General features: G+C 33.0%; 34 protein-coding genes, 2 long non-coding RNA genes, 2 other non-coding genes and 1 pseudogene across 89 annotated transcripts; 13 read left to right on the forward strand and 26 right to left on the reverse strand.

Moving 5' to 3' along the window:
• Nucleotides 1–338: 338 nt before the first annotated feature.
• On the forward strand, nucleotides 339–3,853 carry LOC105772555 (uncharacterized). The gene is made up of 10 exons (XM_012593876.2): nucleotides 339–527; nucleotides 629–739; nucleotides 826–891; nucleotides 1,010–1,168; nucleotides 1,266–1,379; nucleotides 1,836–1,907; nucleotides 2,157–2,240; nucleotides 2,335–2,435; nucleotides 2,761–2,845; nucleotides 3,239–3,853. Exons 1-10 carry the CDS (start codon nucleotides 450–452, stop codon nucleotides 3,632–3,634), a joined length of 1,266 nt encoding a protein of 421 aa, XP_012449330.1. The 5' UTR covers nucleotides 339–449; the 3' UTR covers nucleotides 3,635–3,853.
• Nucleotides 3,004–3,153, forward strand: LOC128033516 (small nucleolar RNA snoR135). Its single transcript, XR_008189560.1, has one exon. It is a non-coding gene; the product is annotated as a small nucleolar RNA snoR135 (small nucleolar RNA).
• A 137-nt stretch (nucleotides 3,854–3,990) lies between the features above and the next one.
• Nucleotides 3,991–7,080, forward strand: LOC105772561 (hypothetical protein). The gene is made up of 2 exons (XM_012593891.2): nucleotides 3,991–5,119; nucleotides 6,392–7,080. The coding sequence occupies exons 1-2, from the start codon at nucleotides 4,469–4,471 to the stop codon at nucleotides 6,476–6,478; spliced, it is 738 nt and encodes a 245-aa protein (XP_012449345.1). The 5' UTR covers nucleotides 3,991–4,468; the 3' UTR covers nucleotides 6,479–7,080.
• Nucleotides 7,081–7,291: 211 nt separating this feature from the next.
• On the reverse strand, nucleotides 7,292–9,716 carry LOC105772567 (actin-100). Of its 3 annotated transcripts, none has more exons than XM_052628685.1 (6): nucleotides 9,591–9,716; nucleotides 9,325–9,398; nucleotides 8,989–9,056; nucleotides 8,491–8,884; nucleotides 7,795–8,408; nucleotides 7,292–7,680 (listed from the first exon to the last, which is right to left on the reverse strand). In XM_052628685.1, the coding sequence occupies exons 3-6, from the start codon at nucleotides 9,043–9,045 to the stop codon at nucleotides 7,615–7,617; spliced, it is 1,131 nt and encodes a 376-aa protein (XP_052484645.1). In that variant the 5' UTR covers nucleotides 9,046–9,056; nucleotides 9,325–9,398; nucleotides 9,591–9,716; the 3' UTR covers nucleotides 7,292–7,614. The 3 variants fall into 3 exon arrangements, with proteins under 3 accessions (XP_052484645.1, XP_052484648.1, XP_012449368.1); XM_052628688.1 differs by having other exon boundaries at nucleotides 9,509–9,602; XM_012593914.2 differs by lacking the exon at nucleotides 9,591–9,716 and having other exon boundaries at nucleotides 9,325–9,492.
• A 1,338-nt stretch (nucleotides 9,717–11,054) lies between these two features.
• On the forward strand, nucleotides 11,055–12,963 carry LOC105772617 (cytochrome b-c1 complex subunit 6-1, mitochondrial). The gene is made up of 5 exons (XM_012594000.2): nucleotides 11,055–11,205; nucleotides 11,522–11,575; nucleotides 11,731–11,815; nucleotides 12,577–12,666; nucleotides 12,750–12,963. Coding segments are annotated over exons 2-5 (210 nt in total). The 5' UTR covers nucleotides 11,055–11,205; nucleotides 11,522–11,573; the 3' UTR covers nucleotides 12,783–12,963.
• A 1,635-nt stretch (nucleotides 12,964–14,598) lies between these two features.
• On the reverse strand, nucleotides 14,599–18,954 carry LOC105772574 (protein LAZ1). Of its 2 annotated transcripts, XM_012593951.2 has the most exons (8): nucleotides 18,582–18,954; nucleotides 18,440–18,496; nucleotides 17,582–17,690; nucleotides 16,593–16,777; nucleotides 16,413–16,501; nucleotides 15,851–16,112; nucleotides 15,481–15,681; nucleotides 14,599–15,200 (listed from the first exon to the last, which is right to left on the reverse strand). In XM_012593951.2, the coding sequence occupies exons 1-8, from the start codon at nucleotides 18,717–18,719 to the stop codon at nucleotides 14,841–14,843; spliced, it is 1,401 nt and encodes a 466-aa protein (XP_012449405.1). In that variant the 5' UTR covers nucleotides 18,720–18,954; the 3' UTR covers nucleotides 14,599–14,840. The 2 variants fall into 2 exon arrangements, with proteins under 2 accessions (XP_012449405.1, XP_052484654.1); XM_052628694.1 differs by lacking the exon at nucleotides 14,599–15,200 and having other exon boundaries at nucleotides 15,511–15,686.
• A 3,298-nt stretch (nucleotides 18,955–22,252) lies between these two features.
• On the reverse strand, nucleotides 22,253–23,544 carry LOC105772605 (NAC domain-containing protein 6). The gene is made up of 3 exons (XM_012593982.2): nucleotides 23,200–23,544; nucleotides 22,852–23,117; nucleotides 22,253–22,688 (listed from the first exon to the last, which is right to left on the reverse strand). Exons 1-3 carry the CDS (start codon nucleotides 23,366–23,368, stop codon nucleotides 22,284–22,286), a joined length of 840 nt encoding a protein of 279 aa, XP_012449436.1. The 5' UTR covers nucleotides 23,369–23,544; the 3' UTR covers nucleotides 22,253–22,283.
• Nucleotides 23,545–25,214: 1,670 nt separating this feature from the next.
• LOC105772627 (cytokinin riboside 5'-monophosphate phosphoribohydrolase LOG5) lies at nucleotides 25,215–27,756 on the reverse strand. The gene is made up of 7 exons (XM_012594021.2): nucleotides 27,523–27,756; nucleotides 27,312–27,409; nucleotides 27,177–27,207; nucleotides 26,966–27,065; nucleotides 26,802–26,872; nucleotides 26,562–26,705; nucleotides 25,215–26,431 (listed from the first exon to the last, which is right to left on the reverse strand). Exons 1-7 carry the CDS (start codon nucleotides 27,640–27,642, stop codon nucleotides 26,327–26,329), a joined length of 669 nt encoding a protein of 222 aa, XP_012449475.1. The 5' UTR covers nucleotides 27,643–27,756; the 3' UTR covers nucleotides 25,215–26,326.
• Nucleotides 27,757–30,811: 3,055 nt separating this feature from the next.
• LOC105772635 (serine/threonine-protein kinase STY46) lies at nucleotides 30,812–43,584 on the forward strand. 21 transcript variants are annotated; one of them, XM_052628716.1, is made up of 16 exons: nucleotides 30,817–31,156; nucleotides 38,457–38,571; nucleotides 38,726–38,802; nucleotides 39,010–39,108; nucleotides 39,495–39,549; nucleotides 39,906–40,016; nucleotides 40,368–40,418; nucleotides 40,984–41,156; nucleotides 41,237–41,344; nucleotides 41,587–41,660; nucleotides 41,773–41,948; nucleotides 42,037–42,132; nucleotides 42,437–42,517; nucleotides 42,648–42,701; nucleotides 43,077–43,208; nucleotides 43,299–43,584. In XM_052628716.1, the coding sequence occupies exons 1-16, from the start codon at nucleotides 30,963–30,965 to the stop codon at nucleotides 43,359–43,361; spliced, it is 1,659 nt and encodes a 552-aa protein (XP_052484676.1). In that variant the 5' UTR covers nucleotides 30,817–30,962; the 3' UTR covers nucleotides 43,362–43,584. The 21 variants fall into 21 exon arrangements, with proteins under 21 accessions (XP_052484718.1, XP_052484720.1, XP_052484716.1 ...); XM_052628724.1 differs by lacking the exons at nucleotides 38,457–38,571; nucleotides 38,726–38,802; nucleotides 39,010–39,108; ... (9 more) ...; nucleotides 42,648–42,701; nucleotides 43,077–43,208 and adding exons at nucleotides 31,619–31,733; nucleotides 31,888–31,964; nucleotides 32,172–32,270; ... (9 more) ...; nucleotides 35,813–35,866; nucleotides 36,240–36,371 and having other exon boundaries at nucleotides 30,818–31,156; XM_052628720.1 differs by lacking the exons at nucleotides 38,457–38,571; nucleotides 38,726–38,802; nucleotides 39,010–39,108; ... (7 more) ...; nucleotides 42,037–42,132; nucleotides 42,437–42,517 and adding exons at nucleotides 31,619–31,733; nucleotides 31,888–31,964; nucleotides 32,172–32,270; ... (7 more) ...; nucleotides 35,200–35,295; nucleotides 35,602–35,682 and having other exon boundaries at nucleotides 30,818–31,156.
• LOC105772651 (transportin-1) lies at nucleotides 37,081–53,871 on the reverse strand. 4 transcript variants are annotated; one of them, XR_008194628.1, is made up of 30 exons: nucleotides 53,459–53,871; nucleotides 52,990–53,277; nucleotides 52,349–52,438; nucleotides 52,179–52,256; nucleotides 52,019–52,099; nucleotides 51,595–51,645; nucleotides 51,418–51,503; nucleotides 50,945–51,011; nucleotides 50,786–50,842; nucleotides 50,669–50,698; nucleotides 50,498–50,557; nucleotides 50,274–50,387; nucleotides 49,272–49,385; nucleotides 49,007–49,105; nucleotides 48,780–48,905; nucleotides 48,543–48,617; nucleotides 48,302–48,373; nucleotides 48,020–48,130; nucleotides 47,575–47,658; nucleotides 46,485–46,592; nucleotides 46,264–46,365; nucleotides 46,101–46,163; nucleotides 45,952–46,026; nucleotides 45,773–45,844; nucleotides 45,137–45,264; nucleotides 44,980–45,031; nucleotides 44,833–44,901; nucleotides 44,688–44,747; nucleotides 44,131–44,403; nucleotides 37,081–37,290 (listed from the first exon to the last, which is right to left on the reverse strand). XR_008194628.1 is itself a non-coding variant. In XM_052628708.1 (29 exons), the coding sequence occupies exons 1-29, from the start codon at nucleotides 53,645–53,647 to the stop codon at nucleotides 37,480–37,482; spliced, it is 2,685 nt and encodes an 894-aa protein (XP_052484668.1). In that variant the 5' UTR covers nucleotides 53,648–53,871; the 3' UTR covers nucleotides 37,081–37,479. The 4 variants fall into 4 exon arrangements, 3 of the variants coding, with proteins under 3 accessions (XP_052484668.1, XP_052484667.1, XP_012449505.1); XM_052628708.1 differs by lacking the exons at nucleotides 44,131–44,403; nucleotides 44,688–44,747 and adding an exon at nucleotides 37,847–37,906 and having other exon boundaries at nucleotides 37,081–37,563; XM_052628707.1 differs by lacking the exon at nucleotides 44,131–44,403 and having other exon boundaries at nucleotides 37,081–37,563.
• Nucleotides 53,872–55,677: 1,806 nt separating this feature from the next.
• On the forward strand, nucleotides 55,678–62,904 carry LOC105772656 (uncharacterized). Of its 2 annotated transcripts, none has more exons than XM_012594063.2 (14): nucleotides 55,678–55,824; nucleotides 56,129–56,690; nucleotides 58,177–58,258; nucleotides 58,359–58,415; nucleotides 58,854–58,909; nucleotides 59,113–59,338; nucleotides 60,186–60,269; nucleotides 60,506–60,580; nucleotides 60,861–60,950; nucleotides 61,211–61,275; nucleotides 61,352–61,598; nucleotides 61,672–61,760; nucleotides 62,087–62,201; nucleotides 62,630–62,904. In XM_012594063.2, exons 2-14 carry the CDS (start codon nucleotides 56,146–56,148, stop codon nucleotides 62,672–62,674), a joined length of 1,776 nt encoding a protein of 591 aa, XP_012449517.1. In that variant the 5' UTR covers nucleotides 55,678–55,824; nucleotides 56,129–56,145; the 3' UTR covers nucleotides 62,675–62,904. The 2 variants fall into 2 exon arrangements, with proteins under 2 accessions (XP_012449517.1, XP_012449524.1); XM_012594070.2 differs by lacking the exon at nucleotides 55,678–55,824 and adding an exon at nucleotides 55,873–55,892.
• A 330-nt stretch (nucleotides 62,905–63,234) lies between these two features.
• LOC105772678 (uncharacterized) lies at nucleotides 63,235–63,926 on the reverse strand. The gene has a single exon (XM_012594088.2). The coding sequence runs from the start codon at nucleotides 63,782–63,784 to the stop codon at nucleotides 63,377–63,379; it is 408 nt and encodes a 135-aa protein (XP_012449542.1). The 5' UTR covers nucleotides 63,785–63,926; the 3' UTR covers nucleotides 63,235–63,376.
• Nucleotides 63,927–65,075: 1,149 nt separating this feature from the next.
• LOC105772670 (aquaporin PIP2-7) lies at nucleotides 65,076–66,290 on the reverse strand. The gene is made up of 3 exons (XM_012594078.2): nucleotides 65,930–66,290; nucleotides 65,410–65,846; nucleotides 65,076–65,323 (listed from the first exon to the last, which is right to left on the reverse strand). Exons 1-3 carry the CDS (start codon nucleotides 66,207–66,209, stop codon nucleotides 65,204–65,206), a joined length of 837 nt encoding a protein of 278 aa, XP_012449532.1. The 5' UTR covers nucleotides 66,210–66,290; the 3' UTR covers nucleotides 65,076–65,203.
• A 5,688-nt stretch (nucleotides 66,291–71,978) lies between these two features.
• Nucleotides 71,979–72,756, reverse strand: LOC105786617 (uncharacterized). The gene is made up of 2 exons (XM_012613134.1): nucleotides 72,474–72,756; nucleotides 71,979–72,058 (listed from the first exon to the last, which is right to left on the reverse strand). Exons 1-2 carry the CDS (start codon nucleotides 72,754–72,756, stop codon nucleotides 71,979–71,981), a joined length of 363 nt encoding a protein of 120 aa, XP_012468588.1.
• An 897-nt stretch (nucleotides 72,757–73,653) lies between these two features.
• LOC105786618 (SKP1-like protein 1B) lies at nucleotides 73,654–74,444 on the reverse strand. The gene is made up of 2 exons (XM_012613135.2): nucleotides 74,086–74,444; nucleotides 73,654–73,999 (listed from the first exon to the last, which is right to left on the reverse strand). The coding sequence occupies exons 1-2, from the start codon at nucleotides 74,374–74,376 to the stop codon at nucleotides 73,826–73,828; spliced, it is 465 nt and encodes a 154-aa protein (XP_012468589.2). The 5' UTR covers nucleotides 74,377–74,444; the 3' UTR covers nucleotides 73,654–73,825.
• Nucleotides 74,445–75,876: 1,432 nt separating this feature from the next.
• Nucleotides 75,877–76,801, reverse strand: LOC128036134 (SKP1-like protein 1A). Its single transcript, XM_052627022.1, has 2 exons — nucleotides 76,448–76,801; nucleotides 75,877–76,325 (listed from the first exon to the last, which is right to left on the reverse strand). The coding sequence occupies exons 1-2, from the start codon at nucleotides 76,796–76,798 to the stop codon at nucleotides 76,152–76,154; spliced, it is 525 nt and encodes a 174-aa protein (XP_052482982.1). The 5' UTR covers nucleotides 76,799–76,801; the 3' UTR covers nucleotides 75,877–76,151.
• Nucleotides 76,802–78,584: 1,783 nt separating this feature from the next.
• LOC105787133 (E3 ubiquitin-protein ligase BOI) lies at nucleotides 78,585–79,570 on the reverse strand. The gene is made up of 2 exons (XM_012613573.2): nucleotides 79,394–79,570; nucleotides 78,585–79,061 (listed from the first exon to the last, which is right to left on the reverse strand). The coding sequence occupies exons 1-2, from the start codon at nucleotides 79,568–79,570 to the stop codon at nucleotides 78,585–78,587; spliced, it is 654 nt and encodes a 217-aa protein (XP_012469027.1).
• A 1,424-nt stretch (nucleotides 79,571–80,994) lies between these two features.
• On the forward strand, nucleotides 80,995–83,482 carry LOC105772687 (WD-40 repeat-containing protein MSI3). The gene is given in 7 exon segments (XM_012594101.2): nucleotides 80,995–81,227; nucleotides 81,230–81,393; nucleotides 81,570–81,896; nucleotides 82,001–82,144; nucleotides 82,247–82,371; nucleotides 82,568–82,663; nucleotides 83,051–83,482. Coding segments are annotated over 7 exon segments (1,230 nt in total). The 5' UTR covers nucleotides 80,995–81,082; the 3' UTR covers nucleotides 83,280–83,482.
• A 411-nt stretch (nucleotides 83,483–83,893) lies between these two features.
• On the reverse strand, nucleotides 83,894–86,928 carry LOC105772694 (basic leucine zipper 23). Of its 7 annotated transcripts, none has more exons than XR_001126858.2 (5): nucleotides 86,799–86,928; nucleotides 85,413–86,272; nucleotides 84,688–84,806; nucleotides 84,244–84,303; nucleotides 83,894–84,161 (listed from the first exon to the last, which is right to left on the reverse strand). XR_001126858.2 is itself a non-coding variant. In XM_052628777.1 (3 exons), the coding sequence occupies exons 2-3, from the start codon at nucleotides 86,194–86,196 to the stop codon at nucleotides 84,781–84,783; spliced, it is 810 nt and encodes a 269-aa protein (XP_052484737.1). In that variant the 5' UTR covers nucleotides 86,197–86,272; nucleotides 86,799–86,928; the 3' UTR covers nucleotides 84,501–84,780. The 7 variants fall into 7 exon arrangements, 3 of the variants coding, with proteins under 3 accessions (XP_052484737.1, XP_012449579.1, XP_012449574.1); XR_001126857.2 differs by having other exon boundaries at nucleotides 83,894–84,165; XR_001126856.2 differs by having other exon boundaries at nucleotides 83,894–84,303.
• Nucleotides 86,929–89,234: 2,306 nt separating this feature from the next.
• LOC105772721 (E3 ubiquitin-protein ligase UPL3) lies at nucleotides 89,235–98,503 on the reverse strand. The gene is made up of 18 exons (XM_012594140.2): nucleotides 97,400–98,503; nucleotides 96,731–96,841; nucleotides 96,507–96,623; nucleotides 96,251–96,421; nucleotides 96,007–96,168; nucleotides 95,476–95,724; nucleotides 95,229–95,350; nucleotides 93,715–95,143; nucleotides 93,387–93,482; nucleotides 91,731–93,290; nucleotides 91,396–91,620; nucleotides 91,207–91,311; nucleotides 90,985–91,065; nucleotides 90,816–90,884; nucleotides 90,587–90,715; nucleotides 90,012–90,101; nucleotides 89,707–89,922; nucleotides 89,235–89,450 (listed from the first exon to the last, which is right to left on the reverse strand). Exons 1-17 carry the CDS (start codon nucleotides 98,285–98,287, stop codon nucleotides 89,857–89,859), a joined length of 5,670 nt encoding a protein of 1,889 aa, XP_012449594.1. The 5' UTR covers nucleotides 98,288–98,503; the 3' UTR covers nucleotides 89,235–89,450; nucleotides 89,707–89,856.
• A 7,131-nt stretch (nucleotides 98,504–105,634) lies between these two features.
• LOC105772734 (synaptotagmin-1) lies at nucleotides 105,635–111,827 on the forward strand. Of its 2 annotated transcripts, XM_052628797.1 has the most exons (12): nucleotides 105,635–105,745; nucleotides 106,340–106,438; nucleotides 106,546–106,596; nucleotides 106,702–106,825; nucleotides 107,350–107,468; nucleotides 107,552–107,653; nucleotides 108,602–108,676; nucleotides 108,831–108,907; nucleotides 109,014–109,274; nucleotides 109,672–110,077; nucleotides 111,052–111,183; nucleotides 111,576–111,827. In XM_052628797.1, the coding sequence occupies exons 1-12, from the start codon at nucleotides 105,635–105,637 to the stop codon at nucleotides 111,705–111,707; spliced, it is 1,689 nt and encodes a 562-aa protein (XP_052484757.1). In that variant the 3' UTR covers nucleotides 111,708–111,827. The 2 variants fall into 2 exon arrangements, with proteins under 2 accessions (XP_052484757.1, XP_052484759.1); XM_052628799.1 differs by lacking the exons at nucleotides 105,635–105,745; nucleotides 106,340–106,438; nucleotides 106,546–106,596; nucleotides 106,702–106,825 and having other exon boundaries at nucleotides 107,214–107,468; nucleotides 109,014–109,260; nucleotides 109,724–110,077; nucleotides 111,576–111,826.
• A 676-nt stretch (nucleotides 111,828–112,503) lies between these two features.
• On the reverse strand, nucleotides 112,504–116,036 carry LOC105772765 (peptidyl-prolyl cis-trans isomerase CYP21-1). Its single transcript, XM_012594207.2, has 7 exons — nucleotides 115,677–116,036; nucleotides 114,867–114,948; nucleotides 114,715–114,762; nucleotides 114,103–114,126; nucleotides 113,833–114,015; nucleotides 113,616–113,691; nucleotides 112,504–112,892 (listed from the first exon to the last, which is right to left on the reverse strand). The coding sequence occupies exons 1-7, from the start codon at nucleotides 115,773–115,775 to the stop codon at nucleotides 112,730–112,732; spliced, it is 675 nt and encodes a 224-aa protein (XP_012449661.1). The 5' UTR covers nucleotides 115,776–116,036; the 3' UTR covers nucleotides 112,504–112,729.
• Nucleotides 116,037–116,789: 753 nt separating this feature from the next.
• On the reverse strand, nucleotides 116,790–117,713 carry LOC128039806 (uncharacterized). Its single transcript, XM_052628389.1, has one exon. The coding sequence runs from the start codon at nucleotides 117,711–117,713 to the stop codon at nucleotides 116,790–116,792; it is 924 nt and encodes a 307-aa protein (XP_052484349.1).
• A 6,018-nt stretch (nucleotides 117,714–123,731) lies between these two features.
• Nucleotides 123,732–124,608, reverse strand: LOC105772777 (cold shock protein 2-like; annotated as a pseudogene).
• A 1,614-nt stretch (nucleotides 124,609–126,222) lies between these two features.
• Nucleotides 126,223–128,502, reverse strand: LOC105772756 (uncharacterized). The gene has a single exon (XM_012594195.2). It carries the CDS (start codon nucleotides 128,149–128,151, stop codon nucleotides 126,223–126,225), a length of 1,929 nt encoding a protein of 642 aa, XP_012449649.1. The 5' UTR covers nucleotides 128,152–128,502.
• A 602-nt stretch (nucleotides 128,503–129,104) lies between these two features.
• On the reverse strand, nucleotides 129,105–133,598 carry LOC105772801 (protein DMR6-LIKE OXYGENASE 1). The gene is made up of 4 exons (XM_012594259.2): nucleotides 133,020–133,598; nucleotides 131,265–131,721; nucleotides 130,093–130,420; nucleotides 129,105–129,663 (listed from the first exon to the last, which is right to left on the reverse strand). The coding sequence occupies exons 1-4, from the start codon at nucleotides 133,543–133,545 to the stop codon at nucleotides 129,406–129,408; spliced, it is 1,569 nt and encodes a 522-aa protein (XP_012449713.2). The 5' UTR covers nucleotides 133,546–133,598; the 3' UTR covers nucleotides 129,105–129,405.
• Nucleotides 133,599–135,681: 2,083 nt separating this feature from the next.
• Nucleotides 135,682–136,489, reverse strand: LOC105772816 (peptidyl-prolyl cis-trans isomerase 1). Its single transcript, XM_012594284.2, has one exon. It carries the CDS (start codon nucleotides 136,424–136,426, stop codon nucleotides 135,911–135,913), a length of 516 nt encoding a protein of 171 aa, XP_012449738.1. The 5' UTR covers nucleotides 136,427–136,489; the 3' UTR covers nucleotides 135,682–135,910.
• Nucleotides 136,490–137,988: 1,499 nt separating this feature from the next.
• TRNAL-CAA (transfer RNA leucine (anticodon CAA)) lies at nucleotides 137,989–138,072 on the reverse strand. The gene has a single exon. It is a non-coding gene; the product is annotated as a tRNA-Leu (tRNA).
• A 671-nt stretch (nucleotides 138,073–138,743) lies between these two features.
• LOC105772826 (NADP-dependent D-sorbitol-6-phosphate dehydrogenase) lies at nucleotides 138,744–142,267 on the reverse strand. Its single transcript, XM_012594296.2, has 6 exons — nucleotides 142,009–142,267; nucleotides 140,163–140,257; nucleotides 139,958–140,075; nucleotides 139,571–139,703; nucleotides 139,265–139,484; nucleotides 138,744–139,192 (listed from the first exon to the last, which is right to left on the reverse strand). Exons 1-6 carry the CDS (start codon nucleotides 142,139–142,141, stop codon nucleotides 138,962–138,964), a joined length of 930 nt encoding a protein of 309 aa, XP_012449750.1. The 5' UTR covers nucleotides 142,142–142,267; the 3' UTR covers nucleotides 138,744–138,961.
• A 3,348-nt stretch (nucleotides 142,268–145,615) lies between these two features.
• LOC128039901 (uncharacterized) lies at nucleotides 145,616–146,688 on the forward strand. Its single transcript, XR_008194656.1, has 2 exons — nucleotides 145,616–145,804; nucleotides 146,351–146,688. It is a non-coding gene; the product is annotated as an uncharacterized LOC128039901 (long non-coding RNA).
• A 226-nt stretch (nucleotides 146,689–146,914) lies between these two features.
• On the reverse strand, nucleotides 146,915–156,212 carry LOC128039892 (uncharacterized). 10 transcript variants are annotated; one of them, XR_008194655.1, is made up of 4 exons: nucleotides 154,968–156,188; nucleotides 154,752–154,864; nucleotides 147,343–147,448; nucleotides 146,915–147,221 (listed from the first exon to the last, which is right to left on the reverse strand). It is a non-coding gene; the product is annotated as an uncharacterized LOC128039892 (long non-coding RNA). The 10 variants fall into 10 exon arrangements; XR_008194652.1 differs by having other exon boundaries at nucleotides 154,742–154,864; XR_008194648.1 differs by lacking the exons at nucleotides 146,915–147,221; nucleotides 147,343–147,448 and having other exon boundaries at nucleotides 150,795–154,864; nucleotides 154,968–155,808; nucleotides 156,025–156,193.
• A 737-nt stretch (nucleotides 156,213–156,949) lies between these two features.
• On the forward strand, nucleotides 156,950–161,766 carry LOC105772861 (B-box zinc finger protein 19). Of its 6 annotated transcripts, none has more exons than XM_052628831.1 (7): nucleotides 156,960–157,337; nucleotides 157,539–157,635; nucleotides 158,050–158,144; nucleotides 158,657–158,719; nucleotides 158,925–159,167; nucleotides 159,255–159,349; nucleotides 161,464–161,766. In XM_052628831.1, exons 1-6 carry the CDS (start codon nucleotides 157,245–157,247, stop codon nucleotides 159,342–159,344), a joined length of 681 nt encoding a protein of 226 aa, XP_052484791.1. In that variant the 5' UTR covers nucleotides 156,960–157,244; the 3' UTR covers nucleotides 159,345–159,349; nucleotides 161,464–161,766. The 6 variants fall into 6 exon arrangements, with proteins under 6 accessions (XP_052484802.1, XP_012449830.1, XP_052484791.1 ...); XM_052628829.1 differs by having other exon boundaries at nucleotides 156,962–157,337; nucleotides 158,029–158,144; XM_052628838.1 differs by lacking the exon at nucleotides 158,657–158,719 and having other exon boundaries at nucleotides 156,965–157,337.
• A 3,611-nt stretch (nucleotides 161,767–165,377) lies between these two features.
• Nucleotides 165,378–168,959, forward strand: LOC105772854 (SH3 domain-containing protein 2). The gene is made up of 10 exons (XM_012594330.2): nucleotides 165,378–165,597; nucleotides 166,524–166,646; nucleotides 166,725–166,794; nucleotides 166,875–167,026; nucleotides 167,231–167,332; nucleotides 167,587–167,787; nucleotides 167,870–167,932; nucleotides 168,033–168,182; nucleotides 168,267–168,341; nucleotides 168,676–168,959. The coding sequence occupies exons 1-10, from the start codon at nucleotides 165,538–165,540 to the stop codon at nucleotides 168,790–168,792; spliced, it is 1,113 nt and encodes a 370-aa protein (XP_012449784.1). The 5' UTR covers nucleotides 165,378–165,537; the 3' UTR covers nucleotides 168,793–168,959.
• A 600-nt stretch (nucleotides 168,960–169,559) lies between these two features.
• On the reverse strand, nucleotides 169,560–174,398 carry LOC105772833 (squalene synthase 2). Its single transcript, XM_012594319.2, has 14 exons — nucleotides 173,833–174,398; nucleotides 173,694–173,736; nucleotides 172,514–172,603; nucleotides 171,969–172,044; nucleotides 171,803–171,872; nucleotides 171,340–171,483; nucleotides 171,128–171,232; nucleotides 170,913–171,059; nucleotides 170,667–170,742; nucleotides 170,465–170,553; nucleotides 170,277–170,368; nucleotides 170,140–170,185; nucleotides 169,985–170,052; nucleotides 169,560–169,728 (listed from the first exon to the last, which is right to left on the reverse strand). Coding segments are annotated over exons 1-14 (1,242 nt in total). The 5' UTR covers nucleotides 174,028–174,398; the 3' UTR covers nucleotides 169,560–169,727.
• A 4,808-nt stretch (nucleotides 174,399–179,206) lies between these two features.
• On the reverse strand, nucleotides 179,207–181,391 carry LOC105787134 (protein terminal ear1). Its single transcript, XM_052628401.1, has 5 exons — nucleotides 180,834–181,391; nucleotides 180,090–180,218; nucleotides 179,714–179,855; nucleotides 179,495–179,636; nucleotides 179,207–179,379 (listed from the first exon to the last, which is right to left on the reverse strand). The coding sequence occupies exons 1-5, from the start codon at nucleotides 181,379–181,381 to the stop codon at nucleotides 179,207–179,209; spliced, it is 1,134 nt and encodes a 377-aa protein (XP_052484361.1). The 5' UTR covers nucleotides 181,382–181,391.
• A 10,536-nt stretch (nucleotides 181,392–191,927) lies between these two features.
• Nucleotides 191,928–202,740, forward strand: LOC105772927 (kinesin-like protein KIN-7D, mitochondrial). 4 transcript variants are annotated; one of them, XM_052628860.1, is made up of 24 exons: nucleotides 191,933–192,556; nucleotides 192,696–192,793; nucleotides 193,044–193,133; nucleotides 193,331–193,383; nucleotides 194,289–194,354; nucleotides 195,268–195,321; nucleotides 195,536–195,595; nucleotides 195,854–195,932; nucleotides 196,062–196,129; nucleotides 196,317–196,373; nucleotides 196,464–196,568; nucleotides 196,890–196,994; nucleotides 197,208–197,315; nucleotides 197,413–197,544; nucleotides 197,637–197,819; nucleotides 198,124–198,339; nucleotides 198,960–199,097; nucleotides 199,383–199,499; nucleotides 199,635–199,685; nucleotides 199,821–199,868; nucleotides 200,069–200,215; nucleotides 200,945–201,691; nucleotides 201,845–201,973; nucleotides 202,424–202,740. In XM_052628860.1, exons 1-23 carry the CDS (start codon nucleotides 192,237–192,239, stop codon nucleotides 201,917–201,919), a joined length of 3,117 nt encoding a protein of 1,038 aa, XP_052484820.1. In that variant the 5' UTR covers nucleotides 191,933–192,236; the 3' UTR covers nucleotides 201,920–201,973; nucleotides 202,424–202,740. The 4 variants fall into 4 exon arrangements, with proteins under 4 accessions (XP_052484817.1, XP_052484813.1, XP_052484815.1 ...); XM_052628857.1 differs by having other exon boundaries at nucleotides 191,928–192,556; nucleotides 196,317–196,568; nucleotides 200,978–201,691; XM_052628853.1 differs by having other exon boundaries at nucleotides 191,930–192,556; nucleotides 196,317–196,568.
• Nucleotides 202,741–204,069: 1,329 nt separating this feature from the next.
• Nucleotides 204,070–206,887, reverse strand: LOC105772933 (B-box zinc finger protein 20). Its single transcript, XM_012594449.2, has 2 exons — nucleotides 206,510–206,887; nucleotides 204,070–204,661 (listed from the first exon to the last, which is right to left on the reverse strand). Exons 1-2 carry the CDS (start codon nucleotides 206,705–206,707, stop codon nucleotides 204,236–204,238), a joined length of 624 nt encoding a protein of 207 aa, XP_012449903.1. The 5' UTR covers nucleotides 206,708–206,887; the 3' UTR covers nucleotides 204,070–204,235.
• Nucleotides 206,888–214,866: 7,979 nt separating this feature from the next.
• On the reverse strand, nucleotides 214,867–215,664 carry LOC105786619 (protein MAIN-LIKE 2-like). Its single transcript, XM_012613137.1, has 2 exons — nucleotides 215,611–215,664; nucleotides 214,867–215,502 (listed from the first exon to the last, which is right to left on the reverse strand). Exons 1-2 carry the CDS (start codon nucleotides 215,662–215,664, stop codon nucleotides 214,867–214,869), a joined length of 690 nt encoding a protein of 229 aa, XP_012468591.1.
• A 4,611-nt stretch (nucleotides 215,665–220,275) lies between these two features.
• LOC105772944 (V-type proton ATPase subunit a3) lies at nucleotides 220,276–227,754 on the forward strand. The gene is made up of 18 exons (XM_012594469.2): nucleotides 220,276–220,589; nucleotides 220,996–221,040; nucleotides 221,233–221,355; nucleotides 221,429–221,536; nucleotides 222,009–222,119; nucleotides 222,206–222,379; nucleotides 222,831–222,968; nucleotides 223,309–223,416; nucleotides 223,619–223,726; nucleotides 223,892–224,040; nucleotides 224,871–225,024; nucleotides 225,539–225,699; nucleotides 225,794–226,000; nucleotides 226,099–226,282; nucleotides 226,366–226,449; nucleotides 226,547–226,743; nucleotides 227,001–227,060; nucleotides 227,291–227,754. The coding sequence occupies exons 1-18, from the start codon at nucleotides 220,443–220,445 to the stop codon at nucleotides 227,493–227,495; spliced, it is 2,463 nt and encodes an 820-aa protein (XP_012449923.1). The 5' UTR covers nucleotides 220,276–220,442; the 3' UTR covers nucleotides 227,496–227,754.
• The last annotated feature ends 3,089 nt before the right edge of the window (nucleotides 227,755–230,843 follow it).

Genomic DNA, 230,843 nt, shown 5'->3' on the forward strand with positions numbered 1-230,843 from the left:
CGTTATTCGATTATTTCTTGAATTTTTTTTATCCAACACATTCATTCTACGTTTGAGTTTTCAGTTACTCTATTATTGAAGAAGCGAATGCATTAGTTATAAGCATCATGCCCAATTATCTTTTGTTCCACAGCCTAAATACAAATGTTTATTTATATTTGAAAATATTAAATTTTGTACCAGGAATAAGAAAATAACAAATAAAAACTTTGGGCTGTGATTTGAATGGGGTTTTGATTTCAATGGGCTTTTTGGAACAGAAACCTCATCAGTCCACATATCGACCATTTTATGTACGTTGATAATCCTAAAATAAATTAAAAACCCTTTATAAAATTAAACCAAAAAGAAAAAAAAGAAGAAAGAAATTCGACCAAAATATATCCATCGCGAGGGTTTTCGAGTTAACCTTGGTCGTCTTTTCTATCAAATTAACAAGTAAATTCCAAATGGGAAGCACCGCCGTCGAGAAGACAGCAGAAGAGCTTCAGCGAGAGATTGATGAGCTTCATCGCCAGCAACGCGAGGTTTCTATCTCTTTCTCTCTTTCTTTTTCTTGTAAATACGACTCTACGAATACTTTTAAGCTACATTCTTTTCTTTATTAATTTGTGTATGCTTTATATAGATTACAGAGAGGCTGAGAGATCCTCGAGGACTCCGAAGAGGAGGACTGTCAGGCATCGGTCCTCGTAACTTCGCCGCCAATGGTTCTCGCCAGCGTGGCTTTCTTCGACCTGTATGCTTCTGTTTCTCTTTAATTCTCGCTTTTGCTGTTTTTCGCCTTTTTTAGGGTTTAAGTTTTCTTCTTTTTGTTTCTTGTAGGCGGATAGGATTGATGGAGAAGATCAACCTCCGGCTAAGAGGCGATTGTCATCAGCTGTTGTCAAGGTAAACCATTTCTTGCTCGATTTTCGTTAACAATTAGTAACTATTAAAAGTCTATTGATTCACCTAGCCTTTCTTATGCTCTTTTTTATATTGTTAATTTGTTAATTTTGGACTGAAGGTTGAAGATGGAGAGATTGTTGATGATGAAGTAGCAAAGGATGCCAGTGACATGGCTGTCGAAGGATCTGGTGCAGTACATGAGAGTGATAGAAAGCTTTCGACTCAGCAGCAAAGTGGTTGGTCTAGAAGGGATGTAAATCAAACACCACTGAAGAAGGTTTTTCTGTACTCTAAATTTAAATTTTTATTGAGCTGTGGGATTATTTAGGTCCATGAATTGTGACATTCTTTTTATCCTTGTTTTTTGTTGTTAGGATGCCGAAGTTCCGGTTGCTGAGCATGTTCCAAGGATTTTGCCCAAGGATGAGGACCCAAGCTTGATTAATAGGAATAAAAGAATGTTGGGTCAACTTTTAGGGACTTTGGAGGTATTTATGTCGTAGTTTCTGTCTTAGTGAAATGTTAATCATTGAAATTCCTACTTTGGATTGAAATAGAACCACACCAGCTTACTAAGTACAGCAAGGATCTAAAGAAATGGCTTTAACAGAAACTATAAGCTGCGAAGTTTAACAATAGTTGCGATGTAGAGCTCCTTCTCGTGGATAATTTCTATTTCAGCCTCCCATCTCCAGTTTTGATGGTTTTATTTAAATAAATAGCTTCTTGGTCCGGAACTAGGAAAATCAATCATTTAGAACCCCTACAAGCTATTTATTTTGGTATTTGTGTTGTAAAGCCCCCATTTGTGCCCCTTCACCAACACACAAAAAAAAAGGAAAAAAATATCATTTCCTTGTACATAATGCTGGTATTACCTATTTCTGCCTGCTGGCTTTTGTAGATTCATAACAGCATATCTTTTTTTGTTTTCATTTCTGCAGAGATTCAGGAAAGAAGATAAGCAACTTTCAGGGACAGAGGCATATATGAGACGGTCAAATTCCTTGCAAAGAGTAAGCTTGTGCTTTTTCATATTATGAATTTCTGGTTTCATTTGTAAATCGAGTAACTTCTTATTGTTAGTTTCTTAAGATTAGATTAACAATTATTAGGGAATACAAAATGAGCAACATTGGATGACTTTGTTCCCATGAGACCTAATTTTCTGTGTCTAAAGTTTAAAGAAATAATCATTGTAGAGTTTGGGGATTTACTATGATAAAGTATTTTGCTGGTCACTAAATGTTTGGATTTCTTCATAGGCTGAGCAAAGAGCTCGCGAAGAAAGTGAGAAGCTGAGGCAACAAGAGCGTGAACAAATAGCAGAAAAGAGGAGGAGAGATCTGGTTTGTCATTGATCATTATTGCTGTTAGTTGACGTTAAAAGTTGTTAGATGTAGAAGTCAATGATCATTATTGCTTTCCCCTTCTGTTTTTCAGACTCTCAGGGCTCGTGTGGCTGCCAAGGCTGAAGAAAAGAAGTTGGAGTTGTTGTTTCTTCAGTGGAGTGAGCACCACAAAAAGCTTAGCAATTTTATAAGGTATATATGTAATATCAATTTTAGTATGATATGGTGTCAGCACCTTTCAGGCATAAAACATTTTCTGCTTTAATGTTGCTTTTGCTACGAATGGCTCTAGTATTAACACCCTTTCCGCCTGTTGCAGGTTAATTTTAACTTTGGTCCAATAGTGTCCATATTCACAATTTTATTGAGACAAAGATAAGTTTCTGTTCAAGTGCATAGTAGTGTTGAAGCATCTGAAGACTTCAATGTTCCTGCTTTCTAGGATCTAGGTAGACTGCAACAATTATTTTTTGGATAATTTTGTACTCATCTTGATTGCTCTTGGAATGTGTTTCAGGACGAAAACTGAGCCTCCAATATATTATTTACCAACTAAACCATTGCATGAAGATGCAGCCATATATGAGCAGCAGAAAGAACAAGTAAGTTGTCTAAGTCTCATGCTATTAAAAAGAAGACCAAATTTCTTCCCTAGTTTGTTGTCAAAAGCTAGAATTCCTGAAAAAGGTGCCATTTTTTCATGGACTTTCCAACTATCTTGTGGATGCTATTTCAATTTTTCAAATTTCAGTCTCTTAGAGTGGCAGGGATAGTGTGTATCAGCATCGTGCTGCAATTAATGCACTCTGTTTCCGAAAGAGTTCCCTGCAAAATCAATTGTAAGAGGAAGATGGGCAGTTGTATTTCATCCTAATAATTAGAAATATCAACAATCATCTGCCTGACATCACTTTCTTACTAATATTAACAATCTGTCTTATTATGGTGTGATGCTAATTACTCGTGATATCAATATATTTGCAATTGCATAACAGGAGTATTTGGAATGGAAGACAGCAAGGAGGGAGGAACTGTCTGAATATCAGAAACAGATAGGAGAAGAATATGTAGGGAACGTGGAAAAGGAGTTGGAGAGGTGGCAAAATGCTCGGAAAGCTAGGAAAGCAAACAATGACATGAACCTACAAGAAACAATGGACAAAGAATTGGATAGCCATAGACTGGAGCATGGTCCAAAGAAGAGAAAGATACCAGGTGGAAACAACAATGAAGATGAGGAAGATGTGGAAGATATCAATGTTGGGGAAGATGATATGATGGATGATGTGTTGGGTGTTGATGATAATAATGGTAGGAGGGGAGATGAAACAGCGAAAGCAGAGCCCGATAACACTAGTCCAGTTCCTGATAATAATGTTGATCAGCTTTGAACCTTAGGCCGTAGGTCAGGTCAATCTTTACTAGTAGGTCTTTTCTTTTTGGTTGTTTTAGCATTCATTTTGGCTGGCATGGCATGATTCCTCTTTTTGTTTCTCCTTTAACCCGTTACTAGATTAGATTTTAGATGCGTTTTCCTATATAATGCCCAAATACTTATTATCTAAATAACAATAGCCGTTACCAGAAATTAGAAATTCGTGTTGAAGTCATTTTTGCAGTCAGTTAAAAAGAAGGCAGGCTAATAATTAATAAGAAAAAAAGTGAATAAAAAGCTTGTATTTCCTCGAAAGTGAAGTTGGCGGGAAAGTTAAATTTACTTGCTTAGTTACCAAGTATTTACCATTTATTATAGCGCCATGATCAGGTAGAAGTGGTAAGGTGGAAAGAGAGCGTGAGTTAAAAACTTACCTCACCGAATCAAGCTAAGTTAAAATTTCTGCTTTATCGCTTTATCTTATTTTTACAATTTATTACAAAAATCTATATTCTTGAAAAAGATTATAATCGAAGTTTCTATTTTATCAGTGTTACAAAAATCTACATTCAAACTAGCTTTTCCATTTGATTTACACTCAAATAAGTATTAAATTGAAATTAATGTTTTAGTTAAAAATACCATATATTCGTATACCTTCAAGTTTCACCCCCGGAAAAGCACACTCCCCTCTCTGAGTCGTCTCCCACTCTCAGTCCCCTCTCCATATCTATCCATCTCTTCTGGAAGCTTAGAAGCAAGTGTAGTTCCAAAATCAATCTGGGAAAGCAGGGAGTTAGTGAGAGAGGAGGAGCTTTTTCTTTGAAAACTTAAAAAGAGTAAAAAGCAAATGCCACCCCACGCCAGAGAAATGCGTCCAACCCCCAATGGCGACCACCACCGCCGTCACGGCCTCTCCGCCGCACCACCTCTCGCTTACTACCCTCGCTCTTCCTCTTCTTCTGCCTCTTTCAAAGGCTGCTGTTGCTGCCTCTTCCTTCTCTCTTCCTTCTTACTCCTTCTCGTCCTAGCTGTTTTTCTCATAATATTCCTCGCTGTTAAACCCGAGAAACCCCAGTTCGATCTCCAACAAGTAGGGGTTCAATACATGGGTATCTCCACTTCTAATCCTTCCTCCTTGGACGGCACTGGCACCGCTGTCTCGCCTTCCCCAACAACCGCTTCTTTGTCCTTAACTATCCACTTGCTTTTCACTGCGGTGAATCCCAATAAGGTCGGCATCAAATACGGCGAGTCTAGGTTCACCGTTATGTACCGTGGGATTCCTTTGGGAAAAGCTTCCGTCCCTGGGTTTTACCAAGAAGCTCACAGCACCCGGAATGTGGAAGCTACCATCGCCGTTGATCGAGCTAACTTAATGCAAGCTGATGCAGCTGATTTAATCAGAGATGCTTCACTTAGTGACCGTGTTCAGCTTAGAGTTTTGGGTGATGTTGGCGCTAAGATCCGCGTCTTGGACTTCGATTCTCCTGGCGTTCAGGTCTCTTCTTCTCCTTTCCCTTCTATTTTAAACTTTCTAATTACAGCATTATCCTCATCCCCCCATCTCTCTTAGAATCCTTAGTTTCAGACTCCTTTTCCTTCGGGAGCGGCGTAGGTGGTGGTGTCCACACTGGCTGCCTTAGCCACCCCACCCCCCAATTAGTCGCTGTCCACTCCACTTTATTCTCGTTTGTTTTTACTAACTGGCACCACTCTTTGGATACTTAGAATTGTTAGTAGGGAAGGGTAAGCGTGTTTATTTTTCCCCTCTTGGATGCTTTCTTTTGTCTATTAATTGCAATCATTTGACCTCTGAAAATTCGTGAGCATATTCATTTTTCACTGTGAATTAGTCGATGCCATGGTTTGGATTTTACCTACTCGATCCAATGACTTTTGTGTACTTATTTATCAATTTGGATTGAGCATTATTATTATTCTTTGTTTTTGGAAATTTTTGTGTGGGATGAGTTGAGACAGAAAGCAGTAGTTGATAACTTGATATGTGTTGTAGCATGGTGGTATTGTGGTAAAGACAGAAGTGAATAAATGTCATAATTTTGGGTTTTGATTATTATTATTTACTTGATATCCCAAAATATGTCTTTTATTTCGTTTCTCACCCCTTGACTATCACTCTGACCCGACCATCTTTAGTGTTTTTTTTTTCTTTTCAATATTTCAAACAAGGTTGAGATTTGAACCCAATTTAATGGATTTCACTTCTTAAAAGAGAATGATTGCATGTTGAGATTTATTTATTTTTCATTTATATATATTAGAACCTTTGAGTTGTTTGTTTGATGTCTTTTTTTCAAAGGCTGACTGCATATGGAGTTCACTTTTTTTTGTTCTTCTTTACAATGTAGGATCCACGGCATTTACCTATAGATTATCTTGTGTGATCCATAAGTTCTAACTCCAATCCTCTCTTGTATGATTTGTATTTTGTAATGCTTTAGGGTCTCTTTTAAGGAAAGTGGGAGTAAAAATGTTTTTCCCTATTAGCTGTTGGGGTAGATAATGAGAACATACATTATTGTGGCTTCTTGCCATGATGCCATAGTATAGCATTTCTTAGCCGTGAAGCAGTTTTGATAATGTACAATAAATTGCGGCATGATGCTTTAAGAAAACTTTTATGATCATTCCCCTTTCTCTGGTGTTTATGACCAATTTTGACAACTCACTCACATCAGTGTAAGATATATGTTGGGGTGCATAGATTAGCTAGTGTTTTGTTGTGTTGAAATGGGGTTGGCAATGGCAGGTATCGGTGGATTGTGCAATAGTGATCAGTCCAAGGAAGCAGTCTATCACCGACAAGCAATGTGGATTCGATGGATTGAGTGTTTAAAGTTCAAACTCACATTGCCTAATAAAATCTTATTGGTGAAAGGTATTCTCCTCCTTTTTGCTTATTCTCTCTATTATTCTGTGTCCCCAAATGGGATCGTGAAAGAATTTGGAATAAAAAAAAAAAAGGGAAAGAAAAGGCAAAAGAGGGGGGTAAAATTCAGGGGAAGGAAGAAAGAGAAGTGGATGGATGGAGTGTATTATTATTATTATTATATAAAAAAGTAAAGCGTTGGGAAAAGACAAGACGATGATAAGAAGATTGTAAATTGTTGGTCGGTTTCCCCCCAAGCCCAAGATTCAATTTTTTGGAGTGGCATTGTAAAATTAGTAGCATGTGTAATGCTGCCAAATTATCGTTGTGCTTGTGCAGTGGATGGTGCCTCTCAGCCATAATGGCAGATGGGCCTTCTTGTAAACCACGCGCGATTTTGTTTGTGCCTTCGCCCCCTTGGATCTAAAAATTCATCTCTGCCCAATCAATGTGTTGTTCTGCTTTTTACTTCATTGCTAAAATAATTGTTGTTTTTTTCCACTTATCATATTCACACCTGATCTTTTAGCCGAAGGAATTTATAGTTATTCCATTGTTTTTTTTATCCATATATAAGAAAGGAATTTAGAAAATAAAATTTGTAATTAATAATTAAATAAACTTATCCGTATTTATTTATAAGTCTTCAAATATATTATTATTTGCTCATTGATGTAATGATTTAATGTGATTCATTGATATGTATCATGAATGTTATGCATTCATAATGCATCAAATATTTTGTGAATAACTTTGATTTTAAAATACACTCGGAAAAGATATAAAACATTTTTAAAATTAAAATTTAATCAAACAAAAACATACTTCTGATTCTTATTATATATCTTGCAATCAATCTTTCTAATAAAAAAAAAATCATTCAATGATCTAACGGAAAATTCCCCAAATGAAGACTTTCTGGCCTAAACGAAATATAGACCAAAGCATTACAATTTACAAGCCACTCAATGCCAACAATAATATAATATATATATACCAGATTGATTAAAGAAAAAAAAAAAAAGCTTTCCGGGAGGCAACCGAACTGAACTCGCAACGACACGGACCGATAAATGTAGACTTGATAATTCATATCATCCAAATTAGAAACACTTCCGGTGAACGATAGCCGGACCTGATTCATCGTACTCAGCCTTGGAAATCCACATCTGCGCATACCAAAAATAAAAATAAATGTAAGTTGTTGCAGAAATACGTGTATGACAGGAATATGTTGAATATTTAGAGGGGAGTAATTTGAAAAAATGAAATCGGAAAGTTACCTGCTGGAAGGTGCTAAGAGAAGCTAAAATGGAACCTCCAATCCAAACACTGTATTTTCTCTCAGGAGGTGCAACCACCTTGATCTTCATGCTGCTAGGTGCAAGTGCAGTGATTTCCTTGCTCATCCTATCAGCAATACCAGGGAACATGGTTGTTCCACCACTCAGCACTATGTTTCCATACAGATCTTTTCTGATATCAACATCACACTTCATAATGGAGTTGTATGTAGTTTCGTGGATTCCGGCTGCTTCCATTCCGATCAGAGATGGTTGGAACAATACTTCAGGGCAACGGAACCTTTCCGCTCCGATTGTAATCACTTGACCATCGGGCAATTCGTAACTCTTTTCAATGGCAGAGCTACTCTTGGCAGTCTCCAATTCTTGCTCGTAATCAAGAGCTACGTATGCGAGCTTCTCTTTCATGTCACGAACAATTTCCCGTTCTGCAGTCGTCGTAAAAGAGTACCCTCTCTCGGTTAAGATCTTCATCAAGGAATCCGTAAGATCACGACCGGCAAGGTCTAACCGGAGAATGGCATGGGGAAGAGCATAGCCTTCATAAATTGGCACAGTGTGGCTCACACCATCACCAGAATCCAACACAATACCTATATTCAAAGAAAACAAAATCATCATCATGCCAATTTCCATAGCATCACACTAATTAAAATACAAGCAAAACCAGTTTACCTGTTGTACGACCACTGGCATAAAGTGAAAGAACTGCCTGAATAGCAACATACATAGCAGGCACATCAAATGTTTCAAACATTATCTGAGTCATCTTCTCCCTATTAGCCTTGGGGTTAAGCGGTGCTTCTGTAAGAAGTACCGGATGTTCTTCAGGGGCGACACGAAGCTCGTTGTAGAAAGTATGGTGCCAAATCTTTTCCATGTCATCCCAATTGCTGACAATGCCATGTTCGATAGGGTACTTCAAGGTAAGGATACCTCTCTTTGATTGAGCTTCATCTCCTACATAGGCATCCTTTTGACCCATTCCCACCATCACGCCTGTATGGCGTGGTCGACCGACGATACTAGGAAACACTGCCCTTGGGGCATCATCACCAGCAAAACCAGCCTGCATACAAGGGACAAAACAGGCTTCAACACTTGTGTGTATGTGTGTATTTGATTTAAAATCATAGTCTATTTTTCATTGTAATATATGGATGATTAACTAACCTTGACCATTCCAGTTCCATTGTCACAAACAAGAGGTTGAATATCCTCATCAGCCATCTCTGATTAGCCTTAACAAGGAAATGGATTGTTTAAGTTAAATCTTGGATCAAAATTTGAACTAGGAATCAAATAAGTTTCTAACAAAATGAATCATTGAAGAAAGACATACAACTGAAACAGCTCTAGGATTAAAACACATATTACAACAAAATCTACAGAATCTTGATGTTCTCAAGCAAACACCAAGCAGAATGAATTGTAAATAGATGTCAACCCAGAAATATTTACACATGGATAAGCAATAATAACAATAAAACAGATTAAAATAACCAATACCTTGTTTAAGCAAAAAAACACTGAGCTTCTCTGAAAATGAAAAAAAAATAACAGAGAAGCTGAAGGTATATAGCCTATGGAGGAGAAAAGAAATGTTATTAGATCGTTAATAATATAGTAAAAGACTCTTGATTTATATATATATAGCAGAAATGAGAGAGATGCAAATGGAATTCAACCCAACTTGAGTTAAGCCTTGTTTGGCAGCTGAGAAAAATAAAAATAATAAAAGGTTTGCTTCATATGGGGAAAAGGGAATCTCTTACACAGAGCGTGCCAGAGGATGTTTGCTGGACTTATGTCGGAATCCAAACAAAAGCCGTCCAAGATCCAAATGGTGGAGTTAAGTCAGGTATGATGTAGACATTAAGACCTAAAATGTAATTAATGAGGCATCAACAAAAGGGCGGCTAAAGTTAGGGTGGGCGGTGGTGTCTCTTGCCGACCATGTCTATCTATGCTTGCTTCTATATTGGTTGGCACTTGGCAGTGGCATTGGCAATGGCCCCCACTCACCTCCTTTCCATTTCCCTCTATAATTAAAATTACAACTACACTAGATTGGTATTTTCTTTATTTCTCTTCTTTTTCCTATTCGATTGGTTTTTTTTGACAAAATGTTTTTTTTTAAAGAAGGAAAACTATTCAAAGTTAGAATTCTAAGAAAAATATTGAAAATTCATAGTTATGCAACGTGTTATTTTTAAATAATTTAATTGTATTAAAAATTGTTATTTTTAAAAGAAAATATGCATTTTATAGTTAAAAATAAAAATTTAAGACCATATCTTTTAACAAGTCGAACACCCTCTAGTAAGTTTTGAACTTTTCCAAATTCCTCGCATCCTTTGAGTGCTAAACTATATATTTTTCTTTGTTTTAATGAATAAATATCAAATTTATATTTAAATATATACGTTTAAAGAAATTAATACATAATACCTATTTTCATATTGGATTAAATGATTGTTTATGTATGCAATTAATATATCAACCTAAAATTATATTGATTAGATAATATTGTCAGAGAATTTTAAAAATCAAAGAAATTTTGAATTATCAAATTTTAAAAACTTTTTGTTGTTTATATTAATTGATAGTGGGGAAGTTGATGTTTAATTATGTTTAAGCAACCCAAAGAAGACCAAGCAGCTCACCAAATTTGATTTGGAAAAATAACTAATCAATATTCCTAATTGTTTCTATCAATCAATTTAATACTTTAAAAGTCAAATATAATATTAATCAGAACGGAAACGAATTTGTATTTAAGTCTAATCAAAGGAAAGCCACAACTATTCATTTCAAGGAATAATTATTATAATTAACTAACAACATTTTCGCTCAAATAAGATAATATTAAATTTATTCATATATGAAAATAGTATTGATAAAAGTTAAAATAGTAAAGCTAATCTATAATTTAACCCTTAAATGAGATATTAGATTTTACGTGACATAATTTAAAATAAAAATTTTAAAGAAAAATGGATGTTATAAAAATATTGATTTTGAGATTTACTTGATAGTTTGAGGATGTAATTAAAATGTTTTGAAGTTTGGAGACCAATTTAAAAGGAGGGTTATAGTTTGAGGATGTCTAGTACAATTAACTCTTATTATATAAACACGTTCCCTTTTGCCCTTTTCCCGAAAACGGTGCCGGACGACTTTTAACAGGTTAGTTTTCAGGCCAATTGCACACTAGTACGAAGGACCATAAGCTTAGGAAAGCCCATAAAATTGGATCCAAAAATAGAGGTAAGCCCATAAATTCTGGCGGCAGTTGTGCGCACTTTAAGCTCACTCTTATACTCCGCGTTTTCCGCAAGTAAGGATTCGCCAATCGCCATAGCCGAGATCTCGTCTTCCTGTCTCAAGGTACTCTTTTTCTTTTCTTTTCTTTTTTGGTCAAATGTATTATGTGAAGGTGATATCATATTCCATAAGGAATAGTAATATATTTTTAATAATAACTGATAATGAATTCTTCATTCAATTGTTTTTCTTGATCTGTAAATCTAGGGTTTTAGGGTTTAGTAGATTTCATCTTTTCCTTGTTTTTATTCAAAACCAGAAACTTTATCTCTTTTTTTTAATTTCAATATTTCATTTTTCAGTTTTTTTTTTTTGAGAATTTACTTGATTGCTAACCTTCAGCTTTACATTTTGTTGACTCTAATTATTTGTGTGATAGTTAGCTGATCTCCAAAGCTCTGTATTTTGCTGAGTTCTCTACTTCATTTGCAATGTAAGTTTATCTTTTTTCTCATGTATAAATATATCTCTTATTGCTTGTTCCTACTTGGATTTTTTTTTGTTCGATCTGTAAAATATATGATTAATTGACTGCCTTCCAATACCATGTCTATATTTCACTTAATTGTCTTTAAATAATTATTTTAGGGCGGACGAGGAGCCTGTTGATCAGAAAAAATATCTTGAAGATGGTTGCAAGCCTAAATGTGTGAAACAGCTTCGTTCATATGAGGTTGGTAATAAACCGGTTGTTTATGAATTAGAAGCAAGATTTTCTGATTGTTCTCACCGTTCTTTCAATTATATGACTTTGATAATTGCTGATATAAGTATATGCTCTTGGGGTGGTTTTTTCTACTTATATTAATGGGATTCATTGAAGATTGCTGATTTATTGTCTTTTTGAGTTGTCTAAAATTCTAATATAGTAATATCTCCCTGTCTCTTTCTTTTGAGTGATTCATTTCCTGTTTTACTAGTTATTGTATGTTTGTTAGAGGAGCACTTAGCATTTTTAGTCACTTTTTTGAAGAAGTGCTACCCCAATTTTTAGTTTGGAGACTAAAGTCTTATTTTCTTTGATGCTGACGAACTGGTCATCCTAATATTTAAAGGAAAAATAAGCTTATTGAGGATATATGTGAAGTTTTTTGTAATGCAAGTTGTTTTCTTCTTTTGAACCAGACCTAACTCTGTATTTCACTAAAATCCAATATTAAAGTAAAATCTAACATAAACTCCTTGATAAAAATGCTAGGCCTCACATGCATATATATTTACTCTCAAAGTGGTATGCCAGTGTTTGACTAAACTGGTCATTTACTTATCTTTTCTTGTTAATGAATTCTAGAATCCTTAAATTTTATATTTAGACATGGTGTCCTATTGAGAAATTCTGTTTCTTGTCTTAAATAATTGATAATTCTTGTTTGGAACATTGCCTGTTATGATGAATAATTGTGCAGCAACTTATAAGTTACTGCTTTCCTGCAGGCATGTGTTAAAAGAATCCAAGGTGATGAAAGTGGGCACAAGCATTGCACTGGTCAATATTTTGACTATTGGTCTTGTGTTGATAAATGTGTAAGTAGCTTTATTTGCTTAGAGCCTCAGTTTGGCTAATGTTGTTATGTAACTTGTCCTGATATCAATTTGGTGGAATGTAGGTTGCACCATCGCTATTCACAAAACTGAAATAACCAGGGCCAGAGTTGTACAACGGTAGCATCATGTCATGCTGTTGAATGATTGTTTCAGATAATTTGGCTCCATAAACTTGACAAATGTTAAAAAAATTTTGTGTTACTTTGGAAACATTTAAATAAATTTGGATCCTGGGATACATCCCTCTTGGGAATAGGATCACAAGTGTTATGACAAGTTTGAGTGCAAAAATATTGACTATAAATTGTGTTGATGTGCACAGAAAATTGAGTTTTAGAAAATGTGTATTTCTATTTTTCAACACCCTCGAATCAGAGAGGTAAAAGCTGGAGAATAATATGAAGAAGATAGATGAATCATTGAATTGTTGAACAGGGGCTGAGCCCTTTCTCCAATGGCACCTCTTATGCGCACTTCAGGCTTGAATCTACAGCAAGTGTTGCACCATCAGCTTTACTATCTTCTCGTAAACTTAGCTTCCAACCAAAATTTCATCTTTTTTGAACCCTAGGTTGACACCGCATTGGCTCTTATGGCAGCAGTGCAGCACCATTAACCTGTATCAACAAGGATCGTCATCAGGGCCCGGAGTCGCTCCGGGTGACATTCATATGCTAAACAATGGTTTAATTCTAGTTTGAACAAATTATAATTCCTTGTTATTATACTCATCAATAATGAGACATAGATGCAATATTTCTTATTAATGACAAAATAATATAATATAGTAAACACGACACCTTATTGGTTAAACGTGATCAATGCCACACATTTAAACAGCTGGAAGTTGTGTTGTTCAACAGGAATAGAAAACGAGAATCGCAATGGCAGCAAGATTTACAGTTTTATAGATTTGAGTCGTGAAGGAGAAACAAAAATACAATGCAGAACAGAAGCATCCTCTAGACCTGTTAAAATTGAAAAGGAAAAAAAAAAAAACAACAAGAATTCTAAGCGTATGTACGTAAAGGAGCGCAAGTATGCATGACCTGAACTAATCTTTTACGTGCTCTACATGAGATCAAATCCAAAAGCATCAAGTTCTGAGGACTTACTGCCTGGAATTTCCCACAAGTCGCAGCATGGACATTTCCAGCAGTAACACGTAGTTCTCTTATATTCTCTTGTGTCATAGAAACCCATTTCTTGGAGTTGTGATAATTGTGTAGCATACACTTCTTCCACATGGAGCTTACCATCAGACCAGCAGTATCAGGTGCTCCTGAAACTGCAACTAAACGAAAAATAAGGGTAAAAATATGAAAGATAGAGGAAGGTCCTAAAGCAAGTTCGAGAGAGCCATTGATTGTTCGAGCAACTACTCTTCATGCCCTTTGTAGAGAAAGTTCAGAACTACAAATTGTACTCATTTTTATCATGTACCTGTAGGAACACCACCCTGGTCTGTAGCCCTGTAAGAAAGCCAAATGGTGAACAAAAAAACAATGAATCAATAAAGCCATTTTAATAGATAGATACAATCGCTTACTGGGTTGATTGCTGTTGGTTGAGCTGAAACACAAGTAACTGCTGTAAAAGCTAGCAATTGCAGCAAGAAATAAATAAAAAAAGAAAACGAGAGGTGACTTCACTGTCAAAATAGTACTTGAAAATATCAAACAATCTGATATTGTATCCACTGAGAAGTAGCCTTAACATGCCTATAACACCATAATAGCTGAGGATGAGCTTATACAGAATAAAAGACAGATCCCATAGCATAAAATCATCTAAGCATTTAGCATTTATTAGGAGAGAATTCAGAGATGCATACTGCATCAAATTTACCTGCATTGAAAATCACAGTTTTGCATATATAACCAATCATAAAATGTTTAACTGAGCTTCATATTACAAATAAATTGGTTCTTTTTTCTTTTCAAAAAATGTATACTTTTTACACTGCAATGTGAGTGTCAAAATATATATTCATAACAAGAAAAGAAACAGCCATTATACGATGAAAACTTGTGGGCAATGATTCCATTTATGCCCTTGAGCATGTCAATGTCAACCAAGCTTGGTACTGGAGAAGTCTCTTTGTATCTCTCACACCAGCATGTCTTATTTTCATTGATGTAGCCACCCACAAATTAATATTTCATCTCGACTTTAACCTTTCTATGGCCCCTAATCAGATATCGACTGCTCTGATCACCACTGCTGATTTCTCCTACACTTTCCACGCTGCTATATCCTGATATTCTATCCCGTTTCTTTCTCCTTGCAATCCCACTATCGCTCATGCTCCCTTCTAAGAGTGGATCATCGATATCACGAGTTACCCTCTGTGCAGCTGTTGGAATACAACTATCATCCCTTGTCTTCCTTTTGTGTCTGCGACGCCTCTTTATGTTTTCAGAGATCTTATGGAGTTTCTTGTTGAACTTCGTGATCCCCTTCTCAACAGGCACAACTGCTTGGTTTACTGTAAATTTTACATCGTTTACGATCTGCACCAGGAAAGGTAGATTCTTTCAACAATACTAATGTCACCATACTAAAGAAAAAGTAAAAGAATGTGGTCTTAAAAAGATTTATCTGCATACAATAAAAAAGGCCCCCAACAAACATAGTGGAAGAATGTGCATCATTGATTGCACTTTTCAGTTTTTATCGATAGATGGTGGATGTTAATTAGCAACTTAATCAATTCTACCCACTTGAACTCCTGAAGAGATGCTATCATGGAGGACCAACAACAAAGATTATCAGTATAATCTGAAGACTTACATATTCACCACCACCAATAAATACGTCTTTCACACTTTCTTTGATGGTCATTCCACTTCGGGCCTTCATTTCGGGATCCAGAGGGCAATCAACCGATGCATAGTCTCCAAGGATTGGAACACTTTCAGGAATGGGATCTCCCATTAACTCATAAGGTGTGGAAGGGAAAACATATAGGTGAACTATAGAAGCAAGGCCCATCTGTACTGGAGGAATATCACAACATTCCAAACTTTCATATTAGTAAAGGACCCATAAAATTTAGCTTTTTTATTTAGATGACCGAAAAGGGCAATATTCCAGTTTATATAGGCATAGATAAATAGGAGTTCAACCAAGAAGAAATTTGTTGGTGATTGAAGACAACTACCTCTATACAAATGATGAAGTTTTGGACACTTGACTTAAACTGCAAGCCTTCAGCAATTGGACTTCTGAACAGACCAAGAGCATAAAAAAGGGCAATTGCCACACCTTGCCACCAAGTTAAAAATACTATAGATTTAAATGTCAAAAACTTGGCCAACGGATTTATGCGTGCCAGTTCATCTTTTGTGACAGCATAAAATTGAATTAAACAGTATAAAGCCCATGATTGACTGAAATTGAGAACCACTGCCATATAAGGATACCTGAAAATCAGGAAACAGTGCCAAGATAATGAAAATTTTCTTAAGAGGGCCCATTTGCAAAAATCCGTTTTCAGTATTTAATGTTAACTTTAAATGAAACAACGAAGTCCCTGAATATTTTCAACAAACACTTGTGCTCGCAAGTAAAACAACAACATATATTCTGATTTTAGGAGGTTTGTTACTTAGCAGGTGAAGCACTAAAGGAGGCATCAATATGAATCACAATCATTGATGATTACTTTTTCTATATAACTCACACAATCCTTGCTATTATAAGCAACATTAAGATCATCTTACCCACATCCCCATTTGAATTCTCCTTCACAATATACACCAAAAGCTTCAAGAAATACTGCTAAAAGAGCAGTTAATGACTTGATTATCATCTGCCACCAAAGCATAAAACTTTGTTAAAACAGGGAACAATAATAGAAACAAAAGTAATACTTAATTTTTTTCAAGCTAAAAAACACTTACATATTGGACAATGGCGAACTTGACAACTTGGTAAAACCATTGACCAAGTTTCCAGGGTCTAAGGATATAATTCATAGGAAAAGGGTGCTTAATAGTCCCCTTTTCATAATCAAGTTCCAATAGTGGAGTTTTAGAACTTGCACGCCCTAATCTTTTCATGAATTCGATAGTCCTATCTTCACCACCTTAAAAGCAGAATTGCAGTAAAGAACAGAAATTTTCTCAACATTAGCCATAAAAATAAACAGTTGGTTTACTCTGAAAAATGAAGACCGTTAAAAAATGCAAGGGAGAATAAAATTGCCAAATCAGTAATTTAACAAATAGCCTATGTTTTCAAACCTCAAAAACTAGTGTTGCACTTTGACATTTACGCTATATGGACCTTTGAAAGTCCATAAGCCAAAAATGCATGCTATGCAAAGGTGTTAATTTTCTAAATATTTTGATAGAAATTATCATTAGAATTTTAGTTCTGTAATATCAAATGCATAAAACTAGCACATATACTCAGTTTGACAGAACTTTTTGGCACCCCTTAAAGGAAATATATGTTGTGTATAGTACCTTTTTCCTTAGTGTGAGTGCATGTCTGTGTGGTTTATTTCATATGGGTGTCATGTCATCAATAGCTCAATGCATGACATTTTTAGCCCCAGATAACTTTACAATAAAACTACCAGTTGGCAGGCTATTGGAAATAGCCTACAGCCCCCGTGAAGAATGTGGACTGTTGAGCCTTTAGATTTTCTCATCAGTGCTAAAGGTAAGGCCTGCAAATAATTACATCCTGGACCTTGCTTGAGTAAAACCAACAGAGTAGAGCATATTCTCTTTTAGAATATAACTAGAATGAATCAGGGGCATTGTATATTAGACATCAGAAGAATTTATATAAAAAACAAATAAGATGGCACTCCAGAAACAGTAAACCAGAATTACAAAATAAAATTTTTAGTTGAACTTTGAGGCTCTAGAAATGGACATACCCAAGCAAGCAACAAGGTATCTTTCAAAGCAATACATGGCAAATGATTCGTAGCAATCTCGTAGTATCGAAAAATCAACACTAATTGATTGATCCACCAATGATACAAACTGTTAAAAGTAATTGGGTAAGCAAGATAGAAGATAACATACCATTGAATCAGATACCTGTTGCCAAAATATCATGTTGAAGTACTCTGCCAAAGCTATACCATAAAAGTTTCGCATACTAAAGGCATACCAAACTCAAAATTTTAACCTAAGCTGAATATAAGTCAAACTTCATCCAAACACACCGCTTGAAATTAAGTGAAAAACCAACATAAAACACCTTCAATGCAAGCAAGTTAGCAATACCACAACACACAATTAAAGATTTGTGCCAATGATTTTACACAATTTCTTAAGGAATGTTCAGTAATCTCAAACACCAACTTTTTGCTTCAAATTTTCAAAAGTCAAGTATGATATTCCAAATTCAGGAATCTAGGAACAGAAATTTCCTACAGTAAGCATCTTCAACAAAAAGGTAAAACATTTATGCTAGTGATTTCACAGTTGTACATTCCATAATCGCCAAAAGACCAAATTCCACCCAACAGGGCAGAACTTTGGGCAATAATAGACAAAAACTTTGAGCATTGTTACAAGAAATTTATCTGAGCTCCAGGCATGGTAATGATTTTAATCTTAGAGTATCAAAAAACACTTATTTTTATCAAACACATTACAAAATGGTGCAAGACACTAGGATTTGCACGATCTGAACCACATGAAAACAACTAGCAAAAGTTTTCGGATTGAAAACTCCCTATAAACTGAAAAAACAAGTACACAAAAAACCCGATCACAGAACTCACCGATTCTACAGCATACAAAGGAACCATAAGAATGACTCCGATCAAAAACTTTTGCTCCTGCCGGTCCAAAAGCGCAAGCAAAGTCAGAAAATAGTACAGATTATGGGGAAAGAGCCTACAATGTCTAAAAAGAAAACCTTACCTCAGGATTCTTGTAAGAATAGAGATGTTCGAGGACAAGATACATTGAAAGCGAAAGCGTGACGACTACAAACACTCCAGCTATCAAAGTCGCCCAAATAGGTGGCGAATAGCCCAATAGATAATCTGTAATCTTCATCAGCGATTAGCGACTACACTTTTGGCGGTAAATCGGTATAACTGAATTCCCACTTTCCGGGAAAAAGAAGTTAAAAGTCAACTGATAATCATCGTTAATCCATGATTCAAAATCAGAAAGAATTTTAATTGAACATAAACAGAAAAAAAAGAATTGGAATCCCTAGGAAAAGATATGGAGGTAAAAGCCAAAGCCACAGAAGGTGACTCGAATGGAACATGAAACTGAGGCATGCACGGACGCTGCTCGTGGATCCGTTTTATCTGTTATCTCTTAGATTATTACTATAATACCCTTTTTAGAGTTTTATTTAATACAGCCCCTGTTCAAACCCAACCCATTATGCATTTTTAACCTGCTTAAATTTAGGTTCTCTTCAATGTTGTAACAATAACGATATTGTAATATCATTGAATTGTTTTTTTATTTTTGAATTAATGCACATTTAAGCAAGTCAATTAGAAATGTAAAGAGTATAAAATTTATATTTGTTTCTAATGGTTCTTAAATTTATTGGTAGTGTAATTTATTAACACTGAGGACAAAATTATCCTAAGTTGTAACTTACTCTATTGAATATTCATATTTTTTAGAAATAACATGAATTCGAATCATAATTATATAAAAAAAAATTGATGAATAGATAGACTTTATCAAAATCAAGGTGTAGTTAATTAATTCGGTCCAAATTATCATTAAAACACTGATAAAATGTGAACGAGGTTCACATGTTTAATTCGAATAGAAAAGATGATGAAATGGGCTGGCAGGTTGGTTTGTCGGGAGCAATACAATATAGATCCAGATTAACTCAATTTGGCAGCTTTCACCCGTTGCCAAATCTTTGGTAGTTAAGCCAAAATAGTACAACTTAATCTGCACTTTCAAATCATAATCCTATAATACTAACAAGTTTTGTCTTTTATTGTAGAACAAGACAAGCCATTCGTGCACATAATTTCATGTCCTATCTTTTTAACTTCAAAATAAATGTGTCGTGAGTTGTAAGGAGACATTGCATCTACAATGCAGATATTGCATTTAAACCCCAAATCCAGAAAAATTATTCGGTGTTTGATGAGAAATGAAGATTCCTCATACCTCACCTGATATATATAATATCCATATGGCAAAGACAGCCATTACAGCTTTGAACCCAATAATGGCTACTTCACATGCTCGGTCTATCAGCTTGCCTTCTCGATCAAACCCCAAAATTCTTCAAATACAAGAGCTTCTTTTCAGGTTAAAGCCTGTTGAAATTGTCTCTCTGTCAATGTCCGAAATCAGCACCAAACTCGGTGGTGTTCGAGATCTGCTCGAAATTTTCGACGAGTTATTGTTATTGTCACAGACACAACAAGCTTTACTCTGAGGATGTAATGAAAAATGGGCTGATGACTTGCTTGACGGACCTGTTTTGCTACTGGACGTATGCGGCATTGCTAAGGATGTGTTGTCGCAATCCAAAGAACACATTCGAGGACTCCGATCGATGTTTCGAAGAAGAAAAGCCAACGAATTCGAGCTCACAAAGGAGATCAGTCACTACTTGGCTTCCAGGAAGAAATCAAACAAGTTGATTCACAAAGTCTCAAAAGATTTAAACACTAAACGTAGCTGTTCCACCTCGTACAACAAAGCCGGCAACGACAACACCATGGCCACGGCAGACATGTCGAGACAGATCCAACAAGTCGTTCTCACAACACTCAAATCTCTGCTATTGTACATAACAGGATTCAAGACACAGTCAAAGGTTGGCATGTGGAGTTTGGTTTCTAATCTGATACGGTCGAAACATGTCGATCGAAACGAATTCGAGAAAGTAGATGATGCATTGACGTGTTGCTTGATCATAAAGCAGAGAAACATAGTAACCAGAATCTACAAACCGAATTGGGAAAACTGGAGTTGAGCTTTGAAGATGTTGAACAATAACTGGAATGCTTGCACAGAGATTTGATTAAAACCAGAGTCACCCTTCTTAATATCCTTAATCACTAGATCAAACAATGCCCTCAAAATCAAATCCTTGTATATGAATGAATGTACAAATTTTCCTTGATATAGAATTTTTTAAAGATTTTGATGTTGTTTAGGAATCTGATTTCTTCAATTTTCTTTTCTCGGGCTGGAATTTTAGTACCAAAGCAACCTGTTTTCAAATTAAAATTTCAGTCATAAAAATGGTAAAAACTACTGCCAATTGAGAAAGATGCGTGGCAGCAGGAGGAGACAGCCCAAGCTGGCTTGCATTGTTCTCAGTCAAAGCCACTCGTGCAGTTGCAGAAACAAATCTCAAGAAAAAATTATCAGCGATGGCCAACACCACAGATTTTGAGATTTTGGATCAAAGCAGACAAATCCCATACTATTAACATGAAAGATTCAGTATTTTGTATAAAATCAAACACGTTTTACAGTGTTAAGTGTTCCCTTCACACAACCACCTTTGTGGCATATCGCAGGCCTTTTTCTCTATCTTCAACATATATGCAAGGCCTTGAAAGAATCCGAAACAAATGGAAACCATATTTAACACCTCTCCTTTCAACAATGGTTTTTTTTTTTTTTAATCAAAGCTTGGATCACTGCTCTCAAGTACTGACATGAATAAAAGGGTATATACACATTTTGATACCTAAACTTGACCTCAATGCTCAAATTGTACCAAAGGTTTTTTTTTTATCAAATTAGTATCTAAACTTGTTTTTTTTCTTCAAATTAGTACTTGAGCTTGGTTCCATAGTTCAAACTGGTCAAGTAAGTCATTTATCGTAGCTACTAATTCAGACTAAAAAGCTAAGTTCAAATACCTTTTTGAATCAAGAAATTAAGTTCAATTACCTAATTAGGCCAAGATAAACTTTAGGTACCAAATTAAACTTTAAAGTTAAGTTTCAGGTATCAAAATGTATATTTATCTTAAATAAAAATTTCATGGTCTTTTTTCCCACAAATTTCCTTTCTTTTCTTACTTCTGGGGATAGATTTTAATCATCTTCACAGAGAATTTTTGGTGCTTATTTTTGCATTCATAGGCTTATTTGTGCATGTTGACTGTCTTAGCATCATTATCCATGGTATAAGGGTGAATATATTTGATAGGTCCTTTATTATAAGGATTTGATTAAATTAATCCTTTTATTATTAAATAAATTAATATAGTCTCTATACTATTAAATAATAATAAGGCTAAATTAGAATAGATTTAATATTTATTGTTTAAACAATATTATTTATTGTGTAAAAATAATATTTTTAAAGTTTTATAATTTTGTAAATGAAATATTTTGTTCAGAATTGAATTGCAATTGAAAAAATTAATTTTAAGATATTTTAATAAATTAAATGTCAACTCGTTACAATTTGAACTTATTTAATTTTTAATAGTATAGGAACTAGATTGATATATTTAATAATAGAAAGGACTAGTTTAATTTAGTTACTATAAAGAGACTCCTAAGTACTTTTAACTTGAGTCTAAATTTTCATGATGAGAGATTTATGCAAAAAAAAAAAAAACCTCATTGACAAAACTTGAGTAAGAGAACATTAGATTTAAAAGTTGAGGATATTGGCAACGTAGGGTGTAAGATTTTGGAACCAAGGGCTATTTAACTGAGCCCAAAACTGATCTTGGGTCCAATCAGTCAACATTTTGGGTATTTGAAGTTGTCCCATATTTTCATTGCCTAATGGTAATTGCAAAGATGCAGAAGAAATTTTCTTCTGTTCCTTTGCTATTCCATCTGATCTTTTCTCTTTCACCATTGCTTCCTCGTCTTCTTCTTTCTTGAAGACCACCAAATCTTGTTTTGGTGTGCAGAAAGAGATGGTGTCCATGGATGAGAATGAAGATGATGAAGGAAGAGATGTGTTCTTCAACTCTTCCTCCATTGCTGCCCTTTGCTCCAACACTTTCAAGGATGTTGCTTTCCTATATACTTTGCACATCACTATGTCCTGTAAACACCAACCACGCAGCTATAAATCAGACCATGAAAATAGAAAATTTGCAAACTAGGTGTTTTCATTTTAGTCAGCTAATTTTAATAAATTTTCATTTTGTTAATTGGGTGAAGGGTGGGTGATTTTTCTAACTTGAAGAAATTGTGCATATATATACCTTGGGCAAAGTAGCATCAGGGAGACGATACTCATTCATAACCCAATCAGTCTTGCATCCTCGTTGAGCTCTCCCTTTATAGAAAACAAGTGTCTTTTTGAAGCCAATCATCTTTTTCTGATCCGATAAGCTCACAATTTTCCGATCAGAACCGGTGGCTTTCCAGAACCCATTTTTAGTAGTCCTGTTAGGCCTCCCTCCTTTCCCATGTTTCCTGTCTATTGGCACAAAAAAATACCATTCTCTCTCTCCAACCTTTGACAACCCTATCAAAACATTATCAATCAACAACTCACATAAATAATCATTATTAATCCAGCAAATGAAAAATCATATATATATATATACCAGGCAGGTCCCAAGGATCATGGTGATAGATGTTGAGAAATCCAATTACATCATAACTCAACATCTTGCCATAAACGATGTTTCTAAGGTAAAATTCTAGCAATTCTTCCTCCGTTGGGTGGAATCTAAAGCCAGGAAGTTCAACCTCTGGGTTTGATTGGTAGCTCATTGTGGTTAGCTTTAGTGTCACTAAACACTTGTCTTGCTTACTGTCAGCTTGAATCAAAGCTATATTTGTATGTGCATGCAAAAGCCTGAGCCTTGGGAGATTGATATTTTGTAAGGATGGTAGATAAGCATTGCTGGGTTTATAAATGTTTGGACAGTGAACACTCTAAAGACCAAGTCATCAACAAAAGCAAGTCCTTGATCTTGTGTTCGAAAATAATTTGCAAGAAAAAGAGTATGGTCTTTCAATGGAACCCACACGCTTTTAGATAACTGACCAATGACTGAGTGAGTATACACCCACTTCATTTCTGGCTTCTTGCTTCAGCTAAGCTTCACTTACTTTTATTTAATCACTTATTTTTTAAATTTTAAAATTTCAGTTATCACCAAACAATAACAGTTAAATTTATTAAATAAAATCTGATGCATCATATAGATATTATCATATGTGTAATAATACCATATCAACTTATTATTTTCACATATTTCTCACTAAAATTTCTGTTAATGGATTAATGACAGGCATTTAGGTCCATACTCCCTACTGAAATTTTAAATTTTGAAAAAGTATAAGAATTTAGAATGATCCAATTAGAGAATATAGGTACAAGACTAATAATTGGATTTAACCAAACGAACTTAACTATTATTGTTTGGACGAGGACTAAAATTTTAAATTTCGAAAAATGCAAAAATTAAAAATTGACCAATTCGAAAAATATAGATATTAAAAATGATCAAACAAAAATTTAAAGATTAAATTCATAATTTTTTTGGACATTCTTTACTTGGAAATTCAAGAGCTGTAGGGGTTTTTCTTTTCCAAGTAACTTTGTGCCACATAATTCGATTTTTAAAACAAATGAGCTAAGATTGATGCAGATTCAAGCCAGAATCTTGAATTGGTCATAATAACTAAATTCTCTGGAAAGTTGTATGCATGTTCCAGGATATTATTTTCTAAATGATAACAACTTTCAGGAAACTGGCAAAGACTTGACTTCTGTTTTTCTTTTCATTTTTGTTTTCTAATATCTTCTGGCAAAGACTTGACTTATAACCCATTTTTACTGTTGAAAATATGTTCTTTTATAATTAAATTTCGTGGTTTTGAAGATTGCTTTCGACTTGGAAGCTGAGTTGTTTATGACTGAATTGATCGGGTCAAGGTATAGGATTGCATTTTATCTTTTTATATTAAAAAATGGATATACGTTAGATAAAAAAATAATCTAATTTTAAAAATTCTATTTATTTTTATTTTTAAAAGTTAGTCGTTTAACTTATCTATTTTTAGCAGAAAAGACAAAATATTATATAACTCTTAATATATCCATAACACTTTTATTCTAATACAACTTATAAATTTATTTCTCTCTTTAAAATATTAATGAAAATTAAAAACTATGGTTTGATATTGATTTTAATGAATTTTAATATAGGTGTATTTGCGCTATTAGTTCTGGCACTCTTTTAATCTTTTTTTTTAATTTAAAAGATTTAATTACTTTAGTATTTGAATTTTAATAATTTAAGTTTAATGTTATCAGTGGAATTTCATTAAATTAGATTTAAAGTAATTAAAAGGATTTATAAGATCATATTAACATTTTTATTTGTTTATTTGATCTTCTACATGTGTAACGTTGACCATTTGTACAATTTGTTTTTAATTGCAATATAATCTAGTTTAATGAAATATTTCAATTATGTTACTAATTAGACTTTTAAGGACTAAATTCTTGGAATAAACACAAATGTTAAAACTTAATAAAAACTATTAAAAATGCATAATAATACACTTAATAAATATAAAAATATAAACATGAGACACATGACAATAAATATCTCAAACTTGAGAGAAATTAAATATTCTGGGTTGTGTTTCACTAGTAATACAAAATCAAAGAGGTGGTTCATGTTGATGAGCAGCAGCTGGCGGCCACCACACCACCGTTATGCCTTTGCGTAGGGAAGGACCGGAGCAGCACAAAAGCAGACAAAAACTGAGAACAAAAAAACAAAACTAAAAGCCGGTCGGCAACAGTTGTCAGATTCTCCGGCCCCATGACCTGAACCTGATGATAACATGCTTCTTCTAGGCAACCAATGGCCGTATACCTTTGTACTATATTGTTCCTTGCTATAGGAGTAGGACCAGGCAGCCATGAAATGATGTTATTATACTTGGTTAAATTTACAACTAATTCTCATTTTTAAGTTACAATTTTTTTAACCATTTATTCAGAACTCAAAAATCATCAAATAAATGAGTTCCAAGGGATGAATGACTGATTTCTTGAAGCTGTTCATTGAAATGCATGTACATGGTAGAAACTATCACATCATAAGATAATATATGAAGCTTTCCATTTATGTTCAAGCAAAAGTCCCCCCAATCCCCAAAGGCTAACAAAACTCTTATTAATATCATATAATGCAAATAACACATCAATATCAGGGCAAAATGGCTAGTGATTTCACCTTACCACTTGAACTAGTCAAAGTCTAGTTTAGCAATTACATCATAATCAGCGGCTATAGTTCAAAAATACCACTGTCCCTGCAAATGAGCTGGAGAATGTAGCAATGGTAGTATTGTAGTCTGAAATTCAGATCCCAACCGAACTAAGAACAAAATATGTAAAACTTTCATCAAAAGTAATGCAAGCATACCTATTCTTTCTATATATATGATATTTTACATCACCATAGATAACCAAAATACAACTTAAATGCCCAAGTAAATGAGTTACCTCTTTTAATACCAAAACAAGACCACTTCTGTCAACTTTCTTTATCTCTTGTCATTAATCAAACCTTACCATATTGTTAATGGCATGGTTGGTATATATATATAATGACCCAAAAATCAAAGTAAAAAGCTAAGACTAAGAGCCTAAAACACCCTTTTTTTTCCTTCTTTTCCATGTTATTCCATTTTCATGTCTCTCCTTTATAGAGTGATCTCAGTCTGTAAAGTAGTAGTAGTAGCAGTGAAAGCCAGCTGTTCAGCTTCCCAACTTGCTTTAGCAATGACTCCATGGACAGGCACATACTCCTAATCAAAAACAAAAAACACTGTCATCTTTTTACAAACAAAACAAGACACAATAAAACATGTCACCAATGTAGTAAAGATTGCTTTTTTAAACCTCCATATTGTCTATTTCTATATATGAATAACTCACCTCAAGCTTTTGAACCAGTTCTTTAGAATTTGGTGCAGAGACAAAGATATGGCGTTGGGAAGGTTTGATAAAGCCATCATCCACGGCTTTGTCGATGAAAGTAAGTAAATAGTTATAATAGCCATCAACATTAAGCAAACCTACCTGTTGGATACCCAAAAAAGGTTTCAACTTTTTAAAGACATAACCTTGAAAAGTATGTTCCTTTTTAAAAAAATAAAAAAGCAAAGTTTTTCTTACAGGTTTGTCATGGATTCCCAACTGAGCCCAAGTTATGACTTCTAATAACTCCCCTAAAGTTCCATAGCCACCTGAAATGAAACAAGAAAGCAAAACTAGCACTATGTGGGCATGTTTTGGGACAGAATTTGCTTTTAATAATATTTAAGAGTGAAATGGGGGACCTGGTAGGGCAATGAAACAATCAGAGTGATTGGCCATTTCTGCCTTTCTTTGGTGCATGTCAGCTACTGCCCTTACTTCCCCAATAGTTTCACCACTTATCTACGGCTCCACAACCCAATGAGACATTCTCAAAACATCATTGGAAAGCTAAAGATTAAATATTTAAAAAGAATGGTTAAAAAAATGAAAACAAAAGTATCTGATTTGCACCTCTTTACTCATTAGAGTTCTAGGAATGATCCTGTTAACAACAACATAAAAAAAATTTGACGGTCCATGCATTGAAATCACATAATACCCAGAAAAAGAAAAAACATTAAATGAGCACTAAAGTGGTGAGTGTACCCAAGAACATTGCCTCCACCATGGTGAACAGCTTGTGAAACCAAACCCATTAACCCAGTACTCCCTCCTCCATAAACAAGGTCCAATTTTCTTGCCACCTTTCAAAAACAACCCAAAACCCCATTAAACTAACATTAACAAAACAAGTAAAGAACAACAACAAAGTGATCAAAAGAGAAAAGGGCCATGCTTTAATGTTTTGAGTGTATACCAATTCTTGGGCTAATTCAACAGCAGCATCTCTGTAACATTTCCTCTTGCCAGTACTGCTCCCACAAAACACACATACCCTCTTGAATCTTGATTTCAAAACTTCCCCTTTCATGTCCATATCTCCACAGATGTTTCCCCTGTTTGCTTACTCTTATACCAAAAGTGGGCTCTAGAGAGAGGGTAAAAGGGACAAGCAAGCTCCTTTACTTCACTTTGGACTAAGTAATTAAGAATGAAACAGGCTACGGGCCCCTATTTTATAAGCAAAGAAAATTCACTCTTCTTCTCAAAAATCATATTTTAAAAAAAATAAACATATTAATTTAACGTACCATATTTTACAATTTATTCCCATGCAAAAAAAAATGAAAAAGAAAACCCATATTAATAAACTAAAAATAATGGACTAATAGATATCATACAAGAAACATGAAGATTTGGAACAATATGTATCATCATTAATATCATACATTTTAACTCAGAAGATTCATTTTCCATTTTCAATCATAAAATTCAAGAACCAATGTTTAGGGAATAGGCATGAGGTTATAACCTATTTGATGATTGGTTTTCTGATGATTCTGATAAGTTCATCATAAAGCATTCGCCAGAGAAGAGGTGTTAGCTATATTTGCTGTGCTTTTGCAGCTATGGGTTCCTTTTGTTTTCATTACAAAAGAGCCAAAAAGCCGATCTTGCTGCTAAAACAGCATTTATTTGTTTGTTTTCCACTGACTAAAGCAAAATGCATATTGCTGTTTCAGGTTAAAAGTTTGAGAGCTTCAGGTATTCCCTTCAAAGCTGTATTATCAAAAGCAGCTTCCATTACCCAAATAATGCAAATGGCAGCTTGCAATATGAAAAATCCTTCTTTTCACAGAAATGAAACCCCAAAGCAAAAAAGAAAAAAAGAAAGAAGCATAAATTATGTTCATTTGTGCATTAAATAGGGTGGTAAGGGTTACATCATATCCTTAATCATCATAATGATTTACTACACAACTTTTTAGATTGCATAAACTGGAAGGGAAGGTCTCTTTTCTCACTTAACAATTGTTGGGTTTTTACAGGCGGTTAATAAAGTTCACTTCTACCTTGTGTTTTAATGGCCATTAAAGTAATGGCAAATCAAAGATCCATTCCATTATGTTCATTTGTCAGCTGAAGGTAGAAAATTGCAGCAAGGCCATTGCTGTTGTTGAACCTTCCATTGCATTAGCCAGTAGCTCTTTAGCCCTATTTCCTTTCTCTTCTCATCTACTACTACTATTTGATGCTCTTCACATTTTCCTGCAACCTTAATGACATTATATTGAATGTAATTTTCTTTTTCCCTCTTCGTCCTGTTAGTTCAAGAAATTTTTTAATTGTTAATGTCAGAGGAAGGTTTTTTCTACGTCTCAAGGACTTGCTTACAATATTATTCATGTCATATTTCGATATCCTTATGAAATGAGCAAAGGCTTAATTAGTAATTATAGTGTTGTAGTAGGTTCTTTAATGCAATAAAATTTCAGTTTACCGGTAGGTAGTTGTTTACTAATTAGTCTTCTAAAACCTTCATTATTACACTTTCAAGCCCCTTTAAAATCTGTTTAGCTAAAGCTAATGAATGTAATGGTGTGACTCAAACCCCTGTCATCTTCCACATTAGGATCTAACAAAAGCTTGGCTTTACATACCCTGCCGCCAAAGAAAGCCTTGCCCTCAGCCGCTGTCCTCCATGGGTCTCTTGGCTGACTATAAAATCCATGAAGAGGCCGAATCACCGTTTTTCCATTCTATCAAATATTCCATGCCTTCCCTGCCCGGTAGAGCTCTGCTGCCGATGCTTTTGCTGACTTCATTGCTAATGCTTGCTTCAACTGTGTTCCCTGCTTCTTGGGTTCTAAGTGATCGTGGTTGTGGTAAGAAGATTGGAGACGAGTTGCTTTCATTAATTGACACTGGCTGGCTCCATGTTGTCCCCGAAATTTATTAGGGTCAATTACACTTAAGGTCACCAAACTCTTACTGAGTTTACATTTTGGTTACGAAATTTATTAAAGCTCCGTAACCAAACATTTTATAAAAAAAGAACTTAAAATCTGAATGATTTAAATGAAAAACTTATGAATACTTTACGAGTTTTAAATAATTTAATGACTATTTTATAACTTTTTAAAAATAAATAACCAAAATATAAACATCCTAAGAATTTAATCACTTTAGTATAATTTATTCAATTTATAGTTACCGCCATTTTCCGAACATTGTTCACCCATGAGTTGCCCAAATGCTGCAAATTGGGCTAAACTATAGTGTCGCTGGCCTGCTCGGATTTTCCTATGGTCTTCACTCTTTTTGAATATTTATTTTTAAGTACATTTATTAATTTGTATACTTAAAATTACTTTCGCTCAATAATTAAATTTAGAATTAATAATATATATTAAATATAATAATATAATTTAATAATAAAAATATCAAAATAAAAAATTCAATAAGATTTATAGATTGTTCAAATCAATTATTACCCAATTCATTCAAATCAATTATTACCAAATTTGAATTTGGATCAAATAATTATCAAATCAAAACGAATATTTATGAAGTTTTAAAAGGAGGAGAATATATATTGATTCCTTATAAAACCTTGATCCAATTAATTAGCTTGTTTTACGTTTTCCAAATTGTGATCATAAAAATTATAAAGAGGGTGGGTGAGGTCCAAATGCCAAATTGCCACGTCAAGTAATTCATCAGACTGGAATTATCCTTTATCAAATGCGTGCTTGAGAGTCAACTCCCCTCTCCTCCAACCACGTGTCCTTGCATAATTTAATATTTTAAACAGTCAGCTATCCAAAATAACAAGTGATTAATTAGTGTCTTTATTGATTAAGAATGTAGTTGGCACACAAAAATATGTGGATTATTGCATTAACCTTTATTATATTAAGTATTTAAATTAATTAATAAAATTATAAAATGAAAATACAAATCCATTATATTTCACACGGAATGGGGGATGGATTTGAGTATAAGATAGTAATTAAAAAGATATTGATAATCTTATATTAATTACTGATTACTCTAAAACACAATGTTAATCCTCCAGAAATGAGATACGTGGGCGTTACCCACAGTACTCTCAAATCTTATCCATTAAATATCCCCAAGCAAATATAAAATAGAATATCTAAAAAAGGATCAGGTTATGGTATTGTATTGTCCCACCTCAGCTTGTTTTGTTAATACAGTTTACCCGCGGAACTAAAATAAAACAATTAGGAAATAAAACCAAAAAAGTAAAATCTCTCCTTTTCTTCTTTTTCTTTAAATATGCGTCTCCATGTATGATATAAACTCAACGTAAATCGCAATCACAATCACAATCACAATCACAATCACATTCACGCTTTTCTTTATTGCTTTCGCTTTTTTTTTCTCAAACCAATGGTGATGGAGGATACCGAGAGTTGCGGGAGCAAAGCTAAAGATACGCCGCCGTTGCAAAGCCAGAAACAGCGGCTAAAGTTTGACGTCTACAATGAGGTGCTCCGACGGCTTCGACGATCCGATAAAGAAGAGGCTGATAGGCCCGGCTTTGACCACCAACTCTGGACTCACTTCGATCGCCTTCCTACTCGGTATAATAGCATATATGTTTTTTTCTTCATAATTTACTACATGCATAAAATACGACCTGAAATAAGGCAACGTATTCAGTCTTTTTTATTTTTATATAATTTTTTTGTAATTATGATTTTTTTTAATCGAGATACTGAATCTCAGATGCGTTCTTTTTTTCCTGTTTGCCTTTCGTGCTTAGAATTATAGATAGCGTTGGAGTTAAGGAACTGTTTGGATTAAAATTATGGTCAAAATTCTCTAGAGGTTAATAAGAAAATTTATAGGTTACGGTTTTGTTGTTAGTTTCGATCAGTGGATTAATATCGTATTTTTTTCTTTTGCTGTTGATGATATCAGAATCAAGTAATAACTGAAGCAGATTTGATAGTTTGCTTTTCTTTTCATTCATCAGAAAATCCATTTTTTGAACAAATTATAAATAGCTGTTTGAACTAAGCTGAGCTGATTATACATTGCAGCTATGCTTTGGATGTGAATGTGGAAAGAGCAGAAGATGTTCTTATGCACCAAAGATTACTGCATTTGGCTCATGATCATGCCACTAGACTAGCAATGGAAGTTCGTCTCGTGCAGGTGACTTGTTTTTCCTCTTTCTTTCTTTTTTCTTTAGTTACATTTCATAACTAAGAACTAAGATTTTCTCTACGTTCTTAGTATAGGTGAAAAAATTGGTATTCCTAGACATTAGCATAATCAAATGTACCATGATGATTACCTGCTTGTGTAGGTGCAATCTACCTCTGATGGGAACTCTCCGAGTGAGGAATCTGCTCAAAGTTCTAGGAAATTGTCTAACAGACAAAGGTATGCTTCAGAAAAGCTTTTACGATCCATACCATAATTTACATGCATTACTTTCTTAGAAACAGCTCTCATATGTCTACTTGTTTTTAAGGCTTGTATAATCTATTTGCCTCTTGATATTTTTCTTTCAATATTTTGCTTGTTCATTTTATACATTGGCTGGTGTTAATGATGATAACAACTCTTGACTGGCTTTTCAATTGTCAGCATACATCCACCACCTGCCTTTGGCTCCTCACCTAATCTCGGATCCCTTGCTGATCAAGATGGAGATAATTCTGAACATGGCAATTCACATTTTTCCAGGTATTTATTTATGTCTTAAAATGTCCTTATGCAAGCGATGATTGGTTAAGTTAGTGTCTTAGTGGTAGCTTTGTTTTGTACTTGATAAACTTACCATTTTGAATATCATGTATTGGTTCTTTTAAATATTCAGGAGCACATTAATGGACAAACTCTTGTATAGGACCAAGTTTTCTTACCTCAGAGCTGTGCTTCACACGTGCTATCTTTTATTGACTTAAGTTTGAGTTGTTTATGCACATTTGTGATTGACATGTTCAGCTTCTGTCCCTCTGGCTTATTTTTCTACTGATATTTGGATAATTTTTTGGTGAATCTCTGTAAATACTTTCTATCATTTTGGATGGTCAAAATTCCATTCTTTTCCAATTGTTGCTGATGCAGGCCCATGCATGAAATTACATTTTCAACAGAAGACAAACCAAAACTTCTCAGTCAGGTAAAGTATATGTTTATTCGTGGAATTACAAGAATATACTTGTTATTTTGAATTTGATGCTTCATGAAATCGAGATGGTTAGACTTTTATATTATTTAGGAATGAAGTTGTTGATAAAAAAGTAAGCCTTAGGGTCTGTCTGGGTCCTTGGTACAACTAACTGGAAGCTTATTGTTCTCTGGCTACTGGTTAGTCTTTTTTCATGTCAAAACTACAATCATTATATTGTTACCCATGCTTGAATTACTCCTCTAGAGAGTCTATGAGCTTACATGTGAAGTGCACATAGTTTTAGATTTTTGGCTATGTAATATTACTTCTAATTCCATTGGGCCATAACCATGCAATATTTGCAGTTGACAGCATTGCTTGCTGAGATTGGGCTGAACATCCAGGAAGCACATGCATTTTCTACAGTTGATGGTTATTCCTTAGATGTTTTTGTTGTTGATGGTTGGCCATATGAGGTACTTTTCATTTTAATATCTTACTTCAGTAGCCAAGGACATAATTATTTTTTACAATGACCCTTTAACTAAAAAAGAAAGAATAACAGCTCTGGAGATTGGTTTTTGTATATTTTATTTTAGCTGTCTACAAAGTATCCTTATTATAGCTCAAAATTCCCAATTTATGAATTCTGTCATTTGTTAGTTTAGATGGTAATTGTTTTTGTTTTCTTGGGAGTCATTGAAACTCCGTTGGGGAACTATATGATTCATGATTGCTGCACAATTAGAAGGATTAAGCTTAAACATTGACCTATCAGAATATTATAATTTTTTTAGACTTGCTTGACTTATGATATGAAATTGTCAGGAAACGGAGCAGCTTAAAGATGCTTTGGAAAAGGATCTCTTAAAAATTGAGGTAATTCATTACGGCAGTTTTAAAGTGTGTTAAATTACGTGTGAGACTTTTGAGTGAAAGATCTCTCCTTTTGCTAAGGTGTTTCTTCCCACAATTAAAGTGATTATGGACTGTCATGGTGTTAGTTCTATCTGCAAAGCTTACAGTTCACTTGCATTGAATGTACTCATCATTTTGTCGTGCCCTATTATGCTAAAGTACTGGTTAATAGGACTAATTTCATGAAACTTTTTTGTTCCTGGCCTTTGTTCGTCTTGTCTATCTTTTCAAGTAAGCACTGGATGATGATGCTTATAAAATTGATCAGCTGTAAACGGCCCCCTCTGCATGATAATTCTTTCTAATTTGTGAATCCAATGCTAAACAAAGGTTTAACTAATTTTATGATTGGCAGGTTTGGTGACAAAATAATTCTTACTACAATTCTAACAGTATGCTTAAATGCAAAATGTTTATAAAGAAATGGAAATGTTGATGTGAGAGTCAGAATTTATTAACTGAAAGTTTGGGCTTTATATTATGAGCAACTCTAATCAGACTTTACTTTCAACTGGTTTTTATGCAGAAGCAATCTTGGCTGAAACAACTTCCCACTTCTCCTACAAAGGGCCAGGAGACTAGGACCAAAGGTGATCAGAATTATGTTGCAATTCCTAATGATGGGAGTGATGTTTGGGAAATTGATCCTAGACACTTAAAGTTTGAGAACAAAGTTGCATCTGGGTCATATGGGGATCTGTAAGTGAATTAATTACTTTCTAATTGATCCTTTTTCTCCCTTTTGAGCATTAATAACATTGTCCTTGTTACCCTGTTTCAGGTATAAAGGTACTTACTGTAGTCAGGATGTGGCTATTAAGGTCCTCAAGCCAGAGCGTGTAGATACTGATATACAGAAAGACTTTGCCCAGGAAGTCTTTATTATGAGGTTTGTATTAGCTGATATGACAGGCTTCTCTAATTGCTGTTCTTTATGTTTATAGATGCATACCAGTGTCCATTTAGGAAGCAGTTACTTGCCTGACATCCTTGATCAGTTTTCAAATATTTTACCTTTCTTTCATCATGAACTCCACTGCTTTTTAATATTTGATCAAAATAGAATCCTTCTTTTGGATGACTGCATTATTAATTTGCTCCTTTAATAAAAAATTCATTCAAAATTTGCAGGAAAGTTCGGCATAAAAATGTAGTACAATTTATTGGTGCATGTACCAAGCCTCCAACCTTGTGTATTGTAACAGGTATTCTGATGATTCTTTATTGACTAGATGAAAGTGAATTTTAAGACTATTGTTCTTTCATCCTTGGATATACTCTTTTCTAAATGTTCTTTCATTTTCTTTCTCTCTGCAGAATTTATGTGTGGTGGAAGTGTGTATGACTATCTTCATAAACAGAAGGGTGTTTTCAAGCTTCCATCATTGCTTAAAGTTGCAATAGATGTTTCCAAAGGAATGAACTACTTGCACCAAAATGATATAATCCACAGGGATTTGAAGGCTGCAAATCTTCTGATGGATGAAAATGAAGTCAGTCCCTAGAATTTACTTAAGTTTATCCTCAGCTTTTTCCAAGTTCCTCTCATTGTGATTCTACGGCATGCTTTTCATATTACAGGTGGTTAAGGTTGCTGATTTTGGGGTTGCTAGAGTGAAAGTTCAATCTGGAGTTATGACAGCTGAAACTGGAACATATAGATGGATGGCTCCAGAGGTGTGCTCTTAACCCTACTTTTTGTTCTTCGAGATAAAAATGATTATAAAAATGTTATTTATATTTGTTCATTTATCTTGATAAACAAACAGAAATTTGGATTATTTATCAAACGCCATGTTCATTTACAACCCTACACTAAACATACATTAGGGAACCGGTTTACTTGCCTCTTGGATATCTCTTTATTCATTGTTGCTTTTATTTTCATCTTTAGATAATTAATTGGTAGTAGCTAGTAGCGATCATTTGAATTGAGATTGCTGTCATCTTGGATATCCTACAACACTTTGTTTTGCATTGAAGGTCATTGAACATAAGCCATATGATCACAAGGCCGATGTTTTCAGTTTCGGAATCATGTTATGGGAGTTGTTAACTGGAAAGGTATTGCTGGATCAATTATCTTTTCTTTTGATTATATGTTTAAGGTATGCATGCATTAAGATATGTGCTTTTGTTTGTTTTGGGTTGTTGAATCCCATGGTTACCTTGCTGCTTTTGTTTCCATTGTCAGCTTCCATATGAATACTTAACCCCATTACAAGCAGCTGTAGGAGTGGTTCAAAAGGTTCGTCAACTTTTTTCTCAATGCAATGTTGATAATGATTTTTCATAGCATAGGTTGAGAACAAAATTATTATCACGTAAAAGTGGTAAAAGTATTATGGACTATAGAGGACTTGTATTAGAAGTTAAATTGTATTTTATTCTCTTTACTAAAAAAAATAACAAATTAGTCCTTATATGTTAGATAAAAGAGTGGGCCAATTTTAACAATAAAAATTGATGAAATTTTAACAAAAGAATCAATTTACTCTTTAATCTAATGTATAAGAACTGATTTACTTATTTCTTAAGTAAATGGGACAAAATGCAATGCAAAGATGAGCATGATACTTTTACCTATAAATGTAATGATTTGTCATTGACATTGATTCCAGGGATTACGTCCCACAGTCCCAAAGAACACTAACCCGAAGCTCACTCAACTGCTAGAGAGATGCTGGCAACAAGATCCAACACTAAGACCTGATTTTTCTGAAATCATAGGCATTTTACAGCAAATTTCCGAGGTCTGTTTTCATTCTGTGCACATGTTATAGTTTATATACTTGCAATAACTCGAACGACATGAATATTGATATCGAATTTTATAAAAACAGGTAGGAGATGAAGGGAAATCTTCTGGAGGATTTTTCTCAGCTCTTAGAAAGGCAGCAAAGTAGATAAAGTTATAGAAACATAGGCTTTTCAACTATGTTGGCGATTCCCTCCCAGCATTTTCATCACTTCTGTACAGCATTATTGTCCTTTATTTAACCCATTTTTTGCTGGTATAAAATGAGCTTTTGTGACATGATTATTTCTACAGTTAGTATTTTTCTTTCTTTTTCTGAACCAATTTTGTTTTCTTTATTTCGAATAACAATGGGTCATGTTTTTGATGAATTTGTCCACATCTACTGATAAAGTATTGGATCTGCTTTAACCCAATAATTTGGGAGCTTAAATTGTTATTTTTGCTGTGAGAGTTTTTATTTATTTATTAACTTAGCATGTGTCTACCATCCTACTTATTAACACATTATTTAATATTTTGTAATATTTAACACATATTTTAAAATAGTTAGACATAAAATAAAAATAATTAATACAAATTTAAACATATAATTAGAAAAATAGAGTACCTAAGAAAATAAGGCTTTTTCAAAACACCTAATATTTATTTATTAAGTATTTATTTATTTATTAAGTATGCAAAAAAGAAAAAGACCCCAGAACTTCTAATAATATCAACATTCAAAGCCCATGTACAAAAAAAGCCTGTAAGAATTCACAGATCAAAACCCTGTCTAACTAAACACCAACATTTCATCAATCGAAAACAATGATGCAATGCTTGAATATGATGCTTTTAAAAAAAATCAATCCTTCAATTACAAAAAAAAAATACCAAACATATGAAGCTTTGGGGGCTGCCTGCCTGCCTACCTCAAATGCTGAAACCAAGCTCCACGTGTAAATTTTCTTAATGAGTTTGCTTCAATGAATTAATGCGAAGAGCGGTGATGTTTTTTGCCTTGGGAAAAACATCTCTTTTGCCAGTACCACCGTGTGAAGGCATGAAATATACCAACAGAGACCGTACAACACTGACAAGTATGGATGATAATCGAGATCTTATACTTGATACTTTGATAGTTTGTCTTTCTCAGGTGGCTCCAATGCAGACATACATTGGTCCCATGCCCCATTCCTTAGCATCTGCAACAATTCAGTGAATGAACTTAGTCTAATGCATAATATAATTTGTTTCTATAAATACACCAAAATATAGATCATCCTCGAATGAATAGTAATTCACTGCAATTAAGATATCCTATCAAATTATAGAAAAAGACAACTTTTGCTAAATATGTGTGTGTTTGCAGTTACCCCAAATGAAGTAATACATGCAGTCAGAAATATTTAAAGGATTTTTAGCATTTTAACATATACATATATATATAAAGACAAAATATTCAGGAAATAACAAAGAACCCCCCACCTGTTTATAACCGTGCAAGACCTGGCAAACTTCATTATGTAGTTCTCCATTCCTTATTTCCTACAGGCATACAACAATGTCAAAAAGCTCCAACTTCAGTTTAACATATACAACCCTCTAAAACATTTATTAACAGCATCCTTACATCCCAACTTGCAATAGCTTTGCACATCAAAACAAGTGAACTCAGAGCAGCTGATGGGTTATGATTTAGGCAACGTATTCAGTCTTTTTTATTTTTATATAATTTTTTTGTAATTATGATTTTTTTTAATCGAGATACTGAATCTCAGATGCGTTCTTTTTTTCCTGTTTGCCTTTCGTGCTTAGAATTATAGATAGCGTTGGAGTTAAGGAACTGTTTGGATTAAAATTATGGTCAAAATTCTCTAGAGGTTAATAAGAAAATTTATAGGTTACGGTTTTGTTGTTAGTTTCGATCAGTGGATTAATATCGTATTTTTTTCTTTTGCTGTTGATGATATCAGAATCAAGTAATAACTGAAGCAGATTTGATAGTTTGCTTTTCTTTTCATTCATCAGAAAATCCATTTTTTGAACAAATTATAAATAGCTGTTTGAACTAAGCTGAGCTGATTATACATTGCAGCTATGCTTTGGATGTGAATGTGGAAAGAGCAGAAGATGTTCTTATGCACCAAAGATTACTGCATTTGGCTCATGATCATGCCACTAGACTAGCAATGGAAGTTCGTCTCGTGCAGGTGACTTGTTTTTCCTCTTTCTTTCTTTTTTCTTTAGTTACATTTCATAACTAAGAACTAAGATTTTCTCTACGTTCTTAGTATAGGTGAAAAAATTGGTATTCCTAGACATTAGCATAATCAAATGTACCATGATGATTACCTGCTTGTGTAGGTGCAATCTACCTCTGATGGGAACTCTCCGAGTGAGGAATCTGCTCAAAGTTCTAGGAAATTGTCTAACAGACAAAGGTATGCTTCAGAAAAGCTTTTACGATCCATACCATAATTTACATGCATTACTTTCTTAGAAACAGCTCTCATATGTCTACTTGTTTTTAAGGCTTGTATAATCTATTTGCCTCTTGATATTTTTCTTTCAATATTTTGCTTGTTCATTTTATACATTGGCTGGTGTTAATGATGATAACAACTCTTGACTGGCTTTTCAATTGTCAGCATACATCCACCACCTGCCTTTGGCTCCTCACCTAATCTCGGATCCCTTGCTGATCAAGATGGAGATAATTCTGAACATGGCAATTCACATTTTTCCAGGTATTTATTTATGTCTTAAAATGTCCTTATGCAAGCGATGATTGGTTAAGTTAGTGTCTTAGTGGTAGCTTTGTTTTTGTACTTGATAAACTTACCATTTTTGAATATCATGTATTGGTTCTTTTAAATATTCAGGAGCACATTAATGGACAAACTCTTGTATAGGACCAAGTTTTCTTACCTCAGAGCTGTGCTTCACACGTGCTATCTTTTATTGACTTAAGTTTGAGTTGTTTATGCACATTTGTGATTGACATGTTCAGCTTCTGTCCCTCTGGCTTATTTTTCTACTGATATTTGGATAATTTTTTGGTGAATCTCTGTAAATACTTTCTATCATTTTGGATGGTCAAAATTCCATTCTTTTCCAATTGTTGCTGATGCAGGCCCATGCATGAAATTACATTTTCAACAGAAGACAAACCAAAACTTCTCAGTCAGGTAAAGTATATGTTTATTCGTGGAATTACAAGAATATACTTGTTATTTTGAATTTGATGCTTCATGAAATCGAGATGGTTAGACTTTTATATTATTTAGGAATGAAGTTGTTGATAAAAAAGTAAGCCTTAGGGTCTGTCTGGGTCCTTGGTACAACTAACTGGAAGCTTATTGTTCTCTGGCTACTGGTTAGTCTTTTTTCATGTCAAAACTACAATCATTATATTGTTACCCATGCTTGAATTACTCCTCTAGAGAGTCTATGAGCTTACATGTGAAGTGCACATAGTTTTAGATTTTTGGCTATGTAATATTACTTCTAATTCCATTGGGCCATAACCATGCAATATTTGCAGTTGACAGCATTGCTTGCTGAGATTGGGCTGAACATCCAGGAAGCACATGCATTTTCTACAGTTGATGGTTATTCCTTAGATGTTTTTGTTGTTGATGGTTGGCCATATGAGGTACTTTTCATTTTAATATCTTACTTCAGTAGCCAAGGACATAATTATTTTTTACAATGACCCTTTAACTAAAAAAGAAAGAATAACAGCTCTGGAGATTGGTTTTTGTATATTTTATTTTAGCTGTCTACAAAGTATCCTTATTATAGCTCAAAATTCCCAATTTATGAATTCTGTCATTTGTTAGTTTAGATGGTAATTGTTTTGTTTTCTTGGGAGTCATTGAAACTCCGTTGGGGAACTATATGATTCATGATTGCTGCACAATTAGAAGGATTAAGCTTAAACATTGACCTATCAGAATATTATAATTTTTTTAGACTTGCTTGACTTATGATATGAAATTGTCAGGAAACGGAGCAGCTTAAAGATGCTTTGGAAAAGGATCTCTTAAAAATTGAGGTAATTCATTACGGCAGTTTTAAAGTGTGTTAAATTACGTGTGAGACTTTTGAGTGAAAGATCTCTCCTTTTGCTAAGGTGTTTCTTCCCACAATTAAAGTGATTATGGACTGTCATGGTGTTAGTTCTATCTGCAAAGCTTACAGTTCACTTGCATTGAATGTACTCATCATTTTGTCGTGCCCTATTATGCTAAAGTACTGGTTAATAGGACTAATTTCATGAAACTTTTTTGTTCCTGGCCTTTGTTCGTCTTGTCTATCTTTTCAAGTAAGCACTGGATGATGATGCTTATAAAATTGATCAGCTGTAAACGGCCCCCTCTGCATGATAATTCTTTCTAATTTGTGAATCCAATGCTAAACAAAGGTTTAACTAATTTTATGATTGGCAGGTTTGGTGACAAAATAATTCTTACTACAATTCTAACAGTATGCTTAAATGCAAAATGTTTATAAAGAAATGGAAATGTTGATGTGAGAGTCAGAATTTATTAACTGAAAGTTTGGGCTTTATATTATGAGCAACTCTAATCAGACTTTACTTTCAACTGGTTTTTATGCAGAAGCAATCTTGGCTGAAACAACTTCCCACTTCTCCTACAAAGGGCCAGGAGACTAGGACCAAAGGTGATCAGAATTATGTTGCAATTCCTAATGATGGGAGTGATGTTTGGGAAATTGATCCTAGACACTTAAAGTTTGAGAACAAAGTTGCATCTGGGTCATATGGGGATCTGTAAGTGAATTAATTACTTTCTAATTGATCCTTTTCTCCTTTTGAGCATTAATAACATTGTCCTTGTTACCCTGTTTCAGGTATAAAGGTACTTACTGTAGTCAGGATGTGGCTATTAAGGTCCTCAAGCCAGAGCGTGTAGATACTGATATACAGAAAGACTTTGCCCAGGAAGTCTTTATTATGAGGTTTGTATTAGCTGATATGACAGGCTTCTCTAATTGCTGTTCTTTATGTTTATAGATGCATACCAGTGTCCATTTAGGAAGCAGTTACTTGCCTGACATCCTTGATCAGTTTTCAAATATTTTACCTTTCTTTCATCATGAACTCCACTGCTTTTTAATATTTGATCAAAATAGAATCCTTCTTTTGGATGACTGCATTATTAATTTGCTCCTTTAATAAAAAATTCATTCAAAATTTGCAGGAAAGTTCGGCATAAAAATGTAGTACAATTTATTGGTGCATGTACCAAGCCTCCAACCTTGTGTATTGTAACAGGTATTCTGATGATTCTTTATTGACTAGATGAAAGTGAATTTTAAGACTATTGTTCTTTCATCCTTGGATATACTCTTTTCTAAATGTTCTTTCATTTTCTTTCTCTCTGCAGAATTTATGTGTGGTGGAAGTGTGTATGACTATCTTCATAAACAGAAGGGTGTTTTCAAGCTTCCATCATTGCTTAAAGTTGCAATAGATGTTTCCAAAGGAATGAACTACTTGCACCAAAATGATATAATCCACAGGGATTTGAAGGCTGCAAATCTTCTGATGGATGAAAATGAAGTCAGTCCCTAGAATTTACTTAAGTTTATCCTCAGCTTTTTCCAAGTTCCTCTCATTGTGATTCTACGGCATGCTTTTCATATTACAGGTGGTTAAGGTTGCTGATTTTGGGGTTGCTAGAGTGAAAGTTCAATCTGGAGTTATGACAGCTGAAACTGGAACATATAGATGGATGGCTCCAGAGGTGTGCTCTTAACCCTACTTTTTGTTCTTCGAGATAAAATGATTATAAAATGTTATTTATATTTGTTCATTTATCTTGATAAACAAACAGAAATTTGGATTATTTATCAAACGCCATGTTCATTTACAACCCTACACTAAACATACATTAGGGAACCGGTTTACTTGCCTCTTGGATATCTCTTTATTCATTGTTGCTTTTATTTTCATCTTTAGATAATTAATTGGTAGTAGCTAGTAGCGATCATTTGAATTGAGATTGCTGTCATCTTGGATATCCTACAACACTTTGTTTTGCATTGAAGGTCATTGAACATAAGCCATATGATCACAAGGCCGATGTTTTCAGTTTCGGAATCATGTTATGGGAGTTGTTAACTGGAAAGGTATTGCTGGATCAATTATCTTTTCTTTTGATTATATGTTTAAGGTATGCATGCATTAAGATATGTGCTTTTGTTTGTTTTGGGTTGTTGAATCCCATGGTTACCTTGCTGCTTTTGTTTCCATTGTCAGCTTCCATATGAATACTTAACCCCATTACAAGCAGCTGTAGGAGTGGTTCAAAAGGTTCGTCAACTTTTTTCTCAATGCAATGTTGATAATGATTTTTCATAGCATAGGTTGAGAACAAAATTATTATCACGTAAAAGTGGTAAAAGTATTATGGACTATAGAGGACTTGTATTAGAAGTTAAATTGTATTTTATTCTCTTTACTAAAAAAAATAACAAATTAGTCCTTATATGTTAGATAAAAGAGTGGGCCAATTTTTAACAATAAAAATTGATGAAATTTTTAACAAAAGAATCAATTTACTCTTTAATCTAATGTATAAGAACTGATTTACTTATTTCTTAAGTAAATGGGACAAAATGCAATGCAAAGATGAGCATGATACTTTTACCTATAAATGTAATGATTTGTCATTGACATTGATTCCAGGGATTACGTCCCACAGTCCCAAAGAACACTAACCCGAAGCTCACTCAACTGCTAGAGAGATGCTGGCAACAAGATCCAACACTAAGACCTGATTTTTCTGAAATCATAGGCATTTTACAGCAAATTTCCGAGGTCTGTTTTCATTCTGTGCACATGTTATAGTTTATATACTTGCAATAACTCGAACGACATGAATATTGATATCGAATTTTATAAAAACAGGTAGGAGATGAAGGGAAATCTTCTGGAGGATTTTTCTCAGCTCTTAGAAAGGCAGCAAAGTAGATAAAGTTATAGAAACATAGGCTTTTCAACTATGTTGGCGATTCCCTCCCAGCATTTTCATCACTTCTGTACAGCATTATTGTCCTTTATTTAACCCATTTTTTGCTGGTATAAAATGAGCTTTTGTGACATGATTATTTCTACAGTTAGTATTTTTCTTTCTTTTTCTGAACCAATTTTGTTTTCTTTATTTCGAATAACAATGGGTCATGTTTTTGATGAATTTGTCCACATCTACTGATAAAGTATTGGATCTGCTTTAACCCAATAATTTGGGAGCTTAAATTGTTATTTTTGCTGTGAGAGTTTTTATTTATTTATTAACTTAGCATGTGTCTACCATCCTACTTATTAACACATTATTTAATATTTTGTAATATTTAACACATATTTTAAAATAGTTAGACATAAAATAAAAAATAATTAATACAAATTTAAACATATAATTAGAAAAATAGAGTACCTAAGAAAATAAGGCTTTTTTCAAAACACCTAATATTTATTTATTAAGTATTTATTTATTTATTAAGTATGCAAAAAAGAAAAAGACCCCAGAACTTCTAATAATATCAACATTCAAAGCCCATGTACAAAAAAAGCCTGTAAGAATTCACAGATCAAAACCCTGTCTAACTAAACACCAACATTTCATCAATCGAAAACAATGATGCAATGCTTGAATATGATGCTTTTAAAAAAAATCAATCCTTCAATTACAAAAAAAAAAATACCAAACATATGAAGCTTTGGGGGCTGCCTGCCTGCCTACCTCAAATGCTGAAACCAAGCTCCACGTGTAAATTTTCTTAATGAGTTTGCTTCAATGAAATAATGCGAAGAGCGGTGATGTTTTTTGCCTTGGGAAAAACATCTCTTTTGCCAGTACCACCGTGTGAAGGCATGAAATATACCAACAGAGACCGTACAACACTGACAAGTATGGATGATAATCGAGATCTTATACTTGATACTTTGATAGTTTGTCTTTCTCAGGTGGCTCCAATGCAGACATACATTGGTCCCATGCCCCATTCCTTAGCATCTGCAACAATTCAGTGAATGAACTTAGTCTAATGCATAATATAATTTGTTTCTATAAATACACCAAAATATAGATCATCCTCGAATGAATAGTAATTCACTGCAATTAAGATATCCTATCAAATTATAGAAAAAGACAACTTTTGCTAAATATGTGTGTGTTTGCAGTTACCCCAAATGAAGTAATACATGCAGTCAGAAATATTTAAAGGATTTTTAGCATTTTAACATATACATATATATATAAAGACAAAAATATTCAGGAAATAACAAAGAACCCCCCACCTGTTTATAACCGTGCAAGACCTGGCAAACTTCATTATGTAGTTCTCCATTCCTTATTTCCTACAGGCATACAACAATGTCAAAAAGCTCCAACTTCAGTTTAACATATACAACCCTCTAAAACATTTATTAACAGCATCCTTACATCCCAACTTGCAATAGCTTTGCACATTAAAACAAGTGAACTCAGAGCAGCTGATGGGTTCGCTCGGACCTGAAAACGTTGGGTGTCATCCAGGTAAAATTAGATTATTTTGAGTTAATGATGATGATTAGAACAAGAGATGCATACCACTGCACATAGACCTCGGAAGGCATCTTCTTTCTCGATATCATCACGTATCCTGCCACAAATTGTTTGATATAAAGACAATGCTAAACCGCACCACGAGAGTAGCTTAACAGTACATCAAGAAAAGAAATCATAAGGGAAATGAATCGATACTTACATAGACAAAGAAATACACCATGGTTGCATGAAATGCTCCATGTGTGGTGATACAAGGTCTGGACACACCCATGCAAGTCTCCCTAGAGTAATTGCAGTATTTTCAACAACTGACTTGTTTACCCCTTGCTGATCATACACACATGAGATAATGGTATCAACATGATCGTCAAGGCACTAATGCACAAACACGTAATTATGTGGTAAAAGTACTATGGAGACCCTATCCTAGGTGTCAGGTTAGATTTTGCCTCCTCTACTTAAATAATGAGAAAATTAGCCCCTATGCATTAGATCAAAGGGCAAACTGATCCTTTTTGTTAAAAAATTCATCTATTTCTACTGTTAAAAATTGGCATGGATGACAAAATAACCAAACAATGACATATGGTATGCCACATGTATCTCATGCTGACGACAGAGAGCAGTTTTTAGAAGTAGAAATGGATGAAATTTTTACAGAATGACCAATTTACTCTATGATCTATTGTACAGGGACTAATTAGCCCATTTTTTGAGTAGATAGGTAAAATTCAATCCTGCTCCTAGTACAAGAGCCTCCATGATACTTTTACCATAGTTATGTTTATATGGGCATGCAAGCCAACAAATGTCACCAACAAAAAGGGAAGATTACCTCTGCATGCTGAAGGATAGGAACCAAACATGAGATCACTGTCATGACAACCGGAGAAATTTCTTGACGAACCTGAAATTAAAGTCGAATAGTCAGTGACGATAAATGAGGGAAAACAAGACATCAAAGAAACCAAAGGGGGGTGTAAACTCAAGAAGGTGAATGAAGAGCACACATACCTTAATTGCTAGCTCTCCAATGGCCCAACATGCATTGTTTGCCACTGCAATGGTCTCATTTAACTTGGGAGTGGTCTGCATGGGGGATATACTATGTAACACTATAAAGATGGTAAACTGAGATATGGAATTCCAAAATGAAACTTTACCAATTGGTTAGTTGCAACATCAAGAAATTCAGACAAACGAGGACGCAAATGAACAGGGCAAACCTAATCAAATTCAACATATGAATAAAGTGGATCAGCTTGGACCACGCCAAAAGGGGGGCGGGGGGATTATGAAAAAAGGGTGGTTTCGATTTGAACTTACTTTTGCAAGGTCCCCAACAAGTGCAAAGGCACTTTGTCGCACATCGGAATCATCATCCATACAACATTGCAAAAGCAGGTCCCTCAAATTGCTCTGTGCAACCTGCATATAAGGTCTATGTGAACAGCACAAAACATACCAGTTCACATTGTAATATAACATATTTACCAATATCCAGACCACATGTTTTTTTCATCAAGAGCAAAGGAGAAAGCAAGTACCAGACTCTCTATTCCACCTTGAAGGCCCTCTGTAAGTCCAGAGAGCAAATCAAGTGAGCACACAATGAACTCCTTATCATACTGAACTCCAGCTGAAATAGGATCAACCTGCAATAGAAATTTCTATCAATGTCTTCAAAAAACTATGTCGGAGAAACAACGGTAGTTGTAGTAACATTATTATGCAAATAGAATAGTATGTTGCATGGCAGATCAGTAGTTGTTCTGAGGTAAGATTCCAAAGATAGAGATTGTAGTAACTTTCTAGCTGATTCATCAGAACTAATGATTTTAACAACAGCATTATGCAAAAAGAATTTCAGCTGTTGGACATGTTTGAAACTAATAGATGCTCTTAATTTCTCTCAATATCTACAGTATCTTTACTGTTAATGCTAATAAGATGGAAGTAGCACAAGTTGAAAGAAAGGTTCTGTACTTAGGTAAAAGTACCATGAAGGCCCATATACTAAGAGTCAGATTGCATTTTGCCCATTTACTCAAAAAATGGGCAAATTAGCCCCCGTATGTTAGATTAAAGAGTAAATTGGTCCTTTTTGTAAAAAATTTCATCCAATTCTACTGTTAAAAACTGATGTGGTTGACGAAATAACCAAACAGTTACACATGGTATGCCACGTGCACCTCATACTGACGTACATGGACCAGTTTTTTAACAGTAAAAATGGAAAGAATTTTTAACAGAATGTCCAGTTTGCTCTTTGATCTAACATACAAGGACTAATTTGCCCATTTTTTTCATAGAGGGGACCTCCATGGTACTTTTACCACTGTACTTAATATATATAATACAAAATGTAATTTCACATGCATTGGCTAAACATCTATACATCAAAAGCAAACACATGCTACCGTTATATCATCAATAAAATTAACCAGGTAATGGAACAGAAAACAAGCCACTCCGCAAGGCACTAGTCAATATACTGCTTAATGGAAGAGATCAATCACATTTGAGTAAAAAATATATAGGAAATCATTGGCCAACCATGAAGGGCAGAGAACACAAATGAAAAACTAATTCAACATGATTGTCGATTAGTAGAAATTAACAGTCGATTATAAAAACCTTGGCCAGTTGTTGAGTCTGGATGATATTTATGCACCTCTGGAATACAGGCTGATCAAATTGAGAGAATCCAGTACCCAATGCCTGAAAAAGTAAAATACATTAATCCTAATGGTAACTCTACTAAAAATTTGTACATACAGCATATTGTTGAAAAATATAGCAAATTTCTTAAACAAGGGATTAGATTACAAGAACAAGGAGGTCAAAATATATCTGCTAATATCAGTATATCGATGAATAAAGCTTAGAAATGCATAAAACCGGAGTGATATATCCTAATAATAAATTGTTCTAAAAAGTTATGGTGATTAGCTGATTGCAGATTAAAAGAATTACGTACACTGATTGTTTGTACTCACTTCTATGTTTAGTTGCCCATCTAGGCAATAACTACTTATAAAAGAAATAAATAAATGAAAAGGTTAAAGAACAGTTAACCGACCTGTGCTATGGACGTGAAGCACTCCAGCAGTCGAAGGAGATCTTTGTCAGAATTTGAAACCTGCTGCCACTTCGCAATGAGTGGTGGCATCAGAATTTCAAGATAAACTGGCTGCAAATGATAAAGCCAGTCAATGGGAGAGAATCATCTTACCACAAACAAATAAAACCCACCAAAAAGTGAAATAACTTTTGAGCATAACACGGCTAATATAGATTAGAAGGAAGAGACAAAAGTTTGAGGAACATGGTTATCATCTTTAGCAGTAGCATACTGAAATACCTGATTCAATTTCTCTCCAACAGCATCTGCTAGAGTTCCAATAGCATCATAAACAATTCTAAGATTCCGTCTCTGTAAATGTTTATACACACATAAGTAAGCAAGAAGTTTTATCCGATGGTGATGATGAAGCAGCATATGGTATTAAAGGAAGGCAACAACTGACAGTACCAGGTCTCATATAAGTCATAATTGCAACACTAAAAACAGCTTATTATAATGTAGTGGCCATCAAACAAACCTGATACTTGCCAAAAGCGCACATAAGATGCTGTAAAATTACTTCCAACCTCGGTGCCAACTCTTCAGCAGCCTCCTGAAAATAAATAAAACAATTTTTATATTATTGAAGTAATGGGAGGATTATGAAATGACTCCACCTGATTTATTGATATAAACCTCTATAAACTACACTATTAGATATCGATAAGAATTTAAATCCTAAAACCAACAATTCATGCAGCAGATTCATAACAACCTCTTCAAGTGTTGCAAAAGCCGAACAAGCAGCCTCTTGCACCCGCTTGTTAGTATCCAATATTCTTCGCAGGAGACCCGTAAGAACTGAGTCGAATTGCTCATACCCTTTTTTATTACCACTATCCTGAGATAAATGAAACATTAGAGTCACAACCACAGAATTCTGTGAAGTGATATGCACCAAGAACAATAGCTGAATAATAGCCAAAAAGATTTCATCTGTACCTGAACAATGTATTTGCTGAATCGAGAAAGTGTCCAACAAGAAATACTCCTTATGAGTGCAAACTTATCATCTAAAAGGGGAATCAGAAATGCTACAATCTGCACATATAAATATGTTTTTCTATCAATGCAAGTATGCAACAAGCAGCATGACAAATAAGAGTAAAATAAAACCATTGCTAAAAGCGGTGATTATAAATTTAAGAGCACAATTTTATTTAATGAAAACAGATGAATCAAAAACGTAGACAAAAACAATAATTACCTCAGACAAATGAGGATAAAGACCATTAATGCAACCTTCAGCAATTGCACCAAGAGTCAACACGGCAGCTTCCCTATCTTTCCAAGCTTCATCACCACTAGCAGATAACTTGGCCTGCAGATTCAACAGTTAAGACCATGTAACTAAATAGCTCAACACCAAAAGAATAGATTTTGATGCAAACTCCTATTAAAAGTTGTTGAGGGGGTTGGCTCTCTTTCAGAAGAAGTCTTTGAAATGTTGTCCGTCGAGCAACCGATCGAACCCTCAAACAATGGAGGTATTGAGCCCGAGGTGTCTATGCTCGGTTTTATCCCCAATTTTTTTCTCCCGATTCCAACGAGAGCCCAACAGGTTAACGGAGTTTGGGGAGCACCTCGCCACCATCTAACCAAGTGGTAGTGTTCTTACCCACCAATGCCATATAAGGGAATGGGTTTGAACCCCACCAGGCCAAACACTAAACATTTCCTTGGTGGACCAGGCGCTCCCACTAAACTCTGTGAACCCATCGAGGGCTCTCCGCAAAGTCAGGAGACAAACACTCAGGGATAAAACCGAGTATAGATATCCTAGGCACAATACTTCCACTATTTGAAGGTCCGGTCGATTGTTCAACGGACGACACTTCAAAGACTTCTCACAAAAAGAGAGCCGACCCCCTCAACAAAAGTCAACTGACTTTCAAATATCACTATTTTCCATAACTAATTTCCATGCACACATACAAGAAAAGTTTGTTGTTAACAGCAATAACATTGTGATTCAAGCTAGCATATCCATGTCATAGCAAATTACTCAAGTTTGTAGATTCTTCTGAAAGAAACAAGCTGATCTTCTGAAATGTTCATGCAACAAACTGAGCTAAAATCTTTTGGCCAAGATGAACACATAATGCAACATGCCAATTGGTGATGATGGATGGCCAATAACATAAATGGAAACGTTAAAACAGTTACAATTTTCATGATCATACTTTGACATCCCCAATAGGTAAGTTACCTCAATAATAGGCATCAAAGCAGGAAGAATTTCATCTCCAAACACATTTGACAGAACATCAAGAGCCGCTGCACTGCATTTCCGTAAGTTCCATATGCCATAGGAGTCATCATCCTGTACCGAATTATCCAGGAAACAGTTTCATTAAGGAACCGATTTTTCTAAAACTAACAGACATATAGAACTTAGCTATGTTAGTTGCTGAAAGGAAAAAAAATGCTTACATCATCTTCTGCATCATCAGAACCATGAAATCGCGGTGTATGAAATCGAGGTTTTAGATCCTGAAGAGGAAATGCCATGAGAGGATATATTAGGAAGCAATTTCAGCAAGACAGAATGCAGATATGTGACAAATTCTAGAAAACTAAGAGCTGAAAATAAATTATATTAACCTGATCTCTGTCTGGAAGAGACTCATCTTCCTACAACAATGAACGGTTCCCAAGTAAGTTATCAAATTATAATTGCCAAGTCAAATAATCTGAAAGCAGAAGCTAACAAGACATAACCTCAGCATCAACAAGTGACTCATCATCATCAGCATAAACCATGTTTGACAATAAAATCTACAAAAAAACAGATACATGAAAACCAATGATAAGGACATTGTATGGTTATGCAAAGAGAAAAAGAATCAAAATATGAAAGACAGCAAAGTATTAGCATACCGGAATTAGACGTGGCAAAAATTCTCTCAAACTCTCATATGGTAACTGTGCATCACAATATACAGACCTGCCAATCACGATCAATGTTGAATCATAAACACTTGGCAGGGAAGGGGGGCTTAAAGCTAGTAAAATTAAATCCAATTAAATCCATGGCCTTCGTTCCTGTCCCTGTGCAGATTCAAGAAAATGAATCTACATTTCTAACAGAAAGGATTAAGAATATGATGGATAATGGCTATGATATTCAAAATCTTGGAAACTACAGCTCAATTTACAACATAAATGGCACATAGAGGCAGACATGCAGGAGTAAGCACACCTCCAAGATCTCTGACATATTTAACTCACATTATGGCACTATTAAGTAGAAGTTGTCAATATGCCAAAGCAATCAAAATTATATGGTTTTGCAATACCCCTAGTCTACATATCAGAGATTTGCACATGGAATGCATAAAGTAGAAATTTACCAAAATTCACATGCTTCTAGTGCTACTTCATCATCAGTGTCCTTACTGACTTGCAGCATATATTCAATTACGTTCTTCAAATGTGGCTGAGAAATAGTGAAAATCACATCAGTGAATTGGCAAAAGAAGACAAGACAATTGCATATAGACTAAAATATAACAACAAAATATACCGACCTCCAGAAAGGATGGATGGATTTCAATTAGCTGGACAAATGCTGCACAAACCTGACCATTTGGCAAAAAAAACATTGATCTAAATATGCTTAATCTTAGAAAAACAAGATTGCATTTTGTAGTCATCACTGACTCAAAATACTAAAAATAGCCAATTTTATACAGAAGAAAATTTAGTAGGAGACAAACAGTTCTTGGTGTAGTATCCCATTTAATACATGTATTAGGAGAGTCCAGCAAGATTATAGTCTCATGGCAGGAAAAAGAAATAGCACCATTAACATCAAAGACTAGTTTTAAAACATGTCTAACTCTAATACTGCATTCTATATATCAATGCTAACAACAGATTTAAGAGTTCCATGCAAAAGACTTAATTATAACTATAAAAAAGAATACAAGAGGAGAAAGAAAAACAATTCACCAATTTCCGCACTTCTGCAGCAGGGTCATTAGCAAGGACAAATAAACCCTGAAGGAATTTATCCATGGATGTATATAAAGCCTGCAAGATATTAATGTATGGTATCAAGTACTGCCCCAAAAGTATCAGTAAGAATACAAAATTTCAAGTTAAAACTTACGGAAGGCATCAACATAATGTATTGGTTTACAGAATCCAATGAAAGCTTTCTCAGAGAAGTATGTGGAGATTGAAAAAACTGCTCATAGAAAATAATAATAATAATTAGCAACAAAAATAGAGTATTGATAAATGCATGATGGAATTTTAATACAAGGAACTACATTTAACCTGAAATAAACGAGGAAGGAATATTTTGATAGGCCTTTCAGCTAACCCAGGCATATCTGAATCTAGCACTTGTGGTATATCCTCACAAATCTGTCTTACAAAACAATGGTTGATGAATTAAGTGTAAGTAGTATGGTACATACTTAGTATTGAAACATGTCTTTGCTGTAGGAGCTTTTCTCAGCTAGATTAAAAGTTTGATCATAGGAAAGCAGTAACCAGGGTTCGTAGCTTCTTGTATTTGAGTGACAAAAGAACCTTAGTACTTGAAACAGGTTTCCAATATTTAGAATATCATGGATTTTCATAAGGAAATTTTGTGTATAAGCTATAAGCATCTTAAGAAGAGAAGACCGGAACTAGGAAAATAAATAAGTAGAACTTGTAGGCACCAACTCTGGTGCAATGTAAGATCAAGAATCTTGTTCCACTGACAATACATGTTTATATGTAAGTGAATCTAGTTCTAAAAGGTCAAAGCATCATCTGCTACATTGCTAGATGCTGAATATTTTCAAATAGCTTATAGACTAAATTACAGTGACATGCTTTTATTGATTTAACTTAAGGTTCACAATAATTACCAATATGACGACTTCCATTCAATGATGATAGAAATTAGAAGATTACGCATTGCATACCTTTGACAATGCATCCATGGCACCTTCCATGTGATTTAAGTCACTGCTATCCAAGCAATTGACAAGAGCTTGCAACAGCTCAGGCCACCCAAGAATTCCCCCTTGTTGAACAACCACGGTTACAATAGTCCCAACTGTGGACCTAATATGTTTATCAGCTGCTCCTAAACAAGGTAACAATTCAGACTTTATATATTGCTGGTGTGCAGGCGACATTAACTTGTATGCTGTCCTGAGATTATTTTTCAACAACAAACCAGCTGCTTGTCGAATCTCTCCTGATTTTCCCTGCATATAGAAAGTAGACAAGTGTTGGTAATATGCTAGTGCATTAAACACCTAATATATGAGCAAAACTACATCATAGTAGACATGTTTGATCAAAGTACATAGAAATCCAGTTCCTCAAGAAACACGTAAATTCAAATAGAAATAAGAGAAAATTTCTACTAAACTAGCTGAAACAAACCTCAGCTCGAGCAAGGATAAAAACGAGATAGTTGTTAAAATCAGGGAACTGAGAGTAGTGCTGAAGCTGTTGCCAAATCTGAGACTTATCAGCTGAAGAATATGGCGAAATCTGCTGTTCTAGTAATCCACAGATCTCCTTTAACCCCTCTTCTTGTGGCTGCCACGAAGCACTCCCAGCCGCCGCCATTCTATTAACCAGAATATAATTCTACTAGAATCCAACTTCTTTGATCTCAGTTCCAATGGATTAATTTGCAAAGATAACAGAGTTTATGGTCTTTTGCTGTTTTTTTATTTTTCTAATTTCAGTTAAGGCAGCACTACTTCAAGGAAATTCCCAAGTATTTTGGACAAGAGGACAAAAAGAGAAGAAAAGAGACTGAAGACGGGAATTTGCTTCGAAGTGTAAAGCAAAACAATAAATAAAGTAGTAGTAATATTATATAAAGGTAAAAAGCAATATTCGAAAGCCATTATACTTTTGCAAAATAACAAAGATTTTGGGTTTCTTCGAGTTTCCCTTTTCAGCCATTTTAGTTTCTCCATTAAAGTTGGGTCTAAAATATAATAGAAAACCCAAAGCAAGCATTATTATTAGCATTCAAAGCTAAGGCAGAATTGGGCTAAAATATAAAAAACCCAAACTATGTATAAAGTAGATGAGATCAGTGGATTGTTTAAAGGGAATCCATTTGCACCACAAATTCTTAAGGAAACTTGGTTTTTTGCTGTCCTCCATTGCAAAATTTTTCATCTTTTATTAAAATATTTGTCTTTGAATGAAGCCTGCATGGTCCATGCAAAGAATTATTATGTGTGTGGGTAGTAAGCTATACCCTTTGTACGTGGAACAAGGTACTTGGTGAAAACCAGTGCAAGATCTTGTGTTGTTTTGTGGGGGAACATGTAATGAGCCAGCCCAGGCCCAGCAAATTTTCTGGGCATTAATTTTAACCGGTACTCGTGCCCTTCAACATGGGATATATAATGGCCAAATTTTTATCATTACACAACATTTCATTGAAACACACCAAAAGGCCATTGCTGTCTTTGGAGTCTAATGATGATGGTAGTTTCACCTAAAAAAATGTTGTCAAATTATTTAATCTCACAACAGTTGTTGCAATCAGATTATTTTTGTCTAAAAAATTGATGAATCATAATATTTGTTATATTCATAATCCAAATAAATTACAACTTACTAATATTCATAATTGCAAATTAAATCCCCACCAAACTAAAACATCCTTTTTCACGTTTTATATCAATGGAACATCTATACCCACAATTGCTTGCAACCATCTTAGAATACGAGATAGAGTCCAAAAGTTGTAATATTTTATACATTGTAGCATTAGCATATTACACGTTTAAATATGTTTAAATCAACAACTTTTAATTTTTATAATAATAACGGTACTAATCAAAGTAAAATTTAGTCAATCAATAATTATATTTGTGCTCAAAATTATTAGGAAACATAATCTTCCTCTAGAATAGAGTCTGTGTAACAATGGAAAGCATGAAATTGAGAAATAATTTAATTTTCAATCCGCATTTTAAAATAAAACAAACACAAGGATTTAAAATGTAAATTAAAGGTACGCTGTCAAATTTAGTCTTCCATGTTTTTTGTCAATTTGGCCTTAATTTCTTTTTGGCACTCAAGCTTTCAAAGAAGAGGCAAATCACATTTTTTAATGAAAATGCTTACTAAAACATTAAATTATTAATGATGTTGGTGTGTCAGTCCTCATGTACTTTATACAGACATGGCAATATTTATCTTGGCTCGCGTCAACAAATAATTTAAAAATTATAAAAATATTTAAATAAAAATAAAAATTCAAGGGAAACGTATAAAAAAGTTCACGAATTTTTTAAAAAAAAGCATGAGTTACATGTGGATTGCCATGCGAGCTACTTTGTTTAAAATTTTAACATTTTAGTCAACATTTCTGTTGAAAAAAACAATTAAGCTCTTTTTGAAAGGTTGATGATTAAATTCAATTTAATTTTTTTAAAAGATTGAAGGTCAAAATTAGCTAAGAGAAAAGAGCAAAGGTCAAATTGATAAAAGATGTAAATATTGAAGGCTAAATTTAAAATTATGCCTACATTAAAATACATGTTAGGCCAATAAAAAAGTTGAATGGGCCGTGGAATTTTTTTAACCCAAATCCATACACAACTAAAATTAGATCCGAGAAAAAAAAAAGACACCCACTAATTCGAGTAACTATAAATTACCGTACGCCAAAATTTCACTGCAGTCAGCCCTAGTATTGGCGGTACATTCCAACATCTGAAAAATCTCTCTAGCTACTCGCCTTGAATATTTTGAATTTGCTTTCTTCTCCACAGGTATTTTCACAGATTCCCTTTTCACTATCGTTTCCATTTCCCACTGCTTAATTACGATGGCCGAGAAAGTAAATCTTCAATTTCAATTTTGATGGGCTTTTTTTTTTTTTGAAAAATTTAGCGTTTTTGTTAATTTCTCTTGACGTCCTGTTTTTCGATTTAAAAAAAAGAAAATCAGCTGTTTCAAATTAGAGCAACATTTTGGTTAATTCAGTGAAACTAGTGGTTTTTCCTTGTTTAATTAATGTTTTATTTTCGTATCTGAGCTGAGTTTAGTTTTTTTGATTTATTTGTTTGATTGCAGATTAGTAGGGATTCAATATGGATTTTGATGAATATGAGTATTTAGAGAACACAGTTGAGAATCCTGAGCCTCAAAAGGCAAAGAAAGAAAATGGAAATGGCAGCGTTGATACTGTCAAATCTGAGGAGAGAAATCGAAGTCGGAGTTCGAAGCATAAGAGGGACGAGAGAGCTGATGGTTCTGACGATTATCATCATCCTTCCAAACACTCGAAGTCGATAGAGGAGTCATCACGTGATCATGACCAGCGCAAGGAACTAGGCTCATCTCAGCTGTCACGGTCTAGAGATGGAGAGAAGGATAGGCACCGAAGCAGTCGAGAGCACAGGTCCAAGGACAGGGATAGGGAGGACAGGAATGGGAGGGAAAGAGAGAAGGAACGTGATCGAGATAGGAAAGAGCGTGATCGTGAAAGTGAGAGGGATAGAGAAAGGGAAAGGGAGAGAGAGCGGTCAAGGAGAAGCAGGAGCCGATCGGAAAGAGAACCAGACAAGAGTCGTGACATGGAGTTCAGAGAAAGAGAAAAGGAGAGAGAACCAAGGGAACGAGACAGAGGAATCAGGTACCCCTGCATATTATTTTCACTTCGGGTTGTTTAGCTTTTGGCTTCTTGGTGCATGTTGTTCTTGTCATATTTGCCTTGAGGATTACTTTGATGCGTAGTTGCAATTATTAATTTGAGACAATATTATGGTGCTGGTAAATTTTCACATTTTATACGTAATTCTAACATGCAGTTTTTCTATTTCTTTGCGAGCGTGTACACTATATGATGAGTGTTATCGTAGTGTTTCTCATACAGTACTGGTTTGGATGTAATATGGGTTCACTTTTAGATTGTAATTTTATTGTTGATGACAAGTTTCAGCCTAGAGTTGTAATTTCGATGGTGATTTTTTTTTTTTTTTTGCGATGTGAATCAATAATTTCTTAGCTCATTTTCTGCAATCTGTGTCGCTCTAGTGGTCAATTTGGATGTAGATTTTTCTCCCTGTACTTGGTGTCCTGTTTCCCAAAAGCTTTCCAAAGGTTGGCCTTGCTATATGTCAAGCTCGTTCAACATAGCTCCTGCCTTCCACAAGTAACCACATAGAATATCTAGATAATCAACCCTTTTTCCTGCCATAGCTAGGCTCTATCAATTGTTTCCTCCTAGTGTAATTCTTGCTTGCTTAATGGGTTTTATACGGCTACCTAAATACATTTTTTTCTCCCGCTCTTAAGTTTCATATGGTTGTTCAATTTATTCAGTCTCCTCAATTCTGAATATTAAACATTAGATTCTGGAAACTCGCAGATTTGCTAGAGCAATCTTCAGATGGTCTTTCTGGCAATTGGGCCAGGCACTGGATCTCAGGTCATGGGTTTTAAATATTTCTTCCTAGACTATATATGAAAGCTTGCATTGCAAGAATGGAGTTTCGATCTTGGAGGTTTTGACCTGAGTGGTGATATCATGGTTATGATTTCCGTTATCCTCCAACTTTAAAAGATGAGTTGCTTAATCGTATCTATTCTGTTGCAGAAATGCTAGAGGGTGATATGGGCTTTGCTTAAGCTTCCAGTTCATCTTTGTTTCAATGGATGCCAGATTGGCCACACTTTTTTCTTTTTGCAGGATATAATCATTAAATTGTTGTCTTGAAGTTTTAGGTTTTAGGTAACCATAGTACTTACTTCCATTGTCTTATGTTTGATTTCACTGTTATAGAGTCTATGTTTGATTCGCTTTATAGACTCAAGGTCTTATGTTGACTTTGTTTAGTTCCCTGCAGGACCATGTAACAGGGGTTTGACATTTTTATGCATGTCGGAGAGAAACTTTAATGCTGGATTTTGCTCTTTTCCTTTTTTGTTTGTGTTTTTGCAGTGATTGCATGAAGCATACATTTGAGAGATTTCTTCACTTTCCAGAAGCAAATATATATTTTCTACTTACCTTTCCCTTCTTTTTCCCAGATATTTTTATACTTCTGAGCGGTTCCATTTAACTCATTATCTTTCAAATGATATAAATGGTTATTTTTATTTTTTCCTCTTTTTCACAGGAGGTATAAAGACAAAAAGGAAGATGCGGCAGAGCCTGAGGTTGATCCAGAAAGGGATCAGAGAACTGTATTTGCTTATCAGGTAAGGATGCATTTAGAATGCTTGTTCTATCATGTTTTTGTGGCCCTCAAATTTCTCCTCATGGTTGCTGGTGTGAAATATTTTGCAAAATTTTCAACAGATATCCTTGAAGGCTAGTGAAAGAGACGTTTATGAATTCTTCTCTAGGGCTGGCAAGGTGAGCTCTACTTTTATTTCATGGTCCCATCTCAAAATTTCTTCTATACAGATTACATTAGGCAAAGACTCATTTAGTTCTTAAATGTCATCTATATGATGCTTAAGATTTCATTTTACGTTATGGAACTCATTTTCATTTAGTTACTATTTTATTCATGCTTAGGGGTTTTTTAGCAGTTGTAATCTGTATGAAAATATATAAATTGAGGTAAACTTCCAGAATGTTGTGCTCTAGTTCTCTACTGTTATTAGTTTCTATAGGGCTGTAGTTGTTTGCTTTAGTAATAATACAAATCATGCATTCTAATTGCTTATGATCCCTTATTTAATCTGGTTTTATGCAAATCATCATGGACGCAGGCAAATACAGATTGATACTCACATGATTTTTTTGTGTGTGTTTGGGTCCTGAATAACTATTGATCAAAATTTTCAGGTACGAGATGTTCGCCTCATAATGGATCGAAACTCAAGACGTTCTAAAGGGGTTGGGTGAGTGCTAAAACTTATGACTATAACTTGTTTCTTAGGTGTTATTTGGTTGTGTTTTTTCCTGGTGAAGTTAAAAACATCACGCAAAATTGTTAAAATTTTAAATTCTTGTTTGGACAAAGAAGTCCAAGGCTGGTTTGGTTATTATGCCTGCATCTTTCTATCTGAGTCCTTATGGATCTTATTATAACTTTTTAATGCAGGTATATTGAGTTCTATGATGTTATGTCTGTCCCTATGGCAATAGCACTCTCAGGACAGCCTCTTCTTGGTCAACCAGTGATGGTGAAACCATCTGAAGCTGAGAAGAATCTAGTTCAATCAACTACATCTGCATCAGCTGGACAGACTGGCCCATATGCTGCTGGCGGTAGAAAGTTGTATGTTGGTAACCTACATTTCAACATTACAGAAGATCAACTGCGTCAGGTAAAATTGTAGGGACCGCTGAACATTCTATGTTTGAGTTGGGTCTTGATTATTGGTTTTGAATGTTGTTAACTTTTAATCACTCAGGGATAGGATTTAATCTGAAAGGTTTATTTAAGGAATCAAATAACACTTAATCCAGTTTAAGAGTAGTTAAATTAAATATTTAAGGAGCGAACCATTCAATAATATGAGAGGTCAAAACCTAGAGACAGCATTCATGCGATTTTGAACTTCCAATCTAGGTATTGCATTAGATGCCTTGCAATAACATGTGGGCTTCGAAGGATTTTCTTAAATAGTTTTGAGAAACACACTTAGACATGGTAATGCCTTCGCTGCAAATTGGACTTGGAGAGAAATTACTCACCACAAGGACACTTCACATAAACTGAATTACTGCTCCTTTTCTTGTTTCTTTACCAAGTTGGTCTTGGCAATTTTTCTGATGACAATGTTTTAGCTCTTCAACTCAAAGTTTTCTCCATTTCTAGAGAGATAAGGAGGATTCCATTTATTTGTATCAGTTTGAAAAATGCATCAATGATTATTCACTGGGATTGGAGTGATCAGATAATTTAGTAAGCAATATGAAATAAGCTCTTGAATGTGCTTTTGATAGTTGATGATTTTCATGTAATATTTGCTAGTCCACTTACCCTGGAGATATTTTTATTACATAGCTGCTCTTGGTCATCTTTTATGAGGATTATATGTCCCTCGTTCTTTCCTTTCTTTCTCTGTCTGGTCCTATTAATTGGGATAATATCTCTTTTTCCAATTTCCTTGGGATCCTTGTACTTTTTGCTGGATTCATATTTCTCATTTACTTGTTTAAAATGCTCAGGTTTTTGAACCTTTTGGTTCTGTGGAGCTCGTTCAGTTGCCTCTTGATGAAACTGGTCATTCTAAAGGTTTTGGTTTTGTCCAGGTAATACATAGTAAAGGAACCTGAGAAACTACTGTGATTATTCTTTGGCAAATCCTTAATCCATATTATATAGAATGTTCTGCTTTGGAATTTGATCACTCTGTTTTTCCTACATGTTGATTAACTACAATCAACTGTTTGTAATCAAATAGGCCTTTTAGTTGGTATAATCCTTCAATTATTCTTGACAGCAAGGATTCTGTTTTGAAAAGATATTGAACTAACTGTTTTTGCAGTTTGCCCGTCTGGAAGATGCAAAGAATGCATTGAATTTGAACGGACAGCTGGAGATTGGGGGTCGAGTAATCAAGGTACTAATGGGTGTTGCTGTCTTAGTTTTGTATCGGCGTATGCCTATTTCATTGATTTCTGATTTAGGGCTCCTACTGCATTTGACCCTTCAACTACTGAAGTAAATTAATTGACTGCAATTCTTTAAGCATGTGACCTTTAATATTCTTTTGCCACCAACTTCTCTATTAGCTCCCGATCGATTGACCATGTATCTATCAATTTTCTAGCTGCCAAACAGCCTTGACAAAGAGTGTTCATATATACACATATATTATTTTCTTTTTCCTATCTGTTTAGGTATCGACTGTTACTGATCAAGGTGTATCGCAAGATTTTGGAACAAATGCTTCTGCTGCTGATCTTGATGATGATGATGGTGGTGGCTTGGTGAGTATCATCCATGGCCCTTTTTTCTGTTATGATCCAAACTTCTTTTATGCTTCTAAAAGATGCATCATTTTGGTAAAAGAATGGCTTCTGTTGTTTGACATTGCATTTGAAGAGAGCTGTAAACTTTCTCATCTGCTCAAGTTTCACATTTGTCTTTTGTTTTGCTTGGCTTTATCAGTATTTGATGAAATATGGTTTTGGCATTTGCATTTTCTTGACGTTTTAGTAAGCTGATAACACATTCTTGTGAATTCCAGTCTCTGAATTCATCATCTCGAGCACTTCTTATGGCAAAGCTGGATCGCAGTGGCACTGCATCAAGGTTTGCCTCATCAATCTTGTAATGTTTTAATTTATAAGTTTTCTGACTGAAACTGCATTTGCCTCCATTATTGCAGTATTGCTGGCTCTGTAGGCATGCCTGCTAATAATAGCACTGGCCTTACTGCTTCAACAGCACCAATTCTTGGAGTTGCACCTTCATTGCCATCCCTTGTTCCTCCTACAATACCGACCTCTATTTCTACCATTCCTGGACTTCCAGGTGGTCTTCAACTCCCTACGAATGGCATCCCTGTTATTGACACAATCGGAAGTCCAAGCGAATGCCTATTGTTAAAGAATATGTTTGATCCAACCCTGGAGGTTGGTGCTTGCACACAAAGTGTGTTCTTTCCTTTTCATGTCTTTGTCTAATTGTATCATATTCTTGTGACAGACGGAACCAGAATTTGATTTGGATATCAAAGAGGATGTTCAGGAAGAATGTAGCAAGTTTGGAAAATTGAAGCATATACACGTGGACAGGTAAATTACTAGTTAGACCAGCTACTGCTATGACTTTGTTAGTTCTGGCAGCAGCCTTGCCTGATTTTGTGGATATCAATGTCATTTATTTTTGTTATCATACTTCTGTTCTACGTTGCTCAGACTGAGTGCAAGTGTCAAATATGGACATGCATCTGGAAAAAAAACAGCTTAACCTTCGTAACATATGTCCAAATTGTATTTGATACAAATTCCAAACACAAATATTATAGAATGATCCCATTGCCTAGTTTTTTTCTTCATAATTTCATTATTATTGTCATGGATGACTGTGATAGCGTGGCTGATTTATTTGGTTAAAACAGGGACAGTGCTGGTTTTGTGTACTTACGATTTGAAGATGCACAAGGTGCAATCAATGCACAACGGAACCTACATGGGAGATGGTTTGCTGGAAAAATGATCACCGCAACATACATGGTAAAATATCATTTCCTTTTAGTTTAATCCTTTATATATGTATAGTAAAAGTACCGTGGAAGCCTCTGTACTAGGAGTTAGATTACATTTTACCCTTTTATTCAAGTCTTCGTATATTAGATCAAAGAGCAAATTGGTCTTTTGTGTAAAAACTTTCATCATTTTATATTATTAAAAACTGGCGTGGTTGATGGAACAGGTTGACAGTGACCAGTTTTTAACGATAGAAATGGATGAAATTTTAACAAAATGATTAGTTTGCTCTTTGATCTAAACATATATGGACTAATTTACCTATTTCTTGAGTATAGGGGGCAAAAAGTAATCCAAATCTTAGTACAAGGGCCTTCATGGTACTCTAATAGAAATTGCCCTAAAGAATTTTCTTCTTGTAACTTTCAAAATAAAAATAAAAATGGGGTTCACAGGTGCCACAAACTTACGAGGCAAAGTTTCCAAGCAGCAACAGATAGTTGGATGATGTTTTGTTCAACCTTAAAATCAAAATCTCCTCGCAACTTTAAACATCTATAGTTAAAATTAGATGGCATTATTGCTACTAGTTTTAGATTTATTTTGCCATGTTTGATACACCACTTATGTACCCTTTTTTTTTCTTGTATAACTCGGAATACATGCCATGACAATGGAATACCTATAACTATAAGGTCTTTGGATGTTTTAATTTAAGGTGATTCTCTCATTTTCTTTTTGAGCATTTATCGAATTTTACTATAATTTATTTGAGGTTTTTTTAGGGGATAGATCCTTATATGATGGGTTTAAAAGTGAGCAATTTAATCTTAATTTGAGTATTTGGCTTTACAATAGTGCCAAGTTTATTTTATAAAAATTACGAGTAAACAACAATAATTGGGGTAGTTAGGAGGATGGGCATCATTGTGTTTTTTTCCATTTTGTTAGTAAGCCTAAGGCAGTCAATCTAATCTCACAGGCATCTTTAGGTTGCGACAAAAAATTCGTGTTAAAATCAGCACTAAACCAGATCTTAGAAGGATGCTGATCACCAACATTTGTCCAATCTCAGTTTCTCAATCATTATTATTTCCATTTTAAGTACAAAAAAGTGTAGGCTCTCGATCCATTTCTTAATTCCAAAGGCAGTCAAAGAGAAAAATAGATGATTTAAAACTAAAAGAAATGGAAATCATACACTACTTAACGATCCTCCTCCGAGCTAAAAACCTAGCAAGCGGAGGCGTAAGCGCGATAGTAATCGGAACACGGACAGGAAACAATGCCTTGTTACAAATCACAGCCAATGCAAGAGCTCCGCCAGTAGAAGCAGCAAGCTCAGCCGTTCGATTTCTTCGCGTCTCCTCCACCGTCGATTCATCGATCAAAAACCCATCTGGGTTCGTCAATCCTGGAGGTGGGTTTTGGCCTTTGGAAAAGTCAGGGAGATGGAACTTGTCGAACAACGATTCGACGTCCACGTTGTTCTTGATGGCTACGTAAAGACCGGTTATGGAAGCGGCGGAAACTGAGAAGTGGACACCCAGTGCTACTTTGCCGTATTTCTTGACAAACTCCTTGAATCGGCTTCCACTGAGAATAGCCATTTTTGGGGTAGGTGGAGGCGTTTAGGGTTGGACTTTCACTTGCTTTTGCCTTTTGCTTCGCTTGCTGTTATGAAGTTTCTGGTTTTAGCTATGGAGATTAGAGAACATTTGGGCCTTACTTGCTATGCTTTGATGGATCCATTTCATCGTTGCCTTCCTTTTGCCCTATCATTGTTTATTTGGAATTTTCAAAATTATTTAATTAGATTTCACCTTATTAATGATATTTAATTACATACAACATATATAATATTTTAGATTAGTTTGTTAAATGTGTCCGAATTTTTATTTAACATTAATAATTTAAAAAATATTAAGCAGAATGTGAATGTTCCATAACTTCGTGAATCATATTGAAAAGTTAAGTGAATGTTATAAAATATCATATTAACTGTTATGTTCATTTCGTTTATAGAAATTAAGTGTTATATTTAATATTCGCTTGAGTTGTCAATGAAAAAATTGCATTCAGATAAATTTCAAACGTAATAAAATTAAATTTCTTAGACTATTGATATTTGTTTAGACATTATATTGTTAAGTCATAAACATATTGATATAATTTCAAAGATTTTAAATAGTTAAATTTCATAACTTACCGATACTTAAGCTCTCCATCATTTTAAAAATAGGTAAGTAATTCAAGTTTTATATTAACTCATATTTATTTTAAATTGTTTATTTTAATATTTATTGATTATAATATAAATTATCATAATTTTAAAATAAATATTTATATTATATTATTTCTACTTTTTAATCATAGTGTTATTAGAATATAAAGTTGGGTAAATTATAAAAATGGTCATTTTTTTTACATCAGATTATATTTCAATCACTTATATTTGAAAGGTTACATTTTAGTCACGTTATCGTTTTCTTACGAAGTAGTCACTCTGTCGTTACCCCCTAACGAAAATCTTACGTGGCAGTCAAAATAGATTTTAAATGCCAACTTGAATGTCCAAGTGAGACGAGAATAAATTTTTAATTAAATTAAAAATTTTAAATTAATTACACCTTGAACTGAAAAACAAAAGGATAATGTGACTAAAATATAATCTGAAACAAATAAAAATAATTATTTTTATAATTTACCTTTAAAGTTAAAAAAGAGATAATAACCTTAAAATTGAGATTCTTTCTAATGTTTTTTGGCCCAAAGATGAAAAAGCGAACGGCAAGGAAAGAAAGAAAGAAAGAATCCTAAAGACTTGAAATAATAATATTAAAATATCAACACCACAAAAGGACAATAATAGAAGCTGCAAAGGCTAATAACAATAAAGAATTATAAATAAAAAGGTCTGAATTAATAATCATCAATCATAATACAATACAAACACAGGAACCAACAATGAAGAAACATTATAAACACAATGAGACAAACATATTGTGGTTTTCTTCTCTTTTTAGCTTTTAATTGCTGGGGTTGCTCCGGAAAGATCCCAAAGCCTTAATAGCCGCCGCTCTAAGGATGTACTGATGATATGCCGCCGCCGCAAGTGCTCCCACCATTGGTCCAACCCAGAATATCCACTGTTCATTCGTCACCATTTTTGTTAGTTTCACAAACTAAATGAACAAAAAACACTATGAATTTTTTTTTAGAAAAGGAAGCTTACTTGGTCATCCCAAGCCTTGTCGTTGTTGTAAATAACGGCGGCGCCGAAGCTTCTAGCAGGGTTAATACCAGTTCCGGTGATGGGAATAGTAGCCAAATGAACCATGAACACTGCAAATCCTATAGGAAGTGGAGCCAACACGGGTACATGTGAATCACGGGCACTTCTTTTAGGGTCAGTAGCTGAAAAAACAGTGTAAACAAGCACGAATGTCCCAATAATCTCAGCTCCCAAAGCAGTCCCTTTGTTATAACCAGTCGCCACCGTGTTAACACCGCCGCCAAGGGAGTTGTATTCACTCTTCATGAATGCCTTAACTAACCCAACACCACAAATAGCACCCAAACATTGAGCTACCATGTAAGCCACCGCCCTTATAAGCGACACCTTCCTAGCCAAAAACAACCCAAATGTCACCGCCGGGTTAATGTGACCACCTGCATCATAAAACAACCAAAATTCAACAAAAATGGCTAACTGGCTATATTAATGAAGTCACTGTTTGGGGGGGGGGAGGTACCTGAGATACCGGCGGTGCAGTAAACAAGAATGAAAATCATGCCACCAAAAGCCCAAGCAATACCCAAAAGACCAACACCATCGCATGCATCGTGTTGTTTCTTGTGGCCGATGACGGTGGCTATGGTGACGTATAGGAAAAGGAGAGTAGCGATGAATTCGGCGATGAGAGCTCTGTAAAAAGACCAAAGCTTGATCTCAGCCACGTCGATGAGCGGTGCCGGTGGAGGATCCACATAGTCCTTTCGGCTCATCCCTTCTTCACTCACTTCCTTCGACATGTTTGATTCTTTGTTTCTTCAAAATGTTGGAAGCTTTTTTGAGCTGTTCTGAGTTGATGGTACTGCCGTCTATTTGGGATATGCTCACTTCCCTTTTATAAACTGGTTTCAATGCCACCATAGTTGTGCATTTTTGGATAAGATAAAGGGTACTTTTGGAACAAATATGATCATTTTTTTGAGTATTATAAACCATTTTCAATTTTATAGATAAAAATAATAATAACTTTATATTTTGGACAAATAAATCAATAAATATTAGGTGTAATGATATTTTTATAAAAGGAATTTAAGTTCTTAACTTTAAAAAAATAATTTTTATGATATAAAAATTGAATTGAAGACTACATTTTTAGTGTTTTTTTTAATGGTATTTTATTTGTTGAAGGGAAAAGAAAAAAGAGAAAGGGGGGAGAGTGGGTAATAATGAAGGACAGAGTGGGACAAAGGGGTGTACAGCGAGACCATGTGAGTGTGAGAGCTATGCTTCTCTGTATGTAGGGTTCAATGCTCTGTCATCCAACCGTACCCACCCCCTTCCCTTCAACGGTTATTTCTTGTCTTTTTTTAAAATATAAAATTTCCAATAATTTTTTTTCCTCATTTTCCCCATCTGTCCCTTACATGTCTCCATTTTGGGCAACCCCTCCTTGCCCTTTTCCTTTGCTTGTGACACTTCATTCCTCCCTTTTTGGTTCAATTATTATTTGGACCTGAATTTAGTAACATTACTCATATTGAGGCTTTAATTTCTTTTAACTAAGTTAAACCTTAAACTCGGTAACTGTTCTCATATTAGAGCTTGGACTAGGCAATTGTTTTTGTCTAATAAGGATTTCAAGGGCTAACATGATGAAAAAAATTTTTAAACCTCAATGTGAGAATAATTATTAAATTTAGGGCTTAACTTAGACAAAAAAATTCAAATCAAATTTGAAAAAAGTTGCCAAGCCCCAAAAATTGATTTTTTTCTAAAACTTTCAATTTCCCTTTTTTAGTTTACATTAATTTTAAAATTGATACAATAAATTAATCATAAAATAATCAAATAATATAATGATTACGTTTTAGTCACTCAACTTCAAAAAGTTACAAATTGATAGTTAAACTATTCAAAAATTTTTATTTTAGTTCGAAAATCCATGACGTTCAAAATTATTTAATAAAAAATAACTTGATTGTAGAAATGAAATGAAATGAGAGCTTTTGGTTAGTGTTGCCGGTGTAAACAAAAAAGCCATACAACAACGATTTCAATAACCTAATAACTTAAATGAAAACTTTTAAACGATTTAGTGATATTTTGTAACTTTTTGAAGTTAAATGACCAACACATGAACCTTGGGTAGAATTTACCCTTTATTTTTTCACTTCCAATTTTCCTTTTTCTCTTTTCAGTTTATGGTGACTTTAAAATTGATACAATAAATTTTATCATAAAATAATATAAGAATAAAATTTATGAGACAAAAATATATAGTACATAAATATAAGATAAATACGTGAATTATTTAACTTTCTAGTTATTTTGAAATTGAACTAATAAATATATGCATACATGGAAGAAAACCATTAATTTCTTTTACTTTAAGATGAATATTTTCTAAGTTCTTACGTTAACTCTAAATTACGTAAATGGAAACTTCCTTATAGTGATTGAAATAACAAATGAAAATTAAATAAAAATTAGTGTCCAGTTGCGAAAATAATTATTTTATTTGAAATCCTCATATTAAAATAAATACTCATTAAATAGCATCACTTTTAAAAGATCCTTTAAATGCGCAATCAAATAAAATCATTGGCACACATAATGAATAATGAATACATAACGAAGGGCAATATTAGAGGTTGGTAGCTCTCCTCCTCCTAAAAAATTTTAAATTTTAAATTAGTAAAAATAAAATTACACTTTGATCTCTCTTAAAAATTATAAAGGTATAAACTATTAAAATAGTGAAAATATATTTTACTATCGTAAAAATTATAATTTAATTTCGGTCTCCTTAAAAACTTTTGACTTTACCCATGATTGACAAGGACCTTGACCTTCTAAAATAGAAAATCTAATTTTATCCTTTAAAATTGATAAAATTTTAAGGTGGTATATAACAAATTTACATTTTACCTAAAAAGTGATAATTTTTTATTTAATTTAAAATTAAATTAATATAAGCTATTAAAATTATGAATTTTTATTTTAACTCTAATTAGAATATACAACTTAATTATCATCTATGTATCGAGTGTAATGGTATGACACATTTCATTTCTAATGAGAGACTTAGATTTAAATTTTAGAGACGACATTATTAAGAGAACAATCATAAATCCCGAACATAAACCATAAAATAGACATGAAAAATATTTTCAAAAAAATTGTGCCAACTTTTGTGTAGGATGCCAACTTGATGGTTTTGCATTCGGGTTTAAAGTTAAAAACATAATACTTTTGTGGGGTCCGTTGATCAAATCAGACGGTGTAAGTTGGATTAATCAAGAATAACGTGGCAACAGCTGGCAAAAAGAGTATCATGGATGATGCTGCGGCATCATTCTGGATTTTTCTTTCCATTTATCTTATCATCTTTATTACCTGTAATGTACACAAAAGGACACGTCACGGTCCCACCCGCTCCTCCGCTAGGACCGTTTATTTTCCAACCAATTCTTTTACCCAAATACAACTTATTTTACTAAAAAAAACTATTTTTGTCAAAATGAAAATAAGCTAAATAGTTTTTAATTGACAAATATGAATAAAATATATATAAATCATTAACAAGCATAACATAAATTAAAATAACATCAGAGTTTAAATAGACTTTTAATATAGAATGATTTAACTCGAAATAAATTTAAATAAACCACACATATAATTTGCACGTGATGTAACTTGAATTTCAACGTTAAAATTTCTAAATCTCAATTTTATTGATACAATCAGGGTTGAGTTATTCTAGTTAATAAACATTTACAAAACGTACGTCTAGCTCAATTTTCATAAATACGATCTTTGCATTAGTATTAAGATAAATTTCAAAACTATATATAATTTTTAGTTTAATGTGTAATTTTAAACATGAGCTTTAATCTTGTGTCATTATCGAATAACATCATTTTATGTCGATATATTACATACATAATTAATTATATTTATATAATATAATATTTATTTATTTAAATGTATATGATGAATCAAATTTAAAATTTCAGGTATACACCAAATTAAAATTTATATATGAAATTTCATAATAAATCAAAAATTTATGTATAATTTTAAGATTTATCTCAATATTATATTATCAACTTTTATAAAAAAATTGTTTAACGTATATTTTGAATTTTCTTTAAAATAAAACTATTTACAATAATTATATTGAATTTTTCGTATTATACATTAACTGCACTAAAAGTAAATTATTTACCATAATAATAACAAAATTATAATGAATTTTTTTTCACCTGAAAATTATCAAAAAAAAAAAAAGATTTGTGAGAAATCCAGAAGCTTCTACTTTTTACGGGAAAAAGAAAAGCAAAGTCGGGAAAGGGAAGCAGTAGTTTGGTATTAGTCAAATCATCTGCCACGTAAGCAAAGTCCGATGAAAACGGGTGTAAGTTTCCGGATTGTTCAGTTGGAGCCGTTGGAATAACGGGAAGAAAAGGGGTGGGGGACCCGTTTTCCTTCGCTTTAAAGCAACACAACGGTTATTGCAACTACAAATTTCATTATATAAGCTTTTAGCACGTCTAAATCGTGCGTCCATTATTTCTTAAATTTTAAACCTGTTGAATTGGAATACTACCCGGTTATCATTTCTTCATTAAGTTTATATTTATATTTTGATGATTTCATTTAAAATTTTAAAAGTTATTTTAAAATTTTCATTTAAATTAATAAATTAATCTATTTATTTTTATTTAATTGGTTTTTTTAGTATAATGTCATTAAGGTTGTCACAATAAAAACGAGGCATACTTTAATATAGTTTTTTAAAATCATAAATAAAATTAATTTTTTTTTAAAAACACTCGATAATTTAGGATTATACTAAAAATACATAAATTATTTTCATGTATATTGATAGAACTTTATAAAAAATTTGTCTTTGATGCAGGTGAGGAAAATGACTTGCCGCAATTCCCCCACTTAGTTGTAAGGCTGTTTTCTTCTGCTTGGTTCTTGGGAAAATCGAAAGATTCTCATCATCATTTCACTTCCTTTTTCAGTTGCAAATTTTGTTTTATTTTTCAAGTTCTACTTTAAAATAATATCAAATCCATATATACATGAAAAGAATCCTATCAGCATTGTCTATTTTTAACATTAGAAAAGGATCAAGTTTTAATTTTTTAATTTTATAATGTCTTTATTAATTTAAATTAAATAATTAATAATATTAGTGTAGATTTCTTTTAAGAAAATATCATTCTAACAAAAAGAAATTATTTCATTGTGATAAGTTAAAATAAATATTTTTTTAATAACTTCATTATAAATTTTTTATCATAAATGTTATTTTTAACATAATGCCTAAAATTATCTATATTTCCTTCTAACCCATAAATAAGAAAATAATGTGCTTCAACTGCATTGGGGCGAAACCAGAAATTTTTTTTAGGGGGCAAAATTAAATTGTAATTTTTACGATAGAAATACAATTTCATCATTTTAATAGATTAGATATTTATAATTTTTAAATGATCAAATCAAATTTTTATATTTTAGGGGGCCAAAGTGCAATTTTACGTTTACTAATTTAAAATTTTAAAGGGGTCATATGAAAAAAATTTCATTTTAAGAGGGTCAAGACCCCTGCCAGCCCCTCTAATTTTGACATTACTCCTACATTGACAACAATACATATGCCAATCGAGTTAAAATTTAATCGACAGTTAAAATAAATATTTCAAAACATAATAAAAGTCCAACTTGAATCGAAAGCTAGCTATTGGTTTTTACAAATAATTAGGACACGAAGCCTTTCAACATAAATAATTGTGAAAAAGAAAAGAAAAGAAAACAATAATATAAGAACAAATTAATATCATTGTAGTTTTAGAAAAGGAGGATGAAGGCGTTTGCGAAAATTCAACGTAAAGTACAAAAATACATGAAGCACATATTATTATTTATTTTGTAAAATTCACAGTCGATTACATATTTTTTTATTAGGTTAAGTTGTCTAATATATATTTTTATTAAATCATGTATTATCCTAACGTTGCCTGCATGAACTTAACTAGTGAGACTTTCTATATAATTTTAAATTTTGATAAATAAATAGAATTGTTATAAAAAAAGTGATTATTGGATAAATTTTAGAATATATAATTAATAAATCAATGTGGAATAAATAAATTTAAGTATAGCTGGAAACATGAATAAAGTGATAGACTGTGGCCCTTAATGACCAAATGATAGCAACTATTGCCTTGCAAACGTAGATCCTATTTTATTCACAATCTCTATCCAAGAATTCAAATTTGGAATAAATTAAGTCTATATTCGACTTATAATTATAAATTAAATACTACAAAACAAAATAGAACTAATAATCGAAGGTAATAGAGCCAAATTAAAATATCTTTGAAAATAATTCAAATATTGTAAATAATAGAACCTACAAACTGAGACAAAAAAACCGATTGAATTATAGCTCGATTGACATGGGCATTGTAACAACAAGAGAAAGGTCTCTTGTTCCAAACCCTTTCAAGAAATAAAAGTAACATGTACAATATTACAATATTTAAATGATACCATCACCCAATTGGATTGAAGATGTTAATAACAATTCTGCCAAACAACATTTGTGTAACAGTTGGCAACTTTAAGGGCCAATCTGATAAAATAAAAGTCTAAGGACCAATATGAGAAACGTTGCCAAGTTCAGGAGCCAATCATTATAGTAAACCTTCTTTTTAATATTAACTTCGGCCCCATCAGTCCAAATTTAGATAAGAGGCGTAAAAGAATTGGGACAATATTTTAGCCCATTGAAATCTCAAATTAGTGGTTGGCCCAAAGGAATCAAAATGAGCAGTAAATAGTTAACTAATAGACTCAAATGACAATTTTCTTGGAGGTCCAATCCACTATGAAAAAAAGTTATTTCAAAAAAATATTTTTAAAAGAAAGCTTTTATAACAACAAAATTAAGTCTTAGTTAAAATTTTGAAAATTATAACTTTTTAAGTTTTTTTTTTTTTTTGTCATAGAAGAAAAAATTGGTGTCATAACACCAATAGCATAAGTACCAAGTTGATCAAGAAACGTCACTGAAGGAGAATAATAGAAAACACTTTGCAGTGCTTGTCCCCAAGCCATCAATGCTAGGCTATTAACAAGTTTATTACCCTCCCTGTAAACATGTTGGATAACCACATCCCACTCATTCAAATAGTGTCGAGCTTTCCGAATTAAATTGATCTCTCCATCTTTAGCATCGCTGGTCAGCATGCTAACAACATCAATACTTCGCTGTCCACTCATCCAAGCAAGCATGAGTCCTTCAACCACACCCCACATCATCGCTTCCATATTGAACATGAGCCGTTGAGACTAGAAAACCCAACAACCCATTCTCTATTCCAAACCCATATATGACCCCCACAAGCAGACACAATAGTAATAGACTTACAAGCATCATCAATTTTCAAGTACCATCCCGAATTAGGTTTCCTCCAACTAGCCAATTTCACATTCCTCGAGCGGCTACTTATGATATTGTTATTAGCATTCTCCATCGCACCAATACATTGTTGCATCAGTTGCATACTCCTTTGCAATACCGATTCAAGCTCTACAAAATTACCATAAAAAATGAATATTCTATTCATTCGCTACCATAGGTTCCAACATAATCCTCCAAAGAGGATATCCCAACCAAAACTATCTTGAGCAAGGTAACTAGGATTAGAAAGATTCACGTTCATCCATCAGGAATCTGCTTTGTCATGAATTCAACAAGTTTCTCCTCTCAAACCAATTGCTTCCAAATGACCGATGCTACAATACATCCATGAAGCACATGGTCCAAAGTTTCATCATCAACTTTGCACACTTCACACCTCGCATCGATAGTCATATGCCTTCTCTTCCTTTCATTGTCTGTTAACAATTTACCCAAGCACATTGACCATAGAAAAACTCGAATTCTTTGGGGCCCTCTAATCGTATGATACTGTTATTATTTTATTAATTTTATATATACAAATAAGTTGGTGAGATAAACTCAATTAGCGTATTAATATATGTACTAATGATAGAGTTTTAATTTCCTTTTAGAAGAAATTAACATTTAATTCGTAAGGTAAAATAGAAGTGCTTTCAAGTTTTTTTTAGCACTTATGCATATTAGTAAAGAAAAGAAATCATTATAATGTTAACTTTTATATATATATATATATATAATCAAACAATGTCACTTTCAAAAATAAATAAATAAATAAACAATGTCAAATTGAAAAACCAAAATACCCAACTAATTACCTAAAAAAAAACCCTAGAAAATTACCCTAATAATAATAACCAAAGCTTTAGGCGAAAACCGAATATGAGATTACTATTAAAATATCAGCAGTTTGATTTTGAATATGCAATGCAATCCCTAATTGAAAGCCCAGGCGTTCTCCCTCCTTATCTCTTCTTCTTCTTCGGGGGTGAAATCATTCTCTATGTTGAAGGTTTTTCGAATCTCCTCCGGCGACTTCCCCTTTATCATGTCCGCCACCGTTTGGCACATCAAACCCAACAGGCTCTTTATATTCAAAAAGTTAGCCGCCTGAAATCCAATTTTCAACTTAAAAAATTCAAGATCATTTAAGAAGCACGATAATGGCAGAATCGTAAATAGAGAAAGAAACTAACCAATGTGAGATAAAAGAGGGTGTTCTGGTCAACTTTGGCGAAATTGGCATCCCAATCTTTAAATTTAGTAGGCAATTCATCGTCCTTATCATCGACGTGCTTGGTGCAAAACTCGAGGACCTTTGCTAAGGTGTTACCGGTTACGCCGGGGGTAGGGATTTCGCCGTCGGCGCAGTCGTCTTCGATCATGTTCTTGATAGTCTGTGATTTAAGCGCCACCGCTTCGTCCACCACGAAAATCACTCCGTCGGAGCTCCTCAATGTAACCTTCTTGGAAGTCGACGACGCCATTGTTGGTGGTTGAAGAAAACCCTAATCCAAACAGAGAGCGAAAATATGATGCTTAAGATTACTAATAACGACTGAGGGAAAGTTTATGCAAAAAGTTAGGGACACTCGTATGGTATTTATAGAAGGATTTAGCGTACGTACTGAATTGAACCTAATTCTACTCACACTAGGATTTTACAATGAATAAAATAAAATAAGTGCATGTAAATTCTAGTAAATATAAAACTCTCAATTTGGGCCTATAAAACTAACTAATTAAATTATAATATTAATATTAATATTCAAATCATGACTGAATTTTGTATTATTTTAACATTAATATTTTTAAAATTAAATAACATTAATATAATTTATTCTAAATTAGTTAAATACATTTAACAATGCTTTGTAAATTACTTGCCTTTTCAATTAATTAATGATTTTTCAATAAATTTATTAAAAATTAATTTATACAACTGCCCCATATATTACATAAAACACACACTAATATAGTAAAAAGTTTATTTGAATATTATGCATGTAAAACAATCGGATTATTATATTGTACATATTCAATTGTTTTACTAACAATTGGCAATTAGTATTTTGCATGCTTTGCTTTACGCATTTCCCTATCGATACGATAGAATATATTCAACACAATTATATTTATAAATTTAAAATTGAATTATTAAAATATTAATTGTATAAATTATTAAACTATTTATATGGCTAGCTAGGACTCGCTCTCTAAAATAGAAAATTTTTATTTAGACCCTTTAAAAATTTTTAAAATTTAAATTAATAAAGATATAATTGTACTTTGACCCCAAAAATGATAAAATTAATTTAATCCTTTAAAAATTATAAAAATATAAGTTATTCAAATGGTTAAATTTTATTTTACTATCGTAAAAATTAAAATTTAATTTTAACCCTAAATAAATTTAATGTAAATAATTTGAAAGGTACACTTATTTTTTTATTTTAATATCTCACAAACCAATGAGTTATTCTAGTAAATATAAAACTCTCAATTTGGGCCTAAATAAATTTAATATATTTTTAAATTTTAGAGTTAAGACTAAATTGATAGATTTTGTAAACATTGAGGACAAATTTTATTAAACTCTTTAGAATTAGAACTAAAATGAGCTAAATTTGTTGAAATATTTTACATTTAGGATCAAATTGATAAAATGTCTAAACATTAGAAGTCTAATTTTATTATTAGACCAGAAAAAAAGACCACATCAATTAAGAGTGATTAAATTATTTAATTTTAAAAATTTTTGCGATTAAATTTAAAAATTAATAGTTAGATAATTAAAATAGAATAAAATCATAATTAAATGACTATTTTATAATTTATTCATAATAAAATAATTTTCAGCGGACAAAATGTAATGGACTAATATTTGAGAAGCATGCTTAAAATGTATTTCTGATGACAAAATATTTAATTTAACATTGTTTTAGTATTAAAAAAGTGTTTTAATACATTATAAAAATGTTATCATATTTGTGTTTGTATATAAAAAAAATACATTAACCAATGTCACACTCACGATAATAATACAAGCATTAAATTGAAGAAAAAAATACTCTAATCCAGAAAATACTAAACCCTGAAAATATAACGAAAATAAAAATAAAATAAAAACCAATAATTTAACTGGATTTTCCCTAAACTTCATAACCTACTGGAAAAACACCGCCGCCGGCCCCCAAAAAAGAAAAAAAAGATCGACAATCCTATCGTAATATCGACACTTTGATTTGAATGCATGCAATCCCTAATCGAAAGCCCAGGCGTTCTCCCTCCTTATCTCTTCTTCTTCTTCAGGGGTGAAATCGTTCTTTATGTTGAAGGTTTTCCGAATTTCCACCGGCGACTTTCCCTTCATCATGTTCGCCACCGTTTTGCACGTCAAATCCAACAAGCTCTTTATTTCCAAAAAGTTAGCCGCCTGAAATCCAATTTTCAATTTCAAAAAATTATTAGTATCATTCACGATTTCAGAATCGCTTAAGAATCACAACAATGGCAGAATCATAAACAAGAAAAAAAAAAACGAGAGAAAAAACAGACCAATATGAGATCAAAGAGGGTGTTCTGGTCAACTTTGACGAAATCAGCTTCCCAATCTTCAAATTCAGTATTCATCACACCATACTTAACATCGACGTGCTTGTTGCAATACTCGAGGACCTTGGCTAAGATCTTACCGGTGACGATGGGGATAGGGATTTCGCCGTCGGCGCAGTCATCTTCGATCATGCACTTGATAGGTTGCAATTTAAGCGCCACCGCTTCGTCCACCTCGAAAGTCTCTCCGTCGGAGCTCTTCACTATAATCTTCTTGGAAGTCGACGCCATTGTTGTTGGTTGAAGAAACCCTAATCCAAACAGTGATCGCGAAAATCGAAGGCTTAAGATCATAAAAAAGTGAGGGAAACTCGTAAGGTATTTATAGATGGATAACTATTAGCATACGTCATTGAATTTAGACCTAATCCCACTCGCACTAGGATTTTTAGTACAGTGAATAGTATAATAAAATAACTTCTAGTTGAATTTCACATGATTTGAAATTCTATATCATACCTTTAATTAATTAATACTTATAATTATATTGGTTAAAATTGTTCCACAATTGTTAGTAAAATAACACTAATATAAATTTTTTTATATTAATTACAAGAACAGTAACAATATTAATATATATATAACTGGAAAATAGAAAACAAAATTAAATTAAAATATTATACTGGTATTTGAGGCCTGTTTAGACAATCTCCTTAAGATAGATTTGACCGCTCTTTTGGCTGCTAGAGAAACGTCTATTGGCTATCTCCCAGGATACAACAACACGATGAACACAGTAGTAGCACGGCTGCAGTGATTAATGAACAGTGACCTTACTTTCGTCCATCACTGGAAAACATATTGAATAATATGCAGGAAAAGATGTCTCGAAAAAATTAGAAAATATTTTTATTTAATAAAACCATCATATAATGAGTTAAAGAGCAAAATTTTCAAGAAAAATTAAAGTTAATCTCTATTAATTATGTTTAAATATTTAGATCAACTAATGACATTATAAAAGTAGAGGCTCACTATTGTTGTGGTGTGGTATTGATTCTATATATGTTTGATTTTGGTTGCTATGTGATCTACTTATTTTGCTGCTGTAAACCGATTTTTGTTAGGATTGGTGCAACGCTAGATATGGATTAGAAGTTGTGTTTGTTGCTATAAGCTTGATTGGGGTTCAATTTTTGTGAAATGGTACTTCGTGGTTGTCGTGAGTTTGTCTTATGAAGATCCTATTGATGTCGTGAGGTTCTTATTGTTAGTTTTTCTAGTTCTTGTGAAATGGTCTTTTGGTGGCTGTCGTGAGGTTTTTATTGTTGTTATTGCTGCTCGTATTTATTCGATTTTAGGTGCTCTTTTTGCCCAAATCTGAATGATCCTAAGATATTGAACACTCTATGTAGTGGACTATGTTGATTATTGAATGATCAAAACTTCTTTGTTTTTTTTTTTTTAAACATTGTAAAAGTAGGGAGCCAAAATATATGATTAGGGGCTAAATCCCAATTTAAATATGGTAGAAGAATCAACATCATAATCTTACAAAAAGGAAATCTTGATAAAGTGTTTCATATAAGAATCTGGATATCTTGTAAAACAATTGGATTATATATATTGCAAATATATATTCAATTATTTTACCAATTTGACAATTATTATTGGGATAAATTTCAAAATTACATATTAACTTTGGTTTAATGTGTAATTTTATACGTGAACTTTGATTCATTACAATTTTATACATAAAATTTTAATTTCATCCAATTCTCACAAACAATTTATACAATTATTAATATAGCATCATTTTATGTGTATAATCACACTAAATCAAAATTTTGTGTATAATTACAATAAATTAAAATTTCATATATAAAATTGTATAAAATTACATATTAAACTAAAACTCATATATAAATTTGTAATTTATCCCAAAATAATTTCCATGACATCTTAAATTATATGTATATTCATTGTCATCTTGTTGTAAATTTCTGTCTATTTCATAGTTCTTTTGCTTCTTAAACCCTAGGGACTACCTAAAAAACAAATCAACATTGATTGTTGTAACTTGAGTTCACCCCTCATGGGAAAATTTTTTCCTTTTTCCCCGGGAAATTCTTCTGTTTGACTAAGAAACCAAGGCCTCTATGCTAGCTTTCTTTGCTGTTTTACAAACAGGACAAGAATCAAGCAAGGCTTCACAATTCTTACATGAACAAAGATGTCTGCAAGGAAGGAACAAAACACAACTACTCCGACTATTACAACATTTGCAAACCATTCTTGTATCCTTATCTTCACAACATGATTCTGCATCGTCGACTCCATTGATGAAACAACGCGAAGCTCGATCTTTTAACACTTCAAGCTTGTTGTTCAAACACATAGCCATTGCTTCCTTTTCATAAGCCACTTTTTTCCATCCTTGGTTATCCATCTCTAGTTTCTTCAACAGATTTTGTAATTCTATTAATTTGTTTTTTGCTTTTTGTATCTCCTCGTCTTTTTGATTCAGTAAAATCAATGCCCTCGATTCTATTTTGTTTAAAAACATAGCAATTTGCTGGTTTCTTTGTTGCTCCAGCAACAATCGCAATCTCTCATTCTGAATAACAAGAACCAAAAAAATCATAAAAGAAAAACCGACAATGGAGATCTAAAATTATCTTTTAGTTTCTTTCAATTTCAATTCAAAAAACCAGAATAATAATAAATTTAACTCGATATTTACATATATTATCAATTTAGTCTTAATTTTAAAAGATTTAATAAATTTAATTTTTAACATTTACTGATTTACACAAATTTTGCATATTAAATTTGTTAATTTAATACCAAATTGAAAGATTATATAAACTTTGATGATTACATTTGTTATTATACCAATTGAAATGTCAATTGAAAAGGTGTTTTTACTTTTTTTCTTTTTCTTTTTACCTGTGATATGATGAACTGATCAATCTCATGTCGGTGCTGCAACTGTTGCTGTTGATGATCAAAACGGAATTGATTAAACGCGCCACTGCCAAGGCCACCATTGTCGCCGCTGCCGCTACCACCACCACCACCAAAGCAAACATTGTCAGAATAGAACTGAGCTTCTTGTATGGCCATTCTTTTCCAATCAACAAACAAAACTCCCTCAAAAATCAAACCAAGAATTCAAATCAAACTCTCTTTTTTTCTTCTCAAAATCAGATAAAAAACTCAGATATTTTTATCATTTTTTCTCACTTGGATCAAAGAAAACTCTTTTTTGAACAAAAAGGAAGTGAAAAGGGTGATGAAGTCAAAGATATGAAGATGAATATATATACACGAATTTTGAATGCACAATGTATTAAAGTAACTGAAAAAAATACATAAAAGGAAAGACAGAGAAAAAGACAGGCTCCTAATTGCTCATAGAAATGTCAAATATGTCAGTTTAAGTCACAATTGAAAAGCCTGAAGAAAAGGATTTATTATAACAACTCCTGCCAAGTCACATTTCAACTTTTATTTATATATAGCAATTATTTATATGGAATCCAGTGGTGCTTAATTAACATTACCAAAATAACTCACAAACTGTTGTGTTTTACTTTTTAGGTAGAACATAAAATGATACCCACGTGTTTGTTTCTAAAGTTGTCCATGGTCGGGCTGGTATCTAATAAAAATTTAGACTCAATTCATATTCTCCGAGTCATCTCAAAAAATATTTTAAAAATTTATCCAAACTTGACCTGAATAAAAATATTAAAACTCGTTCTAATCTGCCTGTATTAAATTTTTTACGCCTTCAATGTCGATGTATCATAATTAAATTACTTGTTGAATTTAGTGTCATTAGTCAATTTAATACAAATTTACTTAAAAAATATGACCTAAAAAGAATCTTTTAAGAAAATAATAAAATATTTAAACAATGATGTTTTTGTCTTTCACCGTCTTTATATTTAAATAAAACAATTAAAACCAAATAATAGAGTTTGAAATCGAAATAATAGGAATCTACACAAATATTTTATCAATCCACCTCTGATTTTCTTTCACCCCATCTGCTATTGCGACATAATATATAGGTTAAAATATATCATAAGTTCTTGTAATTTTTATAAAATTTGAATTTAATCTCTATTTTCATATTTCAACATTTAAATACAACTGTTAACACTTATTTTGTTAAATTCACGTTCATTATAACATCATTTTTAGTTAGATGGATGGTGAGTATTTTCTTAATTTTAAAATGTCACACCAATAAATTTAAAAGTGTTAAAAATAGAAGAATAATTTTAAATTTTAAAAAGTAGAGGAACTAAAATCCTGGAAAATAAAAGTATAGGGACTAAATTTTAAATTTGTAAAGAGTTAGAGGGATATATGACATATTTTAACCTAATAATATATTAGATCCCGACAGAGCCCACAAGGATCCAGCCCATTCTGGCTTCTAACATGGGACTTTGGGCTATCTATCTGTGCGTTCTTTCGTGCCTTTCAATGAAGGCTTAGCCCTCTCACGTTAAAACATAAATACATACACAAATTAAGAAAACAATCCAAAACCCTTATAGCTTCGCTTTGGTTGCTTTCAGTTTTGGCGGGAGGATAGAGGAGAGAGATCTCTGCGAATAATCCATGGCGGGCGATTCAGAGATGAACCCAGAGCAGGTAGAAGAAGAGTTCAGCGTATGGAAGAAGAACACCCCTTTCCTTTACGATCTCGTCATTTCTCACCCTCTCGAATGGCCTTCTTTGACTGTCCATTGGGTTCCTTCTTCTCCACTCCTTACGGACCTGACCCTACTTTTAACGTTCACAAACTCGTCCTCGGAACTCACACCAGCGGCGGCGCCCCCGATTTTCTAATGATCGCCGACGCAGTTCTCCCCACTCTCGCCTCTGAATCCAATATCGCTGCTAAAAATGATGACCCAGTTATCCCTAAGGTTTGTTATTTTGTTTCAGTTTTTTAGGTTTTCATTTACTTAATTTCGTGGGCACTCTCAGTCTTCGTTGATATTTATTGAATTGTATCGTATTATAGTTCTTGTTTATGAGCAGTGTTCTTTGGCTACCAATTGTTTGATGAAATTACTAGCTGGAGTTTGTTTGCTGATGATAGGTTGAGATAACACAGAAAATGCGTGTTGATGGGGAAGTCAACAGGGCTAGATGTATGCCTCAAAACCCGGTTATTATAGGCGCAAAGACCAGTGGCTCCGATGTTTTCGTGTTTGATTATGCCAAGCAGGCTGCAGCTAAAGAGCAAGAGGGTGACTGTGTTGCTGATTTGAGGTTGAGGGGTCATGAAAAGGAAGGGTATGGATTATCATGGAGTCCATTTAAGGAGGGTTATCTTTTGAGTGGTTCACAAGACCATAAGATATGCCTTTGGGACTTGTCTTCTTGGCCTCAAGATAAGGTTCTTGATGCAACCCATGTTTATGAGGTATTTATAGGACTTTGCTCTTTTGTTTCATAGGAAATGCTCGGATTTTTTGACCTTGAAAACATTTATTACTTGATTGTGAGTATCTTTGAATGTACTTGTAGGCCCATGAGAGTGTGGTTGAAGATGTGTCATGGCATTTGAAGAATGAGAATATATTTGGTTCTTCTGGTGATGATTGTATGTTAATGATCTGGGACTTGCGCACCAACCAAACCGAACAACGTGTTAAAGCTCACGATAGAGAGGTGAATTAACAAATTTTACCCTAATATTACAGTCTTTGTGTAGTATTATGTTTCCATTTCCATTTGATCATCGGATAAGAAATGTTCGTTTTTTGGTCTCAGATCAATTATTTGTCATTCAATCCTTATAATGAGTGGGTTCTGGCTACAGCATCGTCCGACTCCACCGTAGGTTTGTTTGATGTACGAAAGCTGACTGTACCTTTGCATGTTTTAAGCAGCCACAGGTGAGTTTACTGCCTCTTAGATCGATCCCTGTGTTTATATGCCAAAGCTAGTTACAATTCGATTCTATCTTTCAGTATATGCAGTAATATAGTTCTAGCTGCATCCAAACTCCATTAGTAAAGAAATATTTTACTGCACAAATGGTGCTTGAAATCATTGAAATAGGTTTTGTAACCTCGGGTTTGTCTTTTACAGTGGAGAGGTCTTCCAGGTAGAATGGGATCCTAATCACGAGACAGTGCTGGCATCTTCTGGTGATGATAGGAGATTGATGATTTGGGACCTTAACAGGTAGTTCATGTTTGGATCGATACTAGGAATCTGTTAAATGCTTTTATTTTGCCTGTCATATATCACTTATTATGCTTTCCCTTCGTTTTTGCTTCCAAACTTTTTGTGATCATTATGTTACTCGGAGTTGAGTGTGAGTGTGGGTGTGAGTGTGAGTGTGAGTGTGAGATACAGAGTCTTTGTTAAACATGGATATGTTCGTACTTTCATGGTTATTTTATGTATTTGGAGGAACCTTGGAGGTCCTATCCTCAACCATGCTCCCGAACTGCTCTGTTCTCATGGAATTCGATCATGTCCACCTTTAGCATTGTTCATTCATAAACTTTCTCCTTCCCTGTGCTCTCCCTCAGGATCGATAATTGGCTTATTCTCAATGATTTGCAGGATTGGAGAAGAGCAATTAGAAATTGAATTAGATGCCGATGATGGCCCTCCGGAACTTCTCTTTTCTCATGGAGGCCATAAAGCTAAGATTTCAGATTTCTCGTGGAACAAAAATGAGCCATGGGTGATTTCTAGTGTAGCTGAAGACAACACACTTCAGGTGTGGCAATTGGCAGAGAGTATATATCGAGACGAGGATGACACTCAAACTGCCGAAGACCTTCCATAGGCCATAGAAGTTGGATTTAGAGTTTTAAGGATATGACCTTTTTAAGTAAGATCATTGTGAGTTTATAATAATGTTTTGTATGTGAACAGCTTTAGGAGTCTTTTAACGTGTAACTTAATATTCAAACCTTGTGCCTGCTGTTGAACTAAATTTGATGTAAAACTTAAGACACTGAAGTTTGGTTTCAACTTGATTGAGTTTTATCGCCGACCCTCTAACTTAAATTTAACTTGTATTATTGCGGATATATAAAAGGTTACGTTATATTAGTTGTCATTCGATTATGGTTTATTTCTCTTTTTTTTATTTACCAAAATTTACCAAAAATAAAAAGTTACAAAATAATTTTTAACTACTAGTAAATCTTTTTGTCACTCAGTTATTAACTGACTGAAAAATTATAAAGTAATATCTCAACTATTCAATTTTAACTTTTTTGTCACGAATTGGTTAATGTAAAAGTGAAAATACCCAAAAATTTTAGATAAATGAGTGACAAAAAAAAGATAGAATTGAATAGTTGGGTGGCTAATTAACCCATAACAAAAAAAAAAAAAAATCCCTTTTAACAAAACAAAAGGACTTGTACCAGATTGCAATGAACAAGACACATCTAAAAGGAAATTCAAGATCAAGTACTCATTTTATCTTTGCCAACTAAACAGTTCAACCATCTTTTTTTCCAATTTGAGAGCCACATTTGTGGCAACTAACAAGCTCGAACGCGGCTATTGTTAGGCACAGTTAGCAGTTACAGGAAAAAACTGTAACATTCAACGACTCCCTCACCGTTCTACAACTACGAGTTTCTCATCAGACATTCATTGATCAAAACCTCGGTTAAAAGATGGCACTTACCCTCTTTGAGCAGGCATCTCCGGCCTTCCTAAAACCAAAAACTTTGTAAGCTACCAATGTCAATCGCAAGCTAGGGGACTGCAGGGAGTGAAAACTTGAAACTCACCTGCTATGGGGGCTCACACCTCACAGTATTTGAAACATCATAGATATTCCACCTTAAATTCTGTAATTCAGCAATAAAAGAGTTCATATAGCTCAGAAAGACGGAACTAGAACTCAACGAAACGAGGGCAAACTTCAATAACAGCAAAATGGTATAATGAAAAACACACTAATCCGCAAAAGCACCTATGAACTTTTTAAATTCATCGGCAAAGCATAGCATCATCAATCATAATTAGCTATAGATCTCATACATCGTAGGCAGGAAAAAGGGATAAGGAGATTTATTGAGTTTAGCTCCCAGACTCTACGAGCTATAATCCAGAAGTTTCCACTTTACAAGTTTGTCGTCTTTAAAACCATAAAACCATCTCAGATAAACCATAACTACGGAATTAACATGAAAGGGAAATGAAAATTGATAAAAATGAAAAAGCAATGCAACCTGAGGGAGGGTGATGGATCCAAAAGAAACCTGCTTGTTGGAAGACAAATATGTACCCCATAAAATATGGATAATGCTCGCCTCAACAGTTCTTTAACCTGCTGTAGCTGGACGAACACCTCCCAAGAAAATAAATATCAGTATCAAAGCCACAACATAATCAAAAACAGTGTTACACATTGCATGCAGCTATATTCCGTTTTTAAACAGTCATTGGTCAATACAGCTTATAATATTTGGAATATTGCATGAACAAGTTCAAATATCTGTTAAAAGGCCTCTCTTAGATTATAGCTCATACACCATAAAGACTTGAACACGTCCGTGTCAACACCTAAATATACAAATAATGATCCGCGACTCGTGGTGGTTCTTAAATCTTATGTAAATCTTTTGCCATTCCTCTACTAATAATTCTAAACTCGAATGGTAGATGTGTACTAGATGATGATATATTCAAAACAATACTCAACTCTAGACACACAGGAGAAAAAACTACTTTCAGCAACCCTAACAAGGTACACGAAGCAAAAATCGAGCACAATATCTTATCTAGAATATTAAAATGTTGGATTGGAAATTCGAAGCATGAAAATAGTGAAGCAAATAACTAAAGCTGACATACTAGTTACAGAAGGTGATAGAATAAAGTTTGGATATATCATATCACACATTAACTTTCCAATATTTATCATATATTACGAGAAAGAACTCCTAAATTTTACCTTTTCTCCTTTTTGTGCCAGAAGAATTGCCATTGGACGCTGCACTTCCAACCCCACCTCCAGGAAGCTCCTTTGCTCCAGAGTTTTGACTTGCTAAGCATTGAATATCATCAAACTCACACCCATTAAATCCATGTCCGTCCAGCGCTGTGGCTTCTCCTGTATTACCTTCGACCTCGGGTTGAAGGCAATACATCTGATCATTGCATTGTATATTGCAGGGATTCATCAAATAAGCACCAGGCAAATTCAAGGTGTTAACATTATTAGCTGTTGGTTTCTGATAAGGAAACGAACCAATCTCCCCTTCAATTCTTCCTCGAACATCCACAAGCAAACACTTAAGTCGTGCAATCTCAGCCTCCAATGCAGCTTGCCCTTGCAATCTCTTCAACAGCTGCTGGTTCAATGTCCTCAACCTGACAACCTCGTCTTCCAACGAGGCTGCTCGTGCCTTAACCTTTTGCCTATACTTCCTAACAGCTTCTCGATTACCCAAAGATCGTTTCTTTGGTTTCTTCTCCCTAGAACCCTCTGTGTCATCAGCAGCAGCTTCATCTTCAGTTGAGGCAGGCACGATTTTGGTATGAACATGGAAACAGGTGTGTGTATGAGAATTATCAGGGCCAGGTGGGTTGCAAGTGTGTGTATGCGTACATGCATGAGAATCATTGAGTATTTCATTGAAAAAACTGTCCATCGAGCAACTGCTTGGAATATCACCCATGCTATTGCCACCAGAAAACACTTCGTGGTTTGAAAAATCGAGCTCCCCTTCGTCCATTACAACTAAAAATCCCCCCCAAAGAAAGGGAAACACTTAAATCTATTGAAGGAGAGACAAATTTACGATTTTGAACCTGAACCAAACAATAATTCACACCCAATTAGCAAGTAACAACACCAATATATATATAAATGGAAAAATCCTAATAATTTCTATATGCATACTTTATACAATATATATATATTCTTCAAAGCACCCATTACAAGATTAAGAGGAATTTTCAACTCAAAACAAATATCACCAATCATAATCAGCAAAAAGGAAGTAGACAAAAGAAAGCCTTTGTTTAAAAAAAAAAACAGCAAGTTGAACAACCTGGGATGATCCGAACAATTCGATATAATTAAGGTTCAACAAGAAGCCAAAAGGACAATGAATCGAAAACGAGCATCGTAATCATAGATTCGACAAATCGAAAACCCTAGAAAATAATCAGCATCCCCTTTTATGCATTTTCCTTTGCTTTACAAAAAGATATAATGAAAATAACTACAAAGCTAAATAACAAAACGAAGAGAGTGGGGTTCTTTTTACTTTTAATATTGGTGAAAAAATGGAAAATTCATACAATTTTGAAAAGATTCCTAAAATGGACGTACCGGAAAAAAAAAAGGAAGAAGAAATGGAGAGCTGAAAGTTGCAGAGATTCCCGTCTTTTTTTTCTGGGTCTGAAATTGTGGAGTCCTTGTTGCTCTTAATTTATACGTACTTGAGGGACTTAGTTATAAATTTAAAAAATTTATATTGAGTGAAATACTATGGTGTATCGTTGTTTATGAATTGGAATGTGTAACTCAGGTTTGTTACCGTTTGTATTAAATTATCTTCCACGTGAATGATGATGATGATGATGATGGGGTTGTTTGTGGGCAACGAAAATTCGAAGGAACTTTGGGTCAATTGTGGAAAATTGGGGATTTTTGGGCCCTATATAATGTGAATGTTTAAAGTCTTTGGTCCCCACTCCCACTAATTTCACAAGTCATGTTTTTTTTTGTTCATTATACCTTAAATAAGACATATCACAATAAAATTTTCCCCGATCAATATATTTTGGAGGTCTTTCTATTATATTTATATGGATATTATCAAATTAATCTTTTTATTATTAAATAGATGAATTAAGTTTTCATACTGTTAAAAAAAATCAAATAATGCTAAAATGAAATAGAGCTAATATCTGTTATCTAAAAAATATCCTGAAAATTATTATTTTTTCAATTGTAATTCAATTCTAAATAAAAAATTTTCATTTATAAAATCATAAAAACTTTAAAAATAAATAAGAAACTAATTTCATCTCATGCAGTTATGCACTCTTCGAATAGGAATCCATTTTCTAAAAGATCCTAGCTTTCGTGCTTTGGTGAGTCTTCGAGATCCTTTCGACGACCTATCTTGTGTTGAAGAGATATCTATATGATCCAATCGATTGTGTAAAGCCCGCGGTAGCAACGGAACCGGGAAAATTATACAAAAAAGACAGTTCTTTTTTTTTCCTATTATATTAGTATTTTCTATTCTATTAGTATTAGATTAGTATTAGTTAGTGATCCTGCCTCCGTGAGTCATTTCTTCCATGATTAACTGTTGGCGCTAGTCCTAGTCCTACATTTCATTTTGCCTCTGTGGACCAAAGAGAAAGGGGCTCAACGGGAAGAGGATTGTACCATGAAAGAAGCAAAGAGGTCAACCTCTTTCAAATATACAACATGAATTCTAACAATGCAATAGAGTTGGACTTTCATACGAATCCGAATGAATACTATTAACCATTTAAAAAGTCTACTAATATGCCAAATAAACTTTGACACTTACTAATGAAGTTTATGTAATTCTTTTTAAAAATTTAATTTAATTGAAAATTATTGCTTACAAAAAAGTTCTGACAAATAAATTATTGATTACTAAATTATCTCCTACCTTTTAAAATAATGAAACAATAGCTTTCCTTGGTGATGTGGGACTTGACACTTGAGCTAATTAAACAAGGTAGATGGGAAATAGCATATAATAAAAGCTGCGAGTCAAGCCTATTTTAATTATGCTTCAATCTATCATTAGAAATAAAATGAGAAATGAAAGAGAAAGCGCTGGTTGTTTTTAATTGTTTGACCTAGAAATAGCACAAAGACCCAGCTGCCCTACCCTGAAATTATTACCTTTCTACACATGGATTTTAATTTCAGAGTGTTTGGTGAGCTAATTTGCAGTTTTGAGCCCTTTGAATAATGGATTGAAGACACGAAGATCAAGCAACCACATACAATAAATTACTCTATTAGTAAATTTATATTTCAATCATTTAATTTTAAAAATTTATTAAGTAATCACTAAATTATTTGTTGTTGTATGACATTCTCTATTCACACTACATTCATCAATCAAACGTCGCAAATCTACTAACTAAAATCCAAACAACTTTCAAAGAATAACCTTCTTCAATTTTCGACACTAATCTTTATACCAACTTATATCTAACATATGTTCTACTTGTTAATTAGGACTGAAACACTATATTGATTGTCAAATCATCACTTATAACTTGCTAACTAGTTTTGGAAAAATGTTATCTCAATGTCCTAATAATAACTTCTAAAGAATCCAATGATTCAAATGAAAATTTTAAATTTTTAAATAATTTAATAATTATTTTATAATTTTGTAAAATTGAATAATTAATAAAGAATGTAGTTTACTCAAAAGTGTAAGCAACCGCATCTGATTTATTTAAATGGTTGTTTTCAATATTTTAACGCTTTGTTTATGCATTACCATCGATAAAAACGAAATATAAGACTTAATATAAAAATACCAAAATAAAAATTTATTTTGAAAGAGCTTAAATTAATAATTAATGTTTAAAAGTAGCAGAAAAGAAAAACAAAATTTCTATTTATTCAAAAACTAAGACTTCAATTAAATTATTAATATTAAAAAAATTGTCTAAACCGAGACCCTACCTACCCCTAGATTCAACCCTACATTAAAAATTAAAACTACCTAACGGAGCATATCAACGAACAAGATTCATATAAATGGAATGTACACCCTTTTATTTTTTTTCTTCTAACGGAACAAAAACAAAATTGTATCGAATTTCCTCATTTATTCATTTTCCTTCCACCATTTATGCAATATATATATATATTCAAATATAATTTCTATTTATATACAAAACTCTTGGAACTGCATGCAACAACGCGTCACAAAAATCCTCGGATGTGCTTGTGTTGCAGTCCCCATTTCACCTGAGATCACAATTTAAACAAAAAATGCTCACAAATGGGAAAAATTAAAAAAGGTTGAGATCAATCATTTACACACAGCATTTAGGGCTCTGAGTTGGAGTATAAACGAGACACGTGTACTTGCATCAGCTCGAAATAAACACAAATTCAGCCAAGGTTATTATCGAGTTGAGTCCGTAACTCGGCATGATAACATCCCTAGCAACTATGAGCATGAAGTATGAACAGATGATCTACCATTAAAGTTGCAACGAACCTTGCCAATGCGAAAAAATATGGAAGAGCAGCGATGAGAAGCCATAGCTTGAGCAAAAAATAACGAGCCGCTTTGAAACATCAAACAATCGCAGGTGAAAAAATTGACCAGATTGTGTCAAGAGTATACACAGGTCTCTGCCTTACGAATTCATGATAAATCAAAAGACCCTTGCCCTTCACTGATTGCATATAGTAATTTTTTATACAAAATTTCCTGTTCAGATAGCATCCGTTGAAATGAAGATAGTAAGAGTAGTATAAGGATAATCATGAAAGATCAATCTAGTTACTAACTGATCATACCTTGGTAGAATATGGAGGAAGCTTCAAGTAATTAGCACAAGTCATGACACTGGGCAAGTCGTCATCAACTGATTCCGAGGGCGAAGAATGCTGTGAATTCATAACAACAAGCGTAAAGAACCATGAACAAAAAAAGAAAGAAAAAAGAGATCTAGACAGGCTGAATGAAATATTTACAGTTAAGCTAGAAATTATAACAAGTAGACCGACACCTTCCAATTCCTAAGAACCAGACACCATAAAAAGGCTAACAGGACTATGGTTAAAGATGCCTTGGCCTGAATCATAACATTGCCCATATGTGTTTAAAAACATTGGAGCTAGTGCATGTAAGAAGCACAATCGTTCTATGCACTTAAAAAATTGGCATGAATAAATCAATATGTAAATCCCACTTCGACCTGACTTCCAAAAATTATCTTAAAATCGGCATGAAGAAATCAGTACTTAAATCCGACTTTGACACAACTTTCAAAATTATCTTAAAATTTGTAGACCGCAAGACGGCATGTCAACATCAAAACAACAATGTAAATGGAAAGAAACTTGAAAACTTTTTCAATCTAACTTGTCACCTTTCTAACAATGGTCAGTTTAGGATTCAGCACTGCCAGACCACCAGGTGGAAGTCTGGGGGCACCAGTAACAAATTGGCAGAAGGCCCGTTGCTGATCTGGTGTAAATTCTCCCATAATTTCGAGTAACTGCAAAATCACAAAACCAAACATTATTAAGGATCAAATAAAGATTTAAACCAGTAACTAGACGTCAAAATAATTAAATGACTGCTAAGAAGAAATATACATTAATGATCACTGGGCTCTTTGCGGTATATCCGTGATCAAATTTTATGTGATCAGCAAGTGTCTCAGCCTACATAAGTAGAAGTTAAAATTGTTAAATCATACCAGACAACCAGTTCTAATTAAAGAAGTTAGCACTATATTATCAGACAGTTCGAGTATCACATTACCTCCCACAACTCTCTGCGACCGCACAGCAAATAGTCCAACTCTTGCGGAGTAAATATTTGTAATGAAGCAATATCAAAAACCTGCTTATTAACTAATATATTAGCATGGCAATGAAATCCCTAACACAGCCCCATAAATGCAAATAATTAAGAAGGAAATCCATAATGAAAATCAATGAGTGGTTAATCAAGAAAACTCCGGAATTAGGAAAGCAATCGGACCTGATTAAATCCAGCTCTAAATGCCTCCATTTGCCGCATAATTCCAGTCTTGACAGTTGCATCAACCACCAAAGATATGTATTCCTCCAAGTTGTTGATATCCACCTGATGTATTTAACCCAAACTTAGAATAATCTATTAACAGGCAAAAAAAACGGTGGGAGAATAGAATGAGAATTTGAAATATACAGTTTCATCCCCTGGCTTCAATATGTAGTCTGGATGGCCAGGAAGTGTAAAGTCCAGACAAAGGTCTTCTATTGGGGCTCCACGGAAGCGTAAATCAGCAATTGCATCACCACTGTCATCACCCATCAATTCTAAATATTTCTTTCGACAAACAATAAGATGTAATTCTAGCAAAATTTTCCCAAACTCAGAGTCAAATGACGGGATATCATGCAAATCAAGCTCCTGCAATGGATTATAAAATGACAGTTTTAGCCACAAAAGTAGAAAGATCATTGTGGCAATACTTAAATTTTATAGGTATTAAAATATGCGATCTAATGCAATCAGCTTACTTCACCAAGCACAAGTTTATAAAATGATGTTGATAGGGGCAGGTCTAAAAGCCGTCCATCTTGAAGAGCTTTTGCCATCACACGCCCCACCAGCCGGAAATACTCAATTACTTTAGAAAATTCACTACCTTCAGAAGCATCAGCATTTAGCTGCCAAGGTCGAGGGAACAACCCTAAAGGAGCTTGAATCATAACTCCATCAATGGTAGTGGAACCAGCAGTTTTTCCTTCTTTCTTTTCATCACCATCAATTTCCATTAATGACTTATTCCATGTAGAATTTGACCTCCACATTCCAAGTTCAAACTTTTGCAACTCATGACTTAAAAGTGTATAGAACTCCAAAGTAGGACCCGATCCAGTTCCAACTTCTCCAAAGTATTCAACTTCAAGAACAGCTTTTTGAACAGAATACATCTTCATTACTTTTGCAGCAGAATCCAAAATGCGGTCCCGGGAGATGCGAACTTTTTGCCGCTGTAATCTACCAACCCTCACCTCTCTCTCATTAGTTGACCCATGGCCATCGGCACTCTGCTGTTGCTGAAGACGATATAATGCACGAGACAACCCAAAGGCAGTTGAATAAAAGTACTGCCTTCGTGTCTCAAAAGGAAATAAAAAGGGGCATGACTTTGTCAACTGGTAACACCAGGACGGAAGGTTTCCACTGCAGAGAACAAGGGCATCCTGCATTTGCCTAGCCAGTTTTGGAGTGAGCTTACCATTAATAAATTCCTCAGAAGGAACTCTAGAACCAGTGAGAATCAACTCATCTAGATTTGAAATTTTCCCCTCAGCAAAATTGTCGGAAAATATCTGAAACCTTAATCGATGCGCAAGCTGATTCAAACCCTCTAACACACGCAACAGTGCCAATATATTATAAGTAGGGTTAGATCTTTCTAGATCACAAGGAAGTTCCCCTTGCAAGATGCTGTCCAAAAGTGACATTCTATGAGTTTGGGGAACAGAGTTGGAGCTGGAAGAACCAGATTTAGTAGAATTGGATTCTGTAGTAGAACCTGATCCCCCAACAGATGATCGGTCAGCTTGGCTGTCTGCCCTCTGATATGTTATTGTGTAGATGTCACTCCACAGTCTGCTTCCCTCACTAGAAATATCACTAACAGCACATCTTTCATCATCCTCATCCTCATCCAACACAAGCTGTCCCTGGATGGCCTGATAGATTGTAAAATGCCTTTTGAGCTGCTTACCACCAGCAGTAAATATCAATTTTGGAGGCTCATTAGAACTACCAAATGGATGCTGCCCTTCCAGACCTCTACCTCCCCTAATACGTCTACCATTTACACTTCCTAGCCCAGCCATGGCAGCAGCTGCAAACGACATAGCACCCTTTGAGCCATAAGCACTCCTAAAATCAGCAGAGTCTGAACACTTAACAGCAGCTGCTCTGCTGCTAGATCCTGAAGCTGTATTTATTTGGCTATCACTAATGGCCGAGGCAGGTTTTCCATCTTCAGCTGAATCACCCAATTTCACATCATGAACTTTGTCTGGCATGCAAACAGGAAAAGAATCATCTCTGAGCACCTGGGACAATAATTCCATCAAGCAAAAGTAAGATTAAATGAAGTTTACAATCAACATTAAGGGGCTTTGCATTTATACAAGCACAAGATCACTTACATCTTCATGACTATCTTCTTCATCATCAGAAATATCATCATCTTCAACCCCCCAAACATCATCAACCTCCACAGGAAATGTGTCCGATTCTTCATCCTACCAAAAGAGGGGGACAAAATTATAATCAACAAACAGGAAATGGGGGAGGGGGGAAGGTACAATTCCATGCAAACAACAGAAAGGGAAGCACAATTTAATTATACAGAGTCTAATGTTGAACATTAACAAATGATCGTTTAAACTAACTTCAGCATGTGAGCATGTGAGCTTACACAATACAAATAAGCCCAGCCATGTTATGGTTCATAATAAGAATCATAAAGAATACCTCAGAAGTAGAGACACCAGTTACAGGTTTCATTGGATCATCTTTACCCAGAGCAGCTCTTCTACAAGCAGCATTTCTTGTCTGAGGTCCTCTCAACCTCTCTTGTGCCATCTCCAAAACTACCTTACCTTTTCCCTTTGACGATCTTGTTCTGTTTTCCTGTGATGATGGTTCCTTTGTGGCTGCATCTCCTATACTAACAGATGATCTGGACCTTGAAAAATGACGACGAGTGTCCGAAGCAGGAGTTGTGGTAGATGTAGAAGAAGTAGCAGCCCCACTAGATGTGTTCCCAGATTCAGAATTTCCTACAGAAATGGAGAGCTTCTGAGCAGTATCACTTCGTTGAACTCGTTGCCAAAGAAAATCTTCTACAGTTGCTAGACTTGCTAATGGGTCAATCAACACAATACTTGATGAATAATCACGAAGAGATTTCTCTCCATGGGCTCGACAAAGACGCAACTTAAAAGGCTGAGATAATGCACTAAATCCGAAAGAGAGGCGTGCACTCCCACCAGATGACCTGGAGGCATGGCTAAAAACTACAGGGAAATGCTCTACTGATGATAAAGCATTTTGAAGCTTCTGAACCAGGACAACCATAGGAGCAATACTTCTTTCATCCACACTAGAAGGAAGTGCAACACTGATAAATAATTTAAATCTTTTAAGGGCTTGGTGGCGAAGCTTGGGCAGGTTTCCATCTGAAATTATCCCCTTGGAAAAGTATCCGCAAGAAAAATAGTTTAACAAGGCTGCAACAACAGCACTACCAATAAACTCAAAAGTGGATACACCATCCCCCTTGCTCAGTTCTGCTAGAATCTCAGAGATCACCCCAATCAAATATTCTTCCTTGGCAGCAGAAATATCAGCCAATGGAGACCCAGAATCTTTAGATTTTCCTTTTGCCTTAGTCTTTTGATCATCAACACCAGCATTCAATTTCATGCAAAGATTTTTTAAGTGTAGAAGCTCTTCAGTCATACCAAATTCAACAGCACCAGGCTCAGAGGGGAAATACTTATCTTTGAATGCTTTAGCACATCCACTTACAACGGTACGAAGATTTGTTGTAGGGGTTTCGACTGAACTAGGAGGAGAACCAATATTTAAAGATGCTGGATTCTTAGACTCCTCCACTGAACTTCCTTCAGGATTTGAGTTATAACTGCGTCGTCTGTAACGCCTGGAACGCGATGACATTCCAGATACAGAGTCATTATCCTTCTCAACATAAGATGCTAGAGAAGGAGTGTTATTTTGATTACCAATTAATACAAGCTGGTCCACAGCATGAACCACACCCTCTCTGACAAACATTTTGGAGAATGTTGCAGGAAGCTTTTCCAATAGGATCTCTGCAACCTTAAGGGAAGGAACCAAGACATGTGGATCTTTCGATGCTAAAATACCAGCCAAAAAGCTACAAGACCAAAAAACATAGTAAGTTTCTATAACCAAACATTACATTAAGATTTAAACTGGTATGTTTCATTTAAGGTGGATACCTTGATAAATTTGTCACACTCAATAGATTCTGAATCATCTCTGCACTGCTGAAATACATAAGTTTTCCAATAACTGAGAGACATTTGTGGCGAATAGAGGTATTGACACTGGAACCATAAATCTGCTTGACAAAAGGATATGAGACTATCAGTTCCAACAAACCAAAAGAAAATCATGGTAGAGGCAGGAGACATTAATACTAGAAAACAAGAGAAAACTAAAGAACAATCATCAGTAAAAGCTTACCTGTATAAGAACAGGAAGTAGGTCCATGCCAAATTGCTGGAGAACATCGGGTTGTTCATGCAACAATTTCTCTCGGGCCGAAACCTCAGAAGCATTTCCATCGGTGTTGTCTTCCTTCTCAGAGCTACTAGTAGGAGACTCCTTCACAACAGATCCTTTGAAAAATATATTAGAGCTGGCAGGGAGGGAGATGGTTCCTTGAGGCAATGGAGGAAGAAGCTCATTTGCCAGATTGACAATCTCAAAAATCTACATAATAAGATGAGAATTACAGACCACCAAACAAAAAGTCGTGATATGCATAAGCCATTATCTTGCCTATTATAAAACAAAGTGAAAGTAACAAGCAGATAGGCTCAAATAAGTGACTTTTAACCACAATAAAAAAGCAAGACATGCAAGGTTCGCGTAAACTGATTCTAAAACTGGGTATAACGGCCTGAGTTATTAATATAACATTTTTCACATTACACATAAAAACAACAAGGAACTGAAAATTACGATCTCTTCAGGTTGAATAAATAGTATTACCTGCTCAGCTGGTCTGCTTAACGTCGGTGGAACAGCTGAGTTAGCAGAGATGTCAGAACCTACCAGTATATCTTTCAGGATACCACTGATCCCAAGCATAAGTAAAGTTTTTGCTCCAACAGGAGACCCACTTGCACATGTTGAAAGCAGCCGGATTAAGCCCTGATTCAAAAGCCCAAATGTCATTATATTGCACGCAAAAGCATTGGCTTATAGTTAAAATATAGGAACAGCATCTACTCACCGTATATGTTGGTGTGCTCAAAGATCCCTGACCACCGCCAGAATTACTTGTGGAAATGAGAGATGCAGCTTGAGTAACCAACCCATGGCTGCAAAACTCATCTAATTTATCCGGGGAAGATGCAAAGGCTTCAGAAATACGGGTCAGACAAACAGAAGCGTGCTCCAACACCTACAAGCATGACAAAACGTACAAGATGAAGAAGCAATATAATTTTACAATGAACTAATTGTCATTACTACAACACTCAAGTTACCTTTGAATCATGATACTGCAAAAGATTTGTTAATGGTGGTACAGCATCCATTACATAGTCAGCTGCATCTGAAGGGAGATTCCTGCACATATTTGCAGCAGTTGATAGAGCCACACGCTGGAACACAGGATTAAATAGAAACAAGGTCATTAAGAATATACAGAAAGAAAATTTTCTTCACTCTGTATATCATTAAGCTAAAAGGTTTTAAATAAGTTAATTACCTGAACTCCAGTGGCGAAGAAATCCAGGTATGAAAGCACTGCCATGAGAGCACCAGCTCGCAAACAGGGAGTTGGGTGTTCTTGAGATATCTTCTTCAAGGCTAGCAGAGACTGTTCCCAGCATTTCAACCAAAATATAAGAACCCAAACATACCATTTTGAACTTTCTAATTCAGGTTTAGTCATGAACAATGTAGTATATACCCTTTGGCATGAGCAAGTAACTCAAAAGTGAATTTTTAACAGTTAGTTAGAGCAAGCAAATTTACTTAACACAAGTTGCCAGCAAAATGCTTAATCAACAATCACGAATTTATCTCGATTCACGCCAACTTGACCCAATGTTTAATACATTTAGCAAGATGCACTCTACTTTGCAAGGAAATGCAAGATACCATTGAATCAAACCATAAAACACAGACTGGAGTGTTAGTGTCGGAAATGGGTATGTGTCAAAAGCATGTTCAAACTATTTTCCACCTATTTTTAGGATCCTTGTCCCCGGAGAATCATATCTCCACACCCATATGTGTCGGGCATGTGTGTCGTCCGGTCATAGAGGTAGTTCTTTTGGAGCAAACATAGGAAGCAACTAATGTTGAATCAAATATTCAATTACTATCATTTTCTAAAATCAACGATTTCCAACATAACCAAAAATAAACCAACCTGTTCAGCCAAGTCTATATACTCTATTGTAAGCAACTTAGCGCAAAAAGATGAAACTGCACCATAATGCACCACAGCAGCACAGGAAGAAGGCATCACATCACATAAATGAGTAAGCGCCCTTGCCGCAAGAATCATAATATCAGGGTTACTCTCATGATTAAGCATTCCAACGAGAACGGGAACGAACAAATCCACAGAAAACGTGCTCAATGACTCCTCAGTCCCAATTGAAAGAATCTCACAGAGCTCTATCAACGCCTCAACTTGCCTCCCTTCCTCCCCATCAGCACTCAATCCAGACAGAATCCTCTTCAACCTCCAATTTTGATGAGATGACGACGATGAGCCCATTGGCGATGAGGGAAGAAAATCATCAATTCCGGCACCCAACTTCCTCAACAAGCCTTGTAATGCGCTGCTCGCTGACGTCAGATTCTGTTGCAAACTCCCCACGTCGCCTCTGTTGTCATTATGATCATCCTCATCGCCTCCAGTGGTCTCCATATTTAACCCTGAGCTTCCCTCAAGATGGTTCGAATTACTCTCGTTATTATCTCCACTATCCCTATCAGTCTCTCTATCCGAAATCCTTAAATCCTCCTCCTTTTCCTTACCTTTATCAGAGACGAGATTCAGACTTTCACTTACGGTTCGGTTGTCTTTGCCGGAACCTCCGCGGGAACCAGATGAAGATTCCGCTGTAACGGAGTCCATTAAGAAACCGGAAGCCCGTGAAACGCGAGTCCCGGTGGTGGTAGCAACGGCAGAGGAGGAAGACAAACGAACGCGCTTGTTAGAGCGAACTGTAGGATCAAAGGAAGAAGAAGAAGAAGAAGAAGGGGCAGCTGTGAATGCCTCCGCCCGCTTCCGGGTCCGAAATTCCATACAAAAGGGACCACCACCCCTGGTAATCGGACCGTCACCGAGACAGAATCCGACAGGGTCCTGATCCGAAGTCCGAACCCTAGGAAATTATCGTCGTGGAGAAATAGAACAATGTAATTAACAATCAAGAAACCAAAGATTATTATTAACAAAGTTGAAATTCGACGATTAATTGAGGGAATTGGAAGAAGTAGAGGCCAAAACGAAACCGGTCGTTGGTTCAGAAAATAAGTAAGTTTATTTTTGACAGTAGCCTTTTTATAGGAATATATATAAGTTTTTAATTACTATTTTTTTTAATGAGTCGGTATTTCGATTTTTCCCTTTTAAATCCAAACCGGGTTCGCCCGGTTAAATTCTTTTCATTTAAAATATATTTTTAAATTTAATAAGTGTTGAAAAGTTTCGGAAATTAATATTTTTCTAACAATTTAATTTATTTAAACTTGTTTGATAATCACAATAAAATTATCAATAATTAGATAAAAACTTACCTAGAATAAATGTAATTATTATTTTATTTTATTTAAAATTATATTATGTTTTTTAAACAATTTAATTATACTCCTTATTTTATTTTAAGTAATATACCAAATAAATTTTATCACTTCATTTTTTTAATAGTTATATTTTCAATACCTAATTTATTAAACATAGTATTGATTAGATTTGAAATATGAGGTAAAATATTATGAAAGTTTTTATATTAGAAGTTAGATTAAATTTTATTTTTTTACTCAAAATTGAATAAATTAATCCTCCGACGTTAGCTTGAAGTACATATAAATTATCCTGTGTCATTGTTTAGTTATATTATTAACTATGTCATGACATATATTTAATTATTTTATAATTTAATATATAATGATAAATTTATTTATTTTTAAATAGAAGAAACAAAATATAATTAAAGTTTTAGTACAAAAGTTTCCTCATACTTTACTTGAACTTCTATAATTAGAAATACTTTTTAATTTTTATATTATTTAAATAAAAAAACAACTACAACTAACTATAAAATAAATAAAATAATGGCAAAAAAAGGGCCGAGGACAATCAACAATGACTAATTGAGAAGGTCAATAACACGACACGTGGACGTGAAAAAGGAAACATGAAAGTCACAAAATAGATATAATAGCATTAATGGATGCACCCAGAAACTGAGTTTTCCTTTTCACTTGGGAATCCTATTTTCGGCGTAGAGTGGATTTATCAGTGAAAGACACTAATACCCATGTTAATTTTATATTTTAATTGAACAACATGGGTGCTTTGGCAACTTGAATCCGCAGTCGGCGAATTGTGGGCACGTTTTCCTTGGCTGGCAAGCCGAATTATTATAAAGAAGATTCAATCCACGTGCCGTAACACCCTTTAAACAACCCAAACTTTACAAATTCCATGTACGGAACAGATTATACCGGCTTTTTTATAAAATTAATCTCAAAAATTTAATTAATTACATAAATAATTTTTTTATTAAACACGTAAATTACTTAAAATCTACAATAAAAGTTGGTGTAACTAAAGAGTTTGGCGCCACCAACATATCACATCAGTAACCAAGATAAAAAAAATTATTTTTTTGGAGAAGCCATGTAGAATGGTACCACCTGTATAAATATTAGAAAAATACTATAATTTCTGAAAAAATAGGGAGACTTTAATAAAAAATTTCTATTTTTGGTGGAGCCAAATAAATTGGTGCCACCAGTTTTCAATGTGAATTTTTTAAAGTTTTCTAAAATTTTAAATATATTAAAAATGTTAAGTATAATTAATTTTAAAAGTTTAATATATTTAAAATTTTAATATACTTAATACATATTTTAATATGTAAAGACAAAAAGATTTTCTTAATATATTTAAAATTTTAAAAATTAAATATATTAAAATTTTAAATATATTAAAATGTTAAGTATAACTAATTTTAAAATTTTAATATATTCAATATATATTTTAAAATATATATTAAAATTTTAATATATTTAATATATTTTAATAGATAAAGAGAGAAGATTTTTAATATATTTAAAATTTTAAAAACTTAAAAAATTAAATATATTAAAATTTTAAATATGTTAAAGAAAATGTTGAGTATAATCGATTTAAAATTTTAATATACTTAATATATTTAAATATATTAAAATTTTGAACATATTAAAATTTTTTAAGTATAACCAATTTTAAAATTTTAATTTATTTTTAATAGGTAAAGACAAAAAAATTTTAATATATTTCAAATTTTAAAAGGAAAAAGGGGTGGCAACTTTGGAAATTAGCGGCGCCAATTTATTTGGTTCCATCAAAAAAGGAAAATTTTATTTTAAAGTCCCTATATTTTTTCAAAAATTGTAATATTTTTCTAATATTTATATAGGTTGCGTCATTTTACATGGTTCCACTAAAAAAATAATTTTTTTATCTTGGTTGCTGACGTGGCATGTTAGTGGCGCCAAACTCTTTGACTCCACCAATTTACGGTAAATTTTAGGTCATTTACGTGTTTAAATTTTTGGGTTAATTTAATTAAAAAGCCGATTATACTTTAATTTATTAAAAAATTCTAAATGGCGGCTTGAATATCCGTTATCTAATTATGATATTGATTCTAAATGGCATTTAGTAATTGAGTATGATATTTTTGTTAGATATATGTTAGGGATAAATATAAATTATTTTTAGGACTAAAATTGAATTATAAAATTTTGAGATGTTAAAATATAAATTTTATTATGCATTAATTTATAACTATATTATCCTTAAAGGGATTAAATAAATTTTTTGGGAGGAAACGTTATTTTACCTTGTATTAATTTATTATTTGATCGTTTTTAAGGGTTAGAATTGTAATTTTCCATTTTGAGGGCCAAAGCCATTGCTTGCCCTTGTATTCGCCCTTGGTATTCCTATGTTTATTTGTTCAATGTGATATTTGTATTTGACAAAAATTATACATTTTAATATTAACAAAACTGTGAAAATTTAAACCTATTAATATTAACAATTATTTTTTTTATCAAATCAACCTTAAAACCTAAATTAAACCTTAAAAACTTAATAATCTTGATGGCTCTTTCTCCAATTATAAAATCTACCTTTAGATTGCGATGCGTCTTTTGTGAACAAAATTATAAGACTTGATGCATCAAAATAGATGGTTCCTTAGGAACTGGTGTAAATCGTAATATTTGATATTAGAAATGGTTCTGGAGGTATTATTGATGGGTCACAAAGGACAATGACTTTCGTTGATGTTATGTTCCTAGAAAGGAGTCATGGTTTAACGACCCGATTGCCACGAGTGTCGGAAAGTGCATTTTCGAGACTCTGTTACCGAAATCAGACTCGTAAATATTTATTAAACGAGAAGTAAAAGAATTGTGTAATAAATGAGTTCCGTTAGTGAAAGTATTATGGCGTAGTCATAGTATTAAGGAAACGACTTGGGAACCGGAAGAGATAATGAGATCTCAGTACCCCCACCTCTTTTCAGGTAAATTTCGGGGACGAAATTTATTTAGGGGGAGAATTGTAACGACCCGATAGTCACGGGTGTCGAAAAGTACATTTTCGAGACTCCGTTACTGTAAATTAGACTCGTAAATATTAATAAATATTTATGAAGTTAGTTGTCTAGTTAGCTAGGTTTTGGTTAGGTGAAATTGCATGAATTAATAGTAATTAGGTAAAAGGACTAAATTGTATAAAGGGTTAAAGTTGAATTATAGATTAAAGAAAAATTAAAGGGACCAAAGGAGCAATTATGCTAATGGTCATAATTGAGGCGGCATAAATGTATATATATTATAAATATTTAAAGTTAAAAGATATATAATATTATAATATTAAAAGTTAAAAGTTAAGTATATATATATTATTATATTATAATAATTAAATAAAAAAAAGAATAGAAAAAGAAGAGCATAGAAACGAAACAGAAGAGAAAAAGGAAAGAAAAGGAGAAAGAAGGAGAATTAGGGTTTCAAGTGTTCAAAGTTCAAATTGGTTAGTCAATTTAGTCCCTTTTTTGTAATTTTTATGTTTTTGGAATCCCGGTACTACATACTGCTCGACCCATGTCAAAATTTTAGAAATTATTAAGTTTTTAAGTGATGTTTATGTTGTATAATTTTGTATTAGGGATTAAATTGATAGATTTTTTAAGTTAGAAATGAAAAAGGATTGAATTGTAGAATAAATTATAAATTTTGAGTATTAGGGACTAAATTGTGAAAATTTGAAATTTAGGAATTTAAGTGAAATTAAGGAGTTAAATCTAGTCTAAAGTGGAATTTGTATGAAAATATAAGATTGACTGTGAAGAAATAAAATTAGTCTCGATTTAGGGACTAATTTGGAATTTAGGCAAATATTGAGTAAAAATTGAGATATTGAATGAGATTGAATTGTGTTGTATTGATGAATTTAAATATGAAATTGAATTGTGTTGTATTGATGAATTTTAATTGTTTTAATTCCGTAGCTAACGTCATACCGGAATCCTCGACTAAAAAGGGAAAAGATAAATTCGACGAGGAATAGCTCGGAATTTCTGGTTTGCATTTCTATAATCCGAATCTAATTATTACTCGTTGTATTTTGATTAAATGTTATGGTAAGTGATTAATGTGAGAATTATTGTGTTTTACAATTGAAATAGATTGATTTAGTATGTGATGAATTTATTGATTTATATTGATTGAATTTGTATATATATAAAATATATTGATTATTTGAATTAAAATGAATATTGGTTGTATTTGGAAAGTTAATTGAAACCATATTAACTGTATCGGGCTGAGTCGGATATAGGTGGCATGCCATAGGATTGGAAGAGTTCAGGGATTTCTTCGACTTCGAGTCAATGAGACACTGGGTGTCAATTTATTACTCCGGATTAATTCGATGAGGCACTGGGCGCTAATTTACTTCGGTTTAACCGATGAGACACTAGGTGTCAATTTATTACTTTGAATTATCTGATGAGGCACTGCGTGCCAAACTGGTGTGTTTTGGTTGGATCCGTGTATCTGTTCAAGTCCAAGTCATGTTAATAAAGGTAAATAAATAATAAAGTCTTATAATTGATATTGAAATGGAATGATATGAGAAATGAAGTGGAATAGTGAATTGAATATGGTATGGATAAAACAATTGCATAAATGAAATGTGATTAAAATTGTGAAAAGCTATTTCTATAGCAAGTGATGGAAAATTTAGAATTGTATGGTTTTAAATGTTCAATTGTGCTTAACATTTTATTATACATATTATTTTATTTTATTTTTAAATATTTGGATTATAGAAATACCACTGAGTTTTTACTCAGCGTACAGTTTTGTTTTTCATGTGCAGGTTAGGTACTTAATTTTGATCGTCGATTCAGCATCCAACAACTATCCCGAACTCAAACGTGGTGATGTTTTTCCTTTTGTGTCGGCATGTACCTAGGGTGTCTAAATATTAATCATTTTTTAGATTGATTGTAAATAAGATTATAAGTTAGTATTGGTTGGTTATATACATATAAATATGTGTTTATGTTTGAGGTCATATTATGGCAAGTTTAAGTTAATGTTTAAATGAACATGAAATAGGTAAAATAGATTGAATTTGGCATGTTTACAAATTGGATTTGAATGATGTTTTATTGGTATGTTTTGATGATATAATTGTGGTACCTATGAGGATACACTGGTTAGGCACCTAAGATGATTGTTTTGACATATTTTGGATGTGTTTGATTGTGTTTTGAATTGGTTAAACGAATGGTTTTTGTGTTGCTTATTGTTCAAGATTGTAGGGAATGGTAAACTTATTTTCCAAGCTTGCAGGGAATGGTAAACTTCTTGTTAAAGTTTTTTCTGGACTGTGTGAGACACATTGCCTGACCACACGGGCGTGTGAACCCTGCAGCTTTGAAAATTTTTAATATTTTACGAAAAATCCTCTGAGTCTCCGAATTAGTCCCGATTTGTTTCTAACATGTATTTTGGGCCTCGATGGCTCAAATAAGAGGCATTATGTATGAATATAATTTATTTTTGACCTGAATATTATGTGATATCAATGTATAAATTTATGTCTGTTTGATCGATAAGTTTTGGTAATGCTCTAAAACCCTATTCTGACGACGGATGTGGGTTAGGGGTGTTACACATGGATATCATATAGTTCATGTGCTAGTGTTGACAAGGGCAAAGGCATGCCCTCCCCCTTCCCTCGAAAGGTAAAATTTTTATTCAACTCCTTAAAATTTTATAAAAATTACATGTCATTATAATGGTAAAATTACTAAAACATTTTTTCTAGCTTTGCCCTAAGTGTTAATCTTGGGTTATAAGTGTTAAAATTACCATTAACTTGTGATGCGTATGTTTTGGGCAAAACCGTGAGATCCAATAGGCCAAAGCAGACAATACCTGTAGGTTGGTATAGACCATACCATAACGTATATGACATTAAGAACTAATAATGTCTAAATTGATTGTTAGAATTATCATGTAATGACACTTCAAGGACTCAATTAAACATTGTGTAGTTTATGGACCATAAATTGAATATATTTAATGCAATTAATCCTAAAACATAAGTATTTTTAACTTTATAACTATTAAATTTTTTTTCTAAAGTTACAACTACAATAATAATTGTATTATGAATATTGGTTCAAATAACAATAATCAAAGTTATTAATTACTAAACAAGATCGGACTATTAATTAAAATATATTTAAATTTAGATAAAAATAAATCTTCATAAAATCTACATACAGTAAAACATCAATTAAAATAAATATATACCGACAACCCATATATAATTTAGAAAGACTCCTAAAAAATCTTCGACTTTAATTATTAAATTTATATAAAGGATAGAGTCCTCCCGCCTTACTCGTCAACAAAAAACAAAAAAAAAAAACCCGTTAAAAACCGAACTGCTTTGTTGTCAGTTTCCGCCATTTTTTCTCATCCTACGTGTAAAGTGCCAAACAAAATATAAAAAAAATAAAAATTCAGTTACACAAAAAGCTCTGATTATTCGTTAATCTTCAGTGTAAGAATTTTTACAATTTTTAAGCATTCAAATATTGCCCACGATACGAAATTTAATCGAATTTTTTGTTTTTAAAATTTTAAATTTTCGAAATAATGATCAGTGAAGGACAATTAAGTCACTCTATTGTTTTTTTTAACTTTGATTTGCCGCTGCAAATAGTAAATTCTGGTTTGATTTCCCGGTAAAATTTCGAGGAAGAAATTTTCATTAACGAGATTGATTCATCCCAAGAAAATCGTGATTTAAGGCTCGACTTACTGTTTGTGTGTGTTCGTTGAATTGATGGGTTTTGTGGGTACTGTGTTGGGCATTTTTGGATTCGGATTTGGGATTACAGCGGGTCTTGTGATCGGTTATTACTTCTTCATCTACATCCAGCCTAGCGATGTCGCGGTAATCCTTGTTTATGCAGTAGAAAAGTTGTTTTATTGCTTAGAGTTCTTATTAGATTGAAGTTCAAGTTAAAATATGTTGATTCCTTTGATTTTTTCTCAAACATGGTTAGTTTATTAGACGATTAGTAGATGCTTATTAGAGAAAATGGCTTTCGAAAATTTTAAGATTGCATAAAGGCTTTAAGCTATTATTGTTACCTGTCGACATTGCATGAAATAGTTTCCTTATTCGTTTTGCATCCTGAATGAATGAATTAACTAGTTAAATTCTTCAGTCATGTAACTGGTGGGAGCCGTAGCATTCAAAATCAACTCAAATCACAGTAGCTTAATCACATCATACGCTTATATTGTTTGAAATTTTGAATCAATGTTTTAATTTCAGGGTTTAGTTTTCATTCTAGTATCAGGGGCCTCTAAAATAAGCTACAAATGGGGCTTCTAGATCTTTTGTAATTTGTTCTTGAAAAATGTCGGAAAAGGAACATACAACGAGAGCTGAAAGAAAAAGAATGTCACATGAATATTTGATATCTGTCTCCTTTGTTTACGTTTTATGGAGTTTTATTTATATACATGTTTGTTTTACCAGGATCCAGAAATCCGACCTCTGGTCGAGGAAGATCAAGAGACATTACAAAAGATGCTTCCAGAGATACCATTCTGGGTAAAAAACCCAGACTACGATCGTGTAAAGAGCTACCATTTATGTTTATCACAATCTTCCCATGTCCTTATGCCTTACTGCAATGGAATCTAAAAGCTATTTTCAATTTTGGTTCTGGTTTTTTTGTGTAGCTTGACTGGCTAAACAAGTTTTTGGAGTATATGTGGCCTAATCTTAACAAGGTTTAACTTCTAGTCCCCACTAACAGTTATCTTTTCTTGGTATCTTGGTTTTTTCTGAACATGTTTGTCCTCAGCTCTTTTTCTCATGTACTTGGTCTTTTGTAGGCCATCTGCGCAACTGTCAAGGGCATTGTCAAACCCATAATTGATGAACAAATTCCACAATATAAAATTGATGCTGTTGAATTTGAAGCACTTACATTAGGATCTTTGCCGCCAACTTTCCAAGGTTAGTTAATCAATTGCCCTAATGGTTGTTCTTCCACCTATTAATCCTGTGTCACTTGTCCTTTTGTTTAGAAAGGCATCTTCAGGAGAAGCTGAGTAAATACGGAGAACTCTGCTTGGTAATCTTGAATAGGTATTGGAAATAGTGAAAATGAAATTGTATTTAGCATGAATGTTATCTTGGAATGCCACATTCTAGGATGTGGTAAATTATTGGAGAAGTCAGCATGTCACAAAAAAGACAAGGTAGATTATTTTATTATGTTAATTTTAATACTTTGCGCTCCATGCTGAGATAGATTTTAGGCCACACGATAAAGGTAGGTTAAGTCTTTCCTATACCGAAACTAGAGGTGTATCTCTTGCATTGGATGTTTAGATGTGGGAGAAGCATACTCCTCCCACAAATGTTTGGTGCTTAAAGTCATTAAATAAGAGCCTACATTTTCATATAGAAAACCATATATTTCTTTTCTTTTCCTTGAGATTTCTTCCTGATCTTGTTTATCTTCTTCTCATTGATAGGTATGAAGATTTATGTCACGGAAGAGAAGGAGCTAATCATGGAACCATCAATAAAATGGGCAGCAAATGCCAATGTTACTATTGCTGTAAAAGCATATGGACTGAAGGCAACTGCTCAGGTCATTACGATTTTACATTGAACTATTTGTGTTGGAGATCTGGGAGAGGTTGTTTGTTAATTGTGTTGCTTGGATTGTTGCAGGTTGTTGATTTGCAAGTGTTTGCTCTACCACGCATTACCTTGAAGCCTTTGGTCCCAAGCTTTCCATGTTTTGCAAACATCTTCGTCTCTTTGATGGATAAGGTTTGGTATTATGGATAAAATTAAATACAAATTCCATTATTTGTATCTTTGATATTCCAACATTTTAATGTGATAAAGTATATTATAGATTTTAACTACAAATTTTGTGCCTATCCACGTAAAGTAAATGCTAGGTGTGCCCTTTCTTTGACACGTATTTAGTAGGTAAATGGAATAGTATTTTATAGACCAAATATAAAGGTAGCCAGAGTACTCTTATCTAGCATCAACTCCCTTAGACTATTAATTCATCAGCTCTAAGTAGATGGGCCTTTTAGAATACTCTAGGAATTGACCATTGTGCGCAAGCTGTGACATTCTCTAAACTTTTCTATGCTGGTACCCAGATTTCACTTTAAGACATCATGTTTTTCAAATTTCATGATGAAGTATAATTGAGTTTCGGAATGATATCTTGATCTCCAAAATTGATCAAATAATTTTTTTTTTATTGTTACATTTTTGGTATTCAGCACTTGATAGTTCTGAAGCCAAAGTAGCCCTTCAATAAATAAATCCTAGTTTCCCATAGACTTTTTCAAGACCATCTTATCAGTAGGGATGTTGAAGTAGACTAATATTAATATGTTCAGACATTCTTGTAAAAATATAAGAGGAACTTGTATAGATAACTCTTAATGAATGAGTGAGTATTCAAATGCACAAATTATAATTGCAAAAAGGGGGAACTATATCACTGCTCTGGTTCATTAGCCTAAGGAAATCAGTTCACTGGATAACTCTTAATGAAAGGTTTAAGCATCCAATTGCACAAGTTACATTTGAGAAATGGGAGATCTGTGTCATAGCTTCTAGTTTACTAGTCTACATATACGGTAATTAGTTTACTTTCTCTCTTTTGGATGTATTATTTCTTCCTTTCCTTTTCACTTTTAGATGAATAGTGATTGGCTCTTTCCTTTTCTTTTTTGGTCCTCTTGTCTGCAGCCTTATGTTGACTTTGGGCTGAAGGTTGTAGGGATTGATCTCATGTCAGTACCTATTCTCTACAGGTTTGTCCAGGTAAAATGTCATATAATTCTCTGGCTCATTCTCTTTTAGGCATTGTTTTCCCTTAAATGCAAAAGTTTTATCCATAGAAGTTCTCATTAATGCCCAACTGGCTTTGTCTATATGAATCATAGTTTTGAATGTTAAATAAGTCACTGTAATGCAGGAAATTATCAAAGATCAGGTAGCCAACATGTATCATTGGCCTAAAACTCTTGAAGTACAAATTCTGGATCCAGCAAAGTAAGCTTCAAGATGCTATCATGTTTTTTATTCTAAGTTATGTTTGTCATTTTTTTTTTACTTTCACCTTTTAATTCTTGGCTTATAAACCCATTTGAACTTGCAGAGCTTTTGATCGACCTGTAGGACTTCTTCATGTGAAAGTTATAAGGGCGCTGAAACTACAAAAGAAAGATCTTTTGGGTGCATCAGACCCTTATGTGAAAATAAAGCTAACCGATAGTAAGCTTCCGTCTAAACAAACCACAGTGAAGATGAAGAACTTGAACCCTGAATGGAATGAGGATTTCAACTTTACAGTTAAAGATCCACTAACGCAGATCTTAAAACTTCATGTTATCGACTGGGAACAGGTAAGTTTTCATGGGTTTTGGTTAAATCACTTTTTGGAGCTTGAACTTAACAACTATTTCACATTAGGGCCTTAACTTTTTTTTTTTGTCTAAGTTAGGATTTAAACTTGACAATTGTTCTCACATTAGAACTTGAACCTTTTTTTGACTAAGTTAGTCCAGGATATTTTCTTGAAAACCCTAAAATTTAGGTTTCAATGTGAGAACAATTGTCAAACTTAAACCTCAATACGGGAACAATTATTAAGTTTAAGAATTAACTTAAATAAAAAAAATATTCAAACCCTAATTGGCAAGTTTAAGGCCTTGAACCAAAAAAAAATTTAAACCCAATATAGGAATAGTTACTAATTTTCGTGCTCCAAATAGTGGTTTAACTTTTTTTTTTTTTTTATGATGCGAAGTTTTAAGCTCTTTCTTTTTTCACCTTGTTGTTACCTTAAATATTAGTTGTTTTGCTCAGATTGGCAAGCATGACAAAATGGGTATGAATGAGGTTCCACTGAAAGATCTTACTCCAGATGAGCCAAAACTTATGACCCTTGCACTCGTTAAAAAAAAAGATACAAACGATGCTCAAAACGACAAGTCTCGTGGGCAGCTTGTAGTGGAACTAACATATAAGCCCTTCAAAGAAGAAGAGCTACCGAAAACTTTCCAACAAACGAAAACATTGCTGGTTAGGGCTCCTGATAATACACCTGATGGTGGAGGTATGCTTGTAGTCATAGTCCATGAGGCAGAAGATGTCGAAGGAAAGCATCACAATAATCCGTATGTGCGTATTCTCTTTAGAGGCGAGAAGAGAAAGACTAAGGTATGTTATTTATATCCCAATAGCTGCATCAAATCAGTTGAGTACACATACAAAAGAAAAGGTGAATGTACCTTAGAGGTCACTTTATTATAGAGACTTCATCAAATTAGTCCCTCTACTATTAAATGGATCAATTTAGTCTCTTTACTATTAAAAATAATCAAATAATGTCAAATTGGAATAGAGCTAACATTCACTCTTTAAAAAATATCATTTATTGTTTAAATTTTTGTTAATGAATTCTTTTGTTTGAAATTAAACGCAATTGAAAAAATAATTTTAAATTTTTTTGTATAGAAAATGTTAACTCTGTTATAATTTGGACTTATTTGATTCTTTTAATAGTATAAAGGCTAAATTGATCCATTTAATAGAGGATTAATTTGATCCAATCCCTATAATATATGTACCTCCCAGGTACTTTAACCGTTATTTATATCCCAATAGCAGACATATCAGTTGAGTTCGCATGCAAAAGAAACAATGAATGTATCTTGGAGTTCACTCTATTATAGGACCTTATCAAATTAGTCTGTTTACTATTAAATGGATCAATTTAGTCTTTGTATTATTAAAAGAACCAAATAATGTCAAATTAGAATAGGCTTGACATTTATTGTATAAAATGTCATTTACTATTTAATAGAGTTAATATATTTAAAGTATTTATGGTTTAGTAAATTAAATTTTTGTTTGGAATTGAATTACAATTGAAAAAAATAATTTTTAAGATATTTTTTATACAATAAATGTTAACTCTATTATAATTTAGCTTTATTTAATTCTTTTTAATAGTATAAGGATTAAATTGATCCATTTAATAATAGAGGGACTAATTTGATCCAGTCCCTATGATACAGGGACCTCCTAGGTACTTTAACCAAAAGAAACACAAGCATGGCACCCAAGTGATGGTTTCCTTATCAGTTGTTTGTATTGGTTGACATGTTGTGTAATTTTATTTATTGGTGCAGAAAATAAGGAAAACCAGAGATCCAAGATGGGAAGAAGAGTTCACGTTTATGTTAGATGAACCCCCTATAAATGATAAAATTCATTTGGAAGTTTACAGCAGTTCATCAAGGATAGGCCTGCGGCGCCCAAAGGTACTCTTTTTGCACCATTGCTTGCATGTTATGTACCATTATCTCTTTCGTTTTACAGCCATATATATATATATATATATATATATATATATATATATATATAAAGTGACTTGGGTTTGGTCCAAGGGACCCTGAACCCCATGGTTCCAGGCACACACCGTGGATGTCTCAAGTGCTCAGGTCTATAAAGATATACGGCATGGTTGTTGTTTAGAGACTACCATTGCAACATGTTTAAAATACACACACTTTCACTCACATACTCGTAACTAACATTTACCACTGAGTCGGAGTAACATAGATGCCAACATTTTTGCCAGGCATTCCAAGTATGATTTTTTAGATTGCCGCAATTATACATACAATCAACTATATATGTATTTATGGAACAGGAATCACTAGGTTTTATCGATATCAATCTCTCAAATGTTGTTAACAACAAAAGAATTAATGAGAGATACCATCTCATTGATTCTAAAAATGGACGGATTCAAATTGAGTTGCAGTGGAGAACTAAAGATTAACATGTTTCTTTCTTTTACCTTGAATGTTGTTGAATTTTTTCCAATGAAATTAAACCATCTCTTAATTTTTTTCATTTGATTGAATAGGTCTTTGTTTGCTTCTGTATACTATTGTGATAATAGCACCAATTAAAAACAATCTATTATAATGGTTTTATACATTAATCAGTGTTTAATGATATTTAAAAATAAAATATATATGATGCATTCGTATGTAGGGTAAGTCTAGAAGAAAAATTATGAGAATCAAAATTGAATTATAAATTCATATATCAGTTTATGTTTTAATCATTTTAAAAGAACTAAACATATATTTTTTTTCATTTTGGATGGTTAAATTGTAATTTTATTATATATAAATTTATAATTTAATAATTTATAAAAGGGACAAAATTGTAATTGTAATTGTAATTTTCTTAGAAGCTAGGGCTCCTCCTATTTGTCCCTTACATTTGCGGCATATGTGTATTTAAGATTTGAAATGAAAAATTAATCCTTGAATTTGGCTAATTTTTTTATCTTTTTAATGTCATGTTAATTTCATTATTGAAATTGTGATAACATAACATTTTGAGATCATATCACATCATTGCTTAAAAATACATTAAATTTTTAAAATATATTATATCATTATAAATGTTGCCTTATCTTTAATGAGAACATGTAAATTCATAACTAATTTTATATTCATATTCAAATACATATACATATACATGTGCATCAACACAAACATCAAATAGTTAATGGAGCTAAAACAATAATAAAAGCACTACCATTTCCTGATAATTGCTTGAAATTATTTGTTAATAATAGTTGCCAAATATAATTAACTAAAAAACAGGTGAGCTACAATATTTTTTAAGTGAAGCCTATATTTCTTGGTCTTTGATCTAATAAAGTAGTTCATAAAGGAAATGATACAATGGAGCAAAATATGAATCAAATATATTAGAAAGAAATCAGCAAAATAAAAAACAACAAAAAGGAAAAATCCTCTCAGTTTTTTTATATAAACAGGAGCTTCATGTTTCCTCATCCCATTTGCTCTTTGGTATCTCACCGGAGTCGGCGATTATCACCTTCTTTCTAGGTTTCCCACTGTAGGTCCCGGCTCCGCCTTCGATCATATACACAATGTCCATGCCTTGAATAACCTTACCGAAAACAACATGCTCTCCATCCAACCTGAAACGATCATATATCACGATTATAAAATTTAGTCATTCACTCAATCGACAAGAAATTTTGTTATGAGAAAAGAGTAAAGGAATTCGAGATAGAACATCTCAAATTATTGTTGAGATAAACAGGCATACGGTTAGTAACCTTTCGTAGTCAATGCATTTCACATTAATCGTTCAAATAATGATAAAAGTACTATGAAGACCTCTATTCTAGGAACCAAATTGCATTTTGCTCCTCTACTTAAAATGGTCAAATTGGTCCCTATACATTAGATCAAAGAACAAATTGATTCTTTCTGTTAAAAATCATCCACTGTACTTTTACAAACTGGCTTGGTTGATAAAATAACCAGACAGGGACACATGACATGCCACGTGTACCTCATGAAGACTACATAAACTTGTTTTTAATAGTAAAAATTGATGGAATTTTTTTAACAAAAAGATTCAATTTGCTCTTTAATCTAAGATACAAGAACTAATTTGCTCATTTTTTTAATGAGGCAAAATGCAATCCGACTCTTAGTACAAAAGCCTACATAAAACTTTTACCTCCCGACAATTGGAATAACCAAAAAACATATTTATTTTAGTATATCGATATGCAGCTTTGTTCAATTATTATAATTCTCTACATTAGGATTCTACACGCATTTTTTGTTTTCAGTCTAATTCTTCCTACATACAGCTAGATTTCGACATGCTACTACGTCGTTTAGCTTACCAACTGGCTTTGACAGTGGTGATATAAAACTGAGAGCCATTGGAATCAGGTCCTGAATTAGCCATGGAAACTACACCTGCAAAATTTGAAGAAAATTCGAATATTAAATGGAAGAACCTTGAAAACCAAGACAACGTTAAAAGCTTCTAAGTTCCGAAAGTTGTGTTGTATCTAAACGCGAAAGACAAGACAGTTAAACTAATACATGTAAGAATACCTGCATGTGAATGTTTTATCTTAAAGTTCTCATCAGCGAAGGTGCCACCATATATAGACTCACTTCCTCTTCCATCACCATGAATGATATCACCGCCTTGAACCACGAATCCAGATATTATGCGATGGAATGGCGTTCCCTTATAATGAAGTGCTTTCCCCTTAGCACCCTTGCCTTTCTCTCCTGCAATTTTAAAGCAAAAATTTAAGCATATTTACCATCTAAAATTTATACTGCCTACAAAATTAACACAGATAAGACTTTAAGTACCTGTACACAAAGCCCTGAAATTTTCTGCAAACAAAAACGTAAAAACAATAGCGATATTAAGTAGCAAGCAACAAGCATAAATAAATATTATAAAATCCAAAATTTTCAATAACAAATGAAACAAGTTCTAGTAAAAAATGGAAACAATTGGAGAAAGAAAATTAATACAGGCGAATCAACAGCAAGGTAAGCTTATATCACACAATAATAATGGCGGTAAAAATACCAGAGGCAAAGAGGAAACTGGTTCTTTTGTCAAAATTTCATTCATTTTTATGGTTAAAAATTGGTCCTTGTACATCAAAATGCGGTAACCGTGGCACATCACATGTAATTGTATGGTTATTCTTCAATCACACTAGTTTTTAACGGTGGAAATGGATTTGCTATTTGATCTAACAAACATGAACTAATTTGCCCATTTCTTGAGTAAAATGGACAAAATGCAATCCAACTCCTAGTATAGAGGCTTTCATGGTACTTTTACCAATTAACGGCATATGACAAGGCTGAGAGTAGCTTGTACATTTTGCTAACGAGCCCATGGTTTCAAGAAATTAAGTTTACAGAGAACTAAAACTACCAGACAGAAAATTAAAATTTAAAACATACCAACAGTTTTTGGTACAACTTCGCCATACAATCCAATAACTATTCTACCTGTAAAACACAAATTATACAAAAAAAAAATGTAAGCTAAAAAAAGGATAAGATTTCTTCTCATCACTTATCCTATCCTGTAGGAATAGGTGAAGGCGTTGTACCTACACGCTGGCCATCAATATCCACATCCAAGTATACTCTGTGAGTGATTTCATGCTCTTCTTCTACAATCTTCTCTTCCTCCTAAGAAGCACAAAATACAAACTATTATTGCATTAATCTATCAAGATCGATACACATTAAAGGAAATTGCAGCCTCGAGCTTGTCTCAACCAAGCACATTCAGTTATAAAGTTCAAATTTTGAACAAGCGAATGCTCAGATTATAAGAGTATTGCATCTTTCATGAAGGGTATCACAGAAACAAGCTTTAAACTAAGCCTATATTACTTAGATGTTAGAGTCAGATACAGATACTTATCTAACATAGATATATTCAATTTTACTTTTTTCTAAATTCTTTTCATGTATTTAAAAGGGTTCAAACATGAGTACTTGAAGTAAAACTAGGCCTATGATATGAATATATGTGTGCATGTATGTATAACATAAATATATTCATTTTTTCTAATTTTTCCATGTACTTAAGTACTTCAAGTAAACGAATACTCAAAGCAACATAAAACTAGACTATTCAATGCAATCTGAGATAAACAATATCAAAAATGAAAAAAATCCAATAAATTCAAGAAAATTCCACACAGATCAACAAAATCAAATCAAAACGAAACACAACCAACCAAATTCATGAAACTAAAATTTAAATAACAACCCAAATCTGTTCTACAGTACAAAAAACAAGAAATAAACAAAAAAAAATCCAAATCAGATCCAAAGGGCAACATATTTACACATAATCCTAGAGATGGGTATATAAAAATGAACAAGAAAAAGTTTTAAAAAAAACGCACCCGTTTGGCTCCTGAGAAAGCGAAAATGAGGAGAATTGAGAGAGAAATGAAGAGAAGAAGGCACCGAGGCTGTATCAAAATCGAGATCTCCCGACGCATTTTTTTTTCCCGAAAGTTCTAAATTTTTTGCCCTAATTATTAACAATAAATCTTAATTTGATTTTCCATGAGAATTACAATGACAGGAGAAAAGGGATCTTATATTCTTTTTTCTCAAACACTATCAGTCTCGGACTCAGTCGCCAAAGAAGAAGACTGAATGAGTTTGGGCGTCGAGTTTTATTATACTATTAATTATATTTATTTTTTTTGGAAAGGAGTTTCTTTAAAGCTTTGATTGTGAGATTCAGAAGCCCCATAACTCTTTTTAAGCAAGTTCTTTTTGGACCAGGACCGGTACTCATCGGTTTTTAAATTCCAATCCTCAATTAAATAAATTATTAAAATTTATAAAAATAAGAATATTAAAAATTCAGTTTAACAGATTAATATCGATTCCCAAGCCAATCAATTTATATACTTCTCCAAATTGATCCTTCAATCGATTTTTAATTTGACCAATTGATTCAATTCAATTCAAACAACATTAATTTTAAAAGAAATTTCAGTGTGACCAAAGATAAAAGTGTAAATATAATAACAAGCAAGTAGGGCACTCACAAGGTATTCGAGTTAAACTCAAAAAAATTTAAATTTTATTTAATAATTATCTAGTCAAGTTTTAGCTTAAACAATTTGAGCTATTAATCGAGTTGAATTCAAGTATTATAATACTTAATTGAATGATTTACAAATCTAATCAAACTTTTCATTTTAATATATATTTTATATTTACAAAATTACATTTATATTTTTATTATATAAAAGAGGTTAATTACGAAAAAATTTAAACTTTTTTTTTGAAGTGGAAAACCGTGATTTCCATAAAATCAAAAAAACAAAGTCCAACAAACTGTTTTAATCAAAAGCAAAATCATCAGAAAACAACAAAGAAGAAAAGAAGAAAACCGGTAGAAAAAAGGAAACTCCAGTGCACCATTTAATCTTCTTCGATGAACTGAAGCATGGCCTCCAATGAAAAAATCAGGCCAGTCCGAACGAACCCAAGCCGAATCAGTCATTTGTTTGGGAAGTATCTCTCGTCTCCTCTGCAATCACCATGTCTCTCACCGCCGTCGAGATGTCCTCCATCCAAAAGGTATTTTCCGATTTGCTATTCCCCTCCCTTGCAATAAAATGCGCCACCCGATTAGCTTCCCTTCTTGCATGTTTGAATCTAATTCGATGAAAAGTCCTCCCAATTGATTTGATATCTGTAATGACAGAATCCAAATATGCTCGATCAAAACCTTCCTGGTTGATTTTCTCAATTACCGTCCTAGAGTCCCCTTCTACCTCCACTTTGGTAAACCCGGTCTCTTTAGCAAAAAGAAGCCTTTGAAAGCAGGCTATAGCTTCTGCCAAGAACGCATCTAAGATATTGCCATGGTGAGTAACTCCACTTCCAATTACCTTTCCTCTTTCATTTCTAATAATAAAACCCGAACATGAACTCTTCGTTTGGCTTTTGTAGGCTGCATCAAAATTCAGTTTAACCCACGAAACTTGAGGAGGTCTCCAACAGTCTGAACCCACCGCCTTCACTACAGGTAATTTCTCATTTAACACTCTCAATTCATCAACCATACTTAAGATTTTTGCTATTGAATTCTGCTTTGTTGTTGAAATACCTTCCATCACTTGTTTGTTACGAGCCCACCAGATTGCCCAAATCGCTATGATAACCTTTTCCCAGATCCTCTCTTCCTTATGTTGGACTAGGTGAAAAAACCATTGCCAAAAAGTCTCCAAATTCAGATTACTACCCCAGGAAATACCTATCCCAGTCCATATTTCTTTGACACTATTACATTCTACAACCACATGTAGAAAAGACTCTGAAGCCGTATTACACCGAGGACAAATTGCAGAAGTTCTAATCCTCCGATTAAAGAGCACTTGGTCTGTTGGCAAGAAGTCTCTTAAAGCTCGCCACATCGTTATTTTGATCTTAGCAGGTATAGATAGAGACCACAATTTTTTAACACCATTTGGGTATCTTATGATATTTCCGTAGTATCACTTTAAAGCATGAGTTCTTTATAACCACTACGTACAGTATACTGACCCGTTTTCTCCCCACGCCACACTTGACAGTCTTTACTTATAGCTTTAGAAAGAGGAATGCACTTGATCGCCTCCACCTCTTCATTGGAAAAAAGGCTGGTAATTATCTCTTCTTTCCATTTTTGATTTTCCTGATCAATTAGTTCATTCACTGTTTGGACTGAATAATTAGTGTATTGATCTTGTTCCCAGCCAATTGTGGCAACCAACGATCATACCAAATCGAAATATTCTCACATGTTCCAACCCTCCATCCCATTCGACTTTCCAGCAAACCTCGTGCCGCATAAATACTTTACCAAGTATACGGCGGGTGATTCCCAAGTCTTGCTTCCCAAAAGCTTGACCGATGGTAATAGTTGGCTTTATAAATTCTAGCTAACAATGAATCTGGATTAACTACTAACCGCCATCCTTGTTTAGCTAACAAAGCGATATTAAATTTCCCTATGTCACGAAAATTTAATCCACCCCTCTCTTTAGCTTTGCATAATTCAGCCCAACAGCTCCAATGTAAACCTCGACGATTACCTCCCTTATTCCACCAGAATCTATTCATAACTTTTTCCATATCAACACACAACGACTTCGAAAAGAAAACAAGACATGGCGTAAATCGGGATAGCCTGTAGCACAGCTTTAATAAAGACTTCTTTACCCCCTTGAGAAAGCATACGACTCCCCCATCCCTTCACCCTTTTTCTCAACCTATCAACTATATTTTGAAACGCCTCTTTCTTCATTCTCCCCACCATAGTAGGCAATCCCAAATACTTTTCCATACTCGAAACTGTTCTAACACCCACACTATTAGTTAAAAAATCTCGACTTTCAACAGAACAATTAGAGCTAAAGAAAATTTGAGATTTTTCCAAATTAATCTTCTGACCTGACGCTTTCTCATAAGCCTCGATGAAGCCCATCAGCAGTCTACATCCATCTTCGTTCGCATCACCAAATATTATGCTATCATCCGCAAAAAATAAGTGAGTTACCCTCGGACCTCCCCTGCACACACGAGCACCCTTAATCAAACCAGTCTGCTTAGCTTCCTTTAGAATTATTGAGAAACCCTCTGTACAGATAAGGAAAAAATATGAACTCAATGGATCCCCTTGTCTAAGACCACGTCTTGGTTGAAAATGCTCACTCAATCTTCCATTAACCATAACCGCATACTGGACTGAAGAGATACAATGGTAAATTAATTCCACACACTTTTCATCAAACCCCATATTTCTCATCATACCCACAATAAAATCCCACTCAACTCTGTCATAAGCTTTGTTCATGTCTAATTTTAACTCAAAAGAGTCATTCTTTCCTTTTCGTCTATTTTTGAAAGAGTGAAGGATTTCATAAGCCGCAACAATGTTATCAGTAATAAGTCGACTAGGAACAAACGCTCATTGGGCTTCATCAATACATCCATCCAATACTCTTTTAAACTTGTTTGCAATAGCTTTCGCAATAATTTTGTAGAGCACCGTACATAAGCTTATAGGCCGAAAAGACGTCATACAATCTGGCGATGAAACTTTGGGGATTAAAATAATGAATGTAGAATTAACCTCATTTAAACTAGCCTCCCTGTTAAGCACATCAAGACAGAATTTTGTGACATCCTCACCTATAATTCCCCAAAACCTTTGAAAGAACACAGCTTGAAAGCCATCAAAACCTAGTGCTTTTGTTCCCCCCATTTCCATGACCGCCCTGCTAATTTCTTCAGCTCAAAAAGTTTCCAGTAGCATCCTGTTCATCTCTGTCGTTATTGTTTTCTGCACCCCTTCAAATATTTCTCGAGCCCCCTTGCATCCCTCACTGGAAAACAACCCTTTAAAGTAATCAATAGCAATCCGCATCAGATCATCTTCCTTCTTCTTCATTGACCCATCTGCATCCTTTAATCCAACAATCCTATTTTTACGACGCCTACTCGAAGCACAATTATGGAAAAAACTAGTATTACGATCTCCATATTTTAACCAATTCGCTCTACCCCATTGTTCCCAATATAACTCTTCCTTATCCATTTCTAAATTAAGCTCTAATTTGGTTTGAATCGTTGCCTCGATGATCTCATCTAAAGGTTCTTCCGCTGTCAAATTACGCAAACGCCTTGTTAAAATCTTCATAACCTCCACTCTTTCCTTCTTCAATCGACTTATCCACCTTTTCAGACCCTCCCCCATCATATTAAGCCTTTCAGGTATTGTCACATTTTTATTGGAATCCCACAAAGTTTTAACTTGCTCAAAACATGAATCTTCTAATAACCAAGCCGTTTCAAATCGAAACTGACCTCCCAACCTAGAGGAGTTGCCTGAGCCAATTGATAAATCAGTGTCCAAAAGTAAAGGGCAATGGTCTGAAATTGAATTATCTATATGAGTAAGACCGTAGGATGGGAAAATCTCAAACCAAGCTCGGTTCGCCACCCCGCTATCAAGACGTTCTCTAATATTTTTAATCCCAAAATTTCTTCTTTCCCACGTATCCCAGCAACCATTGTACCCCAGATCCACTAGGTTACATTCTTCCAAAATAGACTGAAAAGCCTCCATCTGCCTATCATCCCGTAACCGACCTCCCTGTTTTTCTGAACTAAACAGAATCTCGTTAAAATCCCCTATAACAACCCAAGGAAAGTCGTTATTCACACCCAATTGTCGTAATAAGTCCCAAGATTCAAACCTCCTTCTGCTGTCAGGAATGCCATAGAACCCCGTTAGCCTCCATTTTGTACCATCCTCATTATTATCAACAACAGCATCAATATAATTTTCTGAAAAACCCAAATCAGTAACGTTCACCGTATTACACCAGCTCAAAGAAAGATCCCCTCTTGATCCCTGGGCTGAAACATCAAACCCATTCACAAAACCATACTTTCTTCTTATCCTTTCCATCCTACTCCTCTCCACTTTCGTCTCCATAAAGAAGACAATTTGGGGATAATATTTTTTCAGCACATGCAGAACTCTCCGAACCGACCGTGGGTTCCCCAACCTGCGGACGTTCCAGCTAAAAATTTTCATAATGCTCGGCTGACCTGCCTAGCAGATTCAGCCGTTTGAGCGAATTGACCTTCCTCTGCCCCATTTTTCCACCTCAACTCCTGATCAGGAGACCCAAAGGAATCATTATTGGGCCTAGGTCTCTTTTTCCCGTCTCCTACAATAATTGGCAGATCTTCTTCGGAGATACCAACCTCCATCAAATCTGTCTTATAGCCTTCATCAATCAGGATCTGTTTAGACTTTCCATATAAATTTAACCCCAAATTTACTCCATCATTCCTCATTAAATTATTTCCAAACATCATGTTTCTATCTTTCTCACATTCATTTCTAGCAATTTCTTAATTTCCTCCCCAAAATTCTCTTGAATCCCTTAACCAGATACTACTTCCTGCCGCTACCCCCCACCGTGGTGGAGCTTTCAACGAAATATCCCACTCTAGAGGAAGCTCCTTCCTTCCTTCCAGCAATCTTTTGGGACAACAGTTTTCACTATGTCCTAGTTTTCCACATAAAAAACAAAAATTTGTCAGCCTTTCATATTTAAAAGAAACAAAACTCTTTTTTTGCCACAACAAGTTTCTTCTTCCTCTTCAGAGATTGCCGGATATCTATTTTAACTCTGATTCACATATAATTCCTTAACCCTCCCGCAATAGCTTTGACATCATAATCCATAAAATTACCAATGAAATATCCAAACTGTTTAGCTATTGTTGATGTGAACATTCCAGGTGGTAAATTATGGATTTGAATCAGAATTCTGTGAACAACAAATCCACTTCCAAGGGGTCTTCACCATGTTTTAAATGATGAAAAACAAGTAAGTGATTGTTAAAGGTCCATGGGGCACCATTAACCACCCTGTCAAAATCCATTTCACAATAAAATTGAAAAACAAAACGTTTCTCCCCCACCTCCGTAATAGAGATTCCCCCCAAAGGGTGCCACAAGTTTGCCATCACGGTCCTCATTGACTGGAAATTGATTGTAGTTGCTGTTAGAAAACATCCTACTAAGCACAGTTCTAAGAAAGGTTCTCCCTCCCCCACTTCCTCTTCAATCTCCCAAGCCTTCATCTCCCTACTATCCCCTTCCTCCGTTAACCGTAGATCTACTAACGCCTCTTCCATGCAAGCCGATAACACAATACTCTCACTAACACACTAAAACAAACAGAAACCTAATGCTACACAAGGAGCATACTATCAAAACCTAATTCAAAAAAAAAAATTTAAACTTAAATAGGAGCAACTTTAATCAATTACTAAATGAACATAATTTATGCATTCATTTATTGTCTAAATATTTTATCATATTTAAAACTATCATATTTGAGACTTATTTTAAAATATGCTTAAATTTTTATTTTCTTTATAGATGTGGAATTTATTTTATATTTAAAATTAAGATTCAATTATTAATATCAATAAAAATTTTCATTAAATTTGTTGATGTAATATTTTAAAATAAAAAATTCATTCAGTGATTAGGTAAAAAAGTACTGTAATTAACTTAATTCAACATAAAAATTTAATAGTGTAAAAAATTGAATTAGCATTTTAAATTAGAAAAGTAGGTTGATTAAATTATTAGGTAAAATACACCCAATGTTACTAAACTATTAATAAGTTTATGTTTTAGTCACTCAACCTCAAAAGGTTACAAAATGTTATTGAACTATTCAAAAAATTTTATTTAAGTTATTGAACTATTCGAAAATTTTTATTTAAGTTATTGGGTTGTTAAGTTTCTTTTTTAAAGTTCGGCTACTGAGCTTCAAGTGACGATTCAATTATCAGTACGGTGAATTTGTACCCATCAATAAGTAGAAGAACATATCTTAGATCCAAGTCAGTCTGATGGTCAATATTAGAGACTGAGAAGAAAACTATTTGGAATTTCGTTCGCAGATTCGTGACATTCAAAATTATTTCATAAAAATAAAATTTAATTGTAAAAGAGAAGGGAAATGAGAGTTTTTTTTATTGGTGCAAACAGTACAAACAAAAAATGTCATATAGAAACAATTTTAACAGCCTAATGACTTAAATAAAAAATTTTAAATAATTCGGTGACCAAAATGTAGAGTTACTAATAGTTTAGTGACATTGGTTATAGTTTGCTCCTTTTTTTTTTTATTGATACGATATTAGAGTGGGGAATAGAAATCACAAAATTTAAAATTGTGTCAAAAAGTGTCTAACAAAAGCTTTAATTATCAATTAATACAAGTCAAGAACTAATATTTTTTACATTAACATATATAGATAAAATGAAGGGAAAGGAGTGAAAGTTGAGGAATGGGGCACTATTTTTTTTTTCTTTTTGGTGATGAATAAGAAATTACAAGATACAACCTACATCAACAAACTCAAATCCACAAACGGGGATATTTCAATGACGTGCAGTCTTTAATTTTTCAAGTGAGTCAACTTGGCCAACCTATCAGCTTCCTAGTTCTCTTCTCTAAGTATGTGACAAATAGTCAAATGATAAATCTGAAATAATAATTAAAGAATCTTCCTAATTAAAGTCAAAATAGATCTTTTTACGAGACTTTTCTAAATGACTGTAATCATCTCAAAGCTCTCGGTCTGGATCAACACATTGTCAAAACGTCCACCAATTAAAATGATTAATCCATCCGATACTCCGAATGAGGCACTATTTTGTGTTTGGTAGAAATGGACCTTTTTGAGTTCATTGAGTAAATATTAATTGAGTGGCTTTATTGTATTCCATGTGCTTTCTTCACCAATCAGTTCCATAATCAATGAGATTTACAAATAATATCAATAATTCATTTCTATTTACGACTTCAATCCAATTTTAAAAAAAAAACAGAATCAAAGACAAAATACAATTAATAAAATCCAATTTATTTTCACAATTAACAAAATTCAAAATCTTTCAAATAAAACAACAAAATTCTAAATCCATTCCCATCTCTCAAAAACAAAGGACCAAAAGCCAAAAAATTTTGAATAAACGACAATCCTTCAAAAAAAAAAACATTAGCAAAAAACAAACAAACGAAGCTGCTTTGATAATAAGGAACAGAGTATGCTTTTAACGATCACTGTTTGGACAGTCTCTTGCAAAATGCCCGGAGCCTCCACAGTTGTAACAAGACAAACCCCCCCGCCGCCGCAGCCCTGTCCACAGTCCCTCGCCATATGCCCTATCTCCCCACACTTAAAGCATCCTCCTCCGCCGCCTCCATAACCTCCTCTTCTTCCTCTACCACCAGATCCACCTCCGCCACCACAGCGTCCAGATCTTGTGGTGCCACGAACAGGGTTCCCATTAGGGCCGGTGACATCAACAGCCTTGGTACGACCTCCTTCAGAAGAATCGATAATGAACTCGACTTCTTCACCGTCGGCGAGGCTACGAAAACCGTCGGAACGGATCGACGATTGGTGAACGAACAACTCCTCGCCGCTGCCGTCCGGTGTTATGAAACCAAATCCCCTTTGGTCACTGAACCACTTCACCTTCCCAGTCACCCTACTCTCACCCATATTCAGATCTCAAAGAACAAAAAAACCCCAAAAATCAAATGAAAAAAGAATGACGAGACAGGGAACAGGGACATCTTTATATTGCAGACATTGCAACGCAAATGGTGTGGTTGCCACGTCTGCCTTCGAAAAATATCTTAATAAAAAATTAATTAATTTAAATGTATGTCTTCTTTCTTATCGCAGACAAAACGAACGGTGGGGAATTTGGAATTCTGGATCAGGTGAAATATGGTCAGATTATATTTGTCTGAAAGGAATATGAAACTGTCCCAGATTTTAATAGGTACAGTTGAAAAAGACTTCCTATCTATCTGTCCCAACGATAATATCACGAAATTAATTTTTTATATTATATAGATTATTCGACAGGAAAACTAAATAAACAGTATATATAATTTAAATTTTTCTTTATTTGAATATTTAATTTATTTGTTTTAAAAATAATACAGATAAATAAAATGTCAAGTTAAAATGCATTACCTGTTAAAAATACAAAAATATAATATTTTAATTAAACTAATAATATTCATTCTTTTTTATTTATTTCAAAAACATTAAATTAATTACCTTTTCTGATTGAGTTTGAGTTGGCGTAGTTGATATTGCAATTATCAGTGTAATAGAATCAAGTCGAGTTCAAGATGCAAGAAGCTTAAACTTCATTCAAGTCAGAAGTTAGTTTTTTTTAAGTTCGAGTTTGATTTGATATGTTTAAAACTCGATTATTTATGATCGAGATCAAATTTGAATTGAAAACTTTCAATACTAATTAAACTCGAATTAAGTATTAAATTACTAAAATTGACAATAAAGGTATCATGGAGGCCCTTGTAATAGGAGTTGGATTGCATTTTACTCTTTCAACTCAAAAAATGGGCAAATTAGTCCCTATATATTAGATCAAATAGCAAACTAGTCCTATTGTTAAGAATTTCATCTATTTTTATTGTTAAAAACAAGACATTGTACGTCAACATCAGGTATACATGGCACGTCACATATAATTGTTTGATTATTTCATCAGCAACCCTAATTTTTAACAGTATAAATGGATTAAATTTTTAACAAAAAATACCAATTTTCTCTTTGATCTAACATAAAGGGACTAATTTACCCATTTATGAGTAAAGGAGGCAAAATGCATTTTTACTCCCAATACAAAGATCTTCGTGATACTTTCCCCTAAAATTGACTCTTTTGAGCTTGATTGAATGGTTTTCAAGCTAAATCCAAGTAACTTGTGAAGTTGTAAAAAGATCTCGGAGATCATTGTACTAGGAGCCAAATTGCATGTTGCTCACTCGAATCTAAAAATGAGCAAATTAGTACTTATATGTTAAATAAAAAAGCAAATCAGTCATTTTGTTAAAAGTCATCTATTTTTATTGTTAAAAATTGGTTCTGTATGTCAGCATAAGGTACACGTGACACATCACATGCAACTAACTACCTAATTATTTCGTCAGTCACACCAATTTGTAACAATATAAATAGATTAAATTTTTAACAAAAAAAATTAATTTGCTCTTTAATCTAATGTAAAAGGATTAATTTAGCTATTTTTAAGTAAATAGTGCAAAATAAAAATTTAACTCTAATGTAATACTTTTACTCTCTTGAGCTTGATTCGATAATTTTTAAGGTTGATTCGATAATTTTTGAGCTAAATCCGAGTAACCTGCAAGCCTAAAAATAAGATTATCCTATTTAAAATCGGTAACATTGGTGTCAATAATGCTAGATGTATACTTATATACGATAAATTTGAATGAAAGGTAAAATTTGAAACTTACAAAACTGAAACTATTTTTTTTTGCAGTAAAAGCATTAATGGAATCTTTTACCTCTCGATTGATACAGTTCCAATCGACTTTTAGCTTCTGGTAATAAATCATCAATGTCGGGATCTCCCAATAAATGAGCTTGTTTCGATGCCCATTCAAGTACTATAAGCACTTCATCTTGGGCAAGAACTTCACTGTCGGGTATATTGTAAGCAATGTAACAAAGAAGTGTCAACGACGGGAACTGCACCATTTGTTCTCCAAAATAAACCAATTGAATCAAATGTTTCACCCCGCCGGCTTCAACGATCGCTTTCGAATGGTTAACGTGGAGGAAATTTTTTGGTGTGGCAAATTTGTTAAGTGCCATGACGGCTTCCATTGAAACCTCGGGTTCAGTTTCGTCAAGTAGTTTCACTAACGGTGTGACAATCCTTGTTTCGGTAGCTCGAAAGGTCCTCGCTAGGTGCCCGATTGTTTTGATGCATGGCACGAGGAGTTCCGTGTCAGTTTTTTCGATGATTTTGAGTAATTGATCAACGACGGCCCTGGCTGCTGGTGAAGTCGGTTTGAAAGATGAGCGTCTCAAGTCTGCGTTTTGTTCGGCAACAGCCGTGATTTCCACTAACGCCATGGCCGAGTAGTATTTAACGTCGTCCGTGCTTTTTTCTAATAGAATCGCAAAACACAATAAAGCTCTCGATTCAGTTATGCTACGACATATCGAGAGGTTTCCCTTGCAAAGTTGCCACAAAGCCCTGGCTGCCATTGCTTTCATTTGTGCTTTAGTGGCCGGGTCTTCGAATTCTCTTCCTTTAATGCTAGTACCAGATATCGAAACATGGTGCGGATGGTGGTTCGATTTAGCGTGCGGGACTTGTTGGCCGCCTTTGGGATGGTTAGCTTGATTGTTCGGTTGTGGTGGTGTCGGGTTCTTCCCTTTCAAAGTATTGGCAACCACATTTTGCATTTGGGTAGGTACGGCTCGGTTCCCCAACGAGCGATTTATATTACTCTCGGTTTCCTCTTTCTTATGAGAATCGGGGCCCTTACTAGCTACGAGAACCGAATGAATCGAGGACACCCCTTGCTTGTTCACAATCGTATACTTACTATGTTCCTCGACGGTCTCGAAAGCAATATGGCTTACGAGAAACCGAATTATATTGTTTTGTGAGAAATGGTCTTGGCATTTAGGGTGATGAGCAGCTAATTCCGATACGGCCCAAGCCACAATAGATTGAACTTTCATTTGACCTTCTTTGAGGATTTTCGCAAACACTGCACAAACTCCAGCATTTACAATCTGTTCGACACTTTCTGCGTCACGTCCGAGCAACCCGATCGCCCTTGCCGCATTCTCTTGACCCTCGAGATTCCCTTCCTTAGCCAATTTCAATAAAGGAACTACCCCACCTTCCTCGATAATCAACTTACCGTATCGATCATTATCCCGAGCCAAAGACACTAAGGAAGCCGAAGCATCGGCCCGTTCTTCTAACGTACCTGTATAAAGATTAGCTATTTGTTCCCATATAAGACATAAAATCGGTTCGTTCGCTGCAATGGGAGGAAGACCGAGATATTCATCATCACGATTATCTCCCGACACGGCCAAAAGCCACGAAACATCCCCGATAGAATTCTCAAGTTGCATCGATAGTTTCCTAAAGGCCGCGGCAGGGATAATGGTGAAAAGTCGTCCCAGAAAACCGGTTGCACCACACTTTAGGACAAGAGTTAAGGCCTTGTCGAGGACTTGTTCGGTTTCATCGACGATTCTACGTGTCGGCCGTTCGTAAATATCGTTGCTCGCTCGTGCAACTTGCCGGAGTAAGCCGGCTAACTTTTCGGTCTTACCTTTAATCTCTTGACAATCTTGTTTGAACGATTGTGCTTCATCCGCCGCCTTTGTCACCATATCTGCCACTTGTATTGGCCTCGCTAACAGTTGTTTCACTACGCCCGCCATGGTCAGCGGACACGGAAACAATAACAAAATCCAAGTTACGGCAACGATCCCTTTTAAGACAAGACAAAACAAAACAAAACACTTGTGTCTGGTTTTAACGACAAGACGACGATATGTCTGAATCTAATTGATAATTTATTTTTCTTATGTATTTTTTTGCAAAAAAAAAATCATAGTTAAAGAAATGTAAGGTATTTTTGTAAAAGAGGTATTGGTGAAAGCATGGTTTTTTCCAAGGTGGCGCGGCCAAGGAGTAACTGGTGGCGCCGCCAGTTAATGGAAAGGAGGAGACAGATAGAGATTTGTAATGGTCAAACGAGGTTTTCTCCATGTTTGATGTCCAAAAATAAAAATTACCGTTCTTCTTGCGTTATAATAGGAATTGAAGTGGTTAATCCATAGATTTTTTTTTTTGGTGAAAGTTTATCCATAGATTTTTAATTACAAAATTATAGTACCTATTATCAATATTAAAAAGTCTTTTAATAAAAAGTTCGACTGGCCAGTTTTTACGGATGACTAACTTGTTTGTGAACCCAATTACTCGTTTCTTTTTCATATATTAATTTGAAAATTCCATATTTTTATCATCAGTCCAAAGTCCAATAGTTTCTTTACTACTATACAGCAAATATTTACATTTCACTAAATTTCAACTCGAATTCCTCTCTTAAAAATAATCACGTAACGAATGACAAAAATAATCAGATCTTAAATAATATAATTTTAAAAGAAAATTTCAAGTAAAATAATTATGGTTAAAATTGATATTGTCAAAATCTTCCTTTTACGAATACTTTATCATTGATTCTTTCCTTTTCAGTTTTAATTTGAAAAGTTATGCTGCCCCGTGTTTTTTAAAAAATTTAAATTTAACAATATAATATTAATAGCTTGAAGATGTAATTAAAGTATTTTGAAGTTTAGAGACTAATTCAAAATGAAGATCATAGTTTAGAGATGTCTCATGCAATTAACTCTTTTTAAAGAAATTTACAACTGTAATTATAGTACAAATCTACATGTTTGATTAACTAAAAGTAGAATCTATTGGATACAAAGTACAACAAACTGAAAATCGGAATATATTAAGACTTAGACTAGAATCTAGAATGAAGTAGCACATGGTGCGACTTAAACCCAAAATAATTTGGGAGAGAACCCACGAATAGCATCTGCGGATGATAGAACTCGAACATGCACGCTATATCCAGAAAGCCTCAACCTTTGCCGACACTTCCAAAACGGCACAAATTAGATGATCTTAAAATCACTTATCTGGATGTTTTGGACCTCAAGCTTCTTATAATCACTGCGGTTTCTAGCCACAAAGAACTTTCCAAAGTTGTATGGTTTATATTTGGGTGGGTTTCCCTCGTTCACAAGCTCCTCCAATGGCTTCACCATCACGTAGTGAGAAGGGAAAAAGAAGACTGGAATCGAAAACCTTTCCCGTTCCGAGTTCACCACCACCCTATGCTCCAAGCTCTCGTAAGCTTCGTTGCTCCAAACCTGAAAACCCAATATTATTCGATCATCTTTTGCAGTTTCGTGTAAAACCATTGTATTTTTCATCAATGCAATAGTACCGACTACAAAAGCAAATCGTTATGAACTCGGTAAATATACCTGATAATAAGCAATTTTTTTACAGAAAATACTAATGTTGTCAATGATTGGACTAAAATTTTTAAACTAAAAAAGCAACAGGATTTAATTTGAACTTTGTTTAAATAGAAGGATTAAATCTCAAACTTTACCAAAATACAAGGACCGGCAATCATATTTTGACCGCTTAGTTAATTTTCAGATTTGGATATTAAATTTACTACCATTTTGTCTTATAGTCTGGCTCAGGCTAAGCAGGACCGGTAGCTCGAACTTTGGATGAATCTATAAGCAAGAGCTTGAATAAATTAGCCAAAAATGAAATGAAGTTACCTGAATAGTATCACCAACATTGATGACCAAAGCATTTGGGGTCGGTTTAACAGGAACCCATACATCGTCCGATTTTCTCCTCACTTGTAATCCTCCGACATCATCTTGAGCAACAATGGTTAAAGCACCGGCATCCTTGTGTCGACCTACGCCGAGTGCTAGCTCAGGGCAAGGGCATGGAGGATAGTGATTAAGTCTCATCATGGTTGTATGGTCTTCAAAGTAGCCATTGAGCCTATTAGATGGCAAGCCTAAGCTCAAAGAGATGAGTTCCAATAGCTTGTAACCTAGCTTTTCAACCTCTCTTGCATACGTCTGGCATACTTCCCTAACCAACATTAACAAGCTGGATTAACACAAGGCGTAAATGAGGCACTTGTGCAAATAAATTCTTCGGATTTTGCTTGAAAGAAAGCTCATATTCAGCTCGATTATCGTTAATCTCAAGCTAATATTGAGCAAATTGAATTTAAATACCCTAATGGATTAACTTGTGCCTAGTCCCATGTTTTAAATTAGTATTCAAATATAAATAATCAAACTAATTAAATGAACTTAATCAAGCAAGCTTGGGCAATTCCATTTTTAGCTCAAATCAATTTGTTAAAGAAACTAATAAGATTTGTAATTTGTAAAACATGGGTCATTTTTAAATCAACAAGCCCAAGATTGCTATAGGCTGCTTTTATCTTCAAACTGTCAAATTCTACATTTGAACAGTGATAGATATTGGTGTAATCGAGCCAAACCGAACTTGAATATTGGCAAGCTCGAATTTGACTCGAAATTCGAAGCTTAATACTCAACTCGAACTCAATCAAGCATCTATTTTAAAGTAGTTCAAGATATAATCAAGCTACTAGAACTTGAGTTCGATTAAAGATCCTTTATCAATTTTCGCAAAGCTCAGTATAACTCACCAACCATTTGAGCCAAATATTATTGAGCTCAAATTTAGCTTGATTGATAGCTTCAGCTACTAAGCTCAAGCTCGACTTAATAATTACTGACTTAAATTCGAATCTTTTCCTATTCAAACTCAAATAGATAGCACCAGTGTTATTTACACCCCTAATCATAGATTTAGTCATCTCTGTCAGCCAATTTATCAAACACACCAAATGCAACATAATAAGAACATTAAAGAAACGCTCCAATGAAAGACTAATTACCTAAACTGAGGAGGAGTCTCAGGCCACTGATTACTCAACGCCCTTATTTCATCATCCTCAGTCTCAGGCGAAGCTGGTAAAAAAGAAGGGTCTTTTATCAAGAAATCAAACACCTCTTTCCAGTCTCTAACGTTCTTAGTATGCTTGCTTTCATGGTACCCCATAGCATTCACTTCATCTCGTTTAACCTTACGTTTTTCCTCTACGGGTTGATCGAAGAATGCTTTAGCTGCTACCTTAATCTTTTCGAGCAATTCCAAAGGCACCCCATGGTTGATCACTTGAAAAAAACCCCAGTTTTTGCAAGCGTTTCCTATCTCTGAAACGAGTATGTTGATGTCTGTAGTGTGGGATAGTGAAAGATCGATTAATGGGATTCCTTCGATTTCGATGGTATCGAGGTTGGCTCGGTGTTCGATGGATTGAATGAAAGCTTGATCCACTTCTCCCATGGAGACTAGATTGATGATGATGGAGGAAAAAAAGACAGAAAAAATAATTTTAGGTGCTGTCTAATAAATTGGAAATTGAAAATTTTACTGTTAGAGAAAATAAGTGTGAAAAAAATTTAAGTATTAAATTTAAATTATAAAATTGTTCTATATATTATTTAAAATTAACTGTGAATAATTAAATTATTTTGCTTTATTTTAAATAAAAACTAAATTTTGAACATAATTTTTTATAAAATGATATAATATTAAAATAAATAAAATTATTTTTAATCTATTTATTATTTTTCTATTTTATAAAAAATATTAAATTATTTTTATTTTAAATTATCAAACATACATAAAACATTAAATCATTTAAAACATTAATTTTAATTAATTTAATGTATCATTTGAGTATGAATTTATATATATAAAAATCACTTAGTTTTATATACATTGAACATGGACAGTTTTACTAAAGAAAAAACAAACTGTTCTCTCTAGAAACCTCTTTTCTCTGTTCATCGAAGTTCTAACTTTTGTTGCTTTCTATTATATATATATATATATATATATATATATATAACTTTTGCTAGCTCTTTCTTTTCAATTTACTTCACGAAAAACTATTTAATTAAACTTTTAAATTTTTAAATTGTATTAATTAATTTTTAATAGTCTTTGATCATTATAATGTTGACATGACACTCTGTAAAATAAAATTATAAAAATATAGCGAACATATATACATTTGACTAAATTTCAACTCAAATTGATCCCTTAGTTATAGCTGGCAAAGATGGATACTCTGTATTCTAAGTATTTAGGTTTGAAATCTGCCATGGATACTTATATGTGTGAATCTTTTGTCATACATACATTTTAATTCGACTGGGCAATTTTACTCTAGATTATTATAATTTTAGTTTATTTTATTGTAATTGTTCAGTCAATCAATTTTTAATCTAAATTGGTCTAGTTTTTAATTTATTTCTGTTGTTATTGTTTGATTATGCACTTTATTTTGGAGTAGTTTAATTTTACGTTTTGTAATTGCTTGAATATATATTTTGTAATTGTAAATTAAAAAAATCACATAATAAAATATTTCATTATTGTAAAAGAAAATTCAAATGCAACATCAACTTTCAAAAAAACAAAAAGACGAAAATAAGTAAAATGAAATACCACATGAAAAGAAAACATATATGGTATCTATAAATAGCCATGAATTTTTATTTGAGCTTACCACGAATGCATTGGGTAAGTTAATCACTTTAGTAATGCATCACTACAACATTGTATTCAATGAGAGCATTACCGGTAGTCATATTAAACGACCGTAACTTAGCCGACGCCACCCCACGAGCCATTCGGAAAACGCCTGAACCACCTACAATAGGCATCTCACGGTGGGGAACCGCCGGATTCCTCCCAAGTACAGTAAGAGTGCTGCCGTTGAACTCGCCGGTGGTAAACACCAAGTTAAACGACATCAACAGGCTCAGTTCGTCTTGCCCAGAAAATGCGTACAGCCCTTGAGCTCGACCCAACTCTTTGGATGTCGGATTCATCCTTTCTGTTAATGGGTCATCCATGATGAAAACGAGACCAAATGAGGTTGGCGATTTGTCGGTGTCGGGTCCGTGGGCGACCCGGACGGCGGTTCTGTTGTGTTTTCCAGCAAATCTGTCGTGGAAGAAGAAATGGAGCTTGGTAACCTTTTGTTTTGCGTATGGAAGCTTGTCGAACCATTCATCTACTTCCTCGGCACCTTCTTTGACGCAATACGCCATTGGCATGGCTACCAAGAAAATCACTAGTAGTAGAATAGCCAGATTTTCCATTTCTTTTCTTTTCTGTTCTTTCTCTCTTTTTCTTTTCTCCCCCAAACAAAATGGAAGTCTATGCACGCCTTAATATAAGATACCCCATGGCACGTTTTGATTAAAAAAATAATATCTATATTCTGTATAATATATATAAAAAGGATTAGTTTAGAAAAAAATTAAACACATAAAAATATTATTTATTTTTCATCATATTGTTAAATTCATTTTTGAAAATAAAAATTAAAATAAAATAAAAGTTGTGATTATACATTTAAAAATAATTATAATTTAATAGAAGTTGAGATAAATATTACACATTTAAAATATTATAATTTAATTTATGATTATTAGTTAAAAATGTTATATTAATTTTAAAATATATATCTTAAAATTTTTAATTATGATTTTTAAAATTATTATAATATTTGAATGGATTAAGTGTGTACCAAATTTATCCCATATATTTTCCCTTTCTTTATATGTATACCATATTTTAAATAAAAAATTTGGGTAGAGGGGAAATTTTCCATTTTTTGAATGGGTCTTTGTTGTTTCTTATTATTAAATTGATCCCAATTAAAGTGCAAATTACTAATAATGGTGTTGTTATACCAAATCAGTAACTTAGCCGCCACTTGAGCATGTCATACCTCCTCCCCACTTTAAACCTCATTTTTTCTTGCAAGTTGAGTGCTGTGTGATTGGCTTTACATCATAATTAATAAAAATAATATATTATATAATTTAATTAATATTATTTTGAATAATTAATTCAATTTAATCCAATTTTATTTTTTTTTAATTCAAATTAGATACGACCGTGAACATTTTAGTAGTGTGGCTGGTGATGTTAGGTTAAAATTGTTGTGCCTATGTAGGTTTGTTGATGACTTGTTTTGAGTTTGAATTTTAAAAGTAAAATAACATTGAATTTAAATTTAAATTTAAATTTAAATTTAATTTTGTTTTTGTTTATAATGGTGATTTTATTTTTTCACACATGTTCAATAATTCAAAGTAAAAATAATTTGATAGAGTTTTTCCATAAAAAATGTGAAAATGATAAGTCAATAATAATTATTTATTACTTAATTGAGAGTATTTTCAATTAATTTAATTTAATTTTAATATTTTAATAATATATTATCATAATAAAAAATTACTTTTTTTGTTTAGAATAAGGTGAAATGTTTGAAAATTAAGGATAAAATGTAAAAAAATTATAATTTAAAATCTATATTTATGAAACAATCAAATTATATTCCATAATTAAATTTAAGTAATATATCAAATAAAATTTATAAAATAAATTTAATGTTGAAATATGCTCTAGTAGCTCTACAATTTACATTATGGTTGTGGTAAAAGGTACCATAGAGATCCTTGTATTATATTATATTTACCCCATCAACTTAAAAAAATGGGTAAACTAGTTCATGTATATTAGATCAAAGCAAGTTTGTCATTCTGTTAAAATTTTGTTCATTTTTGTTGTTAAAAATTGATCTTTGTACGTCAACATGAGGTATATGTGGTACATCACATGTCACTGTCTACTTATTCCATCAACTTAATTTAATGTAAAGGGACTAGTTTGCCTATTTTTTTAGTAGATGGAGTAAAATGCAATCCGACTCTTAATTCAGGACCTCCATGGTTCTTTTAGCGATGGTTGTAGAGACATAAGTATTTATTAGGATATTACGGGTTAACTTTGTAAAAAGAGTGACATTTTATTTATTTTTTATCCGAATTAATGTTTTGTTAACTTAAAACGCCAACTCAATAATAATAATATAATATACTTGCTATCATAATAATCGATATCATCACCACATACAAACCAACTTGTCATTTAAAAGAAAATAAAATATCAAAATTGAAACCATTATTGATGAGACTTGCATCATAATAATCAGTACCATCATAACACACAATTCAACATTGTTATTTGAAATAATATATATATTAGGTCAAACGATTCATATAAATTAATTTATTTGAAATTCATGAATATTTCTTTTAATAATATTATCAATAAAATTTGAACCCAGTCTCTAAATCATCATTAGGAGAAAATTCTATGCTCGAACTTGCATAAACAATTAGACGCAACGAAATTTGGAAGATGTCCTCCACATACCTCCCATCAAATATAATAAATATCCAAAATCATGTAATTATAATAATCCAAATCCATAAATTGCTTTAAACTGAAATTTCAGTTCATTAATGACGGAAACTAATGAAAAAGCCTATCTTATTCCATGGTTAGTTCTTAAAGAACCACCAAAACCACTAACCATTTAAAACAAAACAAAGCAGCATAAAATGAAGCTTAAAACTTCAGACATGCACCACTGTGGCTGTCTTTTTAATTTTAGAGTTGTCCGCAATCGGCAATAACAACTGGCTTAGAAGTTCTTCCACCACTAGACCCAACTTTCTCAATGTCTCGAACCACATCCATTCCTTCAACAACTTGTCCAAACACCACGTGCTTCCCATCGAGCCACTCAGTCTTAGTCGTGCAAATGAAGAACTGCGACCCGTTGGTTCCCGGTCCGGCGTTCGCCATCGAGAGAATCCCCGGTCCGGTGTGTTTCTTGATGAAGTTCTCGTCCTCGAACTTGGCTCCGTATATCGATTCACCTCCGGTGCCATTTCCGGCGGTGAAATCGCCTCCCTGGCACATGAAGTTGGGGATCACGCGGTGGAAGGTTGAGCCTTTGTAGTGGAGAGGTTTCCCGCTGCGTCCGACACCTTTCTCCCCGGTGCAAAGGGCACGGAAGTTCTCCGCCGTGCGTGGAGTGCAATCGGCGAAGAGCTCCATTACGATCCGGCCAGCTGGTTGGCCGCCAATCGTCATGTCGAAGAATACCTTTGGATTTCCCATTGCTGTAGATACGATTTTTCTCGGTGAAAAAATGAGGCAATAAAAGATTAGTCGAAATGGAAAATTAATTTTGATGGTTTGTTAGGATTTATACGAAAAGGAGGGAGTTTAAATAGCGGGAGAGGGTTCTGGACCAATGATAGCTCGACACGTGTATATAAAAAGTTTAAAGATTCAAACTCGCATATAATTCTGCTATTTTATTTTGAAAAAAAAAAACAAATTTATTTTAATCTAATTATTTACTTGACACTAACTTATACACATTATTATCTAATAATTATATCAAAATGACTATCAATAAAAATTTCTTTTTTAAAAAATTGAGATGTATTTATTTGTTAATTTATTTAAATGTTTTATTTTTTTTAGTTTTATGTGTATAAGTTAAAATCAAAACCTGTTTGACGGGAGATTATCTTCGTCGAAATTTGTGAAGTGCCGGTCGTGAAAATGAATGGCCTTTCGATTAGTCGGTATTGTTTTGGGTAGGGTGTTTTGTTTATCGACTTTGTCGAATACTTAAAAAGACACAAGGGTGTAGCCAAAGGGACAGGCAAGGGCCGTAGCCCCCTTAGCGGAATGGATTAATTGCTATTTTAATACCTTGTAAACATAAACAGTTTAGTTTAATCCTTTTTAGCTTGTTTTAAATAGAAAAATTGTAATTTTGACTCCTTTCAAAGTTAAAAAGTACAATTTAAATAATTTTAGTACAAAATTTTAGCTTTAACTCCATCTGAAATGTTTTAGTGCCAATTTAGCATTATTTTTTAGAAGTACTTTTGAGATAAAAATATTACTAAATAAGATACTTTTAAATTTTTCAAAAATGCTTTTGGGACAAAAATAATTTGTAAAAGCATTTTTTTAGCCAAAAACAAAAATTAACTTTTGAGAAACAATGATAAACCAAGTCTTAATTTTATCTAATCTCGATCACCTAATTCTTGTTTTGCCATTGAAAAGACAACGAATTTATAAAACAAGAGCATTTCATTGGGGTGCTTCAAAAGATGAACCATGTACTTTAACTAGGGATATGTGAGATCCAGATAATTCAAATGTCACAAAAAAAAGTCAATAATACAAAATAACTCGAATAAATTCAACTTGATTTAAAAAGTGTGTTTAGAAACAAATCAGGTGAAGTAATTAGTTAAAGTTCCACATGGTTCTGATTTGTTTCTTGCTAGGCATTTTCTCCTACCACATGCATATTCCCTTTGTGAAGATTCATTTCGTAAAGTTTACTAAAGCATTGAATTTGGACACTGTTTTGCTTAAGTTTCTTTTTTCCTTTTGTTCTAGTTATGGTAATGTCTGTTCATGCCTACCTAATCAATGTTTCAAAGACCATTTATACAGTTACCATTCTCCTCATCAATTCATTTAAGATTGGTATCCCACACTAACTTAGACATCATGATGTTACCTAACAGGCAAAATAGAATACAGCTTCTTCTCTCTTTGTTTCTGGATGGATATTTCCCATAATGTTACGTGTTTGTTCTCGGAGGCAACCTGAACGACGCCGTTTTAAGTAAAATGCTTAAATAAAATGTCAGAAGTGGGATTTGAACCCACGCCCTCTCACGAGGACCAGAACTTGAGTCTGGCGCCTTAGACCACTCGGCCATCCTGACTATTTGTTCGTTTCTAAAATAAATATTTTATAGTTGAATGTTTTAGCTTGTTTTCTCCACTCACACTTTGCTATTGTTGAATGGAAGCCAAGTCCTTCTATGAGATAAACCATAGCCCACCAGCTCGAATGCATTCAGTTTATTATCTAACTGGCTTGTTGTAAGTTTCTTAGATCCAACATAAATAATCATTGATATCTATTTTCAATAAAAACAAAGAGTAAATCCAACCCAAGTGTGAGTGACTAATAAAAAAGTCTACCATATAGGTATTCAATTTTTATTAAGCTTTTTCATATATTTTGAGGATCTTTGAATGATCATGGCCTTATAGCGTGGTCCAAATGTGTCAGATACAGGTATTGGGTATTGTTGAGGGGGATTAACTCTCTTGGGAGAAATCTTTGAAGTGTCGTCTATCGAGCAATCGACCGAACTCTCAGACAAAGGTATTATACTCGGTTTTAACCCCTTTGATCTCTCTTTAGAGTAGAGAGACAACCCAAAGATAAAACCGAACATAATCACCCCAGACACACCACCTTTATTCGAATATCCATTTGACTGCTCAACAAATGACACTTCAAATACTTTTCCTGATAGAAAGTCAGCCCCCTCAATAAGTATCAAATTTGAATGTCTTTTCCCTCCCAAAATAAAACAAAAGGAACGAAAGAAAAATTATTCTCAATCCATACAGATAAACGTAAATGTCATAACATGCAAGAAACTTAGGTACATTTAAAAAAAAAAAAAAAAAAGAAGAAACTTGGGCGATTGATGAATCTAATAATAAGTTTTTTCTTTGCTGATGCAAGTCATGGACTTTTTTTGCTCTTATTCTTCATAAAACGTAAGTCGCCACACACAGAATACCCGGCATCGCGCTCTAAGCATACAGATCGATGCCCCAAAACTTGGCAGGTTGATTGGTCCGATATTTCCGATCAATGGCTTTGATTTTGTCCATGTCTTCTTTGGCTAACTCGAAGTCAAAAACCTCGAAATTCTCCTTCAATCTCTCGAACTTTGATGTCTTTGGAATTACTACCGTGTTTCGTTGGATTCCCCACCGGAGAACGATCTGAGCCACGGTTTTCTTGTACTTCTCGGCTAGCGCCTGAAACCAAAGGACATATGTACATTAGAAATAAACTTAGATGACCAAAACATCAGGTGGATAGTTTTGTACCTTAAGGACGGGATCATCCAAACATGACACTGTTCCAAACCATTCTGCATTAGCAGCAGCACCTCCTAATGGAGTGTGAGCGGTAACACAGATTCCGTGCTTCTGGCAAAATTTTACAAGACAATCACGTTGGAAGTAAGGATGTGTCTCAATCTGGTTTACAGCAGGCTTCACCTTGGAGTAAGCTAGGCAATCTCTTGTTAAAAAGATGTCATAGTTGCTGTATATGGAATTTGTATCAGATGTAAGTCTAAGGTTAAAAAAGATTTATGGACGCAACTCGATAGTCAAGACAGAATTTGAGACCTGATCCCGATGCTACGAACTAAACCCTTGGAAACCAAATCTTCCATCGCGTGCCAGGTAGTCTCCAACGATATAGTCGTGTCTATGTCCAGGACTCCATCCTTGTCCAAAGGACTGTCCGTTTGACCGACTCCTGCAGGCATAAAAAAATACAGCCAAAATCGAAGAGTGAGTAGTTTCCCAGTTGTTTCTGATGAGAGCCCTTTTAACCATCCAAAAAGAGTACGTTCAATCTTTTTTAAGTTTTCCATATATTTGAAGGGTAATCTTCCCATAACCGTATCCTATGCTTACTAAGAGAATTTAAACATGAAATTTACGAAGAAAAAATTACCTGAATTGAGTAAAATGTATGCTAAACAATTAAAGAGGATAGTCGGGAATTACCAGTGTGCTTTACAGCAACGGGAAAGTGAACTAGATACAAATCCAGATAATCCAATTGAAGCTTCTTAAGACTGTCTTTACAGGCCTCAAGAACATGCCCGTGATCAGAATTCCAAAGCTGCAATCGAACTGGATAAGATAAGAACTACAAGATAATGAAGTACGAAGAGAAAAAAAGAAGATTTAAAGTTTCCATTGATCTAGCCTTGGTTGTAATAAAGAGGTCCTCTCTCTTAACAAGCCCAGTTTTGAATGCTTCAGACAATGCCTCACCAACTTCTGCTTCATTCTTGTAGTCAGCTGTAAAACACGGTATAGATGTTAGAGAAACATTAACACGACATAATGTCATTGACAATACATGACATAAAATCAAATAATTCTTGTACTGAAATAAATACTAAATCTTAAAACATCCAACCATCTTTCGATTTCCCAATCTGTGAAACTAAAGAACTATGGAACTCAAACCCAAGATAACTGCAGACATGGAGGAGAAACATGAACACAACATGTATGCCACTAACAATACATGACAATACAATCAAAGAATGTCTGTACTGAAATAAAGACTAAATCTTCAGATAACCAACTGTCTTTCGATTATCCCAATTTGTGAAACTAAAGAAATATGGAACTCAAACCCAGTTAACTGCAGACATGTCATAGAAACACGCCACCAACAACACAATCAAAGAATGTCTGTACTGAAATAAAGACTGTATCTTCACATAACCAACCATCTTTCGGTTATCTCAATCTGTGAAACAAAAGAAATATGGAACTCAAACCCATATCATAGAAACACGAATACAACATATATGCCACTAACAATACAATCAAAGAATGTCCGTACTGAATTGAAGACTGCATCTTCACATAACCACCCATTTCTCGATTATCCCAATCAGTGAAACTAAAGAAATATGGAACTCTAACCCAGATAACTGCAGACAACTGAGACAACCGAGGACACATTGGAGACACATGAATAATGCCACAAACAATACATGACAATAAAATCAAAGAATGCCCATACTGCAATAAAGACTAAATCTTCACACATCCATCTGACTTTCAATCAGTCAAACTAAAATACTACAGAACACAAACCTGAGACAAACAGCGACTTGTCGGAGGAACATGAACACAACATATATGCCACCAACAATACACAACAATAAAATCAAGGAATGCCTATACTACAATAAAGACTAAATCTTCACACATCCAACCAACTTTCAATCAGTCAAACTAAAGTACTACAGAACAAAAACCCGAGACAGCCACAGACACATTGGAGAGACACCAACATGACATATATGTCACCAACAATACACGACAATAAAATCAAAGAAAGCCTATACTACAATAAAGACTAAATTTCCATATATACAACCAACTTTCAATCAGTCGGAGGAACATAGACATGACATATATGCCACTAACAATACATAACAACACAATCAAAGAATGCCTGTGTAACAATAAAGACTAAATCTCCACATATCTAACCAACTTTCAATCAGTCAAACTAAAGTCCTACAGAACACAAACCCAAGACAACCACCGACTGTTTGGAGGAATATGAACATGACATATATGCCACTAACAATACATGACAACACAATCAATGAATGCGTATATTGTCCAACAACCGTCTCTTAGATTTCCCGATCTATGACCCTATAGTACTATAAGACTCAAACTCGAGGCTTCGCTTAGACGGTTCATGCAACCATACTTTAGCAGTCCCTTAACTCTATCCCCCAAATCATATAAACAAATAAACATATTAGCATAATAAAATCATTTTATTGTCCATAAATCTTCTTAAAATGTTATCATTTCCATAATTATTGTGATTACTTTTTTTTTCCAAAACACTTTAACTGAGAAACTTCATCCAGTCACTAACATCCAGAATTTAACCAAAAAAAAAAAAAAGATCTCAGATATAATGAAACAGTATGAAAATTGCAATGATTTCATCACACTCTAATAAATGATTAAATAAATAAATAATAATTAAAAAAAAGAGCCCAAAGTACCAGCACAATCAAAATGACGATAACCAAGCTTGATGGAGTTGATGATGAGGTCTCTAACGTCTTTTCCATCCATACGCCAAACACCTAAACCAACCACTGGCATCTTAAATCCATTGTTCAGTGTGATCGCCATTTCCCCCCCTTTGGTCTCTGTAAATCAAATCTGCTATCTCTACGAAGGACTTGAAACAGTGAAATTAAAAAGGAGAATTCTTTTGTTTGCCGATTTTTTAGTTGGGCCTGCTGCCACCTGTTTACTCTTGGCTGCTCTATTTTGCCTTTATCCTATCTTCAGATCATAATCAATGATAAGAATCGTCTGATTTGGGACTCTTGATCGGCTCTTTGGCCCAGACCCACTTAAATTTTATTTAATTTATCATAAATAAATTAGGCTTTTTTTATAAAAATAATTAAATAAAAAAATGTATGTAAACAGATTAATTATAAAATGAGATATTTTCTATAGTGAATATTGGTATCCCTGGCACCACCCTATTTTTTTTTTTTTAAATAATTTTTTATTAATGTCGTCTGACATAGTGGTGACATTTGACTAAAATGTAATAAATCAAAACATTCAATGAATGATATAAAAATTTCCCTTTTAGATTGACTATTGTAAAAAAGAAACTTGGGGCAACCCAATGTCACGTTTTAAGGATAAACCCTTTTTTTTTCATAACAACTAATTTAAAAGGAAGAGTTTTCCCTGAATGTTTTGGTTTATCACACTTTAGTTCACTGCTATCGCTATCAAAAAGCGCCGATAAAAAATTATTATTTTTAATTAGGGTGGTGCTGCCAACTAATCAGGCGACAACGATATTCACTTTAGAGAAAACATCCTATTTCGTAATTAATTTGTTTCTCATATATTCTTATATTTAATTGTTTTTTAGTATTACTTTTATAAAAAAACCAATAATTCACTAATAATAGAGAATAAGTATAAATTAATCAAATATGCTGAATTTAAAATGTCAATTTGTGCTATTAGTCCCTTTATTATGCGTAAATTGTGAATTTAGTTCATATACTATGACTTAGTTATTTTTAATTTATTTATTTTAAAATTTAAAATTCCAATGTTAGCCTAAAACAGTAGCTGTTAATTTTATATTCTCACATGTGTGATTATATGTTAATTGCAAGCTTGCTATTTTTACATAATTCTCACAAAAAACACATGATTTTAGTTAATGAATTTAAAAGTTATTGTGGAATGAAACTTTAAATTTCAAAAATATCAAGATTAAAATCAATAAATTTGAAAAATATGAATTAAATCCATAATGTTGTGGTATCTAAGGAATTTCAATAGTAATAGATACAAAAGCATCATCCTTTAAAACTAACATTTATGTACCTAGGCAATACTAGATTTACCAAAATCTCAACACATACATCGACAAAGACCAATCTTTATTTAGACACATTGATGCTGTCTATATATAAAAGAGTCCCTAATACACTAGGGACATAGCTTAATGCCTTAATCCTCTCTATGTGAAAGGCTCCAAATTCAGGCACTTAATTGAATCTAGCTTGGCTTCTTCTTCAAATCAAATTCTAGCTTTTTTCAAGTTTGGCTCCTATTTCTTAAGTATCACTGACTTATTTTGTATGTGTTAAGGGTTATGCTCTAGTACCTAAACCTTGGCTTTCAAATTTTTAAATTTACAAGTATACAATTTTTTTCCATTAACTTGACATTCATAGCCCCATTTTCCCCGCATAATATATTGACCAATCTTTACATTCATCCAAAGTTTCGAGTCTTCTAAGGAAATAATCTATTAGGTATGTTGTCAAATTCGAATGTCTTCTTTGGAGACCTAGCCCAAACTGGGAAGGAAAAAAATATAATGATTGCTTTGTGCTAGTAGCAAAAAGACTCCTCTAATCAAGCATGTGATTCTTCGAAATTAAGCAAAAGAAACAATAATTTTGAAGTAGAAAATGATGATCGATGCAATTTTTATAATAAATTCTGAAGAACAAGGAAATATAGCAACACACAATAGTCCTACTAAAGCGCATCGAGAGCATCTCCCTAACATGCGCTTTTTCCCACTTTTAAAATATTACTTGGTTCTACTAAATATACAAGTTTATGCATAGTTCAAAACAATATTCAATCAAACTTATTTAACCGCTGCCATTTTAGATTAGGATTGGAATTTTAAAATTAAAAAAAGTATAGGGGCTAACATTGATTGATAAAGTATAAGGACTAAATTCACTACTTACTCAATATGTAGGGACTAATAACATACTTTGGCCTATCATAAAATATAAAAATTATTTCAAAAAAGAAAAAGTGTTCATTGTACTAGTGTCACGGACTTAGAGTTTTCCCACGGATCCGTGCGGCCTTAGGCAGTTTCTTTGCTTAAAAACGCCTAAGTCAGCCTAACTTGCAGCGATAAAGGATTCAACAGTAAAAACGCCTAAGTCAGCTTAACTCGCAACGATAAAGGATTCAACAGAATTCACTTAAGGTTTCCATGAAGAACAGCAAAAGAATGAAGTAAGAACGAGCCTTGAAAGATGAACAAAAGCAAGAACACTTGAGAGAAAAGTTTGAGTGAATACTCTCAAAATTCTTATTAACAACTGAATGAATTACAATGAGCAAAGAGGCCTCTATTTATAGTTGAGCCTCCCTAAAATCAACGGTGTAAATCACAGTACATCAATAGCTACAATTAAAAGCTGTATACAATTAGAACTCTAAGCTTAGATAATCAGCTATATACAATTAAAACTCTAAGATTCCATAATTATATCTTCTAGATCACTTCCCATTTTTACCGGGCTCTTGAGATGGGCTTTTAATCTCTTCAGGCACCGGGCCAGATTGGTTGGGCCAAATGACCTCCCTCGAATACGATGGATCGCACAAGTTTGTCATGGTTGCGTGCTCCCATGCGCAACCCATGACACTAGACACCACCAAACTATGACCCTTATTTTAAATTAGTCCCTAAATTATCAATGTTGTATCAATCAGGTCTTTTTGTTATTAAAATTGGTATTTTAACTATTAAATGACACACCAAATCTTATGTAGCTAAAATTAAAGAAAAAGTTTTAAAGAAAAATAGAACGTTGTTGCATAACTTAAAAAACCTTAAAATAAAGTAAAATTGAAAAAAAAGAGTCAACAATAAAGCTTTTGTAAAAAAAAAAACATTGAAAATCTCGAAATTAAGGTTTTAAAAATTCATTTTACAATATTCATTTTAATTAAAAATTTAATTTTAAATTATGTCACATAAGATCGATGTGTCATTTAAAAGTTAAATTAGCGGTATTAGTAATGGAAGAACCTAATTAATATAACTTAATAGTTTGAGATGTAATAAGAATGATTTAAAGTTTAGAGACTAGTTTAGAATGGATTCATGATTTAGGGATGTTTCGTGGAATTAACCCAAAGACAAAAAAAAATCATTTAAAAAAAATAGCCAAAAAAATAGAAATAAAACCTTGGAAATCGGCATATGCGAAATAAAAATCCAAAATGGGCCCAATTGCATAAATTGCCCACTTAACCAATTACCGCGCAAAATTAAAATGGCTGATTTCCTTCCCTCTTGTTTCCTTCATGCGCGGCAACAAGAAGCGGGGAGATAACAGAGAGATCAAAAGCTTTCGACTGGTTTTTTCGTCAGATGTACACGACACCGTTCTGGTCCAGTAAACCCGCAAATGTCTTCTTCTTTCACCGGCGATGAAACGGCTCCGTTCTTCGGCTTCCTCGGCCGCGCCGCTGCTCTTGTCTTTTCCTGTAACTAATCCTTACCTCTCAATATATCATTATTATTTTTAAATATTAGACCCCTTTTTAATTATTTTGATATTAAATCTGTTTTAATTTGACATTTATTTCATTTTCTGATAGTATTTTTTTTGGATCACTAATAGCAATATTTAGCGAATAAATTGAAAAAAGAAGGATCATAAGATTTTAATTTTTATTATGAATTTTGTATAAATTCGGTGGTATTTAGTATTGATATTTGAATTTGAGATATGAATAGTTACGAAATAAGTAATTCTGTTGATTGAGCTGAGTAAATATTATTTGTTTACATTGGAATTATATGACGGAATTTGCGTGAATTAGTCTTTTACATGTAAAGATTACTGAAAACTTGTACTTTCATTGTAAATATTGTATAATTCAGTGGTTCGAAATAGATATTTGAATATGGGATATGTATATTTATGAAGTATAAGTTATTACTTTGATTCTGCTGAGTAAATATTGCACTCTGAAATTCAGAAGGGTTTGAATTGAAGCAAAGAAGTTAAATTAAACTTGTGAATTCAGGTATGGCGAGGCTAAGAGCGGCGCTGGTATGGCGTCGATGGGTGTGATGAGGCCTGAGTTGTTATGGCCAGTGTTTTGGGTATTTATGGATTGATCATTGCTGTTATTATCAGTACTGGGATCAATCCAAAGGCCAAATCGTACCATCGTTTCGTTGGTTATGCCCATCTTTCATCCGGTCTTGATTGTGGCATCGCCAGGCTTTCTGCCGGAATGGCTATCGGAATTGTTGGTGATGCTGGTGTCAGGTATGGTGCTTTGATCCCTCCCATGTTCTTAACTTAGATTGCACATTCTTGGCTAATTGATTAACACCAGAATGTTGTGTTGGTGGGAAAGTTTTGATTTATTCTTTTCATTTGTTGCTTTATGGTCCCATGGAGTTTATTAGTATAGTATGTTCTCTCCATATTTGGTTTACATGTGTAATTGAGCCTATCAAAACTCAAGCAGTAAGAAGCTGAGGTTCAATGGAGTTTTATTTTCAAGGTCATAGCTTGATTTGAAACAAACTAACTTGAGTTTGATTTTATGCTTGATTAGGCTAGAGCTTGAGTTCAAAAATAACAAATATATATTATAAAATAAAAAGTTTGATTAGTCTTGCTTGATACTTCAGTCTAGTATTAAGACGCCCCAGTTCAACTACTTCGATAATTTTAGCTCTTGATAGTAATCAAACTGAATTTAAACAATTTTTTAATCGAATATGAATAGCTTGTAAATTTAGGTGTCTCATTTACACATTAATTTGAGTTGGATATTAAAATCTATGTTGTCCTCAACTTTGGATAGGGTTCTTAGTTTGATATGCCCTTGAGATTGCTCATCCTATGTTGCTCCGAGTCTTCTTTCCTTTAAGTTCCTATGTCTGACATTTGTGTTGAACACATTTTTGATCATGAGTGTAGGGATATGATCATCAAAATATGTGTAAAACTAAGAAAAAAATGGAACCATGGCATATGCATTATTATATCCGAGACACACACCTGAGTTGTTATCATATGAAATTTTCCAATCGTTATCATCTTGTGTTCTCGAGCTGAGTAAAGATGCTCGCAATCTGGTTTAGTAGGGTGCTATATGTTGGCATATCTGCAAAATAAGTTTGAGTTTCAGGTAAGGAACTCTGTAGAATGAGATAATTTATTTTACAAAACTTAGGTCTTTAAAATTGTACTAATTTTCAATTGATTCGACCAGGTTCAATTCAAACAACTTTGATTTGAGATAGAATTTGTAAAAACTTCAATATTATTATTAGGGTTTGTCTTTGATACGTGATATAGCATTTGGTTTGAAAGAATTTTTAAGTTTTCATTTTCTATTTTTGGAGAATTGAAAATATATTTAATAAATAAAATAGATTTTTTCAATAATGAAAATAGTGAAAATGTTTATTTTTCAAAATAAAATGAAAACAATTAAATAATTAAATTAAAATATAATTTATTAAAATATATTACAATAGTAAAATAAAATGCAACAAGATAAGAAAAGGTTTAAAGGTAATGTTTCTAAAGAATTTGAACTAGGGTAAATTTAATGCATAAAATGAAAATTAAAAATCTCTTATTTCCATTTTTTTTCTTTTTTCAAAACATTTTATTGAAAATAATGAAAACATGTTTCTTATTATTCTCTAATTTTCATATATTTTAATTTTCAAAAACTATTTTTAAAATTTTAACCAAATATATTTTCTTTACTATTTTTCTTTTCTAGAAAAATAAAATAACCTTTATTTCCTGAAGCTAAATGCACTAACTTTTTTTGTAAAAAAATAAATAAATGCACTAAATTTTTTCAATTTTGGTTTATGTGAAATGTGATATTTTAATATTGTATAATTTCATCACTTAAATTTTCTTAAAATGTAACTATTAAGTGATGATGTGACACAATATCATTATATGGACTAGAATTGAGAAAAATTGTCAAGTTCTATTATTAATGTGGATAAATACAATTTCAAAGATTAAGTTGGATAAAGTTATTAAGTTTAGAGATTAAATCTTATTTTATCTTGTAATTATGCTAATAATTATTATGAGTTAAATGATATTATCTCAATTACAAAAATACAATAAAAATAAGAAAAATTCCTTAAATTATAGTAATAAAATCAGACTACTTATGTAGTTTTAGTTTTTGTTTTGAAAATTTACCCTTTTAACATATTGCCTATTTTTCTAATAACTTCCTAAATTTTTAAAGATAACTATATATATATATACCTTTTCAAGAAAATTTAGTGGATGTAATTACAGCTTCCCTTTTAAACAAAATTATCTGCTTAAAATCACTATTTTTTTTCAAAATGTATATTTTGAAAAAATTATTATTTTCAAAAATACTATTTTATTACTGATAGAGTGAACGTCATGAATTCTGGTTTATATATTGTGCATGGATTGAAATATATAATTTTTAATACTAGTGGCCTCAATTTAAAACACGTGGACAGGGTGGTGGCCCAAAGCACGATCCCAAAATTGATGGATGAAAATCGTTTGAAGGCTCATTGTTTCTTTTTAGTTTTACCTCCCCACCTTTGAATCTCATTAATTAAGTGAACCTTGTTAAGAAAACAATATCTATGGTGACTCATGTACATGGGTCAATTGTCATACAGGTCAAACGATTTTAAGAACACGACATATGACCTGTCAGTCACGTCCAAACACACATGTAAGAGGTGCACTATAACTAAAGCTTCCAAGCCTTCGTATGTAGGCACTTGCCAATGGATATATAAGACCATAAATAAAATTAGATTGACAATGACTGCGAGATTTCTATATGGTATTACGACAATATTTTTCAACAAAATTCAACACTTTCTGAAACCTCTTAATGTGTGAATGGTCATAATCCTCCTATCACTCATATTGTATAAAATATTAAAATAAATTTATTTTAAAAATTAAGATTGTATTATTAATTTTTCATTTGAAAGGTCAATATCTTTTATTATTTAGTTGAACTTTTCCCCGTTCACATATTTTTCAGTCTTTTACTTGCCACCTTTAATGGATAATAATCCAATTATCCAAAAGAAAGGAAAGATAATCCAAAATAGAAAAAAGGATTTTGGATGATAGTCTAATGGTATTCCACAAAACTTTAAATGTAAGATGCATAAGAATGCCAATTTTTAATTTAATTTCTAAATTTAAATTCCATAAAAAACGTGATAGTATAATCCTTTGAAATTATATCATATCACCACTAAAATATTTAAAAATATAAAATCCAAACAAAAACAAAACTTATAGAATATATAAGAAATGGTAATTAAAAAAAACATTAGCTAAGATGATCTAATCTTAAAGTGTCAAATCATCACAAATTAGGGTTCTGTTTGATTGCCAAGAAAATATTTTCCGTAAAATGATTTCGGAAAATGTTTTACTTTTTCGTAAAATGATTTCTTGGAAAATATTTTCGGGTTTGATTGAATCATGTAAAATATTTTTCATTGCTTATGATTTTTGAAAATATTTTTATATTTTAAATTATTTTTACATAGATTTATTTATAATAATACTCAATTATAAAGCTACAGATTAATCGTTATAAATTGAAAAAACTAATATCAACTAAATTATTTGTAATTGTGTTAAAAAACAAGTATTGAATAATTAAAAAACAAGTTCTTGGAAAATCGATAAATGTAAGCGTTTTTTACGGAAATGAAGGAAGGAATGAAGGAGGCGATAGAGAGGAGAGCACGGAAAATGTCTTACGGAAATTGAAAGGGTAAGACATTTTCCCTAAAATGTAACCCATTTTCGCTTGTTTTGGAGTTCATTTTCCAAATGGAAAATGTTTTCCGCCAATCAAACGCTGGAAAAGTTGGAAATGATTTTCCGGAAAATCAATTCCGTCAATCAAACAGACCCTTAATGGAATTAAAAATGTATGGACCAAATAGAGAAAATTACCAAATTTCAAAAATAATATGAACCAAAAAAAAATTTAAAGATCAAATTGAAAAAAATACCAAATTTATGTACTAAATGTTACTTTTTTTTACTATATAGAATACTGCTAACTTCAATATGCTGATTGCTCCAACCACGAGTATTATGGACCCTGCTACTTAATGATCATTGTATCATCCACATCTTCATCAAGCGCGTTGATGATTGTTTTTTATAAAAAGCCACCATAAAAAAATTAGTGAACAAATCATGGTGACAGCAGCTTAGCACTCACGGATTTATTACCCACCGTAATTAAACAACACACATTCGCCTTGACATGCTAACACGTGTTTGCCCGAAAATATGAACAAATTGTCTAACTGATTTATTTTAAATTCATAATTGTTGAAAAAGTCTAAAACGATTTGGTTCATTCAAAATAAAAATTTGTTTTAAAATTTAATGGATCTTTCTGTTCGGAATCTTTTCCAAAAAAAGTAAATACATCGATGTGCCAACAAACTTTAATTTTTTAATTGTTCTTTAAACACGTTATCATATAATTAAATAAATATTTTTACAGTATGCTACCCTAGCACGTTTGTGTCTGCCGCCTCTGGCAAGATTTTAGGTTTTTTGTTCTTCTGTCTTTCTTTTTGGCTTACGGCGTTGTGTCCTTGAAAATTATTGAGAATGAATTAGCCCAATTATCGATCAACGAAGAGGAAGATGTTATTAAAATTCAAGAAAATCCAGGTACGAAAAGAAGTGAGGAGTTTTTTCAATTAGTGGGGTGTTTTCTTACAGCGAGTATAATTCACTTTCCAGCTATGAAAAGTACTATGGCAAATCTATGGCATCCTATTCGAGGAGTTTGCATTCGGGATCTGGGGGAAAAAAGGTTTTTGTTCCAATTTTTTTCATTTTATGGATATGGAGAGGGTTTTGAAAGGCTCCCCATGGACCTTCAATAATCATCTATTGATACTTTATAGACTGCGATGGAGGGAGGATTCGTTGCAGGTCTCTTTAGTGCTAACCCTTTTCTGGGTTCAGATACACGAAGTGCCTATTGGTTTGTTTTCTGAAAATTTAGCAGTGAATCTAGGGAATTTTTTGGGGTATTTTATGGAATATGATGTGTCAAATTTAGGGAAAGAAAATAGAAACTTTATGAGGGTTAGGGTCCAAGTTGATATAAGACGTCCTTTGAAAAGAAAGAAGTTAATCGGATTTTGTGGAAGACAATCATATGTTTGTTTTAAATATGAAATATTGACTATTTTCTACTTCTATTGTGGAAAACTGGGCCATAATGACTCGTTTTGTGAGGCAAAAATGATGACTGGAGTGGAAATAGCTGAAATGGGGAGGGATTTATCAATAAAAGCACAATCCCAAATAGCTCTGACTATGAATAGTGTCTGGCAACGAGAGGAAGAGGAGGGGGGTTCAGACGGGATTCAGGAGGCAAACAGGAGATTTATGAATAGACCACAGGAAGAGTTTTGGGAAGGCTGTTGATCCAGTTCTCAGTATTAATTTGGAAGGTGGTTTATTATGTGATGATGCAAAGCAGGTTAGCTCACTGACAGACCATGGTCAACATGCGATGGATCATGACTTGGAGGATGTAGCCTTAGTAGGAGAAGAAGGTAAAAAAAGATCTAGAAGGGAGAGCGACGACTTATCAAAGACTGAGGAGTTAAATTCTCCGGCAAGAAATAGGAGATTAATGGATCTTAATCATTTGTCATCGGCGGTGCCAAGAGGCAAGCCGACCGGGCATTATGAAAATAATAAGTTGGAATGTCCGTGGATTGGGGAGTCCACGGACAGTTAGAAGACTTCGGCACTCGCTGACGACTTGTGATCCCCACATAGTCTTCTTTATGGAGACTAAACTTTGCGGAAAACAGATGGAAAGAGTTCGACGGAGATGTGGTTTTGTGAATAGAATTGAGGTGGACGCAGAGGGAACTAGAAGAGGGATATGTTTGGCATGGAAGAATGATGTTAATATTTCTTTAAAAATTTTCTTTAAAAGGCATATTGACGCGATAGTCCATGACGATGAGAGGGAAGTTATGTGGCGTTTTACAGGTTTCTATGGTACCCTGTACGCACAAGATAAAGAAGATTCATGGGCTGTTCTGAAAAAACTCTCTAATGGAGATAATATACCATAGTTAGTATGTAGAGATTTCAATGAAGTCATGAATGGAAATGTTTCGGAAGGCGCTGGAGTTTTGTCAATTGAATGATGTGGGTTATTCGGGCAGATGGTTCACATGGGAAAGAGGTAATCTCTCAAAAACGAATATATGAGAACGGTTGGATAGGGGGTGGCAAATAAGAAATGAATTTCACTATTTTCAGACGTTAAAGCTCAACATTTGGTTCATTCTTTTTCTGATCATTGTCCCATTTTAATTGATACTAAAAAGAAAACAAGACGACAAAATGAGAATATATTCGGAATTGAAAACTGGTGGTTTTTGGAGGACTTATTCGTTGCTGAAGCTGAGCAGCAGTGGAAGATGACACCAGGTAATTTTTTGCAGAAGACGAAAATCCTAATGAAGGGGCTGGAAAATTGGGCTGGAAAAATACGAAACAAGAAAAATAGAAAAAGAAATTTTTAACAACAAAGCTATCTAAGCTACTCGATGCTGAAAGGGATGACATTAACATGGCGGAGATGATCGATACGAAGATTCAACTAAATATGGAGTTTGAGAAGGAGGAAAGATATTGGGAGCAAAGGGCTCGATTGAATTGGTTAAAATTAGGTGACAAAAATACAACTTTTTTCCATAGCCAAGCAACCCAAAGGCAGAGAAAAAACAAGATCAGGAGGTTACAAAATGCACATGGAAAGGATACAAGAGATCCTCAAGAAATAGAAGAAATAGCAAGATCCTACTTCCAGAATTTATTTGCTTCAGAAAATCAAGAGAATCTCGACTATTTACTCTTGGGTATTGGTCGATGTATCTATGAATAGGAAAATAAAAAGCTGACTGCGCAATATACATGAGAAGAAATCGCGAGGCTTTGTTCGAGATGGCATCCACTAAGGCACCAGGCGAAGATGGATTCCCAGCTTTATTTTATCAGAAGTGTTGGCATTTTATTGGAGATGATGTAGTTTCCTTCTGTCTACAACTCTTGAATGAAGATATGAAGGTTAGTTCAATTAATACAACTCATATTGTGCTCGTTCCAAAAACTAATAATATGGCTAATGTGACACATTTTAGGTCAATTAGTTTATGCAATGTCATTTATAAAATAATGGCAAAAGCTATATAGCGAACAAATTTAGAGGAGTGATTGATAAATGCATTGATAGTGCACAAAGTGCCTTTGTGCCAGGAAGATTAATCTCAGATAATGTTCTACTTGCTTACGAGATATTGCATTCCCTAAAATAGAAAAGAGTGGGGAAAAAGGGCTATATAGCTGTAAAATTGGACATGAGTAAGGCTTATGATAGAGTTGAATAGAATTTTATTAAAGAAATAATGTGTCAAATGGGTTTCGCTCAAAGTTGGATTGATACTATTATGAAATGCATGACTACCGTTTCTTACAAGGTTGTGGTAAATGGAAATATCGGGGTGACATTCAGTTCATCAAGGGACTTCGACAAGGTGATCCTTTGAGTCCATTTCTTTTCTTAATATGTGGGGAAGGCCTTTCCAGTCTTATGAGAAAAGCAACAAATGAAGGTTTTTTGAAGGGTGTCAAAGTAAGCAGAAGAGGACCACATGTATCACATTTATTATTTGTAGATGATTGCATTCTTTTTGGGGAGGCAACATGTAGAGGGGCTAATACAATCAAGGAAATCTTAAGTGAGTATAAAAGAGGTTCGGGACAGTGTGTGAGTATGGACAAATCAACTATTTTTCTCAGCAAAAATACGACGGCAGAAGAAAGAAGTCAGGTGGTAAACTTGCTGGGAATCCGAAGCTCAAATGAACCAGAACGTTATCTAGGTTTGCCGACCATGGTAGGACGAAAAAAGAAGGCTTCTTTTCAAGCTTTGAAACATAGACTAAGACGGCGTATTGATACCTGGAGCATTAGATTTTTATCGCAGGGCAGGAAAGAAGTTTTCATCAAAGCTGTATTACAGGCCATCCCGACATATTCAATGGCTTGCTTCTTACTCCCAAAAATTTTATGCGGAGAAATAGAAGGAATTATCGCGAATTTTTGGTGGAAAAAGGGTCAAGGTAAAGGGGAATTCATTGGTGCTCTTGGAATAATCTTTGCAGTTTAAAAGAAAATGGAGGTTTGGGTTTTCGTAATCTCAGTCAGTTTAATATTGCGTTATTAGCCAAACAGGGGTGGCGTCTTTTTAATTATCCAAATTCACTTTTAGCCAGAGTCTTTAAAGCAAAGTATTATCCACAGTCTGTTTTTTTAAGTGCAGAGTTGGGGAATTTACCTTCTCTTACCTGGAAGAGTATCTGGGCAGTAAAGAGACTCCTCTTTCAGGGGCTAAGTTGAAGAGTTGGGAGAGGAAACAATGTTTTCATTTGGACAGATCGGTGGATTCCAGGGATTGAACCTAGTACATGGCAGAACGGAGATGAAAATAGGGAGCTAAAAACAGTATCAGATTTAATTGATGTAACAAATAAGAAGTGGAAAACGGAGGTCATTATTAGTACCTTTCAATCGGATATAGCTAAAAAAATTTTGGAGATACCACTTGCAGAAACGGACAGTGAAGACTTGCGCGTTTGGAAAGGTGAACCGACCGGAGAGTTCTCTGTACGGAGCACCTATAAACTATTACAAGAAGTTGATTCAATTTCTAATAACTTATTACAGACCGATTTTAAAGAATTCTACAGAAAGTTATGGGATTTACAACTTCCATAAAAAACTCTACTGTTTGTCTGGCGAATATCCTGGAACTATATTCCTACACTAGCCAACCTACGATACAAGCGAATAACCACAAATGTGAGATGCCCTCGATGTGGCTTCGGGGAAGAGGACAACTTTTATGTATTCCAGCAATGCCTTACAAGTACTGAAGTTTAGCATAATATTAACATGGATTGGGTTACATCATATTCAGATCAAAATACCAGAACATGGCTTACATGGGTATTTGCAAAAGGAACTAAGGAACAGTGTCAGATGTTTTGCTGCGCTTTATGGATCATATGGAGCTCACGAAATCAAATGGCACATGAAAAAAAACACGCATCAGAAAGGGACCTTGCACAGAAAATAGAAAGCTATATAGCAGAACTTGAAGAAGTGGGTAAAGAAAGACGTACCTTGAAGACTGCCAGAATATAGAGACATACGGAGGACACAACACAATTTGATGCAGCTTTTGATGCAAACAGGTCTAGATCGGAGTCGGGGGTCATTGTACGAAATCGGATAGGAGAGATAAGAGTCTTAAAAACAACCCTTCATTCCAATGTCTCATCTCTATTTCTTGCAGAGGCATTCACTTGTCTACAGGCAATCAAGCTGGGTATTTCACTGGGCCTCCGATCAGTCACAATAAGGGGAGATTCGAAGACAATCATTAAAAAATGTCAATCGGCAGAGATGGATAAATCGATCATTGGAGCAATTATGAAAGATATCAAGAGTCATAGTTCGCTATTTCAAGAAATAGATTTTCAGTTTATTCAAAAATCAAAGAACTTCCAAGCCCACAAAATAGCGAAGGAAGCATTAGCAAATGGGGAAGAGAGGTACCTGGTTAGAGATGAGTCGATCTACAACGAAGGAGCCATGGAAGAGGAATGGTCAAGAAACCCGGATTGAAGAAAATTTCAAAAAGAAAGAGAATTGAAAATGGTAACAGGATTGAAGAAAGAACGTTTTGGAAACTGTTATCTGCCAAACAGATGTGACGATTCAGCATGAAAATGAGAGATTTTAATTCGTCCAGGCTGTCTGATTTGACTGGGTAATAATGTTAGGTTTTGTGTTTTTTTCATTTTTTCATTTCTATTTTATTAGGCTAAAATTCTGATGGGTAAACTTTGTAGCCCACCTATTGCTTTAGGGTGTTTTCAGCAGACTGCAAACCCAATTATATTGGGTATTATTGTGTTTTGTTTCCATTATTTATACTAGCCCAGTTATATCTTTCAAAAAAATATTTTTAAAATTAATTAAAATCAAATACATAATTTTATTAATTAATTACTATATTGTGATTATGATTTTAAAATTTTGATATTTTTAGTTGAGTTTTTTTTGGTAACTCATACATGTATTTTTAGTTTAGATTTAATTGTTTTTAAATGTTATCGTGTAAGTTATGTTTGATTTTATTTTAATACGATTTAGATGTATTTTGATTATTAATTGATTGAGAGATTTTCTAACTCTTCTAGAATAAGTTTATGAAATGTTGTTTGTCCAAAATTGATAAATCATTCAGCAAATTTTATTTTATAAATTTTTGTTTTAAAAATAGAGTCCACATAACTCTTGAAATTTTCTAAATGAGAATACTACTACTTGAAATATTTAAAAAATTTATTGCATTTAATAACAAAATTATTTATATTATATTTGAATTATTTTATGAGAGTTAAAAAATTGAAAAAAATAAAAGAGCGAGTATGAAGATTTAAATACTCGCAGCGCGTCATTGTTGTGTGTGCTCTAGGCAATTTCTTTTCTCGTAGTTTCTCCGAGTCTACGAAAAACAAAAATAGCTGCTTTGCTCCTCTGTTTTCAGCTTCTCCATTTATCAACAATCCTTTTTTTTTTTTTTCCGATTTATCATCTCTAGTTTCAATCACTCTTTCGTTGTAATTGAAATGAATAGTTATTTGTAGAATCATTGAATCCTTTTTTTTTTTGAAAATTTTTATCAGTTCTCTTCATCGTTCTGTGAAAGAATGCCGTCAAAGCGAATAAAGTAAGGAGTTAAACACAAAAAAGGAAACAAATAAGCCAAAATGCGAACGCTTTGCGACGTTTGTGAGAGCGCCGCGGCGATCATTTTCTGTGCTGCCGACGAGGCCGCTCTTTGCCGTTCCTGTGACGAAAAGGTCTCTTCATTTTTCCCTCTAACTTTTCAGTACTAGTGATTAATCGATGAGTATCTATAGATATGTCCATAGTTTGATTTATTTGCACACTTGTATTTGACTTGAAATTCTTGGAATTGAAATTAGTGAAATCATCTCAAGAGTTTTGTTAAAAAAATTAACAGTAATTTGATTAAATGTGAATTTACTGGGAATTTTCAGGTTCACATGTGTAACAAGCTTGCAAGTAGACATGTGAGAGTTGGGTTAGCTGACCCCAGTGATGTCCCACGCTGTGATATATGCGAAAATGCACCTGGTATGTATGTATGTATGTATGTATGCATGTATGTATGTATCAAGGCGAATCCGGGAAAATTTTAGTGGGATGGAATTGAATTATAAATTTTTTAGATGTCAAAACTTATAATTTCAATATTTTTTATAGGACTAAAATGATTTTTTTTCCATTTTGGGGGGGCCAAAGGGAAAATTTACCATATATAATTTTATAAATTTATTATTTATAGGGAGATTGAAAGGTTAACTTTCCATGGGGGCCAAGGTCCCTGCCTGCCCCCTAAATTTGCCCTTGTATGCATGTATGGATGGATGGATGATTTGATTTCCTTTTTCTTATTGAGTAGTATAATTATTGTGAAAACATTTTCTTTTTTTGGAAATTTCTTCATTTGTTGATTTGTGTATGTAGCTTTCTTTTACTGTGAAGTAGATGGCAGTTCCCTTTGCTTGCAATGTGATATGATTGTACATGTTGGAGGTAAAAGGACCCATGGGAGATATCTCTTGTTGAGGCAGAGAGTTGAGGTTTGTAACTCTTTTGTAGACTGTTTTTTTTCACTGTTTTAATGGTATGGTTGTCATCCCACTTCGGTAAAATCTGGGATTGCGTATGCTCTTTACATTCAAGTCAGCTTTAAGTTGGATTCCGTTATATTGTTGTTGTTGTTATTGCATGTTCGAGTTTATCACATGATAGGCTATTATATTATCTGCATATGGAGGTTTTTACTGCAGCCAATTGGTTTTAGCCTGCCAAAGTTCTTCCCCTTTGTTGTAGTTTTCAGGGGATAAGCCTGCTCATTTGGAGGAACTCAGGTTGCAACCGGTTGATCCAAATGATGTAAGGAAGCCTACATCGGTTAAATCCGGGATTGCGTATGCTCTTTACGTTCGAGTCAGCATTAAGTTGGATTCCGTAATATTGTTATTGCATGTTCGAGTTTATCACACGATAGGCTATTATATTATCTGCCTATGGAGGTTTTTACTGCAGCCAATTGGTTTTAGCCTGCCGAAGTTCTCCCCCTTTGTTGTAGTTTCCAGGGGATAAGCCTGCTCATTTGGAGGAACTCGGGTTGCAACCGGTTGATCCAAATGATGTAAGGAAGCCCACATTGGTTAAATTTGGGATTGCGTATGCTCTTTACATTTGAGTCAGTTTTAAGTTGGATCCTGTTATATTGTTATTGTTGTTATTGCATGTTTGAGTTTATCACACTATAGGCGATTATATTATCTACCTATGGAGGTCTTTTACTGCAGCCAATTGGTTTTAGCCTGCCAAAGTTCTTCCCCTTATTGTAGTTTCCAGGGGATAAGCCTGCTCATTTGGAGGAACTCGGGTTGCAACCGGTTGATCTGAATGATGTAAGGAAGGACCAAAAATGGCAACCTAATTTTGCAGGGAGAGAGAACCAGCAAAATCATAGACTCTCTCTTGTTCCGGCGCTTGACGGTAATGGTGATGGAGATGGAAAGGTAGGTAATAAGTTGATTGATCTAAATACCAACCCCCAACGGCTGCATGACCAGGCTTCAACGATTCAGGTATCGGTTTCCAAAGTTCTGTCCTTTATTTTTACTTGCTGTTTTTTCCAAAAACCTTATTAATTTGGTAATTGTTTCATGTTTAAGGAGCAAGCCATGGATGTTTCAAGTGACAATAATCATGACTCTGCAAGTGTGGTCCCTGTTGGATCCTTCAAAAGAGAGCCTGATAAATGATCTAGGTATTATCTCTGGCTTATGTTTGTTCACTTGTTAAAGAGCATTGCAAACATTTGGTTCTGAGGTTTTTTTTGTTTTATGGACATTTCCTGATACTTTTATATTATATTATATATATTTGAATGATAGAAGTACCATAAAGGCCCCTATACTAAGAGTTGGATTGCATTTTGCCCCCTCTACTAAAAAAATAGGCAAATTAGGCCTTATACATCAGATCAAAGAGCAAACTGGTCATTCTATTAAAAATTCAATCAAATTTCTATTGTTAAAAACTGGTCCCTGTACGTCAACATGAGATACACTATCTCTCACATGAAAATGCCTTTTGCTTAAGGCATATCCCTTATTTTAGAAAATAAAATGCCTGTGATCTAAAATTGATAAAGTGTGCAAATAATTAATTGGATTGCCCAAGCAGATTTACTTTCTTTCACATGAAAATGCCTTTTGCCTAACGCATTCATTATTTTTTTCCCTTAGAGCTCAATATGTTATGTTTGATGAACTGTAATCGACTAGTAGGGGAAAGAAAAAGAATGTTAACATTGTCATATTTGGTGGATTTTTTTTGTATTAGTCTGTTGGGATCATATTTGTTCTGAATGACTTTGGAAATTGTTAACTGATGTGAACTATGAATTTAGAAATGAAATTTTCTTCACCGTTGTCAATCTCGATGAAGTCAGCTTGACATGATTGCAGCTACTGTGTGGGTTAAATCACTATTTGGGGTTTGAATTTGGCAACTATTCTCATATTGGTGCTTGAATCTTTTTTGTCCAAATTAGGCCCTAAACTTGACAATTATTCTCATAATGGGGCTTGAATTTTTCTTTGTCTAAGTTAGTCCCCGAATTTGTTTGTACATTAGGACCTGAACTTGGTAATTGTTCTCACATTGGAGCCAGAAGTTCAGGCCTCAATGTAGAAACAATTGTCAAATTTAGGATCTAACTTGGACAAAAAAAAAATTCAGATCCCAATGTGAGAATAGTTGCCAAATTCATGTAACTAAAACATAATACATGTTACTAAGATTGAAATTTAATGACAGACAGTTGGAAATTATATTCACTGGTGTTTAAGTGGCATTTAAAGAAGTGAAAAAACTGTAGCATTGTGCGGTTCCTGACTTATATAGTGCCATAAGATTTCCTAGGCTTTTGTCTTGGGGTCAAGCTGTGCTAATTATCTTCATGAGAAATGGTGGCTAATGATAGAAACAGCTAAATAACATTTGAACACAAAACATGGTAACATGTTGGCTTTTGCTTGCTTACCTGTCTTGTTGATTTGGAATCTTTATAGTTAGGTATGAGTAAGACAAAACTAATCTAGTTGTAACAGAGGTATACAAAAATTATACTGTTTTTATTTATCTGTAGCAAGGACAAAAACTTTGATGAAAAGAGACTACAGTTTTCTGTCTGTGGTTGATAGTTCCTTTGTTTTCCTTGTAGTTTTCTTATATGTTACCCGGACTCGAAGTTGTTTGTTATAATTATTTGGAGGATCATATATAACTTTATTACACATGTTTTTGAACAACTATTTGAAATATTTCATTTAAGTCATCAGGTTGTTAAAATCATTGTTATATAGTCTTATTTGTTCGCACCATCTACACCAATCGAAAATTTAAACAATTTTCTTCTTCGATCTCCAACACTAACCGTCAGATTGACTTGGATCTAAAGTATGTTCTTCTACTTGTCAATGGTATTGATCCATCATACTGGTTGCCGAATTATCACTTGGAGCTCATTAGCCGGACTTTAAAGAAAAAAATGTAACAGTTCAGTGACTTGAATGAAATCTTTCGAATAGTTCAATAACCATTTTATAATTTTTTTAAATTGAGTGACCAAAATATAAACTTACTAATAGTTTAGTGCCTTTTAAGTGTAGTTTACCTTTTTCCTTTCTCTCTTGAAGTAGCGTTATCCAACACCCATATCTAACGGATATCCCGACATAAGTATATGAATGTACTTCAAATGACCCTCTGAACACATGAGTTTCTTTGGATACAAATATTTTCCATATGTAGGCTAATCATGTGTGACTTTCCTTGCAAAACATTTCGAGTAATAAAACCAGTATTGTGGTGCAGATATTGGTGGACACATGGTTTAAAGGCTCTCTGCTTCTTCTGTTACATTCCTTGCCCCATGAACAAGTAAAAAAAAAAAAAAGAGTCAACTTTTGGAGAGGAGCTTTACCATGTAACGTAGTGAAGGTATGTGACATTTTACACTTTTATATACAGCCTTGAGAATGCCATTGGTTGCCAAAAGCTGATAACTGATATATATGTATATATAAAGATTTTATATTTTAGGTAACACACCTTACGAATGAATCGAATGTTGCCACTTAATTAAAAAAAAAAGAGTTGTTTGCGTGTTTTCTTTTATTTTTTTTAATTAGGTATTTGACCCGATAGATTGAAATATGTCACAAGTCTTTATATTTTTATTTTTAGAATTTAGTCTTTTCATTTTTCAGATTTCAAAATTTAAGTTCAATTGTTAATTTTGTTAAAATTATTTTATTAAATTTAGATTTATTACAACATATTTTTTTGTTACATGGCTATTTAATGAGTTTTTTTAATTTCAAAATATCACATCAATAAATTTAAAAAAAACAATATAACAATTAGACTTGAATTTTAAAATTTAAGAAGTCGAAAATTAAATTCCTAAAATAAATAAAACAATATAACCTACCAATTTACTCTAGTATGAACTTAGAATCCTTTTCATACGTAATGTTCGGAAGAAATGGGTTAAACTTTAAACATAGCGTCCAATAGTTCTTTAAAAAAAATTTCCATTGCCAGGACTCGAATCCGAGTTTTTTTTGGGTGAGAGTCAAGTATCCTAACCACCTAAACCACAACAAATCTACAACGGATATTAAAATTACTCATTAAGTGAATTTTCTTATACCCTAGTAAAGCCAGACAAGTGGCATTCATGGGAGTAACCCTTCCCGAACCTTAAACGATTATGCTTGCACACGGTCCACAGCTCATCCCTCGTGACACATTTCTCGTTGTATCCACCTTGTCATAATCGTCACGTACAACCTCGAGGAAAGGAATGTTAGAGAAGAAGAACGACCATGTAGGATCATGCAATACGCCCAACAATTGTCTTGGAATGACACTAATGATCGTGTCATGCATTGAGGTTATGAATCAACACAATTAACTTTAAATATCTAGCAGTGTATTGCAAGTATAATAGGTTAAATTATAATATTTATAATGTTACAATGGAACACCCGAGTATTTCAAGTATCGAACCTAAGAGAGTTTGAGGACAAAGTAATCAATATGCAACAAGTATGCAAATAGAAAATCTAGCTAACTACTCGCTAGGTACCATATTACGGCAATTCATAATCAAGCGTTAATACACTAAATTAACTAAATAACAATAAGAAGGATTAAATTGTAAAACATGCAAAATTATGCTCAAGACACACAAGCGACTGGTTGACTTTCGTTGTTGATTAGTATTTGGATTAGGGATCTAAAAAGGTTTAAACTTCTAATGGACTCAATTTTTTCTCTCGGTCACCATTTTACCAAATTAAATGATTTAGTCCATTTTATCTCTCGACCTCACTGAATTAACTCGGGATAATCAAATTGGTGCTCAATAGGAACTCCTTTCAGTCTCACCTATCTAAATATTCATCTAGAGGCATCAAATCACCATGGATTTAGTCCAATTTTTACAATGTAGTCTCTATGCAAAAAACTAACTAAACAATATTTCTATCAACCAATTACCATGGATTTAGTTACCTAATATCTTTTTTTTTTATTTAAACAATAACCCAACACATACTCAAATCATACATTAAAATAAACATAAGATTAGGGTTTAAAAAGCTTAGAAATTTCTTGGTGGTTGTTTGAAAAAGATGATGACAACAATAATGGGGATGAAAAATACCAACAGAGATTAGATGGAGCTGAAATTAACTAAACTACAACTAAAAACAAGAAAAAGCTAAAAACTAAACCCTAAAACATGAAGCCCATTCTGAATGATGTTTACCTCAAGGTTGGGCCATCGTCGTCTTCCTACATCAACTCAAATACATCGTTAGGTTCCCCGTGGCACCGTTTAGTCAATTTTGGTCTTAAAATGATCAAAACTCAACTAAAAATATTTATTAACGGTAGAAGTTAAAACTCGACAGAAAGCGTAGAAAAGACACTTAAATTGCTTAAGAATAAGATCCTCAAGTGTACTGAAAAGTCTAATTTGACGTATCAAATTATGAAAGATCTATTAACAATTAGCCAACAAGCACAACCATGCAAGCCATTGTATTGTCGACTATGTGGCACTATGGAACAAATGGTGACCCACTATATACTAAAAAAAAATGGTACTTTCTGTTAAAAATTTCATCTATTTTTACTGTTAAAAACTGACATGGCTAATAGAATGACCAAACAATTTCACGTGGCATGTTATGTATACCTCATGTTGATGCATAAAGACTAATTTTTAACATTATAAGTGGATGGAATCTATAACAGAAAGACCAAATTATTTTTTGATCTAACGTACAATTTGGTTGACAATCATGATACTCTTACTAAAATTCGTATTACTAAAATTCAAGACAAAGTACAATTCAACTCTTAATACGATGACAATCATGATACTTTTACCTCAAATTATCATATTTTCGCAAGAATATTAGATAATTTAACAAAAGTGAGTAGCAACCTATACGAGAGATGATAGTAATACGAAAACATTAGCTTTGAATTTTAGTGTAGTTAGTTTGATTATATTTATGATTTTTTTATATATATTCCTATCTTTCCAATATTTTTTATGCTTATAGAAGAAATTGAAACATTAATTATGTTAACAAATACATCATTCAATTGCAATGAAGACTTTAAAATAAAAGAAATTAAAAAGACTTAATATGAATCCAATTTTGAAGGTTGATACTCATTACGACCTTGGTACTTTTGAACTGTATTGCTTCTAACACAAGTTAATGGACTCAAAATAACAAGAATAAAACTATTCATCAATAATAAATAATAATACCTCAACCCCTTAATTAAGAGAGTGCTAGAGTTAGTAGGATATTAATTCAGTTAAAATAATATATATATTTACAAAGTAAATCATTTTATTATGAGAGTTTTTTTGTTTTTATATTTTTATAAAAAATCAATAAAACTCAAAATCATGAAATTTAAATTAAAAAAACACTATAAATTTTAAACCTCAACATTACTATTTCAACCAATTCTTATTTTTCTTCTAAATATGAATTTTTTTAATAAATAATAGATTAACACACCCAATAGAGGATGTAAAAGAAATTATGTATAACATATATAATAACCAAATGTATTTTTGTTTGAAATGTTAAAATTTTATAATGTGTTTTCTTAGGGAAATTTTTTACCTTAATTTATAATGTGTTTTCTTAGGGAAATTTTTTACCTTAATTTTAATTTTAAATTAATTTTATAGATATAAAATATAAAAACATAAAATAATTTATTATTTTGTGAAAATTATTTAATCATTTTAATTAAGTTGATGAGCAATTTATTTGCAACACCAACTCAATTACAAAATCAAATATAATATAGAAATGGATACTTTTAGGTAATTTTTATTCACAAAGACCATGAGGTGTCAAATAATAATTTCTTTTCATTTAGCTTAGGTATTAATTAATGATGTTTGAATTGGATTAAACTGACCCGATTGAATAGAAAATCGATCAAGCACCGATTTAAAAATGACATTAAATATCTTTTAAATATTTTAAATTTTAATAAAATTTTAATCACCTCCGATCCAATTAAAAATATTGGTATTCGTGTAAACTTAATATAAAATCTTTAGAAAACTTGACGTCACAAGTCAAATAATATTTTCTTAAGCTTATTTTAAGTAAAACGATATTAAATACAGGTAAACTATCAAAAAAAGAAATTTACAAACTAATAAATAAAAGAACAAATTAAATATATTCCAAAAAAAGCTGCTCATAAGAAAAATTCTCCAAAAACACACACCGTTCGAGTTCGACGATTTGAAAATTCTCTCTCTGTATATCGCTTTCTTCGTTTTTTCAGCTGTTTGAATCCATCGTAGAAACCTCCAATTTTGTCGTTTTAATGGAGGCAATCAGAAAACAAGCCTCCCGGTTCAGGGAACAGGTCGCCCGCCAACAACAGGTTCCCTCTCCCTTTCTTAATTTCCTTTAGATCCGATTCAAAACTTCGTTTCTCAGCTTCATCCATGATCTCGCTGTCTCTAAATTGTCACTCAATTTGTTATTCGTTTTGTATTATTCGATTTGCTTTGTCTGTTTAATTTCGTGATTTCGATTATGCTCTCCTTTCGAATTTTTTTAAACTAAACTTTGGATCTATTCCCATGCGCCTTCGCGCGTTTATGATTAGTGAATCGTTTCGATAGAATTTGGAAATAATTAACTGTTATACGAATATGAAATGAAAAATTATCATCTGAATTTAAAATTTAAAGTTGGAGAATGGAATTGAAAATCCGTTGTATGTTGAATATATTCCAGAAACCTTTCAGTATGTTCTATTTGTTTATTATAAGCAGCTTAACACGTCAATTCAAATGCTTGATTGTGTAATTTTTCTCTTTTGAACTCCTTCCATAAGTTTCGCTAACAATGGCTCTGTAGTCTGTAATGTGTCTCTAAATTTTCACTCAATTTGTTTATTTGTTTTGTATTACTCGATTTGCTTTGCCTGTTTAATCTTCGTGATTTCGTTATGCTTTCCTTTCGAATTTTTTTAAACTGAACTTTGAATCTATTTCTATGTGGCTTCACACTTTTATGATTAGTGAATCGATTCAATAGAATTTGGAAATAATTAACTGTTATGTGAATATGAAATGAAAATTTGTCATCTGAATTTAAAATTTAAAGTTGGAGAATGGAATTGAAAATCCGTTGTATGTTGAATACATATTAGAAACCTTTCAGTATGTTCTATTAAGTTTATTGTTATTATAAGCAGCTTAACATGTTAATTCAAATGCTTAGACTGTGTAATCTCTCTTTTGAACTCCTTCGATAAGTTTCACTAACAATGACTGATTATTTTCATGAATGTTACTTCAGGCTGTTCTCAAACAGTTCGGTGCCGGGGGATACGGAGGTTCGGACAATTTAATTACCGATGAAGCAGAACTTCAACAACATCAGAAACTTGAGAAGCTCTATATATCAACGCGTACAGCCAAGGTTGTTTAGTTGTTCTCTAGTGTCAACTTTTGCCTCGTTTGATTTCTTTATTTATATTAGTTGATTTTGCTTTTACAGCATTTTCAAAGGGATATTGTTCGTGGCGTGGAAGGATATATCATCATCGGGTCCAAACAAGTTGAAATAGGTGTGTTGGTGAAGCATTTGTTAACATAGAAATTCCACTTTGAATAACGTTGTTTTGTTTGTATACATTTTTTTCTGAAGAAACCAAATTATCCGAGGATAGCAAGAAATATGGTTCGGAAAATACTTGTACTAGTGGCAATACGTTATCAAAAGCTGCATTAAGTTTCGGACGTGCTCGTGCTCACATGGAGAAGGAGCACGGGAATCTGTTGAAAGCTCTTGGCACACAGGTTCCGTTACAATTTTTAAATTTTTTAAATTTTAGGTTTCTATATTAATGAGTCTGTGGAAGGAGGCTTGTGTTTAATATGCAATTTGATAACCTGTACATGGATTATTCTTTTGGAATTTGTAGATTTTTTTTTAACCTTCTCCCTGATTACTGTCAACAATATAATCATCTAAGTCATATTTTGAACGGTTTGATTTGTTAGGTTGCTGAGCCACTAAGAGCAATGGTTATGGGATCCCCTTTGGAGGATGCGAGACATCTTGCTCAGCGTTATGACAGAATGCGACAAGAAGCCGAATCTCAGGTTTTATATCTTACTGATTTGTTGGATATGTGCTTGTATTAACTTCCTATGGATATATAGTCATTCATGCATATATAGTTCTGAACACAATTAGGTTCTAAGTGTGACAGACTTGAAGCAAACTAATTGGTTGTGAAGATGGGGATTTTTTATAGAGAGATGGCGAAAGTTATATTCCTTCTGTTATCTCTACAGAGTTGGCTTTGTGATTTATGATCATGCTATAAATATTTACCCCTTGTGAACCTAGACAGACAATTGAAGTCTCCAAACGCCAAGCAAGAATGAGGGAAATGCCCGGAAATCACGATCTTGTCATGAAATTGGAATCAGCAGAGACAAAACTGCATGATCTGAAGTCAAACATGTCAATATTGGGAAAGGAAGCGGCTTCAGCGATGGCCACTGTTGAAGGTCAACAGCAGAGGTTAACACTACAGAGACTTATTGCTATGGTAATCCGAATTTCCTTATGTTAAACCCGCCACGTAGACATTCATAAACTGCAGGTAACTTGATTTTATCTTTGCATCGAAGGTTGAAGCTGAACGTACATATCACCAACGAGTCCTTCAAATACTCGATCAGCTTGAAAGTGAGGTATACAGTTTGTGCCACCGAGGCATTTATCTTGACATTCTTTCACTGCAGCTAAACTACTATATTACAATTGACACAATTTCCTCCACCTTCCCTATAGATGATATCAGAGAGGCAACGACTTGAAGCACCACCTGCACCTAGTGTGGTGGACATGCCTTCACCCCCACCGTTTGAGGAAGTTAATGGAGTTTATACTTCTCAAACGCATAATGAGTCAACAGACTGCATGGGATACTTTTTAGGCGAGGTTTGTATATAATAGCATTGACACATTTGAATTACCAAATTACTATAATCTGTAAGATAGCCAAGTAAGTGATGTATTATGCAGGTTATGTATCCATATAACGGCGAATCCGACACGGAATTGAATCTGTCAATTGGAGACTACATAGTTGTGCGAAAGGTTTAACCATATTCATATATGACTTTGAAGCATTTATTTTTGTTTCCTCGACTCAGTTACTAGGGTATAGAATTCGTTTGGTTCAGTTTTAAAATACCAAGATAACTAGGAAAACGAATACAAAACGAACCAAAACGAATTGGCTCGGTCGATTATTTCGGTTTTTCATGTATATTGGGTTTGGTTGGGTTGGATAATATTGAAATTCTAACCAAATTATATAACTGAATAAAAACCGAATGAACCAAGTTTGACCGGTTTCAGTCATTTTTTAACATTTTACTCACCCGTACTTGGTATTAATAAGTATTCGTTTTCAATATACTCTTGGCAGGTGACAAATAATGGGTGGGCAGAAGGAGAATGCAAGGGCAAAGCAGGTTGGTTTCCTTTTGCTTACATAGAAAAAAGGGAACGTGTTCTTGCCGGTAAAGTAACAGAAGTTTTCTAGACTTAAATTCTGTTTTGTTTGCTGTTTCCTTTTTGTGATATAATATGTGGTCTCCATCGTTGCGTTAATATATTTGTATGTGATATATAGAATAAATGCCAATTTTGTCACCGATTTGTGAATACCTTTTATATACTATTTATTCAATTTATTTTATTTTAGTGACATGAGTTTATGTATCATTTTGTCATGTGCCTATAATTGTATTTAAAACTTCATATATTTTATAAACTTTAACAATGCTAATATAAATTTGGTATTTGTCATGAACATTATATTGTAATAATTTAAAAAAATATTACGTATAAAATTAAATATAAATGATTTGTGCAGAATGTATATTAGATCAAGAAGTAATTATTTTCTTGTAAATGAACAATTTTATTGATTATTAGCTGGTTATTACAGCAATTTGAAAGTTTTGGATTTTAATTATACAATATTCTCTAATTTATTTAATTGAGATTTAATTATGGATAGAAATTGTGGATTTAAGGGGTTTAAACATTTAATATCCTCTAATTTAATTAATGAGATCTAAAACTTTACGTATGGAAGTTATTGATTTAACTTGCTTAAGCCTTCAAAAATTAGTAATCTATTATTTTTTTCTTGTCTTCAGTCTAAAAGAGTTTATCTGTATGAGCCAATTAAATCAATTTTTAAATATTTTATTCTTTGAATTTTAAATAATTTATTTAATTAAATTGAACTAGTCTCAGAAAATTATAATTTAGTTTTAGTCTCTAAAAATTTTCCTCGTCACGTAAAAAATAATATCAAATTTTTATTTGATAATTTTCGATTAAAATCTCAAATGAGTGAGATTTTTAATAAAAAAATAAAACTTTTTTACCATTGACACCGCTCTTTCCACCTTCTATGTTTCTTCATTTATAGATTTCCACATACGTATATAATGGGTAAAGTATGGTCCTGATAAAACGTAAAGCAGAACAAATTAGTGAATGAATGATAAAAACTAAATTATCCCTATTGTCAGCCTGACCCGTCATTGTTCTTTTAAGTACCTACGTTCAATACTTGCATCTGGCACATTAATATGAGAATAAAACATCCAAATATTCTTTAATTACACGAAAATATTCAAAAAGAATCTGATCAAATCACACTGACACTTCAATCCAAGCAACATAATTCTATCGCATCATTATTTAGAAATCGAACTTACTAGTTATTAGGCCAGTTTGGGTTCAGGTTAACCAAAAAGATGGCGAATATGATGAAAAGCAAAACAACCTGCATTGGGTTTAAAATATACTAAGAATTAGTCGATGATTTCAAATTATAATATAAACACGATTGAAAAATGTCAAAATAACTCACCACAAACGGAGTGTAATTGGACTGATTCTCGATTATGTATGATTTCCTGATCAAAGACAAAAAAAGAAGTTGATATATATGAGGGAACGGAAACTAAAACCAAAACAAAATTTATGAAATCAGGAACAACTGCAAACCTTTTGTTTAGCACACCCGAGTCTCGGCAAGTCTTCAGGATTGAATCGAGTCGGCTCACGGTTTTTTGTGCATTAGGATCGTTTTTGTCGACCTACAACGGCCAAATGCATGCATATGTTGACAATGATATGGAATTTGGAAAGGAACATGACACATCTGATGACAGTTTTCGGGGTTAGATACTTACCTTGGCTTTCAAAATGTAAGAAAAATCATAGAAAGCACCATAGACATCAGTCATTGATTTTGTTCGATCAATGACTTTCGCAGTTAAACCTGGAAATGAGGCCGAGATGAAATGAACATCGACCTGAAATACTTGACTAAAACTTAAGGTGTAAAGTTGATCGATCAAAGATCGAAGAAAACAATTCTAAAGACTATCTTACCGCGCCTCATTTTCACGACACCTCGGAAGACTTTGATGTTGTTGTAACACAAGGCTAGTGTTCCGATAGCCATGATCTAAGTATAAGCAAGACATCGAAAAAATTGGAGATGAGTTTGAATAGGACATTAATATTCGAAAACTCTGAGTTGATTTATCGCATTTCAAGCAAAAGATTAAAGACTGAAATGCAACTGAATGATATGCATGAATGAAGATAACAGATGGAATAAGAATTCTCTCCAACCTGAGGGATAGCACAAAATCGGAAAATTGCAGGGTCACGTAAAGCGGACATGTATTTCAGGCAATCATCAACATGTAGTAAAGCGTTAGTGACCATGTCGTTCAAGCACTGCACCGCCTTGACCGAGTTTTCCTCGTCTTTCAAGTCCTGCAGGTGAAAATATAAGTCATACACATAGGGAAGTTACTCGAATGAAATTTGGTTACAACGCATACCTCAAGTTTCTTGACGTATTTACTCCAAATCTGGCGTGGCCAAAACATGCGTGACTTCGGTATTTCATTGATATCCTCTAGATAATCTCGGATAATATTTGTTTTCTGTAGTTTGGTTAGATCCAAAATACATAGTTTTAGAATCGAATCTTCAAACATTAAAATCGAAGCATGAAACACATTGGTTCATTCGTATATTGCAGAGCAAATACCTGAAGAAACAACCCCATTGAATTGGAGAGCGATTCCGGAGCCAAATCTTCTGATCCATAGGCATGGAATAGCTTGGACAAACCTAATCCGACAAGTCCGGCTACATAGTGACAATATTCATCATAGTCATCAACTGTTTCGACCTGCGAAATAAAAAGACGAGTATTCATAAGTTTTATCACGTATCGAGCAAACTTAGTGGCTAAGTCGGAGAAATCAGTTCTTTTATATGGTATGAGACAATCTAGCAGAGATTAACCAGTAATAATACGGAATATGAATAGTCAGTGCCAAGTAAATCATGATCAGAATATGAAAATATCCACATCAGTAAAACTTATTCCGGTTTTTAGATAGTTTTTGTCGAAGGGAAAACCGCGAAATTTGTCAACCAAAATATAACCGAGTCTTTCGTTCCAACCCCTCAATGGGAAAACTTGACAAGGATAATAAGTAACAAACCTCCTTGCAAATAAATTTGGCCATCCCTGCTCCCATTCTTAGTGTAATATCCTCAATTGCCTCCTGATAACTGCAATAAACAATCGAGAACTACCGATTATTTATCGAAAATTGACAACCAATAAAAACTTGATACATGAATTTAAGATAACAAATGTTAACTAACCCTTTTTCGAGTTCCAGAAAAGCAGCAGACACGTGATGAAACTGATCCATGAGAACTTTGTATTCCTTTGTACCACCTGAAATGAGAGAAAGTTATGCAACTGAAAAACGAAGAATCTATTTCAGCACAGAAAGTTTATGTTACTCTGACTCTTCATTTTTTTCTAAAACACCTGTGTTTGATACCTTGTATCCAACCGATATCTGAAGACGGGTACAGTGTGTGATCCTATAAGGACTCTCCTAGTACATGGAAATCTTAAAAAGAAGTTGAATATACCTATGTCAGGCACATACTTGCATCCGCTGCTACTCACAACTAAGTCTGAGTAACATAAGGTAACATGAGCCACTTAACATATTGCCAATGCTAAAGTGCTCGTTACAACATATTTGGACATGAAAATTTCAAAAAAGTTATAACTGGTATGTCAAACAAATACATACCCGAGGCCAAATAACATGGTAAATTGCTATTTTTCAGCTATTTCCAGAAAGATTAAAGACACTCTGTATATTAAGGAGGCAAATTTTCAACAAGCTCACAAGAAAAGTGCCAGTCGGGATCATATATGTGACGATAAAAATCTATAAGAATTGGAACTTTGACATCTGCTGCAACACTAGTATCATCCTCTGCAACAGAAAAAACGAACCATCCCAATCAATGCCATGAATATATCAATGAACAGTTCATAAATAGTTCAGTTTCTATTTGTTTATTTTCATTTATCAAGCTAAATAAATGAACATAAACAAGAATTTGAGGCTCATTTATCAAGCTAAAAGAATTAACACGAATAATTTTAAAAAATATATATAGAACAAAGATTCCTTTGTTCAAGCTCGGTTCTATATGTTTATGTTTGTTTATCAAGCCAAACAAATGAATATGAATATATCGATGAACAGTTCATAAATAGTTTGGTTTCTATTTGTTGATGGTTGTTTATCAAGCTAAATAAATGAACATGAACAAGATTTTGAGGCTCATTTCTTAACTGAACCGAACACGAACCTAACAAGAACAAGTTTAAAAATAAACTAATATGAACAGAGACTCCTCTGTCCAACCTCGGTTCATTCACAGCCGTGAATATATTGATAAACAGTTCATAAATCATTCTGGTCCTGTTCGTTTATCAACTAAATAATATTCGTGAATATATTGATAAACAGTTCATAAATCATTCTGGTCCTGTTCGTTTATCAACTAAATAAATGAATATGAACAATATTTTGAAGCTCCATTTATTAAACTGAACCGAACACGAACAAGTTCAAAAATAAATGAACATGACCAGAGATTCCTTAGTTCAAGCTCGGTTCATTTACAGCCATGAATATATCCATGAATAGTTCATAAATCGTTCTGTTTCAGTTTGTTTAGCTTCGTTTATCATGCTAAATAAATGAACATGAAAAATATTTTGAGGCTCATTTATTAAACTGAATCGAACATATACAGAGATTTCGTCGGTTAAGCTCGGTTCATTTACAACCATGTTATTAGTTAAATAGCTTGCAAAAGAAATTGAAGTGGATCAAGAATCACATGCAAAATCTTACAATAATTAGTGTGTAGAATTATCATGTAATGAAGCCAATACGTGAAAATGATTGATAATAATTTAGAAAATTCAGTAAGAAAAAAAGTATAAATGATGGAAAATAATATGAGATTGAAAAAAGGAAATTAAAATTAAAAAAAAAAAAAAGAACAAACCAACAGTATCAAGAGCTCGAAGAACCAAATAAAATATGCAAACCTGCAAAAAAATCAAAACAGCATAACTCAAGAAATAAATAAAAATTACAAAAAGCATCGAGAGAAAAAAAAAAAAAAAGAAGCTAAATTCGCTTACTGCATGCCTAAGCTCTGTATCGAGCTGCTGAATAACAAGAGCGAAACTACGAGAAACTTTGTGAAGCATAGAGAAACAAAAACCCCAGTGAGGCTCCGATGGGATCTGTTTCTCGGCATTTCTCGCCGCCATTTTCAATTTCAACAACGGATAAAAATCATCTGGATGTTTCATCAGTGCTCCCAAACTCCCCATTTTGTTTTTGAAATTTTTAAACGCTTCAAAATCAGATCCAAAACAACAAAAAACAATATCGATTTTAAGGATCGAAGAAGGTTATTAGATTTCTATCTTAAGAAGATGGTGGCGCATTGGATTCTTGCATTTGATAGTTTTTTCCTGGTGTCACTACCATACCAAAAAAAAAATAAGAGCTGTATTGAAATTTTTTATTGAAGTGCAAATGTTTTGGTGGGTTTTCAAAATCGATCTTGGGGTTTAATTTTGAAGAAAATAGTTCGGGAAAATGACATCTGAATTTGGATTTTTGGGATTGCTTTCCTCCTCTCTTTTTTCCCTTTTTTGTAAATTCGCAAATTTGTGTGTTTAACAAAAATTGTGGAATACAAACGGACTACTACTGTCACGGGGAAAAGGTTAGGAACATGGACCATCAAATTTATAATAATAATAATTTAATTATGAAATAAAATATAATAAGATATGAAGAATATATGTCTATATAAAATTCAATTTTATATATTAGATTATGATATATGCCGAAGAAATAATATAAAAAGGACAGATTTTTAAATTTAAAATTAGTGATAAATATCATATTTACACATTAATTTTAATTTAATGTACAATTTGATACTTAAATTTTGATTTGATGTAATTATTCCCAATAAACTTAAATTATGGTTCATATGTGTATATGAAATTTTAATTTTGATTTCATTGTACATATTTAAAGAATACTTACATTTATTTTCATATCGATTAATATAATAGTTTTATATGTAATATATCAACATAAAATGATGTTGATTCGATAATATTTTAATGATCTATGAAAATTAAATCAAATCAAATTTTATGTATGATATTACACATTAAATCAAAATTTATGTATAGTATTGATATTTATCCCTAAAATTGTAGTATTTTCTGTTCAAATATTGGATAAAAGCATCATATAGGCTCATATATTAAGAGTTAGATTGCATTTTGCTCCCCATACTTAAAAAATGAGCAGATTAGTCCCTATACATAAAGTCAAAGAATAAAGTAATTATTTCAGTTATAATTTTCATTTATTTCTACTATTAAAAATAATAATATTATACCAATAAAAATATGTACAATTAAAGGATAATATTAACATTGTAATTAATTATTTTTAATTATTCAATTTCAAATTTTACAGTAATTAAATTGTTTCGATCTTTTTAAAGGGACTGAATTATTGAATATCAAAATTAAAAAATAATTTATGTATGAAACTTTTTGAAAAATGATTAAAAAAGTTATGCACGTTTGTCAAAAACACTTTCGTCTCAAGTCACCATTCTTTAGGAAACAGACTTCAAATTGGAAACCTACAGCTCATATTTTGTTTTTCGCAAGCCAATTCAAAACCCGTGCAATGGTGCATATAAATATTATATTATTTTTTAATTATAAGATAAATATAAAGTCCTAAAAATAACACGACTCGAATTTATATTACAATTTGAGCAGTGAACAATTTTAACTATCAGAGCAACACACAAATTTTTTATTAAATATAACCACTGAATGTACCAAAAAATTGAAACCCACTCTTATAATAATAATAAATATATGAGTTGAAATGTATTTAATTATTATTATTTATAGAAAAATAGTGTAAACATTTTATAAAGAAAATTTGTATTAAATATTTATGTTATATTTAAAATCTTTTATTTATTTAATGTCACAAGTTTAGAGGTAAATTTAGAAAATCTTTTAGCTGGAAATAGAATTGAATTATAATTTTAAGAGATTAAAATATAATTTTAATATGCATCAGTTTATAATTTCATATTTTTATAAAATTAAAATAATCATTTTAAAAATTTAAAATATAATTTAATAATTTTGAAAAGAGAAAATTGCATTTTCTTTTTGAAAGTCATTTGCATTTGCCCCAGACAAATAATACCAACTCGAATGAAAAACAATTAAAAAACATTTTTATAAAAAAGAAAAATAAAATTAAGCATAAAAATTATTTTTAAACTTACAATTTTATCATTTTATTTAAATTTTATATGATTTTTAATAAATACATATTTTATATTTTTAATTCATATAATAATTTAATATAGAATTAATCATGTACGATATTACTTCATTATAGATGTTACTAATGCAATGCTTTCAAACTATGAGTTTGTGCATTTTCTTAACATTTTAATAAAATATATTTGAAATGGATGAAATTAAATTGGTCGATTAAATTAATTGAATCGAGAATCGGTCCACATATTAATTTAGAGAATGGTTTTGAACCAATCAAGAATCGATATAAATCACTTGAAACAATTAAAATTTGATTAAATCAATAGTCAAACTGAATTTTTTTAATTTTAATGTTTTTAATCAAATTGATGGCAAGAACCATTCAATCACAAATCTATTTTTAAAATATTAGTTTTAATATGAAAATAAGAAATAATTTGCCAAAAATCGTTGTACTTTCTATTTGAAAAAAAAAAAGGTTGTTGGGATCATGTTAAAATTGCATATCAAATAGGTGTTTTATAATCTTTGACTTTCTCCACAAATTCCTCAAGGTTTCTCTCTCCAGGGGCTGATGGTTATTGGGATCAGGGGCTTGGCCACGAAATTTTTTAAAAATTTCTTTTACTTTTAAAAGTTTTTAAAAATTTTAAATAGATAATCGAATTTTGTTTTGAAAAATCCCATCGTGCTTTTCAGAAATTTTAAATATTTTAATGGAACTTTTCTAAACAATTTTTATAATTTGTGATTAAATCTTTTAATTAGGCATGTCAAAATTTTTAAAATTTTTATTAGATCCATAATTTTTAAAAAATTTAATAGACTCAAACTTAATATCAAGATCGACATTGTTTCTCTCGCTTTAATGACGGTTAATTCTTTAATTCAAGAAACACACATCTATTGTGATAAATCTTTTAACTTAAAATAATTTGAATTTGTGTAAACCATAAATTTACGGTAGACTGTATGATTATTTGTTAAAGATATATTAGAAGATGTTCAAATATTAACTCAGTTGATATTAGCATTGTTGTCAAAGTATGAGGACGTGATTCAAGTGCTTTGAAGCATATCTATCCTCTTATTTGAGGGTAAAAGAGGTTATAAATAGCTCTAGGTATTGTATATAAAAAAATCCATTGTAAAAGAAGAAGAAGAAGAAGATAAACTGCACCTAAGGTCACTAAACTATTTAAAAGTTTTCACTAAAGTAATTGAATTGTTAGAATCATTAATATATGACCTTCTTTATTCCTACTGTTTGCATTAATCAAAAGTTCTCATTTTCAGGAGTAAAACCAAAAATTTTCTTTTGGGAGGAGGGAGATTAAGTTATATATTTTTATGAATTAAAATACAATTTCACAATTGTATTGACATATATCTTTTTAGTTTTTAGCATGACTAAATCAAAAATTTATTATTTTGAGGGGTCAAACTAGAATTTTACCATTTATTTACTTACAAATTTTATAAACTTTTAAGGGCTAAAAGCACAATTTTTCATTTAGAGAGGTCAAGCCCCTACCTCCTACCTCCTACCTCCTACCTCCTCCCTTCGCCCTACTCATCTCATTTTATTTCTACAGTTTATTTCTTTTTTTATAAAATAATTTTAAATGTCACAAATTTGTGAACTAAAAATTTAAATAGCTTTTTCTCTAACCTACGACACTAACTATCAAATCAAATTAAATATAAAATATATTATTCTACTTATTGATGAATAATCTACTATATCAGTCGTTAAATATTCGCTTTGAGTTTATTAGCTAAACTTAAAAAAAATAATTCAATAACTTAAAATTTTTTAAAAATAATTAAGTGACTTAAATAAAAAATTTTAGAATAATTTAATGAAGACTTTTATAACTCTAACTAAAATTTATTTAGATTGAAGGATTGCCGCCATTTATGATACTGCAATGAGTAAAATGTCCAAGAAACCAAGAATGAGTGTAGGTGCTCGGTTAAGTGGAATTATTTCTATCTTCGGATATGAGAGACTGCGAGTTCGATTGTCGCAACATCCTTTCTCTTCAGTGTTTTTAGCCCTTTTTAGGGTTTGGTTAGCCTCCTCAGGGCTTAGGCTATAGCCTTTCCCATCTTCATTAAATGCCTGCTTATTTTTAGTGTTACTTTTTAGCTGATCGTATCAATGATTAAATCTGATAAAGCTCTATTTTATTTCATCATTTCTTCAAGTAGCTCAACACTATCAAATCGCCAAAATCTTCTACAGTCTTGTACACACCCTCACCTTCCCTTTCACACTATCCTTCTATGATAAGGAAGGTTCTAAGCCTTTCTCAAACCTGTTTTCTTTTTCTTAATAAAGAGATAGTGGCTAAATTTTAATTTTAATTCCTCTATTATTTTGAGATTATATATAACAAAAGTTAATTTTTAGTATTAATTTTTATATTTGGTTAAATTTTAAAGTTAAATATTTGATTTGTAATCTTTTATATAATTTTTCTTACAATGTCATTAGTTAAATTTTTATTCATTTTAAAATATTGAAATGATTTTTAAAAATTATGAACACAATTAGAATTCCTATTAATTTCAAGTTGACGATAATGTTATTTTTATTATATGAATAATAAGATTATTTTATTTAATTTTAAAATATAAGACTAATAAATTTAAAAAATTATAAAAATTTCAAATGTATGAAAACTATAGAAATATGAGTATTTTAACCCTATATTTAACCCAAAAATAATTAATCTAGTGAGCATATATACATTGACATATATTCCATGTTTGAACATAAAAAGCCTTCCTCTTTTAACTCTAAAAAGTTGGTATATTTTCCATATTTGGTCGTAAATTGTTACCATACAAGCTCTCCTTTTTGGTTATAAAAAGATAGTTTCATTTCATTAGGCTTTTTCATGGGCACGGTGAAACAACCAGTGGTTTAAAGCAAAAAAGAAAATCCAAAAATGGGACAAACAAGTGAAACTCAGAGTATAGTTTCATTTCATTAGGCTTTTTCATGGGCACGGTGAAACAACCAGTGGTTTAAAGCAAAAAAGAAAATCCAAAAATGGGACAAACAAGTGAAACTCAGAGTTTAAACAATCAGAATATACAGAAGATAATAATAGAACTGTCACTGAGAAATACCGAAAGCTGCAATTTCCCATAAAATCTAATCTAAAGACATTGCAGAGAGACACAACAACAAAGAGCCGACCAGTGAGACCCCATACCAGGGTGGACCCCACCACCTGTTCTTTCTTTTTTCATTATACCATATCAAGAACCAGGTGACAAAGTCCACCCCCTTTGTTCCCATCGTCAAACCAAAAACATAACCAGAAACTGAACGAACAAAAGAGTTGAAATGAAAAAAAAAAAAAACCAACACTGTGTAGTTCTGTTTGTCCCCAACATCACCATGTCATGTCATGAGCTACTTAAGATTTGGAGTTAGTACACCAAGAGCCTATGCATCTTCCTACAACAGTTTCTTCAACAGGTTGCTCTGAACCATCACGTGCTGGGTTGAAGCACAACGGCTGAAAATCTTCACATGGAAACCCCATTTTTTCGAAGTGCTTCAGTAGCTCGTTAATGCCCTGTTGAATAATGTTTCATTCACCATAACAAGTGTGTGAAAATATTGAAATTATACATTGACTGTTTATATATATACCTGGAGTTTAGCACAATATATTTGACGAATCTTGTTTGACATGAAACACTCCCATTGCTTATCGTCACATGCATCATAAAACTTCCTGGCAGCTATTGGTGTGGTGAAGTTTACAAAAGCATAGCCTTTGTTTGACCTGGTGCTGCAACAATGGTGAACTAAAGTAAAGGGAAGAAATTGCAAGTAATGTATGTATAGCCTTTTTTTGATTTAGTGCTGCAACAATGGTGAACTCTTAGGGAAATTGCAGATAATGTATGCATAGCCTTTGTTTGATTTAGTGCTGCAACAATGGTGAACTCAAAGGGAAGTGATAAAATTGCAAGTAAAGTTTGTATGTGTGTATGAAGGGATGTGAAATTTGGTAAAAACATACACAAAGTCTATAGGAAGATACAAGAAATCATAAGCTGACAATGAAGGTTCTTCATTATTTGCATTGGATTTTGCCTCTCGATTTGTAACCATGCAATGCTGGTCAAGAAATTCCTTCAACATCTCTCTTCTACAAAAGAACCACAAATGGAAAATTCTCAATTTTAGTTCCTTGAAGTTTTTAAAATTATAATTCCCAAAGATGAAAAAAAAATCAGTTTAATCCTTTTAAAATTCTAAAATAAATATATAAAAATAAAATTGTACTTTTGACCCCTTAAAATTTTCATAATATACTTTTGGGCCCTCAAAAGGCAAATTATCAATTTAGTCCCTTGAAGTTTTTAATATTACATTTTAATTTAATAGTAAAAATACACTTTGACCTCCATAGAGATGAAAATTTCAGTTTAATCCCTTAAAATTCGAAAATAACAAGCATATACAAAGATAAAATTACACTTTTGACCCATTAAAGTTTTATAATTTATTTTAGCCCCAAAAGGAAATTATCATTTTAGTCCCTTTAAGTTTTAAAATTATAAGTTAATTTAAATGGTAAAATACACTTTGGCATCCCCAAAGATAAAAAATTCAGTTTAATCCCTTTAAAATTCTAAAATAACAAGCATATAAAAGATAAAATTGTACTTTGACCCCTATAAATTTTATAAGCTTACGGTTTCGTCCCTGTGTAGGTGTATTCAACAAAAAAAATTGCAAAAGAAAAAAGCAACGATCATACGTGTATCTGACGGGAATGTTCTTGATCATGATCGTCGTCTCACTGCCACCAGATTGGAGTGGAATCAATGGCTGTTTCTCACCACCAGCCCAATATTGAACCTTCCTTGTACACTCAAACGAAGCTTGATCATCATCATCATCATCACCATTAAAACAAGGCTTAGCCCTCCATTCTTTCTTACGAGCTGCTCGAGCAGCACCACCGCAGCCTCTTCTACCTTTCCAATGATACTTATTTCTATTGAAACCCTTCTTAGCCTTGAACGGTTCAGTCACCAGCACAACATCCGTCTCCAGGGACGAGGAATGGGGTAGTACTGCATTTTGGTGGCGTGGTGGTGGTGGAGCTGTGAAAGCAAAGGGGTACTGAAGAGGTAGATAATAATAGAGGAGATTATAGGGTGGGTTTATGGTTTGTAAAATGGGAAAACTAGGAGCTGGAACCAAAGTGTATCTTGTTGGAAAAAACTCTTGGGCTTCTGGGTTTAAGCTAAAGCATCCGATCTCCATTTTGTGGGGAAAATTTTGATCAGTTCTCACTGCCATTTTCGACTGTAAACTGTAGCGGGGTCGTTCCAAAGCAGTGAACACTGAGATACAGTGGCTAATGAGTGTCTACGTATGTATATATAGTAGTACCCCTAATTCCCTTTTCTTTTTCCTCTTTTTTTTTTTTTGTTTTTGTTCATCAATAATATAATATTATTAATTGATAATTTATAAATTTCGCTTTATATTACGAATTCTTAATTTTATATATAGTAGAGGTACTCTATATTCTAAAATTAATCATAATTTTAAAAAATTTAATGAGTTGTCAAAAATATTAGATTTCTTTCCTTATTTGACATTGAATTCTCGGGGATACCCGCACATTTACAGCTCAGAAGGGTTCCATACATTCCTCGGGCCGACCCATCAAAAATGCTCATCAACTTAATATTCGTATGAATCCGCGTGAACCTCATTCCTTAGCTGTTATCAATAAGCTTAATTACTATGTCCCATCTAAAGTGATTGACAGCTTATCCAATCGCCACTCTACCTAAGCCTATGGTGATAGATCACTTAACCTCTTATGTATAGATCACTTAACCTCTTATGTCTAGTCCACAACGGGGCTCTACATGTGACACCTCGGGGTCACAATTAAGAGAATAAAAACCATCAACTATACCCAAAAAAGGGATCCCATCTCTCTCCTTCTTGCCTAACTCTAATTTTATCTTCAATCGGGACACCATTCATAGTGACTCTTCGCCTTCTACCCAACGAGATGAACCATTTCAAGTCCGCCCTATTTAGATTCAAACATCAATACATATAAGAATACAATATATTTAAAATAGGTAACATAACTTCTAAACACGAACTTACTATTTGAATTTGAAATAGTGAAAAGCTAATACTTGTAAATTTTAATAAATTGAATTCAAGCTATTCATACAATAAACACAGGTACATATTCAAATTTTGGTCAACATGCCAATAAGGCCTCAACATTAAGTATTTGAGTATCCACATTTGAATCCCACCATGCATTAATATTATGTATGGCTTTTAATTCAATTATTTAAATTCTTAATTTATTTGTATTGATTTAATTTTAAATTGTAATTTTTCAAACAAGCATTTCTTTTGTACTATGATTATACTATATTTGTACATGTAAACTTTAAAAAAAATTGCAATTGCACTTTAAGTATGACAATAATGTTCATTGAGCTATCATATATCAAATCTCATGTATGCATGCTAAAAATAATATATCACATATCATATTCACATATTTTCGCATATTACCTGCTATAATAGCATCATGCAACACAATCCAACTTACTTAGGCATGCATTCTCAACAAAAGCAACAAGTATGAGAAATACTCACTATCGGAACTTATGATAGGGGTTTAGGCTAATCTTAAGCTCCAGATTAACACTCGACAATCACGCTTCCGCTTACTAACTGAAAGTTCAAACAAGTTTTTCCTTACCTTTAGACTTGCTCGTAGTGGCTATCGATTGATCCGACACTTTGCACCCACTACAAACAGATTCCAAACTCATTAAAAACATTATTGATAGAAAGAAAAACACAAATCAAGCCTCTCCTTTCTCACTACCGAAAACTAGCTAGTTTTGCTGAAATTGAGGTTTCAGCATTATAATATCGTTTCTAATCCTCAATTGCGATTTGGAAAATCATGAATATAATTTAATTTCAGTTCTAAACCATTAATTTTACCTAAATCCACGGTTCTCAAATTTTTAGAAATTCGAGTTTTCAAGAACATGTAAAAGAGGGAAATACTTGATTCTTAAAATTTTGGTAATGGCCTATCAATTTGAGATGAAATACCTTCTAATTAGGTTAGAATGAACTCAAAATTTGTTAGAGAGCTAAAATGGTATCTATACTTACTTTAGTATCGATAATCTACTTGTAGAGTATTGATACTTACGTTGATTTCAAAATTGTTCAAAATGGTCCTTATTTCTAATAATTCTATTTCTATTATTTATTAAAATGATTAATTAATCATGTTTTCATCTCTAATGGTTGAATGTGGTAGTCATTGCTCTTATATGTTATTTCGTATGTATCTATATAAGAACGGTAATTGTTGTAGCATCTTGTAACTGGTCCGATAACCTGGACTAAATAAGAAATGTTAAAAAATGGTTACTATATTTTAAATAAGTTTCAGGTTAATTAAATATAAACATTTATCATCTAAGTTAATAACTGCACTGACAGAAAAACTGATAAATTTAATATTATTTTTGAGATTTAGTGAAACAAATTTAGAATTTGGATCATAATTTAAATACGTTTATGCAATTCTTTGCTTTTTAAGGTAAACTACACTAAAGTTACTAAGTTATTAGTAAGTGTACGTTTAATTTAAGTTACTAAATTATTCGAAAGTTTTAATTGAAGTCACTAAATTATTCGAAAATTTTTATTTAAGTCATTAGGCTATTAATTTTTTTTATTTATAAAAGTTTGACTGGCGAGCTTCAAGCGATGATTCAATGATCGGTACAATGGATCAATACCCATCGATAAGTAAAACAACATATATTAGATCCAAGTCAATTTGATGGTCGGTGTCAAAGATCAGAAAGTTGTTTATATTTTGATTCACATGTTTGTGATATTTAAAGTTGTTTAAAGAAAAAATTGACTTGTAAAAGAGAAAGGAAATTGGAGCTTTCCATTAGTGCAAGTGATGCAAACAAAGAAAGCCGTATAAGCTATAACAACAGTTTTAAGAGTCTAATGAATTAAATGAAGACTTTTAAATAATTCAATGGTCATTTTATAACATTTTAAATTGAGTGACTAAAATGTAAATAATGACAGATATTGAGATTAAATTTTGGGGTTAAGTTAAATTTTCAAAAGTTAGAAGTTTAATGAGAAATTAGAGAAATGGGGATCTAATTAAAATTTTTTTGTGATTAAGAAAATATTAAAATTTAAAAAATTTGAAATATTTTATTCATTTTAAAAATTAAAAGAAAAAAATTCAAACTTTTATAGAGTTTTATCAAGCTTAATTTAGCATTGCTTCTTAAGAGTATTTTGGACCGAAAACACGTTTGAGTAAAAATTAAGATATTCTACTATTGCTTTTGGCTAAAAAATGTTTTTACAAAGCATTTTTGTCCTATAAACACATTTGAAAAATTCAAAATTATTTTGTTTATTTCAAAAGTATATTTAAAAATAATATTAATTTAACCTTTCATCTTTAAGCATAAATCTATTAATAATTTAGTTCAAGGCGAGTGTAATTTTATTTTATTTTTATGAGCAAGAGTTGTGAACTCATCATCCATTTATTTATTAAAATATTTATTAACTGTTATGAAGATTATTATTAAAAACTATAATAATTACTTATAAATGCAAAACAGACGGCAGGAAGAGCGTGAAAGAATGCGAGTGGTAAAAGAAAAGCGTTGTGTCAGGGAAAGATATTGGTGATGATTATTAATAAAGAGGAGCCAATGGAGGGGAAGATTTGGTAGGATAAATAAAAAGTTAATACAAAAGATTGTCTGTATCTTAAGCTTGAGAGAGACTTGGGTGATGTGAGACACTGACGGCGAATGTTCCCTCTTCATTTATTACAATTAGACATCTTTCAATTTTTTAATTTAAATAATATAATCAAATCGGAAATTCATTTAGAATATTAAAGTAGTTTTTACTTTTTAGTTGGTTTAGAAAATTAAGTGGCAGTTCTTCATTACTTAAAAAAAAGAGTATTTCTGACTTTAAAAGTATTTTTAAAAGAAAATTATGAAGAATAAGTTATTTTTGACTCAAATTTTTAACTTTTCAAAATCTTACGAAAAGGAGAAGTTTAAAATTTCAAATTTTTCTCTCCCAAAAGTAATTTTGGTACTTAATTATATTTTCACCCTCTAATAACATGGTATTTTTATTTTTTCCTTGGTGCTTAATTATAATTGTGTTAAAATCATTAATTAAAAATAAAAATATTTTTAAAATACTAATTACAAATATTTAATGGTTATATTTAAATATTTAAAATATAGTTTATATATTCTAATTAAATTTTATAAATAATTAATATTTATTTATTAAAATATTTAAATTTTATATTTCATATATTAAAATATTAACAACAAGTTATAATAATTTTTTATATTCTTATTCAAATATAATAATATTAACTAATTTGAATATTATTTAAATGCATATTTGTTACTTGATAATAATATGTTTAAAATAGACATTTTATTTCTTAAAAGTACTTTTTGACAGCAATGCTAAACACTCAAATTTTAAACCAAATTTTTTAAAAGTACTTCTGAAAAATACTTTTCTACAACACTTTTCAAAAATACTTTTTAAAAGTAATGAAAAACTGGCCCTAAAACGAGCTGCAAATGAGGCCTTATATGTATAGTTCTTCCGCTTTGGTTTGGGTCATATAAGTTTTTATTCTATTTGTGTTGTAAATGTTAATGTATAAAGTGATGGTCGGATAACCTTTTGGTATTGTCATAATTATTTATAGTTACATAAATCTGTATTTGTATTATATTTTGATTGTATAATATTTAAAAAAAATATTATTTTAAAGTGAGTGGTTTCTTATACAATATATTAAATCAAAATTGTCGCTATTTTTTTAAGAAAAATTTAAATATATTATATGTCATTCTCTCGTTAAAACTTTATTTGAGATGACGATTTTTCTATGTGATTTTTAATAAATAATCTTATTTTTTAATATATTATGAAAAATGGTAAATTTTATAAACAAATTTTTAATTGAGAATAACTGAAAATGAGTGAAACAATGTTAAGGGTCGGATCAAACTGAGACTCAATTCAAAATAATATTAAACTCAATTTTAAGGCTGACGTGCCCAAATGGCTCATTTTGTTGATAAAAAAAACAAGTTTTTAACATTTTTATTTAACTATAAAAATATATAAGTGTTAATATAAATTAATTTTCATACTTTATTTATTTTTAAATAATTAGAGGGGTTGGGTTAGGTTAGTTCGGGGTTAAAAAACATAAACCTAGCTTGGTTCAAAATAAGTAGGTCACTGAGCTCATGAACACCTCTAGTTGAATATTTTTACTAAAAATTTTCAATTAGAAGTGTTCCTGAGTTGAACCGGACTAAGATTATGTGAGATATTAATACGTTTTATGCTTGTCCAAGCCCGCTTTATACTCACCCATGTTATTTTCTATTTCTAAAAATATATATTGTTTTAAATTTAATCTTGAATATTTTTTATATTCTCCATTTATTAAAAGTTTAAATAAATGCAACTTAAAATATTTTTTAATGTTTACATTGTAATATTGTATATTATTATAGGTATAAATTACTTAATGTATAATATAATATAATATAATATATTACAAACACAGAAAATAGGTAGGGTCAGCTTGAGCCTTGAATATTTAAGATAGAGCTTGACCTATATTTTAAATAAACTTAATTTTTTCAAGTTGAACTTCAAGTTTGGACGAATAACTCGACTCTTAAATATATCTAATTTCTATACTAAACCTTGAACTCTATATAATTTTATTGTATCTATAATATATTTAAAGCTTTTGACTGAATATATTAAATGTCAATTAAACCTCTGATTAAGTAATGTTTAGAGTTAATCAAACACTAATATTATTATAAGTATGACTTCATCATAAGACCATTTTTAAATCTTGAACTCTATAATTCTCACTAAAATTTTATTTAATTAAAAACTATATTTTCAAATAAATATAATCTTTTGTCCATATGATAATTTAATATTTAAATAAATATTTACTTAAAATTTTAATTTACGTGAAAGATTCGAGTCACAATTAGGATCACAAATTTTTAACTGCCAAGTTCAAGGCCGTAATCCTCTTCGGATTAGTAAATTATTGGACCCTAGCGGTCCAACAACATATTCCAAATCGTGGCAGAAACACAAGATGGGGCAGAAGTGATGAACTCACTTTATGCTTGTAAGCTGGGATTGATCTCAAGTTTAAAATTTTGTTTAAGTTGGTTGATATTTACAAATGTTTAATTTAAATTTATTTTAGATCCATTGTATTTTTTTAAATTTAATCTTTAATAATTTTATATATTTTTTATTTATTAAATTTTTTATATAGTAATTTTAATATCTTTTATTACTTATATTGGACTAGAATTATATATTTAACATAAATTTATTTTTTATGTGTTATAAATTACATAATATATAAAAATAATATAAAATTTATCAACTTAACAAAAAGAGTTGAATTGGGCCGGACTCGAACCTTGAATGTTTAAGCTTATACCCAATTTATATTTTAAACCAGCCTAACCTTTTTGCACAAATCCATTTTTCAAGCCGAACATTATTGTTCAAGCTTTTTCAAATTTCGGATGAACCGTCTGGTTTGAACAAGTAACCCATGAACAAATATAGGCAGAACCAAATCCTCTAGATATTTTATAAGAGATGAAAAAGACAAGTAAAAAATAGTGATTTTTTCTTTTTTTTTTGTAAAAAATATTTTTTCCCTTAAATCCAAGCCATTTTATTTCAAATATAAGAGGAAAAAAAAACATTTTTGTTACTTAAACTAATTGTTTTATTTTAGGTAACTTAATCCAACAAACAAAATATTTAGTTGGTTTACTTTTATTATTTGTAATTTAATTTCTCTATTTTAAAATTTTTAAATTTAGGTTCCATTGTTAGCCCAATTAAAAATGCTTTTAAGTCTAGTGCTCTTTGTACATTTTAAATTTAATCTCTTAATTTTTCTAATTTAAAATGCAAGTTCAATTATTAATTCTGTTATAATTAATTTGTTAAATGCAGTCTATTTTAACGTCATTTTCTAGTTATATGACTATTGAAGGAGTATTTTTGTTAAATTTTAAAATGTTATACCAACAAATTTTAAAAAAAAAAGTAAAGGTGTTAAAATTTGCAAAGTACAATAACTAAATTATAAACTTAGGAAGAGTGTAAGGACTCAAAAGCATATTTTAACCATAACATAATTATCGAATATTGGAGAAAAATAATTGCGAAACACGTTGAGAAGCGGTGGCACCCCCTCGCATGTGAAATAAGAGACAGATGGAGCAAGCACGTGAACAACTCAAAGGAAAGGCGATGACTAAATTAGCTTCTACTCAGAGAGTCACATGGCTGTTGACTCGGACGACACTTAACCATATTTTTTGCATATCATTTTTTCCCCACCCACTGCTAGGACCATCCCACTCACGAAGGCAAGGCCGAGCCAAAAGAGGTTTCACGTGCCAACTCAGTGAAAAGGTGGATTTGAGTCCGGAAATGACAATTTCTCGCCACATCTCGTTCCCAATTCCATGCTCCTGTATGCTTGGCTCATGTTAAGGGACGATTCAATTTGGGTAAATTACGTCGAAGGTGATTAAATTATTAGTAAATTTATATTTTGATTATTTAATTTTAAAAAGTTATAAAATAGTCATTGAATTATTTAAAATTTTCTATTTAAGTTATTGGACTGTTAAAATTATTATTGCATAGCATTCTCTGTTTGCATCACTTGCACCAATTGAAAGCTCTACTTCCTCTCTTTTTCTATAGTTTATTTTTTTATGAAACAACCTTGAAAGTTATGAATCTACAAACCAAAATCTAAACAACTTTATTCTCTGATATTTGATATTGATTGTTAGATCGACTTGGATTTAAGGTGTGCTCTTCTAATTGTCAACGGGTACTGATCCACTAGATTGGTTGTTGAATCGTCACTTGGAGCTCGTTAGCTAGACTTAAAAAAATAAAACTTAACCGTCTAATGACTTAAATGATAACTTTTGAATAGTTTAGTGACCATTTTGTAACTCATTGAAATTGATTGAATAAAATATAAACTTACTAATAGTTTAGTGATTTTGGTGCAGTTCACTCCCCAATTTATAACAATATTGAATAATTTAAAAAATTTTATGAAAATAATTATTAGTCTAATTATGATCTTAGTCCTTTTATCATGTTGGAATTTAGGATTTAATCCATTTAATTATTATTGATACAATACATAGAACAACCTATAATCCCATCACAACCCTTAAATAGAGGATAAACGCTCTTCATGTGCTTGAACCAACGTCATTCGGCACATGCAATAATGTCGATACTAATTAAGCATAGCTATTAAAATTTAGGCTTATATAAAAAAATATGTATCCAAACTTTACAACTTTTCTCAAAGTTTTTTTTTTGTCAAAGTAGGTACCTAAAATTTTATTATATTACCACTTCAAATATCAACAGTCAACTTTAGCTTAAAAAATTTTGAACCAATCAAATTATTACACATGTCATTATTTCATTAGTTAAGAGGGTTTTTAATTAGAAATAATTTAAAATATTACATGTCATATTTGATTGGTTCAAATATTTTTCAAGAAGAATTAACAGATGATAACTAAAATGATAACGGAATAAAACTTTTGATACCATTGAAAAAAAAAGAAAACCTAAAATAAATTGTATAATTTATGTATCAACCTAATTACAAGTGTGATGATATAAGCTTTGATAGCGAGTACATTATTTTCTATACAAATAATTTAGTGATTTGCAAATTACGATTGGAATATTCAACACAAAGTTGTTAGTTAAGATCAAACAAACCATTTTTACGCAAGGATAATTTTGGACCCACAAATTACGTCTTATCTTTTTTATTTCATTTAATTTTCCTGGCCATTTCTTAATTATTTTCAGAGTTATTAATGTGCTTAGTACTGTGTAAATTTGGATAAATATAAAATCTGGTGGGGATATAAGATATTAGAGGGAGAAAAAAGGAGGTTTGTCTTAATTTTAACCTTGACATTAGACCGGACGAGCATCCCCCTTTTTCATTTGTTTTTTAAATAAATTATTTCTTTTTACTTTTATGAAGTTTGTCTTCAAGCCTGTGGCTTTCTTTGTTGTCAAATTCCTACCTTAAAGTTTATGTTTCCATAAATAGTGCATCAGAATTTTATTTTTGAAGCAACAATTACTCAATCATGAAAGTACACGGTCATCTTACTATGCCAAACAATAAATATATAAATAAAAATTTGAATTCCGGATTTAATAAATAAAAATAAATCATGTTTTTTAATTATTAATTATTTATTTTTTTGTTATAGTGTTAGTCATTATTTGTCCTGATTAAAACTGAGCAGCTCGTATAGCGCATTTGAATCCACGTTCTATTGTATTGACAACAGTACCCATGCTGATCAAGCTAAGACTCAATCGACATAAAGTATTGTCTTTCAAGTTGTTGCAATAGTAACAATGTCAACTCAAATAAGACATGATCAGCAGCAAATTTTTAAAATATTAATATTGTATCAATTAGATAATTTCACTAGCCTATCATAAATTAGGCATTAAAATGATAATTTGAATTTAAAGTGAAGCATATTTAGAATACATGCATTAAATCGTGATCACATTTACTAATATTTATCCAATAAAATCACATTTACCAATATAGTTTGAATCAAATGTATTAAAAATACAAACAATGCCAAGTTAATCACTGGATAAAACAATCTAATTCACAACATATTAACAGTTTAAAGATTCAATTAGAATGTTTTAAAATTGGAATCACTTCAAGGGGTAAAGCAATATTTAGTCTCTAAGTTTAGTATTTTTTTCAGATTAGTCTCTAATATTTTTTGTTCACATTAGTCGTGTAACTTGGTAACTTATTCCAATTTTGATCAATATGACGACATGGCTCTCTGATATAGTGCAATGTCATCAACTAAAAGAATACAAATACTTTTTATAAAAAAGTTCAAGTGATGACATACTATAATCTCATATTACCACGTCATAATAAGGACCAAATTTGGAAAAAGTTGTCAAGATCTGAAATTAAAGTTAGAGGCGAATCTAGGGGCTGGCATGGGCCCCAACCCCTCTAAAATGAAAAAAATGCTATTTAGGTCATTTAAATTTTTTTAAAAATTTAATTAATAAAGGTAAAATTACACTTTAGCCCCCTAAAATTATAAAAATTTGATTTAATCATTTAAAAATTATAAAGATATAGACTATAAAAATTAAAATTTTATTTGCCCCTAAAAAATTGTTCTGGCTTCGCCCCTGATTAAAGTAGAAAAAAAAAGTTTAAAGATCAAATTAAAAAAAGTCAAATTTAGGAAGTAAATGTTACATTTTCCCTTATTTTGAGGATGGGTCATGCAATTACCTAATAAATTTTCTAATTTTAACTTTGTGTAATTTCTCGATGCTCGCCAGTTTATTCGCGCTCATTTTTTTATTTTCCAAAATCCCTCTATTTCGAGGGTCCATTTTAACCGGGTTTAAAACTTTTAACCACCACAAACTTCGACGTCACTCCACACTGCACAGTAAAAAGAACTGTAAATTTCAATTTTCAAACCTAAAGCTTTTTTTTTTTAATTAAAAAAAATCCATCCTCTTATTCTCCCACCAGTCCTTTAGCCTCCCTTCATTTCAATTTCAAGTTTTTTAACTGTTTAATTTTAATTTTCAAAATTTTCTATTATTTTATTGTCTCTCTGCAACTCTTCTTTGTCTTAAAGAAGACGAAACAATCTCTTTCTTTTTTCTCTGTTTTTCTAACTTTTCTTCTAATGTCCATGGCTACAAAGCAACAATAAAGCAAAGTTTATATAAAAATCCTTTATTTTTTTTAACATAGAAATGCTCTTCAATCTTTTGTGTGTCAAGCCATGTGAGTTCACTGACACGGTCTCTTCTTCTTCTTCTTATTTGTATTTATTGTCTTTACTGAGTCACTGACTCAGTGAGTCACATACGGCATTCTCTCTGTCTCTTCTATATGGATTATTCTTATCCGGCAAGAAGCAGCTCGCCGTTATCGTATCGGAAATCTTCGAGTTTTTCGTCCACTTCTTCGACTTCTTCGTTTTTCAGCAACAAACCAATGCATCACATGAGCTCCTCGTCTTCGTCTTCGTTTTTCAACTCGGGGAGTGAATACGGTTCTCGATCCATGTCCGATTCGATGCACTACGGTTCTCAAGGTTACAATGCTCGCCCGCCAGTTGCTTACGGGTCGGATGAGATAATAGGCGAGCCGTTCGAGGCGTCGAGACCGGGGGATAGTATTTCAGTTACAATTCGGTTTAGGCCCTTGAAGTATGTTGTAGATCTGAGTGTACTATATTAGATCTCATTACAAGATTCGTTTTTTCGTTTTGATTGTTGTGAGAGTCGTATTTTCAGATAATGCAATTCATTCGATCTGTTCTATCACTTATTTTTTATCTGGTTATAGTGAAAGGGAATTTCATAGAGGGGATGAGATCGCGTGGTATGCGGATGAGGATAATATTGTGAGAAACGAGTATAATCCAGCTACTGCTTATGCTTTTGGTAAATGCCTTTTTTTTTTTCTTTTGAATTTTAAAGTTGAAATTTATTGCAGTTTAGTTTGTGTAGTCAATTTCTGCAATTGTTGAATCTATCCACTTGAAAAGTACTGCAATTAGATGAAGAAATATAACGCTTTGTTGGGTTTACTACTTTTTAGTTAAAATGATTTAGCACAAGTATGATGTTTAAGCCTGCCAAGTGGCAATGAATGTGGATTTTGTATAAACATTATTTGATTTGGTTTTTTCAGACAAAGTATTCGGGCCTCAAGCAACATCGCAAGAGGTTTATGAGGTAGCTGCTAAACCTGTAGTGAAGGCTGCAATGGAAGGTGTTAATGGTATGAAATTTGAATTTCTGGAATGTTTATTGACTTCTTTCAGTTGATTTCTATTTGAATTTTAATTAAACAGTATCTAAAGAATAATCTATTTTAAGTCATTTCTAGTCATCTTGCTCAAACATGTTGATCTTTTTCAATTCTGAAATTATAGCTTGTTATTAACTGAAGCTAATATTAACTTGATGGAATTATAGGAACTGTCTTTGCTTACGGTGTTACAAGCAGTGGGAAGACACACACTATGCATGTAAGTATAGTTGTCTCCACAAACTTCTTGCTTTCCGTATAATTACTTAAGAGTATCATAGGAATTCTTCAAGTCTAGTTGTACGTCAATTCTGTTACTTTTTAATAGAAAAATTGCTAGTTTTTGTCGTATTGGATTGAATCTTCTTATGTGGCAATTTGGGATGAACTCCTAACATAAATAACTGTGGGGTTTCCTTCCTAAATGGTAACAAGTATTCAACTAAATATGGTACTGGTTGTACACATTGCAAAATTTCTCTTTTGGTATAAGCATTGCATTTGAGTTTCTTGAATCATTAATCGGTGGAATTCTTTTACCATGCTATATATTTATTTGACAGTTATACTGCATGAACTTAGTAACTTGAGAACCTCAATCTGAATTCCTAAAATTTTCTAAATTTATCCCTTGTGGATGTTAGTAATCACATATATAGTGCGGGTGCTGTATCAGGAAATGTCCATCGATCAGAACATCTTTATTTGTATATAACTAGTAATGAATCCTAACATATGTTCATATTGATTTCTGATATTATACTCTTTGAATATCTTACAGACTCTGAAGAAGGCAAAAAAAAAAAAAATTCTATCTGTATTTCAGTTAACGTTTAGTTTTCACCAGTTTATTTCTATCCGGGGATTTTCAGTTGCATTAAAACTGTATATTCATTTGGGCCCTTATTGGTTAAAAGACTTTAGTAATATGCTATTTATAAAATTTTAATCACATCACTATTTCAGTCTAATTAATATTAACAGTCCCTGTACTGTATATCCTGAGAATTATCAATCGTTCTCCATCTGTTGTTAATATGAGTCTTATGGGTGTAATCCTATGATATAATACCGTAATGATTCCTAGTCTTACTTTTGACTTGATTTTTTTGATAATATGCTCAGGGAGATCAAAATGCTCCTGGTATTATACCTTTGGCAATAAAGGAGGTATTCAGCATTATCCAAGATGTAAGTATTTTGCTGAAAATTATTAGGCCTAAATACAGAAACTGTCAGATGAATGCCTTTTGTCCATTCCTTTTCAGCACATGTTGTTTCTTTAACCTACCCCTGCACTTGTATGATTTGGACTAGTTGGCTCCATTTTGATGCTAGCCCCTATTTTTCTTCTCAATTTTGTTTCATTAGTTATCAACCATATAGTAACATGTTCTGAAGGATATCAATAGGAATATCATTGCTTTACAAGTTACCTTTAGCACTTATGTAGACTTAAATAATTAAGCTTCCATTCAATGCAAGCCCCCAGTTTTCTTCTCAAATTTTAGTTCATTGGTTGTAGACCATATAATAACATGTTCTGTCAATAGGCTCTACTCAAATTTATCTCTAGCACCTGATTAACAAATGTTCTTTTGGTGCCATTTTTATTTTTCTTTGTTTTTTTCATGTTTCAATGCAACCTTGGGGTTTATTTGTGTTTCATCTTATACAATTGGAATTGCATCCACTGGAGCCACAGGCAACTACTTAGTTACCCATTCCCCATTCAATTTCATTTATTGGTGTTGAAAATCCTTTGCATTGATTATCTTGGACAGTAGTAGTTATACTACTAAATGCTTGAAGTTGCTGCTTAGTTTACTTGATTTGAATTAATTCCCCCAATATGTCTGTGTAAATTTTGAATAATAACTGTGGTCATAACTCAGACTTCAGGGCAAGATTCTTACTCTGTGTGTCATATCTTGAAATCTACAATAATATTGGTGTTGAAAATCTGGTGTTTTGATCATCTTGGACAAAATAGCAGTTATGCTACAAAAGTGCTTGCACTTTGCAGTCTAGTTTACTTTATTTGAATTATTTCCACCAACTTGTATGTGTAAATTTTGAATGACTAGCTGTGGTCATAACTCAGACTCCAGGGCGAGAATTCTTACTCCGTGTGTCGTATCTTGAAATCTACAATGAGGTGAGTTGTACTTTTAACTTTATGATTACATTTTTTGAATTTCTTTCATTTCAAGTTTCTCATTAATGTTGTAATTTATGATGTTACCTTAGTGAGAATAGTTTTGTTCAATTTTTATCATATAACCTGTGGTTCAAATTTTTGGCTTCAGTTCCCTTTCAGTTGGAATTTCTTTTCATATGTTTTTTTTTTGTTATTTTGCTTGTATCCTCAGGTTATAAATGATTTGCTTGATCCCACTGGTCAAAATTTGCGCGTTAGAGAAGATGCTCAGGTCTTTTGCTCAACTTATTCAAAAGTTTACATTGCGTTTATTTTTGTCATCAACCTTAGTCTCGTTCTCTCAAAAAGTCATGTGCAGCTAAGACTCATTCTTCATGTTTAATATCAATCTAATGAATCTTCATTATAATCCCTATGTGGGTGTCCTTGTGCTGAGATTATCCTAAATGGTTCAATAAAGTTGCTGATGGAATTGGCTAGCAATTAATGTCAGTTCCATACTTTTGCTTATGTCAGCATTGTCTTTCAGGGAACTTACATCGAGGGTGTAAAAGAAGAAGTGGTTTTGTCGCCTGGGCATGCCCTATCTTTTATTGCTGCAGGGGAAGGTGCTTTCCGGGTTACTTTTGCTGCTTTCCTGCCTTTTCCTTCATATATTTTATTTCACCTGCTATGTGAATAATCAATTTGTGAGATTTTTTTAATTTCTAAGTTTCCATTTGTGTCTTGGTGGACAGAGCATCGTCATGTTGGTTCAAATAACTTCAATCTCTTTAGCAGCCGAAGTCATACTATATTCACATTGGTAAACATTCTTGACATAGGAACTTACTCATTTACCTGTCAAAGTTTTGGGTAACCTTTAAATTTGTTTTAGTTAATGTTTAGTTTATCTCAGAGGTGTTTTGAGTTCAGTTTTCTATTGTTCCTGAAGCAAATTGGATGCTTATACTGTATGGGTCCTTTCTTTTCTTTTTGCTTAAAATTTGCAGATGATTGAGAGTAGTGCCCGTGGTGATGAATATGATGGAGTGATCTTCTCTCAACTTGTATGGTTTAATCAATCTTTTATTTTTCAAGAAAGAACATTCCTCTTAATAAATGGCTTGACTTGTTACTTTCTTTGTTCCTTTATTCAGAATTTGATTGATTTAGCTGGGTCTGAGAGTTCAAAAACTGATACAACTGGAATAAGGAGAAAGGAAGGATCTTACATAAACAAAAGTCTACTGACTCTTGGAACTGTGGGTGCCTTGTATTCTTTTTTATGAATATTTGTTACTTTTCCTTGTTTTTATAATGCCAAAACATACAAAGCATTTCGTATGTCCCTTCAACTACTCTGCAGGATTAAAGCCTCTATTAAGTTGGTGGAGAAAATGAACTGAATCTTGGCAAATATATTTCCTCCAACAGTCTCAATGATTACTAATTACAATAAAAAGTCTCAAGTGGATGATAAATTTTTCTTGTCAAATTATTCATCTTTGTCTTTGGTTTTATTTACTGGTGTCTTGACTAGTATTTTTAGTTCTATAATTAGATCATCTGGTTTCAATGTGAAGGTAATAGGAAAGTTAAGTGAAGGAAAAGCTTGTCATGTTCCATATCGTGACTCCAAGCTTACCCGTCTTCTGCAATCTTCACTAAGTGGGCATGGACTTGTTTCGGTGAGTTGATCAGTATCTTACCTGTAGCTGACATTTTTTTCTATTTCTTATCGGTTTGTTAATTTTATCTTCAACATGAAAATTGAAATTTTAATTTCCTCTATCTATCAATTTTTTCTCCAATCTTATTAAGTAATCTGTCTGCAGTTATGTATCTTTTATTGATATGTGACAAAATTTTTGCCTATTTTGCATTTTTCTGTAAAATTACAGCTCATTTGCACTGTCACGCCTGCATCTAGCAATATGGAGGAAACTCATAATACCCTGAAGTTTGCAAGCAGGGCTAAGCGAGTGGAAATCTATGCCTCACGTAATAAGGTTTTTATAGCCTCAGTGTTATTTCTTTCAGCTAGTTATAGAGAGATACACTTAAGGTCGAATCTTATGCTACTTTCAAAACTACATTTTATTCCAGATTATTGATGAAAAATCATTGATTAAGAAGTATCAAAGAGAAATTTCTGTCCTCAAAGAAGAACTTGATCGGCTAAGGAAGGGAATGGTTGTTGGTGTTAATCATGAAGAACTTTTGAGCTTAAAGCAACAGGTATGGCAATTTCCTTTCTGCAGTCATATATATATATTTTATGGTGTAACTATTTTCTGAGTTCTTCATGTTATATGTTGTTTGTGGGACAGTTGGAGGAAGGTCAGGTGAAAATGCAGTCAAGATTAGAGGAAGAAGAGGAAGCCAAAGCTGCTCTGATGAGCAGAATCCAAAGGCTTACCAAGCTTATACTTGTTTCTACCAAAGATACAATCCCTGGAAGTTTGAGCGATTTACCTAGTCATCAAAGGAGGCATTCTGTTGGTGAGGAGGATGTAAGTTCTTTTCTCAATAATTCTAGCCAAAAGCTTAATTCATTCATTCTGATGGTTGAAGAAGACAACACAAATATTCTAAACACAAACATATGTAAAGATATTACCCAGAAAAGGCAAATGATACATTTGATTCAAATGGTGAAAAAGATGAAACAAAAATTCGTAGTTATGAGTTTTACTATCCCTGTCTGCTTTTCTTTTTGAAGACTGTATTATGTAGTCGTGAGTACTTTTTAGGTCTTGGGTTTTAGTCTAATAATATAATATGATTTTAATCCTTTTGGTACTTTTCCTCCAGCAGAAACTGGATCTACGAGTAGGTGATACCTTGCTTATAGATGATGAGAATCAAAAAGATTCTCCATCTTTGGTTTCGGCACTTGTTACTGGTCCATGTTATGAGTTTAAACACAGAAGATCCTCCAGCAGGAGGAATGATGAATTCTCACCAGCTAGCCGTACTTTCACTGAGTCTACTCAAGCGGGCGAACTTATTACTGGGAGTAAACCGCTGGCAGTATGTTCTGCTTTTTTCATTTACTTCTACCTTTCCAAATGTCATTTTGTTATACTTTCCAAAGGGATTCCTTGAATTTCCTTAAATTTCTCTCTTTCTAACTTTACAGTTGGATGGTCTTAGTCCCTCATGATAAGGGCTGCAACTTACAGTTAGATGGTCTAATTTTAAATCTGCTTCTTTTCTTTCATGTAGCCTACCAAAAAGATGCACCTTTAGACTTGTTCAGTTAAAAAATTCCTGTACTTACTATATACGACTGTGCTTAACATTATGACATAGAATGTGTAAAAATTTCCTGTTCTTTTCTAGACATTTATGTTTTAGTGGTGCATAATTTCTGCATGGTGTAGAGAGTAGTTTCATTCTTTTATCCTTGATTCCATTTGATTTCCCTTTTCCACTTTAGCTATTTGCAGCTGAAGTTTTACAATCCCTGCCACAATACACAGGGTTTGTGTGCAAGATGATTTTTCAAATCATAGTACCATAGGATATCGTCCTCCATTATTGCTTCAGTGAATCGCAATCAGAACTGCCTTCTTTATTCTTGTCTTTGTAGTTTTCTTGAATTGCTGTTGATAATGTAATGATTAAAGCTAAGGCTTCCATTGTTATAGGGCCGGATGACATCAGATCAGATGGACCTTCTTGTTGAGCAAGTTAAGATGCTTGCTGGAGAGATTGCACTTAGCACCAGTACCCTGAAACGGCTGGTGGACCAGTCTGTAAATGATCCTGATGGCTCAAAAACCCAGGTACCTTTTCCTGTCTCACATCTATAGCACATTTTAATTCAGTGGCAGTGCCAGTGGATATTCCTAATGGTAGGAGAACTGGGGGTAGACTGAAATGATCTATTATTGATCCTTATTCTCCAGTCTATAAATTTTAACATTATCTGTGTATCCATGAGGTTATAAAACCAAGGACAGTGCAACTGGAATAAACTATCGGTTCTTGTACTTCCAGTGTCTGTTTACTCAAGAGTAAACTTTACATAGTTTTTATATAGGTGCTAATTAGCTTTTTTCCTAACACAGATTCAGAATTTGGAAAGAGAGATTCAAGAAAAGAAGAGGCAAATGAGGGTTTTAGAGCAACGCATAACTGAGAGCGAAGCTTCAATTTCTAAAGCAACATTTGTGGATATGCAGCAGGTATTGTTGTTACCCTGTTTATAGTAATGATGTTTATGCTAATTTTTAAAATTATTTTATGGTAAACTATTTATGAGGGCTTTAATGCCATTGGCTTTTGCTTATCTAATTCTGAATGTTTTCTTGTTACAACAGAAAGTTATGAAATTGATGACTCAGTGTAATGAACAGAGTTTTGAGCTAGAGGTGAGTGTTGTGCAATATTTCCGATATATGGAAAGTGCATTTCATGGATACTGTTTCACCATTGATTAGGGCTTGTTAAACACTGACAATTCATTGTGTATTGTGTTATAAAGTTTGTTCTACTCCTTGTTACAGATCAAATCAGCTGATAACCGTATCCTCCAAGAACAGCTGCAGAACAAGGTGAAAGCCTTGTGTTTGTTGTCTTATTTCCTCCATTAATAAAACGGCTTATCGTGTCTCAAATATAAATTTGGTGTTGCGTTTGATCCTTCTTTAAGTGCTTCTGGCTTCTTTATAAAATCAATATGTTGTATTTGTTGATAGTTTCTCCATTTATAAATACAGAACTATTTTTCAATTATGGTTTTGGTTGTTGGCAGTGTTCTGAGATTGAGGAATTGCAAGAGAAGGTGAATCTCCTGGAGCAGCACTTGGCATCTCTTTCCGGTGACAAATTATTATTGTCATCCAAAGAGGGAATATCTGAAGAATATGTTGATGAGTTAAGAAAAAAGGTCCAATCTCAGGTAATTTACTTATTGTTGTCTAAAATTTTGGTTTGCAAAAGGTTTATCAGCATGTAGTAGTTTGTCTTATTCTTATAATTGATTTTAATGAAATTTTGTGACCATGCCTCCACCTGAACTCACATGATAGGTGCCGGAAAAAAAAGTCTTTTGATCATGTGGTAACTGATTGCTCGTCTCTTTTGGTTTGTACACCTTAGGAATGTTTCAAAACATGATGTTAGTAGTAGCATGTGAATCTCCTTTTGAATGTTGCTTCTACTACTCGACCATAACTCAATAGCATTTCTGGCATGTGAATCTCCTTTTGAATGTTGCTTCATGGGGCCTACACATGGACAATCTCAGTAGGGATTGTCAACCTTACACGGGGTTAGGCAGGAGAACAACTTAACAAAACCCGGACTTTGGTGCTATAACTAGTGTCTAACCTAAAACCAATTAATAGCAGATGGAGAGGCTCAAATTAAATATAAGATCATAAGGAGTAATGCCCCCCCCCCCCCCTTAATAGATGTGAGATAACACCACTTAACATCTTCTCTTAGAAATTTCATCAAATTTTAAATTTTGTCAAAGGTTTGCTGAGTAGTATAGAAATGATTCATTAGTGTGCCTTTACAATATGATAATAGCTACAGGTTAAGAGTGAAGGTTTGTTTGTGATTAGTGTAGTCCCTGTCTTCCTTTCATCATCGAGCTGCTCAAATTGGTGTTTTATCTCTCCAGGAGATTGAAAATGAAAAAATAAAACTCGAACAGGTGCAGCTCTCAGAGGAGGCCAGTGGGTTGCGTGTCCAAAATCAAAAACTTGCTGAGGAAGCTTCTTATGCTAAAGAATTAGCATCTGCTGCTGCAGTTGAGTTAAAGAGTTTGGCTGGTGAGGTGACAAAGCTCTCAGTACAAAATGGAAAACTAGAGAAGGAATTAATAGCTGCTCGAGAATTGGCACATTCTAGAAGTTTTGCTAATTCAACTTTCAATGGTGTTAACCGCAAGTACAATGACAGCATGAGATCTGGCAGGAAGGGACGGCTCTCTGGTCGCTCTCAAGACTTTTCAGTAGCAGTTGGTGATGACTTTGAGTCCTGGAATCTTGATCTAGATGATCTAAAGATGGAACTACAGGCTAGGAAACAGCAGGAGGCAGCTCTTAAAGCAGCTCTAGCTGAGAAGGAATTGATTGAAGATGAGTATCGGAAAAAAGTTGAAGAAGCAAAGAAGAGGGAGGAAGCTCTTGAGAATGATTTAGCTAACATGTGGGTGCTTGTTGCTAAGTTGAAAAAAGGAGGAGCTGCTGCTACGCTTGACAGTAATACAGATGAGCCGCACAGTAATGGTACTGATAATATCGAAGATCCGAAAGCAAACAACATCGAGAGTAACAATGTCCTGAAGGAGAGACAAGTTTCTGAAGTGCCTTCAAAACCAGCTAATGAAAGACCCAAAGAAGAACCTCTGGTTGTACGTCTGAAGGTTTGATCCTGTACCGACTTTTAAGCACCGTATCTTTGTTCTGACTTCAGTTTTCCATTTCCTTCACTCGACTCCTGGCCCATAGACTGTTCTAAGATTTTGTAACAGCATGTTTGGTCCTGTTTCAAAACTAAAGTCGGTCTACACTTGCAGGCTCGAATGCAAGAGATGAAGGAAAAAGAGCTCAAGTCCCTTGGAAATGGAGATACTAATTCCTATATTTTGTAAAGTATATTTTGAGTCACCCACTGCTCCTCTTTTCTCTCGTGTCGTCATTTCATTGTAAGTGATTCTCTAAGCCATACCGTATTTTTTCTTGCCACTAGTACTTATATTTTTTGAAATGTTTATGTTTTTCATTTTTGCAGTATTTAAATCTTGTTGGCTTGCTTGTTCTGAGTGTCCAATTTGTGGCACAAAGATTGCGGAATAGACTTTTTTGCATTTCACTTCATGACACAACTATTTATACCCTCCTAATGAAAGGTCATGCAAATTATCCCCACATTCACCTATGTTAGCCCGACTTCTCATTTTCATTAACGTCCAACATCGTGTGTATACATATTTAGATAGGTATATGGAAAAAGAAACTTAGGATATGTGCCCAATATTTACCTCCAAGTCCACAAAACATATAGATTATCGTTCTTCTTGAATCGTATTCACATCAATACGAGAGCTGTTCGGATCATGAAATTTTGACAAATTTAATCTTCTTTTTTTTTGCAGGCTTGAGATAACCTGTTTCCTATTTTCAGTGATAAGCGGGTATCAATTCTTTCTTTAATTTATCTGTGTAACTGTTAAGGTTAGTGTACCAGAAGTTTGTTCTCTCCTTCACTGAGAAGCAGCTGTAAAAATAAATAAAGAGATTTAAGGTTAAAAATATTTTTGAAAAAGAAAAAAAAAAGGTTAATTCATTAAAAATTGCAGATACAAGGTGTTGCTTTGTTTAAAATTCACGGCAAAGGTTGTGATCTGTCTTTCAAAACTTTTCAATTGCTTTGTACAGAAACGATTTATTAAATGTTCTTTTTTCTCGCTTATTTTGGTTCATACATCTTATCGAAGATTAATTTGAACTTTCTTGCATGATTCTTTTAATCTAATGAAGGGAAATTAAAGTTATTTCCTTGCGTCATATTTGATATATTAGAGAAGCTTAAAATAATTATTTCAATCAAAATATAGTCTTGAACTCCATTAATTCTGCTGAGGGAGTTTAACTTCTTTAAAAAAAATTTGTTAAGTGACGTTTGTTAGTGGCCAACAAATTTTCAATGGGTTGATATTTGTTCCCTCAACAAAAGATGTCTTTTTATTGAGGTGTAGTTCGTTTGGAGCCAGCTGACTTTTCAACAAGTCGAATTTTGTTCTTTATTGTCTTCTTAAGCACTTGTTGAGATGTTCCTATTCCCTTTGAAGATAATATTAACTAATTGAGGGATTTGTTGACTTCCTACAAATAATATTTTTTATACTTCTTTCAATCGAGTTTGCCTCCTTTAATAAATTCTATTTCATAATCTGCTTTAAAATTTGATATTTAATTTAAATTTCACTATACTTTTAAATTGTGATCTTTATTAAAAAAAATCAAATTATAACGACATAATTGATAAAAAGTGAAATGCTTTTTAAGTATGGTTTCAAATTCTAATTTTGTAGCCGAAAAGAATTATGACTTTAACTGGCCGGATTATTAAAGATTCCCTATCCCCATCTCGAACATGTATATACAATTTTCTCTGCATTTCTTGTGATGCGAAAAGCTGATCTGAGCAACTAAAAAAGTCGACCCATTGTCACCTAATATTCAGAACATCTGCCTGATCTAAGGAGCATTAACGATGAGAAATTTCGGGTCATTCGAATTCCTTGACATGTAAAGGATCTCAAATTCACTAGCTTACAATTTTGCTAAACAAATTGCATGAAAATATCCTCATAACACAAACATTAAAGAAATAATTTTATTTTATTTTTAAAAAATTCAGAAAACTTGCTTGAAATAAGAAGATAATGCACTTCAGCACACTTAAATTTACGTCCTCTTGCATTGGTTTACACTAGTAAGAATATCAATGTCAATCAAATTAAAATTCAATCGACAATTAAATAAGCATAATTATTTATGTAATATATAATGTAAAATGATGTTATATATTTTTACAAAAATGGAATCAAATCAAAATTTATGTATAACTTTGCACCATAATTCATATATGTATATATATACTGTCTGGATTTATCACGTTTAAAAATAATGAAATACAAATATCTATTACTATTTTTCGTCTTCAAAATTTTCAAATCTTTTAGATGTAAACCATACCATACAAAAACCATTTATGGCAGTGTTAAAGAGTATGGACTGAGCTAAACGCTAACTTTGTTGAGTCTGTTATAGAGTCAATTGGCTATAAATTGTAAAGTTCAGAGTATCTTTTCTTCTCAAAATATTCTCTTTAGTTTCTCTTGTTTTCTCTGTAACCAAATAGTATTTCTTTGTTTCATTTTTTCTTCTTCATTTGTGAACTTTTAACATGCAGCATATGATGAAGGTTCAAGAAAATCATCGACACGCCAACCAGGTAAAGTTTCCATCAAGTACTCCGATATACTCATTGAAACCAAAACGTCGTCATCGCCGATGGTGTAATTATGTTCGATCCTGTAAGTCGTCAATGGCTTCTCAATTTCGTTATTGGACTGTGAAGTAGTTTCAGCTTCAGAACAAATGGTTTGACCACCATAACCGCCATTAGAGGAAGATGAAACTGTGTTTAAAGCAGGAGGGAAACCAGTAGAAGAAGAAGAAGAAGAAGAAGAAGAAGAAAGCTTAACGCCTGTGAGAAGAAACCTGTTATGTTTCGTGGTCTGTTCATTGGCTTTGTGAATTGGAATATCACATTCTCTACAAAGTATTGCTCTATCTTCTTGACAAAACAGAAGTGCCCTTTTCTCCTGCAAAAAGGTAAATTTATGAAACCAATGCTTTTTATGGTTAATTGTAGATCTCGGAATTCAAATCCAAGAAGAAACTTTTTTTTCAAGGATGGAAATTAAATTAAAAACTTTTATGAGATTTAAAATGTAAAAAAGGAGGTAATTGAGCAGAGTCAGGCTCGAATACTTCCTAGCTTGAGTTTGGTCAAACATTTGTTTCTAACCTTGAACTCGGCTCGAGATATAATTGAGTTAACTTGATTAAAATAATTTATCAATTTTAGTAATTAAACTCGATTTAGGTGGGATAATTAAACTTAAGGTTAATAATATATATTAAAGATAATAGGGTAATTTAATAATATAAAAAAGTGAAAAAGCTCGATAAGGCTCGCAAGCAATTTGAGTCAAGTTTACAAAATTCAAATTCGCCCAATCGATAGCTCGAGTAACTTGAGCTCAGCTCGATAATAATTAAATCGAGTTCAATTTTTTCAAGTCGAACTCAAGTAGCTTACAAGCATGAGTATCTCATCTACACCCTTATTTATAATTTCTAGAAAGACTAAATTATAATTTTATCATTTTAAAAATTAAAATATAATTTCATCATATGTTAATTTATAACTTTTTAAACTTTAAAAAAATTATTCATTTTAAGGGACCATGCTCCTGTCTGCCCCTCAGTGCTGCCCATCTTTTTGTCAACTTAATCATGCAGACTTTAAATAGCTCAAACATGTTACTCAAGTTATAAACATGTGCATATACTACAATGATAAAATTAAGATCTAATATATTAAAAAAATGGAATTAAATCACATATATTATTTATTTTTTTAATATGTTAAATTCAAGTTATCCGTACGAATCATATATTTTAAATATATTTTTACATCAAATCTAAATCATCTAAATAGATGGTTAATATAACAAAAGACTCAATTGATATTCATATAATTAGATTTAACTCACTTGGCCCTTTGGTTAAATAATATAACTAATTCCTTAGATCTGCTTGAATTTAATAATTCAATTAAATCCTTTTAGCTCTTTAATTAAAAGAAAAAAATTGTATTTTTGGTCTTTATTTAAATTAATAATTTTTAATTTTGACCCTCTAATTTTTATTTTTATTTTATATCAACCTCAAGATAAAATTTCTAGCTTTGTCCCTTGTTGATATGAAACCAATAATTTGATAACTCAACTGGGATGTTTAAAAATATCAATTTAGAATCTAAATCATAAATTGAAGACATCCAATGGAATTTGTTAGAGTGGATTTTAACCTCTTAACCAAAAGTTTTCTAAGTTTCTTATGTCGAAAGTCAATAGATTTTAGTATTTTTTAAATTGGACCTGTTTAATTAAAATTATTAAAATTTAATAAAATTACATAAATTAAAAACTTTGTTCAATCAATTCAATTAGTTCCCGATCTAATCAGTTTAAAGTTATTCTCCGAATTAATACCTCGACCAACTTTCGATCCGATTAAAACATTTTTTATGATACCTCAACATGTTTAGTATTAAACGTGAGGTTTCTATACTCAAATTTATCATTTAACTCATATATGCAAAATGCCATGATTTTAAATTTTTGGTGCAAATTTACTATAGGTGAAAGCACTTCTACTCTATGAACACGACGAGACTCTATGAAAATAGGAAACAAAGTTTAAATTTAAAACTGAATGTAAACCTAGTGGATTCGCCCGTGGTTAGTCTCACCAAGAGGTGAACCCCCCTCCCCCAAAAAAGAAAAAACATATAAAGTCGTTGTAAAGTCCGATAGTTAAATCGACCGTCGTTTTAAATCTGGGTTGTAAATATCAAACAAAAAGTGGGAAGGGGGGGTTACCTGACAGATATCACAAAGAGGGGAATCATCGGGTTGAAGAAGAGCAAAACGACAGTGTTTAGTAGCAAGCTTATTTGCATGATGAACATTATGATCACACACACCACAAAGAGCAGCTTCATCAGCTGGGCAAAACACTATGGCTTCTTCTTTATCACACACTTCACACCAAATCTTCATCCTTCTTTTTTGTTCCATTGAATTTTTTTTGTTGATTTATTTATAAACAGATACCTTTGATTTTTATTTTTATTTTAAAAGAAGGCTCAGAGAAAAGAATGAAGGGCTTACGGGGGACATGCAATGAATATTTATGAGATAAAATAAACAGCTTTTAAAGTTTTCACTTTCAAAGGGATCTTTTGATATTAAGATACATTGAGATGCTTATCCTTTGACACACAGTCTTTTTATAGGCACCAACATTTTGGGTTTTTTTTTTCTACCTTTTAATTTATAAAAGGGTTAAAACAACATTTAAGACCTGAAGTTGATAACATTTTTCAATTTGGTTTTTAATTTTTTATGTTCACCTTTGTTTGGGAACTTAGCAATTTTTTTCTTAATTTGATCATTAAGCTTGGATTTCATTAAAGTGTGATGACATGGTACTCTCTCGAATTTCCACATTATGACTTAATTTTTTTAAATATATATATAATCTAAAAGATAAAAAAAAAAGAAGAAGAAATTTTAAAGTGTTTTTGGTTAGGTGAAAATTTGGTACAATCTTAAACTGTTAAATCATCACACTTTAATGAATTCAAGTTTAGTGACCAAATTGAAAAAGTTGTCAAGTTTCAATACTAATGTGAACAAAAAATTTAAGGACCAATTTTGGAAAGGTTGTCTAAGTTTAGGGACTTAATTTATCATATTTATAAAATACAGGAAGTTAGTTGATAAGCACAAAACTTGAATGGTTGATTTTTGTTAATTTGTACGTCTGAATTAATGAATTTTTTATTTCTACTAATTATTTTCCTATAAATGGATAAATTATTGATTTTCAAATTAATAATTTAATAGCAAGATTTAACGGTGCTACCGGAATGGATTAATTTTCATAGTTTTTTGATAAATTAAAGCAAAAGAATTAATTTTAAATTTTCAGAAAATACAATGATCAAATTTGAATTAAACCTTTTCTTTCTTTGTGTAAAAAGGAAGGTCCAACTTGGCTTTCTTTAATTATTTATATTTTGTATATAATAATTATTTTTCTACTGCCTATTCTTTCACAACCGTTTACTCAAAACCTTTGTTTTCTTCTTCTTGCACCGTCTTTGTTGAATATTTTTCCTTAAATTTTTTCTTTATGGTTTTCAGAAAATTTGACTTCAAATAATTGGACATTTAATAATAAATAAATTGCTCCCTAAAATTTCAATTCTTCGATCAAATACTTTGAACAATAATGTTCACACACACAACGTGACAAACAATAACCTTTTAAGAGCAAGATATGAATATGGAATGATATGGATTTTAAAAAATAAAATAAAAATATATTATATTATATTATATCGATAGTCGTATATTTATCATAATTTTTATTTTATGTAAACAAATAATAAATCATTTTAAATTTATTAAAATTTTAATACTTATGATTTAAAAATATTTTTAAAAAAATGCAGAAAAACGTGATTTGATTTTTTATATCGACAATTAGTAAAACTCCAGTTGTAAATGGAAGTGATTAGAACATGGATTTTATTTTATAAATTATAAATGAAATTGGGTGAGACAGAAAATGACAAAAAACACTTTTTAAGAGCAGGATATGGTGGTGATCCTGCCTTGTAAATAATATTATTTAAAAAAATAGGATAATGATAATAATGAAAAAGGTTGGTTACATTAAAAAGCACACCGAAAAGGGGGAAAAGCTTTAATTGCACCTTTTCAGTATTATTGCCCACGCTTCTTCACATGGTGTAGAGATTTTTGTAGCTTAAACAATGGGATTTTTACCTAAATATTATAAAAAAATAAAAAATAATCAAAATATTATACATTTTTTATTCTTTATTAAAATAATACAAAAAAAACAGAAAAGCGGATGGGACAAGCGGCACCAAAGGTGCCTTTCCCATAAGCGGCACCACTCGTGTTATAAACACCAGATCTGTCCAGCTGAAGGAGAAAAATGAGAAGAAAAAGAAGAGAAAGAGGAGGTGCTGCCAGAAAAAAGAGAGAAAGAGAAGAGAAAAAAAAAGGTATTTTTAAAAATAATTGATTATCTTGTTGTTATGTTTTTTATATAATTTTATTATTTTTTGTTGTTAGTTTAGTTATTAAGATTAATAAAAACTCAAATTGATAATTTTAGTTAGTATTATTATTATTAGTTTTAGGGTTTAGATGTTACTTAGTATTATTGTTAGTAAAAATTAGTATTATTATTATGGTTAGTTATTATTTTAGTAAAACCTTAATTATTATTGTTAGTTAGTATTATTTTGAGTATAAAACTATTATTATTGTTATTGTGTTAGTTATTAGGGTTAGTGGTTAAACGTTGTTCATGTACAAAATGATAACGAAAAAGTATGAGCTTAATGATGAAAAATTGCATATTGAAACATTAATTTTTTATTTAAGTAATTTATTTACCGTTGGAGTTTTTTTTGAGATTTTATTTATTTTTTGACAGATTGAATATTGAAGATGGATAATAAGTTTTTTGTATGCGTTTATTTCAATGGAGTCATCTTGACAACAAGTGTTGGATGTGTATTTAAATGTCGGCAACAAATAGCAATGAGATTTAATAGAAATGTCTCGTTGGATGAAATGAAGGCAAGAATTAATGCAAAAATTCTTAGACGTTGTAGGAGAATGATATCAAAAATTTTCTACAAGTTTCCAGTTTCGACAAACCCGGTCAAATTCACCGAAATGGAACTTGTAGACGATGAAGACGTGGAGACAATGGTCGCTCTTTACTGTGGGAATGAGAGTGACAAGAATGCATCGATTCACTTATTTGCTGAGTTTGCCGGTATGGAGCAAAATGAAGATGTCAATGCATCTGATGAAGAACACGGAGCTCAAGAATCGTGGATGGTGGCTCCAATATTATACGTTGATAGTGAATCGACTATGGGTGGGATCGGTATCGATCTGAATATTACACCCGATATTGATGTGGTTGGTGGTGAAGAAGAAGGTGGTAGCGATCATTGGGATGAAGAGGTCGATAGTGACGTTGATCCCGATGTGGACGATGTACCTGATGATATTGACACTGAAGATGTCAACAACGATGGAAACATTGACGCTTCTTCGGTCGAGGACCAGATGCGACGTATTTTGATACACAATAATCCTGGGCCACACATGTCTCTCATAGACCCCGACACAGCGTATGTAGCTGAGTTCCCAGAGTACCCTGAAATAGTTCATCCTCACGGGCTAGCCGTAAATTCTGATCATGAGGATTTATTCATAGGCCAGAGATTTAGCTGTAAAGAAGAGTGCGTATTTATAATTAAACGGTACAGCATGAACATATTAGTGGATTATAAAGTCGCAGTGTCTACTCCGACAATATATATTGGGGAGTGTTGAAAGGCAGCAGAAGGCTGCAATTGACAGATATGAGCTGCATTCATTAAAAGTTCTCAGATGTGGGAGATACGAAAATTTGTTGGTCCTCATACATGCACATCAACACGTATGACAGAAGATCATGGAAAACTTGATTCGAAAACTATCTGCACATGTATCATGCCAATGGTGAATGACATGCCGACCATTAAAGTTTTGGTACTGATTGTCGAGATGCAAGCACGATTCCAGTATCGATTATTATATCGAAAGGCATGGATAGGTAAACAGATGGCAATGGAGCAACTGTATGGAGATTACGATTCATCGTATAACGAGCTACAAAGATGGATAGCTGCTATGCGGGAGTGCATACTGGGGACTATGATTGAGTTGTAGACAATGCCTTATTACGGCCCGGACGACCAGTTACAGCCGGCAAAAAAGATTTTCCATCGGATGTTCTGGACGTTTGATCCATGTGTGCGGGCATTTCCCCACTGCAAGCCATTTGTGTAGGTGGATAGGACCTGGCTATATGGAATATATACACAGATTCTACTTCTTGTGGTTGCTCAAGACGGTAATAGAAACGTGTTCCCGATAGCATTTGCCATCGTAGATAAAGAGAACTTGGAGTCTTGAGAATTCTTCCTCACTAACCTGCGGAGGTATGTTATTAGCAACGATAACATTTGTATCATCTCCGATAGATGGAAAGGTTTAATTGCAGCAATTAGGCGTTCTGGTGTGCCATGGAGGTCCGTTTACTGCATCCGTCACATTGCGGCTAACATCCACAAAGATTATAAGAATGCAGACTGGAAGAGACAAGTCGTGGCAATGGGTAAATGATAACCTTATATTTTCAATATAGGTTGTAATATTTTATGTTATCGAGTTACTAGAACTTATTTTTTCTTAATATGTATGCAGCGTACGAGTTAGAGCCACATATTTTCCGCCAAAGAATGATCCGACTTGAGAGTGACATGGAGGGACAGACAAACACATCTTTCCAACAATGGTTGGACACAATGGAACCGTGGCAATGGGCTCAAAATTTTGACGAGGGATTTCGTTATGGCCAAATGACCACAAACTTAGTCGATGGGATCAACGCTTTCTTGTTGAAAACACGTCATCTTCCGATTGCATCTGTCTTTTATGCTACATTCTACAGGCTGGCTACCTTGATACCAAGAATGGGTCAGCAACAAGTCGACCAGATGGAGGCGGGACACGTGTTTGCCGAACATGTCAGGGATGCAATATTGGCAAACCGTTGGATGGCAAGGTCAATGAATGTAGAAATATATTCATGACGACTGGAAACGTTTCGAGTTACTGAGACTATCAGTCGTCGACCTGGTATACCAACTAAGTCCTATGGAGTTGATCTCCGGAACAGACGGTGCGAGTGCAGGACGTTCGAAACACTTCATTATCCATATGCGCATGTCGTGGCAGCGTGTGCTAAAGTCAACCTTACTGTTGAACAATATGTTGATGATGTGTACATGCTTGAGCGCACATTGCATGTTTAGGAAAATGAGTTCCCCGTCCTATCTGACTTATCTACGTTGGAGGTGCCTCCGACGACTTTCAAGCTTTTCCCAGACAGAGGGCTACGCAAGAATCCAAGAAGTCGTTCGCAATCAAGCAGAATCCGTAATGAAATAGACATTAGGGAGAAATCAGACGGTAAACGTTGTGGAATATACAGGTTAAGTGGTCATAGTCGGAATAAATGCCCTGGGCGAAACTTTCATGTTGGACAGTCGTCCGGATCGGGTTGAAATTGACTTAATGATGTAAAATTTTTATGTGTAGTGTTATAAAAAGTGTAATTCATTTGAAATAATAAAAATTATTCAGCTTATGCTTATGCTTAAATTGTATCCAAATTAAGTTATAAAATAGTATACGACATTTGGAATTATTAAAATTATATAAAAAATAGAGGCATTTAACCTTAAATTGAGCTTTAATATAATGCAAAATTAGAATAATTAAATTTATACAAAAAAGTTCCGTAGTAAGCATACCTAAAATTAGAATAATTAAATTTATACAAAAAGTACAAACTTTGTAATGTACAAAAAGTGCAATAAACCCCTAAAATTGATGGGTCGATGGTGTGGTCCTAGGGGTATACATATTCGGAGGTCAATGGTCACGTTTTGGGTGTTTGCGACGACCAACATCATCATTCGGCGTAGGTGGGAGCGTGACAAACATAGAGGAAAAATCCTATAGCTCGTTCGGCATCAACGAACTTGAACCGGAAGGAGTCCCATGATGCTGCGGATACGGGCCGGGTATGCCATACTGCGGCGGGTAGGATCAAAAGAGTTCAAACTCGTATGCGTATTCTCCCCCTGAGAAGCTCGAAATATAGTCACTGCCCGCCAAATCCGGATGATAGCTATCATTATCCACATGTTAATGTGATTGTTTGGGATCTGGTTAGGGCTCCTGCTCGGGCTCTGATTCTGGAGCATAATATGCCACAAGCTCCGCCTCTATCGGGGTCGCTGGGTACGATCCCCCAGGTCGCTGCATATACGGGGGGACTACAGTCGACTGGCCTCCAAGTATAAATGGCTTCCCGCAACTATAGTACCATTGTATGTACTTTAATAATGGTTGCGAATCGGAAGCCATAACAATCTGAGGTCTTCGACGCATCCGATCATTCCACAGCGCAACAAATTTTTGATGCTTAATGCCTCAATCCAACTACAGTTTTCCTCTATTATTCATGCTGTGAACCGCCCCCACTTCGCATGACGAATTTGGAATATGTTGGATGCAGCCAAACTGTCGTATTACCCGATCCCCGTGATACCACTCGACTACACTAAAATTTATAATTGGTGCGTTAGTGCACCATATGTCAGAATGAACGTATGCAGACGAGGGTACCACATCTATAATTTCGGGCCTACGGTATGACATCCATATAAACTACATGATTAATAACATGGTTATAATTAGCCATAACGTGTGAGTAAAATATAGAAAGTAAGATGTCATGAATATTAGAATAGCAGCTTACCCCTTCCCCTGCATGCTGTTCGATCATGAGTCGGTATATCTGGACAGTGTGCGACCTCCCGATTGTTAGATTGCCGGTACCCTTATGGCGCAGCGAAAAAATAAAAATTCGGCGATCCCAACCAAGAATCCATGTGTGAGGAACGAATCGGGGTGAAAAGTTTACGAAATTACCTAATGTTTATTCAGAGTAGACAGCAACGCCTCAACAACGAATAGTCTGGTCTGCTGTCGAACCAAGCCGCAATCTATCGTGATCCCGACCTCTACATAATCCACCCAGTTGACTACGAACGGAAGAAATCCCCAAAACATTTTTGAAAGTGATTTTTCTTTGACGGCTGCTAGACCCAAGCAAAGGAAAAACGGGATCTTATAAATCTTTTATTTTTAGGGTTTTAGGAATTAAACAAATATAATAATATTTTAAACCAAAAATTATAATTACATTAATTATAATATAATTTCGGTAAACCATATATTTATTTCGAATTCATATGCTAACCAAATTCATGTTCTCATTATGCGTACAACAACCTTGTACATAATGTGTTGGAAATTTGATTACCGAATTAAATTAATTCTATAATTAATTTAACTCAAGCGACCCGCAAAAACAATACCAACTATGGCTTATTCCGTTCATTTCAATTATAGGGTGTGACCCTGTAGGTTCCTGTAACGTTAGCAGTAATACTAGAACGATTCCAATGTTACAAACAATGGGTGGCATCTAGCAATGCATCATTGCTACCTAAGTCACAAGAGATCATGATTCGACATAACCTTTTTATGATTAACCTTTTATGCAATAATCCTTAAGTATTTTATCTCTGGATTAGACACAAGTCATGGAATAGTCACACTTGCATAGTCCATTCCATGTTCCTTGATATCTTAAGCAGACTACGATATACAAATAAGTATGACATCTCATATCAACTTATTTGAGCATGGCCATGCATTTCTAGTCTCACTTAATCAAGTGGCCTAAGATATTACTCCCATTATGTAGGAGGGACTTATTTTATATCGACCAACCATATCCCTCTACATCGATTGTGGTATATCCAACATCACCTTTATAGAACGACCCGATTACGATTTGCACGTTTGACTATATCAAGATATACTACTCACGATGTTGGGATTATGATGATCTCAAGTCTGAGGATCATATACATATTAATCACTATGAGTAATGTCGTGACAATTACATAATAATCCAAGAAACATACTCATAATGGGTCAGTCCAATATGTTGTTCTCTAACACACATATTCATGCATCGATTCTGACATTCCATATCAATGACAACTCTTTCTCATCAATCAACTGCATGTTAGTCTTAATGCATTATCGTTGTCCTATCCAACAATAATACTTGACTAAGGATCTTTTAAGAATAATCATATTATTCTCAGGACATTATTATAAAACAATTTATTTATACACACAAAAAAAAAACTGAAATAATAATGGTAACGCCTTATATTAATAAACATGATAAATCAAGTATGTTATTACACCCATCTCATGATTGATCTTTGGGCATACTCTAACACCGATACCCGGATAAAGACTCCACCTACAAAAAATAAATATAGGGTTTAGGGTTGGTAACATTAGTCAATATACTATGACTACAAATAATGACAAGTTATATTTTATCACCTGTTAACTAGTGGATAAACATACGGTTGGTGACTAACCGATGCCAAAAATGGCATCCGATAGAGCGCCTAAGACTGCAGCAATGTGAGGCATCCGCCCATGTTTACAACATCCGGGTTTGTCCCCCAACAAAGCTCCCGATATAACACTGCTAGAATGGCGGAGCCCCAGCTATACGAGCGGACATTGGACAAATCAGCTAATAGGGGCAAGTACATCATATGCACCTTGTTGTTGTTTGCATCGGGCATTGGTACTCCCCTTATGATATGCATGATGTTCGCTCGAGCAGCGCACATCAGCTCGCCTTCAGTGACATTCGCTGATAACTGTCCAAATTTGGCTTTCAGCCATGTAAATTTTAAGCTCGTAAAATTTGACTCTTCGTCCTCTGGCGAGTCTCCAAGTAGCTGATAACAAAGTGCAGCCGGATCGGTAAATGAAAATACTCCCATTACGGGAGTCCCGTGGATTGAGAGCCCAAGCTGCATCGCAACATCCTCCAAGGTCACCGTGCACTCCCCACACGAAAAATGAAAAGTGTGGCTCTCTGGGCGCCACCGCTCCACTAGCGCAGATAATAAATCATAGCGCAAGTTGAAGGTCCGGATCGATGCTGCTGACCCAAATCCGGCTTGCTCCAAGTACGGCATCGGAGCTTTCTTTAAACCATTCACACGACTCCTTATTACTCGGTACGAGTCCTGATAGTGTTAAATCATAGAAAAATATTACGATAACATGATTTATTTCTATATATTACGTATATCCTTTTTAAATAGAACCCGTGATTAACAAATAATAAATCATACCGCGTTATTAGCCGCATAAGGTATGTGTCTACCCTTTTGAATCAATGGAGCCATTGTCATGCCTGCAAGTTCAAAAAAAAATAGTAAAAAACTCTCATTTCGACCATTTATTCGTATTATTTTCTCGAATTTTATTACTTTAAATAAAAATATATTATTTTCGTATTTTATTATTTTACATTATTTTAGTAAATTATGTTTGAAGTGTATTAATTATTTCTTTTTTCTAAAAAAATTTAGTAAAAAACCTTATTTCGGACATTTGTTCGTATTTTTCCTAATTTTATTACTTTCAATAAAAATATATTATTTTGTATTTTTAAAATTATTTCTGAATTTTATTACTTTCAATATAAATTTTAAAAATTTAGTGTAAAAACCCTTATTCCTGTCCTTTGCTCGTATAATTTTCTCGAATTTTATTACTTTCAATAAAAATATATTATTTTTGTATTTTATTATTTTATATTATTTCAGTACATTTTTTTGAAATATTTGTATTCATTATTTCTGAATTTTTAAAAATTTAGTAAAAGACTCTTACTTGACCCTTTGTTCGTATTTTTGTCTCCGCATTTTATTACTTTAAAAAATCATAATTTCTAATTTTATAATTTTGCATTATTTCAGTGCATTATGTTTGAAATTTATTAATTTAGTGTGTTTTTAAATTAATTTAGTGTAAAAACTCTTATTCACCGCCTTTGCTCGTATTATTTTCTCAAATTTTATTACTTTCAATAAAAATATATTATTTTCGTATATTATTATTTTATATTATTTCAGTACATTTTGTTTGAAATATTTGTATTCATTATTTCTGAATTTTTAAAAATTTAGTACAATACTCTTACTTGACCCTTTGTTCGTATTTTTCTCCGCATTTATTACTTTAAAAATATCATAATTTCTAATTTTATAATTTTACATTACTTCAATGCATTATGTTTGAAATTTATTAATTTAGTGTATTTTTAAATTAATTTAGTGTAAAAAATCTTTATTCCGCCATTTACTCGTATTATTTTCCTGAATTTTATTACTTACAATAAAAATATATTATTTTCGTATTTTATTATTTTATATTATTTCAGTACATTTTGTTTGAAATATTTGTATTAATTATTTCTAAATTTTAAAAAAATTAGTAAAACACTCTTACTTGACCATTTGTTCGTATTTTTTCTCCGCATTTTATTACTTTAAAATACCATAATTTTAATTTTATTATTTTACATTATTTTAGTACATTATGTTTGAAATTTATTAATTTAGTGTGTTTTTAAATATATCATTTTTTGAATTTTATTACTTTCGGTGAATATACAATTTCCGTTTTTTCTTTTTGTATTTTATGTTTTCTGAAACATATTTTTTTATCATTTTATTTTTAATTCTATTTTTCTAAAAAACTAAATACAACATCCTAAATAAATTTTCTTAAAAAATTCTAATCAACATACAATGTACATAATATGAATTTTTCATGCTAAATAAATTTCATAATATATATATGCTAAATAGAATAATATAACACATACAATGTAATTAACATAAATTTTTACACAAATATTACAAAAATTTAAATTAATAAAACAAAATTACCTTTTTTTCTTTCTTTTCCTTCCCTCTTCTTCTTCTCCTTCCTTTTCTTTCATTCTTTTTCTTTCTTTTTTCTTCTCCTTTCATTTTCTTTCCTTCTTTTTCTTTCTTCCCTCTCCTTTCCTTTTCTTTCTTTTTCTTTCTTTATTTCTTCTCCTTTCCCTCTCCTTCTCTTCCCCCCACCACCAGCCGAATGGGGACCATTATAGGGCCAGTGCCGCCTCTGCCAGAGGCACAACCGGTACCGCCTCTGGCACCTCCTCCTCCGGTGTCCCGTCACATTAGTCGCAGCCTTTTTTTTATGTTTTTATGTTTTTTTGCATTATTTTGGTAAATAATAAAAAAATGTATAATATTTTGGTAATTTTTTATTTTTTATTTATAATATTTTAGTAAAAATCATTAAAAATTCATAGTCATGTAAGATTGAAAGACACCTTCCTTATATTACAAAAGTAAAAGAAGTTTTTTTTTTCAATTTTAAAATTAAATAAATTAATCCTTTTGAATTTTTTTTGAAAGTGAACTCTATTTTTATTATATTTATCAATTTAATTATTTTTATCATATTTTATGACAAAAACCAAAATTCTCAGATTTCTCCTACACTCTTACACTCTCGTAGACATTCATCTTCATCTCCAATTAGGTCAGTTTATTATTTTCAATTTCTACTTATGTCTTCGGTTTATTGCATTGAGAGTTTTTTTTTTTTTTCAATATCTTAGGCTTCATGTTTGTTGATTGTTGTAGATTTTTTCAATTTATGTTGTAAGCTTTGTGTTTGTTGAGCTTTTGTGTTTTTGATTGTTATGGATTTTCTCAATTGTTATGAATCATTATTTAATTAATCAATGAGAGTATATTGAGAGATAGGTAGAAAGAGGAGACATTGTACAATGGCCACTATCGTCATCTCTTCCTCTGCGTTGTATTGTTTGTAAGTTTAAATTAGATTTCAATTTTTAAATCTCAAATTTCTTTTTGTTATGAGTTTAATTTATTTTATCAAGAACAATTGCTAACACTTATTTAATTAATTTAATATTATTGTTATAGATTGATGTTTGAAGCTTATTTGTGTGTTGTTTGTGATTTAAATTGCCGTTTCGATAAAAAATTTCACTGAGGTCGTAACTTTTAATCAAAATCTTTTTTTACTTTTATAGGATTTTAGGGCTTTTTTTTTCGGCTAGTAGCATTATAAAATGATTGTAAATTTGGTGGACTAACTTGCTCTTTAGCATCCTCTCAATAGCCAACTTAATTATTTGGTTAATAGGTCCATATTTTATAACAATATAGTAAAATTTACTTTTGGGTAGTCTTATACAATGCTTAGAACTAGTTGTAACCTCTATTCAACTTTTAAATAGGAAGATTTGTACTTTAACACGCTTGAACTCACATTCTCTTACTCTACTAATAACGCCAATATCAAACTAAATTAAAACTCAATCTTCTTTAATAAAATTTAAAGTTAGTCGGGATTCTTTGTTGAGATCTGGATCCTACATTTTATCCATTTGAATAGCCAACCATTCATAATTGAATGAGATTGTAAATTGCAAGGGAATTAACAATTTTTGATATCGTTGTAAGCGTAGCTAGAGGGGTAAGCATGCCATTGGTTCTCCTTAAAGTTAAGCCCTTTTAAAGTAATCTTTTTACCTTTAGCTTTCAGTAACAAATTTTAATTTCGCCCTTGATTGTTACAAAAGCCAACCCATTTTATAGCAGTTTTAATTTTACAAAAATTGGTGTTGTTATACACTTGAAAATATATTTGAGATTTAGCTATAAAATATGATTAATTGGTTTTATGTAAAGTTTAAATAATTTATAGAGAACTAGAGTTTAGTAAATAGTGTATTTTATAATTTATGTATGTTGCTTTTATAGATGAAAATATGCTAGAGAGGGTAAAAAGCCAAAGCTTGAAAAATCGGTTCCATAAAAATCATTTGTTATAATAAAATAATGTTATAAATTGCGGTTATTATAGAAAAGGCTAATTGTGTAATAATAATTTTAAGGTAGACTATAGTAGAGGTCACCTAATTATGATTTTTTTTTGTCACTTAACTACGAAAAGTTACAAAATGATTATCCAACTACTTAATAATTTTTTGGTCACAAATTGGCTAATGTAAAATGAAAATACTTAGAAATCCAAGATAATCGTGATAAAAAAAGACAAAATTGAGTAGTTGAGTGATAATTTTGTAACTTTTCATAATTAGGTTATCAAAAAAATACTAATAATTGAGCGATCATTTTATAACTTTTCATAGTTAGACGACAAAAAGAAATTTACTAGATTAAGGAATTACGTAATGGACACTATATTAATGGGCAAAACCATAGCGGGCTTAACATTAATAATGGGCTTTCATCAAGTCTATTTTCAGCTTCAATGGTAGCCCGGTCTGTGTTTTGAGAACTCGGTCAAATCCTTTGGTTGGTCCCTGTATTACGTTGAAATTTTAGGTTTAATACTTATCCTTTAATTTGATAGTTTGTATTTTATATAAAATATTTTATTCATCTCCCTTAAGGAAGTTGGTGATAGTAAAAACCATTATTACAGATAAAACGAACAATGAAATCCATTCCATTTGAACTTGACACTTCCTTAATGGGGTATTTGTATTATTTTTAGTCTAATTCGATACTTATATTTTTAAAATTTATATATTTTGGTACCCAAAGGTAATGGTGTTAACTTTTTAGTGTTTAATTTGGATTTTAGAGTTGATTTGATTAAAGTTAATTTCTAATATTATCATGTTTGAAATTTTAAAGCCATACTAAAAGTGTAATTAAATACTAAAAGTTAACATGGTTACTTTTGGTATCAAAATATATAACTTTTATCAAATACAGGTACTAGATTGAATAAAAAAATAACATAGGTACCATATTAGAAAAAAATATCAAAATCAAGTCCCAAATTATATTTAAGCCAAAGTAAAAATAAAAAGGCTTACGTGGGAACATCTGGCGGTAAGAGAGTATAAAGTAAAATAAAATCTCAACAAATCTCACAGCTCGCTCGCTCTGCGTTTCTGTTTCTCTTTTCACTACGCAAACCGCTGCTGTGATTCATTGAACTTCTAAAACCAAAACAAAAAACAAAAACAATGGAGATTGAAAAAACACACCGGAGATCGATCACGGCGTGATTTCTCGTCACCGGAAAATTAACAGAATCAAACCTTCGGCAGCCAATGGGAGACACTCGTGGCGGATGCTGTCCCCCGATGGATCTGTTCCGTTCCGAGACAATGCAATTGGTTCAACTAATCATTCCGATGGAGTCCGCTCGTCTCACTGTATATTATCTCGGCAAACTCGGCCTCCTACAATTCAAAGATGTATGCACACTGTCTTTTTTTATTTACTTGTGTGATCACTTGTGTTAACAATGCTGCTATTTTTTATGCTTTGTTTCTATCGGAAATTTGTTATCTCACGTTGTTGTACAATGTAATTTTACTTGAGTTATGGTGATTGAGTCTTGATCGTAGTTTATGAGAATCCCAGGCTGGATTCTGGAATTAAGTGCACGCTAGTGTTAGTAGTGGGGATCGATATCTCCTTTTTTTTTTTCTGTTCATTTGTTCTTGGTTATTGCAAGGGTTTTGGTTTTATCTATTAATATATATTTTATAGTTTTGCTTTATAAAATTCGTTGAAAAACTATTTTGTTAAAAAATTCTGTGAGTTGATGGATCACTTGGTGAAGATTTGAGACTGATGTGTGTGTGTGATGTCTTACAGCTGAATTCAGATAAAAGTCCATTTCAACGAACTTATGCTGGTCAGGTATTTTCTTCTGTGTTTTTTATTGATATATTCACGTTTGACATATGCCGAGTTCCTGCTTGTTTCTTATAATGACTGGAAACATTAACGATTTTTATGATGTTAAGTTTTGTTGCTGTAATTTGCTTTGAAGTATTATTTTTCTGATTTTGATTTTCGTTCATAGTCTATTAACATCTCTTCCTCATGAAGATTAAAAAATGTGGAGAGATGGCACGCACTTTGCGGTTTTTCAAGGAGCAAATGCTAAAAGCAGGCGTTTCCCCTTCAGCGAAATCTGTGGAAGAAACTGAGATAGATGTGGATGACCTAGAGGTACATCATCTGTTGCCAAGAAATGTTTTATACTATTATTGAACTAAATTTTTTTTTCTTTGTGACATGCCAGGTGAAACTAGCAGAACTTGAGGCTGAGCTAACTGAAATGAATGCAAATGGTGAAAAATTGCAACGCAGTTATAATGAGCTGGTTGAGTATAAGATTGTTTTGAGGAAGGTATGGGTTTTTCTTCGCCGCCCTAATTAAGCTGGCTATGCTTGTCTTTCTAGTTCCTATGGATATTTTTGCATCATGAGAAACAGTAACACAAAAATATTTCCACTTAAATTGCTAATTCTTCCAATGAAAGGTTATGTATGTATATTTGGAAGAGTAAAATATCCAAAGTTGAACACTGAACTGTGAACTGGATAGGAGTTGATAGACATTGTTCAATCAGATAAAGACTTAAGTTAGTATTAATATCATATTATATTCTTGTTTTTTATAAAATATATTCTTAGTGGATTTCAATTCAGATATTAACTTGCTCTTTGTTTGTACATCTTCTTCTTCTTCTTCTTCTTTTTCTTCTTCTTTTTAAATTCTGTCACTCTATCTACTGTTAGGTGGTTATCTCTTTCATTTCCTTCCCGCTCAAAATGCTTTATAATAATTGCATAAAATGATACTTTATTTTCCTGTTTAGGCTGGTGACTTTTTTCCTTCAGCACAACACAGTGCTACAGCTCGGCAAAGGGAAATGGAATTAAATCAAATGGTTGAAGAATCCATAGAAACTCCATTGTTACAGGAGCAAGTATGGCAACATCTTTCTTTTAGTGTACTGTACTAATTAGATATAATGTATACTTCTGCTCATAGAATCCCTCACTATCTACGTAGGCAACCTCGACAGATTTATCAAAGCAAGTGAAGCTGGGGTTTGTTACTGGCCTTGTTTCTAGGGGGAAGTCTATGGCATTTGAGAGGATTTTATTTCGTGCAACTAGGGGAAATGTGTTCCTCAAACAGGTTCCTATAGAGGCACCTATCACTGACCCTGTTTCTGGAGAGAAGGTGATTGTTTTTACCAGTTTTGTTCCTATTCTTTTGATATTTTGAGAAAGAAGAGAGACACAAACTCAATTAACAATGGCAAAAATTGTACTTGCATCACAAAATGCAGATAGATATACATACACATGCACATGAAAGAACGTTTCTTATGTAACTTTATGTTAATGAGACATGCACTGGCTTTATCATATGTGTACATTCATGGACATGATCGTATGGAAATAGCGAACCCTTCATGGGAGTTAGAATGTTATAATTGAGCTAGATTTTAAGTTTTTGAGAGAAATGGGACTCATGGTGTAAGGTTTATTATGGTATTGAACTATTGACCATGCTTATGTTTGTTGTTAGCTTGTATAGTTTTCTGAAGCTTGTGATTACAAGGAGAAGATACCTGTCTAATATTGTACCAAGTTTTGTTTGGCTTTGATTAGGAAATATTGATGTGCAGATGGAGAAAAATGTATTTATGGTTTTCTATTCTGGAGAAAGAGTAAAAAACAAAATTCTCAAGATCTGTGATGCTTTTGGAGCTAATCGTTATCCTTTTGCTGAGGACTGTGGCAAACAGGCTCTGATGATTTCTGAGGTATAGATCATTTCTTTTTCTTCTTTAAACTGTCATTTCTGTATGCTTTTCTTAAGGGTTTGGTAAACTGGTTCTTCATTGTTTCTCAACACCATATGTTTGTTTCTCTGACATTTCAGGCCTTCCAATTCTCTTTTAGTTAGATTGTCTGAGTATGCATGTATATATTTTCTTGTACAGATTACTCCCTCAATTTTACTTCTTGATGAGGAACACCCCTTGCCCTTGTTGCAATTATTTTCAGGCCTCCCTTATCAAAGCTTTAATCTTTCTGCTATTTGTTTGTGATTTTTGGGATTTTTTTACCTTACCGATTCTCTATGATCACTATAAATTTCAGGTATCAGGAAAAATTTCAGAGCTAAAAAGTACCATAGATGCTGGATTGCTTCACCGGGACCATTTGTTGCGGACTATTGGTGACCAGTTTGAGCAATGGAACCTTAAGGTCTGTTTTTTTGTTTGTCGAAACCTTAAGGACTGTTTGAACTTTAAATTATGTTACTTGTTGATCATCTTTCACATGTGGCATGTGCTTATATTTTCCTATTGCACATCAAATGATAATGCTTTGCTGCAGTCATAAACTAGTGGACTAAATCATTTGGATCAAGTTTAGCGATTAACTATATTTTCTTTAACTTCTGAAGGTCAAGAAGGAGAAATCAATCCATCACACTCTGAATATGCTTAGTCTTGATGTAACAAAGAAATGTCTTGTGGCTGAGGCATGGAGCCCTGTTTTTGCCACAAAACAGGTATTAATTTTCTGCCCTTTTTGCTTTTACATATTCTTTTGTCCTTGCTTGAAAATTTTGAATTCTTGACATCATGCTCTTCTTGAATTGTGGTTTGCTTGTACAACCTTATAGAGATTTCTTTTTGTAGATTATTTATGTATGAGTTTGAACATTTTTATGCAGATTCAGGATGTACTGCAGCGGGCTTCAGTTGACTCCAACTCTCAAGTTGGAGCCATTTTCCAGGTCTTGCATACAAGAGAGTCACCACCAACCTACTTTCGCACAAACAAATTTACTTCTGCTTTTCAGGAAATTGTTGATGCATATGGGTAAGTTCACAAAAACACTTTATATGATACTGCTTTGTTTATAAATAAAAAAGAGAAACAATATCTGCCAAAAGTGATACCCGTGAATGCTGATTGTGTGAGTATATCCTAATTGATATGTCTAATTTGTAACATGCACATGCATTTTAGGCATTTCCTGCATATTGACGTGGACTTATGATTACCTGCTTATTTATAGCATATTATGTTCAAATTAATAAAGATATTGACCTCCTTTGGACTCGGGAATTAGGTGTACACATTCTGTCTCTTCCTTTCTGCTGTAATTTAATGCAATATTGGAAGGGATAAGAGCTATAATAAAACCTGTTCATATTAGAGAGATAACTCTAAAGGTACAAGTATCATGGAGTCCCTTGTTCTAAGAGTCGGATTGCATTTTTCCCCTCTACTAAAAAAAAAGCAAATTATTTTTTGTATGTTAAATTAAAGAGCAAATTGGTCTTTCTGTTAAATATTTCATTCATTTTTACTATTAAAAACTAGTTCCTATGCATTAGCATGAGGTACACATGGCAAGTCATGTGTTACTGTCCTGTTATTCTGTTAACTACGCCATATTTTAATTGTATAAATGGATGAAAATTTTAACAGAAAGAACCAATTTACTCTTTAATCTAATGTATAGGGACTACTTTGCCCATCTTTTGAGTAGAGCGGGCAAAATGCAATCTAACCCCTAGTACAGGGGCAACCATGATACTTTTACCTAATTCTAATTGGTAGCTTAATAAATTATCCAACTGCCAAACGGACTAGGATCAGAAAATGGTAAATTCTCCATTTCACCTTTTTACATTTAATTGCAGGGTGGCAAAGTATCAGGAAGCAAATCCAGGTGTATACACTATTGTTACCTTCCCTTTCCTTTTTGCCGTCATGTTTGGTGATTGGGGGCATGGAATATGCTTGTTACTTGCAACATTATTTTTTATTATCCGGGAACAGAAATTGTCGAGTCAGGTAATCTCTTCTGATGATATAATCAACTTCTCAATATATATAACCCTACAGCTTTTACATTGGCATGGAGAACTCTCAGTGTGTGTTTTCTCTTCTTTGCTTGCTGTTTATTTGCTGCTTCTTTGTGGGTCTCATCAATGATTAAACTGCTGAAAAAATAAGATTCCCTGATGTTTTAATTGTGCCAGAAAAGTTATTAATACTTTCTCAACTTTTCATATTAATTTCGCTAACATGGTAAAATGGATCTGAGTGTGACATGAGATTATTCTACAAAGACATTTTTGTTTTACTTTTGTAAACAGCAAAGGTAGGGGCCACATTAATGCGTACTATGAACATGTCATGGATTTTACGGAAACATAACTTTGCCATGGCTTTAGTTTTGGTTTGACGGGTTCCTTTACAAAGTAGATATACCCGTTAGCTTTCTCCATTTGTGTTATTTATCTTAGTTCCTTCTTAGTCTAGTCTCTATTGATGGAAGCTAACTTATATTTCTTGGAAACTGCAGAAGCTTGGAGATATAACAGAAATGACATTTGGTGGCCGTTATGTTATTATGATGATGTCACTCTTCTCAATTTATACCGGGTTTATTTATAACGAGTGTTTCTCTGTAGCTTTTGATTTATTTGCTCCCTCAGCTTATGCTTGTCGTGATCTCTCTTGCCGGTATTTCACCTGCACTTTTGTGATGATATCAAATGTTGTATAATCGTCGTTTTTATGTATAATCCTTTATGGCTTTTCGACTTCCCTTTTGTAGGGATGCAGATTCTATTGGTTTGATTAAGGTGCGTGACACTTACCCATTCGGGGTGGATCCTGCGTGGCATGGTACCCGTAGTGAGCTGCCATTCCTAAACTCTCTGAAAATGAAAATGTCAATCCTTCTTGGGGTGGCTCAGATGAACCTCGGAATTCTTTTAAGTTATAGCAATGCAACATTCTTTGGTAATAGTCTGAACATCTGGTAAGTTGATATGCCAATCGAGATCTTAGCTTTGCTTACATATTCCAGGTTTTTATCCAACTGCTAAATACGATTGCCTTTGCTCATGCATTACTCAGGTTTCAATTTATCCCCCAGATGATATTTTTGAATAGCCTATTTGGTTATCTATCACTCCTTATCATCGTGAAATGGTGCACGGGTTCGCAAGCTGATTTGTACCACATAATGATATATATGTTCCTGAGCCCTACTGATGAATTGGGTGACAATCAGCTTTTTCCGTATCAAAAGACAGTTCAGGTTATTTCTCTTTCTTTTTTCTTTTAATTATTCTAAAATTTATATGTACATCCAACTTAACTTTCCTCCGCATTTCTTTCCAGCTCGTGCTATTATTACTTGCTTTGGTTTCCGTGCCATGGATGCTATTACCGAAGCCATTTCTTTTAAAGAAACAACATGAAAATGTATGTTATACTGTTCTTTCTTGATTTCTTACTGAACATGTTTTCAACATTACTTCCATCCTCTTTCCGTCACTTATTATATCCACCTTTGTTTTAGAGGCATCAAGGCCAATCAAACACACAAGTTCAAAGCACGGATGACGCTCTCTCAGAGGAGAATCATGATTCCCATGGTCATGGTCACGAGGAATTTGAGTTCAGTGAAGTCTTTGTGCATCAACTCATACATACCATAGAGTTTGTGCTCGGTGCCGTTTCAAATACAGCCTCATACCTTCGATTATGGGCCCTAAGGTATGCCGTTGGTAATCAAAATTATGCTTAGGCTCAACTTTACTTTTACTGAAATAACTTGTTGAAAATATGCGAGCTAACAGGTGGATTGTTCTTTGATGCCCGATTTTCATAAAGAAATTGCTTTTTCTTTCCTACATGTGTTCCCCATAATTATTTACTCACTTAGACATGTGTTTGTTCTTTTGTACAAATGGTATCGGATTTTACGAAAGCCTAACAGCAAATTCATCATGTTTGTCCTTCTTGTCCCGCAGTCTTGCTCACTCACAATTGTCAATTGTGTTCTACGAGAAGGTTCTTCTCCTTGCTTGGGGGTACGTCTTTCACATTATCTTACGCTTATATGTTGCACTTTTTATCTCTTATGATATTGCTTTTATGACGTATTTTATAGACTTTTTCATATATTTGGTGGATTATACTTTATACCAATGTCCTAATCTATGTCGGACATGGATAATTCAAGAAATATTAGGAGTTCATCATACATCTAACGTACACACGGATATGCAAATGATAATGATGTGCGTTTTGCTCGCTACAGATACAACAATATGGTCATCCTCGTTGTTGGCATCATCATCTTCATTTTTGCAACTGTCGGTGTATTGCTTATTATGGAAACCTTAAGCGCTTTCCTACATGCATTGAGACTTCATTGGGTCGAATTCCAGAACAAATTCTACGAGGGAGACGGTTACAAGTTCTATCCATTTTCATTCATCTTGATCGATGATGAAGACCATTGAAGCAACAAAGAATCGAATAAAAACGATGTCGGCGGAGTTGAATTTTGATAGAGGTAACGAGTTTTTCTTGAAATTTTTTTAAATTCGAAAATCAGATTTTAATGCATTCCCTGTAAGGGGGAGTTGAAACTTTCAACAGCCCCAACACTGCTTTTTTCCCTTCCGATTGGTGATTTTTTTTTTTCTGTTAGCAGTTATTTAATAATGTTTTGATATATATATTTTTTTCTATCTAAATAAAAGAACTCAAAATTGTTTAGTTGTTGTGGTTGTCTTTGTATGGCAAGTCTAATTCATGAATATTTGTTGGGTGAAAGTATCACGGAAGTTTTTGTTTTAAGAGTTAGATTATATTTTGCCCTAAAAAGGTTTCCATGATGCTTTTATCATATTCCTATAGTTTATATGATATAATATTTGTAAGATCATATTATATTTTTGTTGAGGATTTTTACTCCTTTAGAGAAATTTACATTAATGTTTTTTGTTTAGTGCCGTGAATTCTTTAACAAGTCCTGTATTATTCTCTACGGAGATTTTGTAAAAATCTGAGCATCTAAAATGAGTTCATAGAGTAAGAGCATTGAACAAACTAATTTGAACGAGTTTTAATTTAATTTTTAATTCAATTTTAAAATAAAATTTAGACAAGGTAAAACTAAAATTCAAATGGGTAAATTGCACTAAATTTTTTATCATCAATTATGAAAAATTACAAAATGATCACTAAACTATTAGTAAATTTCCTTTTGATCACCTAACGCTATTCAATTTTGTCCTTTTTGTCATTAGTTGGCTAACAATGTTATCTTTTAAAATTAACATAATAACCATTTTAACCTTCAACATTTATAAATTATGTCAAATGATCTTAATTTAAAAAATTAACCCTCAACATTTACACATTGTGTAATTTAGTCTTTTGTTGCGATTTTGCTTTTATTGATGACATTGATGGTTGATTTTAAAAGAATGAGAAAATGAAAATTATTATCTTGGATTTTTGAGTATTTTCAATTTTGTACTTTTTCAATCAAAATTAATTGATAAATTTTTTGGTAAAAAAGATTAAATTGACATAATGTATAAATATTGCGAGTTAAAATTGTTATTATGTCAATTTTAAAAGTTGCCATCATCATCTTGATAACAAAAAGATAAAATTAAATAGTTGAATGATCATTTTATAATTTTTATAATTAAGTGACAAAAATACTAATAGTTGAATCATATTATAACTTTTTATAATACCATTACGTATTGATTTTAATTCATTCAGGAACATTGGAAAGTTAAAGCCCTCGTGATTTGCGTACAAATTTTTTATTGACTATGTTTGATGGAGAATGCAAATATAATTTCTTTCAATAATTTAGAGGGCAAATTATCAATAAAAGTCCTTTTTTTTCAAAAATTATTGAAATGAGCCCATTCTTTTATTATTTATCGGAATGGTCCTTTTCCGCGAAATCACGTCCACGTTAGCGCGATGTCAAGGTACGCGCCAGGAGATCGCGTCCACGTCAGCATGGTCCTTTTCCGCGAAATCACGTCAACGTCGGTAGCGATGTCGAGTGCAGCGCCAGAGATCGCGTCACGTCGTAGCGAAGTTATCGACGTGGCAACAAATCGCGTCCTTGAGGGAGCGATTTGCTGCCACGTCAGCAACTCGCGCTGACGTGGACGCGATTTCATGGAAAATGGACCATTCTGGTAAAAATAATAAAATAATGAGCCCATTTCAGTAATTTTTTTAAAAAAAAGGGCGTTTATTGGTAAATTGTCTTAACTTAGATGCTGAAATTTCGTTATTACTGCTTGTTTGGTTCACCGTGTTGGGTATGCGATTACGCCTCTATTACGCGCGCCCCACCCATTCCTGCGTTTGGTTCACTGTAAAGCCCTATTACGGGCTTATGCGGTTACGGATGTAAACGCAATATTCTCCGCTTCCTGGCCGATTTGCATTCCCTTCCAAAAACGCTGATTAGCCTATTACGGACGCATTCCCGAAAACCTTCTCTGTTTTACCCTCGCCAAAATCGACCTGCAGCCTCTCCCTCTCCCTCCCTCCCGAAATCGCTGAAATCGACCAACATCAACAGAAGCTGTTTCTGCAAAATCACCTCCACCCTCTCCCTCTCCGTCCCTCCCGAAATCGCCGCTCCCGTTTCACTCCATCGTCTCAGATCTCCAGCCCAACTGTTTCGGTAAGTTGTTCTTCTCTTTTTTTCATCTCGGATTTTTATTTTCTTCCTCATGATTTTCTTTTTTATTTGTTTATTCCCACCGATTATTCCCACCGGCCGAATGTTTTTTATTTTTAGAACTGATTTGGTTTACTGGATTTTGCCCAATTTTCGCTTTAGAGCATTTACTATCATCATCTGTTTTTCAATTCTTTCTCCTCTTCCTCTTCCTCACCATCTGTTTCTCTATCCTTTCTGGTTCCTGTCGATAACTCTCTCCTCTTTCCCTGTTTTCTTTCTCTATTCTTTCTATCTATAATTATATTTATCTTCTTATTGACACGGATATAGCTATGAGATCTGAGGGCTTTGTTGAACATTTTGATTGAAGGATTATCATTCTGTTTTTTTTCTCATGTGATTTGCATCTTGATTATACTCATGCGTACCCTTAGCTGAATGCATTGTTATTAGCGGTTTTCTGCAATGGGATTGTATTTTTGGCTGTTAATTGGCCCTTAGTAACTCCAGTGCAGTATGGAGTTGTAATGCTATCGAATAGTTGTATGATCTCAACCAAATTGTGTATGGGTCTTTAGTTTCATTTATCTTATGAACTATGTCAATCTCACTGGCAATGTCAACCAAATTGCTTTCTATTTTGGTGCACGATTTTCATTTGGCAAGAATGAGAGGTATGTTTGCTTTTTCTTTGTCTGCTATTAGAGCATTGAGTTTCTGTTTGGAAAGCTCAATTGCTGCAGTATCATGATTCACTTTTAAAAGCTCAATTGGCATCAAAGGTTTCTTGTGTTATGCTTGAATTCTAGCTTTCTTTTCAGTGTTTTCTGTTTGTTTTCAAAGAAAACGGAGGAAAAAACAATGAGAAATGTATGTTTACTAATTTCCAACTCCATGCTTGTCAAAGTGGAAATATTTCCTTTATTTTCAATAAAATTTGACCTTTTTTTAAATAGATTTTTTATCCTTAAAATTTAGTTATTTTCCATTTGGTTTCTGAGAAAGTTAATGAGCCAGGTTTTTTTCTGAGAAAGTTAATAAACTGTTCAGTTTGTGTGGTTTCTATAGGTGAACTTAATTCTTTCATAAGAAGATGATTAGATTGTTCTTTTTTAGTTTTTAGATGCAACAATTGGAT

Source organism: Gossypium raimondii, chromosome 1 (assembly GCF_025698545.1).
Source record: "Gossypium raimondii isolate GPD5lz chromosome 1, ASM2569854v1, whole genome shotgun sequence".
Lineage (NCBI taxonomy): Eukaryota > Viridiplantae > Streptophyta > Magnoliopsida > Malvales > Malvaceae > Gossypium > Gossypium raimondii.

Bases quoted from the DNA above. Each gene is read 5' to 3' on its own strand.
- LOC105772574 (XM_012593951.2), bottom strand. From the start codon at position 18,719: ATGAAGATTACAGATTATCTATTGGGCTATTCGCCACCTATTTGGGCG. The intron at 16,778-17,581 runs GTATGTCCATTT...TCTGCTTTTAAG, and splicing joins ATACCTTGTTGCTTGCTTGG to GTGGTGAAGATAGGACTATC. The intron at 15,682-15,850 runs GTAGTTGTCTTC...CCTCCAGTACAG, and splicing joins ACTTCATCATTTGTATAGAG to ATGGGCCTTGCTTCTATAGT.
- LOC105772678 (XM_012594088.2), bottom strand. From the start codon at position 63,784: ATGGCTATTCTCAGTGGAAGCCGATTCAAGGAGTTTGTCAAGAAATAC.
- LOC105772617 (XM_012594000.2), top strand. The intron at 11,816-12,576 runs GTTGGTAATAAA...GCTTTCCTGCAG, and splicing joins AACAGCTTCGTTCATATGAG to GCATGTGTTAAAAGAATCCA. The intron at 12,667-12,749 runs GTAAGTAGCTTT...GGTGGAATGTAG, and splicing joins GGTCTTGTGTTGATAAATGT to GTTGCACCATCGCTATTCAC.
- LOC105772635 (XM_052628716.1), top strand. From the start codon at position 30,963: ATGGTGATGGAGGATACCGAGAGTTGCGGGAGCAAAGCTAAAGATACG. The intron at 40,017-40,367 runs GTACTTTTCATT...TGAAATTGTCAG, and splicing joins TTGATGGTTGGCCATATGAG to GAAACGGAGCAGCTTAAAGA. The intron at 41,949-42,036 runs GTCAGTCCCTAG...TTCATATTACAG, and splicing joins TTCTGATGGATGAAAATGAA to GTGGTTAAGGTTGCTGATTT.
- LOC105772826 (XM_012594296.2), bottom strand. From the start codon at position 142,141: ATGGCGATCACACTGAACAATGGATTTAAGATGCCAGTGGTTGGTTTA. The intron at 139,704-139,957 runs GTAATTCCCGAC...TTATGCCTGCAG, and splicing joins CGTTGCTGTAAAGCACACTG to GAGTCGGTCAAACGGACAGT. The intron at 139,485-139,570 runs GTCTCAAATTCT...TTCCATATACAG, and splicing joins GTTCGTAGCATCGGGATCAG to CAACTATGACATCTTTTTAA.
- LOC128036134 (XM_052627022.1), bottom strand. From the start codon at position 76,798: ATGATCTTAAGCCTTCGATTTTCGCGATCACTGTTTGGATTAGGGTTT. The intron at 76,326-76,447 runs GTCTGTTTTTTC...ATTGGATTTCAG, and splicing joins CCCTCTTTGATCTCATATTG to GCGGCTAACTTTTTGGAAAT.
- LOC105772765 (XM_012594207.2), bottom strand. From the start codon at position 115,775: ATGCGTCGGGAGATCTCGATTTTGATACAGCCTCGGTGCCTTCTTCTC. The intron at 114,016-114,102 runs GTACTTAAAGTC...TTAAAATTGCAG, and splicing joins TTTCAGGGCTTTGTGTACAG to GAGAGAAAGGCAAGGGTGCT. The intron at 113,692-113,832 runs GTATTCTTACAT...CAAATTTTGCAG, and splicing joins GATAAAACATTCACATGCAG to GTGTAGTTTCCATGGCTAAT.
- LOC105787134 (XM_052628401.1), bottom strand. From the start codon at position 181,381: ATGGCAGTGAGAACTGATCAAAATTTTCCCCACAAAATGGAGATCGGA. The intron at 179,856-180,089 runs GTATGTTTTTAC...CCATTGTTGCAG, and splicing joins TATCTTCCTATAGACTTTGT to CACCAGGTCAAACAAAGGCT. The intron at 179,380-179,494 runs GTACTAACTCCA...TTGTTCGTTCAG, and splicing joins AAGATGCATAGGCTCTTGGT to TTTCTGGTTATGTTTTTGGT.
- LOC105772651 (XM_052628708.1), bottom strand. From the start codon at position 53,647: ATGGCGGCGGCTGGGAGTGCTTCGTGGCAGCCACAAGAAGAGGGGTTA. The intron at 51,504-51,594 runs GTCGGTATATTT...ACTATTTCTCAG, and splicing joins TCCATCCATCCTTTCTGGAG to CCACATTTGAAGAACGTAAT. The intron at 49,106-49,271 runs GTAATTATTGTT...TTATATGTGCAG, and splicing joins TTTATCCTCATTTGTCTGAG to ATTGTAGCATTTCTGATTCC.
- LOC105772605 (XM_012593982.2), bottom strand. From the start codon at position 23,368: ATGAGCTACCAATCAAACCCAGAGGTTGAACTTCCTGGCTTTAGATTC. The intron at 23,118-23,199 runs GTATATATATAT...ATGTTTTGATAG, and splicing joins TGATCCTTGGGACCTGCCTG to GGTTGTCAAAGGTTGGAGAG. The intron at 22,689-22,851 runs GTATATATATGC...TGGTGTTTACAG, and splicing joins CTGATGCTACTTTGCCCAAG to GACATAGTGATGTGCAAAGT.
- LOC105772816 (XM_012594284.2), bottom strand. From the start codon at position 136,426: ATGGGAAATCCAAAGGTATTCTTCGACATGACGATTGGCGGCCAACCA.
- LOC105772694 (XM_052628777.1), bottom strand. From the start codon at position 86,196: ATGGACGAAGGGGAGCTCGATTTTTCAAACCACGAAGTGTTTTCTGGT. The intron at 84,807-85,412 runs GTAAAATTTAGG...TTTTCTTGGGAG, and splicing joins TGGCACAAAAAGGAGAAAAG to GTGTTCGTCCAGCTACAGCA.
- LOC105772555 (XM_012593876.2), top strand. From the start codon at position 450: ATGGGAAGCACCGCCGTCGAGAAGACAGCAGAAGAGCTTCAGCGAGAG. The intron at 740-825 runs GTATGCTTCTGT...TGTTTCTTGTAG, and splicing joins AGCGTGGCTTTCTTCGACCT to GCGGATAGGATTGATGGAGA. The intron at 892-1,009 runs GTAAACCATTTC...TTTGGACTGAAG, and splicing joins TGTCATCAGCTGTTGTCAAG to GTTGAAGATGGAGAGATTGT.
- LOC105772861 (XM_052628829.1), top strand. From the start codon at position 157,245: ATGCGAACGCTTTGCGACGTTTGTGAGAGCGCCGCGGCGATCATTTTC. The intron at 158,145-158,656 runs GTTTGTAACTCT...CCTTTGTTGTAG, and splicing joins TGTTGAGGCAGAGAGTTGAG to TTTCCAGGGGATAAGCCTGC. The intron at 159,168-159,254 runs GTATCGGTTTCC...TTCATGTTTAAG, and splicing joins ACCAGGCTTCAACGATTCAG to GAGCAAGCCATGGATGTTTC.
- LOC105772944 (XM_012594469.2), top strand. From the start codon at position 220,443: ATGGGAGACACTCGTGGCGGATGCTGTCCCCCGATGGATCTGTTCCGT. The intron at 225,700-225,793 runs GTATTTCACCTG...TCCCTTTTGTAG, and splicing joins TGTCGTGATCTCTCTTGCCG to GGATGCAGATTCTATTGGTT. The intron at 226,001-226,098 runs GTAAGTTGATAT...TGCATTACTCAG, and splicing joins GGTAATAGTCTGAACATCTG to GTTTCAATTTATCCCCCAGA.
- LOC105786617 (XM_012613134.1), bottom strand. From the start codon at position 72,756: ATGGAAGCGATGATGTGGGGTGTGGTTGAAGGACTCATGCTTGCTTGG. The intron at 72,059-72,473 runs GTACTTATGCTA...TTATTTTATCAG, and splicing joins GACGTTTCTTGATCAACTTG to ATTGGCCCTTAAAGTTGCCA.
- LOC105772567 (XM_052628685.1), bottom strand. From the start codon at position 9,045: ATGGCTGATGAGGATATTCAACCTCTTGTTTGTGACAATGGAACTGGA. The intron at 8,409-8,490 runs GTAAACTGGTTT...CTTTGAATATAG, and splicing joins TGCCAGTGGTCGTACAACAG to GTATTGTGTTGGATTCTGGT. The intron at 7,681-7,794 runs GTAACTTTCCGA...TGGTATGCGCAG, and splicing joins CTCTTAGCACCTTCCAGCAG to ATGTGGATTTCCAAGGCTGA.
- LOC105786619 (XM_012613137.1), bottom strand. From the start codon at position 215,664: ATGGCTCCATTGATTCAAAAGGGTAGACACATACCTTATGCGGCTAAT. The intron at 215,503-215,610 runs GTATGATTTATT...TAACACTATCAG, and splicing joins CTTATGCGGCTAATAACGCG to GACTCGTACCGAGTAATAAG.
- LOC105786618 (XM_012613135.2), bottom strand. From the start codon at position 74,376: ATGGCGTCGTCGACTTCCAAGAAGGTTACATTGAGGAGCTCCGACGGA. The intron at 74,000-74,085 runs GTTAGTTTCTTT...ATTGGATTTCAG, and splicing joins CCCTCTTTTATCTCACATTG to GCGGCTAACTTTTTGAATAT.
- LOC105772756 (XM_012594195.2), bottom strand. From the start codon at position 128,151: ATGGCGGGCGTAGTGAAACAACTGTTAGCGAGGCCAATACAAGTGGCA.
- LOC105772656 (XM_012594063.2), top strand. From the start codon at position 56,146: ATGGATTTTGATGAATATGAGTATTTAGAGAACACAGTTGAGAATCCT. The intron at 56,691-58,176 runs GTACCCCTGCAT...TCTTTTTCACAG, and splicing joins GAACGAGACAGAGGAATCAG to GAGGTATAAAGACAAAAAGG. The intron at 60,270-60,505 runs GTAATACATAGT...CTGTTTTTGCAG, and splicing joins AAGGTTTTGGTTTTGTCCAG to TTTGCCCGTCTGGAAGATGC.
- LOC105772627 (XM_012594021.2), bottom strand. From the start codon at position 27,642: ATGGACATGAAAGGGGAAGTTTTGAAATCAAGATTCAAGAGGGTATGT. The intron at 27,208-27,311 runs GTACACTCACCA...TGTTGTTAACAG, and splicing joins GGTGGAGGCAATGTTCTTGG to GATCATTCCTAGAACTCTAA. The intron at 26,706-26,801 runs GTAAGAAAAACT...GGTATCCAACAG, and splicing joins TGGGAATCCATGACAAACCT to GTAGGTTTGCTTAATGTTGA.
- LOC105772801 (XM_012594259.2), bottom strand. From the start codon at position 133,545: ATGGAAAATCTGGCTATTCTACTACTAGTGATTTTCTTGGTAGCCATG. The intron at 130,421-131,264 runs GTAATTAGTCTT...AATGTTGGTTAG, and splicing joins GAGACTCCTCCTCAGTTTAG to GGAAGTATGCCAGACGTATG. The intron at 129,664-130,092 runs GTAACTTCATTT...TTGGGTTTTCAG, and splicing joins ATGTTGGTGATACTATTCAG to GTTTGGAGCAACGAAGCTTA.
- LOC105772561 (XM_012593891.2), top strand. From the start codon at position 4,469: ATGCCACCCCACGCCAGAGAAATGCGTCCAACCCCCAATGGCGACCAC. The intron at 5,120-6,391 runs GTCTCTTCTTCT...TGGCAATGGCAG, and splicing joins TCGATTCTCCTGGCGTTCAG to GTATCGGTGGATTGTGCAAT.
- LOC105772854 (XM_012594330.2), top strand. From the start codon at position 165,538: ATGGAGGCAATCAGAAAACAAGCCTCCCGGTTCAGGGAACAGGTCGCC. The intron at 168,183-168,266 runs GTTTGTATATAA...TGTATTATGCAG, and splicing joins TGGGATACTTTTTAGGCGAG to GTTATGTATCCATATAACGG. The intron at 168,342-168,675 runs GTTTAACCATAT...TACTCTTGGCAG, and splicing joins ACTACATAGTTGTGCGAAAG to GTGACAAATAATGGGTGGGC.
- LOC105772833 (XM_012594319.2), bottom strand. From the start codon at position 174,027: ATGGGGAGTTTGGGAGCACTGATGAAACATCCAGATGATTTTTATCCG. The intron at 171,484-171,802 runs GTTTGTTACTTA...TTTATTTCGCAG, and splicing joins CCAAATTTATTTGCAAGGAG to GTCGAAACAGTTGATGACTA. The intron at 171,233-171,339 runs GTATTTGCTCTG...ACCAAACTACAG, and splicing joins CAATGGGGTTGTTTCTTCAG to AAAACAAATATTATCCGAGA.
- LOC105772670 (XM_012594078.2), bottom strand. From the start codon at position 66,209: ATGTCGAAGGAAGTGAGTGAAGAAGGGATGAGCCGAAAGGACTATGTG. The intron at 65,847-65,929 runs GTACCTCCCCCC...TTTATGATGCAG, and splicing joins CTGCACCGCCGGTATCTCAG to GTGGTCACATTAACCCGGCG. The intron at 65,324-65,409 runs GTAAGCTTCCTT...ACGAATGAACAG, and splicing joins ACAAGGCTTGGGATGACCAA to TGGATATTCTGGGTTGGACC.
- LOC105787133 (XM_012613573.2), bottom strand. From the start codon at position 79,570: ATGGCCATACAAGAAGCTCAGTTCTATTCTGACAATGTTTGCTTTGGT. The intron at 79,062-79,393 runs GTAAAAAGAAAA...CTTGTTATTCAG, and splicing joins ATCAGTTCATCATATCACAG to AATGAGAGATTGCGATTGTT.
- LOC128039806 (XM_052628389.1), bottom strand. From the start codon at position 117,713: ATGTGGCGAGCTTTAAGAGACTTCTTGCCAACAGACCAAGTGCTCTTT.
- LOC105772933 (XM_012594449.2), bottom strand. From the start codon at position 206,707: ATGGAACAAAAAAGAAGGATGAAGATTTGGTGTGAAGTGTGTGATAAA. The intron at 204,662-206,509 runs GTAACCCCCCCT...ACCTTTTTGCAG, and splicing joins CTCTTTGTGATATCTGTCAG to GAGAAAAGGGCACTTCTGTT.
- LOC105772927 (XM_052628853.1), top strand. From the start codon at position 192,237: ATGGATTATTCTTATCCGGCAAGAAGCAGCTCGCCGTTATCGTATCGG. The intron at 194,355-195,267 runs GTAAGTATTTTG...GTCATAACTCAG, and splicing joins TATTCAGCATTATCCAAGAT to ACTCCAGGGCGAGAATTCTT. The intron at 200,216-200,944 runs GTAATTTACTTA...TTATCTCTCCAG, and splicing joins GAAAAAAGGTCCAATCTCAG to GAGATTGAAAATGAAAAAAT.
- LOC105772721 (XM_012594140.2), bottom strand. From the start codon at position 98,287: ATGGAATTTCGGACCCGGAAGCGGGCGGAGGCATTCACAGCTGCCCCT. The intron at 96,422-96,506 runs GTAACTTGAGTG...TCATGCTTGTAG, and splicing joins TGCAGTATCATGATTCAAAG to GTGTTGGAGCACGCTTCTGT. The intron at 91,621-91,730 runs GTAAGCTGATTG...AATCCATTGCAG, and splicing joins ATAAACTTGTGCTTGGTGAA to GAGCTTGATTTGCATGATAT.
- LOC105772734 (XM_052628797.1), top strand. From the start codon at position 105,635: ATGGGTTTTGTGGGTACTGTGTTGGGCATTTTTGGATTCGGATTTGGG. The intron at 106,597-106,701 runs GTTTAACTTCTA...GGTCTTTTGTAG, and splicing joins TGTGGCCTAATCTTAACAAG to GCCATCTGCGCAACTGTCAA. The intron at 108,677-108,830 runs GTAAAATGTCAT...ACTGTAATGCAG, and splicing joins TTCTCTACAGGTTTGTCCAG to GAAATTATCAAAGATCAGGT.